At 38.0% G+C, this 288,358-nt stretch overlaps 2 pseudogenes; both read left to right on the top strand.

The window, feature by feature from the left end:
• The first annotated feature begins 102,298 nt into the window (after positions 1–102,298).
• On the top strand, positions 102,299–254,668 carry LOC144369670 (3',5'-cyclic-AMP phosphodiesterase 4D-like; annotated as a pseudogene).
• Positions 254,669–280,160: 25,492 nt separating this feature from the next.
• Positions 280,161–288,358, top strand: part of LOC144369896 (3',5'-cyclic-AMP phosphodiesterase 4D-like) — a 13,998-nt pseudogene continuing 5,800 nt past the window's right edge.

The raw sequence follows: 288,358 nt of genomic DNA, 5'->3' as shown, positions 1-288,358 counted from the left end.
GTGATCATAACAGGTAAACCTGTCATACATAAATTCAGGAACAAACACAACTGAAAGCTGGTAAGCATTCACCTTCTGTCTTGGTAACAAATACCCGAGATAAATCCATTAAAAGGAGGAAAGGTTTATTTTGACTCATGGTTTCAGAAATTTCAGTCTGTGTTTGGCTGGCTGCATTGTCTTTGTACCTGTGGCCATGAGGCAGAGCATCTTGGTGGGGAGAACAGGGTGGTGCAAAGCCACTCATCTGGTGATAGCAAAGAGAGAGACAGAAAGGAGCTGTGGTCCAATACTTCCTTGAAGGCCACACCTCTAAGAAAGGCTACACCCCCAATGAAGGCCACCCCCCTAATGAAGGCCACCCCCCAATGAAGGCCACACCCCTAATGAAGGCCACACCCCGAATGAAGGCCACACCCCCAATGACCTAACTTCCTCCCATTAGGCCCCACCTCTTACAGCTTTCACCTCCTCCCAATACCACCCTGGCTGTGTGGGGACCAACTCTTCAACCCATGGGCCTTTAGAGGACTCTTAATCCAAATCAGAAAACAGAGAAGTGGAGGGTAGACTAATTACAGAACACAGGGAAGTGGAGGGTAGACTAATAACAGAAAGTAGCCTGTAAGCCCACGAGAATATCCACCTTATTGTGAGAATTCTCCCCTCAAATCACTTCAAGTGCCATGCGCCATGGTGCATGCCTGTAATCCCAGCAGCTAAGGAGTTTGAGGCAGGAAGTTCAAAGCCAGCTTCAGCAAAGTCGAGGCACTAAGCAACTCAGTGAGACCTTGTCTCTAAATAAAATCCAAAAAAAAAAAAAAAGGCTGGGGATGTTGCTCAGTGGCTGAATATCCCTTGGTTCAATCCCTAGTACTCCCCCCCAAGCACCTCATGTGTGGCTTACCAAACTTGCAAAGAATAAGTAAGACCCATCTTACATTTTATACATGTTTTCCAGTTAATGGAGAATAAGACATACTGGTATAATCTTAATCCAAACTAGATTACAGTACAAAAACATCAGGCTTGTTTTATTTGTGAACTTTGCTATGATTTAGATGTGAGGTGTCCCCCAAAAACTCATGTGTGAGAAAATGTAAGAGATTTAGAGGTGAAATGATTGGGTTATGACAGCCTGTAGGGTGTGGATGGGCGTGCCCTTTGTATCTATATTTATGAGCTAAACTTAGTCTCTCTCTGCTTCCTACTTCAATATCTTGAGCTGCTTTCCATCACCACACTCTTCAGCCATGATGTTCTTCCTCACCTCGAATCCCAAGGAACAGAGTCAGCTACCTATGGACTGAGACCTATGAAACTGTGAGTCCCCAGATAAACTTTTCCTCCTCTAATTGCTCTTGTCAGATCTGTTTGTCGCAGAAGTGAAAAAGCTGACTGAAACAATCCTACTTAGGAAAATCACCAATAGAATTTTAACTGGCTGATTCTAATTGTATATTAAAGAAATAAAACTTCATAAATAATTAGGGTATTTTCCTAGAATATAAGGATGGCTCAATATCAGAAAATATATTGACACAATTTTCTCCCTTGGTGGACAAAGAGAAGAAACCGTATATTTATTCTCTTAATATATATATGTTAAATATAATATATAAAATATGAATAAATGGGAAGACTTACTGTCTTTTGAAATATCTTACAAAGATTTCCGTTATTTCCAAATAATACATTTAATTTATCACAATCAAAATCCAAATAAAATGTCTTCAATTAGAGTGAACAAACTGACACTCAATTTTCATGCAAAAGAAAGAGCACAAGAGTAGCTACTCTGAAACATTTGGAGAAGACAAGGAACAAAGAGGGAGAGGACATTTTGCAAATAATGAAACACAGTATCCCCCATGTCCGAAGCATTCCAACAAAACCAGGAGAACTGTGCAAACAATGGATGGGGAAATTATACAAAATAAGTAGACAATTCACAGGAAATGAAACACAGGTGGATAATAAACATTCACAGTACCCAGAATCAGGGAATTACAAACTCAAATGAGAATTGACTTGTTGGGCTTTTGGGCAATCAGATTGGGAACGTGAGGAGGAATTGATAAATAAATTGTATTCTATTTCCAAAGGAAAAAGATACACAAATGTACTGAAATCCAAGATTGGTGGCTTAGTGAAGAAGAACAGCTTGTTCCCACTACATCGGTGCATTGGCTCTTGCCAACCCCCAGCCCAGATGCATCCATCGGGCTCTCAACCGGCACCCAGCAGGGCAGAGGGGGAACCAGACACAGTGCCATGTACAATTTGCTCTGGACACTAGTGTGCTATTTAACTCTCATGCCTGAGGATCTCTTAACAGATTTTCAACAGAATTCCCCTAACCAAAATTCTATGCCTTCTGGAAGAATATTCTGTTTTTGTTCCCTTCAGACAGTGGTTCAGTATAGAATATAGATGTTTCTCCCTGAAATGAGAATTTAAATTAGAAGCAACAGCCTTTTCAGGAATGCCAACTTGGGAGAGAGAGAGAGTCTTGTACCTGGCTCCGTGCCCCCACCACCAGGGTCCTTTGAAATGCCAGAGGCAACTGCACTTCCGGTGATCAGCTAGGTCTGTTTGAAAGGGAAACTGGTGTCCAGCCACCTAAGGCTGGAAAAAGCCACCTTAAGCCTTTTGCGGGTCAAGAACCCTGGGATCCCTTGGGGATACACAGTGAAATGGTTGCTAGATGGGGTGTGCCACAGACAGCCACATTTCCTGCAGGGAGAAGCACAAACAGCCCACATCGCAGGGTGGATGGTGGTAGAGTAAGGCCCCATGAGGGTTGTGTCCAGGAAAGTCTGAGACTGCCATGCAAATGTGGAGTGGTGAGGCCCTCCTGATCCCACTCTGCCATGGCCCCTCCTGGGGCTGGGGTTCCAGCAGCCATCATTGCCCTCTGAACTTGGCCTCTCTGTTCCCCTGCTCAGCCCACAAACCCAGCCCACAGGGACTCAGCAACTGCTTCTCAAGATGGACCCAGAACTGCAGCTCCCTCACCCCCTCAGCAAAAGTCACACATTCTTTCCAGCTCAAGTTCCTACCACCAACAACACATTGAGCTTTTCCCATACACACATTGGAAATAGCCAGCCAAGTCACAATAAAAATGGCCTGACTGCTATTTCACCTCTTGCCATGGTCTGAATGCCCCCCGCCCCACACCACCAATTCATGTTGAACAGTGAAGGCCGTGTGCTGGTGGGAAGCATGGAGACTTTAGAAAATGGTAAGTCATAATGGTGAACCCTCAGTGAACATGGGAAAGACCTTTGTCAAACAGGCTTCATAAAGCGTTTGTCTCTTTTTGCCCTTCTGCCTTCTACCTCATGATGTGACAGGGTTCAGGGTGCCATCCTGGAAGCAGAGGAAAGATGTCACTGATTCTTATTCTGCCAGTGCCTTGCTCATGGACTCCCTGGCCTTCAGAACTATGAGAAAACCATTTCTGTGGCTCATAAATAACCTAGTCTCAGATATTTTATTACAGCAGCACAAATGAACTAGTACACTTCACTTTCTTCTCCAGTTTTTTGAGTACAATCCTCAAAAGGTGTAAAACACAGCATGAGAAGCAGGGCACGTGGGAGAAGCTTAGTAGGAACAGGAGACTTTAATTCTCCCTAGTGGCTTTCCTTTTAGCATCTTATCTTCTGCTGGTGAAGAAGGGATTCTGGGTCATAAGCTATACTTTATTCTTCTATGTGCTGCACACTATCTTCCCTGTCTGCTCACTTTCCCCAGAGATCACTGAGGATTCCCAGTGACATAAGAGAGCTGTCCAGAATGGAGTGGGACACACCTTAACTCCCTTCCATTTCTGGTGTGGGGGGTCCAGCTTCAGGGTAAATAAAGCTTGAGGAAGGCACCATTGAACTCATGGCTCCTTGGAGCACCAGTTTCCAGGAATTGAATCTGGAGGGTGTCTAGGAAGGGACTCTGCAGACCTGGTGTCTCAGAGCCTGTCCCGATAAGGCACCACCAATGTGTGTTTTCTGAGCAGCGCAAGAACATGGAGTGAAAAAGTCACAGATGATGTTTGCTTGTCTCTGTCCTCAAGGCTCTGGAGACACTGTTTTGGGCAAGTCTGTACAAAATTGTGCACTAAAGCATCTTATCAAAGGCTCCTTTCAACAAATGCATTTAGATCCTGTGTGGTGATAGGGTGCAGCCACCAGCTTTAGTACATGGGAACATTGCCTGCACTTGACACTTGACATTCATTCTCTCCTGGTACCACTTCAGGGCTTAAGCTCAGGTTAGGTCTCCCTCCTCATCTTCTTCTTTCAAAACCTGGATCTCCCAGGAAGGGAAGTGACCCTTTGGGGTTCTAAAATGAGTGGGGGAGGTGGGTTGCTGCTTCAGGAACCATTCATCCAGTTGGGGTGACCATGTACCTAACCTCCCTAGCACAGCCCTTTGCAGTATGTGTTTTTGAGAAACACCAGCAGGAAAAAATGGAAACACCATAAACAAATGAGTTCTGATTGCAGGACTCTGGGATCCACATTGTTAAGATAAATTGCAACAGGCTGAGGATTTTGCACTTTTTTTTTTGTTTTGTTTAGATCATGCTGAATAGTCTATGGATTTAATATGTATTGAAATAAGTGGGTCATTGTCTGTGGCTTAGAAATAATCGAGCCGATCCAAGACTTAAGTGGCCCAGGGATGTCATTATCACTTGGTCCTCTTCAGCCTTTGGGAAAGTGTGTGTAGCATTGATGTTGTGGGGGCGGGGGAAGCTCCATCAGAGAGACCTACATTCCAATCCTGTATTTATTTGTGTGACCCAGGCAGATTAACACGCTAAGCCCTAATTTCCTCAGTGGTAAACCAGGGAATAATAATAGTCCCTATTGCACAGAGTTCTGAAAATTAGATGGGCTCAGCCCAGAGATTGACAAAAAAGTAAATCTTCAACAACAGCCAGTTCTTATTATTAAGGCTTTTAACCACTGGTGTCTGACTTCCTGGCTGAGTGATTCCCAGCTTTTTGTTTTTCTCTGCAGGGGAGAGATTGGTCTGTGCTTTATTAAGACCTGTTGGCTTTCTCCATGCCCTGTCCTGTTGCCATCCAGAGTAAGAACTCATTCCAGGAGGAGGCAGCTCTGTAACTCAATAGCAGGCAAAAGGAGTCTGGAAGGCTCTGTTGCTCCAGTGGAGTGCTGGCTGGCTGGGTGTTGGAAGCTTCAATCACTTGTTTTGTCTCCCAATAAAGCACACAGTAGTTTTTTTGGGGGGACGGAGGTACCAGGGATTGAACTCAGGGGCACTCGAACATGGAGCCACATCCCCAGTCCTATTCTGTATTTTATTTAGAGACAGGGTCTCACTGAGTTACTTAGTGCCTCACTGTTGCTGAGGCTGGCTTTGAACTCTCGATTCTCCTGCCTCAGCCTCCTTAGCCACTGGGATTGCAGGTGTTGGGACTTGCCCCGGCTCCAAGGACTAACTTCCCCATCCCCTGAGAAGAGCCATCCAGTGGTGAGCCCTGCTGGCTCACATGATCCTTACCCACCAATCAGAAAGCACTCCATGCCAATAGTCAAACGGTTAAACTGTTCAACTGTCATAACCCCTAGCTCTAAAAATATACAGAGCTGTTTCTCAATAAACGGGCATTTTCTCCCACGAGGAGCCTTGTTCATTCTTTCAGCAGACATGCGCCACTGTGCCCTGCAAGCACATTGTACTTTTTTTTTTTTAATCAGGAACCAATAAGGGAGTCTTCTCCCGTGTATGTTCAGTGCATGTTTGAAAAGAAATTGGGTAAGTGAAGGAATGAATAAATGATTTCCTTCTTTGTTGTTCCTTGAGAGGGGGTTAGAGCATGTGCTCAGAGCCACATAAAACTGAACCTACATTCCAGTTCTGCCATGGAACCCATGCCAGTCACATGGCCTATTTGTGTCTTACCGTGTTCATTTATCTACCTATCCTAACACCCATCTCACAAGAATTGGGGGGATTAAACCAGGTGAGCTGGTGCATGCCTGTAGTTCCAGCTACCTGGGAGACTGAGGCAGGAGGCTTGCTTGAGCCCACGTGTTTGAGACCAGCGTGGGCAACATAGGGAGACTGTCTCAAACAAAAGAAAAAAAGGGGTGGTGGTTGATAGAATGGGGACTAAATGGCTTAATGCCAGATCTTTAGCATGGGGCAAAGAAAGGTTCTGAGTTTCTCCAGTGAAGCTGAAGGTTTCTTCAAATTTTCATTCACTTGCTCTGTCTCACAAGAGGCCCCAAATGCACCATGGCAAGACATTTGTGGTAAGTTCATAAAAAGCATCATTATTGACATCATAGTCATCATTAATGCCTTCCCTGGGCTTGTGTCTCTCCACCTGAATTGCCTCTTGGATAGGAAAGGAAGAGCCAATGGTCAGAGCCGACCTCAGACCCATTTTGAGTTTCAAATATTGGTTGCCATCATTACAAATGTGTGTATTGGCTGCATGTCTTTACACAGAATCTTTGTGTACTTAAATTGGTATTTGGGTGTCTGCATGTGTGTTGTGCAGAGCTCTCTACAGCTCTGCTCTGTGTCTGGTGCATTTAGACTTTTTTCTTCATCACCATGTTCCTTACCTTGGAGAACTATTCATGCCTAGTGATGATGGCTTAAATTCTTAGAGATTTTTTTCTCTTTTATGAAGAGAATTACAAGCATTTATTGAAAAATATAAAAGAAGACCTCAATAAGTGAAGAAATATGACAAATGGAGGGACTGACTTTGATTATCATAAAATTACAATTTTTCCCAAATTCAATTATAAATTCTTCATGAAGAACAAAGAGAGGAACTTGAATGACCAGACATTGATACTTCATAGAGCACTATCATAATTAAGATTCCTAAATCATTGGGTAAGTAAAGACTTCTCAAATCTTCATGCTTATGCAACATAGTGCAGGGTGGTTCCATTTTAAGTTTTCTGATGAGTCTTGCAGCTGTTTTCCACAGTGCCTGCCTGTACTGATTTAAGTTCCCACACACAGTGGTTGAGAATACCCTTTTCTCTGCATCTTTGCCAGTCTTGGTTATTTTTTGGTCCATTTGATGGTAGCTCTTCTAACCAGGGTGAGATGAAATCTCATTGTGGTTTTTGATTTGCAGGTCCTTCCCTGATGGATTAGTGAGCTTGGGCATTTCATGAACTTGGCCATTTGCATGTTTCTTTTGAAAGTGGGTTCTTTAGCCCACTTTAGAACTGGATTGTTTGTTGTTTTGTTGTCCAGCTTTTTTACTTCCTTAGTTATTCTCGATATAAACCTTTTTATTCAAATGAAGAGTTTGCAAATCTTTTCTCCCATTCTGAAGGTTTTTCTCTTTATTCTGTTGATTGTTTCCTTTGCTGCACTATATATATAGAATATATCCTATTTGTCTATTTTTGCTCTGGTTGTCTATGACTTTCTGGTCCTAGATGAGAAACCATGCCTATCTCAGGGTTTTGGAAGGTTTTCTCTAGGCTTTCTTATTGTAATTTTTGAGTTTTAGGTTTAACATTTAGGTGTTTGATCTGTTCTAAATTGATTTTTGTGTTCAATGAGAGAAAAGGATTCAGTTTCAATCTTCTCCATATGCATAGCTAACTTTGACACACTTTCTGTAAAGAAAATCATTGTATTTTGATGAGAATTGCATTAAATCTATAGTTTGCTTTGAGTAGTGTGGTCCTTCAAATGATATTGATTCTTATTGTTCATGAATGAGGGGAATATCTCAACACTTTTTGGGGCATCCTCTATAATTTCTTTCATCAGTGTTTTATAATTGTCACAGTAGAGAGCTTTCATTTCCTTGGTTAAATGTTGTTTTTTTCTAAAAATTTTACTTAATCTTGTAGCTATTGTAAATGAGATTGCTTTGTCAATTTCTTTTTTTAGCAAACTTCTTATTGGTGTATAAAAATCCTGCTCTTTTGTCTTTAGATTTCATATCTTGCAACTTTTCTGAATTTTTTAAATAAGTTCTAAGAGCTTTTTGATGAATTCTTTTGATTTTCTTACATATAAAATCATGTCATTTGCAAATATGGATGGTTAAATATCTTCCTTTCCAATTTTGGTGCTCTGTGTTTCTTTCTATGCTGTAATTGTTTTTGCTAAGGCATCTAGTACCATATTAAAGGGTGGTGAAGAGGGACATCCCACCTTGTTCCCAATCTTGGAGAAAGCACTCTCATAGAGAGCCTGTAGTGTTTTGTGATATGCTGTTTCTACACATATTTGTTGAGAGTTTTTATCATAAAGGAATGCTGAATTTTATAAAATGCTTTTTCCGAATCTTTTGAAATGATCAAGTGGATTCGGTCCTTCACTCAACGTGTTGTATGGGGTTTGTTGATCTGTATACATTGAACCATCTTTGCATTCCTGGGATGAATCCCACTTGATCATGGCATGTGATTTTTTGATTGTATGATTGGATTCAATTTGCTAATATTTTACTGAGAACTTTTACATCTGTGTTCAACAGGGATCAGGTCTCTAGTGTCATTTTTTGACATATCTTCTCTGGTTTTGGTGTCAAAGTAATGTGGACCTCATAAAAAGAGTTTGGCAGAATTTCTTCTATTTTGATTTTTTTTCCTTGGGATAGTTTGAAAAGAATTGGAATAACTTCTTAAATGCTCTGTAAAATTCAGCAATGAGGTCATAGATCCTGGATTTTTTTTTCAGATTGGAGATTTTTAATGATTGCATTAATCTCATTACTCGTAATTGGTCTCTAAATTTTCTTCGGATTAAATTTTGGTAGATTATATATGTTCTGGAGTTTATCCATTTCTTCTAGGTTTTCCTTTTTTTGCATATAAGAATTGATGTTAGTTTATTTGATCTTTTGTATCTCTGTAGCATCAGTTGTTTCTTTCTGATTTTATTTATTTGGGTCTTCATTTTTCTTTGTTAGTTTAGCTGTAGACTCATCAATCTTGTTTACCCTTTCAAGAATCTATTACTTTTTTTTCATTGATCTATTTTTATAGAATTTTATTTAGTTTCAATTATATCTATTTCTGTTCTGATCTTTATTATTTCTCCCCTTTGACTAATTTTAGGCATAGTTTGTTCTTGCTTTTCTGTGTACTTGAGGTACATTGTTCACTTGTTTATTTGAGATCTGTTTTTTGACATATGAATCAATTGCTATAAACTGCCTTCTTACTTCTGCTTTTCCTGTAGCTCACAGACTTTATTTTGTGTCAGTTTCATTTTTTTCTAGAAGCCTTTTGATTTCCCCTTTATTTCTTCAACTGTCCATTTGTCATGCAGGATCACATTATGTAGTTTCCATGTGCCATTATACTTCCCATGCTTCTTGTGGCTGCTTTTTAGTTTTATTCAGTTGTGGTCTGAGAAGATACATGGGATGATTTCAAATTTTCTAAATTGAGACTTGTTTGGGCCTAATGCGTGATCTGTCCTGGAGAATGTTGCAAGTGCTGATGAGGAGAATCTGCATACTGTTGCTGCTGCAAGAAAGGTTTTGTAAATGTCCATTAGGTCCATTTGCTCTATAGTGCAGTTCAACATGGATGAGTTTTTATTCATTTTCTGTCTGGATGATTTTTCCAGTGATGGAAGCGGAGTCTTCAAGCCCCCTATTACTATTGTATTAGAGTCAACCTCTCCTTTTAGATCTAATAATATTTGCTTTATATATGTGAGTGGCCCCATGTCAGGTGCATAAATGATTTTATTTGCATTTGTTATATCTTCTTGCTGAATTTATTTTTCTATCAATATATAAGGACCATCTTTATCTTTTACAGGGTTTTTTTTTGGTACTAGGGATGATTGAACCCAGGGGTGCTTAACCACGGAGCCACACCCACAGTCCTTTTTAATATTTTATGTAGAGAGAATCTTGCTAAGTAGCTGAGGCTGGCTTTGAACTTGCTCTCCTCCTGCCTCAGCCTCCCAATCTTTCAGGTTTTGAGTTAAAGTCTGCTTTATCTGATGTTAACATAGTTACTCCTGCTCTCTTTTGGTTTTTATTTAAGTGATATATATATTTTTTAACCCTTCACTTTTAGTTAATGTGGACCTTTACCAGTGAAGGATGATTTTTATAGGAAGTGCATAATTTGAATTTTTTTTTTGGTCCACATAGCCAGGCTGTGTCTTTTGATTGGCACATTTAATCCACTTACATTAAAGGTTATAATTGATAGGTATAAATATCCTCCTGTCCCTTGTTAATTGTGTTCTGCTTGTTTTATATTTTTTTTCCCTTTCCACCTCTCTTACTATTTATTTTTGTGATTTGGTAGTTTTCTGTGGTGCTAAGATTTGTTTCTCTTCCGGTTTTATGCACCAGTTCTTCTGTGAGTTGTGCATGTTCATGTTTTCTTTATGATAGTTCTCATCCCTTCATTTCTAGTGTGGGTCTCCCTTATGTATTTGCTACAGGGATGGTCTGGGGATTAGGAACTCACTCAGGTTCTGTTTTTCTAGGAAAGTTTTATATATGCTTCAGTTTTGAATGATAACTTTGCTGGGTACAATATTCTTGGTTGAGCAGGGCATGATGGCTCATGCCTGTATTCCCAGTGGCTCTGGAGGCTGAGGCAGGAGGATCATGAGTTCAAAGCCAGCCTGAGCCCCTTAGGGAGGCCCTAAAAAACAACAAATTCTTGGTTGGCGATTTTTTTCTCTTTCAGTATTTGGAATATATAATTCCATTCTCTTCCAGTCTATGAGATTTCCGCTAATAAATCTGCTATAAGTTTAATGGGCCTTCTTTTGTAGGTGATTTGGTGTTTTTTTCTCTTGCTATTTTTAGGATGCTGTCTTTGTCTTGTACTTTGACATTTGAAATATACTGTGCCTTGGTTGAATCCAGTTGTTGTTCTTTGAGATTTTTTGTAACTGGATGTTTAGATTTCTTTGAAGATTTGGGCAATTTTTCATCTATTATTTTGTGAGATAAGTTTGCGATGCTTTTTCTCTTTTCTTCACCTTCTGAATTTCTCATAATGGGAATATTTGTTCACTTAATGTTGTCCCATAAATCTTATATATTTTATCCTTTCCAATATTCCCCCTCTTTTTTGCCAGACTGGGTTAATTCAACAGATCTGTCCTAGAATTCAGAAATTCTTTTTTTTAATTTATTTTTTATTAGTTCTAATCAGTTATACATGACTGCAGAAGGCTTTTCAATTCATTGTACACAAATGGAGCACACTATTCATTTCTCTGGTTGTATTTCAACATGTAGAGTTGCACCACATGTGCAGTCATACCTAGGGTAATGATGTTGATCTCATTGCACCATCTTTCCTACCCCCATGTCCCCTCCCTTCCTCTCCCTCCTCCTTGGCCCAAAGTTTCTCCATTCTACATCCCCCCACCCCAATTACGGATCAGCATCCACTTCTCAGAGAGAACATTCAGCCTTTGTTTTTGGGATTGGCTAACTTTACTTAGCATGATATTCTCCAACTCCATCAATTTACTTGCAAAGGCCATAATTTTATTCTCTTTTAATGATGAGAAATATTCCATTGTGTATATATACCACAGTTTCTTTACCCATTCATCTATTGAAGGGCATCTAGGTTGGTTTAAGGGTTTAGCTATTGTGAATTTCGAAACTATAAACATTGATGTGGCTGTGTCCCTGTAGTATGCTGTTTTTAAGTCCTTTGGGTATAGAATGAGGATAGGGATAGCTGGGTCAAATGGTGGTTACATTCCAGGTTTTCTGAGGAATCTCCATAGTGCTTTCCATATTGGCTGCACCAATTTGCAGTCCCATCAGCAATGTATGAGTGTGCCTTTCCCCCCACATCCTCGCCAACACCTATTGTTGTTTATAAGAATTCAGAAATTCTTTCCTTTACTTATTTGAGTCTGTTGTGAAGCTCTGCACTATATTTTTTATTTCATTGATTTAAAGTTTTAGTTCTAAGACTTCTGATTGGCTCATGTTAATCACTTATATCTTTTTGATAAATTTCTCTTTAATATCTTGAATTGTTTTTCTCACTATTTTGAATTATTAATTTGTATTCTGCATCTCACTGAATTTACTTAGGATCATTTTAAATTTTTTTCCAGGTAATTCATAGATTTCTTTCTAATTAAGATCTACTTCTGAGAATTATTGCTCTCCTTTGGAAGTGTCACATTTCTAAGCCTGCACTGGCCCAAGGCTTCTGACAGGGTCAAGGTTTAACTGCCAGCCCCTAAGCCAAGATGGTGTCTAGCCAAGGCTACTTATAACAGATTGATTTCTGGGCTTTGAGGAGGATCTATAGTGAGTACCTTTTTTGGAGGAGAAGAGTCATATTTAGTGCAGCCATTTCTACAAACTGGATTTAAAGATTGTAAGTTCTGTGGAGTTCTGTAGCTAGGACTTCTAGTCCACTGCCATAATCATGTTGACTTTCCTCCCTTCATGTGATGGAGGCTGTGTGTGCTCCCTTGAATTTGACCTGCCTTTGTGAATGACCATCAAACAGGTACAGGGGAATGATGCTGTTGCTCCCAGGGAGATTAATGAAGCTGATATAGCTCCTGGTTCTTGCCTCCTGTCTTATCAACACCTGAGACTTTCTGATGAACATAATGTCTTTGGCTCACAGTTCTGGAGGCTGGAAAGTCCAAGATTAAGGTGCTGCATCGGGTAAGGGCTTCCTTGCCATGGCACCCCATGGCAGAAGGCTAACAGGCAATAGACACCAAGGGAGGGCTGAGCTTGCCCTTTTATAATGGCAATAATCCCAACCAGGAGAGTGGTGTCCTCATGGATTACACACTTTCCAAATGTACCACCTCTTAATAGTGTTAAATTGCTAATTTTGACATGAATTTTGAAGGGAACAAATATTCAACCCCTAGCACCTGGGATGCTTACTCTTAGAATGAGGCCAACAGGTCATGAGTATCCCAGGCCATGTTGGAGGACCATGTGCAGATACTCTAGGCAACAGCCCTCATGGAGGTCCCAGACCATTGATGGCATGAACCATCCATCCATGGACAGAAGAGCGAGGTGGCTTTCTGCATGAGTCTAGCCTCAGCCTCCACATGCCTGCCACTTCATGAAGGCAGCAAGACCTGCCTCACTGAACGCAGTCCGCTCCAGGACCCTATGAAAGAATAATAAAACAATCATTGTCATAAAATAATCAAACAGTATTTTAAACCACCACGTGTTAAGGTGCATTTTTATATATAAACTGAAGTGTTCATGTCCCCTTCCTGTGTATTCTGTCTCCTGCATAGTCAAGCAACCACTCTGGTCTGCAGACTCCCTGGGAAGACCTTAGTCACTGCCTCCACATGGGTACTAGTGCTGTGTATCTGTCCCTCAGATGAGTTAAGGGGCTGGACTTTATGGGTTTCTGGGGTGGGTGGCTCCATGCCAGACACTTGGCACAGCCTTTGAGACCTCAGGACCTATTGGTTGTGTGAATAGTTGAATCGACGTTGGTTAATGTGCGTGCACACTAGTTTGGATTCTGTAATTGGATCTTCCTGATAACCCAATAAGGTAAGCAGGAAAGTGAGAAAACCGAGCCCCAAGTGGGAGAGTTGACTGGCCCAATGTCATGTAGCTGGAGATAACAGAACTGTGCCCAAGGTCCAGCTGGTCACCTCTAAGCCTAGAACACAGGCCTTTGGGGCTAAAAGGGGGGGACCAAGATCTGTGCTGTGTACTTGTCCCTAAGTCCCAGAACCCCTGCGAATGCTAGGTTTTTAAACATTGAACACAAAACAATCTTTCTTACAATGCTTGTAGATTTATGAGGCCCAGGGTCTGATGGCCCATGGATTCTGAGCACTGAGCCTGTTTTCCTCTTTCCTGCATAACTTGAAGGCCATGTTTACATGGCCAGGTTACTGGTTCCACCATCTGTCTACCTCTGTGATGTCATCCTCTCTGCTTCTCCTGATTTCTGGACCCCAGCATTGCTCGCCTTCCCCAGGCTTCACACAACCAATGTGAGGTCAACAGAGAAAACATGCTTACACTCACACACTTTTGTGGACCCAGCCTCTCTTGTTCAGTTTTATCTTGACAAGACACACCTAAATATGCTCAGATCTCTCCCATCCTGACAATTCCTTTCTCTACCCCATGTTCCCTCAAAGCCACTGCCCGTCTCCGTCCTCCAGGATCAAGACAACTTCTTCCAAGAGTCCTCTCCACCTGACTTGCCATCTACATTTCCTGTTGACCCATGTTCTTGATGTGAACTTCTCCAGTCAGACCTCTGGGACCATCAGCCCCCTGTCCAGCTGGCCTTGATGAAGGGCTCCACATGGCTGGCTATTCCTTCCTTCTTGGCTTCCAGAGCGCCATTCCCTGGTCTTTCCCTCCCAATGTCTTCTTCTCCTCAGCCTCTTTCCCCTGTCCTTGTCACAGAGTGCTTTAGGAACCACGTCTTGTTTCATCTTCCCCAGAAGTCAACCCTGTGATAGGATTTGAAAGTAAGTCGTTTATTGGAGAGGCAATCCCAGAGACCCCTTGTGGGCATGGAGGAGGGAAGACCCTGAGGGCTTTTTACTTTACACCAAAGAAGGAATAGGTGTGGTATTTGTCTTCCTGTGTCTGGCTTGTTGCACTTAACTTAAGGACCTCCAGTTCCACCCCTCAGGGCAGAGAGGACGAGGATGGAAAGAAGTTGGATGATGGGCACAAACCAGGACATTAGTTAGGGTTCTCTGTAAGTTTTGGCTCCAGCAATCCTTGATATATTTCAAATTAATAGATGAGCATGAAAGTTCCCAACACAGAAAAGATCAACAATTGACAAAACAGAAGTGCTAAGTATTCTGATTTGATCATTACACACTGTATTGAACTACTAAACTGGACCTCATAAACATGTATAAATACTGTGTCTCCATGTATATTTAAAAATCAACAATGTGGAGAGCGGGTGTGGGAATTGAGATGGGTGAGAGGTGAAGAGTGGAGACCCAGGTCAGACCACGAGGGTCTGGCACCACATCCTCCCATAAGTCTTAAGAATCAAGCATTATCTATTCTCGCGGCAATGATTTCTGAAGAAGGAGTGAGCTAGGGGTATTCATTCACCAAATTCTGCCAGTCCCTGGGGCCAGATCACATCTTTAGACAGAAATGCAGGTGGATATCACTCTGGCTGAAACCCCAAGGGCCAGGGAGATGGGGATTTGTATGATTTTGCACACCCCTGGGGCGACCGCCTATGACATTATCACTGCAAAATAAAATCTAAAGGCAGAGGTGAGGCCAGACATCCATAATCCCAGCTACTCATCAGGCTGAGGCAGGAAGTTTGCTTGAGCCCAGGAGTTTGAGGCCAGTCTGAGAAATATAGTAGGACCCTGGCTTGAAGTAAATACATAAAATCCAAAATAGTAACAGTGGCAACAGCAACAGAGCCAATAATCTGTTTCTAAGCCTGTACAGTCCTGATGCCAACCCCTTGTGTTCGAATTTTGTGGCCTACTCTGGATTTCCTTTGACCCTCAACTGCTCCCAGAGACTTGTTTGATAAATGGACATGTGTGTGTGAGTGTGAGTGTGAGTGTGTGAGTGTGTTTTCTCTGTTGACTTCCCTGGACAACGTCCGCTTTCTTTTTCACCGTATCTCCACAGTCTAGAAACATCCTTGGCGTTGAATAAAATTGTACTGAATGGATACTAAAATGCCAACATCTAGTATGCTTAGCTTAAAAAACAAGCTGTCCACAAACCCAGAAACTTAAGAAAACTAGTTTTGCTTTTGGAGATTTTAGACAGAATATGTGATTATATATATTTTTACATATTATATTTTTTTGTGGGGGGGCTACTGGGGACTGAACTCAGAGGCACTCGACCACTGAGTCCCATCCCCAGCCCTATTTTGTATTTTATTTAGAGCCAGGGTCTCACTGAGTCGCTTAGTGCCTCGCTGTTGCTGAGGCTGGATTTGATCTCGTGATCCCCTGCCTCAGCCTCCTGAACCACTGTGATTACAGGTGTGTGCCACTGTGCACAGCTTGACATATCATTTTGATGTAAAAAAATATACATTGTGTGACTTAGGCCACCACTAACTGGCTTGGCAAATGCCAATTTCTGTAACTCAGGTGACCAGAGTCAGCTCCAGGGCACAGGATAGAGTCAGCAAGCAGCTCAGTGTTCCTGCTCAGGAAGATCTTGTGCTTTCATGCTTTGCTTTAAACATTTTGAAATTTTGTAATAACTTTGAACAAGAGGTCCCATATTGGGGCTGGGGCTATGGCTCAGTGGCGGAGCACTTGTCTACCCCGTGTGAGCACCAGGTTCAATCCTCAGCACCACATAAAGATAAATAAATAAAAATAAAAGTATTGTGGTCCATCTCAACTATATTTTTTAAAAGAGGTCCCATACTTTCACTTTGCACCTGAAAAAAAAATTAGACAGCTGATCCTGCAGGTGACACAGGGTGACATTCCTGAGTGGGGACCCAAACCTGGCATTTAATGTCTTTATGCATCTTTTGTGTAGGCTCAGCCACAGACTCCCTTGAAGTGGTCTGGAATTTTCTAGGAACTCCACATTAAGGCCGCTCACAGCACTAACCCCCACCTGTGACTGCTGAGCTCCAGGGTCTGCTCTCACCTACTCATCACCAGACACACACTCGAACCTTTCTGCTGATTCAGAGGCAGATGGTCTGGATTGGAGCCTGTGGTTAGAGTGTGAGACCGGGAGCCACTCTTGATGCAGTTGCTGTGGGTGTGTGTGGTGAGAGGCAGAGCCGTTCCTGGTTAAGTCAGATGAGCTTCCCCAGGGTGACGTCTGCATTGTGGCTTTAAAACTGTAGGTTTCTCCAGAAGCCCAGGGAGAGCTTGATAAGTGCTATTTCCCAGGTCCAACTCTCAGAAACTCTGAAGTGGGCCTGGGGTGAATCTTAGGAGTCTTTCTTTTAAATGAGTCCCTTAGGTCTCTCCAGGGTCATGCCATGTGGGACCTCCAGTCACAGGTGTTCTCCCTGACATCTATTGTGAGAATTTCAGATATGCAAAAATATTGAAAGAACTGCATAGGCACCACCAATATCCCTACCACCCAGGTTCTGCAACTAACTCTTTGTCATATCTCTTTATCACATGTCAATTCATCCATCTCTGTATCCACTCATCTGCCCATCTGTCTATCCAACCATCCATCTACCCACTTATATATCCATCCATCTACCTGCTCATGCACCCATCTCCTCAACCACTCATCCACTTTCACAACCATCCATCCATTCATCCATCCATCCATCCATCTATCTATCCCTCCATCCATCTTGATGGAGACTTTGAAATGTTCCATCTCTAAACACTTCTTGCTAAATATCTTATTTTCCATGAGCAAGCAAAATGTAGCCAGGGATCAAACATTTGACAAGTCACAAGATGACAGCACCACACTTTCAGGTTAACTCCTTCTGTCTTTAATGTGTTGCCTCCTAGGGGGGCTGTCTTGTTTATCTGCCTCTTTGAACTCTCCCCATCGATTTCTAAAGGCATAGTTCTTTTAATATTCATTCAATGCAAACACCTCCAATTCATCTATGTAAATAATTACAAAAGGCATAAATATTTTAAAAAGCAAAACATATGATTTATGATTTGAATATGGCTTGAGCATCCCCCAAGGTTGGTCCTCAGTGGTGGTGTTGAGGTGGTGGGACCTTGAAGAGGTGGGGCCTATTGGAGGAAGTAGGTCATGGGGGCACTGCCCTTAGAAGAGATTAATACTTGTGTCACAGAATGAGTCAGTTATGGTGACAGTGAGTTGTTATTTAAAAAAGAAAGACTGGCTTCTCCATGGTCTCTGACTTCCTATCCCACCATGTGATCTCTTCTGCATGTGATTCCACTATGTTGTTCTCCACCATGTGGTTCTGTCGCCAGAGGGGCCCTCCCCAGAGTCAGTGCCAAGTTGTCTGAACTTTTGTCCCTGAAAATTGTGAGGTGAATAAACCTCTTTTCTTTTTAGAGTATATTCTGCCTCAGGTATTTTGTTATAACAACAGAAAAAAGCCTAATATGTGTACATATTATAAAAAATAATAATAATCTCATTGCTCTTGAGAATGTCTGCCTCATTCTCTTGTCATGTTCACCCCTGGTTTCCCACGTGGAGCTTTTTTGAGATGTAGACATCCTGCTCTAGTTTGTGCCTGGGGACTGGGGGCCTTGGAAACTGTGGGGACCTTGACTAGCTTTTGAGTGTGGTTTTAAAGCTGTCTCTTTTGCCAAGGTTTGAGCCACCTGCCCAGTCTTTCTGGCTCTCCAAAGCTCTTTTACCTGATAATATTTCACAAATGCAGGCAGAATATAGGTCAGCCGATAACCCGAGGTCAGGTGAAACTCGGCCATCAGAGGCTCAGGGCCCATCCATTTGTACTGGGAAAGCTCTGTGGGAGGGAATGCAGCCTAATGTGATCAAGCTCACAAAGCCCATTAACAGAGAGGTGTGGGCAAGGATGGCCGAAGCGCAGTAGGATGAAGCCTCTCCAGCAAAGAGAAGCAAGGAATTGTAACAACACAAAATAAACAACTAAACACAGAAGGCCTGTTAGCTCTGAATGGACTCCTTCAGACCTTTGGCCCTGCCTGGGATCTGGGTCTATGTGCTCACTCACTGCAGCTGTGAGTTAGGATAGAGCACCAGCTGCTTCTAGTTTCCAGCACCAACACCTTTGACAAACTGGACTCTGATCTGCCTGTGTGTACGCCAGTCCTGAGACTGGCTCTCCACCCTGACAGACCAGGGAAGAAAAACCTAATTTTTGATAAGTAACATTCTCAACAGCAACCATCGAACCCCTCCTTTGTCCATGACAGAAAGTCATGGACACTGACCTACATGTATTCAGGGACATGAGAGGCAGAGTGATTCCACATGGTAAGCACTACATTTCATTTATAAAAATGAAGCACCAAATATTTATAAACCCTAGTGTAGGCTTCCTTTCCTTCCTAGAAAGAGCTTTTTGAAATCACCCTGATCTTTTCTCAATGCCTTGGTGTTGCCTCCCAGAAGAGGGGCCAAGTGAGCTTCAATTCCAGAGGCTCAGGGTGGGCACCACAGAGGTGGTTCCTCTAGATTTCACACATGCATTTAAAAAGAGAGGGGTGAGGTCGCAAAATCAAGAACCCGTGGCCAACATGGGCAACAAAACCTGGTGACAAGCCATGCCCGCAGACCCCAAAATGCACAGGTGGTGACAGATCACCATCAACCACAGAGCTCCTGGCCTTGGCGTCCATGAGGTGAAGAAGGAGAAGATAATAAGGCGGTAGGTAGGGTCCAGTGACCCAGGACAAGAGGCCAAGCGGAGAATAGCAGCCTTGTGCTGAGTGAGCGGGTGGCCCCCTGAGACGACACCAGGTTGTGTATGGGACCCACCACCAGGTCACCCAGGAGAGTGCAGGAGCCTCACCGGAGGTAACACCAAGTGGAAAAACAGTCTCCAGCTGAGACCAGTCCAAGAGACTCTGTGCCCAAGGGACAATGAAGCCAACTTGAAGAGAAAGGGAGGAAGGTAAAATGGAAACAGAATGTCACTGGAGAGGCTTCTCTGGTTGTCAATTAGTCACTGCCAAACTTAGCAGCTTAGACAACAAACATTTATGGTCTCACTGATTCTTTGGCTCAGGAGTTGGAGTGCTCCTAGCTGGGCCTACTGACTCAGGGTCACCCCCGAGGCTACGTAGGTATGACTGAGGGTCAGCTTGCCCTGAGACGGGTCTACTTTGAAGTTCTTCTTGAGCTTCTGGAAGGTCCTCCCTGGCTGTTGCCAAGGGTAATTTTTTTTAATTAAGTAAGCTTCTGTATTATAGTAAGCAAACATTGACCCTTAAGTCAATAATTGGTTTAATTGAAAGAGTTAAAAGATTATCCCCAGGAGACCATTCAGCAAAGCCATTCTTGTTGTAGGAGAAGGAGTGGCACCGAAAAGTGGAATGAATTTGTGGCACATGAGAAGAAACTGTCACTGTCCACAGTCCACTTACCACTGTGAGAAGGCCCAGAGTTTTGCTTGCTTGTTGGTCAACTGTTTGGACTGAGTGTTCAGTGCTGGTCTCTATGGTTCATTATCCAGGATGATGGACAGGAGAGTGGGAGGTTATCTTCACAGAGACTGACTTACCAGTGTGGGCAGTGGAGGTCTATGGAGGCTCTTGGAATAAGAGAGAGTAAGAGAGAGGCCTTAGGAGAGGGATGAGGTGCATCAGCAAGACCTTTGGCACTACATTTATCACAAGGACTGTTGGTAGGTGTGGTAGTCAGCTTTTCATCACTGTGACAGAATACCTGAGATAATCAACTTATAGAAGGAAAGTTTATTTTGGTTCACTGTTTCGGAGGTTTCAGTCCACAGTCATTGGCCCTGTAGCTTTGGGTCTGTGGCAGCACAGAACATCATGGTGGAATCACATGGTGGAAGAGACTGTTCCCCTCATGGTGGCCAGCAAGCAAAAAATGCAAGGGACTAGGATCCCATATTGAGCATCCCCTTTAAGGACACCCCCAGTTACCTAACTTCCTCCCACTAGGCTCCACCTCTTAAAAGTCCCACTACCTGCCAATAGTGCCACAGGTTGGGGATCAAGCTTTCAACACCTGGGCCTTGAGGGGACATTGCAGATTTAAACTATAGCAGTGGGTGTTCTGAAGTGGAACATTCTCTGTCATCCTTAAACCTCGATAAAGACATAAACTGCTTCTGTTTACTTTTAGTAGTTAGATTGGTGTTTCTAACATCACTGATGATACAGAAGAACATTGTGTTTTAATGAGTGCTTAGCTAAAGGGATGGATAATAGATGCCTGAACCTTCTTTTTGTGCAAAATCCTGTGAATTTTTGGACTCTAAGAACACATTTTAATACTAATTAGGTTCTCCTGTGCATAAGAAATGATTCTTGAATATGGAAATCTAAAAGTCCTAACAGTAGGATTGAGTTCGTGGTGGATACGAATCTCCCTTCCCACCTCAGATCTCCTAGGCCCATTCCACATGCCCCATTGTTAATAGTTTTATAGCCATGTCCTGTTTATGATATCTCTGTTAACAATGAACTGCATACATGATGGTTGTCCCATAAGATTATAATGGAGCTGAAATATTTCTATCACCTAGTATTTTTGCTCTTTTCTATGTTTGGATACACAAGTACTCATCATTGTGTTAAACGGCCTATAGTATTCACTGCTGTAACATGCTATGGTTTGCAGCTGGGGAGCCATGGTTTATCATGCAGCCTGGGTGTGTAGTAGGGTACACCATCGAGGTTGGTGTGAGTACACTCTGACTAATCCACCACAAGAAAATTGCTGAATGACACATTCCTAGGACTTTTTAATATGCAGGCCAACAAAGAAGGCACATTGGCAACAGGTCACATAAATGAGAGCATGCTCACAAGCAGATGCTTGTGGCCTTGAGTCCAAATGCTGAATTAGGGTGTTTATAACCTTGACCAAGTACTGAAATAGCTGGCCAGAAGTCTCAGAGAGGGACCCTAACTCTAGCCATCTTGGTTCTGCCCTACAAACACTATGCTGGAATCCCCTGGTCTCATCCAGTGAGGCTGGTGGAAGGTAGATGAGGTATGATTCAGGGATGCCCATGAGGGGGCAGGATAGAAGATGTCCCTTAACCCAGACCCTAGCATCTCCTCCTTCCTCTCATTTACTTGTTGCAAGCTTCTATCTTTTTTTTCCATTCCTTAAATGTGGGTGCTCTCCTAGGCTTCACCCTGGGCTGCTTGTCTTCTCAGATCACAGTGTACCTGGGGCTGTCACTCTGCCCCTGCTTGTGGCTTCAAGGGTCAGCAATCAGCCTGTGGCTTGTGCTTCTGGGTCTTAAGCTCGGACCTTACACCCATCATTTATACACCACCACAGTGGTGCTCAACCCTGACAGTCCCATTTCCCTTGCTGACTTTCCACTTTCAACCCAACAGGTGCCCCCAGAGCTCCAAAGTGGGAGCCAGGAGACCTCTCCCTCTCGTCTCACCTGGTCAGGTCCCGGGTCCTGCCAGCAGTACTTCCAACACCAGTCTGTGCCCTCTCTCTGCCCAGGTAAACTGCTGCCTCCTTGGATGCTGCTCCACCCTCCTGTGTGGTGCCCCTGCATCTAGACTCTCAGCCACTAACCTTCCTGAGACCATTCTAAATTAGAAATGTCTTCATGTCATCATTCCATTTGGAACAGTGTGTGCTTTCTGTTTCTATTCTGATGGAACCCACACAGTCTAAAGCCTATTTTCTACATTTCTGTATTCCAGGCATTTTTGAAATTCTGTGGTTCTGAAAACATGGCTTGCTCCCTCCTGCCTTTGCACTATGTTCTCTCTGCCTGGCACATTCCAGCCTTCTGATCTCTGCCTGCATCGTCTGCTTGGTTCTACTGCCACTCGGACCTCACCTCAGAGACGGGGGTTCCAGGGAGCCTCAGGTATTTTCGGTGCCATGGCCGTCAAGCATCTGCACACACTGCTGGACTGCACCCTTGCCTCCCTGAATGTCCCTGGCATCTGAGAATAAAACCATGTATCTGACGTTCACCACTGAATCTAAGTCCCAGGATCTCCAGATGGTTTACTAGTAGCAATGCCCAGCTGAGACTCCCCAGGACTTGGGAGCTGTGAATGGGAGAGAATGAGTTAGGATGTGGAAAGTTCCCCACCTACCCCTGAAAATCCAACAGCAGTGTCTCTGGTCCCGAATTCCTCATGGTGTGGGGCTGGGGCTGTCAGGAGCTTTCTTGGGCTGAATATTTAAATTCCCCCATCTGAAATTCCTTCCTCCTTTCTCTTTCCCTTCCCTGGCTCCTTTTCTTTCTGGTGACGGGAGAGAGCCCTGAGCTGGTGGCATCAGAAGACACTGTAGGTACATAAGCACATTCCCTGCTGCCTGCTCCTTCACCTTCCAAGCACAAGCCTAGTCTAGTATAACAGAGTGATTCTGAATTTATCTACCTCCTCTGCTTAGTGACCTGAGCTGCTTCACCTGGGCAATTCTCACCTTAATAACTACCCTGGTCAAAGGCATACTCATTCCATTGTTCTGGTTTTTCATTTTTAATTCAGCAGTTAACAAATTACATGATACATTCAACACTTGGCTATAAAATAGGCTTTGTGTTAGTTGATTTTTCTCAACTGGAGACTAATAGGAGTGTTCTGAGTGTGTTTAATGTAACTAAAGCAGAGCCATGGCATTGGGTAGGTTAGGTGTATTGAAGCATTTAATGCTGCATGAAATCCTGCGATGTAGCTCAGTGGGGGTATGTGTCTGTGGACAATTTGAATATCTAAAAGCCTCTGGATGAAGGTGGATGGGAACTGGGGTGCTATTGAAGTTCTTTTTGTGTTCAAGATGCTGGTTGCATGAATATCATCAGTTTGCAAAACTGCATCAAGTTGCTCAGATGTTTGGCTTTCTACATCACATTGCATTTCAATTGCAAAAAGGTTTAAAAAGTAATGTTTGACACTGAAACTCAGTGACCTGGAGAATAAAGAGGGGTGTGTCCTGATCTGTCAGTTGAGGGTGGTAGAATCAGGTAAAACCAACCACAAACAATAAGGAGACCTCCAAAGGAGAACTGAACTCTAAGTAGAGAGAACTCCATTTTCCATGACACAACCATGTTGCCACACCTCCAACTCACAGCTGAAGAAAAGAGCTGTCTAAGGTGGAGGCCACAGTGGGAGGTGGAAGAGACCAGGCAGACCTAAGAGGGTACTGGGGCTCATGTGGCCCTGGGAACATGAAGGATTAAGGAGCCAGGACTGGGTGGAGCCAAGACAGACAGACATCTCTGGAGGAGGCAGGCTGCTCTGTGGTGGGTGGAGAGCTCTGCCACGGCTCCAGAGTAGAGTGAATGCCCCTGGGGCCATCCTGAGGGCTGGTGACCAGGCAGTGTGGTGATTTGCCGAGACAATCCCCAGGGTTGGAAATTTGGCAAAATGTCCATGATCCAGGATTCACATGAACCTGACTCACTGCCCTAGGTTCTTCTTAACAATGTTCCTCAGCCACATCTGGTCTACTGTGGTTGATACTCCACATAAAGACTATCAATAATCAAAAAAGAGCCAACAAAGACCCAGGCAAAAGTAAAATTGAGAATTAATTGATCAACAAGAGACAGGTGAAGAACACGTACACAGAGTCATGCTTGAGATTGAAGAAAATATCAAATGCATGCTTCTCCATGAAAGGCAAAGACAAAGAAAGGAATGGCTCCTGAGGAGCTAGCTCTCCAAGGAAAGGCCTGCAGGCATGATGTGGCTACATGGAGAGCGTCAGCTTGTCAGGATTAGGAGAACAGCAAACAAGGACCCATGGTATGCCCTACCAGAGTCCTGCTGACCAAGCACCTGGAGCTGGACCGGTGCTAACTGAAGAGATGAACTGGGAAATTGAGAGGTGGGTACAGAATTCATGTAAGTGTCCAATGAAGGCTGGATTGTGTGGAAATTCCAAATATAGAGCAGAATGCAACTACTATCACATGACAATTTAGAGATACAGCCATTCCTTAGTATCCATGGAAAGTTGGTTCCTGGATTCCCTTCTCCTGTACCAAGAATCCATGTATTTTCAAAAGTGCATGCTATGCACTTAAAAGATATTTACAAAAGAAGAGCTCAAAAGCTCAAAAATAAAGTAATGACAAGGAAACAGAAATGTTAATTTCCCTGATTTGATCAGTGCACATTATACATGTATGACCAATTATCACACCATACCCCATAAATTTGTACAATTAAAATAATTGAAAACTGGTAAACAATGATGTAGTAATTTCACAAAACATTTGCACATCCTTTTTCACACTTTAGAAAATCTCTAGATTACTTGTGGTGCACAATATAATGTAAGTGCTCTGTAATAGCTGTTATCCCACATTATCTGGGGAATAGTGATAAGAAAAACTCTGCACATGTTCAATATGAATGAAAATTATTTTCCCAAATATTTTCAATCTGAGTTGGTCAAATCCTCAAATGCAGAGCTCATGGATACAGAGGACTGACTGTAATTGCGTAGTTAGCAAGAATTTGGAGATAAAGAGAAAAGAAGAAGAAAAAGGAAGTTGGCATAATTGCTGTTTTCCTAGCCTTCCATGGTGTGAGGAGAATAAAGCAGGTTTTGAAGTTACAATTCAACATTTTCTTGTTAAGTATATTATATGATGTTTTAAAGATAATTGCATCAGATCTGAAAGCTTTGCAATTATGGGGAAGGAAAAACACATATGCCCCATATTGTTGCTCACGTATACACAGGTGCTGAGGGCAGAGTGAATTGTTGACATCTCTTTGTGGGGGAAATGATGTACTACCTTGTGAAATTTTAAATAAATATGCTACTTCTTGGAATGTATCCATATATCTACTTACACAGAACTTGGGCAAAAATGCCCATGACTTGTGGTCACCATAGGAACAGATACAAAGAGGCTCCCCCCAGGGTCATCTTTATGTCCCTGATGGCTTACCATATTATCTGTCTTGTGATTTGCATTTGATAACAAATAATTACAGTGAAATTACTTTTCTTTTACCATTTCAAGCTGTATGACCTTGAAAGACCTTGAGCTTCTCATCTTGGTTATCTAAATAGCAAGTTGAAAATTGTACTATTTCCTATTCAGGACTGCTCCAGTTACAATGAATTGCATAACTAATCACCTAAAGACACAGCAGCATGCAACAACTGTTTATTTATGTTCATGGATTTGTTGAGTTTGGAATTCAGAAGGGACTTCAACTAAAACACACTTGGGAAGGGGCTGGGATCTCCTGTAGCCTCACTCATGCATGTGTCTGGTGATTGGACCTGGCTGGTGGCTGATGGCTCGGTTCTTATACATGCCATCTCTCCCTGTTGGCTAGCTGGGGCTTCCTCAGCATGGCAGCCAAGTTCTGGCTGCAAGTATCCAGGAGAGATGGCAAACCAGGGGAAACTATGACATTTTCCCCAGCTATCTTTGGAAGTTGCATTCTGTTGGTTTAGGTAATTGGTGACAAAGTTCTGCTCAGGCTTAAGGGGAGGCATAGTAGTTTTCCAGGGCTGCTAAGTGGCACATAACAGGTGTCTTAAACAAAAAGAACTAATGTTCTCACAGTTCTGGAGATTAAGCAGTGAACAGGGTTGGTTCTTTCTGAGACCTCTCTTCTTGGTTTGTAGACAACTGTCTTCTCCCTGTCATCCCTCCATGTGTATCTGTGTCCTAATCTCCTCTTCCTATAAGGACACTGGTTATACCAGTTTAAGGTTGCTTAACCTTCATTTAAAGACACGACTTCAAATACAGTCCCATTCTGAGGTCTTCAGGGTTAAAATTTCAATGTATGGATTTGGGGCTTGGAGCACAGTTCAGCTCACAAGAGGACAGAATGTAGACCCCACTTCTTGAGAGAAGGTTAGGATCACACTGTAAGAAACATTTGCAGGTGGTTCAGACCAGTGGTCTAATACAACTTACAGGGTCATCATAATGCAATCTAACCTGGATAAAGGTGAATAATAACATGGCACGCTCTGTCCTAACAGGGCAGTAACTTATTGCAGTCCAGGTCCTGCACGTTCCCGGGCACATGTCATTACCCAGGAGGATCATCTGAGTACTTACCATGTGTAGGATGTATATGGCTGGGATTTTGAGCATGAATAGAAGTGACTTTTTGAATGGACCTTCAAAACAACCTCTGACTCCAATCCAGGTTTTTCTTTCTATTTCTCATGATGGAGGGCACACGTCTAAACCTTTAAAAAGTACCTCTTGCTAATAAAATCTTGGGTGTTGGAGCTTGAGGTGCCTTGTGAGTGCCAGCCTCCTTACTGTCAACCTCCAGCACCTGCACCTCTGGGCTGGGTTCTTTCTGGCCTCCAGTATCTGATTTGCCCAACCATTCAGACTGGAATGTGGAGAGAATGAATGCCCTACCTGCAGACAGTGCCTTCCACCAGCCACCATGGGAATGGCCTATATGTCCCCATGCCCTGCTACCTGCCCTGTTGCTTGCACACTGAAACTCAAGTGTTCCCAAGTGGGGTCCCACTCCGGTTGACCATGAGGGCAACTAGATTTTTTGCTGCCCTTCCTATACCCACCCCACACAGGGCTCCTCGGATAACCTCCCAAATCTGCTACCTGCACTTGGAGGTTATCAGGACTGGTTTCTGGAGGAATCAATCCAGCACAGATGATGGCTGATGATATGTAGAGAAGATAGCAAGACAGCCAAGGGAAGGTCACTGAATCACTCCCAGGTCTGAAATTGTCTTTTGAGTTATCTTTGTCTCATCTGAACATGAGCAAATGCCCAGGCTCCCCAAATCAGCTGGAGCCCCTCAGGAGCTCCCCACTTTGAGCCCTGCAGTGCTGCTGCTCATACTGCATCACAGAGAGCCACAAGGGTGACCAACTAAGTCATCCTCCTGCCTTCTCTTTAATGGGAACCTACAGAATTACACATGTGGATCTGTTCAGAGTATCTGGCCCATACCCTGGCAACAGGGTGCTTGTTGATTACCTTTACCTTCCTGACCAAGCCCAGCATGACTGTTTGCCTAGAATAGGAAGCAAATGGTGTAAAATCTGCATATAGAAAGTCACTCCCACTCCTGTCCTGGTGTCCTGCTGTGGCTGCATCTGGTGATTGGTCAGCTGGTTTTTGTGGATGACACCTGAATTCTGGTGATTCTCAGCCTGCGAATGTCCTTGAGCCCAGAGTGCAAGGGGAGGAATGGGGAAAACTTCCCTGGGGCTCCTCTCTGGCTTTGCTGATAAATTCAGGCTGCTCCTGGGGCCACAGAGAGGGACAATTTAGGGTACCCTTTTCCCTTCCCAAGGCCTTGTGCAAACACTGGCTCTGCATGGAGCCCTGCATGGCCCCCTTCTGGAGAAAGTGGGCAGCCCCACTGGCTGGCCCTGCCTGGCCCTGCCTGGCTCCAGCTGACTCCTGTCCAAGGGGCAGCCTTCTTCTCCCTGACTTCCCCAAGCTCAGACTCAGCTGTTCCCCTGGCTGGTGTCTCCCACCAAGGGCAACTCCTTTCTCCCCACCTAGGGTGTGTTTACCACTGGGCACTTTGTGTTGAACTTGGGTTAGACTTTCCTCCTGACTGGTTTTCAATGTTTCCTCTACTGAATTATCTCCCATGGTGGATTCTCAGTTCTGGACACTGGGAGTTCAGCAATCCATCAGTCTGTGTGGGTGAGCTTGGCTGCCCGAGGGGACTGAGGGGGACACCTGTGGGCCCATGGTAACCCACCCCAGCTCTGTCCAGCAGAACACCCTGATCCTCTTTGGCTTCATGGGCAGCTCCAAGTCTGGACACACAGGTAAAAAGAATTGATGACCACTAGGCACAAAGGTCAAGGGCTCAACCACAACCACCCCGAGTCTAATAAAAACAAGTCTTTAGCTCATGGGGAAATGGTCAACCTAAAGAACCATGGAAGACATGGATCTCAAAAGTGGAATGGTTTTATTTGAGAATGAGCAGATTGCTGTCTGGAACATGTGTGTCGTGATGGGTCCTAAGCATTTTCGGAGAGGCAGAGGAGGAAGGCAAGGGCTTCCAATGGTAAAACAGGGCAGGTTATGTAAGTTGTTTTGAAAAAATTATCCTTGGCAGCGAGGCTCAATAACAAGGGTGGAGTCAGTCCAAAGTTTAACAGGCAGCTGCTGGGTGGCTGTCCTATTGAAGTGCCCTTGGCATAAGGCTGTGGTGGCCTCTGGGGCTGTGGTCTTCAGAGACCACTGGTAACAGGTTTTTTTGCAAGCACGTGTGCAGGAGAGATCGTCCTCCATGGGCTTCCGACTCCATCTTCTTAGGGCTGCTGAGTCTCCATTCTGGTATTGACAAGTGTCACAACAGACCAGGAGAAGGGAGCCATGTCTGACATTGCTGAGGGGTGTGCTTTTCAAATTGCAGGAAAGAGCAAGCAAACGAAAGCCACTTTGGAAGCCGTGTTTGTTCTAAGTTGGTGAAGAATTTGGAAACGTTGAGCCAGGTCAGAATCTGGAGACTGAAGTGCTTCATGGACGGAATGCTTATAAAAGTGATTAAAATAACTTTACAGAATTTGCCTGAGCGGAGGGAGAAAAAGCCTTCGAGAGGCTCTGTAGGTGGGAATTCAGATGCCTTCTCCTGCTCTGTCTGAGAGCTGAACCCGCTCCAAGGAACCCATGAGTCTCCACCACAGTCGGCAGGGGCCAACAGTGATGATTAAACATTTAATCAGACACATGATACTTTGTTGTGTGTTCATTGTGGCTACAGGAAAGGGTGCTGTAACTGATCTTTAAATAGCAAACCCGCGGCTAAATTTAACTTAATTCATCAAAAGCCACTGCTCTGCCATGACCTAATTTTAACTGCTTATTAATTCCCCAGCGCTTGTTGGTTGATGCAACTTTGATCCTCTGATGCTAGATGACTTTTGTGCTGAACATAGCTAGAATTTAATATGAATCATTTGGATGGCTGCCCAGAGGAGAGAGAGAGAGAAAGAGAAAGAGAGAGAGAGAGAGAGAGAGAGAGAGAGAGAGAGAGAGAGAGAGAGAGAGAGAGAGAGAGAGAACATTCAGGCCACCAAGGTAGATGACAATAGACATCCAGGCTTTCCTTCTTCCTGGGAAATCAACTTCATATCACCAGGCATGTATCCCATGCACATTATCCTGGGACTTTTATTTTCCCTCATGAACAATGAGACTCTTCTCACAGCAAACACACAGGGGAGATGATAATACACGGGCACTGCCAAGATGTAATGATAGTGTCAATAATTGCAAGATGTTTTAAATTAGTGTTTTCTAAGCAAATCATTGCCTTCTCAGAGGGCTTTTATTTCCACTTATTGAGCGAGCAGCTGAGATGCTAAGGAGGAGCAGGGAGCATTCTGACGGGCCTCCTCCTTCCACCTAGTTTATTAGGTAATGTCTTCTGCCTCTCCTACTGTCTGGTTTTTCATCTGAATTGCCAGATTTCCTTCATTCTCATCTTCCTGGCTCATCAGAAGGGTCCCTTGTGTCACATGCAGCCCTCTGCCCTGGTTGGCTTCTTTTCTAGCTATAACACAGTCATGTGGCTTTAAGATCTCCATCTTCTGAACTTTGCAGGTAAAGCTACAAGATGGGAAGACTGGCAAGACTCACAGAGGTGCATCAGCCTCCTGGGTGGGCCTCTGGCCACCAGCCTTTCTCCTCCAGGCCTGGAGGATCTCTTTCATTTCTTCAAACTTCTTGAGAGGCATAATTGATGCTGGCTTAAAACCTCCTCCATGCTGGGATTGGGGCTGGGGGTGGTGCTGGGAGGAAACAAAGCTTCATCCTGGCTGGGCCACTAGCTCACAGTTTGATAGGGAAGGAAGCCAATCTCAGGATGCCTGTGGGTATCACTGCCGGCCAGCAAATCTTGCTACAGCCTCCCTTAAGCTTTAATCATCATCTGCATTAATCTGAAGAGCAGAATGATAAGTACCTCACTAGGGAGTGGTGCCTTAATGAATATAAGGTGCCTTAAGATATCCAGAAGAGCCAGGTGTGGTGGCACCTGCCTGTAATCCCAGCAGCTCGGGAGGCTGAGAAGAAGGACTGTGAGTTCAGAGCCAGCCTCAGAAAAAGTGAGGTGCTAAGCAACTCAGTGAGACCCTGTTTCTAAACAAAATAGGGCTGGGGATGTGGCTCAGTGGTTGAGAGCCCAAGTTCAATCCCCGGTACCAAAAGAAAAGAAAGAAAGAAAGAAAGAAAAGAAAAAGATATCCAGAAGAAAGTTTTCTTTAAAAGAAACAGTAAGCTGTTGTAACAAAGTGGCCAGAATCACACTCATTTAACCAACCTCACATGAGGACCGGTCAGACCAGCTTCTAGGTGCTGTGGAAATATCAGAGCTATTCTTTCAGTACAGTCTGGGGACATCAGTGGCTTGATAGGAACAGAACACTTGATTTCCTATGTAAACATTTTAATCCTACTTAAATTACTCTTTCTGTAATTTTCTTGAGCTTCCCATGCTGGGGAAGGCAGTTTGATTTCCAGCAAAGGTTGGTAGGGGAACACGGGTTTGTAGAGGACACACATGGGGTTTGTGGGGATGTGGCCTCAGGGCTGGGTTGTCTTCATGTCGTGAGAGTGAAGACATGTGTCCATGTGCCTGTCCAGAGCCAGCTGCACATATGAGACTCTGTCCTGAGGAAATCACACTGCAGGAGAGCAGGGGAGGGGCAGGAGGGTCACTTTAGATTGGAGAGGAGAATCCTCTGTGTCAATGACTCCATGACCAGCTGGCCATTCTTCTGACTCCTGGGTCATGGTTTAGGCTAAAGCTGCAAAGCCTTCCGCAGACCAAACCGAAATAAGATGGTGCACAGCTTGAGGAACAGGTGATCAACCCCCCCCCCTCCTCTGCATTTATTATGTAATGGTAAAAGCACTGTTTTTTTGTTTTTTGTTTTTTTGTTTGGTCTCATATTAGTTGAGAGTGAGGCTTCCCAGAAATGAGAGGGTTTATTGAGCCACCACAGATGCTTGCCAGAAAAGGAGCAGGTCACTGTGCTGAACCAAGGCCACCCAGAGCACTTTTATCATGGAAATACTGGTGGGGGACATAATGGTTCATGTTAAACCTGCGATGGATGCAAAGTGGCTCTGGACAGGAGCAAAGTCCCGTGTGAAGTCTGGTTCTTCTGGATTGGTTAGGGTTAATGGTCTGGACACTGGTGGCACCTGGTGGCTGGACGGCCACCTGAGACTTTAAGTCAAGGTTGTATCAGCTTAATTGGGCCTGAGTCTCTAACTCATTAATTACCCTTATCTCTTCCCCCTTCCATCCTCTGGCCTTTGTCATTAAATTGAGGACATCTCAGAATCTTTCTTCTGTCATGTTCTAAAACCCATTCTTTCAAATGCCAGGAAATCTTCAAAGTGATGTGTCTTTTTATGTGATAATGACTTGACCAGTGACCAAGGGTCTTTAGGTGGCTTCACAATGGGAGCTGGTCCTAAGAAATTATATCAGTGGCCAATGATATGATTAATCATGCCTGTGTAATGAAATTTCCATACATGCACTCAGGTTTGGGGGGACAATAGCTCTCAAGTGGCACAGGGGCTCTTCCTTTTCTTGTTCCTCGCCTGACGCATCTCCTCACTTGGTGTTCATCAATATGCTTCATGTTCATCAACATCCTTTATAATAAAGTGGTAAATGTAAGGGAGTGTTTCCCTAGTTTCATGAGCTTCTCTAGCAAATTAATTGAACTGAGCAGAGGGCTGTGGGAACCCCGATTTGCAGCATGTGTCACAGGTAGGGATTTGGGACTGATGTCTGAAGTGGAGGGTGGGGGTCTGGGAACTTAGTCCTCAAACCTGCAGCGTCTGATGCTCTGTTCCAGTCGACAGTGTCAGAATTGCATCAGAAGCCCAGATGGTGTCACGGCCAGATAGTGTCCTCTGCACAACTGATTTTATGCTTCATGTGAAAGATCACTCCCACCCCATACACACACACACACACACACACACACACACACACACACACACACATTTGGTTGCGGAAATATTCTGTGTTGACTGCTGGTTGTCAGAGTAGAGAGAATCTGTCCTTTTTTGCGGAGTTGGAGATTTCCTATTGATAGTCTTCAGGGAGAACTTAGATTCGTGTGGGAAGTCCAGGCCACTGGGGTAGGTGATCCTCTCTGAGGTTTCTGCCATGTGGAAGGGCCTGTAGACTGATACTTAGTGGGATACACTGGATTAATCCATCTCCCAAATCATACGGACAGACACCACACCCAACAGTCCTTATATCATGCCTCGGCCAAAGAGAAGTTGAACCACGGAAGTCAAAGTCGGGACCTCTCTATACTCCTAAGTCAGGCTTTCAGTTAACTGACATACTAATTAGGTAGCAGATCCTCCTGTGGGCCCATGGCTGAAGTATGGAGGCCCACTCAGGCCAAATGCAGTTTAACTGAGCACAAGCTCCCTTACCTCATCAATTCACTCAGAAACCACTCCATCCTGTGTTCCTCCACCAGAATCAGAAAGTGACTGGTGGAGGAAAAGCGTGGGGTCCCCCAAGTGCCCTTAGCTAAGTGGTCAGGTGAGTGAGGCTCTTGCTAGTTCCTCTTTCTTCTTCCTTCTCTTTTGTGCAAATACAAAAATGGTCTCCGTGATGACCCCAGTCACATAGTAGTTCCCACTTGGAGGACGTCCACATACCTCCAGCTCTGCACACACTCCTTTCCTGTGCACACACAGGTGTAAAGAAGAATCCACAGTGCATGCTCCTCTTGAGTGCACCAGCAGACCCTGGTGGACACCACCATCCCCTGGACTACAGCAGGCAGAGGCAGGGCAAGCTTATTTATCTCTGTCAAACAATCAAACTAAGCATGCCATGTTTTGAAGTAGTACATGGAACTTCTCAATGGACTTTTGAACATCTGGGCCAGGGTGAGGTTCTGGAAAAGCTTTTACTTCCTGGAGAGGTAAACTTTTCCAAACCAAACCACCTGAGATGCATATTTGTCATGAACTTTGAGAGCTTCGCATGCATGGACAGCAGAGGCGAGAGATGCACCCCAATTCACAACAGGATGTTCACAATCCTGACTCTACTGAAATTCATAACATGGGGATGTTTGTGTATTTATTTTGCAGTGCCAGGGTATGGGGCAGGCCCAAGATGGCTATGGTTAGGCTCCCTCACTGAGATGTCCGGCCAGCTATGGAGTCAAGTCATACACCCCCTGATTCAGCATCTGGACTCAAGTTCGTAAATATCTGCCTGTGATCATGCGCTGATTTATACCACCCCTTGGCATCGGTCCTTCCTTGATTGCCCTGCACCTAAAAAAGGCCTATTAGACTCAGGGGGCTGTTGCCACCTTCAAATAAAGCAGGACCACCACCCCAACTGTTCCTTGTATCTTATTCCAAATGCCCGGTTTCCGAATCTGTTTCCCAGAGTCTGAACCCCTGCAGCACACGGGGATTGAACCCAGGGGTACTCCACCACTGAGCTACATCCCTATCATTTTTTATTTTTTATTTTAAGACAGGGTCTCACCAAGTTTCTGGGGCTGACCTCAGACTTGCGATCCTCCTGGCTGAGCCTTCTGAGTCACTGGAATCACAGGTGTGCACCATTGTGCCTGGCTTAACATCATGATGTGAACCTGTGGCCTGCAGATCTCCCAAGGCCTGGTTAACAACACACACCTTGTGGTCAGCTTCTTGAAGGCCCCACAGGAGCTTCTAAGGGGCTTCAAGGTTCTTGAAGATCATCGATTTGCACAGGCAGAAGAATAAGTGGACACAGACCTCCATAGCGAGCTGACTGCTTTGGGAAGGCTCAGGACATGTTTCATGCCTTATGAACAGCCTGGCTCTGTCTGCCTTCATTCTCCAAGGATTGTGACAATGTGCACAATGTTGTTTTGGCACATACTCCCAAACATTCCCTCCTCTGGGAGAGGATCAATGGTTGGCTGGAAGGTCAGAGAAGGGCACAATGCGATTCACTTATTGTCAGATTTACAGCAAACCCCTCTAGTGGGATGATAATCAGATGAACAGAGTCAGCAGTATCTTCTGGGGGGCGGGGATGTGGTTGTATTCTGGCTAAGCTACAGATGGACCCTCTCTGTTGTTTGTGAACCTCAGAAAACGAACACCAAAACACCACTGTTCACCCCTGGAGCCCAGAGCACGACCTCTCAGGTCTCCTTTTGAAGCACACCCTGTCCTGGGGTGGCCCACCTGTGATCCAACGCGGCGGGGAGTGCTGAGAGAAACCTCTCTCCTCTGCAGAGCCCTGGGGAGAGCCCCTCCTTCTCCCTGGACCCTGGCTTCCCAGAATAACTGTCTTCTGCTACATTTTCCTTCCTCCTGTAATCAGAGCCCTGCAGGAGCCTGATCCAAATTAGAGAGAATGACACTCAATCACACTGATTTATAGGGTGGCATCCGGGGTCTGGGGCTGTGGAGGCTGTGTCTTCAGAAGCCAAAGTACTCTGAGAAAATGTGGAAAGCTGAGGCTTACGAGATTTTCCTACCAAAGGCTAAATTTATCAAATCCCTTCAAATACTGGCACTTTGAAGAGTAGGTAGGTCGCTTCCCTGCAAAGCTGTCCCCAAATGGTACGTTTTATTCCTGTTCATGATAAAGTAGAACACCCAGGGGTCCACTTGGAAGAAGGTGTCCAGAATGGCAGTTATCAAGAATGCAAGTAGCCAATAAATGTGGGGAACTGGGTACACTCTTCCATTTCTGGTGTGACTGCAAATTGGTGCAACCACTCTGGAAAGTTTTGAAAATTCCTCAAAAAACTAAGAATAGAACCACCTTATGACCCAGTGATCTTATTCCTTGGTGAATACCCAAAGGATTTAAAATCAGCATACTACAGGGACACAGCCACATCAATGTTTATAGAAGCATAATTCACAATACATAATGGAATATTACTCAGTCATAAAGATGAATGAAATCATGGCATTTGCTGGTAAATGGATGGAACTGGAGAACACCATGCTAAATGAAATAAGCGAGTTCTAAAAAGTCTAAGGTCAAGTGTTTTCTCTGATATGTGGAAGCTAATTCATAATGGAGGTGGGTAGATTAAAAAAAGAATAGAAGAAAGATTAGTGGAGTAGACAAGGGGAATGAGGGAAGGGTGCAAGATGGGATAAGGAAAGACAGCAGAATGGATCTGACTTGATTCACTGTATGTTCACATATAAATATACCACAGTGAATCTCATCACCTTTGGATACCCACAACACACTGATTTAAGAAATCTATAAATAGTAAAAAGATCAGTAGAGGGGAGGAAATCGGGGAAGGAGGCCGGAGGAAAAGGCAAAGTACTGAGGACTAAATTACAACAAAACCTGTTCCTTGCTTTTATCATGATGTCAAAATAAGTCCTATTGTTATGTATAACTAAAAAGAACCATTTTTTTTAAAAAAAGAATGAAAAACAAAGAAGAAGAAAGTGGCACCTGGTAATGTCCTCCAAGGAGACAGGGGAAGAGGCCGGCCCTAAATTTGGCCCAAGGATTTCATGTGGGCTGAGAGGGGCTGGCAAGGATGCTCCTGCTGTGGGGAATGACTGGCCCTTCTGCCTCCCACAGCAGCACCTCCCTGAACAGCTCCTGGTTGGTCACCCAGCTGGGGCTCCCCACGCCCTCTTCTATAGGCACCTTACTGCTTTGGGTGGGCAAAGCAATTTCAATGGTGCTGGGTAGGTTTTTCACTGAAGGATAAAGGTTGGGGAAGAGAAATGAAGATTTGTGGTATCTCTTCAGGCAAAACAGAAGGGACAGTTTGTGAACTTGGGTAAGAACAAGAGGAGATGAGTTCATATCACAAAAGGATTTTATGAGCCCCAAACACATGGATTCTGAGTTTGAAGACTTTGGCAGAGGAATAAATGAAGCCCAAATCTCTGTCTTGAAAGAGAAATGGAACAAACCTCTCACAAAGCAGAAGGCAGAAAGAGCCAGTGGGAATTATGAACAGGAAGACAAGAGATGCCAGGTTCCAGATGCCACCTCCGAGGATCAGGAGTCTGACATGGAGAGAGAGACCGATGGTCAAGGGGGTCATTGAGGAACCCGTGCAAAAGAGACCTGACCTGACAGTCTCATGGAGTCAAGGCACATCTTTACATGGATTCCAGTGATTTCCCTGGTTAAGTAAATTAAATAAACCTATAAAATTTCAGAAACTTTTTTAAAAAGCAGGTTTATCTACAAGAAAAAAATGGAGAAGATTCACATCAGAATCTTCTTTAATAATGTTGGAAAATAAAAAAAAAACAGTTTCTTTATTTTCCCTTAAAAATAGATTGTTCCCCAAATAAATCATACTAAGAAAAAATGGAACTCAAGGTCCAGTATGAAATGTGATTTTGGACCTGTGTAGCCTCAGAAAGAATAATTATGTCCACTCTCTGAGGATAGTATAAGAAAATGCTTTAATGGAGCTCATGATGGTGAAGAGTTCTGGCCCTACTGGGAGCCATGAACTTGGCCCTGTAGGTGTGATGTCCAAGTTGATCACTGATAACAGACCACAAATGCCCGAGTGTTGGCTAAGGGTTCTTGACACAGAACATTCTGGAAGGGAAAGAATAATGTTTCCTACTATTTAAAATCTTTAAACATCTCAGCAAAACCCAGTAGGGCTCTACTGTTGTGTGTGGTGGTAGGAAGGACAACTAATGATTGGGGGGGTTTCCAGGAACCACAGGCAGAGTGACAAGGCCTCTGTTGACATGGGGGAGGATGGGTGGGTAAATACCTGTGTGGGAGCGTAGAGTTGTTATCAGTCCATGCTGATGTAGAGAAGGAGAGGGTGTGAGAATTGATTTAGGGGTCCACTTGCCTGGGCTAATAGGAGCCCAGGTATTTGGTGAAACATTACTCTGGGTGCCTGTGAGGGTGGTTTTTGAATGACATTTTTGAATAACATTTCAAGGGTACATTGAGAGAAGCCTAGGGCCCTCTCCAAGGTGGTTAGGTCTTGTCCAATCAGTTGCAGGCCAGAATAAAACCAAAGGGTTGACCTCCTCATGAGTGAAAGGAAATTCCTCCTTCCTGGCTGCCTCCAAGTTGGTATGTTGGTGTTTTTCTTTTTCTTTTTTTTTTAAATTTAAACGGAAAGATCAGTTCTTTTATTTGAACTGAAGCGTCAGTTCTTCCCAAAAAAATGAAGGAAAAAAAAAAAGAAAAACACCAGTGTTCCAACTTGAAGGCAGGTCTAGAGCCTTCTGACTGTCGGACTGACCTGCGTCATTGGCTCCTCCAGTTCTCGGCCTTCACAGATGGTCTGGGGTACATGATTGACTATCTGGTCGCCCTCTTGCTGACTCATCCTGCAGATTGTGGGGCTGGCCCACCTACAAATTATGTGAGCTAGTTTTTTTTCAAATAAATCCCTTTCTATAGGACCACATTCCATAGCTTCTGTTTCTCTGGAGAGCCCCGGAAAATTCTGAGTTTAATTATTTGTGAACAGTGATGGTGTGTAATTCCCTAGATAAGATTACTAAAGACATTGCCATCTCCAGCGTGGTCTCTCTCTCTTGGATCCCTGGCTCTTGGCGAGGCCGGCTGCTGTATTGTGGAGACACTCAGGCCACCCTACACAGAGGCCACAGGGCAGGGAGCTGAGGCCTCCTGCCAACAGCCAGGGTCCTCCAGCCAGCTAGAGAATGCTGCCTTGAATACAGATCACATAGTTCCAGTGAGGGCCCCAGATGCCTATGGCCTGGTGAACAACTCTTTCTTTTTCTTTCTCTTAATTTTTTTTACAAGATATATTTTATTTCCCATAAGCTTCACTCATTTCAAGTGCATAATTCTATGATTTCTGGTAAATTTATGGAGTTGTGCAACCATCACTACGATCTAACTTTAGAATGCTTCTATCACTAAAGGAAGCCCTCTACCCATTGTAATAATCACCTCCCCCACAGCCTGACAGCACCAAACAATTGTGACTTTCTGTCTCTAACAGATTGATTTTTCTGGAAATTTTATATGAATGGAAGAATATAGTATTTCTGTGCCTGATAAAGGGGGAAAACACAAAGTTTTTTCTTACTCATATGTATTTCTTGTTACTCAATATATATTTATTATTTTCAATTGCAGTATCACTGGCTGTTAGTTAAAATCCAGCTTACAGCTGTGGGTGGTGGTGAATACCTTAATCCCAGTGGCTCATTAGGCTGAGGCAGGAGGACCGAGAATTCAAAGCCAGCCTCAGCAAAAATGAGGCACTAAGCAACTCGGTGAGACGCTGTCTCTAAATAAAATACAAAAAAGGGCTGGGGATGTGGCTCTGTGGTTGAGTGCCCCTGAGTTCAATCCAGTACCCTGCTCCAAAAAAGAAATCCAGCTATACCTTGACTGAAACCACAGTTGAGACCCTGACTCAAAGCCCCCCAGGTGAGTGGCACCTGCCTACCTCACTCACCTCAGTGTGAGCGGATAAATGTTTGTTGTTGATTTTAGCATCAAGAGAGGACTGACCCATCAGGGCTGGTGAAGAGCACAGGAGACAATTTCCTCTGCTCCGACTCTACCCGTCTTTGGCTGAGCAATCCTGGCCAGTGGGCTGAGCAAGCTTCCTGCGAACATGCTCTACTGGACCAGCAGGATGAAGGGCAGTGTCCATCAGTCGGTGACCTCATCTCCCTGAAAGTTACTGTCAACCACAGATGTGGTCCAGCACAGATTCCCTTGGGCTCATTTGCCAGGAAGGACCAAGGACATGTCTCCTCTTAGGGTTTAGATGTGGAATGTCCCCTCAAAACTCATGTGTTGAAGACATGGTCCCCAATGCGGCAATGTCCAGGGGAAGAGCTTTTGGGAAGTGATTGAATCCTGAGGACTGTCACCTCCTCCGTGGATCAACCCTCTGAAGAACTAATAATTTGAGTGGGCCACTGGGAGCCAGTGGAGACTGCAGGCAGGTGGGGTGTGGCTGTAGGAAGCAGGTCATGGTGGCTGTACTCTTGGGGAATATGTCTTATTCCTGATCTGACCTCTCCCCCCAACCCTGCTCTGCTTCCCAGCTGCCATGAACTGAGGAGCATTCCCCTGCCATGTCCTTCCACCATGATACTTCTGTCTTAGGCCAGCTTACCAAGAACTGAAGCTTCCGAACTCATCAACCAAGATCAATTTTTTCTCCTCTCAGTTGCTTTCCTCAGGTGTTTGTCATAGTGATGAAAACTGACTTACACAGTTTCTTGCAATCTTTCCCCATTTCTCATATGAGTAATACCTATGATTGCAATGAATCCTATATAGTCCCACACTCTGACATTTCTGAAGCTTCCATTGATTTTTTGCCTGTTCCTAAATTTGTCATCTGTTTTTATAAAATATGTAATTCTACTGGGAGTCCAGCTAAGTCCCACAGACCTTGACTTTATATCATTCCTCATCATTTATTGGTGGGGTATTGGACCAAGTATGAGAGCTGCTGGGATCATGTCAGGGGCCTTAGAGATTCCAGAGCCCTTGGGAAACAGACATGTGGGATTCCTAGCACTATTATCCAGTGCTGTCCCCAGATGATCCAGGCTGTGGAGAGGAATGTTCCCTGTCTCTCTGCTGGCTTGTGATTCTCCACATGTGGCTAGTGGCCCACCCAGTGGGGACCAACAGCACTCCTCTTGTGCCCACCCCCAGAACACCTGATTCAGCAGATCTTGGAGGTCACATACAAGTAACACACATCTCAGATGGTTTTTATGCATCCCCTTATGGCTGTAGCATGAGGACATGTGGAACATCTTTGCCCCACTGTGTGTCTTCTTGCCTGCACCCCCAGTCTGGGTGGGACCACAGAGGAATCCCACCACACATTGTGAATTGCTTTGGCATCTCTGACTCTGGCTATAAATAATTCAGTCCCACCAATAAAACTGGAAGCTAATGGAATATACTCCTTCTGCTATACACAGAAACAGAGAGAGGCACCCCAGAGATACACAGTATCACTCAAAGAGGTAACGAGACAGAGCCAAAGTAGCCATGTTGGGGGAGCAGGTTTCCTGAAGCCACTCCTCTCTTGGAAGTGAATGATGTTCTCAGAGGGTTTGAGCCACTGCGATTTCAAACAGGACTGTATGCCACTTCTACAAAGCTAACAAGAGCACTTGAAATTTCCAGGAGACTTCTAGAAGTCTGGTTGATCTTGTTGGTCATGTAACTGTACCAGGAATTTAAATTATTGGTAGAATTCCGTGATATCCTGGTGAGGTGAAATAGATAAGGAACCTACAAAATGATGTGTTTTATAACTGTTGGTTGTGGGGTTTTTTTTGGGGGGAGGGGATACCAGGGAGTGATCCCAAGGGTATTTAGCCACTGAGTCACATCCCCAGCTCCTTTTATATTTTATTTGAGACAGGGTCTCACTAGGCTGCTTATAGCCTCACTAAGTTGCTGAGGCTTGCATCTAATGTATGATCCTCCTGTCTCAGCCTCCTGAGTTCCTGGGATTACATGTGTACACCATGGCTTGGGGCTGTTTTATGATATTTAAAAAAGTGACTGTGAGCAAACCTGGAAACTTTGGCCATTGGTTGCCATAAAATAATAATGCCCTAGGCCCAGAAATCATATCACTGTTTTCCTCATTAAGAGAGAAAACAATAACAGAGAGCCAGCCACCTCCAGGATCTGGATATGCACATGTCTAGCAGTCTACAGTGCTCTGGGAGTGACAGAAGAGGTTTGTCTAAGAAGGTTTGGGGCAAACTGTGCATATTTCAAACTCCAAAGATTCCCCTCAAAGGGTGGAACTTTTTGGAAATAAAAGGGAAGTTAATTCTTTGCCAGGGATCTCCATGCTATTATTAGGTTCAGGAAATGAAGGCCTAGAACCTGCAGATGCAGATGTGGTCTCCACACAGGTTTGTCCTCAGACTTTCATTCCATCTTCCAGGTCAGTTTAGAGGTTTACCTCTGCATGGAAATAGAGTTAGATTCATTCTTTTCCTGGGGAATAGGGCCCACTTCCATCCCATATGCTATGGCTTGAATATGCACCACCCAACCCCACCCTATGCACAAAGCTTAACGCGTTGGAAACTTAACCCCCAATGCAACAGGGTGGGCCGTGGAGCTAACAAGAAGTGAGTGGCCACAGGGCAGAGTGAATGCTGATGCTGATACCATGGGAGTGGGTTTCATAGAAAAGAGTGAGTCCCCCTGTTATGGTTTGGATATGAGGTGTCTCCCTAAAGCTCACACGTGAGACAATGAAAGACGTTTCAGGAGAAATGATTGGGTTGTGAGAGTCTTTACCCAATCAGTTAATTAATCCCTGATGGGATTAACTGGGTGGTGACTAGAGGCAGGTGGGGTGTGGCTGGAGGAAGTGGTTAATTGGGGACATGGCTATGGGGGATATGTTTTGTGTCTGGAGCTGGAATCTGTCTTTGCTTTCTGATCACTAATGTGAACTGCTTTCCTCCACCTCTCTCTCCTGTAATCTCTCACCTCACCTCGAGCCCTGGGGAATGGAGCTGGCCTTCTCTGGACTAGAGCTCTCTGCTGAGCAGGGGCTGATCTTCCTCTCAGAATCTGCCATTCCATATTTTCTGTTGAACACTAGACCCCAGAATCCTCTGTTTGGGGAACAAAAGGTGGGCATGCAGCCATGCCCTTGGGAGAGCCTAGAGAGCTACAGCAGGAGGGAGGGGGTCCTGGAGTTTGGAGGGAAGCCAAGAGCAGGAGCTAACAAGAGATAGGACAGAGGTGGCCTGAGAGTCCTGCAGGATGGGCTCAGAATCCATGAGCCCGAGGAAGGCTGTGCCCTTGGGGTTGATGGCATGCAGGTGGGGAGAGCTGGGTTTCTCTTCCAAAAGTACCTTTTTAAGAGGTGAATCCCATGGCCGTGAAGGCCTGGCAGAGAAGGGGACACCTGTGCTTTCTCCTGAGTGGCCACATATTTTCAAGGTTCCAGAAGTCAAGGTTGAAACCAGATTATGAAAAAATCAGTTCTTGAATGCTGTTAATTTCAGACTCCCTTTTCAAGGCAGGTAAAAAATAACCTCTGCAGAGTGCAGCAGGCTTGGTGTGGGCAGAGGGAACAGCGCAGGGCTGTCACTTCAATCAGGCCACAAGCACTGCAGAGAAAATAAACACTTTAGAAAGCACTTGACTTTTTAAATGCCGAGCTCTAAAATTAGAGATTGAGCATAGTGATCCTTTGCAGGGCAGAGAGAGCTGGGCTGCTATCAGATTATTCCTGCCTAAGAGTGTGGCTCCCCCACCTGACATCATAGCTCCACACTGTTCCCTGGGTGACTGAGAACCACCTAGAGCCTGGGTGGTTGGGAATCATCTATTAACCTGGCTAACGGAGAACCACCTGCACTCAGGTGAGCTGAGAACCACCTGTTACCTGAGTGATCTGAGAACTGCCCTTCACTTGGGGACAGCTCTCTTGCTGGCCATAAAACCTGACGGTGGATGAGGAACCTGTCTCTGAGCACAGAGTGTATATTTCTTTTCACTCCATTGCTTTGATTCAAGGCTATGGTAATACCCTTCCCTTTGTACATTTTAGCTGGGAGCTTATTATCCACATCAAAAAAGAATGGCTTGTCCAGCTGGGTCTCATCCAAACTCCAGCATTTTCTTTTAATGTTCTTCAAAGAATGGGTAGAACGTGCAGCGTTAGGGTCAGTTGGAATGTCCACCATCCCCTGCATCTGCCTGGCCCAAGGGAGGGAATAACGAAGGCCTGCTCTCCTTCTTTTCCTCTTTTCTCTGCCAGAGCTTCTCACCCACTGACCAGACTCATGTGCTTGTGGAGTCTTGTGCAGCCTGAGGGGTCCCAGGGCCTTGGAGAAGAGTTTTCTATGTACAGTAATCATGCCTTTCAGACACAATTTTAGCACATTTTAATAGGAAACTTCTGCCTGAAAGCATGCCAACTGAAAATCAGATTAAGTGGAGAGGATTAAAAATACCCCAGCGACACAGCAGAACTCAGCTGGACTGGTCCTCATGTCTTCAGGGAAAGTCTCCATTGCCGGGGGCTGGGTGGCCCCCCAGTGACCTCACAGCATCTTGGCTGATCCCAGGAGAAGGGATCCAAAAGTCATTTGCCCTCCAACTTGGGTGAGTTGGAGCCACTGGGTTTAGAGTCCTGGGTGCTCAGCCAGGTGTGGTAAGAGGCCTGCATGTGGCTTTTGGTCACTGGGGCTCTGCAGGGAAGAGACAGCTGATCACGTGTTCTATGGGAACTGGGGCAGCTCCTGTCTCCCTCCAAACGTCTTCTCTCCTCCTCTGCCTGCTGGCCTCACTCCTTTCTGATGTTGAAAGTTTGAACTTGAGACGGGGCCCCGTGGAGTTGACCTCAGAACCTGCTTGTGCTTGGGTTTTTTTTTCCCCAACTCTTTGTGCCCCTGTCCACCCAGAGATGGAACCTGTCGTCCCCTGGTTTTCAGAGCTGATGACCCATTTCTGAACTCATGATGGGCCCTGCTGGCTGGTGACTCACTCACCCCCTCAGGAGGCATATCCCCAAGTCACTCTGCCTATTCCCGCCAGCGTTACACGGTGCCCACACAGGAGGTGAAAAATCCAACCTGCCTCTCCTTCCTGAGTCCAGTGTCTCACAGAGCAAGCAGCCAGAAAAAGAAAAAATCCCCTTCTTAGAGAGTGACAAGACCCGTTCCATTCTGTGTTACAGGGACAGCAAGTGAGGCAGGGGCTCTCTTGGCCCACCATGTCCTCTGGAAGGCGTGGGCAAGTCTGACTCAGGTACCAGGTGTCTGCAGCAGGCATCCATATGGAGAGGCAGCTCAGGTGCCTGTGGCTTCAGGTGATCCCGAGGAAGCCAGCTGGGGCAGGTGAAAGGTCCTGGATGTTGGCTGTGACTTTTTAAAATTTATATTTATTTTATTTTTTAGCAAACCATAGGATAGTGCCCCTGCTGGGGTCCCACTTCTCCTCTAGGAAGAGACTGTCACCTACATTCCAGTATGGCCATGAGAGGGGCACGGCAGCCCAGTCAGCAGCATGTCCACTCCCATGTGGGAAGGAGGTCTAACACCATGTTACTGCAGAGCCTGTAGACTAGCCCTCTTTGCAGCCAAGTCTTGACTGAGATTTATAAAGCTAATGCAATACAATTCCTAATGTGAGTTTAGAAAACAAACCTGTTGATAGGTCTGCCAGGCTACCCATTGGTGTTGACTCAGATAAAAAGTGTAACTGATTCTCTAAATCCCTCCAACAGATCTGCCCATTGCTCCACGCTTGTTTAATGTTTGTTCTCAGTGCTATGCCACACCCCCCTCTGGTGACCTGTTTGCTCGGTGGCAAACCTGTGGCTGCCTGGTCAGATGAGGTTTCTAATTCACAAAACACAGGTGGTGGATTCCACTTTCTACAGGTGAGGGCAGGGTCTCTTGGACCTCATGCTTTTCTTCAGTTCCCTCCCACAGAGTCCATCTCTCCACCTCCTCAGATTTTGGTAAAACCTGAACCAAGAGGATGAGGAAGAAGTGAAGGGGTGGCAGCCTGGGACCTAGCCCCTGACCTCCCCCTTCCTTCTCCTGCACAGGTGGTCATGTGAGAAGTATGACCACCTGAGACCACGGTGCTGGGAAGATTGAGTGAGGAGTTTGCAAGGGGCCCTGCCTGTCCACACAGCCTGCTAAAGCCTTGTAGTTCAGAATCCAGCTGTCCAGCTGAGAGGCCCTTTGTTTCCTGATCCACACAACTACCAGCAGTATAAAATGATCATTTGAGGACACTAAGCTTGTTTCTATTGTTTTCATGTTGTTGATGTTGTTATTTTTGGAGGAGGGGTGTGTATTGTGATTTAGCAATAGAAAACCAGAACACAGGATTACTGAAAAATCGAATTATGGTAGATTATAAATTATAGTGAAATTCAAGTTTTGTTGGTTTCTTCTATGTAGCAACTTGATCAGCCATGGAATGCCCAGATAAGTGCTCAAACAACATTCTGAGTGTTTCTGTGAAAATATATGCCAGTGATATTTTATTTGGTAGACTGAGTAAGGCAAGATCACCCTTTACTAATGTGGGTGGGTCTTATCCAATTAGTTAAAGGTCAGACTAGAACAGAAGGCCTGACGCAGGCCCAAGTAAAATAAAAAAATAAATGAAATACTCTTTTTGCCTGATCACTTCTTTATGCTGGGGCTTGGGTGCTTTTACCTGCCTTCAGAGTTGATGGAAAGGTAAGCTCTTTCTGGTTCTCAGTTCTGCCAGACGTCAGGCTACGACTCACACTAGTGGCACCTCTGGGTCCCGCCTGCCAGCTTCTTGGAATGGATTCCCTCTCCGCTCTTAGATCTGCATCTTGCTGGTCCATCTGGCAGATCTTGGGACTCGTGGAGCTCTGGTGGTAAGGCAATGCGATCGAAAGACTAAAGGCAAGTTCCCCAGGGCAGGTCTAAGGGGTTCCCCAGGGATTCTGGGCAGCTAGATTCCTTCACCTGGAAGGGGCAGAGGAGAGAGCTGGTGCAGGGTGAGGGGTTTTCTCAAGACTACCTGAGAGAGTGACTGATGGCGCATTCACCCCACAGATGTCCTGCCTGCCACACAGGGCAAAATGCAGGTTGAAATATCCCTGGAGGACCCTTGTCAACACAAGGACAAGAGCCCATGGAAGGGCCAGCCTCCTCCAGGATATCTGGGAGGCTTTCTGGGAGCCTCCAGTCATGACTTTGACCATGAATTTTCATGGGCTCCATACCCTCCCTGGTCCCAGGCAAACCAGCTGCTGGCTCCAGAGGCTTGGATTTCATTCTTCCATCTGGATGTTGTGGTCTCTCTGCTTTCCCCTGGGCATCCTGGGGGCTTCCTGTGCACAGCCACTAGTCCTGGAGTGCAGAGAATCAGATGTGACTGCAAGCCAGAGCCAGAGGGCTGTGAGCTTTGTGTAGGGAGGACACAGCAGGTGATTGCTGAGTAACCGAGTGAACAACAGAACAACGTAAAGTCTCTGTATCTGTGTGTCACCCCATCCCTGCCCCCCACTTCCAGAATGCCCTGCTCACATCCAGTCCATACATGTCGATCTCAGTGACTCCTGGAATCATCTGTCTCCTGTCCTCAGAAATTGCCCCCTCTTGGGTCTTGTCCTCTGTGGTCTCTTGGCTGTCATGGGCTTTTCTTCCTAATGAGGTTTGCAAAGCAGGCTCCTGAGAAGAGCAGAACTACAATGTAGAAGGAGAGAGTCGCTCCAGGGACCTGGTCTGGCGGGATGGTGGGAGGAGCTGGGTGAAAGTGGGTGGGAAGAAGCTGTTGACTGCTACAGGGGCAGGTCAGCCGAGGGCACTGGGAAGCTTGGTGGAGTGCCTAGGTGGGAAAGTGTGGAAGATTAACATTTCTGAGGTGAAGTCCAGCCAAAGGTCCCCAGTGTGTCAGGGGCAGCAGTAGGAGTCATGGCAGAGATGGACAGATTCAGAGTTAAAAATATAGAAGTGATCTCCTCTCCTGGCTACCCATGAGAATGCAGACAGACCATGTGGTCAAAGTGGAAGAGTTTAACTGGAGCCTCTGCTAGGCCGTGGCCTCTGGGGGTCAGCAAGAAGAGGTGGATGCAGAGGGAGGCAGAACAGTTCTGTGTTTGCTTGTATCCACAGAGAATCATGATGACTCTCTGCTTTGCACATCCCAGGCAGAATCCCTCTTTTGGCCAGCTGTCTACATGGAAGGGGCGCATGAAAGACAATTTTAGCTAACTCATGTTGAATCCAGATAAATTGCATAAAACTAACTTCCACAGTCGGATCTTGGATTTCTTTGTAGCTCTTTAGTATCTCAGCCAGAGTAGGCATGAACTAGATAGCTTTGGGATAATAGAGAGGAAGTAGGCTAAGGTGGCCAATGAGATGCTTTTGCAGGCCATGCTGGACCCACAGGTTGATGGCTGTAGCTGTGAATGTCTCATCTTTTCCAAAGCCAGGGTAAAAAGTCATCAAAAGCTGCTCCATGTTCATTTCTAAGATCCATTTTCCAAGAATGATATAGAAATGGAATCAGAAAGTATGTCATATTTGGGGATTGATTTTTCTCACTTAGAACAATATCCTTGAGATTCCTATGAGTCATTTTATGTTCAGTGGTTCATTTTTCATGAGAGGGCATGCCACAGTTTGCTCTCCCATGCACCCACTGAAGGATATCGGAGCTGTCTCTAGTTTTTGACTATTACAAATAAAGCCTCTGGGAAACCCAGGGGTCAGTGAAGCTGGAGTCTCTCCCCTTCTCCTGGCAGGTGGGGCCTGCATGAGCTGCAGCCTCTGCAGCCAAGGAGTGGTAAGCCATCAGTGGTGGATGTTGTCCTCCAGGGTTGGAGCATCCTGTCCCGTGAATCTAAATAAAGAAATCCAGAGACCAGGCTGAGTGGTGTCAGAATATAAGAATAAGTTTTTATTCAAGTGTGCACAGAAGCAGAACTCCCACAGGATGAAAGGGGAAAGACAGGGGTTGCCCTTAGAGGTGCCAGTCCAGGAGTCTGTATAGCATTTGGGTCAAGGTGATTGGTCCAAACTTAGGCTGATTAAGGCTTGAAAAAAATACCCATGTTATTGGTCCAGAATTATGCTAATTAGGGTTTGTAAAGTACCAACACTATTGGTCAGCCCGAGTCCCACTCAGGTTTGCTTTCCTTCCATTTTCTCCTGCTTCTTAGGAACTAGGAGGGTGAGGTCATGAATTGTTCAGGTGTGGAGGGGTTCCTGGGGTCTGGAGCTGCTGTGCTATGTGGAGCAGGTGTGTGCATAGGCCTGGCCAATGTGTGGAGGGATGATAGGTCCACATGCTTTGGCTCACCTGCCAGGCCCACAAAGGCTTGGTGGGATCTGTGAGACCTGGCCCATGCTGCCACCTGCACCTCAGCCACCCAGGCCCATGCTCCTGGCTCCACAGCTCTGCTCTGCTGCTGCTTCTTGGTAGGGATCAATGCACAGGCTGCATGGATTCAGGGCCAGGGATCCCTGTCACGGGGTTTTGAATGAAAGTGCATGTTTGGTTCTCTAGGATGAACACACAAGAGCACCATTGCTGGATTCAATATGGGAGTCACACATTTAGTCTGATAAGAAAGGGCTCAACCACTGCCCCATTTTATATTCCAAACAATATTTTTGTTTTTTATGAAGTTAACTGGGGGAGGAGAGTTGTATATGTGGTTATAAAAGGGCAGTACCAGACACCCCTGGGGTGATATACCTTAGAATCTTGGCAAGGGTGGATATATGTGCACATGTGAGAAGATTGTGTAGACAATACACACACACACACACACACACACACACACACACACACAGTACACATAAAACCAGGGAAATCTGAGTACAATTCATAGATTATATCAATGCTAGTGTCCACACTGGGAAATAAAATTTGGCCAAGATGCTACCATTTATATTAGGGAGCTTTTTGTTGCTGTAACAAAATACCTGAGAGAAGCAACTTAAATGAGGAAAGTTTATTTTGGCTCACAGTTTCAGAGGTCTCAGTCCACAGTCAGCGGGCTCCACTGTTTCTGGGTCTGAGGTGAGGCAGAAACATCAGGGTGGAAGACAACATGATAGCAGAGCTACTTACCTCACAGTGGCCAGGAAAAAGGAAGAAAGGAAAGAGAGAGAAAAGGAGAAAGGAAGGAAGGAGGGGAGAGGTTGAGACAAGATATTCCCTTCCAGGGTGGGGCTCCAGGGACCCACTTCCTTCAACTAAGCCCCACCTCCTATAGTTTCAGCCACCTCTCAATAAAGCCATCAGATTATTACTGCATCAATGGGTTAATCCACTGGTGGTGTTCGAGCCCTGAGGATCCAGTTACTTCCTAAGAGCCCCACCTCTGAACATCAGTGCACTGAGGACCACACTTTGGGGGACACTCCAGACCTGAGCCATAACCCCACTGGAGGAACTAGGATAAAGTAGCTGCACTTGAATCTGTCATCATCTACCAATTTAAAATAATAATAATAATAGAAATTAAGTAAAGCATGATATTTATTTTTAAAAGCCTATGGAAAACATTATAGACTATTAAGGTTTGGGACAATCTTTTTGCCAATGCTTCCTGCTTTTCTGCTTTGGGGGACCAAGTTATGGAGATTCCCAGATGTCTCCTGAAGGTCACTCTTTTGTCTATGTGACTCCCAGAAGGGGCCTGTTCCATGTAGACCCTTCCTTTACTCCACTCTGGCCCCGGGTTAGGGAACAGAATGGCGGGCTGGGTGGGGTTACACTTCAGACCAGAGGAATAGCCCCGACTGAGAAGGAGAAGCTTGAGGGTGTCAACACTGGAGAGACTAGGCCTGTTCACCTCCCGATTCAGGATTTTAAGATGGAACCCTTGGCTCACCATTGCTTGAAAGCCAAGCATGAAAACAGCACCTGGTAGTAGCCATGAACTCTCTGCGGGCTGATGAGCAGGCTTGTCACTGCCCTGCCTTGGCACAGAAAACTGAGGCCAGATGACAGTGATGTGAGAGAAGAGAAAACAAATGGTCAGCGTCTCACTGAGTTGCTTAGCTTAGTTGCTTTTGCTGAGGCTGGCTTTGAAATTGCAATCATCCTGCTGCAGCCTCCCTAGCCTCTGAGATTACAGGCATGTGCCACCCCATCCAGGAACTTTTAACTGATACATAAAAATTATATATATATATATATAGGGTACCATGTAACATTTTGATTCATTAGACATAGTGGAAGGCTTCTATCAGGTTAGACCCTGTCTCTAAATAAAATACAAAAAATCGTAGGGCTGGGGATGTGGTCAGTGGTCAAGTGCCCCTGAGTTTAATTCCCACTATACCACTCCCTGCAAAAAAAATTGTTAACAAACATGGAGACTGATTGTAATGTTTTACCATTTCTGGTGCTGTCATAAGTTTTTTTTTTTATGGTTGCTCTCTATCAAGTTAAAAGGCCTGATTTCTATTTCCAATTTCCTATGAGCATGTATTATGAATAAATACAGAATCTTCACTGCTCATCTGGTGAATGACATGAATAGATTTTTCAATGGAAGGCCCATCTTCCATTTCCCATATCTATCTGTTCAAACATTTGTCTTTGATTTCTTGTTCACTTTTTATTTATGAGCATAATTTGTTAGGATAGAAATATTTAAAATCCTTTATTCTGGCTTTCTGAAATATACAGTGCATGGTTGTCTTCTATAGCCATCCTACTGTGTGATAGCAGCCCAGAAGTCTTATTCAGATCTAACTATAACTCAGTACCTCTCTCCTTTCCTCTTCCTCTTATTTAAAGAGAATAAGTCTCTTTAAAGTTGAGAAAGGCGGAGAATGTCTGCTATTGCTCTTTTCTCTCAATTTTTTACTTGAGCCACTATCATAAGATAAAAGAAGTAAGAAGTGCAAGAATTTCCAAAGGGGAAGCAAAACTGAAATTATCTGAAAATGATAAGATTGTTTATCTAGAAAATTCAAGGGAATCCACACACAGAGAGTCAGAATCGATGGGCGTTCAGCCACATGGCTGTATACATGCTAAGTACATGGAAACCATTGTCACCCATCGCAACAGGGAGTATAAGATGGAATTTGAGAAATATGTAATTTGTAAGGGTAACAAAAGGATATAGTAACTGTAAATAAATCTGATAACAGATGTCAGAGGTCTTCATGGAGGAAACTTCAAAATGTAATTGGTGCCCATAAAAGGTTTGAATAGATGGGGCCATGGAGGATGTTTATGGAAGAAAAAACTCGACGGCATAAAGTAGTTCATTCTCTCAGATTATTCCAATAATTCATTACAATTTCAAATAGTATCCAGCAATTAATTTGGGGGAATTTAACAAGCTGAATAAGAAAATTTTACAAGGAATAAGAAATGGCAGGATTGATCTAGGTGGGTAGATAAGCTTGCCAAGTATTTTGACTTTTTATAAAGCTATAATAACAAACAGGAATAGAAAACAGAACTTAGACCCAGCCCTGTGCATACGTGGAGAACTGACATATGATAGAGGTGGCCTTACACATCAGTGAGAGCACCAGAAGTTCAGGCAGTTCTGCTGAGGGAAGGGTGGAGACAGATGACATGGAATCTCAGTGCCCCATCCCAGCCAGGCACAACTCCAGGTAGATGAAGATCTAAATGTAAAGAGCAAAACTAAAATAATAAAAATTAAAAATAAATTGTAACCTATGTAGAAGATAGGTGTGATTTTTTTTTTAAATTGGCAAGAATTTCTCAAAACGGTAAAGACTAAAACATAAGGGAAATAAAGACTTGATTCATTTAGTTATATTAAGTTAAAAACAAGCATAAAAGACAATATTAAAAAGTAAAACAGGTAAATCAGAGTCTGGGAGATATTATTTGCAAACACATAACCGACCAAGGATTAGGACCTAGAGCATAGAGAGAATTCCTTCAGCTTTTAAGGAAAGGCGAATAACCTAATAGAATAAGACAAAGAATGAATGGCAATGCATTTCCTACCAGACACATGGTCAGAGACCAGCAAACACGAAAATATGCTCAATGTCACTAGTCATCAGGGAGGTGGACGTGGAAATCACAAGCATACTGGAGCAGAGTCAAAGCTGGCAGTGTTTTGTGTGGGTGGGAGTGTGGGGAGTTGGGAACCCTCTGACCTGGGTGGCAGGGAGTGAATTATGGCAATCTGGCCGTGTGTGTCGGGTTTCAGTCTTGTCTTCCCCAGGACCTGGAAGCCCCGTAAAAGACAGTGCTCTAGAGAAACTGGAAGAAATGTCAAGGGCCCAGCACTGGAGTGTCCCTAGCCAGGCAGGACCTAGTACAGAAACACACGATTTCAGTCTGTGTAGAATGGGTCCTGAAGTCCATATCAGAGGGGCTATTTCCTACTCAGCATAATGAATGGAGTAGAGATGTGGATGATTAATATTGATGTTGAGATTCGATGACCCTCAAAAGGCCTAAAGTGGACTAAAATCGTGTAAAGAAAGATATTCACAGTACGGTAGCATGAATCGGGTGATAAGGCGATACTGTATGTTTTTTTGGATATGTAATGAAATGGAATGGAAATATGAAAATGCATGTGGGATTTATGAACTCCCTCATTGGGATGGTGGTTATTCTTGGGAGTGGAGAGTGGAGTATGATTGAAGAGGAGTACACGGGGGTCTTCAACTCCAATGTAAAACTTTATTTCTGATGTAATAAAAGATCTGCTTGAAGCAAATATAAAATCTTGAGATATTACTAAGTTAGACTATCTGTGAGTTTTGTTATTCTTACCCTTTCCTTTTATTATTAATTATAGGCATGGTGCATTTTTTTTTGTGTGTGTGGGGGGTACCTGGGATGAACTGAGGGTCACTCAACCAATTAGCCACATCCCCAGCCCTATTTTGTGTTTGATTTAGAGACAGGGTCTCACTGAGTTGCTTAGTGCCTCGCCATTGCTGAGGCTGGCCTTGAACTCGCCATCCTCCTGTCTCAGTCTCCCAAGTAGCTGGGATTATAGGCATGTGCCAACACACCCCGTAGTACTAGGTGTGGTGTTTTGTCTTTGGCTATTGTGAAGGAGTTCCTTGTGGATTTTGGATATTAGCCCCTTATCAGATACATGCTTTGTAAATATTCTTCTCCCATATTGCCCCTTCACCCTGTGGATTGTTCCCTTTGCTGTGCCAAGTGTCCCGTAGTAGTCTCTGCTTTAGTCACCTTTTCATCATTTTGACCAAAAGACCCAACAAGAACCATCTTAGAGGAGGACATGCTTATTTAGGGCTCATGATGTCAGAGGTCTTAATATGCATATGGTTGACTCATTTGCTGTGGACATGAGGTGAGGCAGAGCATGATGGTGGGAGAGCATGGTGGAAGAAAGCAGCTCAGGATGTGGCTCTAGGAAACAGAGAAAGAACTCTGCTCACCAGGGATAAAATACATACCCCAAAGGCATGCCCCCAGTGAGTTACTTCCTCTAGTCAACCCTACCTGCCTACAGTCACCAGCCAGTTAATCCATTCAAGTGGATTAATGCACTGCTCAGGTTAAGGCTTTAGAAATCCAATAATGTCACCTCTAACATTCTCGCATTTTCACACACATGAGCTTTTGGGGAACACCTCATGTCTCCCCCATAGTGGTGCTCCTTGTTTATTTTTGTGTGTGTGCATTTCGTATTGTGTCCAAATAATCATTCCAAGATCCATGTCCTCAAGTTTTTTCCTTACATTTTCTTCAAGGATTTTTATAGTTTCAGGTATCATGCTTAAATATGTAATGAATTTTTAGTTGATTTTTATATGATGTAAGATAAAGGTCCAATTTAATTCATTTGCATATATATTAGCATATATATATTCATTTGCATTTATATCCAGTTTTCCCAACACCATTTGTTGAAGGGACTATTCCTTTCTCATTGAGCATTCTTGGTACCCTTACCAAAAATCAATTGATTGTATTTGTGTGAACTTATTTGTGGGTTCCCTATTCTGTTCCACTGCTCTGTATGTCTGTTTTGAATGTGAATATCTTACTATTTTAATACTACAGCTTTGTTATATGTTTTGGCATCAGAAGTATGAGGCTGTGGTTTTGTTCTTTTTCAAGATTGCTTTGGTCTTTCATGGTCTTTGTTTTTCATAGGAATTATTATTTATTTATTAATTTATTATTATTATTATTATTTTACTTTTGTAAAAAAAGTCATTGAGATTTTAATAGAGATGGACTCTATAGATGACTTTGGGGGATATCATGGACATTTTGACAATATTAAATCTTCTTATCCATGAACACAGGATGTCTTTTCATTTATTTGCATCTTCTTTAATTTTTTCCACAGTGTTTTATAGTTTTCAGTGTGCAAGTCTTTCCCTTCCTGATTAAATTTATTCCTGAGTATTTTATTCTTTTTGATGATATTGTAAGTGGGATTTTTTTCAGCCAGTTTCCTTTTTAGATAGTTCATTGTTAGTGCAGAGAAATGCAACTGATTTGTGTATATTGATTTTGTATCCTCCACATTTATGGAATTCATTTATTAGTTCTAACCACTGTGTGTATGTGATTCTGTGTGTGTCGGGGGGTAGCCTTTAAGGTTTTCTACATAAGAGATCATGTCATCTGAAAAAAGAGATAATTTTCTTTCTTTCCCTAATTTGCACTCTACTTACTTTTTTTTTTTTCTTGCCTAATGGCTGTGGCTAGGACTTTAACTACTAGGTTGAAGAGAAGTGGTGAAAATGGGCATCCTCATCTTATTTCTGATCTTAGAGTAAAAGCTTCCAATTTTTCACCCTTGAGTATGATGCTAGTTGTGGGTTTACATGTGTGTCCTTTATTATGTTACGGTGAAGTCCTTCTAGAATTAGTTCGCTGAGAGAATTGATCACAAAGAGTGCTGAACATTTTTAAATAGATTTTGTACATCTGATGAGATGATCATATGGTGTTTATTTGTTCTGTTAGAGTGGTGTATTGCATTTACTGATCTGCCCATGTTGATTCATCATTGAACTCCAGGGATAAATTCTAATTGATCATGAAGAATGATCCTTCTAATGTGATGTTTAATTCAGTTTACTGGATTTATTTTTAAGTTAACATTTAATCAATCAATAAATGGTACATATTTATGTAGGTATATGATATTTTACATAGGTCCAATTGTGTAATGTTCAAAATAAGATGGGATCTGCTAGTATTCTATTATGGATTTATGCATCTACCTCACCAGGGATAAACCTAAAATCACAGTGCTTTTCTTTTCTTGCAGTGTCTTATTCTGACTTAGATGTTGGGGGTAATTCTGGCCTCAAAATGAGTTTGGAAGTATATTTGAATATTTGGGGATGAGTGCTTATTCTTATTTAAATATTGGATAGAATTTACCAATGAAGTCATTTGGGCCAGTTCTGGGCTTTTCTTTTTGAGAGGTTTTTGATTACTGATTTAGTCTCCTTATTTGGTTTCCTTATAGTTCTCTTTCTTAGTTACTCATTCTTGGGGGTGATGTTTCTAGGAATTAATCTATTTATTCTGTTATTCACTTTGTTGACATATTCATAATAATCTCTTAAGATGCTTTTTATTTCTGTGACATCAGTTGTAATGTAGCATTTTTTTTCCTGGCTATATTTATTTGAATTTTCTCTCTTCTTCTTATGATAGCTAAAGGTCTGTTAATTTTGTTTACTTTTTAAATAAACAACTCAGTTTCATTAACTTTTTTCTATCATTTTTTCTATTTTTAGTTTTATTTATTTCTACTTTAATTTTTGTTATGTCCTTCTTTCTGCTTGGTTTGGATTGGCTTAGTTCTTCTTCTTTATCTAGTCCCCTGAGAACTAAAGTTAAGTTGTTGATTTAAGATCTTCCTTCCTCTTTAACTTAGGCATTTATTGCTATGAGCTTCCCTTTTGGAACCATTTTTTGCTACATCCCAGAAGATTTCTTATGCTGTATTTTCATTTTCATTTCTCTTGCAATACTTTCTAATTTTGCCCTTAGATTTTTCCTCTTTGGCCCAATAGTTATTGAAGAATGTGTTGTTTAATTAACATCTACTTGTGAATTTCTTTGTTTTCCTTCTCTACTGGTTTTTGTGTTTCTGTTTATTCTGATCTGAAAAGATATTGGTATAAGTTTTCTTAAATCTTGGGGGGCTGGTTTTGGTCATTTAACACATGATCTGTCTTGGAAAATGTTCTTTTTACACTTAACAAGAATGTGTCATCTGCTGTTGCTGGGTGGAAAGTCCTGAACATGCCTATTTGGTCCATTTGGTGTGTCATATGGTTGAAGTCTGCTGTTTCCTTATTGACTTTCTGCATGGGTATTCTCTCTGTTTTTGAAAGAGGGGTATTGAAGACTCCTACTAATATTGCGTTGCTGCCTGTTTCCTTAGATTGATTAATGTTTGCTTCAAGTATTTAAAGTGCTCTGATGGTGTGTATGTAGGTATGTATTATATTTTCCTGTTGGATTGACCCTTTTATTGTCTAATAATTTTATTTGCCTCTTTGACAGTTTTTGACGTAAAGTCTATCTTGTCTGACATAAGTACAGCCATTCTATTCTCTTTTGGTTTCCTTTGCATGGAATATCTTTTTCCATCCCTTCATTTTCAGTCATTTTCATGTATGGGTCCTCAAGTCTGAAGTTAGTTTCTTTTAGACAGCACATAGTTGGATCTCATGTTTTGTTTTTAATACACTCATCTTTTCTATGTCATTTGACTTGGCAGTTGAATTAATTTTACATAAATTATAGACAAGGATTTATTGCTACCATTTTGTTGTTTTCCATCTCTCCTCTTCCCTTGCTGTCTTTATTTTTGATAATTTTTTTTTATGGTGATGTGTTTGACTCTTTTCTCTTTTGAGTATCTACTATAGGTGACCATGAAGCTCATCTTGTCACTATAGGGGTTTATGTTAAGCTATTCACAACTTAACTTCAACCACATACCAAAAGCAAAGTGTTCTTTTCTACCTTCCAATTATACTATTGTCATTAAAAATCATGTCTTCCATATTGTTTATCCACTAAGTTTGGTAGCTATAGCTAGTCTTACTACTTTTGTCTTTTGATTTTTATACTAGAGTTAAAAGTGATTTACACATCCTCTTACAGTCTTACATAATGCTGAACTTATTATCTACTTACCTTCCCCAGTGACTTTACTCTTTTCTTCTGTTGCTATTTAGCATCCTTTAGTTTCAACCTGAAGAATTCCCTTTAGTATCAGAGCTTCAGCTTAATAGTTCTAATAGATTATTTTGTGGATCACTTAGGGGCTTCTATACACAAGATCATGTAATTTGTATCTTCTTTTCCTTGTATTCTTTGTCTTGCCCAATTATATCAAAAGAACTTCTTTGTGTTTTTAAAAGAAGCATCTTCAAAGGTAGCCTGATGTCTCATTGACTTTGTAGGGAAAGGAGTCTCAGGAACCCTTCAGTCACTGACTCCTTTGTCTGTCAAATATTTACTCAGGGCTCACCTTGGGCTAGATGCTGAAGGTACACCTGGGAGAAAGTCCTGCCTTGGTGGAGTTGACGGTCAGAGGCACAGGCAGTAGAGTATGTCAGTATTTACATAAATAAGATGACCATGGATTTTGATAGGTTTTATGAGGAGATCATCTTGGGGAAAGAGGATTATATCTCTGTAAGTACCATTCAAAGAAATTTGTTCAGTTGACTCCTCTATCTAATCTAAGAACTTCCTTTCTATATCCTCCTACGAGTGTGTGCTCATCTGGCTTTGACCTTAATACTTCCTGGAAGATGTAGCCCACAACTCTGGTGAGAATTCATTCCACTTTCAGTCTACTCTAGTTTGTAGATGGTTCCTTCTTAGCTTTGAACCCCAATACCTGTCCTGATCTTATCCCAATACTGGCATTAGTTCTACTGGGTGAACTTACTTCTGTGCATCATTAAGCACAGCCAGACTCTCTCTAACCAACCAAGTCATTGTCCCATGGTCACGCCAGTGAGAACTTGACTGAAAAACTGTATGAGTGCCCTTGACATTCTGAAGTAGTTGTAATTATTACTGTCCCCAATGTAAAAGTGGTGCCTAGTTTGGATCTAGAATGTCCCGTCATGTTAACAACCTGTTCCCTAGGGTCGTGCCAGTGGGAAGTGATAAAACATTTAAGAGCTGTGGTCTAGTTGGAGGTTTTTAGGTCATTGGGGAAATACCCTCCAGTTGAATTTTGTGCCCCTTCCTCTTTATCTCCATGCTTTCTTAACATAAAAAAGTGAATGATTTTGCTCTGCCACATACTTTGGCTGTGATGGGCCCAAAGCCACAGGTCCAATTGATCATGGACTGGAACCTCCAAAATTGTGAGACAGAATAAATCTTTTCTCTCTATAAGCAAATTATCTCAGGTGTTTTGTTACAGTAATGAACACACATGAGAAATCTGAGGCTTGAAGAGGTTGAATAAATGGCTTACACATGAGTCCAGGAAGGGGTGCCAGGGTAATGACTTAGATGTTCATGAACCTGGAGCCCTGATACCTAGGAAAGAGTAAGAAGCCAAGAGCAGCTACCCGTTACTAACATGAAGCTTAATAACTCAGAAGAAATCTTTGATATTTGCACTTGCATCAGAAACTCCTTTAGATAACCTTTTACCCAGTAAAGACCAGGAGTACGACTGGGGTGACTCACACTTGCCTCTTCTATTGACGTGGGGAAAAAAAGACACACAACAAAATCCAACTTGTGCTGCAAGGCAGACCTCAGGCCCTGAGAGAAATCTGCCATCATCCTCTGCTTTTCTGATGACTCAAGTATAGAAACGCACAAGATTTTGGAATCTGTGGGTTTGATTTGTGACAACTTGCTGATGTTCTTTGGCTACGTGTCTAATCATTCCACACAATTAGACAGTTAGAAGTGACTGATCACGCATGAGCGATTTTTGTGAAGTTTTTAGATAGCCTGAACTAAAATTTAAATATGGCACTGGGCTTAAAAAAAGAAAGAAAGAAAGAAAAGAAGAAGAAAACCTGCAAATCATTTCCTTCCTTTGATGAATTAGATTTGAACTTTAAAATAAAGGAAACCAATTTGGTTTCTTTCTTCTTAAACCTCTCTTATCCGTATGAGATCTTCATGGTGTAGAAAGTGAAAACCCAGTCTGAAGGGGGAGCCCGTGGTATAGTTTGAAGCCAAACTCTGGGCCATGCAGTGTGGGCTTCAAGATCTACCACCCACTTGCTGAGTGACCCTGGGCACTGTGCTGTCAGTTTTCCATTACTGTAAAAAATACCTGAGAAAAGTCAATTTAAAAGGAGAAAGTTCTATTTTGGCTCACCATTTTGGGGGTTTCACCCCATGACAGACAATACTATTGCTTTGAGCCTGTGGCACCACATCGTGGAGGAGGCGTATTATCTCATAACTAAGTGCAAGAGAGGAAGAAGAAGAGACCAGGGTCCCACAGTCCCCTTCAAGGGCAGGACCCGCCACCAAGACCCAAAACCTCCCACTAGGCTCTGCCCCTTAGATGTTCCACCATATCCTAGTAGTGCCATTCTGGGGACCAAGTCTCTAACACATGGGTCTTTGGGGACCCAGACAATAGCAGCCATGTTACTTAACTTGTGTCTCAGGGGTCTCATCTGTCCTAGAAGATAAAAACTCTCTTAGGGTAATTGTAATAAGAAGATGAGAAAAACATGTAAAGTGTTCAGAACAGTTCAAAAATCTAATATCATTATACATATAGCCATTATAATTTCATTCCCAGCCAGAGGACCCTGGTTGATTTAAACTCCAACTTCATTATTGTTCACACTGTGGGTAGGTCAGATATTTAATAATATTCTATAACCTGTGATAATACCTGGATGAGTACTTAATAAGGATGAACCAAAAAGAGTTCCTTGAGAATGGAGACGCTTGGGGGCGATCTGAAACAGCAATATTGGGATTTCTCCAATTTATTTATTTATTTATTTATTTTAAAAATTGAACATCTACTTCTAGAATGTTCTAGACACTGAGCTAAAGTGCTAGAAACTCATTTGCAGGCTCCTCATATTGCATCATCTATTTGTGATTAATTTTATAATGCAAGATCCTGACGGCCAGAAAGCTGGTTCCAAAGGTGCTTGTGAGAAGGAGAATGTGCTTTGGCGTCCATCCAAACCAGAAGCAGAGGTACCCCTTCCTTTTGCCCATCTTTATGTCCCTCCTCTTACCTATGACCTGCCCCTGGCCAACCTCGAGTTGTACCAGGGATGAATGCTGACTCAAGCAGGGACCCTCAGATCCTCTCCACAGGAATTTGCAATAGAAGTAAGAGCAGGGACAGTCAGTTGGTGCTGGTGGGTGTTTGAATGGAGGGACCCCCACAGAGTGTTGGATGGTGAATGGGAGTTTAGGCAAGTTAGGGAGCAGAGAAGCTGTGAGTCAGAAGAGGAAGCTGTTTGCAGAGAAACAAACCCATAGAAAATGTCAGGAGTCCCTCAGGGCTTGGTTGGGACTAGCCCCTGCCTCGCTAGCCCTTGGAAGCCCTTGGAAGCTGAGTCTTTGTAGCAATGGCTCTCTAGAGCCCAGCCACCCAGATGCCATTTCTAAAGCCTAACACTCCCCCCCGGGGATGAGCCTTGTTTTCAAAAAGAAGAAAATACATGCTAATCTTGTCATCTTGATCTTCTATTTGCTCTTCTTTTACTTTTTGAGGGAAACAAAATTTCAGTGTAAAATCTCCACTTAAATTTAACAAAAATCACAAGCAGAAGCTCCTTGCCAATTGGTTGAAAGTGGAAATAAGCAAAATATGTAAATCCCTCCTAATCCGCCTGCCAGTCCTCCTCCACAGAGATGGCGCCATGATAGTCCACAGTGTATATGCCCATTTGGCAGCTGGATCCTGAGGGTCGCAGGTCTGGGCTTATTTTGACTTCTTACCCTGTCCCCAGTTCTCCATGCACTGCCAGCTGGTCAGGCTTGTCCAGGTGTCTGGTCAAGTAGTGTGTGCTGGCCATGGTGCCTGACCATGGCTGTGGTGACAGCCCATGCCCGTTACCAGAGCTGGCTGAGCAGCTGGGCCAAGGATTCCAGATGTTTCCTGGGGTGCCATGAGTGGGGTAGGTTCTCACCACTTCAGCACCCCAACCCCACCAGTACCATCCCTGGCGGGGGGAATGTCTCACCCATGGCTTCAGTTCTGCACATGCAGACTTTCAGATGCAGATTTCTCATGCATTCCCTGGGGGTCTTGCTACAGTGCTGCTTCTGGTCCAGTAGGTCTGGGCTGACCCTGGGACTCTCCACTCAGCTCCCTGGGGAGTGACCCTTGGCCCAGGACACCTCTGGGAGCAGGAGGCCTAGGACTGTCTGAGGCATGGACAATGGTGTGGGCATCTCCTCCTTGATACGGTCTACCTGAGGTGGCATGGGCTCTTGGACAACTATCTTCTCTTTCCAGAAAGGTTGAACCAACTAAAGAGTGTTCTATCACTTATCCAACACTTACAGTAGCTCACTGGCTCAAATAACGCAGAAAGGCATGTGGGAAAATGAGAGAACACGGGATTCCAAGAGAGAAGAGTTCAAATCCTACCTCCTGTTTCTGTGAATGTAGGGATATTGTTGAATTTGAGGGAGGAAGGGAAGGAGGGAGGGGGAAGGAGCAAGAAAGAGAGACAGAGAGACAGGGAGACATGGAAAAAGAGAGACTCAGAGAGAGACAGAGATGAGGGGGGAAGACAGAAAACAGAAACAAACAGATAAAGAAGAGAGAAAGAGGAGAGAAAAGAGATGGGGAGAGACAGAATAGAGACAGAGAGAAAAAGAAAGAAACAGATAGAGAGAGAATAGAAGGGAAAAAAAGGGGAGAGAAAGAGAGAATGTGCAGAACACTAACAAATCTGGGATCCTTTGAAGGGAACTCAGGGGCTCATGGTGTTATTTCAACTTTGATGAGTGACATTTTTCAAAGTAAAAAGTAGACACAGAACAATGTGCCAATAAGCTAGTAGGGACATACATATGAAGATCCAGCTACAGGGGCTGCTGAGGGAGGAGCTGGAGAAGGAGAGACTCTGAGCAGAGGCTGTCTGGGTTCTGGGGTACAGCAGGCTGGAGAGTTGCGTCTTGTGGTCTGCAGGTCACCAGCTTCTTGCATCTTCTGGAAATCTCTGGAAATCACCCCTGCACTTTCCCCCAGGCAGGCATGCGGCTGTGCGATCCCTTTCTCCAGTTCCCCACTCGGAAGGCAGCCTCCAGGAGGGCTATGGGCACTGTGACCACATACCACCCCTTTCTCACTTGGGGCCCCCTTGACAGTCAGGCACACTTGGCTTTCATATATTTTTTTTAATATTTATTTACTTATTTTTTTAGTTATCAGCAGACACAACATCTTCGTTAGTATGTGGTGCTGAGAATCGAACCCGGGCAGCATGCATGCAAGACAAGCGTGCTACTGCTTGAGCCACTTCCCCAACCCTTGCCTTCCAGATTTTAATTCCTCTTTTATTGTTGCCATCATGGTGGGACCCTGGGGGAGAAGGACTTAAAACAGAACATTTTTGCAGAAACATGGAAGAACAGCAGGTCCCAGCCGTCTGCACAGCTCCTGGTCTGAGCCCTCTTCCTTTCACCAGTGTGTCTGTGGCCTGCTGAGGAATCACTGGGCTTTCATCCTGGGGATCCCGCAGCCTGAGCTGCAGCCTCAGGGCTAGTTTGCTCTGCACCTGGACAGGCCTCATTTGTACTCACTGCCAGAGGTTTTGCATTTGAAGGAAGGGGGAAGTGGGAGAGAATCAAAAGAGGGAAGTAGGAGAGAAACCCACTGCAAAGTCCCCCAATGTGATGAGAGGAAGGGACTGTCAACTCCTCCAGTGTCTGTAGCTCAACAGGTGGAGCCCCTTGAATACAGACTGACTCCATGTGCAGTCCCAGGATTTGGGTGAGAGCAAGAAACTATAGGAGCCAGGGGAATGGGGGCCAGAAATCTCAGTCATTGACATCCATAGTGTTTGAATACAATATTATTAAAAAATCAAAATTAACATAAAATAATCCATGATGGTCAATAAAAGCAGAATCAGCAGCAAGGCCATGCCTGGAGCAAAAGGCAAAAAAACAAAATCAGTCAAATATATCCTGTCTGTCCCACAGTCTAATGCAGTTAGGAAAAATATTAGATGAATGCAAACCAGGGGATAAGCTCCAAGATACCTGCCCAATTCTCTTCCAGAGTCAAGGGCATAATGGGCTTTATGATAAATAATGATGAAAATAACATTTATAATGACATGCTATCATAAAAGTTATTTAATACTTAAAGAATTTCTTATTTTTGGAATTTTCCAGAAAACACCTGGTTGACCCCAGGTAACTGACCCCCCAGCCCTGCCAGGGAACTACAGAAAGTGAAACTGTAGCTAAAAAGTGCTGTGTGGGAAATCTCAACCCCATTTTTACAAGCTTTCTGGGAGTCTACAGCTACCTCAAAATTAAAAAAAAAATTGGACCTTGGATCTTGGACCTTGTGGGCAGGAGGCCATGTGGAACAGCCAGGGGATTATGAGCAGATCCTTGGGTCTGAGAAGGTGCCACCGAAGGCAAAGTGTGTGCCTACAGATGGAATAACCAAAATTGATCTCTTAAAAGGCTGATGTTTGATCATGAAGGTAACATGATGTCCAGCACCTCCTTTTCAATGACACACAGGACTGAAGCCTGGCTGAAACTCAGAGCTATGCTTTGTGAGCCTTACACAAGATTGTGTGTCTCCACGTGCAGACTTGCACACATGCACGCATGTACACACACACACACACACACACACATACACACACACCACATGTACGCAATCCATCCCCACATACATACAAATACACACAATCCCACATGCATACACATAATCCCACACACTGACTTAATCACACACACATGCACACACATCGTACCTACTTGTACAAACCCCCACACTATCACACTTACCACACATGCACACATACCACACACATTAGCACACTCATGCATCACACACCTGCACACACAGTCCTTTCTGTGCTTTCACTTGGGCAAGGATCAGAAAACATTTTTGTTACACGATGAAGATACCTATGTCAACCATGGGCAGTTTCCTGTGCATGAAACAGGTTTTGCCTTCTGAAGTGGGGACCCAAGCCGGGTGCTGAAAAATGACTGTCACGGAGTCGCCCTGTTGAGGTCTGGTGTTCTAGAACTGCAGGTGGCCTGAAGTGGGAGATGGATTGCAGCCTCCCACATTTCTAGGCAGTGCCCTCTCTTGGCCAAGTGGACTGTGATGGCTGGCTGGCCTTTCCTGCTGACAGTCCCTGCCCCCTCTCAGAGAGTCCTGGCTGTGAGGCTGGCATGTCTGAGTCACCTCACATCCATGTCACTCTGCTGCCTTTGAACTTTAGCTCATTTATTAGCTGGCCTCCCTTTTTTCTAACTTGTCATTTTGTAAGCAAATCGTCTCTGTTTATTAGTGTTTGGGTCTCAAGGTATTGGCAATCCTGCCTGGGGTATTGTTTCCAGGTAGTTAAAAGGCCCTGGGGAGCCTGCTGCAGAGGGGAATGACAAAAGACAAAGAAGCCCAGAGGGGGCAGGCCCCTCTTTCTTGTTATGTAATGACCCATCCTCCCCTGACATAGAAACCAGACACTTCCTTTGCTGAGAGAGGAAAAATGACAACTTGCATTAAAGTCCACTTAACACCACCTGCCTCTGACTCTGTTCTCTCTTGCAGCTCCAAGCCTGAGCAAGGGCTCTGATGGGTGAGTCTGCAACCCCCGTTCTCTCCTCCTGTCTGGTCAAGTGTGCAGCTGGTTGTGCTGAGGGGTAGTGGCTGTGCAGAGCCAAGCCCCTGTGCAAGCTGCACGCACAGCCTACTGGTCATGTCTGAGTCACACTCTGCATCATGAGCTGGTGCTCTGGACCCATCAAGTAAGGAAGCCCTCATGGGTTCAGCGGGAGCCAGAGCTCTGTGTGCGGTGTTGAATGACTGCCCCCCAGTGTCCTTGAGTGGGAGATGAGTGCAAAGGGTAACAAGGATTCTTAGGCTGCCATTACCCAGAGAAGGGCTCTGCTGGGAGAGGAAACTGGAGAGGAGCCTTGGAGAAGGATATGAGTGAAGTCAAGTCTGAGGACTGGCCCTACGGGAGCAAAATGCCCCATTACCTGATGGGAAGTTCTGCCAGGTGTCAAGTATCTGAGGCTTCCTCCGTGGGAGAAATGCTGTTGCATGTGTAGCATGTGTTGTAGGTCTGGCCTGGGTCCCACTGAGGGGCCCTCTCATATGGTCTGTGCCTCATCGTGGTGGGGGATTCTACCTTGCAGGGAGCTCTCCTTGCAGGGCAAATGGCTACCTTTGCTGGTCCACAGAGCACCTGTGTGTGAATGGTAAAATGGTCCCTTCCCAGAGGACTTTCCCGGGAGAGGATGCAAATTGCTGTGCACACTCACACACACACACACACACACACACACACACACACACACACACACACTGCCCCCAAAGTCCCCTCAGGTCCCCATTGCCTTGTCCATCTTATACTGTACACGTGGACTTGCCTGGGCTTCTCTGCAACATGATGGCCTCAAGGAAATCAGCTAGTACCTGCAGAGCCAGGCAGATGCCACGGGCCCTTGTGACTAGCCTCAGAAGTCCTACCTGAGCCACTAGCCGGGTGCAAGGTAAGGGAGCATAGAGTCCACCTCTTGAATATATTAAGAAATATCAAAGTCACATTGTCATAGAATACGAGGGATAGGAGAGGCCATGGAGCTCCATTGCAAGATTCCATTTGTCATGGTGGGAAATTGCAGGCAGCTCCTACCCAAGAAATGGGTGGGATGGGGAGTCCCCAAGGAATGTGACAAAGTGAGCACAGACCAATCAGTAGACTTCCAGAATTCCTGTCACTGTCCCTGTTGGCTCAGAAGGGCCTCTGTCACCTCTAGGTGCCACGGCACCACCTTTGGTCTTGTTAGCAACCAGCTTGCACATCTTTGGGACCCCACAGGAGCTAATTGTCACTCATTGCTCCAAACACTTAATCCACCCTACTGTGTCACCACTCAATATTTTATTCCACTGAATTTTTAAAACCTTTCTTCCCTCCCTCCATCCTATTGGAGGATTTCCTTAAATGTGTACGAGATCTGTGTTCACAACAGAGCAAACAAATAGCTGAGCTTTTTACAACTGTTCTTAACAAGAAGGAGGTTCTGTGCCACTTGAGGCTATGCTGAGAGAGGGCAGGCTGTTTTTTTTTGCAGGAGTGCACAGGTAGGACCTGAGATGTCCTCCCCCAGTGATGAACATGCATGGCAGTCACTGCCCCGGGCTGAGCTCTGCTGTTCCTATGCAGTGATGGGGAGGGGTGTTCAGGGGCCACAGAAAGGACTGGGCAGGGAGGGGAAGGGTCAGTATCTGTCAGGAAGTGGGGAAGGGGACCTGCGCTTGGTCTAACACTAATCTAGAGCCCTTTTTGGACGTCTTCTACACCCCCAGGTGCATCCCTGGCATTTTGGAACATTTAGCCCACTTTTGTCAGTTTAAGGCTTGTGACGTCATCTACTTTGTGACTTCTTTTCCATTCACTTTATTTTTAGCAGCTTTATTGAGATATAATTGTTACACAATAATGCATATTTTCAAAAGTACGATTTAATAAATTTTGACATAGAGGCACTCCTAAAGCCATCGCCACCATTAAAATTATGAACTTCTAGGTCATACCCAAATTCTCATGCTTCTCTGTATCTCCTGGGCATTGTTGATTTAATTTTTGTTGCTATATATTTATTCACATTTCCTAAAACAAATTAAACCATACAGTGCATACTTTTTTGGTCTAATCATTTTTTTTTCTTTTACTCAATTATTTTTTAAAGATCTTTTTGTTGGGAATGGAAATTAGTACAGTTATTATGGAGAACAGAATGGAAGTTGTAAAAAAAATTCCAAATAGGGACTGGGATTGTGGCTCAGTGGTAGAGCTTTCAACTATTACATGCGAGGCCCTGGGTTCAATCCTCAGCACCACATATAAATAAATAAATAAATAAAATAAAGGTAGTATTGCGTCCAACTACAACTAAAAAATAAATATTTTAAAAAATTCCAAATAGGACTACCATATGATTTAGCAATTCCATTTCTGGATATGTATTCAAAAGAAATGAAATCAGTAGGTCAAAGAGATACGTATGTACATGCCCATGTTTATCACAGCACTATTCATAATGACCAAAGCAGAGAATTGGTCTAAGTGTTCATCATTGAATCAGTGGATAAAGAAAATGTGGTACAGATACACCATGGACTATTATTATTTTTTTCTTGCACCGGGGATTGAACCCAGGGGTGCTTAACCACTAAGCCACATCCAAGGCCCTATTTTTATTTTGTTTGGTTTTGTTTTGAGACAGGGTTCCACCAAGTTGTTTAGAGCCTTGCTAAGTTGCTGAGGCTGGCTTTGAACTTGCAATCTTCCTGCCTCAGCCTCCTGAGCTGATGGTATTACAGCTGTGCACCACCATGTCTAGCTCAAAAATTTGCTTTATATGGCCACATGAATGAAACTGGAGAACATTATGTTAAGTGAAATAAGCTAGGCACAGAAAGACTGCAAACAAAAATCATCTAGAAGAAAGAGAGAATAGAATAGTGGTTACCAGAGGCTGGGGAGGGTGAGGGATGAGAGGTAAGGAGTAATAAGGAGACCTGGTCAACAGGTACAGCAGGTGTAGTGAGCTAAGAAAAATAAGTTCTGGTATTCTATTGTAGCTATTAATAATGTATTATATATTTCAAGATAGCTATAAAACAGGATCTTGAATGTTCCCACCACAAAGAAATAATAAAGGTTCAAAGTGATGAATTTGCTAATTACCCAAGTTTTGATCATTACACTGTATATGTACCTTGAGACATCACAGTGTACCCCCAAACATGTGCAATTATGATGAGTCAATTATAAACAAAAATTTAAAAATCAATTATAATTATAGTCTATAATTCACTCCTTTGATTGTTGTTAACCTTCTATTATATGGATATTTTAGAGCTTGTCCATTTATCTATTGATGGATATCTGGGTTGTTTCCAATTTGGAGCAATAACAAATAGAGCTACTAAGGCCATTTGTGTAAAAGTTTTTATATGAATGTGTGTTTTCATTTGTTTTGAGTGAATTCCCTATTGTGAAATGGCTGGACTCTATGGTTGATGTGTTTGGATAAGATACATGTTTGAATTTTAATAAGCTATCAAAATGCATCCAAAAAGATTGTACCATTGTACATTTCCACAATTGAGGTACAGGAATTTCAGGTGATCCACATCTTTGCCAATACTTGAATGGTCTCCACAGATTTGACATTCCTATGTGTGGGTATCTCATTGTAATTCTAATTTTCATTTATGTAATAACTACTGACTTTGAGATTTCAGATTGCCATCTGTATATTTTCTTTAGTGTAGCATCTGGTTCAGGTCTTTTGTTCATTTGGAAACTGGTTGGTTTGTTTTCTTCATATTAGTGTTTTTGGGAATTCTTAATGTATTGTGGCTACTAGTCTGCTTTATTCCTCAAATTAAAGAGCATTTCACACATGGAAAAAATTATAATTAAGAATATAAAAATCTTGTAAGGTTGTCACCCATATTTAATAATGGTAACCTTACATTTGCTTTGAATTTCATTTTCTTAGCATAAATGTTTTTGTTTTGTTTTGTTTTGTTTTTGTTTGTTTTTTTATTGTTGGTTGTTCAAAACATTACATAGTTCTTGATATATCATATTTCACACTTTGATTCAAGTGGGTTATGAACTCCCATTTTATACAGATTACAGAATCACATCAGTTACACTTCCATTGATATACATATTGCCATACTAGTGTCTGTTGTATTCTGCTGCCTTTCCTATCCTCTACTATCCCTCCTCCCCTCCCCTCCCCTCACATCTTCTCCCTCTACCCCCTCTACTGTAATTCATTTCTCCCCCTTGTATTATTTTTCCCTTTCCACTCACTTCCTCTTGTATGTAATTTTGTATAACCCTGAGGGTCTCCTTCCATTTCCATGCAATTTCCCTTCTCTCTCCCTTTCCCTCTCACCTCTCACCCCTGTTTAATGTTAATCTTCTTCTCATGCGCTTCGTACCTACTCTGTTCTTAGTTACTCTCCTTATATCAAAGAAGACATTTGGCATTTGTTTTTTAGGGATTGGCTAACTTCACTTAGCATAATCTGCTCTAATTCCATCCATTTCCCTCCAAATTCTATGATTTTGTCATTTTTTTAATGCATAGTAATACTCCATTGGGTATAAATGTCACTTTTTTATCCATTTGTCTATTGAAGGGCATCTAGGATGGTTCCACAGTCTTGCTATTGTGAATTGTGCTGCTATGAACATCAATGTAGCAGTGTCCCTGTAGCATGCTCTTTTTAGGTCTTTAGGGAATAGACCGAGAAGGGGAATAGCTGGGTCAAATGGTGGTTTCATTCCCATATTTCCAAGAAATCTCCATACTGCTTTCCAAATTGGCTGCACCAATTTGCAGTCCCACCAACAATGAACAAGTGTACCCTTTTCCCCACACCCTCGCCAGCACTTGTTGTTGTTTGACTTCATAATGGCTGCCAATCTTACTGGAGTGAGATGGTATCTTAGGGTGGTTTTGATTTGCATTTCTCTGACTGCTAGAGATGGTGAGCATTTTTTCATGTACTTGTTGATTGATTGTATATCCTCCTCTGAGAAGTGTCTGTTCAGGTCCTTGGCCCATTTGTTGATTGGGTTATTTGTTATCTTATTGTCTAATTTTTTGAGTTATTTTTATAAGCATAAATGTTATGTATAAAATATAGTTAAAGCCCTTTTCTTATTTCTTTCCTTTCCCAAATTATCTCTTTTTCCTAAAATGTAAATAATAATCTAAGTTTTGTATGTATCCATTTTTTAATACTTTCACTACACACACCTACAAAGTTAATGATGTGTTCATGGCTAACTTTGCCTGTATTTGGAGTTTCTGTTCATGCAATCGTACTTTGTGTATTCTTATGACATGTCTGTAGCTCAAGTTATGTTGTTGAGATTCATGAATGTTGATGCTGTGGATGGTTCATTTTTCACGATGGTCGATTTCCATCGTATTCTGACGCTACAGTTTATTTTTCTGCATATTATTGATGAAAATTTTTGTTATTTTTATACTCAGTGTTGTTTTAAGCAATACTGCTGTGACCATTCCTGTATATAAGGTCCTGGTGCCTGTTTGCATACATTTCCCCAAGAATAGAAAAGATGAGTCATAGGGAGGGCTTACTTCCACTTTACTGGGCATCACCCAGTTTTTTCTTAACTGGCTGAACAATGGTCATTCCCACCCGCAGAAATGAGAATTTCTACTAATCCTCATTCTCTGTGTGCTCCTTGCTACTGTCAGATGGTGTTATTTTTGTCAATCTGGTAGGCAGGAAGTGGCATCTCAACACTCTGCACTGACGACATGTCCAGTTGACTCTCCATTGTTCAATCAAAAAGTCCCTGCGTGGATGAGTTTTTTCTTTCTTCTTTTTGCAAACCTGTTTCAGGGTGTTTTAAAAACTTTTTCTTGTCACATGACATCCTACAGTGTCACTATGATGTTTCTTGTTATGTTGGGGATTTTAAAGAATTTAAACTAAGACTCCGATGAACTTCAGAGGTCTGAACATGGGTGTCTTTCAGCAATTCAGGGAGGTTCTCATTTTCTCAGCAACCATCTGTTCCAACCTTGGCTCTTTCTTAACTCTCTATGGTTTCCTCTTCAAGTTCCATTAAGATGTATATTAGACCTCCCCACACAAACATTCACAACTCTTAACTGTTCATGTGTTGAGATGGATTGTTCTGGATGATTTCTTCAACCCTGAGTTCTGGTTTGCTCTCAAATATCTCTTCAACTGTAATATTTACACCATGGGAGGTTTTAATCTGTCCATGGTGACGTTTACATTTTTATCATTTCTAGAAATACTTGTTTCATTTTTATCATTGTTACATTTTGACTATTTCTAGAAATACTTTTGTATTCTTTTCCAAATCTTTGAAGACATATCCATGGTGTTTTCTTTCCTCATTCTATTTTAGATTTTTCTCCTTAAAAAATTACTTAATAACATGGTTATTTTGGATTCAGTGTCTATTCTTTCAAAAACTATGGGAAATAGCATGGAAAATTCTCAAAAAGTTAAAAATGAAGCTACATATTCCAGCAATTGCGCTTCTAAGTACATACTCAAAGAAAATGAAATCAGCCTGTGGAAGAGAGTCCGCACTCCCATGTTTATGGCCTGGATGAGTTTGGAGGACATTTATGTTAAGGGAAATAAGACAGGCCTAGAAACACAAGGGCCTCATGAGCCCACTTCTATGTGAAATCTGAAAGAGTTGGACTCACTGAGCAGAGAGCAGATTGATGGCTGCCAGGGGTGGAGGATGGGGGCCATCTTGGTGAGAAGAGTCCAAGTTTCCATTAGACAGGAGGAATGAATTCAAGAGATTGTTCTGTGCAACACAAGAATAACAATGAATTGTACACTTAAAAATTGATAATAGATTTTAAGAGTAACTGAAAGCATACATCCATATGAAGGCTTGTACATATCCTGTTCCCAGCAGCTCTATTCATAACAGCCAAAACTGAAAATAAGCTAGATGCCTATCCATGTGTGAGGAGACAGACTGTGGCATACTCGTAAGATGCAATACCATTAAGCAATGGGAAGAAATTAGTATTTCAAGAGAAAGAAGTCAGGCAAATAAAAGATTACACAATGTATGATAATCACACAAAATTCTAGAAAATGAAAACTAATGTATTGTGACAAGAAGTAGTTCGGTGGTTTCATAACAAAATTTCAGCGAGTGGGTGGAGTAGATATGTTCTTTATTTTAACTGTGGCTATGATTTCATGGATGTATACATGTCAAAAGACATAGTATCATGTGTATATATCAAAACATTTAGTACCAAATTGTATGTTAAAACATATGTGCTTAATTGTATGTCAACCATACCTTCTTAAAGCTTTACAAGTACACAGTAAAGCTCAGGAAAGCTTTATAACTTGTTAAAGGCATTTGAAAAGAGGAAAAATTACAGCTAGCACCAATTAGGAACTAACAAGTGCTAATCTTTACAATGTGCCAGCTACTGTTACAGGCAGTTTACATGTCTGTCCTAGTAAGTTCTCACGACTCTATGAGGATTATTATTAGCTTCGTTTTACAAAAGCAGCAGTGGGAAAGGGAAAAATAATCTGCTTAAAGACATACAATTTTGTGACAGTCAGGACTCCAGCCCAGAGCACCTCACTGGGAAGGTTCCACAGTAAGTGCCTACTGTGCTTCACAGGTGGAGAAACGCTACACTGATATGTGCATGTAATTTCTATAAGTGAAAGAAAAGGACTCTTAATTTCATTGTTCCAAATGAGAGTTCCTGTCATCATGAGGCCAGGCACAGAAGTTCTCAGATGAAACACCCATGGGCACACACCAAAACATGCCGCTAGGACTGAACAGCTCATGCCCCTTTTCACATTACAGGCACTACAGAGTTAAAACATCAGTAACCAAATGGATGATGTGGGAAAAGGGAATTCAATTTTATTTTTAAAGAATGAGAGAAATGAACTTCTACACTTACTAATTTTAAGGGAAAGCTAATTTACTGTCTTTCATTAACTTTCCACATTTTTTATTTACTTACTCTGAGACAAGGGTAGTTTTATTTGTTGGTTTGTTTGTTTGGTACTGGGGATTGAACCCAGGGACACTTAATATTCTTGCACCTTTTTATTTTTAATTTCATGACAGGGTCTTGCTAAGTTGCTTAGGGCTTCACTAAGTTGCTGAGACTGGCTTGATACTCAAGATTATCCTGCCTCAGCCTCCTGAGCCACTGGGATTACAAGCATGCACCATGAGGCCCAGCAAGAACAGGCTTTTGACATCTGCGTTCTATAGTGCTTCAAGTGATTCTTGAGACCATCTATTTAGCATGATACATAAACAAACATTACAGACTATTAAAATGCAAATAAAGCTATCTTAATCACAGTTGGCCAAAAGGAAAGTAACATGCACCTCAAAAAATGAATATTCTTCTTTTTAAAAACACAACATGCCAGTTGTTAAAAACAAGAAAAAATTAAAATGAGAATAACAGACACATCAATATGAGATTACAAAAAGCAACTGAATCAAAATAATCAATTATTTTATTATATAATTTGGACATATAAAATAATAAAGCTACTTTTTACAAAAAAAACTGGCAGTTAAATAACTTATTCCTATGATATTAACGCTGCAGTGTATTTTATAGACCCACTCTGAAGTTCACTGCCATCTTCAGGGGAAGAAATACATTCATTCAGTAATACTGAGTTCCTACTAATAGACCACATCCCTTGGTCTCACACACTGGGGAACAAGAGTCAATCCGTGACTCCACAAAGATTGAAAAATTGTATAGTATTACATTTATGATCTATTTTGAGCTGGTGTTTGGACAAGTTTGATGTTTAAATCAAGATTCCTTTTTATTATTCTTCTGCATGTAGCTGCCCAATTTTTCTAATATCATAATTGCTCCCCTGAAGCCCCTCTGTACCTGTCAAATATCAACTGACCACGCTCCTATGGATCTATTTCTAGATTCTGCTGTGGGGCAGAGGGATAGATCAACAGATCTACCCTTTCACTAATAATACATGAGTGAGCAGTGGCCTGACTTCTGGTGCAGTCTTTAAAGTGCCTCATGTATTAGCAGAGACATGGGCACAGCTCTGGTGTGAATGTCCAGGGGTTCGCAAAAAAATGCTGTAGACTTATTTTTGCTGACTCTTCTATTCATCATCTCTCTGGTGCTGTCCGTGCTCTGGGATGCTCTGCTTTGGGGGCCCTCTGGCCAGAACACTGGGACTATATTTACATTACTTCGTCTTGGACTTCCAATGACTATGCCAGTGCCAAAGGTCAAGGGGTGGAAAGAAAACCCACAAAGAAAAAGCAATGGGTACTTGTCTCACCCTCTTGAGATCACAGCTCTTTGGATTAAAGAAGATGATTGCCCTCCCTCGGAATTTTTGGTGTTTTGGTTCCTCACAGCAACTGCTAACCTTCTAAGGAAAGTATTTCCCCATGCATCAAGCCTGAATTAAAGAGAGTTTTCTCTGTCTGTACAAAGTCCATTTCTAAGTTTCAGCATGCCTTTGCACCAGGTCAGTAAATGCTAAATGAATCCCACATTTTTATTTTCAGCCCAGACTGGCATTGGTATAACGGTCTGCTTGACTAATACTACACTTAGTTATTCAATGGTGAGTTTTAATCAAGAACGCATGAAACAATCTTCCAAATCTGACTTTCTGTGTCTTGGTAGAAGGAAACTTCCTTTTCAGTTCCTGCAGTCAGAATCCCTGGAGCCATTCCTGCATCTCTCTTTCGTTTATGCTCCCATCCAATCTGTCAAGACACTCCCTTTACTCCAACTTTGAGGGACACCCAGAGTCCAATGACATCCCTATGTACACAAGAACAAGCCGTTCGCAGCCCACATCACACACAGATTCTAGCAGGAACAGGCATCCTCCTTCTAACCTGCCCTGTTATTGCCCCCTTGTAGCACAGTGATCACAATGAAGCTTTAAAACTTTAAAGAGTATGTTGCACTTCTGTTGACAAATCCATTTGCATCCCCTTCACACTGAGGTTAAAGGGACAGTACTGTAACAAACACCGCTATGATCTCTCCCTCTTCCCCACTGCTTCTTTGACAGCACCAACACTACACTCCTCCTTTGCGTCCCTACCATGGCGGTGGTGATGCAGTGAACACTCACAGCACACTCTCCCACCTAAGCCCTTTGGACTGGGTTTTATTTCTGTAGCAATGCTTTTGCCAAGATCCGTATGATTAATTTGTTGAAGGCATTTATCTTAACTCCAATATTACTTTTTCAGTGAGGCATCCCCTGAACCCTTGTTTTACGGTGTATGCCTCCACCACCATCAGCTGCCCTCCCCTCTCTTGTTCTACAGAACTTTTCACTTCAGCCATAAGACACAACCTGCCATCTGCTGTGCCTACTGTTCCTGTGCTAGCAGGTAGGTGCACAGTGGCAGGATCTTGTTTGTTCACAGCTACCTCTCCAATGTCTACATCACTGCAGGGCTCAACAAATGTTTGCTAAGTGAATAATATGTTTGGAACACACTGTGTGAACAAGGGGAGCAATTGCAGGACTGAGGTCAGAAGGGTGGCCAGAGAACTACCTTGTAGGCTTTGCCAACTGAGACTTACAGATTCTTGTTTCATGATGCCGGACAGAACTCACACTATTTTCTCTAAACTCAAGATACACAGTTTTAAATTGTTTGATTACAGACTTTATTGAATAGGGCAGTTAAGATACTGTATGCATGTTCAAACTCTCCTACTAGGGTTCAGAAAGTCAATTCCAAGGCGCGATGGCTGAGTTCTACATATCTTTCCTCCACAGCAACTAACAAAGTGGAAAGTCAACAATTACTACCCCAAAACCCTCATTAAATATAAGGAGGTGGTCACTGAATTGCAATTTAACATATAAAGAAACGAAGCTTTGCAGTGTGTATGCATATGTTTGAGGTATATTGATCAAAACACCAAAGACTTCAGAAAGGCGAAGGAGTGCTATATTTTAAGGAAGTCACCTCAGGAAGCACTACACAAGGTCCAACAATGCTGTCCATTGTTCATAACACTGGTAAAATGTGTGATGTTCTCAAGCCTCTTAAGAAAATTAGTCTTATTTTTGTTGTTATATTTTTCTTCTTCCTGAAACAGTATGACCTTCTTCATAAGATTTGGCACAGAAAGATCTTTTGCTATTTATGAAAATCAAATTCACCCTCACATGATAAAGATGAGTCATAGCTGAGGATATTCAAAAGATAAGCTCAGATTCTGATGTAAATTCTAAGAGAATTTCAATAAAGGTTATAAACAACCCTTTCCAAAATGACTACTGAGTTCAGGACAACACACACAGGATTTAAATATCCATCATTACTTCATAGACACACCTTAAAATAGAGTTCCTGGAAAAGATGCCAAGAGACTCCTTACTGCTAAACAGCAAACAATGACACACAGTGATGTCCCCAGCCCTTCCCCCTGGGGAGAAAAAAATGAGACAAAACTGGGGGAGGCTCTTTTTTTGATTCCATGAAACCTGAGTGTGCTATACTGTGTGTGTGTGTGTGTGTGTGTGTGTGTGTGTGTGTGTGTGTGCATGTATGTGTAAGGTTTCTAAGAGAATGCTAAAATTATACCCACAGTTATTCACTACCTTAATCAAGTGACCAAAGTTATCATCACCAGAAGTGAGAGAACCTAATATTTAGTGCTATATAATAAAATACCAATACAACATAGAGCATCACCCATTTGGTAGCCTCCAGAAAACATTTTAACTTAAACCTAACTATGGGGAAATACTGAGTGAAATTTAGAATGTGCAAACTTTATGAGATAATCTGCTAAACTTAAAAGAAATTAGAACTCAGGTGGGGGAAATGTGGAGATGGTGGCTAAAGTTTAAAAAGTTCAGTTAGATAGGAGAACAGATCCAAGAGATCTATTGTACTCTGTAGTAAGTACAGTTGAAATAATATATTGCATCCATAAAAATTGCCAAGAGAGATTCTAATTATTTTCATTACATACATGCACACTACAGCATATGGTGTGGCAAAATTAGCATATAGCAGTGTATATTTATATAAATATAGTGTATTGTATACAATTTTTACCTGTCAAAAATTAAGGTGGTAGCAGAGCGGATATCTAGGCAGAAACCCTCAACTCCACAACAGCCCAGAAATAAGCAGTGAAAGAGTAGCTGACCAAAGAGAAGCACAGACCCACAACAGGCATTTTCTGAGGATAAGCCCAAGCAGCCAGCAGAGAACATCAACCCAATCCTCACAAAGAGATTCACAGAGGAGCACCCACAGACACGAGCCAACATACAGTGCACCCAGATATAAGCCCACTGACCTGCAACTTGCACATGCTAGAGAAAGCAGAAGTCCTACACCCCCTGACAAGCCATCCAGCACATCAACCAGAATACAGTTCTCTACCTTAGACCACTATACCCCACACATTCTGAAATGTATGTGGGGGAACACACATTAGCTATGACAGCCCTGGATACCCAAAGTTTTTCTTCAGAAGGGCTTGCAAAACTGTATCCCCTAACAGGGAGTAACCTAGATGTTAAGTTACAGACAATTAGAGACCATCTCCTCCAAGCCAACAGAAAACCAGTAGGTACCTGCACACACCAAAGTCAGGAGGGGGGTTCATCCAACTATATCGGAGGAGGGCTGGTATGATCAAAACCTCCACACTGTGGGAATCTTAGAAGTAAAGCTGTGGAGTGGTGGGAATCTTGCAAAGGTTCCAAATTCTGATAAAATCCAAATGAGGAAGACATGAATAAGTAACTCCCACTTTGGCAGGGAATATTAAAAGCAACTCTAATACCAATTTTGATCTTAGAGATATTACTTTACATATTGAATTCATAGAGTTTCCCTTATTATTCATACTGCTGCCCTTGACCCAAATTGATTGTATTTCTTATCAGGTTTTAAAGCATTTACTGGAATCATTCTTTCTTTTTCTTGCTCAAGTTTATAACTGCTCCTCTTACTCCCTCCATTCCCTCCAGTACTGCCTGCAACTGTCACAATCTCCTCCTATTTTTTTCTCTTTCTTATTGTATTTTTCTATTTTTTCTTTTTTCTTTGCCCACATTTTCTCTTCTTCCTCTTTCAAGCACTACTCCATGTATGTAATAGTAATTTTATTACCTTAATAATGAATTTAATTTAATTACTAATTATGCAATTTGTTGCTTTAATAACTGTTCAACCTATTCAAGAACATTATAACAATTTTAATTGGATTAGAGGAACTATGGTTCAGTGAGTCTTAATTCCCCACCTCTGCCTTAAGGTTTATTGGTATATGGCTTTGCTTGGAAGTGGTTGTAGTTAATAAGGTTTAGTATCTTTTTTCAAAGTGGTGCTGATACTGGGCAAAGAAGATACCTATTGAGTGGGTATATCAATACTTGGATATTCACTCATCTTGGGACACTTAAGAGAAAGAAGCACACTCAATAATTCTGTGCCTATAAGTAGAAGAGATAACCACCCAAGTAGGTGGGGAGACATACAAACAATATGAAAAAACAAGAAAACAAACCACACTAAATAGCCCGTAACACTTCAATCAATGATCTCCTGACACCACAGTGGAGGAAACATTGTATGAAGAATTTAGAAAGTTCATAATTAAAGTGTTCAATGAACTAAAAGATGAAAGAAATGAGCTTAGAGAGAAAATACAGAAAGTGAAAGATCATTTCAATAAAAAGAGACTCTGAAAAAAAAACACAAATCTTAGAAATGAAACACTCAATAAATCAAATTAAAATTCAACTGGAAACATCCCCAACAGATTAGACCACAGAGAAGGCAGACTCTTAGGCCCTGAAAACAAAGTATATAATATTGAAAATAAAACTGACAATAAATAAAAAATGTTTAGAGACCATGTATGGAATATTAAAGAAATCAGGAATAACATTTGGAGGCCAAATCTAAAAATCACTGGTGTAGTAGAAGACACTGAAATGCAAACTAAAGAAATACAAAACTTTTCTGGGGGGTAGGGGGGCATCAGTATCTGGAACTGAACTCAAGGGCACTTGACCACTGAGCCACATCTCCGGCCCAATTTTGGATTTCATTTAGAGACAGGGTCTCACTGAGTTGCTTGGTACCTTACTAAGTTGCTTTGAATCTGTGATCCTCCCACCTTAGCCTCCCCAGCTGCTGGGATTACAGGTATGTGCCAGTGCACCCACCAAGAAATACAAAACTTTTTAATGAAACAATCAGAAGATTTTTCAAGAGACACTAGAACTCCAAACAGGCAAGATAAAAAAGGATCCTCTCCAAAACACGTTATATTTAAAATGCATAATATACTGAACAAAGATAGAATTTTAAAAGCCACATCAGAAAAACAGCAGGTCACATTCAGAAGTCAATTAAGACTCTCCACTGATTTCTCAGCCTCGAATCTAGAAGCCCAGAGGACTTGAAATAATATATAGTCAGCCCTTAAAGATAACAGGTACCAATCAAAACTATTATCCAGCAAAACTATTCTTCAAAATTGAAATTACAATGAAAATGTTTCATGATGATCAGAAAATGAAAGAATTCATAACCACTAAGTCAGTATTATAAAACATACCCAATAAAATTTTTCATGCAGAAGAAAAATAAATATGAGAGCCAGTATATGAAAACATCTCACTAGAATAATAACTAATTACAGAAGAATTAAGTTTAAATTAAGCATTAGAAACAACACAAAATGGCAGGGAACAAAAAAATATCTCTCTATAATAACACTGAATGTAAATGGTCTAAAATATGCAGTCAAAAGACAGACTGACACAAACGATTAAAAAATAAGACTCAAACACACATTTTTTTATAAGAGACTCACATTACAACCAAAGACATTTACAGGATAAAGGTAAAACAAATGATGGGAAAAGATATACTATGCAAACAGAAACCAAAAGCAAGCAGCAGTAACTATTCTAATACCTCACAAAGAGACTTCAAGCCAAAATTAATCAGAATAGACAAGGAAGGTCACATCATACTAGTTTAGGGAATTATCAAACAGGATATAATGACTGCAAATGTGTACACTCATCTATGTATATAGAATAAAACTTTCTCAATATAAAGAATCAAATAGACCCCACTACAAAAACAATGGGTGACTTCAACACACCTATCTCACCAACACAGAAGTCAACCAGACGTAAACTAACTAAAGACTCTACAGAACTAAAAATACTACTAATTAAATGGATCTAACAGACATCTATTGAATATTTCATCCATCAAAAACCAAATTTACTTTCTTTTTTTCTCAGCTGCATGTGAAACCTTCTCTAAAACAGCTCATATTTTAGGACACAAAACAAGATATTTTTTTTAAAAATGGGGGGGGCAGGGAGATAATCTCTGGTATCTTGTAAGATCATAGTGGAATGTATTAGAGCTCAATAACAAGATATAAAGCAGAAACTATTCTAACATGGAGATTAATTAATACACTTTGAGTGACAAATGAGTCATGGAAAGTATCAGGAGAAATAAAATAAATTCTTAGAAACAAATAAAAATAGAGATACAACATAACAAAATCTCTGTGAAAGTATGAAGACATTTCTAAGAGGAAAGTTTATAGCACTGAGTGCCAACATTTAAGAAATCAGAAAGATCCCAAAATGACAATCTAATGTTACCCCTCAAGGCTCTAGAAAAGAAGAAACTAATTTCAAAATCAATAGAATAAAGGAAATAATAAGGTCAGAGCCAAAATTAATGAAATTAAGAGAAAAACATACAAAGGACAAAGGGAACAAGGAGATGGTTCTTTGAAAAGATAACAAGATTGATAAACTAACCACAGACAACACCCAAGTCAACAAAATAAGAAATGAAAAAGAAGACATCAACACACATAATTCTGAAATCCAGAGGATCATTAGAAATCATTTTAAAGATGTATACTCCAATAAACTGGAAAATCTGGAAGATCCTAACCAATGTCTAGATAAACAACTAAAGACCAAGACCCCTGAAGAAAATAGATGCAAAAATCCCTAATTTACATATTAGCAAACCTCACTCAAAAATACATTAGGAAGATAGTAGTACACCATGATCCAATGAGTTTCACTGAGGAATGCAAGTTTGGTTCAACATATCCAAATCAATACATGTAATTCACCATATAAATAGAACTAAGGGCAAGAATCATACAATCATCTCAATAGATGCAGAAAAAAGTCTTTGGCAAAATCCAGCACTTTTTTTGCTAAAAATGCTGGAGAAACTATGAACAAAAGGAACTTACCATAAAATTATAAAGGCTATCTATGACCAATCCAATCCAGAATAATACTGAATGAATAAAAACCAAAAGCATTTCTTCTAAAATCAAGAACAAGGCAAGGATGTCCACTCTCACCACTCCAATTCAATTTAGTTACTTGAAACCCTAACTAGGACAATCAGGCAAAAAGGAAATTAATGGGATTATAAATAGGAAAAGAAGTTAAATTAAATCAACAGCTTTCCTATACTCAAATAATAAGCCAACTGAGACAGAAAGAGAGCCTAATTTTTAAAAGATTAATAATTTAAATAATTTAAAACATTTTGCCACTTTTCCTCCTGGAAAAATATGTTAAGGGTTCTCAGCCTTTCCTTAATTAATGTTTCAGATGTATGTCATATTGTACTACTAAAATTCATACAGAGTCAGAAAAAATATATGTAAATTTTATGAAATTATATCTAAAAAGAGAGACAAAAATCAACATTAAAACTAAAACATTTTACTGAAGATTGTGAAGAACCCTGCCTTACCTGAGATAAGGCTCTGCCTCCCACCTTACAGCATGTCAAAGTAGGCCACATTTCAGTTAATTTAAAGTTATATTCATTTTTTTCATTAGTTGTTCAAAACCTTACAAAGCTCTTCACATATCATATTTCAAACATTAGTTTCAAGTGAGTTATGAACTCCCATTTTTACCCCAAATACAGATTGCAGAATCACTTCGGTTACACATTCACATTTTTACATAATGCCTTACTAGTGACTGTTGTATTCTGCTATCTTTCCTATCCTCTACTATCCCCCTTTACCCCCATCTTCTCTTTCTATCCCATCTATATTAAAAAATTAACTTTATTGGAAAAATTACTGTGATCTCAAATAAAAAATATAATGTATAACTCAACCAAGGCTCAAAATTATATACAAGCTAAATGTGTTTTTACTATTGTTAATTTCACTTTGTATTTTTATTATAACTAAAAAAAATGTGACCACTACACTTAGAGCAACCAAGAGCCCTTTACTGTGACAGAGTCTGATTAAAACAAAAGAGAGAGAAAGAAAAGAGAGAGAGAGAGAGAGAGAGAGAGAGAGAGAGAGAGAGAGAGAGAAGGAAAAAGAGAAAGAAAAGAAAAAGTGAGAGGGAGAATGAGAAACAGGGAAAGTTAGAGAAAAAGGAGAGAGCAAGAGAGGAGGACCTGGCAAAAGAGAGTTTTTATAGCCAAAATCTAATGGGGTCTCTGGGTCTGCAAGCTGCCTTTTTGGCGTAGAGTGATTGGATCATACAGTAGATGCTAAGGTGTCATCTTCTCCTTCAGGCGGATCTTCAGCATTACATAAGTTAATATATAAAATAAGGATATTGTGTTATGTAAAAATTAACTGTAAAAGTTATAAACGTAAAAGTTAAAGCCCAGCATTATTACTTTAAAATGGGTAAAACTAACTTGCTGGATGTTTAAGGCCAAATTTAAATATTAAGGTTAAAATAAAGGGGCCAAAGAAACCAATATTTGGCTCTTGCCCTCTAAGTCAGCCTGAACCCATGACACGGGGAAAACCTTTGCAACTCCGGGCCACATAACCTCCCGATAAGGGAGATTAATGAGGCCCCTGGAAAACAGAAAACCAATGAGTGTCCATGCTGCAAAAAAGGAGGGTCACTGAAAAAGGGAGACATGCCTGATGCTTCCAAGGGAAGCCATATGGTCAGCAAGACCCTGACCCATCCTAAAGCAGATGACATTAACAGAGCTAAAGTGCTGCTCACAAGTTCCCCAAAAAAATGTCCTCTAAGGAAACTCAGCTGACTCTTACCAATAGATAGTAACAAGGTCAGTTTGACCAGCATGGTCTTAAACACCTAGCAAAACAGTTAAAACCAAAGCACAGCCATTCCTGGACATTTAAAAAGAAACAACAGTTATTTTAATGTAACTTAAAATTTACTCTAGTGTTAGCATCCCCCAAAATAAGTAAGACTGGAGACAACAGAAGAGAAATTCTTAGGCAAAAATGCCTGATATCAATAAAAACTGCCAGAAGTTTTTAATCAGTTTAAGGCCTACAGATCTTTCTAACCTCCTACACAGGAAGATATAATCAGTGTTTATTAATATAATTATCTAATCCTAAGTAACAAAGGATCTTTACTGAACACAGAGGTTATGCCAAAAAGGTATTTTTACAAAAATCAGATGACATTAACAATAATTTAACTAAATGTTGTGTCTACATTCCTGAAAATTCTGACGTTAAAGATTTATGTCCCCCCCACCCCCCCAAAAAAAGTGCCTTATTAGGCTTTGTTAGGCCTTGTTATGGGGGACATTTTCTCAGATCTTCTGCCTCCTGGTAAACAATTATTAATTTCTGTCATTTTCAAGATATTCATGGACAGGTTCCAGATGCTACAACTGCTATTTTGTATTACTCTTATTTCAGCACTCATGTCTTTTTGTTTCTCTCATAGAAGTGCCTACCCCAGGTGAATTTACATCCTGTTGCTCCTGAGCCAGATTTTTACCATGGACTTCTTGATCCATTCAGTTTCTAAAATGGGACTCCAAACTGCTTATCCACTGCACATTGTCCCTTTTCAGCTGTAATTAGCAAGAACGGTCATCGCCCTTTTCCCTTACAGCAGTAGGAGGTCCCTAATATTAGAGAAAAAAATTATGGTCAACATAGATGTTTGCCAATATGTCTAGCTCAGGAAGATGTACCTGGGAAACTACTCCCAAGATCACCCTGGGTGATCTTCCATAAGGAGACACTTGCTTCCACAACCCAACTTATAAGTGGGACAACTCCCTGTTAACCAATAATTGTGCTTCCCAAGTCTCACTTTGAACTCCTTGACTAAATCTCCAACCTGTCAATAACTCTGAACGATGTAACCTACTATTTTGATGGAGTAAAGGGAAAAGAACACCTGGACTTATTAAAAGGCCAGTCCCCACTGATTTATCAACATAGACTGGCTGCCCCCATTTTAGTTCCCCTCCTGGCTGGTTTGGGAAGTCCCTCAGCTGTCAAATAGATATAGATCTAGGAAAACTAGAAAGGTCAATCTCCAAACTAGAGGTTTCACTAGACTCTCTGACAGAAATAGTTTTACAGAACAGATAATGTCTAGATGGTCTCTTTCTGAAACAAGGAGGACTTTGTATGGCTTCAGGAGAAACTTGTTTCTCTGCAAACCATTCTGGGATAATAAAGGACAGTTTGGCGCTTGTGAGAAACAGGTTAAAGATAAGAGAGGAAACACTAGAAACTTCAGGCAATTTGTTCTAAAACCTATTTTCATGGTCCCCTTGGTTGACTACCATCATTTCGGCCGTAGTTGAGCCCCTAGTCCTTCTCCTGATTGGTATTACTGTAGGACCCTTCCTCTTAAAAACCCTCCTAAACCATATACACAAGAATATAGGTGAGGTCAGAGTCATGGTCTTACGAGCCCAGTACAGTCCCTTAGACACATAAAGATGGAAAAAAAGAAAAAAAACAACTGAGGCCTAATGATGTGCAAGATTGACATCAAACCTACTAAAACCAGTGGGGAATGTGATAGTAGGAGAAAATGTGACTCCATTTTGTTTTATGACTTCATCCTCTTTAAAACAACCATGCCAAGTAGAAGAGTCATGACTGGAGCAAGATGTTCTTTTCCTTTTGCTATAGAAACCTTTAGATGGCATAGAGAGAGAAGATGGGAGGGGATGGTGCATAGTAGAGGATAGGAAGGGAAGCAGAATACAATAGACACTAGTATGGCAGTGTGTAAAAAAGTGAATGTGGAACCGATGTGAATCTGCAATCTGTATACGGGGTAAAAATGGGAGTTCATAATCTGCTTGAATCAAATGTATGAAATATGATATGTCAAGAGCTTTGTAATGTTTTGCACAACTAATAATAAAAAAGAAAAGAAATCTTTAAGAACACAAAACTATCTAATGGGGCATTATGTCTGTAACTAGGGTAAAGGGCTCTGTTTCTGTAACTGGGGTGACTGGGCTAAATGTGATTGGTTAGGCTTCCCTCTGCTTGACTGTACTGTCCTGCTTCTGTAACCTGGCTTGCTTGCATTGGCTAGACCCCCTGAACATCCCTTTTGCGGTTTTCAGGCTTATTAGGAGTGCCCTTGCAATTGTGCAGGGCTGATCAGGGGAACAGCTTTATGTTCTGGTCAGCCGCCACCAGTGTGCTTCAATAAAGGCTTGATTTGATTATACGTGAGTGATCTAGAAGTCAGTATATGAAACCCTGTGATGAAGCTTTACCTATAACAGTACAATGAATCAAGATGCATTCTACTGTCATATAATACACACACACACACACACACACACACATATAATTAAAATAAATAAATTTTTTAAAAAAGAAAAAGAGAATCAGCTATTTCGGCGGCACAAATTCCATTGAATGATGACTGTAAACTGGCTTTATATACATTGTGGGATATATTGCATACATGTATTGAAATGCTATACTGCGCCTCATAAATAGGTGCAATTAAAATGATGGAAATAATAATAAAATAAATTCAGGGAACTGTTAGAGGCATGTGGAGGGAAGGTCTTTGGTAGACACTCATATCTCACCCAGGAGATATGAGTTTGAGTGACAGACCACGAGAAGTAAAGATAAAGCCCTCGGATATGGCAAATGGAAAAGCTCTCAGGCTCCTGGACAGATTATCTCCTTGTGGTCTGATGGGCCAAGTGCATTAGAGGAATTAGTGGCATATATAGTATTCAGACTCATAATTACGTTGAAGAATATGATGTGGAATCAAGGACCAGATTAAGCACAGACATGATTTGGATTTTTCCCCCTCTTATCAAATTTAAAATTCAGTTTCAAATTTTACAGAGAAAAAATAGTGCAACAATCACATTTTAATATTGTAAAGCATTTTAATGATGTGAAAAAAGCAAAGGTGATACCTACAGTAAATGCTCATTAAACCTTCTATTTGTATTTCCTGAAAAACAGCCATCTGCTCTATAATTCAACTTTTTTTTCATCAGTAATTTGGGATTGAATCAAGAGGCACTCTACTACTGAGCTACATCCCCAGCCCTTTTTAATTTTTATTTTATTTATTTATTTATTTATTTATTTATCTTGAGACAGTGTCTTGCTCAGTTTTCCAGATTGGCCTTTATCTTGCAATCCTCCTGCTCAGCCTCCCAAATAGCTGGTGCAATTGAAATGATAGAAATAATAATAAAATAAATGTGCTACGGAGCCTGGTTCAATCTGAAACTTTAAAGATCTATTTTCAAAATGGTAAAAATTAAATTTTACAGATCAGCAAAATATCTAATCACATTTGTTCATTTTCCACAACCTAAGTTTAAAAAAATGACATCTATAATTTTAAAATTTAGTTTGGTGTATGAAAAAATAGAATTTATTTTATAAAACATTTTCTATAAAGGGGATCACATTTACAATTAAATTATCCACCAATGGGATTTATGATATATAATCAGGTGAGAGGTAGGGGTTCATTTAATTTACATATTTATATTATGGTGATTCAGTGAAAAACTAAATATGTTACAGTCCAGGAATCAAAACAATTACAATTGCTGTTGGAAACACTAAATCTGAGGACTCTGGCATGAATAATATAATAATCCATTGCCTATTAGAGAAATTTTTATTGGGTTGAAAGGCTGTCTCTCACAGATGGCCTTGTTTACACTGAACTTAGAGTTCTGTGTACTATTTTGAACTCCTCATTTTGAAAGCATAAGTCATTTTTTAGAAGGAGTATAGGTGGGACATAAAATGAGAGCCCAGATTATACAGAACAAATTCACAAATGAAGTAAAAATAAAAAATACACACAGTTTAATTTTATAATCTATCCAGAAAATAGCTGAATTGTCACAGAATGGTTGAATGTATCCAAATATTTGAGAGATGTCATTGCATAAAAATGAGAGGAACTTTAATGGCTGAGGAAGTAAAACCTAATTTGATTTCCTCTGAAAACATAGTTAATGTCAAAGCCATGAGGGTCATTGTGGACATTGCTCTCAACTTGAGATGATTAGAGGGCAGATGTTTTTAGAAAACAGCTGTGCATTTATCTTGGCTATGAACTTGGAAACTCAATAGGATTTATGAATAGATTCTGCATAAATGTTGTCATCCCAAGAGGGGAAAAAAAATCCAATGTTAGCTTAAGAGCAAAAGCTCAGTAAAACTGCTGCACTCCTATGTCTTCTCAATGAACGTCATTCCTCTTTCCAGTCTGGCAATGGTGTGTAGTTGATGAACATTTACAGAATGGGTAAATCGCTCTTTTTGTGATGTGATTCATCACCTTCAGGATACATTGAATATTTGTCTTTGATCTCTAAGGTAGCTATAAAATGTTTCTTTTACCAGACATGCACTGAAGCTTAGAAAGAGAGAGCTCAAATTCAATGTCCCTCCATTATTTCAGGAGACCGATAGCCAAGAGAATGCCCCAAGTAACTTGTACCTTTTTCTCTAGAGAGGCTCATTTAGCTATATAAGGACAATTAGTTTATGCATTAAGTCCATAGGCATCTGATTCAACAGCAGTATTCCCAGTAAAAAAACCAAATCAACTCTGCTTTCATTGCAAATGAGTGATGCAACAATAAAGAGTAGTTCTATTCTAGATTTGGGTAAACTATGAAATACTTCTATAATTTTTCTATTGATTTTCACCCAGAAATATGCACATTCAAGATGTAATTTTTTTTTCTTTCTGGAATTGCATTATAAATATGGCAAGCCTATTAAATCAGATACTTCTGAAACCTCTTTGGCTCAAGTGAATCATGAATCCAAATCCTGTGTTGATAATTCTGGTCCTCTTCTAAAATACGGAGACAGATTTATCCATCACTTTCATGTTAGATTGTCATCAAGGGAGAATAAAACTGGACAGGCTTTTGCTCTACAGAACAACCACAACTCTATGTAATGTTTTCAAACTTATATTCTCACCATTCTTATGCAGTTCTTAGATAATGAGAAATGTCTCAATGAAAATAGATATAACCAAGGAAAATAAAGAAAAAAATGAAAAATAATAAATAATAAAATGGTAGACATAAAGAGAGAGTTGGTTTCATTCAGACCAGAGGGTGATTGAATGTGCAATGACTGAAAGTTAAATCTACCTTCAGTGCTGCCAGGTTAATTTGTTTTGGTAGAAGTCATTGAATGTGATTGTGCTAATGTATAAACTTCAAATGACTTAAAAATATATTCATTCTTCATCAAGTAATTTTCTAGTGTGGTGTTTCAGAGAATAAGGCAGGTCCCTTCCTTGGTCTCAGATAGGAACAAAGAATTCTCATGTTTCCACCATTCTTCATACCTCAGCATCTATATCATCTAGCTATCAAGAGAAGGAGCACAGTGACAACCATGTGGGAGGAGTTATGGGCCAATGCCAAAAGTAGCCCGCAGTATTTCTTCTCATATCCAGTCACGTGACCAAATCTAATTGCAAGGACGGCATAGAAACAAAGACTTCCTGTATGCCTGGGAATAAGCAGAGAATGGAATTTGGCAGACAGCATGCAAAATTTGCCACATTCATGGTCCTGATTATTGATGCTTTGCTTTTCCAAGATCATTTTGTCTTGAATAAGAACTGTATACAAAACAATTTCAAGAAAACATGAAAATATTTTTTAACTCTTCAAAATCATTGTTGTAATAGATCACAGAACCTTTTTGGTAGGCCATCTTTCAATGTCTTTATATCTTTACAATATAAGTTTATGTATAATTCACCAAATATAATAAATTACAAGGGAAAGCTAATATCAGTGTTCCCACAAGACAAGGAGGTATAGGCACTCTAGCACGAGCATCTACACCTCCTTTTTTATTCCCTGTAATGTATTTTAAAATGATGGCAGAAGAGAGTGATGGTGACAATTATAGGATAATATTTGTATATTTTTTTACCTTGGTAAAAGTGAAGAAATGGTAATTCAGGACTTACAACTGTCTGGATCCCCTTTCTATTCTCTTCTACCCCCTTTAAAGTGAAAAACCCATGTGTTTGGATCATTGAGGTTGGAAACTGAGTAATATCACTTCTCCAAAATAGATTTAATAGTAGGGCAGCTAGGGAATGGTTTCCTGACCTGTTTGAGGGAGAGTCCAGACCCAGAGAAAAATATGGTGTATAAGTTTTCATATCCATTAGTGGAAAAGAATCAGATTTAGATTTTATTTTTAAAGTCAATTCTTGTAAAACTATTGTAGTTTTTGCCTTCAACTGTCATCTTAGAAGACTTACTTAATCTATGATATTTAGTGATAAGGATTTTCACAAAGGATTTATAACTTAATAATTCATATTTAATTCAACCTTTTAAAAATTAATTTCTTCTAAGTTCAAATACATAGTATCCAGGAATGCAAATGAGAATACAATTGAAGGAGACTAGCAGCTACACATAGGTTTTTTTTTAAAACCTGAAAAGGTAAGAAATTTTTGTATTATTTTTCTCAAAACAGACTCCCAAATCTGTGCACTTTCATGTATCACAAAACGTGGATCCCACCTCTCACTGCATCTCACCTCTGAATGTGGGATGATTGTTGGACAAACAGGAAGATATTTAAAATAATCCCTATTAACATGCCTTCTTAAGATTCCAGACTTCTAAGTGTCTATCCAGACTGATCAAGGTCATTAGTGGTTAGAACTCTTTCTTTAAATAAAAGAGCAATTCCTGACCAAACTGCAAAAAAAAAAAATAATGAGGTTCATTTGAAGTAAAGCCATATATATAACCATGGTAAAAGATAACCATGGGCTATTAGGTGGTGCTGCATCTAAAGATATTTGTGCATTCATAAGACAAATATTTATTTAGCAATTACTACACGAGAGACATTATTATAGGTGCTAGGAAAAACTTAATGAAGAAAGTAGATAAACATTTCTGATGGAGCTTATATTCTAATGGGGAGATTAAGCTAATAAAATAGGTAAATAAGATAAAGTTTATCAATGCCTAATAAACATTGTGGGAAAAAATAAAAAGGAAGGAAGGTTGTATAAGGCTCAGGGACTAGGGATAACAACTGTATATAGGACAGTGTGGGAGTGTCTTACTATGAAGGTGACATTGAGCTGATATTTGGGGAAAAGAATATTCCAGCCAGAGAAAAGTGCAAAGGCCCTGAGAAAGCCCCTTGTACACCTGTTTAAAGACTAGAAAGGGACAGAGTCTGAAGAAGAGTGAGCAAGAGGAAGAGGTACAGGTGCAAGATGAGATCAGAGACAATCTAGGAGTCCACATCAATGAGGGCCTTAATTTCTGAGGACACAGTGTTTACTCTGAATAAAATAGGATGCCATAGGGAGATGGTGAGCAGGGACTTGCAGAGATCTCATTTTCATTTCGCAGGACCACTCTGCAGTATAGTGAATAACTATGGTGGAGGGGACGATGCTGGGAAGGAATTGGAAGCACTCTATTAAAATATTGGTATTCCAATGTGGACTTATTAAAGCAAATTTAGTTGCTTAGGAAGTATAAATAAATACAGAAACATTTTCTGTCCCACTTTGTTAACCATATACCTTTCTTCTTTAAGCTTTAGCTTGATGGAGTAAGTTAGAGGAAAACTGCATTTTGGAAATACAACCCCTTAGAAGTGGCTGGAAAGGAAAAGATTGGTAGTAAGCTGTTGCAAGCAGCACAAGGAAAGTACAATAGATTAGTCCTTGAGGGACTGCATCTGACTCCCAGGGCCAGTCCAGCCTGGAGAGCTGTGCCCTTATGCTGTGACCTCTGTACTCTTAGCTGAGAACAACAAATGATATCAGGATGAAAGAAAAGAAGCCCATGCTTGCTTGTTTCATCCCCTATCACAGTGAATCCTGAATGAAATTATCAGCTAAGTCAAGGCCTATCAATGACAGAGATAGACACTTCCCACTTTTCACTATCAGCACTCCACATGTTCTTGTTGGAAAAAGGAAAAACATATATGTATGTATGCATGTATATATGTATGTATGTATGTATGTATATATATATATATATACATATATATATATATATATGTATATATATATATATATATACACATATGTATGACTTGAATGCTTCATTATTTCTAGATAATTGCTACAAATTTGGAACTCACCTTGTCAATGCAGGTTTTGCTTTTAGAATTTCAATGCCATATGCCCTCATTAGTCTGGGTTAGGTCCATCTGATCTCATTGTTTTTTATAAATAATATTTTTTATTTAAAAAAATAAAATTTGTTCTTTTTAGATGTACATGACAATAAAATGTATTTTGATACATATAATATGGAGTATAACTTGTCCTAATTAGGATCCCATCTTGTGGTTGTACATGGTGTAGAGTTTCACCAGTCGTGTATTCATATAAGAACATAGAAAAATTATGTCCAACTCATTCTATTGTCCTTCCTGTTCACATTTCTTCTCCCTTCCCTTCATTCCCCTTTATCCAATCCAGTGAACTTCTGTTCTTCTCTACTGCCCACCCACCACTGTGTGTTAGCATCCACATAAAAGTGAAAATATTTGGCCTTTGGGTTTTTTGCAATTAGCTTATTTTACTTAGCATAACAGACTCCAGTTCCATACATTTAGTAGAAAATGCCATAATTTCAATCTTCTTTATGGCTATGTAATATTACATTGTGTGTATACACCACATTTTCTTTTTCTATTCATCTGTCGAAAGGCAGGTTGGTTGCTTCCATACCATGGCTACTGTGAATCTAGCAGATGTAAACATTGATGTGGCTGTGTCAGTATAGTATGCTGATTTTAAATCCTTTGGGTATATGCTGAGGAGTGGGATAACCAGGTCAAATGATGGTTCCAATTCAAATTTTTTGAGGATTTTCCCACCTGCTTTATAGACTGGTTGCACCAATTTGCAGTCCTACGAGCAATGTATAAGTGAAACTTTTTTCCCTACATCTCCACAATTTATTGATTTACATCAATAAATAACAACATTTATTGTTACTTGTATTCTTGATAATTGGAGTTCTCATTGGAGTGAGATGGAATCTCCGTGTAGTTTTTTTTTTTTACTGTCCTCATTTTTTTTTAATTTTTTTTAAAATTAGTTACACATGACAGTACAATGATCTTGACAATTCATACATTTGAATCAAATGGGGTATAATTTCTCATTTTTCTGATTGTACAGGTTGCAGAATCACATTGGTTATACAGTCACCTATATACATAAGGCAATAATAATGTCTATTTTATTCTGCTGCCCTTCCTATCTCCCCTTCCCCTCCCCTCTCCTCCCATCACATCTCTCTACCCAATCTAATGTGACACACTTCTTTTTTATTTCTCCTCACAACATCATACATGTTTTCTGTATAATGATGAGGGTCTCCTTCCATCTTCCATGCAAATATCCTTCTCCCTCCTTTTCCCTCCCACCTCTTTTCACTATTTAGTGGTAATCTTCTTCTCATGCTCTTCCTCCCTACCCCATTTTGAGTCCCCTCCCTTATATCAGAGAAGACATTTGGCATTTGTTTTTTAGGGATTGGCTAACTTCATTTAGCATAATCTGCTCTAATGCCATCCATTTCCCTGCAAATGCCAATTTTTTACCCCTCACACATCACATATAGCTCTAATCTCTAGAGTATACAAAGAACTCAAAAAGTTAAACAACAAAAAAATAACAACCCAATCAAAAAATGGGCCAAGAACCTGAACAGACACTTCTCAGAAGAGGACATACAATCAATCAACAAATACACTAAAAAATGCTCACCATCTCTAGCAATCAGAGAAACGCAAATTAAAACTACTCTAAGATACCATCTCACTCCAATAAGAATGACAGCCATTATGAAGTCAAACAACAATAAATGCTGGCAAGGATGCCGGGGGAAAAAGGTACACTCATACATTGCTGGTGAGACTGCAAATTGGTGCAGCCAATTTGGAAAGCAGTATGGAGATTCCTTGGAAAGCTGGGAATGGAACCACCATTTGACCCAGCTATTCCCCTTCTCGGACTATACCCAAAAGACCTAAAAAGAACATACTACAGGGACACAGCCACATAAATGTTTATAGTAGCACAATTCACAATAGCTAGACTATGGAACCAACCTAGATGTCCTTCAATAGATGAATGGATAAAAAATATGTGGCATTTATACACAACTGAATATTTCTCAGTGTAGTTTTAATTTATATTTCTCTAATTGCTAGTGATGTTGAGTATTTTTTCATGTATTTGTTGACTATTCATATTTATTCTTCTGTGAAGTGCCTATTAAGTTTCTTTGCCCATTTATTGACTGGTTATTTGTTTTTTGGAAGTGTTAAGTTTTTGAGTTCTTTGTATATCCTGGAGATTAATGATCTATCTGAGGTGCAAATGGCAAAGCTTTTCTCCCATTCTATAAGGTCTCTCTTTACATTCTTATTGTTCTTTACTGTAAAGAAGCTTTTAGTTTGATACCATCCCATTTATTGATTCTTGATTTTACTTCTTCCACTTTAGGAGTCTTGTTAAGGAAGTTGGTTCCTAAGCCAACAAGATGGAGAGTTAGGCCTACATTTTCTTCTAGTAGGGATAATAGGTGTATGGTCTCTGGCCTAATGCCTAGGTTTTTGATCCACTTTGAGTTGAGTTTTGTGCAGTATGAGAGGGGTTAAGTTTTTATGCTACTACATATGGATTTTCAGTTTTACCTGCACCATTTGTTAATTAGGCTTTCTTTTCTCCAATGTATGTTCATGACAACTTTCTCTAATATGACATAATTATATATATATATATATATATATATATATATATATATATATATTATATATATATATATATATATGTGTGTGTGTGTGTGTGTGTGTGTGTGTGTGTGTGTGTGTTTGTCTCTGTGTCTTCTATTCAGTTGCATTGGTCTCCATGTCTGTTTTTGTGTCAATACCATACTGTAGAATAATTTAAGGTCTGGTATTGTGATGCTTCCTGCTTCACTTTTTCACTAAGGATTTTATTTTGGCAATTCTGGGCCCCTTATTTTTTCAAGTGATTTTATGATTGCATTTCTGTTTCTATGAAGAATGACATTGGAATTTTAATAGGAATTGCATTAAATTTTTATAGTGTTTTTGGTAATATGGCAATTTTGACAAAATTAATTCTGTTTATCCAAGAACATGAAAGATCTCTCCATCTTCTAAGATCTTCAATTTCTTTCTTTAGTGTTCTGTAGTTTTCATTTGAGAAGTCTTTCACTTCTTTTGTTAGTTTGATTCCCAAGGTGTTTTTTCTTTTAATTTTAGGCTATTGTAAATGGGATATTTTTCCTGATTCCTCTTTCAGCTGTGATATCTTTTTTAAAAAAAATTTAAGTTGTTGATGGACCTTGATTTTATTCATTTATTTATATGTGACATTGAGAATCAAACCCAGTGCCAGGCAAATGTTCTACCACTGAGATTATTGTTACTAAGCACAGTATTGCATAACAGATCTCTATACCTTCTTTATCTGCATAACTAGCACTTGATAGGCATTGAGTAGCAATTCCTAGTTTCTACCGCCTTCAGACCCCAGAAACTACCATTCTGCTTTCTACTTCTATAAATCAGTTTAAACATTTCCTATAAGTGGAATCATGCAGTATTTGTCCTTCTGTGACTGACTTATAATATCCTCAAATTTCATCCATCTGGTAGCATGTGAAAGGATCCCCTTCTTATTTAAGGCTAAAGAATATTTATCTTTATGTATATATCACATTTTCTTTTCACATTCATCCATCAATGGGCATTTAGATTTTTTTTCTTATCTTGGTTATTGTAAATAATGCTTCAGTGAACACAGGACTGCAGTTATCTCTCTGACATGTTATCAGCTCTTTTTGATAAATACCCAGAAATTGGGTTAAGAGGTCATATGATTTTCCTATTTTTAAGTTTTTGAGGAATCTCCATACTGTTTTCCATAATAAGTGTATCCTTCTGTAGTTCTACTAATAGTGGACAAGGGTTGTAAATTCTTCACAATATTGCTGATACTTTATTATTTTGAATAATGCCCATCCTAATAAGTGTGAGGCAATATCTCAGACATCATACTCAGGCCATCATTTTCAACTAGAATCTCTTTACTGTCTGTGTTACTTGAGCGGGAATTCACAAGCTAGAGACAAATGTTTATTTATGGAGAGTACCTGAAATTTTTACTTACAAATAAGCATGTATCCTTTTTCTCATAAGTAAGCTCATATTATTTGTGCTAAGTTTTCATTTATAAAATCTTGTGAAAAATGGGGAAAATCTAGTTCCTGCTCTTAAATGTCTGTCCTCCATGCAAATATAAATATTATGCAAACTAACATGCATAGTATCATTTAAATACATAATCTGGCTGAGTAACTAAAGACCATCTCAGGATATACTATTAAAATTTGTGTGAAGTTTTTGAGAAAGATTGTTTTCTGTGACAATCATAGTAAAATGCTATTTTCTACAGTTTTATATCTATATCACAGAAAAGTACATATCAAAAGAGTGAATTTTGAGAAACTATACTTATTTTTACTTCAGAGAAGCCATTTGACCTACAGAGAAATTTTAAATGAGCAAATGTGATTGACATTAATTAGAAATTAATGTCAAAGTCATAACCTTGTGATATTGATAACAATTGGTAAATTATTTACTATTATGCAGAGAAAATACTTTAAAATAGTCATTCATTTTTAGGTATACTTCCATTAAGCTTGGGGACAAAGCTTTTTCCTCCCTGAATGGCAAAGCGCCAACATGGAGTCCATTGTATGGCCAACAGCATGAGTCACCATATTGTATGGCCAACAGCATGGGCTAACATTCACATGGGAGACCTGGTCTAGGAAAATAAACAGCACTTCATTTGTGGTCCCAGGTCCTCCAAGTACATCCTGTATCTGGAGACTGAGGTTTAAAGTGCTGTTTCTGCCCATTATGTTCAGCTACTGCCCCACCCGAGGCTTTGGGACCTCCAAGCCGTCTACATTTCCTACCAGGAAATTATTCTTTCTCCTCAGTGAGGAATATCTAGAGAAAAATCAACAGTCTCCACCCTCTCCCCAGATGTTATCACATTGGAAGTATGGAATAGGGTGGAGACGTCAAAGCAGTTGAAGTTCTATGTGCAATCTAGCTCCAGCATCTGTCACCTCATTGATTGCTGGGGTTGATCCACATAATTTTGACCTCAGTTCCTTTCCTCTCTCACCTCTCCATTTAGATTCCTCCCAAAGCCAAGTGTCTAGGTAACAATAATCGGGTAAGGAAAATGACCTAGACAGGAGATCACTTAGGAAGATAAAGAGTAATAAAACTAAAATAGAGCTGCTAAATATTTGGAATGTGCTGGCTACCAGGCAATGTCGTAAATGCTTTCCAAACATTTTCTCTTCTAACCCATATAATGGCCCCAGAGCTAAGTGTGTAATTATCTTTATCTGAAAAATGGAAGCTTAGAAAGGTATAGTCATTTGCCCAAGAATATGCAGTTAAAAAATAGTAGACCAAGATTTGAAATTTAACTCTGCTTTTCTAACTCTCAAGTGAATGTTTGAATAGGAACATTGTGATATCTCCCCACCTTCTAACAGGGAGCAATAGGATCTATATTGTTAACATACCCTTGTTCTTAACACCAACCAGCAAAAGCAGCTGTCATATGCTACTGGCATTAGTGGAAGCTCCCAGGTTCCCAGCAACATTCAGCCTGGTCTTTCCTGTGGGAATCCTTCATAGATTTTTTTCCTCATAGGAACTTCTGTTGATAGCAGATCCTAGCAACTACTCCACTGGGATTCTCAGTGTATCTCATCCCAGGTTCCAAACTGGCCATCAGTGTTAGTACAAGGTCCTGAAAGCTAGAGTAGATGAGGCGAGTGATTTACACAGGATAGTAACAGGACCCTGACTCTCAGAAAGAGACTAAATTATGGTTAAGAAGAGATGTAAAATGTTTAGACGAGCAATTCAAGGGCTAGCATCAGGCCAAAAAGATGAAAAATGACCCTGAACAGAGAAATTATAACAAGGTCAGTAGACATGAAATATGGGAGCAAAGAAGCTGGCTAGAAAGTACATTGAAACTGTATTAACATCCAGTTAGTCCACTGAAATGGAACAGCAAGAAGAGCTGAGAGGGGTTTTATTGGTCAGTTTTTCTGATTTCTGCTTATTTCTTGTGGGAAGGTGGTTTCATATAAGAAGAATGCAAAGCACCCACAGCCTTCAAGAGCTCCAAGTACAACAGATTTGTCCACATAGGGGACCAATGCAGTTGCATCATTGCCTCTCTAAAACTGCCTCCTGGTAAAAGTCAGCTTTTTTAAGGATCTTCATCACATTGAAGGACGCAAACATGAAGGACAGTAGAGCATCTTACTTAGTTCCATTTGCTAAGACTTTTCAAGGATCCACTGATCCTCAATTCCAGATTAAATCTCAAACTCTGTAAAGGAACCTATCAAATAGGTTATGACAGAGACTGTTTTTGCATACTACTATTGTGTTCAAAATTGGAAGAATTAGAGATGTAGCAAGTCCATGGTGTTGGCTAATGTGGACATCTAGTACCAGAATTAGCCTTGGTATGCATGCCCTTTAAGTTAATCAAAATGTTAAGTTTAAAGAATTAAGACTGGAAGTCCTATCCAGATAAGGAAGCTAGTGTTTTTTAACAGTTAATAGGAGACTATAATAAAGACATAAATACAATGTCCATTTTCCCAGGCCCTGGAATCCTACAGTTGAGTTTAAAACCCATCTAGGAGATTGATGGTCCTGAACACATTACTTAACCTTGAGCCAAGTCTCTAGGCCTCAGATTCTTCATTGACCATACAAAAAATATAGTGCCTGTACTTCAGAGTGTTATATCATAAGGACTCAGTGAGATAATACAGACAAAGCATAGTATTTTGCACATGAAAACTGCTCCAAGTTTTCATTATTATTGTTACTGGGAAATTCATAACTTCTTGATCTATTTGGTAATAGCAACTAGAGTTAGGGCTACCTTACCTCTCATTTACTTCTTGTTTTATTAATTGTTGAGAGCCACAGCCAAAGGGGCTCCAGCAAACTTCCAGCTGCCAGCAAACTTCCAGCTGCCAGCAAACTTCCAGCTGCCGGCTGATGATCCAGCTGCCAGCAAACTTCCAGCTGCCGGCTGATGATTGGCTCACAGCGGCCCCAGCAACATCTAGCTGATTGGCTCCTCTGCGATGATGTTCATTGGGCTGTTTCCCGGCCCTTCAGACTGCCAGCTGATGATTGGCTCACAGCGGCCCCAGCAACATCTAGCTGATTGGCTCCTCCACGGAGCTGCTCATTGGGGGACTTCTTTGGCTCTGCCCACGCAACCCAGCCAATTGGCCTCAAGAGCAGGAGGATTGTGGGAGGTTGAGAGGCTGGTGTGGGGGTGAGAGGCTTGTGGAAGCCGGTGGTGGCAGTTGGTCTCTGAGGGTTTTTTCCCTGAGGAGCTGTTTTGTTTGGCGTTTGTAGTTCTAAAAATAAAGTTAATTTCTTTTGACAAGTGGCTCCGAATTGTGTCAAGCTAGACTGCGGCAATTAATATTACCATGATGTGAACTGTTTATAAAGTTATGTTACAAAAATAAGTAGCTTATTTAAAGGCATCTGTATTTGCGGCATGAAATTAACTCTCAGTTAAATTAGACTCTCTTTCCAAAAGTTAAGCAAATAATAAGTAGTGTAATGCTCAATTAATTGACTATCTACTGAGTGAAAAAGTCCTATCTTTTTTTTTTTAATCCAAAATAACCTCTCCCAAAGCAAGCTTGCTAGTTCTAATATTTGAAAGATTTAACAAAGGAGTGTTTTCTTCTAGGGGAAGCAAGGGATTCCCCCTTTGGTCTATTTATTTATTTTCTATTTTGTGATATTCTACTCTGTTCTTTTATACTCTCCCTTTAGTTGCAAAAATAATAAGGTTTATCTTAACAAATTAAACAATATAAAATTTGTAGCTGAAAAGTAAATAGCCTTCTCCATCTCACTCCTATGAGATATCAGTGTTAGAAGCTAGCATGTGTATTTCTTTATATAAGCTTCTGACACTCCCTAGCCTAACTTTCCATAAACACACCCAGCTGACCCTATTATATTGAACCAAAACATGGCAATTTTTTGTATAGGTCCCCACCATTCTTTAACACCAACCCACAAATGGAGCCAGACATTCTGTTTTCTGTTTTACACACATGCCTCAGCCATCCCTTTTTGGTTTGCTTTAGCTACTTCACTTCGACTGGATATTCTCCACCACCACCCCAATTCTACCTGCTCTTGAAAAATGCACACCCTTTAACTTATCAAACTCCCTTTATGTTAATTGTCTAAATCACACTTTGATTGCCTAATTCATGCCTGGTAGTATTTTATGATTTATATACTATTTAATACAGATGCCATATGTTTGAGGTTTTTTTCTCTAATTGCTTCATGTCTTTTGAGCTCACTGGACTTTATTGTCTAGCTGAGAAGTGTTGTGTTTTGTATATCTGTATTTATTCCATTGTTAGTCTAAGGACATAGGACAAACTGCAAAAGTTGATGCATCTTTTGTAATATAAACGTCCTTACAATAGGGCTGGGGTTGTGGCTCAGTGGTAGAGCACTTGCCTAGCATGTGTGAGGCACTGGGTTCGATTCTCAGCACCACATGTAAATGAATAAAATAAAGGTCTATCAACATCTCAAAAAGTATTTTTAAAAATGTCCTTATACCAATACTAACATTCAATAATGCTTCATACTAGGGATTCTCAGTAATATTCCTTTTTCTTGATTATTTATTTTAATCATAGGATCCTTTAATTAAATGGAAATTTACCATGATAATAACATCAGACTCTGGTCCTACCACTTAAAAAAAATTTATTCTGAGAAAATTTGTGTTATCATAGAGTGTTATCCAAAGCATTCATGGTACTTATGTTACTTTGTCTCAAGATAATAAATTTTTAGTGATTTATTAGAAAAAATCAGTTATGTCTGTTTGAGTTTTAAAAGTAAGAATCTAATAATACCTGTGACCATTTTAGATCATTCTCAATGTTAAGCTAATACTAATATTTCTCAGATAAATATGATTTCTGTAGATGGTGAGATTTTATTTTGGGATGATATTTAATAGGTTGTTTTTTATGAATCTTTTAGTAAGATGAAATTTAGTTTATTTAAGATGGATTTCCTTACTCAAGAAAATCATCTCAATGTCCTGAATCTCCCCCAACGACACCCCTCCAAAAAAACAGAAAGAATATTATCTCCATCTAGTGGACAAATTATTATATTACAACCTACCAAAAAAAAATCTGATGCCCTAGAATATCTCCTATCACAGGCCTTTTTCTGCCCTACTAATAAATATTTTGGTTTTAATTGGTAAGTGGTAATTTTATGGCAAAAATGTTAAATGTTTTAATATGTTTAGCAATATTTTGCCCAAATGTAAGTAGGGTGTCCTTGTAATTCAGTTGCTTAATTGAATTGAAAAAAATATTAAAATTTTAAAAATTACAGAATTTGGGGGCTACTTGGTATTTACTCAATTGAATTAAGAAAAACTTAACCAAAATTATTCTCCTATGTCTCCTATACTTCCATTCATGCAAAATGAAGAGAGTGTGTTTCCTTTTAGATTTTATAGCAGAAGGATCATCTTAATGCTAATGAGAAATCAGCACACACAGCTTTCATTTGAGCGCTCATTCTTAGGTCCTCAGGTTTCAGCATGAACTACCTATGCATCTTTATAGGAGGGAAGTGCACTCTTCTCCTCTCCCTGTTCAAAAATCTTTAACATCTTCCAACTATATATTGCATGCCTTCAAAAGCCCTCTTTATATATGGCTCATTTTTGGAGATATCTCAGATATCCCAGTGAATTAACCTTCCTACCTTTATTTCTGTGTCTCCAAGTGCTCATGGTTGATGTTCACTGACTGCTTATTTAATTACACACATTGGGGAAGAGCTTGCCTGAGATCTCCTAATATGGCTTGAATTCAAGGATTAAAGATCCTGTTCCACTCTGGCTTTCCTCGGGGTTGCCATACCACATATACCAGTGCCTAGCCTATCCAAGTGAATCAGATGTACCTTTTTTGATATCACAGTTACTGACACATAGTTGTGGTGTATGTAATTATACAATGGAGCTGAAGGAATGTCAGGAATGATAGATGATTAAATCTGGTTAGCTCAGTAACTTGAAAATAACTATTTTAGGACCTGGTATCCTTGTCTATAAAATGACTCTGTTCAACTAGATAATAATTCTTATTGTCTGAGGGACCAAATAAATAATCCATTTATAAGGAGACACATTCATAAGAAAATTTTAAGTTGGAAAACATATTTTTGATTGGTTAAGCTACACTGTGAATTTTTTTCCACGTCTTCTACTTGATGGGTTGATTTGGAAGCAGGATTCTTTTATCATAGATTTGCAGGTGATTCATGAAACATATAAGCCCTACTTTATTCTTCAGGTTTGGCTTCCAGTCTTTGGGTCATAACACTATTAATAACTCCAATGAAGAAAACAAAGAACATTTTAAAATTCACTGCTTACTAGTTTGGATAACACTCTTGGGAGAAATGTTGATGATATCTAAACCTAAATGCATGTTTTTATTTATCATATAATAAACTTCACTTATTCATTAACAGTTTTTTAAAATCACACGCCTCCTGGATTATTTCTAACTATCTTATGAACACACAAGAGTTGACTTCATTTTGACACTTCTTGATATTTCACTTAGAAAAGCTCTTTGTGGAAAGTGCATACAGCTTATGAGTTTTATAATTTTAAAAAAATATGTGTATGTATGGTTCTTTTTCCCTCCAACTCTAAAAATCAATATTATTAAACATAGCACCAATCATTCATTCAAACCAATTAGCTGTTGTTTCATTCTTCTGTTTTGTGGTGCTGAGTTTTGAACTTGGGGCCTCATACAAACTAGGCTGAGCTCTACCCCTGAGCTACACTCTCATCCCATTAAAGGGCAATTTTTGAAGTGCTGTTACAGGCCTGGGGCCTGCCATGTGGAGATGGACAGACACTACAGTCCTTTTAATGTTGCTAGAAATAATTCCAGTAAAACACAGAGTAGCCAGCAAAAGTTTACCAAAGAGACTGAGAAGTGAGGACACTGTACAGGAACTCCTGCAGAGAGGATGGTATGGTACTCACAGAGTTGGAGTTTTTAAGGAAATATTGACCATAGGTTTTTGTCTCTGTTTTATGCCCCCTTAATTGGTCATACTACCTTTTGAAAAGTCCCCACTAAGTTTACTTTGAGTGTCTTGCTGCTTTGGCTATCAGGGTGAGTGGAGGTTGTGACATAGTTTCGGTGATAAGAGAGGGGACTGGAGACCTGGTTACAAGAGATAATGATAACATGGTCCAGAAGCTCTTGTTTTTTCTTAAAAGGGTGTCATTTGTTAAGGCTGGGGGAGGTTTTGACATACCAGGTCTCTATGGCCAAGTTCCTATCCTGTCAGAAAATGCTCCCTGGGCTTTTTAGTTACACTTCATTGTCATTTCACCCTACTCACCTCTACCTAACAGTGCCCTGTGAAGCTCTAAGAATATTCTGAGTCTCCATCTTCAGAAAGCTCACTGACTAGGAATGGAGATCAGATGGTGAACATACTCAGTTCATTGCAAATTCTGTCATTACGAATGGAGAAGTGTCTTGAGATCATAGAGAACAGCATCTCATGAATTTCTGAGGTATCAAGCTGAGGTTAAAGTCTGAGTCCTTAAGGATGAACAACCGTTAGGCAGGAAAAATCAGAAGCCAGGCAGGGCTAGCCTGGCCTAGGATGTGCTGCTCCAATGAGTGCAGAATACACTTGAGGCAGAGAGTTGCCAGTTGAGGTTGTGAAGATAAGTAATTGCAACTGAAAGCAGACAGTGAAGACTTGTAGTCTAGTAAAGATGTTTGGGCTTCAACTTAAAGGTAATAGTGAATTATTGAATTATTTAAACAGAAGAAGGGTGTGGTCAGATTTGCATTTTAAGGAGAGTCACTCTTGGTACAGATTGGAAGATGGGTTCAGGACACCAAGAGAAACGCTCTTATAACAATGTAGGTGGGAGTTGAATACTGGATTTAAAATGCCTGTAATAAATCGGGAATGGAAGGATAGGGGATATAATGGAAATTAGTTGCTGGATATGTTTATTGGGTAGAGAAAGAAGCTCGGGTTTGGAGGAGTAATAATAATAGGCATATAACAGGCACTTGTTGAGTTGAACTCAAAGGTTTAGTGAATTTTTATGTATTTGCTGTTTTCAACAAATAATTCTGATTCTGCATTAGAAGAGCTGTTTTTAAATAATTGTTTCTTTTTAGCTGAAATTGAGTTTAGAATGATCAGTCTTTTGTGTCTGATCAGAAGTTAGAAAATCAGAATGTGAAGCCAGTGGGGGTGTGTGGGGGTATGTTTGTGTGTTCGTGCACGTTTCTTATTTATGTTTACTTTTATTTATTTTAATATTATCATTTTTCACAAGCAGGAAGCAACTATAAATTTTCCTATTCTAAATTCCTTAATTGAAGCTAAATGTTTTGGTAAAATATCAACATGTTAGTGTTTACCACAACATAATTCCTTTTCTTTCATTCACAGTTTTGATGTAGACAATGGCACATCTGCGGGACGGAGTCCCTTGGATCCCATGACCAGCCCAGGGTCTGGGCTAATTCTCCAAGCAAATTTTGTCCACAGTCAATGCCGGGAGTCCTTCCAGTATCGATCTGACAGCGATTATGACCTCTCTCCAAAGTCTATGTCCCGGAATTCCTCCATTGCCAGTGATATGTGAGTACAGGAAGGGGCAGAAATGAAGAAATAAACCCAATTTATTTCCACAGTTGATGATGTAATAATACCAAAGCGTTTGTTCAACTGCATCACTCTTCTTTAAAACAGGAAGAATGAGTAAAATCATGCAAACTGAAAATGAATGGTAGATTCAAGTTGAGTACTCTGTCACTCTTGACACATTTATTTTCGCAGAAAAACATTGGGAAAAGTGAGAATTGCATTTTTAATAGACACTTACATTTAAACATCAGCTTTATATTTATGTAGGACCTGTTTTTTTGCTGTCCTGCCACAATGAGTAATTTCTAATATTTTGAAAGACTTTAAAGTCAGAAAATCCCTGTGAATGAATCTCAAGTGATGTATATATAGAGAGGCTAACACTGGTTTGTCAGATCACGTTAGAGATGTTTTGGAGATGTGGCTTAAATTAAGCCAATTTTTAAAGATTAATCACTAGAGGCAAGCCCATAAAACATTAGACAGACTTGAATATCAGTGAAGACATGGCACACAATGGAAAATACTTTAAACTGCACATCTTATATTATTTTCAGCTCATTTTTGTAGCACATTCCATTCTTATTTTTATGTACTATTTATGTGCTATGTATGTTCTGCATTGTCATATTTGGTAACTTTCTCTATGTATACAACTGATCTCCACTTTCCTCTTCTGGATCTAGACAACCGTCCAGGTACACTCACCATCTTCTCAAAACATCATCTCAAAAACTCATAATGGGTTATAATTCATCTTATAGGAATTAGACTCTATGAGGCCCCTAAGGGCCTGTGTTATTCTCGGTATCCTAATAGATCATCCAAGTATTGCAGGTGGTCTAAGTGGAATTCTAGAAATGAAGTTGTGTTCTACTCTTCATTATAACCTCTAGTTATTATTAGGTGTTTACTTTTAGTTATTAGTTTTTAGCATTTGTATTATTATTGTCCACTCTTTATTTCCAAACAACTTTCTTTTCTCATTGGCCCTATCTCTGTGCGATTCTTATCCCACTTTCATAGGTTTGAAATTCAGGATTATTGTCTAATAATTCACCAATAATGAAAACACTTCTTGAGACTTCTGATATATTTAAAGTTCCTATTCTGGAGTGGGGAGTGGAGATCTGGAATTTTAGTTCATTGATATAAAATTTGGAGCATAGCATCCTTGAGGTATTTAGAGATCACTACAAAAGCACAAAAAAGAGAAGGGAGATTTTCTGCCCAAGGGAACAGTGCAGAAAACAACAGACAAGGAACAATATTTGCAAAATATGAGGCATGGAAAATGACTCAATTAAGGAGTGACAGTCTGCTTGGTGTAGGGAGCAAAATGTGGCAAGATAGAAAGATTCAAATGCAGTATATGGGAGCCAAGAGCCATGGAGGTTCTTAGCTCAGGTTTGTCCTGATTATATTCTTGTTTCCATGCATTCCAATCACTCTATTGTGGAATCTTGGCACAGGGAAGTAGACACAGGGAAGTGATTTCTGTCACCATTAACAGAAACAAAGCAGAGTAAATTTGATGAAGACCTAGATCAAGGAAATGCAGTGGAGAAAAGAGATTGGTCCAGATGCAAGAGGGAAAAGGTTTACAGAAGTGTGTGCATGCATGTGTGTTGGGGAGTAGCCACCTGGGGAAGGAGAATCAAAGGGATTGTTAAAGTTTTTACCCTGAATGAGTAAAATGGTGATTTTGATGTGAGGAACAAAGAATAGAGAGTAGACAACATGATGGCAGGTAATAAGTAATAGATTTGGCCTTTATCGGATGAGCATAGGGGAACAAGACAACCATTAGGCCCAAGGACAAAGAGCAGAAATAGTAGTCCACAGGACCAAGAGAACTTAGAAGAACCAGTTACTACCTCTGATTACTAGGTCTTTGGATGACAGTTGAGTGAAGCATTCTTAGTCAGGTAATGGAATTAAAAACCCACTATGTTGAGGAGTGAATTGAAAGTTGAGATCTGAGCAAGTACATGTATCTTTTGAGAAGGTTAATGAGGGAGAGAATAAGATTGCTTGAGGAATAATTAATTTTAAGGGAAACCGTTTCTTGTTTTTTTTTTTTAATTTGGGACACTTGAGATCAATGAAAATAGAGATTAAAATTTAAGGAAAAAGAGGTTAAAAAGTGGAGTTGTCATTGCTGAAAAAATATGATTCTCAGTTCAAGTTAAGAGATTATCTCTGGAAAAGTAATACTGTATTCTTTAAGACGAACAAAAAAAGAATCAAGTGAAAGGGGAAAACATAAATCTAGAGATGAATGAATGTTTAGAGAGTTAATGGCTAATGATCTCTACTTTTGCAATCATAGAAGGTATAACCATTAAAAACCAAAGAAGAGAGGGATAAGGAACACGTAAGAAAATCATCATGAAGATCAAAAAGAATAACAGAATGAAGATGACCAGAGGAACACTGAACATTCCCATAGATCACAATAATGATTTTGAATGGAAACCATCTAATCTAACTTTATCAAAGGCAAGACAATTTTGGAAAAAAAAACCTCACAATGAATTAGTGGACTTTATGTAGTTATGTGTTCTGTTTTTTAAAATTGGAGAAAATTGATCTTTTAATACCAGCTTGTGTAGATAATTCCTTCACACCCTTTACCCAAGTTAATAAGGATTAAGTATATACACACATTTTATAAAAGGACTATAAGATTTCATATTTAAGTAGGACCTTTATTTTCAAAGCCCACTGAAAGGGATGACCTGGTCTTATGCTAGACCAATACAAGAGTTTCTTTATTAGCTTAGCCTCATTGTAGGAGTGACTGGTTTAATCAGGCCATGATGCAATTCCATATTACAGAAAAATAACATCTAGAACGTGCTCAGTTTTCCCATTCCCTTGGTATATTTACATATAAGATTTTCCTTTTACACTCACTGACACACAGAGCACATTCTTTCTACCAAGGAGATGGAGTTTCTGTGGGAAGAAAGAGAAGGAGAATAAATAATTACCAATTCAGTATAAATCTGAATCATCCCAGGCCATCTACACATAAAGGATATGCCTTCTCTTTACTGGACTCTCCTGTAGCTATATGTAAGCTTGTTTCCTTACCTTATCTCATTCGGAATTCTGTGAAGATTGTCAAACAACCATAATTCAACTGTGCTTGATGAGTTTATATTTATTGGCCTAGTTGAGCTTTCTAATGAGAAAATTCCTGAGAAATTTCAGGCACAAACAGTACCAGTAGAAGTTTGTGATTATCTATATGAATGAAATGCTTTAGGAAACTTTTAAATGTTCAGTAATTTGGAATGTAATTGTTTAATTTATTGAAAAAGTGACTAGGAAAATAATCTCTTCCTAGTAGACTGGATTTTGTGACTTTGTCTTCTATAAACCATTCTAGAAAACAGTTGAGGCATGTGGAGATAAAAGGCCAATAATATTAGTAACGATAATCATAACTCACATTGCATGTTCTACCCTTAGCTTTCCCAGATATTTTCATACCAGCTGTTTCATATGAGGTACTCACAGTTCTTTCAATGGGGACATTATTATGCCACTTGCAGGCAAGAGATCCAAAGTCCAGTGATTTTAATCTTGCTTAAGAACACAAATAAATATTATTATCAATTCTAAAAGAATATATTTTGATACTACCATTGGGAATAAAGTGCTGTGAACTACTATAGCAAAACCAAATTAATTAGGCCAAATGAATCACTTAGTGCTGTGAAATTTGGTCAAGCTCAAAGTAGTCAGAGAGGTTATAAGACAAAAATGCAACGCACTCAGCAAACACATGGATCTTAAGGAATCACTTGTTTAAAGTGGAAGAGAAGTTCCTGGGAGCTTCTACTCTCAGACTACCACACAGTTTGTTAAATGCAGATGACACAGTAGCAACTTAATTTTTAATAAAAATAAGGAGAAAATCTTAAGTATTAACCTGAGTAAAAAAATACATAAAAAGCAAATTTGAACTACTCTTAGTAGTTCAAAAAGATTTTATAACAGTAGAAAATAGATTTAAAAAACTTGCCTCAGTGATGTCATGAAGAAACATGATGGAAATTTTAAAGTAAACAGATAATTATGTTTTTTTCTCATAAATTTCTTCAAAATATGTTTAAAAATATCTTTCAAATAACAGTTACCTCTATTGTTACCCATCATCCAATAATATAGTGCTTCTGTATGTGAAAACATGTGAAGATATGATAGATTGTGAGGATTAAAGGATAATTAACAGTGATAAGACAAATAGCATTTAGTCATAAAGCTATTACTTTATTGAATATCAGCTGCTTGTCAAATAAGTAAAAAAAATCAATTCACCTGAATAATTGATCCTTATCCCCCATCAGCTGCTGAATAAACACTAACATACAGAATGCAAAGTTGACCCAGAGAGCCCTTTACTCATGCTTACGTGCTTTACCTACACACAGAATATGGGGTGGAGGTGAATGTGAAAAGGGTGCTAAGAAAGAGATGAGTGGACTTAGTATACCAAAAAATCTGGGCACACTTGGTAGTCTAGTTAACTTGTTCCCATATATCTATAATTCTCTAGACCTCACTGATCAGGCTGCACACTGCCCCATGTGGGCATGCTCTTACCTAATGGGCACTATCCCCTGCCATATCTCAGAATGCCACCCTGTCCTTAGTAGTTAACAAGTGCCCCTCCATCCCGGATTTCAAGTGCAGGTTTTAGGTTCCAGTCCTTCATTCCCACTACCTGGGCTACTGAAAAGAAGGGTGCTGCTAGTCTTGAACTTGCAAAGGCAGAAGGACAGCCTGTTGTCAATTCATATTGACAGTTTACATGACTTTTCCTTGATCCTATTAGGGTATCTCCAAAACTAAAAAATAATAAGACATGGTTAGTCTTCCTAGATGTATGTTAAAAGTTTCTAACAGTCCTAGAAACTTATTATATGAATAAACATTTCAAAAGCAAACCGATTTGCCACTTGAAAGCCATCATCCATTAACTAAATACAAAATGGTATCAGGGGTAAATCATCTTTCCCCAGTTCCTGAGTCTTCCCAACTGAGGTGGGTAGGAATAAAGGGACGAGGGCCAGGGTTCCCTAAATATCTTCTGGGGTAACCAGAGGGAACTCACAGAGGCAAAAGGGATATTTGAAATATTCAAGGGAAACAGAAACATCCGTCAATCCTCAATCACCTGGAAAGCAAATAATGGCAGTTTAGATCATGCCATTTTTTTCTGTTACCTCATATGTTTGCAAAACTGGATTTTCAGTGGTTGCTAGATGAAAAGCAGGTACTGAGCAAAAATTGATGTGGAACCAGATATGAGAAAGGCAGAACCCAATCTCATTTCAAAGTGATAAGATGCATAGTGCTCAATAGGTGCTACATTGTTGAGATAACACCTCATTTAAATGTTTGGTCTGAACTACTTAATAATCCTGACTGTTATTTGTTTGGGCCAATGGAGTGTTATAAAAAATTACTGAGTTGTTAAGGACTAAGAAAGTTGGAGAACCTCTGCATCAGGTTGTTGTTTCATTAGTGCTTGCCTCACTTGCCCAGGCTCTAATTTCTATCCCCAGTAGAGAATCAAACACTCCAGGAGTTCCATGAATAGTAAAATACAATTTAAACATTTTTTTTAAATTTTTGAACTAATAAAATAAAAATACCAGCTAAGCATAGGGACACAGAACTATCAACCCAACTACTTAGGGGGCTGAGGCAGGAGAATCAAAAGTTTGAGGCCAGTGTCAGCAACTTAGCAAGACCCTGTCTGAAAATAAAAAATAAAAAGGATTGGGCATATAGCTCAATGGTAGAGTAGGCTTGAGATCAGTTCTCAGTACCAAAAATATAAAAATTAAAAAAAAAACCTGAATACATATTTTAAATTTTTATTCTTGTGTTTTAAAAACATCACAAAAAGGAGATCTGAATGTTTTGACATTTTGAATGGATGGGCTAAAATTAAAGTGTCGATTTTTTTGACAAAGCATAGATTTGTTGAAGAAGAAAACAGTGGCCCAAAAAGTATTGACAGCACTTTCTTGGGGTCTAGAAATATCTGTGGGGCTTCAGAATAGTCTAAATCCACATGAGCATCCAGAAGGTATCATGGTCAAAACAAAACAGTATTTTAAATCCTGAGTTAAATGTAGTTATACTGCGTATTTCCATGCCTTGAGAGTTCATGATCTACTAAAATGTCAAAAAAAAAAAAAAAAACCACCTGGAAGACCGACTTAGGGTTGCTAAATTTGTACTTTGTCAGACAAAGGATACTAACAAGAAAATTTCCACTGATACACATCATCATTTTTTAAAAGAAAATGCATAATCTCATAATAAAATTATTTTCCTAAGAAGGGTGTTTGGCTTTTTTAACATTTCACTTCATGGCCCATATTTAATCTCACTTTGACAAGAACCAATAAACATTTTGTTAGGTAAGTCCCAGATCTCAGAATGGCATTTGGAAACTACTGATCCCTGCCACTTGCCAATGGCATGACTGTGATGAATTGCCTAAGTTCTCAGAGCCTGGTTCCTTGCCTTGGCATGGGAATATGAGTACCTTGTAATGCAAAATCTTTGAAATTAGATATTGCCCATTGGTGGAGATCCATGCCTGATACATAGTAGGTTCATATCAAACATAATGCTCTCCTCTCTATTTGATTAGACTGTTCCTTTTAATCTGCTAAAATCTAGCACATATTGTCCTTTAAAACAGTTGCATGCACTCCCATAAATCTTCCTCCTAGGAACCCATGCTGGAGAAGAATCAAGAGGGCAGGGACTCTGACATTAGAAACAGGCCTGTAAAATAAGATCAACAGTGAAAGAAGAGCCTGTTTCTAGAACACAAAGTGAGGTGAAAGTCCTTCTCTGTGAACTCAACCTTTTCCACCTTCCTTCTTCCCCTCTGTGGAAATAAGACTCAGCCTAGTACTGAAAACAGCTGATGGTCATTTGTGACATCAGCACTCCTGGAAAATCCCCCTATTACACTGTTTTGTTTGTTTGTTTATATATGGTGCTGAAAATCCAGCCCAGTGCCTTACACAGTTTAGGCAAGTGCTCCACCACTAAGCCACAACCCCAGGGCCTATTGCACTAGTTTTTAATCAAAGAAAATAATTAAATGTACTTAATGAACATGTTTACAAGCATCTGTTAAGCACTTTTTAAATTACTCAAATCAGAAAAAAATTTTGATACATAATTTTAAACATAGATTATCTTTTGTACTGTCACATGACTTAACAAATTGAAAGTCATTTATTGGCCTCATGTATTTTCTAAGTATTTTTTTTTCTTGTAGCACATAAAGAGATTCCATTGCAGATGAGAGAATTTTTTGCTTATGATGCATAATACCTCTAATTTCATTTGCTATATCATCAGTGCATAATATTAACAGGGATGAGCATGAGTGAGTCAAAAATTATGGATCTTTGTTTTAAGAACTTTTTTGATCAATGATCAGTTCTAGGTTTTAATCTGTTGTTGTTGTTTTATTTAGTTTTTAATTGACAAATAATATGTGTCTGTGTAGTGTGTGTGTGTATGTGTGATGTAGAATATAATGTTATAATATTTGTATACATTATGAAATTATTAAATCAAACTCATAATATGTCCATCAATTCACTTATACTTTCTGTGATGAGAACATCTAAAATCTATTCTCAGCAATTTACAAATATGCTTGGCATTATTCTTAATTATAGCCTACCTTATAAGTCTCTTAAATGTATCCCTCCTAACTGTATATCCGTACCCTTCAACCAACATCTCCCAACCTCATTTTTCAGCTTCTGGTAACCAACATTCTACTCTCTCCAAGATTTCTTTTTTTTAATAGATCTACATTCATATGTGCAATAACACCTTATTTGACTTTCTGTTCCTGGCTTATTTAACTAAGCACAATGTACTTTAGGCTCATTTCTGCATCATTGTTTTCAAACTGGCACAATTTCTTTCCTTCTTAAGGGAGAGTGCTATTTAATTGTGTATAGAGACCACATTTTCTTTATCCACTCATCTGTTGGTTGACACTTAGGCTGATTCTGTGTTGGCTATTGTGAATAGTGCTCTAATAAAACAGTAGTCCAGATACTTTTTGACACATTGATTTCATTTTCTTGGCTTATAAACCCAGAAATGGACCATACGATGGTCCTATTTTTAATTTTGGTGAACCTCCATAGTACCTTCCAGAACTGCCGCACGAATTCACATTCCCACCAACTGTGTACAGTGTTTTGTTCACATCTTTGTCAACATTTTTTATCCTTGGCTTTTTTGATTAAAGCTATTTTTTTGGGTGAGACATGATTGCTCATTTTGATTTAAATTTGCATTTCCCTGGTGATTACTTATGTTAAGCACCTTTTCATATATTTATTGGCCATTGGTATGTCTTATTCTAAGAAATGTTTACTCTGTTCTTGTGTTCATTTTTAATGGGTTATTTGCTTTCTTGCTATTAAGTGATTTGTTAATTATTAAAATGTTAATAAGTGTTAAGCAAGTGGTAACAAGATTAGCTGGGCACAGTGGCACATACCTGTAATCCCAGTGGCTTGGGAGGCTGAGGAAGGAGGATCATGAGTTGAAAGCCCTTGTCAGCAACTTAGCAAGGCCCTAAGCAATTTAGCAAGAACTTGCTTCAAAATAAAAAGGGTTGGGGATATGGGGATGTGGTTCAGTGTTTAAGTTCCTTTAGGTTCAATTCCTGGTACCAGAAGGAAAAAAGAAGAAATTTAGAATTCTAAACATCTAAGATTATAGTATTTTCTAAAGTGATTTTAAAAAAAGTATAGTTGTAGATGGACAGAATACTTTTATTTTATTTGTTTATTTTTATGTGATGCTGAGGATTGAACTCAGTGCCTCACACATTCTAGGCAAGCGCCAGCCCCTAAACTGATATTTTTTTTAAGAGAGAGAGAGAGAGAGAGAGAGAGAGAGAGAGAGAGAGAGAGAGAGAATTTTTAATATTTATTTTTTAGTTTTAGGCGGGCACAACCTCTTTGTTTGCATGTGGTGCTGAGGATCCAATGAACCCTGGCCGCAAGCATGCCAGGCAAGCATGCTACCGCTTGAGCCACATCCCCAGCCCCCTAAACTGATATTTTTAATCCAGTAAAATATCAATTAGAATGTAATGTTTACAGGTGTTCTCTGAAGGATTTTCTTATTGATTAGAATAGGCAAAATGATATAGTAAATTCTCTTAAGGCTAGTAAAGATGAAAGTGTTTTTTGTTTTGTTTTGTTTTTAATTTTTTAATTTTTTTTAAAATTAGTTATACATGACAGTAGAATGCATTTGTCCACTTTGATATGATATATATAGATGGGATATAATTTCTCATTTTTCTGAATGTACATGGGTAGAATCACATTAGTCATGTAGTCACATATATGCATAAATTAATAATTTCTGTTTCATTCTACTATCTTTTTTTCCCCATCTCCCCTCCCTTCCCCCCTTTCACTTCCGTCTACTAATCTAAGGTAACTCTATTCTCTAGTGCCCTGCCCCCTTATTGTCAATTAGCATCCACATATTAGAGAATATGTGTTTTGTTTTGGAGGGATTGGCTTATTACGCTTATAGTATTCTACAACTTTATCTATTTACTGGCAAATGCCATAATTTCATTCTTTTTTTAAAGCTGAGTAATATTGCATTGAAAAAAATTATACATATATACAATAATACTTTATTTGACTTTCTGGTCCTGGATATATATATATATATATCCCATTTTCTTTTCCCATTCATCTATTGAAGGACACCTAGTTTGGTTCCATAGTTTAGATATTGTGAATTTAGCTGCTATAAACATTGACATGGCTGCATTACTGTACTATGCTGATTTTAAGTCTTTTGGGTATAAACTGAGGAATGAGATAGCTGGGTCAAATGGTGGTTTCATTCTAAGTTTTTTTGAGGAATCTCTTACTGCTTTCCATAGTGGTTATACCATTTTTTCCTCCCAATGGTACTTTTCCCTGTCATTTGAATAACAGAAAGCAAAGAATTAAAATTTTAAAAAGAATTTTCTTTTAAAAGAAAATTTCCTTAGGATTACATATACACATATATACAAAATATGCATACATAAATTTACTTGTAGACATTTACATTAGAATGTTTTGTTATCTGTACACTATCCTCAGAGGTCTTTGTTACATATGACTAACATGATCTTATCACACCCTGATTATGCACATATGTTATTGAATTGTCAGCCAAAACTTTACACCTGGATGGAAAAAAAATTATTATTTTATTTTAGGGTTGTAGGATATGAAAATCATTAGGTAGACTAAGTTTGTTTTGCTTTATTAGTCATTGATAATATGTTGTTTGATTAGCTTGATTTTGTTGTTTTGACATTATTTTTTGCATTCATGTATAATTCTTCTATTTGTTGTCTTTTTGATATTGTCTCATGATACACAAAAAATATATCAAAGATTAAGCATTGTTTTGGATGATGTTTAGGCATTGATAAATGTGTTCTAGCTGGAGAATTACATAGCACATGACAAAGATTTGGATCCTGGCCCCAAAGTCACATGACACAGATTTGGATCCTGGCCCTATCACTTCATGGACATGTCTTTTTTGTGTCTTTCTTAGGCCTCTGTCTTCTCATCTATGAAAAAAAAAAGAATAGATTATTATTGTAACATGTTTTGCATATAGTAATAACTCAATAGATATTAGCTATCACTGTTGTTTATGATAACTAATTTTTATAATTATTACCACTACTATTTATACTTTCATTGAATGTTTATACTCTGAATTCTTAAAAGCAGTATAGTGAAATTGTTTTAAGAAATAAAAAATAATAAGATATTATAAAGGCTCCTAGTGCTGAAGCCAACAAGAAGAAAGGTGTCCCTGAGTTTCACAATTTGAAATAGATTTATATACATAAAAATCTATTTCAAAGATTTGTTTATATATAAATCTATTTCAAATTATATATATATATATATATATATAATTCCAGGTGCTGGTTTTGGTTAAACTTATTCTTTTATGATGGCAGTGTACTTTTCCAAATTTAATACTATACTTGAATAGTATATGGATCCCAACAAGGCTTCCATAAGAAGGTTTGCTTTTAGATCTCTCTCTCTCTCTCTCTCTCTCTCTCTCTCTCTCTCTCTCTCTCTCTCTCTGAATTGAACCCATTGGTTTAACTTCTGAGCAGATTCCCAGTCCTTTTTATTTCCGAGACAAGGTTTATACTACATTGCTTAGGACCTTTCTAATTTGTTGAGGCTGGCCTCAAACTTGCAGCCCTCCTGCCTCAGCTTCCCAAGTCACTGGAATTACAGGCTGTCACCTCCCACCTGGCTTTTCTCTTTCTCTCTATCTGTTTCAGCTTCTTGTCTGTGTTTCCAACTTCTTGTTATGGAAAGAACAAAAAATAGGGAAAGGATGGCAAAGGCACAAAGAATGGGAGTTTTTAACTCTTGTCATTCCTGTTTTGAAAACAAGAGTCAACAATTGAGCCTCTGCCTCTGGTAGCCCTGACTCAGGACCTAGCAAGGCCTCTCTTTGAGAGCAGAGGTGGGGCAGGTGTAGGCAAGCCTACCCATCACAGCCAGCTCAGTGACTGAACATGTGGCACCTCCTTCCACATGACAACACTCAAGGCCATTGTGACACTGTCTCCACAGTGACCTCCAGTGACTTATCATATCTGTTCTGGAAGTCTCTGCACTTAACCTTCGCTGTGACTATTACCTGGGTCCCAATCTTCTTGGTCTCCACATGTGTGTGTGTGTGTGTGTGTGTGTGTATACATATATATGTATATATATATAATATGTCAAAAAGTAGCTTTCTCCTGAGTACTATCAGCCCCCAATGTCCCAATGTCTTCCCACCTGTGTCCCATGCAGTTCTGAAAAGAAATTTATCTGAAATCTAAAATTAGCTTCCCTTTAAAATAGATCTCAGATGATTTAAGTTTGTTGAAGTTTTTTTTACTTAAAGAAAAGGTGATATTGAATAATTCTCCCTTAAATTTATGACACCAGTAGTTACAATTTCAAGTCTCCAGGCACTACTAACTATGAGTTAAACTTCTTAATTTGTTAGAGTCTCTGTCTTTTCCCATCTCAGAAAACCCCAATTGATTGCATGATATTATACACCCTCCTAACTCTTTTCAGTATTTTAAAAAACTTCCTTGTTGAGAAAGTTGTTCAAGTGCCAATTGCAGAATCACTTTCTTTCAAGGGCTTTTTGTTCATTTTGTTTTGTTTTGTGTCTGGTGGTGCACACTGTAGTCAAAGCTGCTCAGGAGGGTTGCTTGATCCCAGGAGTTTGAGACCAGCCTGGATAACATAGATGTCTCAAAACAAAAAGACAAAACAAACAAACAAAACCATAAACCCACATTTACTTTAAGCCAATCATATGTAACAAAATTAATCTTTTGTTACTCTTAAGTCCCAAATCTCTTTTAATTATATATGCAAAGTTCAGTACACAATTAAAAGATAAATTTCATATTATATTTATTTTCTTCTATCCACAAATAAAAACATATATTACCTACATCATTATATTTGAAAATAGTCTGGAAAAGGTTATTTTCATGTTGAGTTGAAGACAAAGATTTTTGAATTATATATTAGGTATATATCCAAAGACAAATTAAGTCTTATATACTTTTGAGAAGAAATGGATAAAATATCTTTATAGAAGATGTCTGCCACTGAAATGCTGGGAATCTCATTTATTATTACTGAAATGAGACAAACTTGAAATATTCGGCAGAAAAAATTTCTGGGCAATTTTTAAAAATGACATATCTCTACTAAAATTACAACTGTCTTTCTTTATACTTTGACAGGAAAAGAAAGGAAGTTGGATAAATTATGTTAAATATTGTATATTCTAAATATACCTTTTACAAAGTTTCATAATGAAATTGATTGAAAGAAAAAATTAAGTGTTTTAACAAACATGCAATCCTTTAGACTAGTTCAAATCCACTGGGATGCACTTCCAAACTAAAGGACTTATTAACATGGATTAATTTAAGAATGATTATGTGCCTTGATCCATATGACTTAGCTCTTAGAAAATTAACTTTATGGTCAGGAAATTATACAGAATAAAATGAAAGAAAAGATTGTAGCTTGGGACAATATCTGGATTTCATATTATTTTTGTTCTGGGTATCTGAACTGCCTTCAGTATGGCCACGTGTTGAAGCAAATTGAAAGCTCTTCAATTGCCAAATCAAGGAGACACTTCACATGTAATTTTCTCATTGTGTAATATATTTCCTGTCATGGTATCATGCTTTTTATTTTTTATACCTTTATTTATTTATTTTTATGTGGTGTATTTATTTTTATGTGGTGTTGAGGATTGAACTCAAGGCCTCCCATGTGCAAGGCGAGTGTTCTACTGCTGAGCCAAAACCCCAGCCCAGAATCATGCTTTTTAAATAACACTTTTTCTTATAGAAACTACTAAAGTGTCTTGAATGTATGTAAATTTGTTGAAATAGTCTTTGCCTTTTGCTAACAAAGAAAAACTAATACACACTAAATTTATTATTTTGTTCACTACTTATAAAAACAATTGGCTTTGAATGGATATTTTTTTTTGTGTGTGTGTGTGTGTGTGTGTGTGTATTTGTGTATGTCAAATTGTAAAATGCTTAGCTCTGGATCTCATACTCATGCTTTCGGAAAAATTTGGAGCCTCTGCAAGTATTTCTCAGTTGCTCTGTAAGAGTTAGGTTACTATTTCAAAGTGAGTACATAGGCGGAATTGCAACCCTAAATTGTGCCTGTCATCAACCCTCAGAGAGCAAGATCAGAATGATGGACCAATGAAGAAATGCAGTTGTCCAACCCTGGACATCGTTTTGAGTTTTGCCTTGTAGTTTTCACTTTTTTTTCTTTTACTAGATTACTGTACTATTTTCCTTTTTTTTTTTTTTACCTATTGTAGGTCCTTGTTTTTAATCTGTCCTATAGGAGTGAACTAGTGAAATCATAAGGAGCAAGTGTGGCTGAGTATTCTTACCTGTGTGACTTTGGGTTTAGTCTTTTAACCAGGTTGAGCCTCAGTTTTTCTCATCTGTAAGATGAGAATATACCACTTACCAGAATCATTGTGTGATAGTTGGTGACATTGTACATAAAATGTACCTACCATAATAGCATCCCCCTTAGTTTTGTATGTCTCAAATTTTCCTTAAAGTTCTTTTACAAAGCCCATAATGTTGTCACTTTTCCTCTTTCGGTTACCATTGATTTGACTCAGGTCCTCATCTCGTCCACTCTTGACACTGCCTACTCTGCTTTCAGTTTTGCTCCTTCAAAACTCTAAGTCCCTTATAAATCTGTCATAATGGCTTAAAAGTTCTTAACTAAGTATCAGTTTTCTGAGTCTTTTAAATTTCCTAACTGCATAAGAAAGAAAAAGCCATTGGAATATGAATAATATTTACTATTACTAATTATATATAGACTACTAAATTTATCGAATTTTAGGCTAAGCACATTCTGAATACCTGAACATCAGTCACTTAATCCTCAAATAACATTATGTATGGACTATCATCTCCATTTTACAGATGAAGAGACCAAGAGAAAGAGAAGTTTAATAACTTGCATAAGTGTATATACTTAGAACATGGCGGGGTCAGAATTCCCAACTCTCACTCCCACCAGAAAGTAAAATCCCAGGCTTTTCTTACATGTACAAGGGCTTAGTGATCTGCAGCCTGGCTCACCACCTGCCACTCTTCTTGCATTTCCTACCCTGCAATGCATTTTCTAGAATTGCTCAGCTATGCATTGTAGCTCCTCGAATGTGTCATATTCTTCCTCACTCAGATGATTCCTCTGCCTCTTTGGCTTTGTCTCCTCTTGCCAGCTGCCTCTGGGACACTGGCTTTCTTACCGCTTCAGTACACCAGCCTACTTCACTCTGGGCCATTCTTCTAGGACAGAGCCTTTCTGGGTTTGGCTTCAGAAGACCGTTTTGGACTGACATCCTGGAGCTACCATTTATTTGCTTCTAGACCTTCTGATCCCTTTGAACCTCTGTTGCTTCCTCTATAAAATGATGGTAAAACTTGATGTCCAAACTTCATAGCACGTAGGATTTTATGAATAAAAAACAGATGTCCCTTGAAAATGTGATTCTGGAACCAATGGAAAGGAAAATGACACATGCCTCTTTTGAAGTGTTTTTCCGTTTTTTTCTTCTATTTTCCACATTTTGACTTTCAAGAGCTCTGTGTAATTTGATGGTGACCACAGCAATTAGTCTCTTTGCCATTGATGATCCATGGCGAACATTCTCCCCGTGCTCTTTATGCTGTACCACATTTCGTAAGTGTTGTTTTAGGTCACTCTGGTTCTTTTCAGAATGTGCATGAGCAAACAGACAGGACAGTTGCATTATTTTCAGTGAAAGTAATGTTCAGGAAGCTTTCTGTGCAGAATAACTGCTTACACTTGATTCAAGAGTTTTGGCTGTCTAGATCAAGAAATAACCCATGAAGATAGGCACGTGCTGCTGTTGAACTATTTATGCTAGGAAATACCAAGAAAGAATTGCAGGCCCAAGTTTCTCACTTTCTTCTAAGTAGAACATTGCACAACTTTTCTTGACTTTCTCTATCCCTCCAAGTCACGTCATGCTGACACCTTGCTCCTATATCAGAGGCCTGGTGTGGCTGAGGTTGCTATAGCAACAGCACACATGGGGTAACATTCCCCTGTAACTATGGTGGCTGAGACATGAGTCAGTTGAAAAGTTTCATGGGGTTTTATTAGTATATGATGCAGTTCCATGTCATCTATAGTTCCTGGCTTGTCCAACACTTCCAGAGGATGATGCAGAACACGCAACGCTAATCATTTTCAAATACATGGGCCAGGGTCCTCTCACAAAAGCTACTGAGGCTGCTGGTTCCTTCAACAGCTTCCCTGACTAATAATTATACTAAGAGGCAAGAGTAAAACCCAGGCCCCAGCACTGGAACTGTTTCTACCATGGTGTACCCTGTTAGCCCTAAAAGGCAACAGTGACACTGATGGATGACGGAGTCCCTCTTTTCACCTAAGTAGCAGGATAATGGTTCAAAATCCAAGAAGATGCATTTTCAACCCAGTGCCTGAAAGGAACATGTGCTGAAGAATAAGGATGGAATTATTGTAATTCTCTATGGGGATTTATGAAACGTAACATTGGAACTTAACATGGAATATTGATTAAAACTAGTCATAGAGTTGTCGATGACTTCTAACATGGGATTTGGTTTATTTTTCAGACATGGAGATGACTTGATTGTGACTCCTTTTGCTCAGGTAAGCATACCTCGGTGAGCAGGCCGACTTCTCACAGATTTGGAAATTGGTTTGGGAGGATTTGATCTGTTGCTCGATTTAGTTTTAAAGTAAATGAAATTATAAATACAAATAGTGTGTTTCATCCAAGCAATTCATAGGCTATGCTAGAAAATGTGACTTTGGCCCTAGAGATCTGTTTTCTTTAAACTATGGTAGACCCAAAGATTGTCTTTGCTTCAAATAACAAATTACCCTAGAGATAGAGAACATAAATAGGCCCATATTTCTTAACTGATATAGGCATTAGAAGCAGAAGGCTATATTGTGGATTAAATTGCGTTTAATAAAATGAGGTACATGATCATTGCTTGAAATTCAATAATACAGTTCAACCTGATACCTTATTTACTCCTTTATACATGTGTCATTGGCACAAAGATTTAGCCCAGTGATCTGTGTTTGTTTCACAGCATACAAATCATGAAAATACTTTGATCACATGACATAGATGCAAGAAGGTGATGAGATGATTTGAAGTGTACTGTAGTGATTCTCAACCCTAGATGCAAGCTAGACTCACTTAGAGTACTCATCCCGATGCCCAGGCTTGCATGCCTATGGAGTTTAAATAATCTGGAAGTCTAAGAATTTTTATTTTTCAAAGGCCACAGTATTTTTACTGTGTGTAAGAGAAGTTGACAGCCCCTGATGTAGATAACTAGGGACAAATAGGATGAAACTTATTTAAACTGGGTCATGAAGCAGATTTAAAATCAATACTGACTGAAAAAAATGTTTAAATGTTAAAATACAAGCAGTGCTGAGAAGTTATACAAATTATAACTAGAGGTAGGTCAGAAATAGATGTAGCACCTTGAGCAATTCATTTAACTTTTCTGAATGACTTTGAGGAAGGCACTGAACTTTTCCAAGTCTTACTTCCTCCTATGTTAAATTATAATTGCAGGAGTACCCACCTCATAAGATGTTAAAAGATTAAAATAATACTGGTCATGCTAAATATTCACAAGAATTCTAAAAATTTTAATGTTTATTAAATTTTAATTAAAACTGGTTTAATTGTATAGAGATGAAATTGCTCTTTTCTTTCTAAATGTAATCTTAGGTATAATTTTTTAAATGAATAATAATAATGTTAGAACAATATGATTTTGCAGTTTTAATTTTTTTTAAATTTCTAAAATAATTTAGACCACAATTGTAATTAATTTATAAATAAAATGTCTAATGGTGATTTTAAAAATTAATGTAGGTGGGCTGGGGTCATATCTCAGTGGTAGAGCACTTGCCCGGCATATGTGAGGCACTGGGTTAAATTCTAAGCACCACACATAAATAAATACAATAAAGGTCCATTGAAAACTAAAAAATAATAATGCGGGCAATTAAGAACAGATGATGATCATCATCCATTCCATATGCTCAAGTCCTTTTTTTGCAGATCATGAATTCTTTCTAGTGCTTGTATTTCGGTGTCAAAAAATTTACACTGTTACATTTTAATCATATTTGTGAGAGCAAACTTTTAATGAAACAGTTTGTAATTAATTCCTATTGAGAATTTATAATTGTATTACTAAGAACTGAGAGCTAGATGAACAGGCAAAATCAGGTAAAACAATATAAACAAACATCACTAAATTTAGAACCAGTTATCCCATCATGAGTTTACTCAGGTAGCTAGCTAAAACTAAAATCTCTAGATATTATTGTAAGAAAAATAAATCTAAGTATGTTGTAAAAAATGGAAAAAAATCTGTATGTAATATCTTGGCTTCTTATTTCAAGTAATATTTACTAATCTCTAACAGATTAATAAATTTAACTTGGCTCCTGCCTTCAGTTAAATTCTAAAGAAGTCTAGCCTTTTACATGATTAGACATCTATCGTGTACCTATAATCTCCAAAACAACTACTCAAATTTCTCTATATTGGGACGTTTATACATATTTTATATACAAAACATCATTTAGCCATAAATGTTATTTTACAATGATTAATACCCTTGATACTAAAACTTTGAATATAAACTAACTCTTTGTAATATTCAGATATATCTGATGCCTAAAAATAATCTGAAATATACTTAATGAGATTTTACTTGTCATAAACTGAGGGACTCATTCACCTTGCAGAAGGTGGTCGTTGCCCCAGGGGCTTTGAATTCTTTTTAAGTGGCTTCACCACAGTTTTCATAAATGGATTTTTCCTGGAGTATTAAATCTTGGAAGCTGTACTAAAATATAAGTAAGAAAAGGCTTTTTAATACTGAGCAGTTTTAGCACTGATGGGGTATCATTGCAGAAGCAGGTAAGACTAAAAGCCCAGTTAGTGCCTGCCTGGCCTTTTCTTAAGCTATGTTGGGCCCAACTGGCATATATTGTTGACTTAATTGCCATCTCCTCAGAAAAAGAGTGTGTAATACAGGGCAGAGCACTTACCACTTAATGTTAAATATTATAATTCTAAAAATGGAATATATTTACATTGCTTGAAGTTATGCCAACATTATTTGTTCTGCTATACCATGACTGATTTTAGCCAACTTGCTCAGGAAAATGTCTCATCAAGTAGGCCAAAGAATCATACCCTCTTTCTACTATATTTTGAATTCATAATTTCACACTAAATTTTGGTGAAAATTTGCAGGGAGGCCTGAGGTTGTGGCTCCAAGGTAGAGCACTCGCCTAGCATGGGGAGGCACTGGGTTTGATCCTCAGAACCACATAAAGATAAATAAATAAAGGTATTGTGTCCATCTATAACTAAAGACTATTAAAAATAAAATAAAATTTGCAGGGAGAGCCACATTGCTCTCAAAATGTTTCTGCATACAAACTTTAGAAAAATTAATATAAACAAAAGAAAGAAAATTTCACACAATGCACAATCCCCAAACAACTACTGCTCACATTTTCTTTCTTACTTTCTATCCATTTAGGTTTGTTTTTTCTGGGTGTTACGACTTTCCTTATGATCTTAAAAACAGGCCACTATTGTCCAAAATGGTCAAGGACCTTCCTCCAATTCATCTCATCTTCATCTTCTTGAAAACCCATTTCTTTAGGCCTGAGTGCAGCCCCGAAACATGAAAGGATCCTCCCCTATTATTTCTAAATTATGGCCTTTTGGGTTTTGAAAAGAATTAAATACTAAATTACAAGAGAATTTAGGAAGTCACAAAAATATATATCCCATTTTGTTGGATGGAGCTGAACCTAGAACATCTTGGTTAGGCCTAATTTTCAGGAAGGATCTTACAAATCCCTCTATGTTTTATTCTAATGTGAAGAACACTGTTAGAGTAAAGTTTTGGCTAGGGGTCAACCTGAACTGTCTTCTACCTCTGGTGGCTTAGACTTTTCCATATAATTTCAGAATCTCTTTGAGCCCCAGAAAAATTTTCAAATTTAATTTGTTTGTATACTTCAATTTCAAAACTGAAATTCTGTTTTGGTATGAGTATTTCATTTGGCACAGAGACTTGAGTGTTGAGAATGACCCTACTGCCCTTTTCTTCCCACAAGGATAACAACTTGGCCAGAGTTCCTGGAGGCCCAAGAGCACCAAGGAGGCACAACACTGCTGAATACTGGAATCAGCGGTCTCTGGCCCTCTAATTCCACTGTTTGCAATTATGACAACCTTGTAAAACTCTAAGTCTCTTGGAATTCACATCTGAAAGTCTGTAGTATTGAAAGAAGTGGAATCTTTGATGAAGCAAATGACAGGAAACCCCCACCAAAACATTATCCTGACTCCCTGTGGAGTGCCTCACATCAGTCAGTCTAGAGAGACATGCCCAACCCATGAAGACTAGGCAGGAATACCCACATTTTTTGCCTTCTCTAACTAAAATACAGCACCAATAATACTTTTAGGAAACAATATAGTAGTTATTAATACTGTAGAACATTAATAATAGTAGTAGGACATTACCAATATTTTTAAAAATATTTCACCCCTAAGAGATTTTTATGATCTCATCACAGTCCCCAAGTTTGCTGGACCCACCAGGCCCTCTCTGTGAAGCAATGGAAGAAAAGAGTGGTCTCTTTTCAGGTGCTTTTATTCACCCAGCATTTCCTTGGACTTCATTAATATAAATGGTAACTAGCATCTTTCCAGATATCTGAACTCTTACAGTCATTCATAGGAAATTGTCAATAACTTTTTGACATAACCAAAACAATTTCATATGGTTCAACAAAAACATAAGTCGAAAGAGATTTTCTTTTCTATCAAAATAAACTTTTTATCTTGTACATAATTCTAGGTTGACTCCAGCATTTCTTCTGAAGTTAAAACCTGGATCAGGAATACTTTCATTTCACACAGGATACACCCACCCCACAAGAATCTCAGTCTGTGTTTTACTGCCACCTAGTGGCATAAAGTGTACATGAATTGAAAAACAATCCTCAAAACTCTCCTTGAGGCTGTTCATTACTGATTCATGAAGTCCACATTTTTTTTCTGTCAATTTTGGTACTGATCAATAGATGTTTAAGAGCACATAAAGAAGTTTGAGAACTCTATATAAATAACATCCCACCCCACAGGCCAGTGTACGGATCATCTCTGTCCACAATTTTTCTATAGTACCATCAGTATTTCTTTCCTAAGGTGTGTATGTTTCTCATCATACCGGAGGTATTTTTGATCTTGTTCTGTTACATTGTACTTGTAGGAGAAGAAGAGAGAGCAGTGACCTTAATTTTCTGCAACTGAGCCATGTGGAAGAAATCTCAGGGATTTCTTTGGTTAACAACATTAAGAAGGGAAGAAAATTATAGGGGCAATAAAGCTCTGACTACATCTCTTACAAAGCTGAAATAATGGGGAGTGAGAGCAGCCCTGGAAAAAAAGCAAAAAATAACGGAACCTTAACTCAGGGGCTCCAGTAAAACTATTTCCATTTCTTCTCCCCAGCAACAGTTACCTACCTCTTTGTGTTCTGCAAAGACAAACCCAGTGATATTTAGGATAAAGATTCCCCAGGAAGCACCCCTTAAAAGATCTGTCTGAAACTTTTATTTATACTTTGGCTAAGGATAATAATTAACACTTAATCTAAAAATTTATAAAATACTGCTTGTCCTACGAGAGAGAGAGAGAGAGAGAGAGAGAGAGAGAGAGAGAGAGAGAGAGAGAGAAGCCACAATGACTTAAGACTTGCACCACACAGGGAATGATGTATCCTCAGGGCTATTTACTACAGCAGTGTTTGTAAAAGCAAACTGTAAGACACAACCTCAAAGTCAGTCTCAGGGACTGGCAAGTGGATGCCTGAAGGAGGGACAGGGATAGGGGAACTTTTTCTTCCATTTTTATTTTTTGTTTGTTTTGAGATAGTTCATACATATGAAACAATATATCTAGTGATTATATAGAGCATAAATGATCATCATAATAATAATGAACAGTTTAAGAAATAGAAGGATATGAATATTTTAATGCCACTGAAGTATCCCTTTCCATGTTCATCTATCGCATAAATAACAATAATTTTGATTTTGGCTTAATTATTGAGATGAGACTTTTTGCAGGATAATTATGTTTCTACTTAAAGTCTACAGCAAGCAAATGTATGATTTATTCAAAACAAATACATAAAAAACTTAAAATCCAAAAAAATAATCCAGTTTAATATATTTATTATTATAACACAGGAAAATTTCTCTACAGAAAATATTTCTTTTATGAACTAATGTTTCCTTTCATGAATTACTTTCCTCTCAAATGAGCATGGAATATGATTTACCTACAATATTATTTCTATTTACCAGCTGTCAAATGCAGTGAATTTACAACAGCATATTATGATAAAATCATCAGAATTCTAAAATTAAAATTTTTGCCTAGAAAAGGGATCGATTAGCTGGTGCAATAATCTTATTTAAAATGCTTTTCAAATGTGTTCAGTATTCACTTCTTAAAATATAAATCAAATCTGCATGATTTAATGACAGTGGATCATTTATCCAATTTATTTCTGCATCAGTCAAGATTCCATGCCTGTTGAAAGACATCGTAGTCTGATGTCAGCAGTTAGCTATTTGAATATTCTGTCATAGGCAGTGTGACCTTTCAGAGCTGTGGGTTGTTTATGTGTGGTAATGAGCCAGGATTTTCCAGTGACTGAGTTAATCATGATTGGCTCCTTAGGAAGCACCACAGATTCCTTCAGGGGAAATGCTGTAGGTCACTATCCCAATGCACAAACTTTCTTTGACCAACACAAATTAATGTCAAGTTTTTGTTTTTTGAAGTCTGAAATGTTTTAGTCTTGGAAAAAAATATAAACTGACTCTAGATCCATGCCAGATGAAAAAAAAAAAACCTCTGGAGACAATTCTGGAGCCCTTAGAGCAATAGAATTTGGGAGGCCCCTTGTAGTACCACTCCTAAGTCACTAAATAAATTCCCTGTGTGTGTGCCAAATCATTAATCAAGTGAAATGCTACCCCAGATAAACTCACCCACACTGAATGCTTTTTCTTGACACCTAACCTGTCATTTCTTCTAATTCACACTCCAATCCTGTGAGGTAAATATAAGTTACAGTTTGTATTTAAGAAAACTGAGGTAAGGAGAGGCTTACATAACTTGTTCAGGTTCACACATTAATACTGAACAGATTCAGGCAGCCTGGTTTGTTGTGCAATACCCTAGTACTTAGCAAAACACATTTTAGATAAATTTAGCATTCTGGTTCACATCCAGAACACCTATAATTCTACCTAATTGAGGATCCACCCTGAGGAAATGAGCCCATTCTAGGAAAAAGCTAGGGGCAGTAGATTCATGCAACTTTTCTCTCCTAGGCTCACTTCCATTCCTTGGCCACCTTCTAGTCTGATTGGAATTAGGAAAGGGGGCTATCAGAGGTGGTGGCATCGTTTTCCTGCCTTGTCATATGTGTAGATATATTTCATCTAGGTATTCTTCATACGATGCCATTTTATTGAGTATTTTCTCTGTTCCAGGAAGTGTGTGTGTGTGTGTGTGTGTGTGTGTGTGTGTGTGTGATATATATATATATATATATATATATATATATATATATAGAGAGAGAGAGAGAGAGAGAGAGAGAGAGAGAGAGAGCAGTTGCATTTTATGTGAGAAAATACCTTCTTGGGGACTTCTTGTCATTCACAGTCTTAACCAAGGAAAAGACCATCTGTGCACTAGCTGGTACAGACACATGGTAAAGCTGAAAAGCAATCTAAGATTTACTTAGTTTACTGACTGCAAATTATGGAACTCTTGGTGAATTCTTTTTTCTTTCTTTCTTTCTTTTTTTTTCTTTTTAGTTGTAGATGGACACAATGCCTTTATTTAATTTATTTACTTTTATGTAGTGTTGAGGATCGAAACCAGTGCCTCATACATTCTAGGCAAGCACTCTACCACAGAGCCACAACCCCAGCCCTCTTGGTAAATTCTTAAAGAGAGTTTTGGAATAATTTTTATTTTTATTCTTAAAGTAAGCTTCATTAGTATTTTATACTACACTATTTCATATATGCATAAGATGCAACATACATGTTTGCTTGGGATATTGTGTTAGTGACTTGGGAATACAGGAATGCTATGGAGACTGCTGCTGCTATGACCACATTTGTAGATAATGAAAAGGGATTTTTGGAAAATTTTGACAGTGTGATCTCTGTGGATTTCATATGGATGCATACAAGCCTTACTAAGTGCTAGTAGATTCTTTAGTGGTATATGAAATTAAGTTTTAAGCATTATCAGATTTCCTCTTAACAAACCATTCTTAATTGCATTTAAGATGACCTCAGTTAAAGACATCTCAAGAATTTCTTTTTGTTGTAGGTCTTAGCCTGCCTGCGAACTGTATGAAACAATTTTGCTGCATTAACTAATTTGCAAGACCGAGCGCCTAGCAAGTAAGTTATTCTTTATTCCCTCTTTTTTGCTGAGCTTTTAAAGAATGTCATCTCAATTTGAATTGAACTCAAGACAAAATATTAAATTTCTCACTGCCAAGCTATCTAACCATGGACATTAACAAGACATCAGATGATACCCTGCTAATTCATTATAAATACAGTGTAGTGGTGATTCTAACATCAGGAATGAAACAGTATGACAAATCATCATGGTGATTCTGTCAGAAATTACCTGGCATGATTTGTCTTCTAGCCAGTTATTTATACTCAAAGTAACTTTATAGTTTTGGCTTATTTCATAAATTAGCCACAGGCAAATAATCTCATCACACCTTAATGATATCTCAAGGTCATACTGTTAATTCTAAGACAACAATTAACTGGAAAAACACCAGATCTCAACAAAGATCTTTGATTCTCCTGCTGTCATTGACTCTCTGAGCAGCAGCATTCATGAAGCAATTAATAAAATTGAGATTGATGTAATAACAATAGAAGTGTTTGGGAGAGGGAAACTTGAAATGGAAAATGATTTAAAATTGGGGGATTTTGGAACTGGGGCTATAGCTCAGTGACAGAGCACTTGCCTAGCTTGCATGAAGCACTGGGTTTGATCCTCAGCACCACATAAAAATAAAAAAAACAAATAAAATAAAGATGTTCTGTCTATCTACAACTACAATTTTTTTTTAATTGGAGGATCCTGATAAATCTAAAAAATCAAAAATAAGGAAGTAAATTTTGCAAAATTAAATGAGAAACTGATAAACTATTATTCTAATATCTATTATTTTTTAAAGTATTATTTATAATAAAGTTAAGTTAAGATTATCAGCCTGGAAGAATTTTCCAAAACAAAACAAAAAAATCAAATCAATATTAAGAGAACAGTGAGTAGAAACTTATTAGGTATTATGGTATATCTGAGTCTATATTATTTTATACTCGGTAACTACTTCTTAAAGAACATGAGAAAACTGAACTTTTCCACTCCATAATAACATAGTTTACTTCTACAACCCACATTTCCCTGATTAACAAGAAGCTATGGCCATTAGGCAAGTACTTCCTGTGATAGAGAAAGGTTTTCTAAAAAAAAAAAAAAAAATTAGTGGAACTTCCACAACACAAATAATTGACATGGAACCTAGAACCTTGGGCCGATTGTATTTCCCTCAGCTTGAACATTTACCTTCTCTTTCTTCTTTTCCACTTGACTAACTGGTTCATTCTTCTCATCACAGTTTAAATATAATTGCTTTGGGGGCACTGTCCTTCACACTGCCAGATATAGACCCACAGTGACCAGCCCTAGCTGGCTGGCATGTCTTTCCAACTCTGCCTGGTTGCATCCTGTTATTCAAGCACATTTCTCCCTGTGCCCTACTTGCCTGATCACCTGGTTGATCCTCAGCAATGTCAGTTCCCCAAGAGCAGGGGTGTGGCTGGTTCACATTCATATTCCCAGTGCCTATCAGAACACAGAATAATTCCTCTGTTTTAGTCAGATTTTTCATTGCTGTGACCAAAATACCTGACACAAACTATGGAAGAGGGGAAATTTATTTGGGGCTCACTGATGGTCTTAGAGGTCTCAGTCCACAGATGGCTGACCACAGAGCTCTGGGACCAAGATGAGGCAGAACATCATGGTAGAAGGATGTGGAGGAAGAAAGCAGCTCAGAACATGGCCAACAGGAAGCAGAGAGAGCCAAAGAGCTTCATTTACCAGAGATAAAATATAAACCCCAAAGGCACACTCCCAGTGACCAGTCTTCGCTAGCCACATCCTACCTGCCTTCAGTTACCACCCAGTTAATCCATTTCAGTGGTTTAAGTTACTAATTATGTTAAAGCTCTCATTTAACCTCATTTGCATTTTCTCACACATGAACTTTTGGGGGACACTTCATTTCTAAATCTCTGCAAATGCTTGTTGACTGAAAGTGTAAAGTGGTCATTCAGCATTTAAAGCCTGAGGGTGTGCCATGAAGAAATCATTTATCTCCAGTTGTGTTGTCTATACAATATGGTCATAAGTTGTAAAACATCAGGCTGACCTCAATAGCCCTGAGACCTTTGCTATTCAGTAGGTTATGGGTACAAACTTAACCTTCTAAAAATTTTTATCTCTGAAGGAAAAATAAAATTATTGGTTGCCACTAAAACTTGCAGTCTCAAATTTCAGTAAGAAATCGAGGTCTTGTCTCTAAAAGGCAAACAAGAAATTAATGCCCTGTAAATTTCCTTTGGATGTGGTCACCTGAGTGCAAGCATTTAATATAATAGACACTTAATCAAACAGGTGTGAAGGTATCACACTGGCCCTTCTATCTTCAAAGAAATGTCCTCAGGCCTATTCTATACAAGACAGAGGTTCTCAACTGATTTACAGGCACAGAATATATTAAAATGGAAAGGAGGGAGTGAAAAATCATAGGTAACACCTGAACTTACACCTGCTTTGACTAACTATGCAATGCCCATGGAGACATTGAATTACAATATCATCTGGTAGACTCTAAGTGAAAGCCAGTGTATGGTCTCCTTTTTAGTCAATGCAGATTTGTACCTCCTTTATTAATTCAAACCAAGTCAGCTTCCTGGGGTGTCGGAATAGTAGAATTCAATCTCCACACAGCTGGACTCTGTTGTGCTTGGTATTAGCAAAGAGGATGCCACTGGTACATGGCATGATGACTCTGAAAGAATCAGGATTTAATTGCCCTTCACTCCCTGTGCCACTAGAATGTTTCCAAGCTCACTGTTGGAATTTGAAGAAGACCTGTGCTGCCTTTCACAGACTACCTTTTTATTTGCTTTAGGAAAGGAGTCTAGGAAGAACTCATCTAAGAACTTGTTTTTTGTTTTTGTTGTTTTTTTATTATTTGCTTTAGGGTTGGTGTCTAGGAAGAACTCATCCAAGAGCTCTAGTGTCAGCCCACTAATGGTTTCTTGTGATCTTCTTGCTCTTTTGTGCCCTTTAGACTTTTTTTATTCCAAGAATAAATTGTGACTCATTCTTTTTAAAAATAATCTGTCAAGTTACCATGAATCCAGTGATTAATATTTTCTGCTTGTTACTTATCAAGATGTCAAGTTCCCAAGTGTCAGTAGTAAGATTGATAAAATGAGAATTAGTAGCAAGTCAACCATTTGGTTTTCCAAAACTATAGAAAAGATAAATGTTTATTTATATTTTCCCAGACAAAAAGTCAATGTTTTCAAAATTTTCACAGAACAAGAAGTAAAAAACATTCTCAGACATCAATGTTTAAGTCATTTGAATAAACTCTAGTCTATAACTATGTCATCCTGAATATCCCCAAACTCATCTGAATAACAAACTCTCAGCAAGAAGGTAACTACTAGTATAGAAAACAGAGCTATTTCAAAGCAGCAGTTCAAAATATTGACCTTTTTAAATAAAATATTTATCAAGTTCAAATTTACATTTTTAATTTCTTCTCTTTCTCTCACTTCTATATGGTGCTGGGGATCATCCCAGAGCCTTACACATGCTAAGCAATTGTTCTACCACTGAGCTATATCCCAGCCCTGACTTTTATTTTCATAATTTAAAAAAACTAAAATAAATCAGAAGTGAATCATGGTGTATTTTCAATCAAACACAAAAATTCAATCCCAAGCTGACACCAATAAACTTAAGAGCAATGACCCAGAGCCAGACACTGAATAGAACGAGCGAGAAATTACAAAACACCAAAGGGCTTTCTGTAAGCTTCCCCCAGACCTGCTAGGATAGTCGTCATCTTCAGCATTAGAGAATCTGCTGCCAACTGCACATCTGTATGGTTATCCATTTGGCTTCCACAAAAGCATCCCAAGCTAAGACAAAGAGTAGAGTGCAGCCTAGAGTCACATTACCTTGATTCAAATCTCTGCTGGCTTGGAACAGATTTTCAACTTCCCAAAGATTTGTTTTTCTCACTGGTAAAATGAGAACAATGATTCTACCAGCCTTGAGGCTTTTTTTCAGGGTTAAGTGAGATAATTCATTTAAAGTGCTCATTTAGTATAGCGTGTGACAGACACTTAATGCTTATTAAGTAAGTGTAGCCACTAGAAGAAACACACACACACACACACACACACACACACACACACAACACACCCTCAACTATTTTACAGATATCCCTTAATGTGTTTTAAAGTGTTTTTAAAGATGGCAACAAGTTAAAAGCTATCAATTATAAGTAACGATTTTATAAAATTCTATTCCAAAAAACTTTGGACAATCCATAAATGATGTTCTTTTCAACATAATTTATTGAGCACTTATTTAATACCAGATAGATTGATAGCTTTTAACTTGTTGATATATATAATTGATAGCTTTTAACTTGTTGCCATCTTTAAAAACACTTTAAAAATAGGTACATTTAGGGATATCTGTAAAATAGTTGAGGTTGTGTGTATGTGTGTATGTGTGTGCTCACGCTGGGCTTTGAAGGGAATATGAGTTAATCTTTATATATATATATATTTGTTTTTTTTTTATTGGTTGTTCACAACATTACAAAGCTCTTGACATATCATACTTCGAACAATAGTTTCAAGTGAGTTATGAACTCCCATTTTTACCCCAAATACAGATTGCAGAATCACATAGGTTACACATTCACATTTTTACATAATGCCATACTAGTGACTGATGTATTCTGCTACCTTTCCTATCCTCTACTATCCCCCTCCCCCCCATCTTTTCTTTCTATCCCATCTACTGTAATTCATTTCTCTCCTTATTTTTCTTCCAATTCCCCTCACAACCTCTTTTATGTAGTTTTTTATAACAATGAGGGTCTCTTTCCATTTCCATGCAATTCCACTTTTCTCTCTCTTTCCCTCCCATCTCGTGCCTCTGTTTAATGTCAATCTTTTCTTCCTGCTCTTCCTCCCTACTCTATTCTTAGTTGCTCTCATTATATCAAAGAAGACATTTGGTATTTGTTTTTTAGGGATTGGCTAGCTTCACTGAGCATAATCTGCTCTAATGCCATCCATTTCCCTGCAAATTCCATGATTTTGTCATTTTTTAGTGCTGTGTAATACTCCATAGTGTATAAATGCCACATTTTTTTAATCCATTCATCCATTGAAGGGCATCTGGGTTGGTTCCACAGTCTAGCTATTGTGAATTGTGCTGCTATGAACATCGATGTGGCCGTATCCCTGTAGTACGCTCTTTTAAGGTCTTCAGGGAATAGCCCAAGAAGGGCAATAACTGGGTCAAATGGTGGTTCCATTCCTAGCTTTCCCAGGAATCTCCATACTGCTTTCCAAATTGGCCGAACCAATTTGCAGTCCCACCAGCAATGTATTAGAGTACCCTTTTCCCCACATCCTCGCCAGCACTTGTTATTATTATTTGACTTCATAATGGCTGCCAATCTTACTGGAGTGAGATGGTATCTTAGGGTGGTTTTGATTTGCATTTCTCTGACTGCTAGAGATGGTGAGCATTTTTTCATGTATCTGTTGATTGATTGTATGTCCTCCTCTGAGAAGTGTCTGTTCAGGTCCTTGGCCCATTTGTTGATTGGGTTATTTGTTGTCTTATTGTCCAATTTTTTGAGTTCTTTGTAAACTCTGGATATTAAGGCTCTATCTGAAGTGTGGGGGGTAAAAATTTGTTCCCATGATGTAGGCTCCCGATTTACTTCTCTTATTGTTTCTCTTGCTGTGAAAAAACTTTTTAGTTTAAGTAAGTCCCATTTGTTGATTCTTGCTATATTTGTTTTTTTTTTTTGTTTTGTTTTGTTTTGTTTTTAACCTAAGGGTGTTTATAATCATCTGGTGGAACCTGGCAAACATCTGTTAAAAATATAGGAAAGAATACTAGATGGAATCTATTTAAATACCTTAGGTTTACAATAGTTCTAAAATCTCTATAGCATATGTTTATACACCTTGTCAATATACCTCTCTAACACTTGTATCAGAAATGTTTCTCAATGTAAGAAAATAGGAAAAAAATTTAAATACCTTCTCTAAGATACTTTAGAAAGAATCATGCACTTCTGATAATGTATGAACAATCATGAGGCTTTATGTCAAAATCAAAGATTCTTAGCACTGTTTTAAGGAAAACAGTGATAATTTGATTACTTTTCTAAATTCAGAAAGTCTGTGTTAGCTCTGTAAACCCTAGATTAATTGAATATAGTCAATTAATAAGAATTTCCACTTTCATCATGTTCCTGTGACATGAACATCATAATCTTCCCCAATGTCTATCACCGTGAGACTTAACTTTCTTAAAAATTTCATACGTATGATCTGAGATATAGTAAAAGGATCCCCAAGAATTGACTGAAGGAAATCTGCATCTCCTAACTTAAAAAAATCCTTAAAATTAAAATTTCATATCTAAAACGACTCAGCACCTACTCAAATCAACAAGGACCACATACTTACTGCTTTGTATTTTTCTCTCTTTGTCAGAAGAACACCAATGTGCAACCAACCATCCATCAACAAAGCCACCATAACAGGTAAGAGAGATCTTCGGACTTATTCTTTTTGTGTCCAGGAAGAATATATATCTTTCAATACTCAACATCACAGTAATGCTGATTCTATACTCCAATTCTAAAATGTCAAAGAAATAATTTTTTTCTTCTTTATGTTATCCTCACTATCATTGGTCTTACAATTTTTTAATTTAAGCTGTTCCTTGGAAAACCTGTTCTAATGTACCCCATTCTTAACCACTTGACTTTATATTGGAACTCATTTCAGCTTTGCTCTAGGCATTTGTGTTGTGGGAGACAGAGTTACCCTCAGAATATCTGCTATTTTTGTTCCTGGCTTGGTTATCTGCTTCATCTTCATATATGGTAGTCTAATTTAATGAAAGTAAAAGTATAAATAAGAGAAATATGTGTTTTGTGCTGGAAGGAACATATTACTATTCCAGTAGTTCTTATGGGAACTTGGGTTGCTGAGTATAAATACAACTTGTGAGGGGAGAGAACATGTTATTACACAATACAGAAAAGTTCAGTGTGATGAGAAAAGGGTCTGTTATGCCAGATTCATGAGACCCCAGTAGACCTCCAGGAGCCGAATCCGTTGCAATCACACAAGAGTCTTTATTGCAAGCTGGAGCCTGGATTCACAACCGATCCCCATGCAGCGGTCCCAGGGAGTGAGTCCCCGTCCTTTATTCAGTGAGATTTTATAGGTTTTGGGGGGATACTCTATGTGTCACAACATCACACAGCAAATCATTCCATATCTCGGGAAAATCAGACAACAATTCTTAGCATTGATTAGCACATTCACTGGCGGGAGCAAGTTGGGTAAGGGTGACTGGCTAGTACAAGAGGGGCATTCCTTTGAACTGATTGGTTTAAGCCATGAGGGGTGTACGTGCTAAACTACATGGTTTCCCAACATGTTATCAAGCACCATAAACTACTTGGGGGTCATCTGGCAGTCCAAGTATTTTCACTGTCTCATGCTGATTGGAGGTTTCTAGGGGGGTTGCCATGGGTCCTCACCTAGCCCAACTGAGTCAGACCTCTCCTGTTATTTACAAACAACTCAGCAGGGTGGGTATGTGCTTAGGAGTGCTCTGTGGGTTTATCCAAGGACAAGGGTCAGGCCCCCTTCCTTAGGACAGGCCTTGAGGTAGAAACTGTGTTATTTATTTATTTTTAAAAAATGGAGTCACATTTGTTCTCAGGTCCACAAATGTTTGGGAAAGAAAAGTAGAAGAAAGGATGAGGGAAAGAAAAGGCATAAAAATATATTATCCCAATGCCTATTGGTCTGATTTAACCAGGAGACTTGACCTGAACTGAACCAAAAATAGAATGAATGATCTCATTTTGCTGAACCTGAAACCAAATTGAACCTCATTTAATCATTTCTCAAAACCCCAATTGATTCATTGAAATAATTGCCTGGAAAAGAAAACCTATGATTTCTAAAATTATTACCAAAAGAAAATTAACATACTCTCCAAACTAGACCAATACTTCATCTTGACTCAAGTGTCTTCTTAGAACCCCAACCCTTAATAAGAAGCTTCTTATTAAATTTTTAGTGAATACAAATTGCTTTAAATTTAACTTTGTCATGTCCAGTCAAGTGGTTGCCTTTGTAGTCACCACATCAGAGTTGATTCTGAAACAGTAGTTAATGTTATCTTCTTATCTGAAAGTATACCAAATAGCACTTGTATTTCAATGACTATTACATTTTTTGTTTTTTTCCGTGTTTCACTTTACAAATCTTGTTGGTAATGACTTTCCATTGTCATTTCATAGTGTGTATATATATATTCATTTCATAGTATACATATGGTTTACCAATTTTGTTCTTGACATTGACCAAGAGACCAACCGTAAAGAATTTCTAAGTACCAGAATAAGTTATTTTAGGAACAAAAACCACATTGAACCTGGTCTCCAGCCCTATTCCAGGAATTACAGGTACCCCTGTGAACAGGAGCTACCTTCCTCCCACCCACTTTTGCAATAAGCAAGACTGACATTTTGGTTTGAGTACAATGTGTGCTATTTTGGTCTCTTGGCATTTGTTTGTTTGTTTTGTTTTAGTTTGAGGTTGCATATGAACTTGCCTCACAGATGGGGCAGCATCTTCCCAGAAGAACAGCTTTAGGCACTAGTAGAACTCCTTTGTGTCCTGCACAAGATGTTTGGGTGTTCAGTGGACAGAGCAGCTGCAAACCACCTTGGCAGATGACCAGCTGCACTCAGAGACATGATCTTACACATAGGTGAGAAACCCCATAGAAGCTCCCAGAAACTTTTACATAATATTGAATGAAGCCCTGGAGAGGGAAATAAGAGACAATGGAATTGGGAATTTAAGGCTAATGAGGCCTCATTTGTACCCAATAACTCCTGACCTGAGGACTACAGAAACATCCCATGTAGGAAGGAAGAGAAATTATCTGTCATTAACTGCTTGGCAGCTGGACTCCTCACAAAGCCCAACAGGAAATTGCCTGGCTAGTGAACTGAAGTCTTTTTTCTTGTCCAAATATTGCAAACCAAGGTGGGAAGAGGGTCTGGAGTGTGAGGGGATGATGGCAAGAGCAGTGAAAAGTTCCTGTATGTCATCCCATTCTGAAAAATTGAGTCCTTAAAACCTAAACAATAAAGTAATTGTGGTTGAGTCTTTGACACTAGTTAGACTTCAGATAAGAAAAGGTATTACTTATGTGTTTCTTCCCTCCAGGCTTATTTCCTCCTGTTAGAAGCTCACTATATCTCTGTAGTAGTACTGAGGAGATGAGAAAAGTGGATGTTTTGTTGTTGTTGTATTTTTAAGTCAGAAAGGCAACCTATTAGATCAAGGCAGCCATCTTTGAAATTTTGCTGAAAATCTGGAGGAACAGGGTTGTCTAAATTCATTTCCTCACTAGCCCAAAGGGCTATATTGAACAAGCTCAAGGCTCCCCTGCAGGAGTCCTTCATAGATCTACAGAGATGTGATTAAAATTGTGGGCTGCCTGTCCAGAACTCAAATTGTTCTCTATCATGACAGCTGTATGGCCCTGAGCAGGTTGCATACCTTTCTCTGCCTTGGTTTCTCCATCTATAAAATAGTGATCCCACTTTATGCAGTAAGATCACCGTTGGTAGGTGCCGTGAATTAATGTGTTCACTTTTACCTTAGCATGGTGCCCAACAGTGTCAGCACTCAATACATCTTGATAAATTTTGTTTTGTTGTTTTGGTTTCTCTGACCTACTCTGTTCATAAAACTAGGGGTGTCAGTTAAGACTCTATAAAAAGTACCAGAGATTATCCTCATAAATTTATAAATTACATAAATTTATTTCTTATGGTGTTAGAGGCTGAGATCAACTTGTCAATGTGTTTGAGTTCTGGGGAAGGACAGGTTGCAGATCTGTTTTTCTTATTATATCCTCACAGGGTCGAAAGGGGGCAAGCGGGTAGATTCCTTTAAAAGGGTGCTAATTTCACGCTCATGACCTGATTATCTCCCCAAAGCCCTACCTTCAACTATTACCATGTTGGGGATTAGGATGTCAATGTGAATTTGAGGTGCCCATACTCATTCAGCCCATCATGAGGGACAGTGAAAGGAACAGGACAGAAATTAAAAAGAAAAGGGAAGAATGAGAGAAAGACAAGGATGCAGAATCATAAGAGTAATGTGTGTGGATCCCCCAAAATGGCCCACAGGGACACACTTGCTTTGGACCTGTCCAAATGACACCTTCTATTGTCCTAATTTGTGTCCTTTCCCCTCATCACTGTCATAGATGTTAGTGCATTATTTATTGAGATGATAAGATTATTCTTCAGAGTCTAAAAACTTACTTTTGAGAGCCAGTTTTTTGAAGGAAAAAAATAATTCACTATAACTCTTCCATAAACCAATTATTTAACTGTAAAAAATAATTAAGAACTTCTATGTCATATAATATTTCCTGAAAATTAGTCCCATAGAACATATAATACCTTTCTACCCACTTCAAGTTTAATTATTTATTGGTACTGGGGATTGAACCCAGGAGCACTTCACAACTGAATGTCATCCCCAGTCCTTTTTATTTTTATTTTTTAATTTGAGAAAATATCTTGCTAAGTTGCTTAGGGCCCCACTAAATTGCTGAGGTTGGACTCCAACTTGTGATCCATCTGCCTCATCTTTTCAAATCGCTGGAATTTCAGGTGTGTGCCATCATGCCAGGACCAGGTTTTTTTTTTTGTTGTTGTTACTTTGATAAATATTAAACACAGAGAAGTTCTACTTCATACCATTAGAGTTAAAACATGTCAGATACCTGCCAGTTTTTATTTTTACTTATGAGAGGTAATTATATAGATCTAAAGTGACCTAATAATTCTTTAAAATAGGGCTTCTAAAATAGTATTTTTTTAAAAAAAAGATTTACTACTGAAGATCTGTTTTTAAAAAAATTTATTAGTTGTTGATGGATCTTTATTTTATTTGTTATCTATATGCAGTGCTGAGAATTGAACCCAGTGCCTCACACATGCTAGGCAAGCACTCTACCACTGAGCCACAACCCCAGCCCATAAGCTATTTTATTCTTCAGTGTGATATAACAAAAAGCTGATGTGTGGCATTCAGATCCTGATATGAAACCTGTCTCTCTCTTTCACTTTATTTTCCAATTTGAAGAATGGAGTTGTATGTACTTAGTTCTCAGGGTGGTTGCAAGAGTTCAAGGAGATAAGTTTTAGAAAGTTCACCAGGTGGTGGGAAGTATAAGCCTTTCTTTTTACAATCCTGCCCCATGTGTGATACTTTTTGTTCTTTAAGGTAATTCAAAAACAGGAAGAGTGGAAGTAACAGAGGCTAACTAAAGTTCATTGGCTTTTCTGGCATATTCTATTAATGACTTTACTTTTGCACAGTAATGACTGGACCTTTGCAGTAATCCCTCAGTTACTTAGAGAAAGCCTCACCTGCATTGGTCTTCAGCAGGCAGTACTTGCCAGAGATAAAGACTGTTGAAACATGAGAGGGCAGCAGAGAGTCAGAGATGCCCCAGCCACGCCTGTATGGGGATGACACCCTGGTTTTGGAGTAAGGTCTTGTTAAGAGGCGCAGGGTCCGTCCTTTTGATCATTTATTTGGGGTTTTGTTTTGGAGGGTGGAACTGGAAACTGAACCTAGGGGCATTTTAGTACTTTACCACTAAGCTATAGCCCCAGTCCTTTTTAATTAATTAATTTATTTATTTAATACATTTGAGATAGGGTGCAAAATTGCTGAGTCTAGTTTTGAACTTTAGATCTTCCTGCCTCAGCCTTCAGAGTCACTGGAATTACAGACATTAGCCACCATGTCCAGCAGCAAGCATTTCATTTTTAAATAACAGTAAGAAAAGAATTCTACAACTATCTCATAAAACCTTGTCATGTCTTCACAGTATTACTTTCAGTATGTTTCTGAATTTCCATATTTTAATCCTCTTTATTTAATCATCTTTAATTTGGGGATTTTCATGCATGAATGTAACTCAGAGAAAAGCTATTTAAATTTCTTTCTTTGGAAGATGTGAAGACTGAAATCTAGTGAGTCAAAAATCTACTTGGTGGTAGCTCTGAAAATAAATATATGGTTCCATTTCTTCTTCTTACACCCTTATAAAATAAAATAACCCACCAGAATAAGATAGTCTTCAGACTCTTAGAATTTTGTTTTTCAGGAAAGTAAAAGAAATATTTAAAAATATTAATTTCTGAGTAATAGATGTAGCATTCGTTTTTTTGTACATGGACTTGAAAATTAGAAAAAATATTCTCCCAATTTCTCTTGGATATGTGTTTATGGTTATAGTTATTTTAATTATATTCACTGATTATCCTAGAGGCAGAAAAATGGGTAGCCTAAGGCTTTGGACTTAGGACTTTGGAGAAATACAAGTTCTTATACCCAGGCAATACAATTAGTGCAATTGCCTTTCCTCTACTGTAGAGGGCGACACACAATGCCATGAGGAGCATAAAATACCACAAAAGTAGTTTCAGTCAGGAAAAGAATATGCATTTAAGTCTCTGTTTCACTTCATATTTTTTAACCCTGAAAACTCATGGCTCTATTAAAAAACTGAGTTTATTACAAAAGAATTTTGTCAATCTGTAAAGCAGAGTATTAAAAAGAAAACTATCCAAATACTAGTCAGTTAAAACATGAGAAGAAATGTAACTGTGTTTGTTATTGATCTAAAACACAAATAATCTCTAAGATTAAATAAGAGGTGAAAAACATAACACAGACATTCAACAGGAATAGTTATTTTCTTATTATCTGAACTAATCATTTAATACTGAGCTTAAGGAAAAGAAACTAAGTATGTCATGGTGACAGTAATGATGCTAACACTTATTTAGATCTGCCTGTAAGTCTTTGTATCTGTAACAAACACTATATATAACATAATACATCATATACAAAATAAAAATATATATGTGTACCTTTATCTGAGATTATAAATTGGAGCAAAAGCCACATAAAGAAGGAAGATGGGATCTATGTGAGAGAAATGCACAAGTCTTGAGAAAACACTAACCATGTTAAGTCGATATGTAAGGACAGAAGGCCACATAGCGCATCTCCCTTTCAGTCATTCACAGGCACTGGATGCCTCCTGTAGTCCTTTTTTAATTTTTTTTATTCTTTTTAGTTATACTGACAATAGAATGTATTTTAACATATCATGCAAACATGTAGTCTAACTTTCCATTCTTCTATATGATGTGGAGTTATGAATTCTGATCATGTATTCATATAGGAACATAGAAAAGTTATGTCAACTCATTCTACTGTCTTTCCTACTCCCATCCCCATGAACTCCCACTCCCTTCCTGTAGTCCTTTTTATTTCTGCTTTAGTAAGAGCAAAGATTGTGACAATGCTTTAAAAAATGTAAAGAATGAGTGCTCAGTAAGATTTGTTAGGATGACTTGAAAAATGCTGATGATAAATCATGTTTAATAACTTTAATTTTAAAAAATCAAGATTGTAGCTGTGTATGATTATAAATTGACTTCTTTGGAGCCTTACTTGTTTTACTTTCATACTTAATACAACTAATGACTGTCAGGTATTCCAAAATTTTAAAATAAAGTTTACTTTTATAAAAATTCCACATGAAAAAGAGTTTTCTGGAGAAAAAAATGCATAGTTGCTTAAATGCATAGTGTGTGACTATTTATTAGTTAAACCTATTATCTGTTGGATCAGTAAAGGTCTATTTTCTTCCTTACTAATACAACTTATTTTATAACTTGTTTTGCCTTTCTCTGCTTTTATTTTGATAAGTAAAGTTTTCCCTATTAGTATAGAAAAAGACCAGATCTGACAAGTGACTTTTTGACTGGGAATTGATGAAAGTTTTATATGGTGTTAAGAGCAGTGAAAACAATTGATATAGCATAATTATGGGGAAAATAAGTCTACCTCAATTGCTCAAATATCTGGTTTGGATACTTTCTTATAACTTTAGTTGAAATAAATGAATGGTACTAAATGTTTGTTTTGTTATCACAGCAAAAACATTTAGTCCAGCCATTTAACTTGAATTCAGCTTGCCTATGACCACCTGTGTAATTTTGGTTGATTTACTTAAATTCACTAAGTTTTGTTTTTATCACCAGTAAATTCTAAGTCAGTGCTCAACATAATGCTTGGTACCCAGGATATATTAATAAAATATTAGTTATCATTATTAATGTAACTATATTATTAGTGACATTATCCATCTGGTCAAAAGATGTTTGATAAGCACCTTATATAAGTTATGTAACAAATTAGGTGTGTTGGAGTAAAAGTGACTCTGGATTTAAAGAATTCACAATCTAGGGGAGAAGAAATTATAAATACTTAATACTTGCTAATATCATCATTGAAGGTTCTTCAAATAATATGTATTTGAAGGCAAGATGAATGGTTCTACCTAGGAAGAGCTCTCTGCTAAACTTCTAAGAATATGGTATTCTTCGTGTGGTAAGGTGAAGATTACCTCGAAGCAGAACCAATAAGTGTGAGATGTGGAATCATGATCAGCCTATTGGGAACAAAAAAGGACAAATGGAGTTAAAAGTGTATAGAAGCAACTAAAGATAAGCCTCCAAAATTAGATTAAAGCAATCTCATTGGAGTCCTATACCGAGAATAGTGGACTTCCTTTTATGGGCAATGGAAAATCATCTATCAATACTATTTATTTATATATTTATTTGTATGAACCTGGGGTTCAAATCCAAGGCCTTATACAGGTTAGGCAAGCACTTTACTAAGGGAGTATACATCTAGCCCCATCAATCAATTTTAAGCAGGGAAAGAAATAGGCCTTTTAGAGTGACCACATCTGGAAACAGCATAGGCATTGTAATATGGCTCTAACCTGGGGTGGTAGCGTCAGAAGAGAGGTGTGGGTGTAGATTCATAACTCTTTTTTGAGAAACAATTAAAAATATTTAGGAGTTGATTAGATTGGAGAATGAGGAAGAAGTAAATAGTGAGATCATATATACAGATGTCAATCACAGTATCATGAATATATATAAAATATTTAAAACAACCCAAATGTTAAATAATATCAGAATTCTATTTAGGTATTAAAAAATATCATTCCAAAACTGATTTATTTATGAAAAATATTTAATAATATAGAAAAAGGTTTTCATTTTAAGAAATATATTATGGACATTGGATTCAATTTAAGACAGGTTTAGATGTTGATTAGTGATTGGCAAGGGCAGATAATACCCTTTTGCACAGAATCTGGTGAATGATATTTAAGTATTTCTCAGGATTCAGTTATCAACCTCTTATGACCTAAAAGAGGTTCTGCTGAGAAATTGTCTAATCATATTTCAATATTAAGGTGCCAGAATTGAGCATGAACTATATTTCCAAATAATATTTCTTGGATAGAGCAGCACTCTACTGATTATTGAATCTATGGCGGGACCCTTCTGTTATTCTCCAACTGGTCAGAAAAGCTACCATGTTTTCAGAGAATCTAAATGTCACCACCAAAGTCTACTCTGCCCAGTATCCCTTCCTTATTTCCCTGAGTTTTAGAAAGGGCAAAACTTCTCAAACCTGCCCGATCCAAGGAATCCCCAAGGGATATTTAAAAACCAACACAGAAAGACTGGTTCCCAAACATTGCAGAATAGAATTCTTGAGATAAGATTCAGAACCTGTATTATTAACCAGTGATGCCAGGTGGAAAATGGGATGGGCCAAATTTGGGAGAATAAAAGATATTGAGTGCAGCAGGTGAGAATGCTGTCTGTGCACAGTGTTGTCATTGAGTTGCCAGTAATTTGTTGGAAAATTTCTGTCTCTCTGAAAACGGCATATAGTGACACCCACGCCCCCACCTAACAAATGGTGCAGTCTAGGATACATGAGATAATGGGTGACAAGTGCTCCAGCAACTGGTAGAAAGAAATACAAGGTGATCTTATTATCTGGCACCCCAGTCATCACGGTCGTCATCATTAGGGTCATCATCTCTATTATCTCTCAAAATGTATACAAGATTTTAATTAGAGCACTGCTCCACTCCTAGAAGAAAATGGAGCCTCGTGTCCACGTTTGTGAATGGGGGTAGGAGTGATTTAGGGAAATGTTATGTTTGGTAACTGTATTTTTTTTGTCTTTGTAAACACAGTACCAAGTCACCTGAAAAAAAAAAAAAGCAAAAAAGAAAATAAACAACAAAAGCAGAATTCTTCAGTCACTCCCTTTATCCATTAAGTGCTTCCTACCCATGTGAGCCTTGAAACTATTTTAGGCATAGTCAGAAATACAATGACTGTGGTGGGCCAACTGAAAATTCCTTTGGGGCTAATTTCCCAAATTTTACTGTTTAAATGTTACACTGAATTATTTTATCTCTGCAAAGAAATAGAGTTCACTCATGGTATGCTTTCTTTTACTATCTCAAAAATGCTTTTAAAATCAGTTGAATATATTACTAATACTAACAAAAACTAACATTTACTGACATTTGATATGAACTAAACACTGTAGACATGTCATCTTTTTTTTAAAAAAATACAGAAATCAGAAGAGATAGACACTGTTACTATTTCTGCTTTATAAATGAGAAAATAGGTTAGAGAAGTAAAATAACTTGATCAAAGAAATATAGCTAATGAAATACTAAGTGTAGATTAAGCTTAGCTCACAGAATGTTAAGTAATTTCTCCCCCTAAATTTATTGACATAGACACACAAATCTTTGCAACCTGTTATATCTACTGCCCCATAAAAAGTTATTCCCTGGGGATGTTGGATCTTCCCCACCCCCATCCCCACCCCAGCAACCCTGCTTCTTTCCTTTTCCCTTTCTTTATTTTCTTTTTTTGTTTTGAGAGTAGAATAAATCTATGCCATCTATTGCTGAACATATATGGATGGAGGGTAGGACTTAGAGAGGGAAAAGATCTATTGATGCAGAGAATCCCTTTGGGAACCCCTAAGAAATCAGTTCTATTAGTGAAGTGAAGAACTCCAGCCTGGGGCATAGAGTCCTTCAGGCACTCATTAGTCTTTGCTGTTCTTTTCATGTTGTGACCTTAGTGCTCAGGGCCAGAGTATCAACCAGCCAGGGTCCCAGGTCTGTGTGAGAAGTGAGGCAGATGGAGAATTTCAGGACTGGGGAGAAGCCAAGTTTGAGCTTTGCTGCTCACCTAGCTCCAGGACCACTCATTAGTACCAGCCTTTGTTTGCACATGGCTCTGTACAATGGGGATCTCATGTTCTCCTTGTGGGAAGGCATGCTCAGAGTCTTGCCATCCACTGCCTTTTTGGCTACCATTTCCATAGAACTCCCAACTCTCTATTCCTCAAATGCTCTTTCTACAGATATTTCTGATGTCTAAGTATCCAGTACTTTTTAGTATGCCACCTTCTCTTTTATGATTCTTACTGCAGTACTGTTGGCCTTGTGGAAGTATTTCTAACATGCCTGGCAAAACAGATGAGGGGTATGGCAGTGGTTTTCTGAACATATTTTGGATGTTTGCATATTACACACTAAATTTTGTCCACATGGAAATCTCCATTTCTATGTGTCCTCCTGGGTTTGCTCTTTTATTCATTCACCCCTCATGGATGAAGGATTGTACTTGGGGTAAGAAGACCCAATCAGGTATAAAACACTTCTGAGCATTAGAAAGTACCATTACCCTTGAGATTTCTGAAACTTAAAGTGGTAAAATGTGCTCAAATGAATGACAAAGAGCTTTAACTAAAGAATAGGGAGTTCATAAGTGAATTATTACATGAATAAAGTAAGGAGGGGAGGAAAAAAGAGAGGGAGGACAAATTGAGACAGGGTGAATTCTCTTTTTCTAGAGATACAAGAAGGTACCCACAATGTTATTTAGCTTAGAGAGAAGAAGGGACCTGGGGAACCACTACAAGGTCTTAGGAGAACTTTAGCAGCATTAGAAGGAAAAGCAAGAACAGTAAAAGAAGAAATGTTTCCCAAATAGTCAAGGAGGAAAAAAAGACTGGTCATGGAACTTAGACTTCAGACCTGAGGAACAGGTAAGGTCTATAAGGTACCTCTGATGTCACTGACCATGCTTTGACTGTGCTAGGCTTGGTTTCCTTCCTTCCTTTCTTCATTCTATTTTGAAAAAAAATTCCAAGTCTTGATAGTTATGGTATGTTTGTTCCTTCTATCGGTCAAAACCTAAGCAGAAGAGGAGGAGTAGGTATCAGAATTCTGAAAATCTGAACAGACATTGTTTCCTGGCTGACTGTCACTCACCCACTTTGTGTGTAACCTTGGACAAGTTACTCGCACATCTTGAATCTTTTTTGTTGAAGTGGAGTGAATAATATTTTACTAATTTTAAGGGATTACATCAGCTAATTCATGTTGACAAATTTAGCAAGGTCTGATAAATGGTAGATGTTAGGGCTTACCAAAAGGTATGTGGGAAATCATCATAAACTATCAGTAGGATTATGTTACTTAGTTATTGTTGATCCTCAAAGTAGTCATCTTTGGAAACTATCCACTTTGTTTGAGTATTGCTGCCATTGCTGAACACATTTGGGAATTGCTTTAGTGACATTTTACAAGCTCTCCAAGAAAAAGAAAAATATATCTGGTTTACTTATAAACTTTACTTTTGCAGGCAGACATTGTGATTCAGTGGAAGAGTGCTTGCCTCACTTGTGTGTTCAATTCTAAGCAATGCATATAAATAAATGAATAAAATAAAGTCCATAAACAACTATTTTTTTTAAATTTTACTTTTATCTAGAAATAGTATTTCCAATATGATTATTATCCCTGTTCACCAGACATATCACCAACCTAACCTAGATGAGGCTAAGTCTAGAATTGAAGCCACTCCCACTGGGTAAGAAAAGTTTGAAGTGTTGAAAGTAGAACTTGGACTCTGAAGATAATTCCAAGATAGAAAGTCCTAAATACTTTAGTCATGGAAACATATGGAAAAAGCATATCCATAAGTTGTCCCAAGGGTCACTTTGATGGCTTTGTCTGTATTCTGATCAGTGTGATCATCTCTGGGAGATCTCTTTCCACCAGGTGCCATTTAGTGGAACCCCTTCACAGTGGTGGATGGATTTAAAGGAGAAGGCCATGGTGACTGAGGTCACTGGCTTAGTAGGGCCTAAGAGTCCTCAAGGTTTCCAGATAGAGGACAACAGTGGAAATTTACCTGGCATCTTGTTATGCCATTATTTCTCAGTGAATCTATTGAATTATTTTTGGACCAAGGCTTTAGCATTTTATTCTTTGAGGAATCTATACAATTATCCTGTGGGCTGGCTTATAACCTCCCTTTAGAGAATTGTGTATCAACAATGAGCCCTTGGTTGTAAGACAAGAAGCAGCTCTACTAACTTACACACACACACAAAAAAAAAATTAGTAAAAAAATACCTTAGAAGAATTCCTTATTTCCTGGAATTTGTGGGGAACTGAAGGATAAAATTTGAAGGAATTGATATATTTTGACAGTGCTAAAAAGCCAAAAATCATGGGGGAAAATCCTGTGGCAAATGCAATATAGTGAGGTCCCTGCAACTGTTCTTAGATTCTCTGTTGTTCTTTAATAATGAAATTGCAAAGAAGGGATCAAATTGGTCTAGTTTGGTCTTGATCCTTGGCTAAAAGATTAACAGGGCATCTGGCTTCACTTCTACCATACTATAGAATAATGTGGTAATAAGAGCCTGAGTTTTGGGGTCAGATTTGTGGATTCATATTCTAGTTCTGCTGCTTATAGATATTTCTTCTCAACAATTCATTTGACCTTCTGGAGCCTCAAGGTCCTCAGTTTTTAAGTGGACATAACAATAATTATTGATGTAGAGATAACATTTATGAAAGATGAAGCAAGAAGCATGACACATAGTAAGCACTTGGTCATTGTTAGCTCTGCAGTTGTTAAGATTATCCAATGAAGACATTAAGTAACTTCCTAAAGGAAATTATGATACTCTTAGGGGAAAGATATGCTGATTTTCCAAAAAAATGAATATTAATAATAGTGAGATAAGAGGCTTGGCTTGAATGCACTATTTATTTTGGTTATTTATTTCTCAGTAAACTTTTCTTTATTATACTCAATTTCTTAGGGATATGGAATGTCACCTATTTATTAATGTATCCCTGGGAGCCCAGTACAAAAGTTATTTGACTAACTTTTTTCAAAAATTTATTGATGTCTTCTTTATGCTTTAGTTCTCTACAGGGGACCATGATCTGTGACTTCTGGCTTACTCTCAAGTGTAGGAACCAAAATACTCAATTTCTTAGGGATATGGAATGTCACCTATTTATTAATGTATCCCTGGGAGCCCAGTACAAAAGTTATTTGACTAACTTTTTTCAAAAATTTATTGATGTCTTCTTTATGCTTTAGTTCTCTACAGGGGACCATGATCTGTGACTTCTGGCTTACTCTCAAGTGTAGGAACCAAAACAAGTAATAATTTGCATTCTTATTATCTTTGCTTAATAGTAATCTAGATGGACTATCATTGATTGAGTCACTCATTAATTGGTTTTACTTTTAGGGATACAGAATAATTTGGAATTAGAGTATTTTCAGTCCTCTCAATTTTCTGAGAATAATGTGTGAGTGGACTCTAGTATAAGTTGGATTTCTAAATTCCATTGAAGGTCCATTATATGAACTTTTAGACACAAATATGCACACACTGGCATTTATTAAAAGTACCTTAGCACCAGTTCCACCTCCATCTCAGCAAGGAGAATTATCAGAGAGAGAATTTGAGGTCACCTCGAAAACGCATCTTATTCTGTGGGAGGAGATGGAATTAAATCCTCCAAGTTCAATGGAAGCTCACTGTAGAATACTGCACAACTTACTCACTTGTAAAGTTAGTGTCATTGTGATCAGGAGAGCCCAAAACCAGGTACTGAAGAGCTAGGCTGAGTGTCACACATCCTGGCAGAATCGGTCAGGTAGAACTTCATGGATCCCACAGCTGATTCCTGTAGAGCCACTCTGGTGCAGGTCTGCTGGATGCTTCTTCCCAACCAACATACTCACCACCCCACATTCTGTCCAAACCTTGGAAGCTGCTGAGCCTGTAGCAGGTACTGGCCTAAGTCCATTATTTCAGCCCCTATTCCAGTTCAGATATCATATACCCTAAGCCTAGCAATTTGCCTCACCAGGAACCAACCATGCCTTCCTTAGCACATCTTCAACAGTGTCAGAGCTGTTCCCTGTCCTGGTTAAATATGGCCTCTCCACCAACCTCATTACACCATATCACCCAACACAAAGAAGACATTATTCATGCAAAACTGAAAGTATGGCCATCTTTGGGATTCATTTTTTTAAAGTATATGTCTTTTCCCAGGAAAGAAGGTAGACATTGTAATAGGATAGGTTTTGGCTTCATTAAATCAATACAGAGAATCCTAGCTGTGCCATTATTAGCCATTTGACACTGGGGAAATTTTCTCTGAGCCTTTATTTCTTACCTACATACTGAAGATAATAGCAGACCTATCTTGGAAAGCTGTGTAAGGATTAAATGAGAAAAATAAGCAACAAGCCTAGCATCTGGCACATGGTAGGAATTAAAAAAAAACAATTCTTGAATAAATGTATTCTTGAATACACTATGACATTTCCTCTAGTGAATTTTAGAGGGAAATGGATTACCTTTAGAACGAGAAGCTCAACATAAGTAACAATGGTGTAAACAACTTCATTTCTCTCAAAGTCATTTTACTTTATTAACTTGTTCCTTACTCTCTGTGTTCATAAGAAACTATCTATGTGTGCACAGAATGTCTGCCTGTTTCTGTGGCCAGTTCTTTCCTACATGTTTAAATTCCTAATTGTGCACACAATCTTAGTCATTATATTTTCATGTGCAAGCAATTAAGACTCATTTAACAGCCCTCCCTCTGGAAGGTTTTGTTCTCCACCTGCCACAAATCAGATTCCTTAGGAACATGTTTGATTTTGAAACAATGTGAAAGTATTGTTTATTTTGTTTGAGTTTCATTTATGTACCATTTTTTAAAATGATGTAAATGGATAGCCACAGAAAGCTCCACAGCTGGTCAAAACAAGACATCAAAGAAACCATGGAAATGAAGCAAGATTTTTTCAAAAAGCTAATATACTAGGACAAAGAAAAAAAACATAGTCTTATAAACACTCCTCACACATTTTGCCCATAACTATTTACTTTACAACAGATTTTAAATAAGAGGAAACAGGAATGTATCCCATTTCCTACTTTGAATCTTGGTTATCTTGAGCTCCCAGCAATTATTCATAAAGAGAAAGAGTCAAAGAAGCCAAAAGTAGGAAAACATAAAGTGATTAAATTAGTAATTTTCCCCAATAAATATAGTACAAAGCTAGAGGTTTGAACTCTCATAACCTCAGAAGAATTCAACATTTTTGTATGATGTATTGTTCATTTAAAAGTCAATTAGATGAGAGTTCTTTGTGAACAGGTAAAGTCCAATGAACTTTATAATACAACGTAGAGCCAATGCTTCCTCAGACTAAGGAGGGAGAAGTATTACCAGGTGAAGGACACAAATAAGTATGTAGGAACTGGTAACTCTGAAACTCAGCAAAAATTTAAAAAGATGAGAATTAGTTTTTCTTGGAGGTTTTTAAAATTAAATATCATGAGTTGGTGATAGGGTCCACACAAATCATGGATTTTTTGTCTGCTTACATTTCTCATTGTTTAGGCACTTGGAAAAAAAAAACCTCACCAACCCAGTTAATGCAGAAAATCTTCACTAATGTATCAATTGGATATTTTGTCCACCAGCTTCCTAAGGCTTTAATAAGCTGCAAAGTTTTGATATCATTGGATGAAAGGTTCTGTTAAAGTTCAAAGTATTGTTGTTATTTTGGGCAGTCACACCTGCATGTTTAAAATGCCTTTGTACAAAATATAGCCCAATCTGCTTTCAAGTCAGACCTTCAAAGAAAGGTAGACATGTGACACATCCCCTTAGGTGGTACCCTAAAAGAAAAAGGAAAATGAAGAAAGCCACCCCCACCCACCATCTCTGTTTGTGTGTAAGCATCAGTTGGCACCTGAGGAAAGCACATGTCTGCTGGAGAGCCAAAGCCCACACAGAAGGTCTTCTGGAAGATTGTGCGTTAAGGGCTCCAAAGTAGTTGTTAAGTCAATGGGAGGGAAATAGAAATGAAGGGAACTGTACTTTTCACTAACAGTGAATATTTTATTAAAAAGCAACTACTTTTTTAGGAGCAGCTAAGCTCAGAATCACAGACCCAGGATGTCTGCTATTAAAGGAGTTAGTTCTATGCTAGGGTATAATTAAAGGTCAAATGAATGGTGCGCTAAGCACTTAGGGTAGTGATTCAGAAACTTGTCTGTTCATTAAATCACCTGGGGACTTTTAAAAATTCCAGACAGTGAAAGGAAAAAAAATATTAGAGGGTCAGAGACCAGTAAGGATAATAGCAATGTCTAAGCATGGTGTAATAGAGGTGCTACACTAGCAAAACATCTAAATAGTAGGGATACAAGAAAGAGATGGCTTCAAAAGATAAAAGAACAAATGTGTAGGCTTTACTAACTGTTGTCTGACTTTGCTGAATGGATGTAAAGTGCTTCTGACAATATATGATACCTTATAATAGTGTGTGTGTGTGTGTGTGTGTGTGTGTGTGTGTGTGTGTGTGTGTAAATGGATAAATAGATTTCAATGTCAAATTTTAAACTAGTTTTTCTGAGTACCTAGATTACCTACATTTCTCTTAGGAAAACTTTCTCATATATTGAATATTCTGGAAAACTAAGACTTATTATCATTTTAACCATTTGGGAAGAAAATGTTTGAAAGGCTCATTATTAACCTCCTGAAAGAGCACATCAAGTGTAATAAAAATCATTTTTGGTGGCTCTGGTCATCATTATGAACATCTGCTTCTCTACTTTTCTGTCATTTACAGATGTGCTTAGGAACTAATAATGATCTATGAAGGATCTTTTTGTCCCAATAGTAAACAGCATCAGGCTTGGCTCTTCTGGATTCTCTCCACCTACTTACTGGTTTTCAGTAGTAGAACACTTGCCTATGATGGGCAAGGCCCTAGGTTTTATCTCCATCACTGTAGAACTTTAAAAAAAAGAGAAAAATTTTGTAAGTTTCCTAAATCTTGTCCTACTTTAAATTCTCATCTGACCCTCCCATATTGTCTTGTTCTCTTTTGTCTGACCATAATACAATGCCACATATTGGGTAATTTATAAAGAACAGAAAGTTATTTTCCCAAAATTCTGAAGGCTGGGAAGTCCAAAATCAAGGCACATGATCTTGATTACATGAGGGCTTCTTTCTACATTCTCACATAGCAGCAAGGAGAAGGGAGAGAGAAAAACTCCCTCTGTAAGCTTTGTGAGAGGTGCCTCATTCCATTCCCAAGGACACTATGGCTTAGACACCTTTTAAAGCCCACCTCTTACTAGCATCATCTTGGTAAGGCATGAATTTGGTGGGAACATTTAATCAATATTGTCCAGAGGTCACTTGGCCCAGCCTTATTGTTGTCTTTTCTGACTTAATGCTGTTTTCTTCTTAGACAACTATATTTCCAAACCATTGCTGTGAGCATCAAATGAAAGTTAATAATTCAAAATAAAAGCAGAATTTGCAGTCAATCCATCTCTGAAATAGAGCCATAGGATCCTGAAAGCACATAGTGAATACATTTTAAATGCACTTGCTTGGCTCTTCTGAATTCTCTTCATCTTCTTACTGGTTTTCAGAAGTATAAATCCTTGGATAATTAAATCTCTAGATAAGCTGATTGTACACTTTTAGAGCTAATAAAATTAATATTGATTTGTCATCAACCAATCCATAAAAACATCTTTAGTCTTGTGTTCCAGGTGCCAGGAAAATAAAAATAAATAAGTTGTAGGCCCACCCCCAAGAACTTGATATAATTGTACATATGAAAAGGAAATAAAATATATTAGTTAGTCCCAGACTGGGCCAAGAGAAGAAATGTCGTTAGAATTCTGAGATGGAGATCAAACTTGTATAATAAGCAATGCAAGTCCCAGAAAACCTGGTATTTCTGAAGGGCCTTAAGCACTCTTCAGACCCCTGGCCAGACTGTAATGGAGCCCTGATGGTTGGAGACTCAGCTGCAGATCTCTTTAGTGGCTTCTTGTATTCTAGCAAACTGGTTCTTTCCAGCCATGATCATTTACTATTACAAAAGTGAGGCAATCACTTGTGATTGTTAACATTTTTTTTTCATTTTGCATCTACCACCAGGTTTCTGGAAGTCATAGCAAGAGTAATGACCTCAGGTTTTAGAGACCAGAGCTATAATCCCAATTCTGCCACTGTCACCTTCTGTAACTTCTGGTCAGTAATTTAACTTGATTATTCATCTGTAAAAAGGGGATGTTAGATTAAATGAGGATCTAACTAGCTATCTCATAATATTTCCTTATTTTTAAATGCATGCTTCTAATTAATTGCCTTTGTTTATATTCCCTTAAGAAGTGAATGAAAGATATGCCAAGTCAATGAATTCCACCTTTCCCAGTATGGATCTTCAGGGGGTATCCTTGACACCATTTGTTATTTTGAGTTTGTTCAACAAAGAGTTAAAAGGAAATTCGCACTCCCCTGGCTAGTCATCCTCTCCAGTTGGCAGAAGTCTTCATGTGGACTTGATGGTTGCCCAGAGCAACAAAATATTAGGGATAGAAACACATTCAAGGACTCAACTTCGCAAGTAACTCAGAGCTGGGAGACCTTTTCCAGCTCAACTGGAGCCCATACTTAGCTGGAGTGAGTATTTGTTGATGCCTGTTTGCACTTCTCCTTTCACTTGGAGCTCTCTATTATTTTCCTTGCTAAGATACAGAAGCCAATCTCAAAACCTACAGAGAAGGGTTAAATAATTAGAAAGCAGTCTTCTTCCTCTAGCGTGTCTCTAAGATGGAAGATCATTAGGCCAGTAACTATAAACAAAATAAGAGAGCTGTGGACTTTCAAGAACACATACCAAGAACATAATGAAAACTTGATAAAAATTCAACACAAGAGCTACTATTCAAAGTCAATTATCTCTTTTGAGTTAGGAGAACCAAGTAGAGGAGCAACTCACAAGAAAAATCAATACTCCTTTCCTTCTTGCTGTTGGTGCCAGACATCTCTAACTATGATTAGAATTAAAATGTGGATTTTTTTTTAAAAAAAGTTTTCCTCTTGCTAAACTTCTTAAATCCTGAGATCTTCCCCTCTCTCTTCCATCAGCCTGGCTCCATGATCCCAATTACTACTGCTTGTTAAGGGAGTTATTAGCATCCCAGAGTCCAGTCTTCTGCTTCTATTCATGTTGCCTGGAGCAAGAATTGGAGGAAGAAGTATTAGCCAAGTCTTGTTTCTTTAAATCCTCTCTCTTTAGCTGTTTAACTAGATTTCCATCTTAATTATGTGTTTGGTGGTGTTTTTATACCCAGTACACATTCTTTTCACTTGCCCACGAACAGTGTTGTTGTGATAGCAATAACAATTATATAATACTACTACTACAACTAAAAATATATATTTTTTAAAAATCAGTTGTATAGCTTAAATATACACAAGAAAAATACTTTTTAAAAATTTTAATTTTTTAAAAAATATGCTTTAATCAGGGCAGAATTTTAATTCCCTTTCTTATAAAAGAAACTCAGAATCAGCAATCCAGGGCTGGTATGGCTGTTCTAAGACCACCAGGGACCTAAGCTTCTTCCAGATAACTCTTCACCATCTCTAGATAATGGGTTCTTTTCATGTGGACAAAAATGGCTGCAAGAGTCATAGCCTTCACATCTAGGTTGCCAGGAGCAAGGCAGAGGAAGAGAGAAAGAGCACACCCCTCCTTCTGGAATAGTTTCCCAAAATCCCACATAAACCTCCTTATACCTCATTGACTGCCCTAAGTGAGCCAGAAGAAAGTGGGAAATGGAGGCATTTTTTTGAAGGCAATGCCCTAGTATGGGGATCTCTATTTCTTTGAGCAAACAAGCCATTTCCTAATCTACTTTTCTTGCCTGCCCTGTCTGTCTCTGATTCCTTGCCAAGCTGTTCTTATTATTCATCTCAGAAACTCTACTCTCTTTTAGTTCTGCACTCTGCCTTCTCCACTTACTCATCTAAACTCCTGGGGAGGGGGGTGGGAATCTTTCACCATCTCAAGCTGGAATTCCAAGAAGACCCTCGGTGGTGCACGTGACCCTTTGTCCTCACTCTGCCCCTCTCAAGTCCCCTTGGTGCTTATTCCAAACCTCCTCCCTCCACCCTCCTTTCCAACTGAGTAGCTTCTCAACACATGACTTTACTTGTTGCTCTGTGAAGAAAGTCAGCATCAAGGCATGGACTTCCCTGGTCCCTGTGTCCTCTTACTGACATCCATTGCCTCCCTTCCCCTCTGTCTAGTGCCTTCTCGTGGCTGCTCTAAGCTAACTCCCCGTCTGTGCCCTTTATTTTCTTCCTTCCAGGTCCTCCAGGTCCTGGATGCTTCCCCCACACCCACACAACACATCTGCAATCTCCTTTCACTCTGGCTTCTTCCTCTCTCTTTCAGTCTAAAAAATAATGCAGGACAGCCAAGTCCAGGTGCAAGCTCTTTACTGATCCTGGTGCCGGTTCTTTGTCCCACCCTTCTCAGCCCACCTCACTCCTTAGCCCACTGTGGTAGGACTTTCTCATACACACCAGCACCTCAGCTGTTTGGGGCACAGTCACCGGGAGCTCCTGTGTGGCACACACTCCTCGTCAGAAGCCTCCCTCCTAAACTCTATCCTCAGTAAATTTTATTCAACAAAGTTTTGTTGGTACTTGTTCTGTCCCAGGAGATTCCAGACACTTACTGCTCTAAATACTCCTCACTATCCTTCACAGCCTGTCTTTTTCTCCCTTTCCCTCCTTAAACATGAGTATTCTAGAAGGTTATTTTGGATTCAACACTTTTCTCACTCTAGATGCTTGGATGTCCTTCAATAGTTGCATTCCCCAGTATTTCACAGACAATTCCTAAAACTCCATCTCTAGTTGGACTTCTTCCCTGATTTTCAGATTCACTCATGCAAAAAGACCAATGCTCCTGGATAGCCTGCAATTCTGATATGTCCAAAACTAGACTCAAATGCTCTGTGGTAAATCTGTTTTTCCTACCTCGGTTACTTATACCTCACCCTGAAACTTGAAAATCATGCACCTCTCCATTGAATCCATCTTTCAAAATTTTTGTTTTCAAAATATTTCTGAAATTTCTACTCTTCCTACCAGCACTTCCCTAGTTCAAGTGCTCACCACTTCACCTGAATTGCAGGAGTGTTGCCCGAAATAGTGTTTTGAAATTGTCAGTTTTATTTAGCATTTTATTTTTTTTAAATGATATGGAATTGAATAAAAAATAATAAAAGTATAAAACCATACCTATAATATCAAGGATCAGTATTGTTTTATAAAATTATTGATACACAAATGTGCATGCACACATTTTTGCCATGAACAGTGTATTTCTTACTATAAATGAAAAAAAAATTGAGAACCTCATTCATTGAATGGCCTGTATCCACCTTACTTCTTAGCTCTGAACAGGTAACTCTCCAGCTTAAAACCTTCTGTACCTCCCTGTAGCACAAAACAGAATCCAGACTCCTTGGAATGGAGCCAAAGGCTCCACCCAGTTATAAATCTCCTTTCCAGTTGCCTCATGGCTCTGTCAGTAGCAACCTTCTTCCATCCCATGCAGCATGATTCACAGTTGTCTTCCTTGGCTTGTTCTCTCCCCATCTAGAACTCACTTTCTCTCATGATCCTCTGGTTTACTTAATCCAATTTTTTGTGTGACAGGATACCTAAAATCTAAGCTGTGCCCAGTTTCCCAGTCTGGGACAGGGTGCCACCACAGCCCTCCAAACATATCTCTAGCATACACCAGTAAAATTATTCTAAACATTGTGATCTATGCCTCTCTATTCTCAAGAAGTCTGCCCCATAATATGTCAGTTCTTTTGTTGTCTTCGGGGTGCTAGGGCATGGTTCTGGGACACCATCATGCTTGATTTACAGGTGTTCAATAGACTCACAGCAGGAGTGATCAGCTGAGTTCTTTGCAATTATTTGGACTCTTTGAAATGATTAATTAAGCAGCATATAAGAGCAAAAGGTAGAACCATTAACTTGATATAGAAGTTAGGATGGAATTCTGGATGCTGTGGCACATGCCTGTGATTTCAGCAGCTGGTTAAGGCTGAGGCACGAGAATCAGGAATTCAAAGCTAGCCTCAACAACTTACAAGGCCTTAAACAATTAAGCAAGTCTCTGTCCCTAAATAAAATACAAAAAGGGCTGGGGATGTGGCTCAGTGGTTAAGCACCCCCTGGGTTCAGTTGCAGGTATCAAAAAAAAAGTAAATATGGAAAACTTTTTCTCCTACATGAGAAAAAGAATTGGTATGAAAATGTGTTTCTTACGCCCTTTGACAGGAGGGAATAACTTGAAAGAATTGAAGAAAAGAATGACAAATGGTCTTCTCCATACTGTCAGTTCTTAGAATTAGAATGAGGAAATATGAGAACCAATGCCATTACTATATGTGTATCACTGTCCACTATTTGAAATAAGTTGCATGGTCCAGCAAAGGGGAATGATTTTGCAAAAAAAAAAAATCCTTCTGGTGTGTTCTAAGAGGCATTTAGGAGTAGGCTGAGAGTGGCGGGTAAAGGTGGGCCTTCACCCAACTCCTTCTGGCCAGCCAGTGAGAACACTGTTTACTCAGCTTTGTGGAAAGCCAGACTGTGATCTGATGAAGGTGCAGCTCCTGGCCAGGTGCACTGAGTACTGCTGTGATGAGTGTCAGGAGAAGTTGTTTTGGTCCCTTCCAGTTTTTCCTTCTGACTTGGGTTGTGGTTTTGTTCTTTCCCCACCCACCACCCAATGTAAGAATAGACCCCAGAGAGCTTTTCACACCTCAGCTGCCCTCCCTTCATGTTTCTTCTTTCTTTGCTGGGGGAGGGGCAGAAAAACCCCTGGGTCTATCCTTCTACTTTATGTAGAAATTGGGATGGAATACTGGGCGCTGTGCATGCTCAGATGGGCTGTTTCATGGTCTTGGACTGAGAGCAGCCTCAGCACTCCACACTGGCCCCTGGACTATGCAACTAATGAGAGAAGCAAAACAACTGCGAGTAAAAGGAAGTGGTTTGTGTTGTGGAGAGAAACTTGGAAAGAAGCACCACCAAGAACACTAAGGGCTCTGTTTTCCCCAGTGCCTACAGCTGGGTTAACACATTTAAAAATAACCAGTCAATTTCGTTAATTCCATCAAACAGCTAGTCAATACACTGAAGGGGAAGGGAAAGTAAACAAATGGTTTTGGGGGTGACTGGTTTAGCTTCAAGGAGCCTTGATCTCAATCACTTCTAGGGAATAATTTCAACTCTTAAGGAAATGTGAACATTTATCTTGCAAACTGTCTCAGGCAAATTTAATAAGAAGAGACCTTTTCAATGTGTTCATATTCAACACATATTTATCTTCCCCACATGTCATTCAAACATACTACAGGAGGCAGAGATCTGGATTGTAATGGGAAATAAAGGTTAAAATTAGCAGGTTGTGTCTTTCTTTTGCACCCTTCCATAGTCTGAGAAGCTCTCCTTCCTAATTCCCTTATTTTGTTCTTGGCTTTGCCCTTCCCTTCCCTCTCTTAACCTTAGTAACAACAACTCTAACCATTGCCAAGTCTGTATATATGGACTGCTCCCTTTCTCTGGAAACATTTCCTCTGCCTGCTAGGATTTGGCCCACATGATCACATTTAATTCTCATAGCTACCTTCTAAGGGGTAGATAAGGTATTTCCCAATTTATAGAAGAAACAGGCTCACAAGTGAAGGAAATTTCCAACGGTAATTACTCTGGAAAGAACCAAGATGCAAAATCTTGATGGTTATATTTCAGAATCCATGCCCTAAAAACAATATGTGACAGTCTCCCTCAAGGGACATTCTTTCCCCTCTCCCTCATATCCTATGCATCTTGTTTTTCTGTCCTTTTCTCTCATTCCTTCTCTTATTTTCTAAAACTCCCATTCCTTGTCTAAATCCCTTTATCCTCTTTATCCTATTTTTCCCAGCTTCCTAATCGCATAGCAATAATTTGGACCTCAAATGTCCCCATGATCTGGAATGAAGGTTGATACCCAGAGTGGCATTATTGGGAGATGGTGGAAATGTTAAGAGGTGTATTCTACTGCTAGGTCTTTAGGAAATTGGGGGCATCCCCTCAAAGGTGATCGGATAGTGTGGCCCCAGTGTCTTCCTCTTACTTTATTTTTCTTTGTGTTTTTGCTCTGCCATGAACTTCCACTATAATGTGTTGCCTCGCCTTAAGCCCCAATGTCAGGGCTGACTGATCATAAAATGTAACCTCCAAAACTGTGAGCCACAATAAACCTTTTCTCTTTATAAGTTGATTATCTTGGGGTTTTTTTATAATGACAGAAAACTGCCTATAATACCCACATGGTCTCCCTTCATGATGCCTCCTCATTCCTTACCATAGCATTTCTCAAGGGCAAATTCTGTCTCCTCTGTTATTCTTCATCTATGCTTCTCAAAGTCTCTCTCCAGAAGTTGAAAGTGGTGTCAAGCTTTAATCACAAGAAAGGGTGAGGATAAATGAGGAGAGCCTGTGTCAGTCTGCTTCCATATACAGTATTGTTAGTGACCATAAAGAGCAATTTCATTCCTGCCAGATAGCTCAGAAATCAAGTTATTGTTTCACATCAGATGGTCTCTAGTGACTAGAAATAGTCATTACCAGGAAACAAGTTCTAGGCAACAGATAGAAGCCAAATGTAGAACTGTGAGATCTGAGCCGAGTACTGTTCTTATGTATAATTCTCTTGAAGCAACTGTTGAGGGGCACCCAGTAGTACTTGAACAACATTGTATTTTACTAGAGTGATCATGTTTTGAATTGGCCAGAAGGGTTTCATTTCCTTGAACCTGAAGCTATTTGGGGACATTTCCTGAAAACAGCCTGAGAGTTCCAGGAAATGATTCCAGATTCTTAAGCTACTGGCAAGAGTCAGCATCTTATCTTAACATAGTAAGTGACAGAGGGCCCTCTTCAGCATACAGTAGCATCTTTTGGATCAGAAATAATTACATTCAAATAAATGTCATTCTTACATGGATTCAGGTTGGCTAAAGTGTAAATTTGTAATTTTGAAGTGTCACCACAGTCCTAGATACCTGAGACTTTGTCTTTTGCTTATAGGAAATACAGTGACTTCCTTGGGACTCTGCCCTGTTTGTATATATGGACTGCTCCCTTTCTCTGGAAACATTTTCTCAACTCTTTGTAGTATCAACTTTATCATTTTCCCTATATGTAGATGGTTTTTCATAGCTTATCTAGCTCCAGTTTTACTTCAGGCCATTTGTAGATGATGGTGATGATGATGCTGATAATGATGATGATGATGATGATGATGATGATGATGATGATGATGATTTTGTAGTTTTCTCCTGACATCAATTACCTTGGTTATAGTTTTCCCTTTACAATCACAACTTGAACCTACAAATTCACAAATACAATTAAACAACTTTCCGTTGTGGTTATTTTTTACCAATTGTTGGCTATTTGTGAATCCACAAATTTCCTGTCTTTGTATTATATATCTAGATCCATTCCACTTGACATTTGGACAACATTCTTTTAAAAAAGTAATTGATTGAGAGTCCTTTATATGTCAGGCACCAAGAACAGCTCTTGGGGTCAGTGATGACTATAAAAAAGTATTATCCCTGGTCTTTGTCCCTACAATTTAGGGACAAGAGAGTGGAGATATTTATGAATCAAATAGTAATAGTACTGAATGTAAAATTACAAAATGAAGCATATTATAGGAAGCAAAAATTCTATGACAGTGGAAGACAAGAAGTCCAGTTTACCCATGATCCAAGACTCTCATGGAAAAAAAAATACTTATATGTAGTAGAATGGATCTTCTGAGAATATTCCAGAGGCATGTTGGACCATCTAGGAGAAAAAGTTAAGTTGTTTCTAAAGGCCATTTATTCCATTAATGTGTTTAGTTTCTGATACTCCTACTGTAGAGCTTGGAAGATAAGCACTGGCTTCTCTTCTTCCTGTTCTCCCACCCAGAGGAGGATCCTTCTTCTCCATTACCACCACTGCTTCCAAGGCCACCACCACCACAAGTGTAATCTCATGCCCCAGATCTATGGCTCTGAATTAGAAGAACCTCTCCTATGGCAGAATTCTAAATAAGGATTAAACCATCAAGTCTGCTAGATTTCCAAAACATTCATTCAAACTTGAAATGCCTGAAGCCTCTTATGAAGCCACAACTCTGCTTATTTCTGCACTTGCATTTGTAAACCTCTGGAGTCAATATTTGAGCCAGAAGACTTCCAACTAATTGCTTAAATGGCATAATAAAGATATCTAGATTTTAAAAAATCTATGTTAATGAGTCTGTTGTTCCTTTGTGAAGGCCAGTATTGGGTGAGAGGGACTCTTCTTGCACAATTTTGCCAACTATTCTGGGTACAGTCCCAAATCTATTGACAAGAATTCCAAGTCAGAGTGAGAAAGACAGACTTAACTCTCATTTTTTAACTAACTTGCACAACCACAGAAAACCAGGCCTAGGAATCAATAAGCAAATCTTAAGGACTATTTTCCAGACTCTCAAATTCTCCTAGATTGCCATCCCAGTATCAGCCAAACTCCTTACAACCTCTGTTTGTCCCTAGGCATTTACTTGTGCCTGGAATTCCTACTCCAAGGTTCCCTTGTGGTATTTTTAATAGTGTTGTTTGATGCTGCAGCCAACTTCTCTGTGGTTTGAGTTAAATAGGATACAGTGATGTGGTGTGCTGTAAGAGCTCTTGGAGGAATGTTAGGACAAATTAAATTCCAAAGAAGATAGCACCTGAAAGAACCTGGTCCTCCAGTGAAAGGTCTTAACATTATGGACAAGAAGGCCTGGAGACTCCCACAGACCACTACAAAACTAAGAAGAAACGTCTTTCTCTTATTCAGACTGAGTTTGGAATTGGTTTTCCACTCAAATTCAGAGTGGTCACTTTGATTTACTGGTCTTTGCCCACCTACTTCTTCCCATTTGCGCCTAGTTAAGCCTGAGTATGTGTGTTAGTTTGAGAGAAAATGGTACTAAAATTGGGGAGGGGATAATTAATACTTTAAAGCACCAGCTTCTCTGAACCAATGATTGCCAAGTTTTGCAATTACTACCACTACTACCAAACAGGTCTGGCATCTCCTGTTCATGTCCTGACACCCAGGCCCAAGCTCAGCACACATACCACTGGTCACCTTTTCCTTTGATCAGTAGTGACCTATCTTTGACATATGTGGATCACATGTAGTTTTAAAGTAATGGAAAGATTGTTTTCCCAATATTTAATGTAAAACTGATTCTTAAAAATGTGCATTGTGTGTATGTATCTGTACAAACATATAAACAAATTATATATATAATATATATACATACATATAAACAAATTATATATATATCATATATTATATAACATATATGTAGTGTATATATTTGTAGAACATGAAGTTTAAAGTCACTGTCACCAAAATACCAACAAAGTAAAAGTCAGCATTTAGGGAAACACATATTATTTTATAGTTGAAGATGGGTTACCTCCTCTAGTGATATGGTGAAATCACCAAGTAAAGAGACTTTCCTCTACTGAGAAAAACAGGACATAATTTAGATAAAATGATATGAGTAGCCCTAGGTTTGGAAGACTTTTGAAAATCCCCTCAAACCAAAAAATCACGCATTGGTGGCCTGTTAGTCACCTTTTTCTTCACTATAATTAAAGGCTTGACAAGAACAATGTAGAGAAGGAAAAGTTTATTTGGCGTTCACAGTTTCAGAGGTTTCAGTCCATAAATGGTCAACTCCATTGCTCTGGGCCCCAGGTGAGGCAGAACATTAAGGTGGAAGGGTATGGAGGAGGAAAGCAGCTCAGGACATGGTAATCAGGAAGGAGAGAGAGAGAGAGAGAGAGAGAGAGAGAGAGAGAGAGAGAGAGAGAGAGAGAGAGAGAGAGCGCTCTAATTACCAGGGACAAAATATATACCCCAAAGACATGCCCTCCTTGCCTACCACCTTCAGCCATACCCTCCCTGCCTACAGTTACCAACCAGTCAAGTGGATTAAGGTATTGATTAAGTCAGGACTCTCACAACCCAATCATTTCACCTCTAAACTTCTTTGCATTGTGTCACACTTGAGCTTTTGGGAGACACCTCACATCTAAACCATACCATGGCCTAATACTGTTGAGGGAGATAATCATACTTGGTTCTCTTACCTGAAAAATTATGGAGACTAGGGGACTAGAAGGTCAAGAAAAACATACTCAAATAATAGAATTTTATGTGAAAATAAAACTAATCCAATATATTTCACTGTACTTCATTGGAAAGAACATAAGAACCAAGTATAAGAAACATGGTTACTTAACTTAGAGCTTTTTTTCCTACTTTATAATACTAAATACAGATAGTAGTGACAGAAACAGGACCATAAGAAACTCTAAATACCATTTATTCAAAAAGTGATGAAGAGTAGAGAGTTAAATTGTCAAAACTTCATCATCAGGTTGTCACACTCAAGGTGAGCTTGTCAGGCACTCACCCTGGATTCCAAGTCTGCCAAGTCAGTCATACCCATGTCCAGCTCAAGGAACAACGTAGGTTGCTCTGAAAAACAATGGCTTTATCAATTGATAAACTCCTGAATCTATCTTAGGAATAACTTGAGAGTTTTGACAGTGCTTGAATTATTAAAAGAGCCTCCTCCAATTCAACTAAAAACTTTTGTAAGTATTTCTTTTTACTTTTCAAATATACTTTTTGACCACTATCCTCAACTGCAGCAAATAGAATTCACGATGTTTCGTTGTTGTTGTTGTATTGTAAAGAATATATATAACTGAAGCTACAAAGATCCTCGGTTTTAAAATTTGCATGGAAACTGTCATATGCTCTTAGCTGTTGGAGTTATATGGGCGAGAGACAGGGGAAGTGTAATTCTAACTGGAATACACTCTTTTCAGCATTGCTGTTTATTTTATTAAGGTAAATTTTTAAAGCAGCAGGCAATTGTTTTCTGTAGTTTTTCTGTAGCTAATCTTGTCCTATTATACTATGAATCTGAATCCTATCCTATTCTTGAATCTTAAAAAGAAGAAATTCCAAATCCAATTTAGAAATAAAATTACCAAAAACCATTCAACTGTTTGCCCTGCACTGCATTATTTGATTTGGAAGAAAGTTCAGTCAGACCACTTCCATTTCTTGAGGAAATAGCTAATTCATTTACTGACTAAAGAAATGGCTGTCTTTGGTGGCTTTGAAAGTGTTACCTTTCATCCATTTTCTGTAGTAACTACCATTCATATCTAGAACATTTTTTACAATTTAAAATATTTTTCATAGATAATATATTCTTATTATTCAAAATATTTTTAAACCTGTTTGTCTTAACTGTGAGTAAATATATTTATGTTAATTAGAAAAACTACATAATTTTCCAGACTTGGGGTCACTCAAATGAAACATACAGTTTTTATTAGAGCTTTATAATATTCAATATATTTAACATGTTAGATATACTGAATATAATAGTAATAGTAACATAGAAATATATTTAATAGAGTAGTAACAGTAATATAGTAACATATTTAATATATTAAATATATTTTATGGCTATCAAGCACTCTTTTCAGGAATACCCTTTATTAGGCATATGGAATAGTAACTTTCTACTTTAGCTCAATAGATTTCTTATGTCTCTAGAAAAGACTTGTACATTCATTGCAGGTGTATATATTCCCACTTAAAATTCATTCATTTGATTTCTTAAAAAATGATAGAGGGCTGAGGTTGTGGCTCAGGGGCAGAGTGCTTGCCTAGCACATGTGAAGCACTGGGTTCAATCCTCAGCACCACATAACAAATAAAATAAAGACATTCTGTCTATCTACAATCACAAAAAAAAACTTTAAAAAATGATAGGGAAGATAGATGTACATTTTAAATAATTCTAGCTGATAAATTAATTTGTGAGATGATTTTCACATGATATCTATACATCAGAGGTAAAAATTTCTTGCCCACTTCTCTGTTAACACAGTTCCAAAAAAGCATTGAGGATGAGAAGCATGAATGGCTAGAAAGGACACAAGCTCTGTAGCTCCCAGACCTGGGCTTAATTCCACTCCCCCACTTACTAAATGAGACATGCAGGGAAATCCTGGCTCTCCAGGAGCCTCACTTCCATTATTACCACAGAACATGTGATAATACTGGGGGTGACTAAAAAGATGAAGTTGAATGTTAAGAAGAGTGCCTGGCACACAGAAAGCATTTGACAAATACACCTTTGCATCTGAAAATGCTATTGGCTAAATCCATCCTTTACTTTCTTTAACAATAACAACAACAAAAGAATTAATTTTCTGTATTTTCAAACTTATCTTTAATGGATAAGTACTCTGCAATAAAAACAACACTTTGATTCACATTTTTTTAAAGGCAAGGGTATCTATAAAGTAACCCTAATCTAAGATATCCTCTAGATAAGAGTTTTTAAGTTGTTGAGGGAAGGAGGGTCTCTCAAAGGGAATTCCAAAGACCTGTGTTAAACATATAAACCATTTAAGTCATAATCCAGGGTAGTCCATTTAACCAGCCTGATGTGTCTTGATGTAATTGGTCCGTGACTTTTTAAGCAATTTTCGTGAAATCTGCATTTTTCTTATCCATGTACTCGATTTCAATTTGCAACAAGATAGACTTTGATGTTGAGAGCCACAGCCAAAGGGGCACCAGCAAACTTCCAGCTGCCAGCAAACTTCCAGCTGACAGCTGATGATTGGCTCACATCGGCCCCAGCAAACTTCTAGCTGTCAACTGATTGGCTCCTCTGCAGTGATGCTCATTGGGCTGTTTCCCCTCCCTTTCAGACCATGCAGCTGCTCATTGGGAGACTTTCTTTTGCTCTGCCCATGTGACCCAGCCAATCAGCCTCAAGAGCAGGAGAAGTGGGGGAGGTTGAGAGGCTTGTGGGAAGCCATTGGTGGCAGTTGGGCTCTGAAGGTTTTTCCTGAGGAGCTGTGTGGTTTGGTGTGTGTGTTCTAAAAGTAAAGTTCATTTCTTTTGACTAGTGGCTCCTGAATTGTGCCCAGCCAGACTGCAGCATTTGGTGGCCGGTACGAGGAAGGAACCCTCAATCCTGGCGTTATCAGCACCATGCTCTTTATAAAGTTTGAATCCAAACTTTATAAAACTCCATGGCACTTGGATGTAACCTCTGTACACTGTCAGTTCTCATCCATTCTTGCTTAAAATATTCAAAGCCCTATTATATGCAGCCAGTTAACTGTGAAGCTTATTTTAATAGCTGAAATATGAAGATTAATATTCAAAACATCACTTATCTTTTGTCCTGTTGAATAATTTGGTGATTTAGAATTGGTTGATTTTTTTTCCTTCTGGAGAACACATACACCCCTTGTTTACTGTCTCATTTTATTTTCTTTGAACATACCATTTATGGCCTTCTTGTTCTTTGGCGAAAATTCTTGTTCTTGAGTATGAAATGATCCATTATGAGGGGTGGAAAGGATCTCACTGACCATCAAAGCAGAGACCCCTTTTACAGAAAAAGAAAGTGAAACTGGAGCTAGTCTCAATAGTCAGAGAGGTCAGGGATGGTCAGTGGCCAGAACTCACATCTCCTGACTCACAGCACACTTGGTTTTCTATATAACTGGCTGCTTTAGGACAAAAAAAGAGAATTCTCTCTCTCTCTCTCTCTCTCTCTCTCTCTCTCTCTCTCTCTCTCTCTCTCTCTCAACAGAAAATTAGACCAATAAATTCATGGGAGATGTTTTTCTTTTATAAGCCATAAAGTAATTCCTGGGGACATTTCCATTATTTGGACCTATGATTTTTAGAGCATGTGGCTAGCATCTGAAATTGGATTAAAGTGAAAACGTGGTCATGGAAGAGTTGCAGTACCTCTGCCTTCTTCTGCTTTGACAACCAGCTTTAGAGGTAGAGTTGTACATCCTGACAAGAAGTGAACCTACTCCAAACCTTGGAATTACTAGCTTTCCACTCTATCACAACTTTCCCAAGTTCAAAGTCCACTAATTCATGATTAATCCCAAGATTTAGGTCTAGAATCAAGTCAGTTAGGGCATCAGGTATTTTTATAAAATGTGATTTGAGTAAGATAATTACAAACAACACTAGCAGCACATGAATTAAATTCTTGTTTGAATACTCCTCTGCTTAATTAGGTAGGATATCGGAATGTCCTTTGCTTTATCAGTTTGTAATTATATGAGCAGTATGAGATATAAATTATATTTTGCATCAATGTATTAGTTACCATATTCATTGAGCACTTGCCATGTTCCAGGCATAGTCTAAGCTTTTTACCTGCATATTATCACTTAATCTTCATAATTATGCTTAGAGACAGGGATAACCTCATTTTGATGGGAGGATGAAAGTTTTGCCTCATTAACTGCTCAAGGACATGCATGGTGAGTGGTACAAGTGGGGTCCAGCCTGGGTCAGGCCCACCGGATAACCTCTTAATTCCTATGCCAAATCCATTTCTCTGTTCCTGCCATACCTCTGCTAGATCCTTTCATTGATTTATTGATGTTGACATTTCATTCCAGTTTAATTCAAAATAGAACTTGCCCTATAAAAGCCAGGCAAATCGACTGAAGTTTATATTTAAGTAAAGATTTAAAGATACTGAAGCATTTGAGTATTTATGAAAGAAAGGGAAGGAAGGAGGAAGGGAAGGAAACAAAAGGAAAGGAGAAAGAAAGAGAAAAAGGAAAATAACTTAGTGCCTCTATAGAACCTCTTTTAATGAGAGTCTTTCATGAATAGGTATTTTGGAATAGATTTTCCTTTATATTCCTACCTAATCCCCAAATAATCCATTACTTACAGATTGTGTGTACCTTTGTGAGTATGTATGTGGTATTGGGCACTGAAGTCAGGGGTCTCTATCAATGGGCTACATCCTCAGCCTTTTTAAATATTTCTTTTGAGCCAGGGTCTCACTACGTTACCTAGGTTGGCCTTGAACTTTAAACCTGCCTCTACTTTCCAAGTCACTAGGATTACAGGTGTGCATCACCACACCTGCCAGATCATTCTTTGTGATCTGATCAAATAATTATGAACCCTTGTTTAGTGGGGAAATTTTTTCTACTGGTTTTCCCAAGAAATGGCTTGCAGGATAGAATCTGAGAAGCTTCTGGTGGAGAAACTAACTTTCTATGCAAGATCTTTTTGTTGCAATGATTATAACCAAGAGATTTTTGGTCTTTGTAAGTGATAAAACATAACGTGTAAAGATATCATTGACTAGTATGGCAGTATGTATAAACGTGGCTGTATAACCAATGTAATTCTGCAATTTGTACACGTGGAAAAATAAGAATTCATACTCCAGTTGAATCAAATGTATGATATATAATATGTGAAAATAAAGATATCATTGAATTGAAAATGTAAAATTATGAAAGTATGAATAGGAAATATTTTTCTCAGATCTCACCCAGTTTGACAACTACTACTTTTGTGTGTGTGATTCCAGGTTCAGATAAAATTTAGCAAGAATTCTAGTCATTTAATCAGTAATTGTCTGAATTCAGGTGGTTTTGTTGTTGTTGTTTTTCAGGACAAAACTGGGTAAAGAACTTCGATTTTGAAGATTACAGTTTGAAGCTTTCTTTGATATGAGAATATTTCGCAGTATCTGTGACTGTTGCAAATCTGTGACCTAATTAGCAATTAGTATCAAAAGAGGAGGGAATGGGAATGGGGGAAATAGGAAACTGGTTTTGTAGCCTCCTGGCAGGTGGGAAAGCATGAGATAAAAAGAGTACACAGAGGAGAGAAGGCAATCTTGAAAATTTCTCAGAGCATAAGTGGAATGCTAGGATGGCCCTATTTTTCTTTCTTAGATATCAGGGCCTCCATTGGCTGGTAATGTCTCTATTTTTATTTTTTTTAACCTCTTTATCTTTCCCTGCAGTCACTATCAACCTAATACTCATTCACTTATTTACCTGAACTTAAAGGTAGGTGCAGAAACACAGGGAACAAGTGGGAATTCTGTGTCCTTTATTTGGAAATAGGTGGGTCCGGAAAAAGTCAGGGCTGGCCTTAAGAGATATAGGCTAAGTACATCAACTACATGCATCAGTGGAAGACAGCATGGGGATAATTCAAAATGCAGAAGGGAGCCCTGGAGATAAAAGAATTTATGGGCCTTAAATTTAAAATCATTTAAGTGCCTGCCAGAAGACATTTAGTTCGATGCTGAGGGAAAAGACTGAGATGGGTGGGACATGCTTCTAGTCTTCTGGAGCATGTAGACTGTCCACCAGTGACCAGGAGAGTTCTCTTCCACATGCCCAAATACTGTCCATCAGCATGATCTACTGTGTCATCATTTAAACCTTTCAAGTAGCAGAAAAGGTCTTTCTTTAAATAAATGTTATTCAGAGAGAAGTGCAGAATGTAACTCCCCATAACATAGCAGACAAGGAGAGGAGGCATGGTCTGGAGCCCCCATCATGTTGCCTACATCCGCTGTCCACGATAGGGCTCTCAGGAACTTCCTTAGAACATCCAAAGCACCAAGGAACAAGGTCCTGCAACTGTCTATAGTGCTGACTTTGCTATTTACAGACTATGTGACAGTGGAAAAAATTATTTCACCTCTTTGGGCTTCATCCATGAAACACAGGTGTGGCCTAAACTACAGTTTAAGATAATTCTAGTTTTGAACATCCTGAAAATTGCTAACAAAACTTATTTTTACAAAGATATTGATTTTTTTAAAAAGGAACTGAAAGATTTAGACTGTGATATAAAAAATTACTCCCTGGAATATTTTTTTTATTTTATACATGCAAAGAAATTAATGTCTAATTGAGAATCTTTGGTTAAAAAAACTCATAGGAAATATATTTTGTTAGGATTTTTTTTTTAAATCACTAAACACGTTGCCTTTTAGTCAGCCAGTTTTTTTCTTTTTGTGTATGGTCCTAAAACCTCTGTAACTTTCCTCTTGCCATGCAAGTAAAATACACATTTTTAGCTTTTAGCTCTTTCTTTGGCCACTACTAATAAATGCAGGATTCTTCCTGATTTTACAAGTGGACTAGGTCACACATATAATTTTAACTTTCAGTGGAACACTCTGCAGAATCAAGAGAGACCTTGACAGCCTTCAAAGAATGACTGCATCCCTAACTGGCACAGTGGCACATGTAATCCCAGCTGCTGTGGAAGCTGAGGCAGGAGGATTGCAAGTTTGAGGCCAGTCTCAGCAATTTACTGAACCCCTAAGAAACTTAGTGAGACTCTCTCTCAAAAATGGAAAAAATAAAATAAAAATGGAATGTATATCAATGGTGAAGTGCTCCTGGGTTCAATCCCCAGTATCAAAAGAATGACGGCATCCTTGACCCTAAGATGACAAGGGACAGTGGGTTATCTTTTCAAGACAATGTCACATCAAGAAACATTACTTTCTATCCATTTTATGTACTCATGTCTTTATGCTAAATGTTTACTTTATCTTATAATACAAATGCTTGTATCTACTAGAATACAGATATTTTACTGCTATTCTGAAAAAGATCAAGCAGCAAAATTTTCTGAAACATTTTCCCCTAATTTTCTTAAAAATAGTCCTAAGTCTTTTTGTTTTTACTCAAACTTATAATAAAGTAGTTCTTAGTTTAAGAACTTTTATTCTCTGATTCTTCTTTTACCACTTTCATTTGTGCAAAATTTAATGTGTACATAAGGGTTTACATTTTCAACCCACAAAGGCATAATAATTACCATTAAATTTGCAAGATATACATTAACTCTTTCATCCCTGTGTGTCTATTTCACAGCACCCCACCCTCAATTCCTAACTTTGTTAATTAGACCCAATTTGCAGGATATGATTTGACTGAAATTTATAGACACATTGAGACATACACCTCAAGAGAGTGCTTAGCCCAGTCAACTTCTCAAGCTTTTAAAGCAAGACGATCAGTGGACAGAAGTGCAGCCCTCTGCAGTAATCACACACATGCAAGTTACAACTGCTTCATGGCTCCCAGCAACTCTAGATGTTGCCCTTAAGAATGGCTGTCTTCTCACCAGCCTGGCTGTACACATGGGGCTGCACCTGCATGAATTTTTGGTCAATGTTTCTTAGTTTTAGAAATGTAATATTTGTTTATCCCAATTCCAGTCCCCCTTCTCTACCCTGTTTAGGGTGGATCAGTTTCTAGGATTCGTCATCTTGGTTTTGTAACTTACATTTCAAACTTTTGGGTGTCTCAGTAGATACTGAATTTTTTTTGAAGAAAAATGTCCTCTTACAGTCCTCTTAGAGAAAACCCCCAGTTCCTCCTCCTGCACATGATTGCCTAAGGAGTTTTTTTTTTCTAAAATGCAGTTCTGATCATATCTTTCCCACTGATATCCATCAGAGAGTCTGCAATGTCTTCAGAGTAAAGCTTCAACTTCTTTACCCTTCATCTAGAAAAGTGTCCTGTGGTAAAGTAACCCGGGCCTTTGGTATTAGATATACCTGGCCTTAAATAGTGGCTAGCCCCAGTGTGACCTTGTTCATCTTCAGTTTCCTCATTTTCATGATGGAGGGACCCACATTGTCAGAATGTTATTGGGGGTCACTGTATGAGATGTTAGCTATAAAAGAACTGGCACAAAATAAATGCTCAATAAGGCCAAGCACTTTTATTCTCACATTTTCCCCTTCATGTGGTCCCACCTGACCGGGGTGTCCCTCCTCTCTCATGCATGCCCTCTTTCCAGTCTGCAGTTTACAATATCCTGGCCAAGTCCAACTCACCCACACCTCTATAAGTATCATTCTAATATTGTTGTGCCACCTTGAAATTCTTTTCCACCTTTTACAGAAACTGTAAGTACCTACTCCCCCTTGAGATAGCAAGTTTTTTATTCCTCCAGAGTTTAATATTTCCTCCTCTGTACTTCCATGATCTTTCACAGACCCTTTTCATTTTACAGTGTCATTATATTAGTTGATTTTATTTGTCTCCTCAACTCTCAAGAGGACTCTTGTCATATTCATCTTTGAAGCCCTGGAACCTCACTTTTTCCCCAGAAAATGTTGGTTAAATGATCAAAGGAATGAGCCAGAGAAAGACAAATATGGTTTTTAGAAACCAGTGTAGCTGCTGATATATTGCTGCTTGGGGCAGCAATATCACCCACACCCCCTAAATGGGCATAAATGTTAGAGGTAAGAGACTAAATAACTGGTAAACAATAAGAGGCTTGATTTCTATAAGAAAGTCTTAGAAAATGTGATCAGGTTGAAATGTGTTCAGCTTTCTTTCAGTAAACGGTTACTGTAGCATAGATGTGGCTTGAATACCAACACAATGAGGAACAGGCTCAACAGCTAAGCTAATGCTCTTCTTGAGACTGAAATATTATGTATTTTCAGGGACAAAGGTGAAATAATGTGACTCCAGTGTTTGGCTTCCATCTTCCATGCACACTATAAACAATGACATTTCTTGGGACGTTTCTTTTAACCTCATTATAGATAAATGTACAGAACACAGCACACACCTGCAAGTGGCAATAATTTAATTCTTCTGCCATTCGTCAGCTATTCCCACCAGAGCATATTGTAGGTCATATGTAAAGTGTCAGACAGAGCATTGATTTATATCTTCTTATCCACTTGATTTATTTTGCTGTGAAAGTACCCTCTTAAAGTACCCCCTTTTAAAATTTAACTAATTTATAGATAACATTTCAATTAAAAAATATATTAAAGATGGTGGAATGTGATGGTCATCATTACCCTAAGTACATGTATGAAGACATGAAGGATGTGACTCTACTTTGGGTATATGTGTAATATGAATTGTAATGCATTCTGTTGGCATATATCAAATTAAAGTTTTAAAAAATGAATGAAAAAATATTTTTTAGTTGTAGATAGACACAATACCTTTATTTTTATTTATTTATTTTTATGTGGTGCTGAGAATCAAACCTAGTACCTCACACATGCTAGGCAAGCACTGTACCGCTGAGCCACAACCCAACCCCCAACCCCATTTTAATTTTTCTAAGGAACATTTCTTTATCTCTCCCCATCCATAAACATGAATTTTTTGCCTCAAAAACTGTTTTTGATTTATTATTCCTAACTCCACAAATGACTTTCTCTCCTCATATTCAAATTGCCTCTCAGTTTTTTCTCAATAGTTTCTTTTTTCCTGTAAAACTATACCCAAGCTCAAGAAAATGACCAGTATTAGAAATCCTAATCATCAGGCTGTATGGCAGAGGTACTGGGAAGCTGGGGCATGGGCAGGAACATAAGCACCTGCTTTCTTCCATGATACAGTCATTGCATAAGCCTTGGCAGAAACCTCAGGCAGACAGGGTCACCTGCTGATCCCTGGGACTGAGGGATTTCTTGTACTATGGGGCATTTACTGCTGAAACTGAGTAAGTCATGAGCAAGTTGTGGCACACCAATCTCACTACCTTCTCCTTATTACTCTTCTAAGATCCTCAATCCTTTGAGAGAATGTACTGATCCTCGCTTCTTCCTGATTCTAGCTGTATCCAAATATTCAAAGATATGGAGCAGCACATCTCTCAGAGAGAGGGCTACTTAAAATAAATGTTATTAGATGAAAGTGGAGGGAAGCAAGCAATTAGGGTTGGCACAGGTGATATCCAACCCTAATTGCATGGTCATGGCTGTGTAGAGTGAGGTGTTCATAGTTTCTTGCATATTCTGTGAGAGAGTACTGCAAATACTAATCTGCACCAAGCTTTTATTTAAGTTTAATAAAGTATCTTAGGGTTCTTTTTATGACCTTCTGTGTAGATGATGATCTACCATATTCCTATTATCTGATGTGTGTTGTGTGCAATAATGTATTTAACTCTGTTGGTAGTCTCATGGATCTTTTCTGACATTTTACCACTACCAGTAACATTGTAAGTATCCCTGTACCTGAACATCTTTGTGTTTTTTGTGAGTGTATTCATTGAATGAATTATTAGCTATGAAACTGAATTTAAGACTTTCATTGCCAAACTGTCTCCTAAAAAACACTACATCCATTCCAAGTTCATCAGTAGCATAAGAAATTCTAGAATATGGACTGGGGATGCAACTCAATGGTAGAGTACTTGTATAATATGTGTGAGGCCTTAGGTTCCATTCCAAGCACTAAAAAACAAAACAAAACAAAGCAAAACAAAAAACCCCAAATCTTGTATTCCTAGACAAACATTCGCAAATGATATATTTTGCCAATCTAATCTTAAACAAAGTTGATCACTTTTTCATCTGTTTGGTGGCTACTTTCAACACCTCCCCACATACCCCCAGTGAGAAGCTTATTAAATTAGTTATCTTTTGAGGCTTCAACATTGTATTAATATGTTAATGTTCTGGGTATATTAAGAAAATGAATGCCCCTTTTTGGTAAGTTTTATTTTGTTCTAATTTAACTTTTATTTAATGTAGTGCTTTTATTTAAACAATATTTTTGCAATGAAATTGATGTTGTTCAGGTGGTATCTTGACACCCCTTGGTATCTTTTATCTTGTATCACTAAGTAGATTCTCAATAAATATTTTTTGAATTAACAGACAATGAATGCATAAATACGTGAATGATATAATTTACTTATTTTTATTCCTCCTCATATTATAATGGGGATTTGGAAAATGAATGCCAAAATGTATATTTTAACAAAATTTTATGGCAAGTTATCTTAGGGTAGGAATTTTGCAGTTTGGCAATATGGTATCTCTCTCACATAGCATAGTACTGGCATATAGGAGATATATGTGGAGAATAATGAGATAAATAATAAATTATTTGAAGTTTATCCTTCTGGCCAATGGCAGACTTTTCTAGAAGTGGTAACCTACAAATGAGCCTAGACAAGAAAGAGCTGTTTTTTTTAGGCCCAGAATTTCAACTCAGTATCACTGAAGCCTCCTACTTATTTCTTTGTTTCCAAGTAAATTAAACAGGAGTGCTAAAAAGAAGAGAAGAATGATTATGACCATTAATCTAGAACCAGGAACCATGTTTAATTGAATTTATAATGTTTATAATATTGTTGTGTTTGAAATGTTAAGAATTTCCTAGAGAAAACAACTATTATTACTGCTTGCCAAAGTGCTCATAAAATGGCCTGATTGCTAAGAACAGAAAACAAACCAAATCAAAATAAAATCAACCAAATAGCAACAGAAATAAATGTGCTTAGTATAGTTGAATGATTACCAGATCAGCTCTCCACAGACCACCATCCTTCATGGTAAGGATGCACTTTTCAGGACAAGCACATCATTTTTAAGGGACATTCAGGAAAGAGAAGCCCCTTCAGAATGTCAGTTTCTTGGGTCACTTGGGGTCTTAGGAAAATCCTCTTGTTGGTGCACTGGGTCACACATGCATTATGTAACTCCTTGCAACCTAATATCTGAGCCCATGGTTTCATAACTATTAAAATATGCCACAAACTAAACCACCTGTGAGGCGCCAACTCAGCAAATGTGCCTATGCAAAAAGCAGTCATAAAAATACAGAAAATGAGGATGAAAGGAGCCCGAATTGCAATCTAGAGGTCATGCATTTGATGCCATGAGGCACAAGAAGAAAAGTATAACATGTAAGTTGGAGGACGATGGTAGCAAGGGGTCTTGGCATTAAAGCCCACCACTGTGTGAGAGGGCCATAGAATGTGGAATGAGTCAGAACAACTACTGTGGGTCCCCTTTTGAAAAAACTGTAGTTATGAATAATTATATACAAGCACAAAAAGAAATGCCAGACAGGAGAATCTATGCTTAATGTGAAAACTGTGTTTTCTTTTTCAGAACCTCAATATACAGTCTTTTTTATAAAATGTGAAAATGTTTCTGGAGGAAAGATTATCAGAGTTGCATTTTAACATCTTGTTACCTTTTTGTTAAATTTAAAGGAACATAACTTTTCAAAGAGAAATACTACCCTTTTTACCTTTCCTCTCTCTCTCTCTTCTCCCTCTCCCCCCTTCTCCTCCTCTTTATATGACAGCATTGAGTAGCTCTAAACGTGTTATCTTGGGTTATAATTGAAATTAGACCCTGTGGAATGAAATGAATGGTAGTTTTTTCCTCAAAGGCCCCTTGTTCTAACAGATTTTATCTGGTATTCTTTGTCAATAAGGTGGTAATGTGACTATAAGAGCTTCCACTACTGGAGGAATCCAAGGAATTATAGATCAGTATCATTGATGTTAAGTATTATGGATCTCTCTCTCTCTCTCTCTCTCTCTCTCTCTCTCTCTCTCTCTCTCTCTCTCTCTTTCATATTTTTTTCTGTACTTTACACTCTTAGCTTGAATTCCCTAGACATACCTTTTATGCTAACACTTTATGGGGGAGGTGGAGTGATACAATCCCAAGAAAGCAAAAGTGGATTGAAGGTGAGAGGACTAGCCATGGGGAAGATGAGAGAGTAAGTAAAGACAGTGTACTATACGCTTGTCACATGTTCACAGAAAACACCACTCACTATTTGCTAAGTTACAAGAGGCATACCCTGTGAAACTACATAAAACCACTGTGTCTTAGAACATGTCGTATGGGGGAGAGACAGGGAGCACATTTTCTGCCCATGTGTTTTATGTCTCTCATTGGTCAAAGTTTGCTCCACGGGCTCTCATACTCCCAGAGCCACCCACAAGTGCCTAGAGAACCAGAGCCTGCATGTATCCTACTTGTTTCTGGATGGTTCCTGTTGAGTCAGAGATGGTTGCCCAGACCAGGCCCTTCACCTCCAGGATGCACAGGCAAAGAGGACAAGAATAATGCAGGGATGACTAAGGCTTTATTAAGGCTCCCTGACCAGGAAACTGGGGAAAGTAGATTATGCCCAAGGGATGGGTTGGGCAGAGCTGATCTGGGAAGGACATACACAGGGACTGTGTACTCACATCTGGTTCACTGACAGAATCAGAATGGATCAGACCAGAGAATTGTTAAATTACACTTTTCTATTATCTCTAATGTAGTGCTGTACACTAATGCAGGGTCTTCTGTTGCTTGAGAACCTTATTTGTAGTGGGTGTTGGATATCATCTTTTTGAATGTTCACAACTTGTTGGTCTCCATTGTGGTACAGATGAGAAAACTGAGACTCAAATAGGATGATGCACTTGCATGTGTTTGCAAAGCTAGAATTTGAAACTAGGTCTTTTTATTTCCAAAGTCATTTGTCTCCTCACTGGAAAATCAGCATCCTTTTTACTATTCCTGCTAGAAAGCATGAATCCTTGCCAGAGATAATATTGATAAGGGGAGTTCTCTTTTACTGTGTCACACTTACAGCAAAATCTCAACTTTTTATTTTTGTGTTTCATGTACATGACAAAAGTTTCAGACTTTTTAAAAATTTATGTGAATAGTTGTATGTGTGTGTGTGTACAGGCAGACAGACAAAAATTTTTGAGGTGAATTTTTCAATTCTCCAAGTAATGACAGAATTGAATGACAGAGTTGGATGAGCAGAATGTTTGATGCCAACATATGTTTTGACATACACTGTTTATAATATTAGTTTCAGCAAAATAAAAAAAAATATATTTGTGCTATGGAAGAGCTCCTTTGAGCAGACCAGTCTCGACTTGCTACCATTGTTGAAGCAGGCTGAACATGTTCAACAAGATGATTGTGTCTACTTCTTATGGGTTTTGTTTCTAGTATATCATTTTGACCTCAGGTAATAATTCTCTGCAGCCAAGCTGGAATTAAATCCCATTGCTCACAATCAGGTGGATGGATATTTTTATTACCAATATGCCATCAATGCCATGGAGTTCATATGTGTACATGCAACAGGAATAGCAAAGGAAGGATGAAGCAGGTGTTATTTTTGTGTGTTCATTAATTGCATGTTTCTGTTATATTAACTATTTTTTAAACTGCACCTGAAAATGTGTTGTAATGGAATATGAAATTTTAAAAGTTATTGTACCATTGAATAAGGTTCTATGAATGGTTTTGAGATGTCATATTCTGAATTTCAACTTATAGATGTGTTGAATCATTGCAAAGGTTATTTAGGCCAGTACTTTCCAAAATGGCACACATTGATAATTACATTTCTAATGAAAAGGATAATAAATAAAGGATGTGGCTTGTGTTAAGTCTTCCCTTGTATTGGTCAGTTTATCATTAATCTAATGCTGAGATAGTTAACTCAAAAAAAAGTTTATTTAGCTTATGGTTTTGGAGGTTCCAATCCAGGACCAAGTTGTCCGAATCAGGCCTTTGGTAGGAATGCTAGGCAGCAATGGTGAGGAGCACATTTTTTGGAGTAAAACTGTTTACACCATAAGTCAGCAAACAAAAAAGAAAGATAGAAGGACCAGGGACCCACAATCTGTCTTAAGGGCTAAGGACCTCCCACTAGATCTTACATCCTAAAGGTTCCACCAGCTCCCAAAGCACCCCCTGGGAACCAAGCCACAGTGACACAGAAAACACTAAACAACTAACCTAGCATCCCACTACTTGAAGCAAAGACTGAGGAAAGTTGGTATTTTGGTTCACTAATGATTCCCATGCCTTGGAACACTATTGGGAAGTCTAATGTATGCTAATAAACTTAGTTACTTTCATCTTTAAAGGTTTTATCTTCAATACTGGAGTGAGTTCTAAGTGTGTCAGGCCCCTTATTACAATTGTATGATTTTGTTTTTGCTTGTTCATTTATTTTTTTTGTACCAGGGATTAAGCCCAGGGGCACTCAACCACTGAGCCACATCCCCAGTCCTTTTTTTTTTTTTTAAATTTTGACACAGGGTCTCACTAGATTACTTACAATCTTGCTGGCTCAGCCTCCTGAGCCACTGAGGTTACAGGCATGCACCACCGTGCCAAGCTACAAATAACAATTTTAAGACTTAATTATTAATATTTTCTCTTAAAGTAAAATAAGTTATGTATTACTGGGGAAGGTAGTAAACTGGACCTATAGTGAAAACAAGCACTATAAGAATTGCACACTGAAAATAATAAAGTTTTTTTTTTAACTGTGGAAAGTAAGAAAATAGGCAAAATGAAGGATAGGGAAGTAGAAGAAAGAAGGACTGTAAATTGGAGCCTCTAAGACACATCACCCAAAAGCCCTCAAGTCTGATTTCTGATGGGAAATTCTACTGAGTCTAATCTTCCCAGACTTTGGAATTTCAAAATAAAAAATTATAGAGCCCAAAATGAAATTACCACCTCTTGATTTTTTACCAAATAAAGCTATTTTCAACAGATCAACTACCACATTCTAAAGCCATGCTTACATGTAGTAGATTTAATATAACAAATACATTTAATATAATAAAATAGTAAGAACCCAAAGAGCCATCATCCTCCACAGGGATGTGCAGAAATCTTTGATGCAGGCAAATGTGTTGCCTTGGCCTTATTATTGTTACTTTAAATTTCACTAAGAGCCAGTAAAACTTTGTTTTAGAATACCACATGCCCATTTTGTTTGGAAATAACCATGGCAGTGTCTTCCATAAGGACATGGGGTTATTTCATATCCTCTCAAAAATTACTTCTGTGCAAAACAGCAGCTATTAAACATGATATAACACAGCTTTGGGTGACAATTTTTTATTGACCAACTATTTGTGTACTGGGCACTTTGACAGGAATACAGAGGTGAATAACATGGTCACAATTCTTACTTGACACTCTAGTAAGGAAAGAAACATTAAACAAAATGTTTGACTGAAATGCCTTAAGCACCATGAAGGCAAAATACAAGGCTCTGTAAGAGAATCCTTTCTGTTGTTTCTTTCTTTTGTTTTCCTTTTTCCCCCCTTTGGACCTATTAAAACCCATCCTCTTTTACCTTTTTTGTTTATCTTTAAGAGGCACCATCTCTGGGCAGATAGAAGCTGAAGGGCTGATCACTGGGCTGGATGAACTAGAAAGTGGTACCTCTTCTCACATTGAAACATCCTTGCCCACTGGAGCGCTGGTTAGGTGCATGGAGCATGACTACAGGAGGATTTTGAGGAAGGAAACAACAGGATTGAATCTGCATTGTAACCTTACTTAATAGTTCAGAGGTGTTAGATAGGACTAAACTCTTTTCATCCATTTGCTTGAAAGAAGCAGAAGATATATCAAACATTTAAAACTTATTAATATATTGACTGGGTGAAAATCTTTATTAGGTAGATAAGACCTAAAGACTGTTATAAATAGGAGCTTTTATTCCTTCAACACCTCAGGCAAAACTGATTGGTTCAAGACTAAATTATAAAGATGAATATTCCTTTCTGTGATTCATTTTCTCTTCTTTCAACATTTGAGTTCCCCTGTTTTATATTCAATCTAGAACTTGCTCAGTCCTCTCTGGTTTTCCTTATGAAATTTGGGTGAACCTAATTAAATAGACGTGACAGTCATTTGTTTCTGCATTTAAACAATATTGTTATTTTATATTAAGTTATTGACCTGTGAAGAGAAAAGCATTTTTATATTAATAAATGTTGCTATTAATGAAATGAGCTCAATCCTGCCATAATATGGTAAACAGCAAAAATATGCTTTATGGGATGCTGTGATGTCTCACAAATGGACAGCTAGGCTTTCCAAAACACTTGTGTCTTTAATGTGGGTTTGCTTTTAAGTTCAAGCAATTGAATTGGCTTCCTATCTTGTTATATACAAAGCTACTTGTCACCTAGATGAACATTGGCAGTTTGTCTCAGGGAAAAGAGAGCAACTGGCTCAGCCCTTAATAATTTACCTTTAAAGTAGCTATCACAGACCAGTTTCAAAATAATCCTTAATAAACATTTGAGAATATAATTAGGACCATTAAATTAGACAAAGGGTAATGAAGGGAGCCGGGAAATAGGAAAGGCAGTAGAATTAATCAGGCATAATTTTCCTATTCTTGCATATGAATACACAACCAGGGTAAGGCCACATCATGTACAACCACAAGAATGGGATCCTAATTAGAATAAGTTATACTCCAGGTTTGTACAATATGTCAAAATACACTCTGCTGTTATGTATATCTAAAAATAACAAATAATAATAATAATGAACAAAATTGGGTTTTGTAGCTACTTGACATCTAACTGTAATCAGATACTCAGCGTAAAATGAATTCTACCCTATTTTGTGGAAATTCATAGTGCAAATTCATGCTCATATATTCATTTTAGATAATTAACTTCTAACTAGAAAAATTCTTAAAGAAATATTGCCCTTTTCATTTCAATGGCACTGAGCATCTAACTGTAGTTACAAGGGGGAAAAAAAACCAAACTCCATCTGTTCTTTCTATTTTACTTTATCAGGCCTTAACAATTTTATGATTTTCATTTTTTTTATCTCTTCATTGCCATTACCCCCTCGCCAGAAAAGAGGACACGACACAGGATTCTTCTTTCAACAGTTTATTCAGGCCTTTAATTATGTGTCTCTGGAAGCTTCTCTTACTACTACTACTACTCCTACTACTCCTACTACTACTACTCCTACTTCTACCTCTACTACTACTTCTACTTCTACTTCTACTTCTTCACCCGAGCGCCCCAGCCTTGATAAAGCACATCAAGCCCCAATACACAACTGCCACGTGGACCTTTCTCATAGGGTGTTTTACAGCTATGTTCCAACTCTCCCAAAATAAGGAGTTGTTTATCACAGGCCACGGCACTTATCAGCGCCATCTTGTAATGGCGACCACAGTTCACAGAAACAGCTCACCACACTTCATCAGTATTATTATCCTTTATGGGGGTTTCTCCTGTGTGCCAGGTATTGTGATATAACTTAGTAAACAACATCTTTAATTCTTTCAATAACCAGCAGAGTTATTATTCATATTTAACACCTATAGAAAATAAGGCTCAAAGAAGTTAAGGAATATCCTTGAATTTTCACCCACATCCACTTTAATCAAGAAATTTATAACTATTGTTTTTGTTTAAATAAATATGGAAATTTCTTAGGCAAGTACATTTAGGTCTGTCCATGGGTTTTAAATGATCCTGAGCAATGTGACAGTGGAAAGAGCATTCCAGTTAGAATGAGAAAGCTTAAGTTTGGCACTCCTGCCACTTAAGAGCTGTGTAACTTTGGATACTTCACAAAAACATCCTCTGGGCCTCAGTCTCCCACAGGAAGGTTAAGGGTTGAACAAGATGCACGCCGGTATCCCTTCAATGTTTGATTCCAAAATTTTTAAAAGGAATTGATGACAGTCCTTTTTGTATACTGTTAAATCACCTTTCTCTGGAACAGTTTCTCCTAATTAGCTGACCACAGGAGATTTAATAATCTTAGAGGGATGATCATAATATGGTTAGTAGATTCCAGGATAATTTTGTGTGGAAGACCAGGCAAATGAAATCTACCTACATATGTACCATTCTGTCATCATGCCAAATGACCTTGACTCCTTAAACATCTCAATTTGAGTTGTAGACATCTCTGAAATGTTTCAGGTAGATCTGGACCATGTTAATCTCCACTGCAAGCAGAGAAAGTTTCATCATCACCCTAATAGCTGTGTCCAAACCACTGGGTAGGAAGTGAATAATGGATTTAGTATCTTGTGATTCTCTTGTAAATTCAGCCTTGGAGATCAGGCCTCTTAAAGTCATGGATGTTTAGAGTAAAATGTTTACTTCTCAGTGATACTGTTTTCATATTTGGCTGTTAGCATTATTATTCAGCTATAATGATTTTCTTTGCATTGCCAACTATTTTTTTTCTTTATTAAAAGGGGGAGGATGTACTTGCTGAAGTCCAAAGTAAATGTGGGATTGATTTCTGGACCTAGGTTCTGGTTCTGACCCAGGAAATAAGTTAGGAGCACTTCAAGGACTGAGTCTTGGCCACCATAAGGGAAAATCACCTTGTACCAAAGGCTTTGGCTAAATTCAGAAAATGATTGAAAGTGGGGTCCACAAGTGTCTATCCTTGGTGTAGGGACACACACATCTTTGAAGGTCAGACAAAAAGGAAGCACCTTGCTCCACTTAGCAGTCCCTTCTCCTTCAGAGATTCCCTGCAGCAGAGGACACTAAGGAACCAAGTCTTAACCTGCAAGCCGCCCAGGAAGCTGGCTCTCTTGCTGAATTCAGCACTTGCTAGGAGAGAGCAGTCCTTTGAGTTTTCTAAATCCGGTCCACATTTTGCTGAGAGCTCAGGCACTGTGAACAAGAGGAGCCTCTGAGGGCTGGTTTTTGATGTCGCACTAGGCACGATAAGAATGCCATTGATGTCAGCAGAGTCATCATCAGGGAGAATGGCACCCCAGCTATCAAAACCACACCAAGCAATTGCAGTGCTTTTGAAAATTAAAAGCCAGTGCTAGCAAGTGGGGGGGCGAAGAGGGAAAGAAGCAAAGGGGAAGCAATGGTTCCAATGGAACTCTTCTTTCTTTTGTGTATTTTCTGAACTTAAAACACACACACACACACACACACACACACACACACACAAACAAAACATGCACTCACAATTTGCTGCAGTGGCTCTTTTGCCTAAATCGCGGGTGGTGGGTGTAAGAGGGGAGGGGAGGGAGAAAAATAATATTTAATTTTGCTAACCTTTTTGAATTCAGATAAAATAAACTGTGCCACCCAGGTGCTGGACAGAGGCCCTAAGCCACAGGAGAAAATATAAGCCACTGAGGATGAAATTGCTGAACTAAAACTGATAGGCTTTAAATGTGTGTTGATGAATAGAGTACCAGAGGAAAATTAAACACTTCAAAGGAGCTGCTACAAAGCAACACAGCCCCAAATGCACAGTACTGAGGAGTCTTGAAAGAGAGAGAGAGAGAGAGAGAGAGAGAGAGAGAGAGAGAGAGAGAGAGAGAGAGAGAGAGAGAGAGAGAATATGAATGTGTGTGTGTATGTGTGTGTCTGAGAAAATGACAAAGTTGTGGGTTTGGGAAGGGACACTGCTCCTGTGTTATGATTTCAGCTTTGAGAGGCAGCTCCAAGAACATCATCTCCAGCTGTAATTCAAAAAGGTTACCTAGACTGGAAAATGTCTTGGAGGTTAAGAAGTCTGAAAACGATTCTTTAGTGTAAATTGCCCTGGCTTTCAAATTCCATAATTAATCTAATGTTTTCATTCTCTTTCCTTCTCCCAATTGTTCTGGCGGCTCTGCCTTCACTCCCTGCCACCTCCCCCCCCAGCAATATTAAAACCACACAGAATAGACTTGATGATATCAGCTGTGCTTCATACTTTATTTTACAGCATCGATTGGCAGCTTCCCAACCCCATAAAATCTTTTGCTGATGTGATTTTCATATCCTTATCCTTCAGTTATACCAGAAAGAATTATTTCTGAGTTGTGGAAATGTTAGCAGGAATACAAAAGAACATATGCATATAAAGCAAAGTCTGGCAGGAAATGTGGATTTAATAAATTGCATTATGTAAAACTCTTATTTCAAATGGACTGGTATGAGAAGCAGCCACGTGAGAAAGACATGTAGTCATTGAGTCTCTTTTTCAAGACCTGTTTCTGAAAAGGAAAAAATGTTAAACAACTTCTCCTTCAAAAACATAAATCACAATTAAGGTAGAACCCACTCCTTCATCCCATTTGATCTTGAAAAATAGCAAAGGTTACATTAAATGGACTTCTTGTGATGCAGTAAATAAAAGGGGAAGGAGTTTTGCAAGGTACATTTACTATGTTCATGTAACCTGTCCTGGTTAGTGTGATGGTGAAAGACGAGTTATTATCCATGTAGGAATTTTGGTTGTGTTTGCTTAAAGGATACAGGTAAATCTCTAACTTGGCTCACATTAGCTAATTTTTGTTTTCCTTTGTTGTTCATTTTATTTTGTCTTTGCTTTTTTTTTTTTGAAATTTTGCTTTGTCCATTTCATAAATGGAATCTTTAACTTCTTCGTTACTTCTTTCTTCCCTTCCTCCTTGTTCCCTCTTCTTCTCCCCCCACCTTCTTATATAGTCATAAAAGGAAAAGATTCTGAATGTGAGTCCTGGGATCTGATAGGGTCCTGAATGGTGCATCACAGGCTCAGAGCCCCTGGCTCTCAATATATGAATATTTGGGTTGCTCTATTATGCTGATGAGGTCAGGACAATTAAGCAGGGACAGAGCCTCCTGCAAGACTCCTTGGCCCACCAAAGATTAAAAAGAACAAAACAAAACAAAACAAAATAAAAAAACCCCGCCCTGACTTAAATTTAATGCTGTCACCACAATAAGGACCAACTGTTTTCTTTCCCTTCACCATTTTGTCCTGTGCCTTGATGCCAGTGTTCTGAACCATCTCCCTGAGTTCCTGTCAATGTCTGCCATCTCCAATACCATCCTACCTGTGATTTTCAATATTTTCCATCCAGATGGAAAATACAAAATACAAAAATACAAATGCCTTCCCTCCTTCCTCCTCCCTGGCATTCTTTTTGTCTCCCAATTTCCCTCTCTCATTCCTGGAACACTCCCAGGCTATAGTTGGTGGAGATGCCCTGGTGATATTGAGGTGCCCTTTGCTCCAGGCACCCCAAAAGGAAGCCCAGAAGTCCCCAGAGTCTGGATATGTCTGTAATCAGGCTTAGGTCCACTGAACACTAATTTGTATCAGGAAACTACTGAGATTGATGAAGGATGGGAATTATCAAATGGGGCTGGCAGTTGGCTGACAGAGGAAGTTTTAGGAAGAGGATCATTGAGAAAAGGAAGAAAAGAATGTAATCCTTTTCAGGTGTTTTAATTTCCTTTATGGACAGAATTACCACAGACATAGGGGTTGCAAGAGACGTTTTTTTCAAGTCTGTCTTTGCCTGAGGGTCTGGCCTTACTTTATAGGAGGAGGCAAGGATAAGTGCATTGAATTTGATTATGGACACTGTCTAACCCTGGCTTAATGAGCCATGGAAACAAAACAGCTCAACCTCCTATAACTGTTGTAACCCAACACTAGAAGCATTGAGAGCACTGTGGCTTTGGTTACACATGTTTGTACTATAGGCTCTGCCTCAGCATTTGAACTTAGTTCTTGTAGCAGGCAAACATCTCTTAGAATTAAGTGGAAAGGAAAAATAGCGAAGTTTGATTCATCAATCAACCACGATTAATATATAAATAAGGAAGCAGAGACCTAGAAAGAAATGTTTAGTTAAAGATAGACCCTTTTCAGAGCAAAATCAGAGCCTGGGTTCTGGAAAAGTTGTTCCTTCTTGACTATATTTTCCAAAAGTTATAAAGGTTATGCATTAATGAATTGACTGTTTTAGAAATACCAGAGTACATTCAAGACAAGACCATGTCCATTAAACAGTGCTGCCTTTTTCCATTGTACAGATGAGAAAGCTTAGAGAATTTAAGTAACTTATCTAAGATCTTGTAGCTTATGAGCAGTAATGCCAAATTTAGACTCAAGGCCTTCTGACATTTAAGCAACCTCGGGGCTTTGCCATACTGCTTCGCTACAGGCTTTTTCCAAAATGAGTCACTTCGAATCTATCTGACACATGAGCCTGCATATCCAGTAGTTTCCAGATTTGCAATGGCATGCATATTTCCTATCTGTAAATATTAGATGACATAATGTCTGGAATGCACTAGAGCTTTAGAAATGAAGGCAAAACGTTTGGTTTGATGCTAATGTTAAGAACTCCCATATTAAAATCTTAGGAAACTTAGCAACTGATGTTTCAAATGAATTAGAAAGGTCATACATTTTGGAATCAATAGTTTGATGGCAAAACAATAGTATAAGAATAAAGAATTTGTGGGTTTTAACAAAATAAAGTATTAAGAGTATGTATAAACAGCAGATTGCAGAAGGAAATTAAAGATAACCTGAAAAGAGTTTTAGATTTTAACCACTGCAGCAGTAATTCTTTAATTCTCAAATAAATCATGTAGGTATTACAAAATCAAATAGGACCAATAAATCATGTAGGTACTACAAAGAGGAAGAGCTGGGATGAAGTTCGGTGGTAAAGCAGTTGATTATTTTTAATCGATGAATCACCTGAATTGACAGAGAAAATAAATATCACAAGATGATTTGCTGACAGAATGTTAAACTCAAAGAAAGCATTAGAGATGATTTTAGAATCTAAAGAATTTTATAATTATTTTAGAATGCTAAAGACAGAGGGAAGACTATGTGCAATTTAGAGATAAACCCTGAGACATAGGCGAAAACCTAAACACATAAATCAAATAATTCCTTTTGTTGATTATTCTTTAGAAACTAAGTATAATACTATCAGTATGATCATGCCTTTGCCATAGGACCTAAGGCAACATCTATTGGTTTTGGGGAAATGAATATCTGGAAAATTGGCAAAAAGATTGAACGTGAAATAGAAGCGCCTTAATTCTATTTCACTGCTGTATAGTGCAGAGGTAGATAAATCAACACACAATCCAAATGCAATGCATATTAGGGGAGGCTTGCTAAAGCCACAAAGGCTAAATAGTGAATGGAGGGCTTCAATCAGCATGGGCCAGCCAAGGCAGAGAAGTAGTCTCAGAAAAGTTGCAAAGGTAAAAAATATGTGAGATGATTGAGGAATAGCCATTAAGTTGAAGAAGGCTGAAAATTAAAGGATGACACAAAACCCTGGAATCTAAAGCAGTAAAGGTAACTGGATGCTTTTCGTTGTACTCTATGCTGGATACCATGAAGGACGCAAAGATCAAGACATACAGCTAGCTGCTACGGGGCCTCTAATTTGCTTTGTGTATGTGGACACATGTTCTTGTTAGAATTTAATATCTTGAGAGGCCATGGATTATTTAGTTCTGGTAATATTTAAACTTCTACTGTAGGGATAAAGGGAAGTAAAGGGCCAATTTGGCCAATATCATTTATACTCCTAAATGATATTGGCCAAATTACATTGTTATCTTATGTACATGTATGAATATGTAACAACAAATCACACCATTATGTACAATTATAAAGCACCAAAAATGTGGGAAAATAAAAAAGTAAAAGTATACAGTAGAGTTTGGTAAGGAGTTGAAAGTGTATTTTAAGGGTAGGAAGTGTAATTGGATTAGGAATTTTATTTTGTTGCATATTAGCCCACCAATTCTCCTCCTTGCTCCCTTCCACAAACCTACCCCCAAAATAAACCCAAAAAGCCCTGATCTGTAATGTTTGCCCATTCCCATTCCTCTGGTGTAAATATTGCCACCATGGCCGATTATAAGGTACTACTGATTTAAGAATTCTCCTGTAAAAATCTTTAACATTTACCAGTTGACAAGATACAGATCTGGCTGGCATAACCACTACAGCAACAATTCTGTAATTCTCAAATAAATAATAGGACCAATAAATCATGTAGGTACTGCAAGGAGGAAGATAAGAGCTGGGATGTAGTTCAGTGGTAAAGCAGTTGCCTAGAATGTATGAGGCCCTGTATTCAATCCCCAGCACCACCACTAAAAAGAAAAAGAAAAAAAAAGAGGAAGAAGAAAAAAAGATCTTGAGAATTAGCCTAGACAGGAAATGCTTCATTGAAAAAGTAAGGTTTAAATTAGGACATAGAGATAGAAAATGTAAATAGATAAATAGGAGCAGACACCCCAAATGTGATGCACAGATGTTGAATCATGTGTAAGTGGGTCAGTTCTGTAGCAAAGGGTCCATCTGAATGAGACCTTAGGAGGAATTTAGACCTCAAAGCCTTGGCCTAACTGAGATATTTGGGACATTAATTTTAAGTCAATAGGCAGTGTTTGAACAGAGATGGGCATAGGATATTTTGGCAAATGCAGTTTTCCTAGGAAGATTAATCTACTAATAAATTGAATAATGAGTAGCACTGAGACTCCAAAGTAGACTAATTTGCAAATAAGACCTGGCATGTATAAGTGAGAGTATTTCAACTCGGGACCAGTTTTGGAATTTTATAGCTCCTGTGTTGAGAAATGGAATCCCAGAATGTTGGGTACAGGTACCAGGAAACCAAAGAAATAATAGGGACTAAATGTAGGGAAATTAAGTTCAGATGAAGGATTTGGCACATAGAGCCACTGTGTACTGTAAAGTATTTTTTTTTTTTTTGGTATTTAATCTTACCATTATTGTTGCTAATGATTATATTGAATAATTACCAACAGCTGTTAATTATTTAGAACTAGGTACCGTAAGCAACCTTTCATCTTGCAAAGTGCTGTTTTCTTTGAACTAAAAACAAAACAAACAAACAAAAAAAAAACGTGTTTGAAACATAGAAACTTGGAATAGGTCTATCTCAGCAGCATGTGTGAAACCCTTCTTGTTCCTGTTGTCTTTCCTGCCTTTACACTTTGTCACTCCCCACCCCCAGCCCTGCCAGCTGTTGTGCCTGTCAGACCAGCTCTCTCTTTCTCCCACCTCTGCCTGGCTGCAGAGTCATCATCTGAGCAGCTGTGTGTTGGTATCTCCTTTCGACAGAATTCCTGTGCCCGTGTGGTACGTGCAGAGCATCTTCCTTTTGACCCTCTTAAAACTTACTCGGAGGGGTGTTTCCAGCACACATTGCTTTATAATTCAATAATTGGGCAGTTGTGGGTTCCTTTTATTGCCATGATGCTGATTCTTAAAAGCACTCAAGAGTGAAAAAGAAAGGAAAGGTAGTAAAATGCATGTACCTAGATGTTCATGGAGCACGTTTGCACATGTTCCTGGTGGATGTTATTTTAAAAATCTGTCTGTGCAAGTCTGAGCTGGCACAAGTTCGATAAATCAGGGTTAGAAGGCAAAAACATGTTCATCACCTTCATCATTCAATGTAAATTGCATGCAGCATATGCATTGTACAAATCTGAAGGATGAGCTTTCGGAACATCATTACTTTTTGTTTTCTCTGACTGTACAATGAGAGATTGTACATAGTTTTAGCCACTTCAATATCTTGAACATTCTTCCTCGAAACACTATATTGTAGTATTACTTATGTAATCATAGATTGTGGCTTTATACAATGCTATGATAAAAATGTTCAGCAAAATGTGTGGGTTTCCTGAGGAGTAAACCATGACAAGTAAGGTCAGGGAGTTCCACCAGACTTATATATGGTAGTAACAGTTAATGTAGTAGTCTAATTACCAGACTTTCCTTAGTATATATGTTACATTTGGAAAACATAACATGCACATAGCTTAATTGTAAACAACAATATACATGCTGTCAGGAACTCAGACCTCAACCCCCCAGTGACCCTTTCATTTGGAACATAGATTGACATAAAGAAGGAATCAAATGAGGTCTTTGTATGCCCCAAATGTTCACAATGGTCACCCACTAAAGATAATATACCACATTAATCTGAGAAAGGAATTTCCATATTTTAGTAATGATTCATACCAGCTTGATATTGTGCTGCCAAGACTTCAAAATGTTTGCATACATTTATATTTTGCTTAACAAAATGTCATGAATCTTTTTCTGCCTCAACATATACTTCTTTGAAAATTTATTTTGTAGTCCTTTATGGTCTAATATTCATTTAACCAATAGACTTGAATCTTTATATCATCTTTGAAACTTTCTTTCCTTCCACACTTTTTCCTTAAAACATGAATATTGAAAGTGGGGGTGGGAAGGATATATCAAATATAAAAGATGAAATGTAAAATCAAATATAAAAGTAATTTCCTGGGAAAGGAGGAGAGAATTCCCTCATATATGGTAGTAACAGTTAACAGTAGCCTAATTACGCTCAATATCTTGATAAGTAATGCCATTTACTGAGTGATGACCATGTGCCACATTATCTTAAGGACTTTCGTGATCTCACCATAAATCTGTGAGATTGGATACACCATTGTTCTTATTTTATAGTCATGGAAACTGAGGCACAGAGAGGTTGAACACTAAACCAGGGTCACACAAATAATAAAAATCAGGAGTCAAACAGGGGCATCTGTTTTAGGGATTAATCTTCTACGTTAACAGTGTTAATCTGCTTTTGTTGTATCCTGGGGCATCCTTTCTAACAGAATGTACCTCTTAGCTTTGTAGTTCTTAGAACTAAACAAATAAATAATACAGGTAAAATAGCTGAGTTGTTGGGAGCTTCAATGGCTAATGGATGGGGGGGGGGAGGACACCATCTCCATGAGATAATAATGAGGGTTTTATTTTTATAAGTGATTTTTTTGGTTGATTGGTTTTATTCTGATAATATAGCATACCTCCAGTTGAATAAAGGAACCTTAATTTTAACAAATTTGTGAAGTAGAATTAATGTAGAAGTCTACTGATATATTTTCAACCCCTGTAGCCCCAGCTACTCCAGAGTCAGGCAGGAGAATTCCAAGTTTGAGGCCAAACTGGGTGACTTAGTGAGACCCTGTCTCAAAATAAAAGAGCTGGGAATGTAGCTCACTTAACACATGCCCAACATGTGCAAATCCCTGGGTTTATCCCTAGTACTTTAAAACAACAATGAAAAGGTGATTTAATCAAATCAGCTAATATCAGAATCTAAATTTATAAAAGAGAAGTGATATAGTGTATGAAGTTTCCTACAATCAGTTCCACACCACTGCCCCATTTTTCCATTTATATTTTGTTTGCTGGTGAGGATGACTCTTGTCTGCTGTATCCATAGGTGTGATGTGGGGCATTCATAGGTGTGCATGGAAGGAAGGAAAGGAGGAAATGAGGGAAGGTGGAAGGAAGAGAGGGAGGGAAGGTGGAAGGAAGGGAGGAAGGGAAGCCTTGTTCCAGCCCGTACATCTGGCCATGTGATTGGACAGTGGTCATTCAGCCCAGTTAATGCTGCCTGGCTCCTGCATCCTCTGGTGCTCAGCATGAGTAGGTCACAGTGCTCTTACTGCTGCCTGACTGCTCTTACATGGGGCTTTCCCTGTCTTAGCATCCAGGAGCAGGGCCATTTAATGCTTCCGATCCAGTGAGGTCTCCTTCCCAGAGCTTCTCAGGGTGCAACACATTTTATTGTTGCTGCTGTTTAATGACTGTTTCACCCATGAGAGGAGGAACTTTGTTTACTTTCTTCACTGCTGTACCCAAAGGACTAGCATAACCCATGGCACATACAAGGTTTAGTAAAGATTTTTTTTGAATGATTAATGTTTCTTAGGACAGTGCCTTTCAACTGAGGGTCACAGCCTATTCATGCATATGGCATCAACTTCATGGGTCACAACCAGCTGTTAGAAAAGAATAAATGGGATAGAGTAGAAAAATAAAAGTGTTATCATACACAGGAAATTATATTATGGAAATTTGTTTTAGTATAGGTATGCTTACATAACACACACACACACACACACACACACACAGTAATCTCCCTTTAGCCATGGAATATATGTTCCAAGACCCCCAGTGGGACCCTAAAACTACAGATAGTACCAAGACCTATATATCCAATGCTCTTTTACTATAAATACATTCCTAGGATAAAGTTTAGTTTATAAATTAGATGTAGTAAGAGACTAAGAACAATAAGTAATAATAAATTAGAAACAACTAAAAGAATATGCCATAATAAAGGTTACTTAAAACATGAATTATTTCTACAATTTTTCATTTAATGTTTCCAGACTACAGTTGACTATGGGTAACTGAAACTACATAAGTCAAAATCTTGGATAAGGGGGAACTACTTTACTGAATCCCTAATTTGTTAACTTTTTTTAAGGTTGAATTTTGGGAAGCACTATGCAAGGTTCTCTTCAAACCAGGAGATAAAGTCCAGATACTGACCTATTCTTTTTGCCCTAAGTCCTGTTTCTAATCTTCCCATGCCCAATTTTCACCCCTGCCACACACACAAACACATAATACATGTGTGTGTAAACATACACACATGCTATAATTCATCTTAAGTACTATGGCCAAGGAAGGGTGATGTTGTAAATGTTTGTTGAAAAAACCCATTTATTCCCTTTGACAATAACTTGTATTTGTCAAAAGAAAATAAGAATACCAAAATAAAATATCTTTACTAAGATTTGCTGATGCAATGATTACACTGAATTACCTTGGAAGAATTCCGTTTACACCCTGAAAAAAAGCTCAGGCAGAATTTTGCTGTCGCAGTTTTTCATAATAGATCCAGCAGCCCCAAGTTAAGCATGCATCTTTTCTACTACATGTTGTGCAGAGTGAACTATCTTTTTCCCTAGTTTTGGACTTTCATTTCAGAGTTTAAGAAATTTATGACTTGGTGCGTTTGATGTGGCACAGTTCCACATGTGAGGGATGGTGATTTGGATAGCATGACAGAAGTATGTGCCAAGAATAATTGGCTTCTGTATTGTGGAACAGCTCAAATACAGTGTGTATCACAGTATGTAATTTGGTGTACAAGATGTCTGTAGTTCAAAGTGCTTTACTCCTATGCAGTGTCAAGCTAGGCTTCCTGTTGGTTGGCTTGGTAGGTTTGCAGTAAACAGGCTGGTTGCAGTTAGAAAAAGTGTCCATCTAACTAAGTGCGTTTTCCTGGTCCTGCAGATGCTCTAGACTTTAATCCCAGGGTCTTTTTCTCTCTTTTTTCTTACTTTCCTCCCCACTTTCTTTCTTCTTCTTCCCTCCCTCCCTCATTCCCTTCCTTCTTTCCATTCTTCCTCCTCCTTCCTCTCTTCTTGCATCCTCCCTTCCTTCATACATTTCTTCTTTCTTCCACTGAGTATAATACAAATCAGTTCTTTTGTTTACTTCCACTATGTCTTAGCTTTCTCAATCATGCTATTATTAAGAATTTTCTGGGCTCTGATAAAACATGTAGATTCCAAGGTAACTCCCCATAGATTCCTCCAAGTGAGTAAAGTTGGGAAGGAGTCAGAGCGTTTGTGTTTTTAACCAGTTGACAGTAATTCTTATAATCAGGCCCTTGAAAAGCATTAAAGTAACTACATGTGAAGTAAAAGCTTTGGAGTAAGATGGACCCTGGTTACCAAGACTTGCTGTGTTGTCTTTGGGTAAGATACCTGGACGTTTTTGAGCCCTGGGATTTTAATGTGTATAAGAGGGTCAGCACTAATTCTTGGTATTGCTGTGAGGTTTCCATAAGACAATGTATGTAAAGCATGATACCTCAGTTATAGTTGATAGTCAATCAATGTCAATTCCTTTATCTCGTCACAATGTAAGGCTATCAAAAGTTCCATTTTTTTCCCAAGTGTATCTTAAGAATAATTCCTAAAGTAAAATGTAGTCAATAAAACTATCAAAATTCAGTTCAACTAATATTTGTGAGGTTCTGTGGGGTCAGGAACTTGAGTATATATTATCTGATTCAATTTTTGCATCATAATAAGTCCTGTGTGTGTTAGATATTATTATTCCCATAAAACACTGAGGCTCAAGAATAATTTTACATTAGTAGGTGGCAGATTAGGGACCAATTATGTTAGTCTTTCTACTCTAACTGGCAAGTTTTATCCCAAACCTGTGTCTATTTTGAAAGATAATTTGCCTCTATATCCCTGTTCACATGTACACACAAATAGCTAGAAACATATGAAGTAAATAGTTAATTTTCTTAGTAATTTGTTTGATTCAAATTAGCATAATCATCTTTTTCATGAAAAATAGATTTATAGGACAGTGGTCCTCAAACTCAAATGTTCCAGCACTAGGCAGGCATGACAAAGGAAACACTGGCCAATTATGACAGTAAGGACCTTAGGACCCTGGTCTTCAGGGCTAGGTGCAGGCTAGCCCTGAAGCATCTTCTTGTGGGCTCCCTACTGTCAAACCTTTAGCTTTCTTATGAGAGGAAGAAATCCAAAATTGTATGTGAAATTTCCCAAGTTTCAAACAATGTGTGTGGGCCAAACAAACCACATTTGTGGGGCAGATCTGGTCTGAGGAATGCCAGTTTGCAATCTTGACCTAATTGCCCTTAACTCTCCACTTCTCTTCACAGGGTAAATTGTCCATTTAAATGCCTTGGGTATGTAGTGGGCCCTTTTGAGCTGTGTCTTCATAATATTCCCAAATTGCAGAGACAAACTTTTAGTTTTCCAGGTCCTGCAATTGGATTTGCTTAGAACCCAGTTGGATTCAGTGCTGTTACTAACACTCAGAAGTCACATAATACGAGAGCAAGAACATATATACTCTTAGAGTGAGAACTGTATTGACAGGTAGGCAGCATGCCATATTGGTCTGATGGGTTCATGCTTCCCTTGTATTCCAGCCACTTGGAAAACAAACTTTTGAGTTAGAGACTGTGTTGACATATATGAAGTCAGAAACTAGGAACTGAGTGAATTTAAAATGCTTGCCTGCACTGATTATGGATTATCTTCCTCCTTTTAGTTTTTTTCCCCCTCTGGTACTAGGGGATTGAACCCAGGGATACTCTACCACTGAGCCATATCCCCACCCCTTTTTGATTTTTTTCATTTTGAGGCATGGTATTGCTAAATTGCTGAGGGCCTCACTAAGTTGCTGAGGCTACTTTTGAACATGTGATACTTCTGCCTCAGCCTCCCAAGCTGCTGTGATTACAAGAGGGGCCACCATGCCTAGCTTTTATGACCATCTTAACTCTGGGCTGAAATGTCAGTATGTTACTAGTTTCCTCCATATTCAGATATGCTGAATAAATGCTGATTAAATGTCTCATTAAGCTAGCTATACTATGAGTTGATTTTCCAACTCATGCACAGAGGTGAGACCTGAGAATTTTGCATTATGACTTGAGAATTACAAGTGCCGTTGTTGCTAGTGCTGGGCTCTGGGGAAGAACCCACATTTGAGAACTATAGCACTGCATTATTCACCTTCAGCAAACTGCTTTTCCCCCTTTGAAGAATATCACTGCTCTCTGGGTCTCTGCTTTACTCTGCCTACACAGTAATAGGATCAAATCCTGATCCTGGAGCTGGAACCTGGGTGCTTGGACAATTTCTAGATTATCTATTTACATTTTAAAATATTTGATTTAATTATTTCCATTGGATTCAATTATGACATTGAATTACTTTATTGCATTAAATTCAAGATGCCATTGATTGCAAGGCACACTTGTAAATCACACTTGGGTTTCAGAGGTAGTAAAAAGTGGAGAGGAGGGGCTGGGGTTGTGGCTCAGTGATAGAGCACTCACCCAGCACATATGAGGCACTAGGTTCAATCCTTAGCACCACATAACAATAAATAAATAAAATAAAGGTATTGTGTCCAACTACAACTAAAACTATACATTTTTTAAAAAGTGGGAAGGAGGCTAGGAGTGTAACTGAATGGTGGAGTACTTACCCAGTATACAGGAGGTCCTGGATTCAATCCTCAGCACCAGGAAAAAAAAACATGGGGCAGATCTTCATTTTCAGAGTCACTGCAGTTCAATAAATTAAGCCTCAATTTGGGGGTGGTTTGCCCTGGATTATATAAACTCAATTGGATGGATACATTTGAAGCAAGGATTCCAGAGAGCTGTTTTAAACAAACAGAAGGTGAATTTTAAGTCTGCCTTTACCAATTCTTAGTGAGAAAGACACTGTTGGTATTGTGACCTATGGCTAACTTTGTCATCTAATTGAAATTTATTGTTTTCATAGTCATGCTCTCCAACTCAAATGTGACTATGCAATGCCTAATCCTTACCTCAGAATGAATCTCTTTTTGTCTCATTGGATTGGTAGGCCATGTGCTTTTTAAAAAATGGTAAATTATTAGATTCATGATGTCCTTGGCCGATCAGGAAAGGACCTTTAGGACAAAAGGTGCTCAATTGCCCTAATTCTGCCTGCCTTTATGGTATAAGTTATTGTTCCTAAAATAAAAGTATTTGGAGAAATCATTATTAATTTTAAAGAGTAATTTCATGAACAGTTGAGAGAGTTACTGGAGATGCAGAAATTCTAAATCTGTATGCCCTATTTTTTTTTTCCCATCTGGTATTGGGGATTGAACCCAGGAACAGTCTGCCACAGAGGTACATCCCGAGCTCTTTTCATTTTTTATTTTGAGATAGGGTCTTGCTAAATTACTTAGGCTGGCCTTGAATTTGTGATCCTCCTGCCTCAGCCTCCCAAATGGCCCCAGATTACAAGCCTGTGTCACTATGCCCCACCTATTGTCCCCTTTTCTATTATCAGAAAACCTGCTGACAGTTCATATATTTATCCATTTCTAGAAAAGCAAGGGCTGGAGATACAGCTTGGTGGTAGAGTACTTGGCTAGCATGCATAAGGCCCTGGGAAAAAAGAAGGAAGTACAGGAGTGAGGGAGGGAGGGAAGGAGAGGAAGGAGAGGAAGGAGAGGAAGGAGAGGAAAGAAGGAAGGAAGGAAGGAAGGAAGGAAGGAAGGAAGGAAGGAAGGAAGGGAGGGAGGGAGGGAGGGAGGGAGGAAGGAAGGAAGGAAGGAAGGGCGGGCCAGTCAAGTGCTGTGGCACAGGCCTGTAATCTCAGTGACTCAGGAGACGGAGGTAAAAAGTTTATGAGTTCAAAGCCAGCCTCAGCAACAGCTAGACACTAAGCAACTCAGTAAGACCCTGTCTCTAAAAAGGGCTGGGGATGTAGCTCAGTGGTTGAGTGCCCCAGAGTTCAATCCCTGATGCCGATAAAAAAGGAGAAAGACAGTCAGACCTACAAGTAACTCCAATAGTTCCATAGTTATATAAATGTTACACCTATAGTCATCTCTTTACCTGGATAGAGGAGTGTGACAAGAAGTTGCCCCAATCATTTGTATAATTTAAGTTGAAAGTGGACAGAATTACCCAAGAAATTCAGGTGTCTACAGACAGCAGAGGCTAAAACCCTCCACCAACCTTCTCTCTGCAATTAGAGGTAAGGGAAACAATTAGAATGGATCCCAGCAGTTTATCTGTTCTATTCTTAGGAGGAATATCATTGCAAAAGTCCCTGGAGAGATTAAAGGGTTGGGGGAGAAACTGGGCTGATTTTCACTGAACAAGTGAAACCAAAGAACTACAGTTTTCCAGTCCAGGACAGGGCCACCCTTGGAAGCTTGGGATACCTGGCTTCACAGATACAGGATTGAGCAGGACCATTGTTCAACTCAGATACCACGTGACAAGCTTAGAACCTTCATGATAATTGACCAGCTTCCCACCAAAAGTTTAGAATAAGAGTCTGCTTTAGACTGACTAACCCCTGAGGTTCTTGGAAAATTTGAAGACTGGGGAGTTTTTAAGGAGAGAGAGACTGAATTTCCTACTGACAGGGTAGCTCTGGGCTCCAGAAAGACAACTGAAAAAACAAAGGTCATGTGACAATATTTATATCTAAGTCTTATGCCTACCTCTGTGAAGACAGAATCAACTGAGACCAGATCTATTAAGACAAGTTGTAAGCATTTCAAGAAAATTATCCAAGTCTAGTTATGAAAATTGACATTCACTTATTTTTCACCCTGTTGAGTACTTCCTGTGCATCAGAACCTGGGATTCAAAGTGAACTAAGGAAAAAGACTAGGTCTGAGTGCAGATGAAGGCACCTTCTAAGAAAGTTAATGTCTATAGTCAGAGGGGCACCTGCGAAGAAGTATAAATGGGGCTTGCTGTGTTGTGTCACTTTGAGAAATCACTCAGATGACCTCAGTTGTGAATATGGGTCAGATAAGATGATCCTGGACCCAGTGGAGGCAGGCAGACTGGTTGAGAGGGTGCTGGGATGTTGTAAAGGACAACCAGAACGCCATCACTGCATGCTGAGTGTTATGAAAAATAAAGCAGGAGTGAGACCCCACCTTCCAGAAGCTCAAGGCAGAATACAACTAACATAGGAGGTCAGGAGCCTAATGATGAGGCTCCAAGGGCTGAAGAAAGCATGCAGTATGAGTCATGATCACAGACTGGAGTTGGTTGTGAATGCAGTTGGGAAGAAAGTCTGGGGAAGTGTTGGCCAGAGTCAAAGAAGAGATAAGAGGTATGCCTTAAAAGGTAACACTAGGCCCCCACCAAACATTCACATGTCCTTTATGTAATGGTGGTTGCTATTTTGAGAATGTCAATTTCACGAGACACCACAGTAATGTGTTTCTGTGTGTTTTAAAAGCCATCACTATAAAAGCCCTAGAGTGACTCATGAAATTCAAGTACCAGTTTTTGCCCATGAGCATGGAACATTCTGTTCTACTAACAGTAACTCGTCCTATTACATTGGACAGTTCATCTCTCATTCTGCTGTTTTGTTAGTAATTTGGGTCCACATAAACAGGTACAGGACCTGTGATGAATATGGTGATTCTCACTTTATAACCAAAGAGGGTGGTTGTCGTAGCTTGTGAACCATTGTGACCGTAAAGCCTGAAGTGAGTCATGGGGTCTCACCCAGGTACACAGATGTGTTATTATTCATCTTAATTAGTTGAATTTCCTGGGCTAAACTTATTGGAGTTTGTTTTCTTGGTTTAGGTCTGGATTTTAATGTTATATCAAAAGTCTAAATGCTGTACTTAGATCTTTGACTAAACAATTTTGTAGTTTGGGAAACACTTCATCTTAGAGCTCTCAGTTTCTTCATCTGAGAAACTGTAAGTAACACATTGGATCAAATTTCATCTAATATTGAGAAATTAATGATTTTGTGCTGTGCCAAGGACTGCTGGTGCTGACTGAATATCCTTAACAGATTTTTTAATTTAGTAATTAAAAAATAATTAAGATTATGAAGTGGCATAATTAATTACATTGGGTGGCATCTGCCTAACCAAAAGACTACATTTGTCAGAATCCCTTAGAGATGGGTATAGACAGTGAAATGTAAGCAGAAGGAGCTCCTACCTCAGAACCCTAACTTTTACCTTTGCTCCTCTTCCTGTAATACTGACTTGGGAATGTTTATATGATGGCTGGAGCATCAGAGACCATCTTGTAATCTGAATGGCCTTCTAAGGCTTATGTTAAGATGGTGAGGCAGGAATATGATGGAGTGTAGGTCCCTGGTGAACAAGGTGTCATCATTTCAGCTTTGACCTATTTCTAGATTTTCTCTCTTATTTTCTGAGAATGTTAATACACCAGGTTTTTTTTTCTTTTTTTTTGCAATACTGAGATTAAAGCCTGGATGTTCTACTACTGAGCTATTTCTGGAATATTACTGTTTCAAAATTGTCCTTTTCGAAAAATTACTACTTTAAAAAAATTTTTGAGACAGTTTCTCACTAAGTTACCGAGGCTACCCTTGAACTTGTGATCCTCTTGCCTCAGCCTCCTGAATTTCGGGAATTAAAGGCATGACCCACTGCATCCAGCAGCAATATCCCTCTTATGGAAGGCCCTACTAACTGTCTAATTTGCTTTCTAATAAATATATTTACATCAGTTTGTCTGTCTGTTTGTTTATTTATTTATTTATTTATTTATTTATTTATTTATTTATTTATTTATTTATTTATTTATTGGTACCAGGGATTGAACCCAGAGGTGCTTAACCACTAAGCCACATCCCCAGCCCTTTTAAAAACTTCTTATCTTGAGACAGGGTCTTGCTAAGTTGCTAAGGCTAAATTGAACCTGCAATCCTCCTACCTCAGCCTCCTGAGCCACTGTGATTACAGGCATGCGCCAACAAGCCTGTCAGATTCTCTTTATATCTAATTTTCCATCCCTAAATTTTTCTCCATTCAGTATTGAAGACAATAGCTTATTAACTAGCTTGGGAACTTCTTAGTGCTATTTCAACATAATTCATCAAATTTCTAAAATTAATGACTTATTGGATATGTAGAAACATAGGCACAAAATGTGAAGAACTAGTGATGTTTAGAAGCAATTGTAAGGGGTAAAATTGAGGGAAGTTTGTTCATAAGGAAACCATAATTTTTTTTAAATATAGGATTCAGAAATTTGGAAGCTAAAAGAACCTTAGATCCGCTAGTGGTGAGTTCCCATTGTTGTAGGATGGAAACCCCCATTTCTCAGTGCACTTGCACTTTGATCTTTTTATCTGTCATTGCAGCGTGATTATGAGGATTACTAGGTCATTCTCAGCCTAAGTTATTGTGGCTTAATTTTCTGGGAAAGGAAGAGGATCATTAAAGGATATAATTAAAGGAGAGACACGAGGCTTGTAATTGACTTTCCTTGAAAGTAGATCCACCTGGAAGATTTATCAGTAAACATTTATCATTGTATTTGGCTTTTAAGCAGATTCTCTTAAACACATTCTTAAAAAACAAATAAGCAAAAGCTAAAAGAGAGCCACTTTAGTGTTACTAGGTTGCTTCTGTGATCACTCTATGGTAGGAAAATTAATGTTTAAGAAAATAACCCTCTTCTAATACAATCAGGCTTCTTTTCTCCATTTGGCTTCTTGCTCAGAAGTTACATTGTTCCTCAGGGATTGTGCATTGTTGTGATTTGCTTGTGTTTTCAGAATGTGGAGGGGGTAGGAGGGATGGGTCTTCATGAAATCTATGAACGGGGGGTTTAGAAACCTTGCATCTCTGCAGGTGTGATTAAACCTGCACTGGTCCAAAATTACATATTGTTCTTTTTTAGAGGGCATACTTATTTTCAGGAAGACACTGGTCACTGTGGTTTAAATAAAAGTACTCGCATGACATATCAGCACTTAAAATACCCAGCAGTCTTATGAAGTTGTATGTTTCCACCATCAGATGTGCCTTCTTTTTCACCCGTTTTCCTGTTTGGTTGGTTTTGCTTCTTGAGTTGTATGAGTAAAAAATCACAATCCTTGTCATTTGCCAGTTTGACTTTCTATTTCCCCAAGGATATTCCTTCATTGATAGCCAACTCTGAAAATAGTCCTGAGTGAATTTAAAGGGCACAATTTGACATCGTGGATGATAAAAGTAAAGAATAGTATACACCCACAAACAACCATTACACACTTTTGTCACACTTGATAAAATCTTTTCCTGTACGGACTTCTTCTTCATAAGTATATTGAAGATTTTACTGCCCCATTCCCTATTAATGTGTTTATGTGGGTGAGGAACATCGTTCCAATTAGAACACTATGAGTAGTTGGGTTGTCCATAGATTCTTTATCTGAACTCCCCACTGTAGGCTTCATTCTCAGCTTCCACCCATGTTGGGACAAGACCAGTATCAGAATTCTAGTGTCACCAATTTCTGGGTTATATACCCAATATGAAAAGAGAACATCTCTCTCTCTAGCAGCTCACACATGATTAATGGTATATTTTACTCTGAATCAATCAATCATAGTGGTTTTATCTGACTGTAAAGAGGTTCCACAAAAGAAATTAAGATTTTTTTTTCAAAAGGAAGGCAGAATAAATGGTCGGCATCCAGAAAAACTAGTTGCTCACTGGAAGAACCTGATACTTCTTGATGAGCTAGCACTTTCCCATTGTTTACCCCTCAATGGCAGACTCAACTAATCATAGTCAGCTGGTAGATTCTTATTGCCCACTTGAACTTTGTCTATAACATCTATTTTTATCACAAAGGTACTGTCAGGGAAGAGGGGATCAGGATTGAAAATCCCATTCCACTCATTACCCAATGAAGTGTGGCTCTGGCCATCTATTCACAACTTAATTGCTCCTTCTTAGTTTCCCTAGTCCCTCCTGCTCTGCAATTCCTCATAGGTATCCCTACTATTAAATGCCATAGATTTCCCCATCTGCCTTGAAGAAAAGCACCAGCTGTCCCCACCCCCTTTATTTCTTCCAGGGTACCTGGCACAATGCTATGTACATGGTAAACAATGAAGAACATTTGTGAAATAAAGAAAGATCGCTTAAGGGAAATGAAAGGCTACCTGTCATCATCAGGAATGAGTTGAGAACTCCTGAAATAGCCCATTCAGTAACTCAGCCTTAATTCTGCTTTTAGTTTCTTTCTGGAAACTCTTCTCATTTTCAGTAGGAAAATTTATGATACTTATTTCACACTTGTTACTCTGTTATTAATAGTCTTCCCCAATTATCAAAATAGTCTGAAGATTTAGCAGGAAAAAAAAAACTAATGCTATCACCCATTCAACATATCTTGTCAATAAAGTGAAGAGAATTTTTTCTTCATTTTTCCCCCTGGTCGTTGGGGTAATATTAGGGACACTCAGTGCAGATTTGAAGTGATTCCAGAAGGAAGCAGTGAGCACTGTCAATTAGGTAGCCAGAAATAATGAGAGGGTACAAAGAAATGCTCCAAGTGAGTATTCTTGGCACTCAGAGCTATTTACCTTTCTTCTGAAAGAACTATAGCTCCACTGTTACCTAAGTTTATCCTTTAGTCATTTAATAAGTATAATATTCCCAGTGTAAAAGAGGGAATCAATTACTGTGATAAAGAGTATCCTTTGTAAAATAATGCTAGAATACCAAGAAAAGCTTTTATTCTTATTTTTGTTTTGTTTTGTTTGTTTTTAGTTTGTTGTTGTTGTTGTTACTATTCCTTTTAGTAAGAATTAGCATCTAAAATCACATCCTCTCATGAAATTGTTAGCTAATGTTTTCCAACATAACTTAAGAGGCAAGAGAATGTTTTCTATTTTGTCATACAAGATAGTTGAATGCTGCATCATTAGTTCATAGAAAAAAAAAGTCATTTGTTATTAGTTATTTTTAGGACCTGCAAAGTTTGCTATCAATGTACAAAGTATAAACAAATCTGACTTCAGAAGGGGTATTTGGCTGTAATTTATCATAGCCTATCACCTGTTGATCCATATTTTATATGTCTCATCTATGTAAAAAAAAATAGTACACTATCTTTTCAGGAATGCAAAGTCAGACTTTATAACTGTGGTCAGCTTCTTGATTCCAACTCAATGGTATTAGCAAAAAAGAAAGCTTGTTCTCAGGAGCTCCAGTGTTTCAGAGTAATGCTGGAGTTCTCCTAATTCCTGCCTATGTCTCTGTATTTAGGACCAAAGTTGGGAATAAAAACTAGTTTTTTCATATTTCCTCTTCTGGCACCTTTCCTATATTCTATTCAGTGACCACCACTCCCTCCCATCCCAGGTCCTCATTCACTGCAACTGAATTCTAAGTTACAACGGTATTTTCTCAACATTTTGCAGGCATTGTGCCACTGTTTTCTTCTAACCTTGGTGACTTCCTGTTGTCTGTTCATGACCTACTTTTTTTGTAGATGTTTTTAGGAGCTTCCATTCTGATGATCCCGTATTTCATGCCCAGTCGCCTTGGTTCCGGTCTTCTTCCAGCATACTCTAGGCCTTTGACTGCAGACACATGTGTCCTTCCAGTCTGGAAAACCTTCTCTTGTTAATCATTAGTAATTTTATGCCATATATTTTTTCTTCCTGAACTCCTATTAGCTGAATGTTGGACTTTTAAAACCCAAATCCTTAATGGTTGTCTTCCTATTTTCCAGTTTAAAAAAATAAATCTGTTATACCTTCTAGAAATTTTGTTCAAGTTTACCTTTCAGTATTCATTTTGACCATGATATATAAAAACTTTTTGTTTTTTTTTCCTTTTAAATAGCATCTGTTTTTATGTTTTCCTCGGTCTCTCTGTTTCCTTTGGATTTCTTCCTTTGGTTGATGCTGCTGATTATTCTAGTCTCTCTTCCTCTTCTTTATTCTGGAGAGTTTCTTCAAAAGGCTATTCATTCTTTAAAAGTGAGACATCCTCAACAAGACAATAACAATGATGATAATTCATCATCAAAATTCTGCAAACATATGTAGGGCTTATTAACTACAGGGTTTCACTGTTGCATGATTGGTTGTTCAGCCAGAAAATCCTTGGGAAAGTTTTCCAGTGCCATTTTCAGAGGATTCCCTGCTTATTGCCTGGGAGACTTCTGCCTGGGGCATATCTATGATTGCTACTCTTCCTAGAGCATGACATGTAACATTGAATATCTCACAAGAACTCTACAGACTTTCTATTAGGCTCTGAGGCCTCAATTTGTTTGCCACAGTGCCTAATGTTCTTGCTTGGAAATATTTCTAGTTGATTTTCTGCAGAAAAGAAAGATTCAGCTTCCAGCAGAGGAGGGAAATTGGTGGGATTCAAATGCTCTATATAATATTCATGGACTTTCAGCCCTCACTTTCTCTGGGTTTGGAGAAACACATATTGGAATTTATTCTCCATCTGTACTATGACAGTTTCTATTCCCTTTTATCCATTTTCTGACTTTGTTGATCTGGGTAGGGTGATAGATGCCTGTAATTCTGTGTTTTTCAGGAGGCTGAAGCAGGCAGATCCCAAACTCAAAGTCATCCTGAGCAACTTAGTGATATCCTGACTCAGAACAAAAAAATAAATAAATAAATAAAAATAAAAATGACTGAGAATGTAGTTCAGTGGTAGAGTACCCCTATGTTCAATCCCAGAATGAAGGGAAAAAATCATTGAAGTCTCTCCTTGCTGATCTCTCCTCCCTTATGGTCTCTACCTTTATGCTTTATTTTAATTTTGCTTTGGTGAAGTACTGGAAAAAGATACAAGATAACAAGCATGTATGATTTCATTCTGTTTGACTGGAAATCCAGGGGAGCCACAGCTGAGGAAGAAGGTGGCTAGCAAGAGCACCTATAGTAGAAAAAAGTTGGGTGGGACAGCTTTGTGAATGATCTGCAAGATAATGATGCAAAATATGTGTGCACAATGTGCTGGATGCTTTGCTGCATTGTTTATTCCTGATCTTATAAGAAGACCAGGATACACATACTGAGACATAAAATGACAACTCTTATTTAATTCCAGTCCCAACTCTAGAAACCATTCTCTCAACTATCATACTCTCTTGCCTCCTATGAAGCACATACATTGTACAGAATCACTTTTCATGTTCATGATGTAGGAGACTTTCTATTCTTTTTCTATTTAATAATTTCTTAATCTAAAATGCTTTCAGGTTTGCAAAACGGTAAAAGAACCTTCTTTAGATGAATAAATGCTGTATCTGTAGGACTTTCATTATACTTAAGCACTCATTATTATACAAACTCATGGACAATCGATTTGAGTTCTGTCCTATTACTTCTCTGCAAAACAAATACACTCTTTATATCTATATTTAAATCATATGCAGAGAGGTGGAAGTTATGTATATATGACACAAACATGTGGAAGGAAAGAATAACCAGCCAAAATTTGATGAAAGGGGATTCTTAAGTGAAGTACACTTGGAATTATGAAAACAGATCATGCCAGTTTCTTTAAGAACCTGCACAGATTTGTTTCAGACATGGCTCAGAGATCATTGAGGTAAAAATCTAATTAAGTATGCAATATTTTCTTTGCTATCAATTTTGGTTAAACCAGACTTTCTTGATACTTCGGGGGACAAAAGAATTCATTTCTTTGTTAACATTTTAGCATTTGACATTCCATTTTTTCCCTGAGTTTTTATAGATTGTTTCTTATATTTTCTGTAAATGGGCTCACTTGTGTATACTTTTGTGTCTTTCTTCTTTTACACAGCATTCTACTCATAAGATTCATCAATACTGTATATGCCTGAGAATAGTACATCATAATCCTCATGTCTAAATACACAGAATGATTTCTTTCTCCAATATTTTCCTGTGACACAGCTGGGAAGTTTTCAGTTTGGGATATTATGAGTAAGGTATTTCAAATACTCATGTGCACATATCTTGAGGCATATATGAACACACTTCTTCAGGGTAATATATTTAGGAGTGGTATCTTAAATCAAGTGTACGCTTAATTTCACTAGATGAGGAGAAAGAGGCTAAGAAAGTACTTGCGAAGTGCAGGAGAGTTCCTGATGCTCCATATCCTAATCCAAACACTTGGGTTGTTAGAATTTCCTTTGTGTTTGTCTGTTTATTTGTTTTTCAAATGTGGGAATCAACAATGAGATCTTTCTATTTCAGTGGTTACCAATTACTTTCATATATTTAGTAGACATCGAATGTTCATTTTTAGTTGCTTTTGCTATACTTCAAGAAAAGCACTTTCTAGAAGCCATTTTTGAGCACCTTTTAGGGAACAAAAGACTACATAAGTTAGAGTACCTGCCACAACATGGTGGTGAGCAAGACAACTTTATCCATCAATTGCTTGCCATATATATCTAATGGAATAGAGCATCTCCTGCCTTAGCACCATTTATCACTTTAACCTCTACTCCCATCTCTCAAGAAGAATTGCTCTGATAATTCTCCAGAACACTCAGTGAAGGCATCTGTGAAATCAAAGCTTAGTTTGGATTCAATGTTGTCATTATTTTTGTTTCTTCTCTTCTGAACTTTGGCATTCCTACTTAATACGGTTTTTTAAAAATATTTTTTAAAGAGAGAGAGAGAGAGAGAGAGAGAGAGAGAGAGAGAGAGAGAGAGAGAGAGAAGAGAGAAAGAATTTTTAAATATTTATTTATTTATTTTTTAGTTTTCAGTGGACACAACATCTTTGTTTGTATGTGGTGCTGAGGATCGAACCCAGGCCACACGCATGCCAGGCAAGCGCTACCGCTTGAGCCACATCCCCAGCCCCATACTTAATATGTTTATAATATAGAACTGCTCTAAACACTTGCTTTCCTCAAGGCTCCTGTGCTTAAGAGAGGATGATAATGCTTCTCGTATCAGGATGTCTGTGTGTGACTCCTATTGCCTCACTGATTTTCAAAGCATCCTTTGGGGATGGATAAGGAGGCAAGTGCATTAACCTCCTTTTTATCACAGAGGAAGAGATCCAGTTCTGCATTGACAAGGCACAAAGCTTGGAACAGAACTCAGGTTCTGTTCTAACTTAGGTGTTAATGCCAAATGCCTTGGACAGGGTATTGACTTTAATACACATGAAACATGAGCACTGTTCACCAGCGGAGTGCTAATAGCAATTGACAAGAACATGAAGTCTTTTTTAAAGAAAAGATATATGATGAGACTGCATATGCTTTGCAGACAGATTTGACAATTTTTAAACCTTAAGTATATTTTTGTAGTTTTACTCCTTTCCCCACCCCTTTCACTTTGTTAAATCCCCCAATTAATTGTGAGTACTCTTATATCAATCATAAAAATAATTTATATGAGTCCCTAAAGACCCAGACTTCATATTTCTTACTTCTCACTCTCCTCCTTTATAATCTCTCCATGAGGTTTAGCAATAAAACGTGAAGCTTAACTGGGTTAGGAGGTGTCTGAACATTAAGTGCTGCTGTCTCACCTCCTCTCTGACTTCATGTGGTCTTTCTGGAAGACTTCTCAGACTATTCAAAGTAATTTTAATGTAGTATAAGAAATCCTTGAATTCATAACACTGTATATTTTATAGAAGACAACAAAGGTTCTTCCTCACCAGATATAAAGACAATGAAACTCAGAAGATAAACAGGCATCCTTAAATTCACTCCACTACCACTTGGTAAATTTAAGACTAAAAACCTGGTTTTATAACAATGAGTGCAGTGTTTCTTTTATGAGCAGCAAATTACAAGTATAAGGAGTATGGACTGCCTGTGCTTGAATCCCAGCTCTCTTAGAACCAGCTGAATGACCTGGGGTAACCTACTGACGTGATCATGCCCCACCCTGACACTAAAATTGATATGAAAGAGTTGTGAGGATTCAATAAGTTAATACATACAAATATGTTTAAAAATGGACTGTTCTTACATAAAGGCTTAATGGATGGTAGCTCTGATATTATCTTTCCTTAGTATTAGTGAACAATAATATTTGTAAACATAAAAATCAATAAGTCATCCCTTGTATTCCTGATCATTACAAAACTAATGTTATGTTGAGTAGCAATCAATATAAATTTATCTTTTAATCTTTTCTTTAAATATTTTCTCTGCCTTTTTTTAGTAGATGGACACAATACCTTTATTTTATTTATTTATTTTTTGTGGTGCTAAGGATTAAACTCAGTCCCTCACATGTGCCAGTCAAGTGCTGTAGCACTGAGCTACAGCCTCAGCCCTCATCTTTCAATCTTAATGAAATCAGGATCACAGTGGAGCTGAACTAGGTGACATAGAATCATGCACAGCACTTGTTTTCTTTCCTAAACTCACAGTTCCACCCTCTCTCCCAATATGCCACAAAGTCTATCAACTGCCACTGTTACCTGAAGTGTCACACTCAGGTTTTCCTGCAGCATGAATTTATGATGGAAGTATCCCCAAAAGGCAACAGAAGACTATTCCACAAACGCACACTGAACTTCTACTTTGGTTTTAGAATTGTGAGGCATAGAGAAGATGATAAAGAGGGAAGAGTTACAAAACTAAATTATTAGAGTGAGGAAAGAAAGGATGATACAATAACAGAGTGTTTTCTGGGGGCAAGGACGATATCTTATTTATTTTTGTGTTCCCAGAAACTATCAAAGAAATAATTATTAGACCATTATATGCAAAGCATGTACATAAGATATACACCAGAAATTTCCACCTGGACGTTAAAGAACACCTCAAACCCTATTTCCAACACTGATGTGTATCCAATCTGCAATTTTTCTATTTTATTGAGAGGAGATACCACCGTTATTCACGTGGTCACTAAAGCCAGAATTCAAGTATGATCCATGTGTCCTTCCTCTCTCAAGCTCAGTGTCCTGGAAGTTATCAACTTCTGTCTCTCCTCTACAAATAACTACTGAATTCTTATCTTGCCTATTACTTCTTAGACCTCCAATAACCTTAGATGTTTGTTAGGAGATTATTTTCTAATAGTTTCATTGGATCTTGCCTCGTGAAGAAAGATTGTATGCTTTATAATGTCAAGATGTATCCTTAGGGTATCTGTATATTTTGTGTCTGTGACTGTGTATGCTGGTCATCCAGATGTGCTTGCTCTATGTGAATTTGTCATTTACAGTGCCTCCACTAATTTTCTCAAAAGGGTGGTGGTTTAGATGATGAATTATATGAACAACCCAAATATAATGCATAGTTTTAAAAATTAGCAGCAAATATTTATTTAGGGACTACTGACTATACATTATACTTACTTTATTTGCTTGATTGATCAAGTGCCATCTTGTTTAAATATGAATTAATTCATCTTCACCTATTCTTATTATTTGATGATTCACCATGGATTTATTTGTCTTATTGATTTTAGAGTGGTCTTTAGAGATTAAGGACATTAAGCCCTTATTTTATATATATATATATATATATATATATATATATATATATATATATATATATATATATTACTTTTTAAAATTATTTTTTAGTTGTCAATGGACCTTTATTTTCTATTTATTTATAAGTGATGCTGAGGATTGAACCCAGTGCCTCATGTGTGCTGGGCAAGTACTCTACCACTGAGCTACAATCCCAGCCCTGTTTTTTACTTTTATAAACATATGTTCATTTCTAGTTTTACTCTTTTGGGTACTTCATTTTGAAAAACATAAGTTTAAATTGTTTATACTGTCTACATATAAATATATTTTAAGACTTTTGCTATCCCAACATATATTTCTATATCTTTTTTATTTTTATGTTTTATGTTATATATTTAAGTCTTTAGTAATTACAGAATTCATTTTAATTTAAATCAGAATTCTGATATTCTTTCCTAGATTTCCTAAATTATCTAAATACTATTGCATATTCATCATTTCCTTATTGACTTGAAATGACACTGCTACAGTTTTATAAATTCAAGGGTGATTGGTTCTGTTTTTAATCTTCATAGCCTGCCCTGATTCATAAAGCCCCATATTATAAATTATTATAAATTTTAGGATGGCCTTAGGCCTGAGCCTGAGCAACCCCACTTTATTTCTTTATTATTATTATTTTTTAATACTTATTTTTTAGTTTTCGGCAGACACAACATCTTTGTATGTGGTGCTGAGGATCGATCCCGGGCCGTGCGCATGCCAGGCGAGCATGCCACCGCTTGAGCCACATCCCCAGCCCTCAATTTTCTTTCTTAGGATTTCCCCAGTTTTTCTGATATAGGTTTGGTAAATTCTAAAAATTAATTTTTAAATTATGAGAATTTTATAATCTATTTGTCATGTTCTTCTTTAAAAACTCATTAATTTTCTATCAAAATTACATTAAGTTGCTAATAAACAGCTTCTAAGTACTACACAGTTCTTATGAAACCCCTGCCAGCTATGATCCTTGAGTCCTTCCTCTCTGTTAGGTGTTGGAGCACACCTGTAATCCCAGGACTCCAGAGGCTGAGGCAGGAGTATTAAAACTTCGAGGACAGCCTCAGCAACTTAGAAAGGCTCTAAGTAACTAAGCTATGCCCTGTCTCAAGAAACCAATAAAAAGATTTAGGAATGCAACTTGGTGTTTGAGCATACAGGTTCAATCTCAAGTATCAGGTTAAAAAAAATAGGATAAAAGAGAAAATTCTATTTGTTTGAATATAAATATTACTAGGCAACAAAGGATCACCAAACATTTGAAGAAAACTATAGCTGAATGAAAAGAATCTAATAATGAAACAGGACAACTCTATTATTTTGAAGAAAAATTGCCTTCAGTTTTCCAGGGGACACAATGAAAAGTATGGTTAATTTTTTAAAAAATATTAAATTTTCAGAGATATAGAGTATATCTATGAAGTATGATCAGATTTCCAGGAGATAGGTGCAGGATTTTGAAAAATAATTTAAAAGATAGGTGAAAGACTTAAAAATGCTTGAATATTGAATTAGTCCAGCACATCTCTTAGAATATAGAACAAAAAGTTCAGGTATAAAGTATGATCAAAAATTAAAGTGAGATAAAGATTATGGTGGAAATAGAATGGCAACAGGCAGGATAAAAAATAGAAAAAAAATTCCTTGATCTGAAGGGTAATTGGAGTCTTCAGGTTGAGATGTCCAACAGGGGAAAATATATAAACTATACTAAGCATGAGAAAATGTTGGAACTCTAGGAGATTCTAAATTTATTTGAAAACCTCCTCAAAACCAAAAAAGAATCTATCAAAGCTATCAGAGTTCTTATTAGCAAAGCTAAAAGCTGTAACAGACTAGGAAATGTTTCAAAGTTCTGAGAAGATTTATTGGAACCAAATGTTGATAGCTGAACTATCAAGTGTTAGGACAAACTAAGGATGTATTGAAACATGTAAGGGCTCAAGATTACAAGTTTACCTCATACACACCCTTCCTAATTAAAAGAAGAAGAAGAAGAAGAAGAAGAAGAAGAAGAAGAAGAAGAAGAAGAAGAAGAAGAAGAAGAAGAAGAAGAAAAGTATAACTTGAAGATGTCCTCAAGCAAAAACAAAAGAGTGCCACAATAATCCAACTTAGAAATTAACCTAGGTAGCTGGGCTCAATGGTGCATGCCTGTAATTCCAGCAACTTTAGAGGCTGAAGCAGGAGGATCACAATTTGGAGGCCAGTGTCAGCAACTTAGCCAGGTCCTAAAGAACTTAGTGTGAGAGAGAGATCTTGTCACAAAATAAATAAAAAAGGAGTTGGGATGCATCTCAGTAGTAAAGGCACCCCTGGGTTAAATACCCAGTACTAAATAAACAAGAAAAGAAGAAAAAGAGAAATTAACCTAGGTACAGAGAACCCCAAAGGGACCAACATAGGTGCTCTGTGAAAACAAACCGCAGTATTAACAACAGTATGGTAAGCCGAGAAAACAGGCACTCTGAATTTGAGTCATTAGAGGGTTTTAAGAAAAGTGACTTCAAGAAAAAAATAGACATCAAAATTCAACTTTCATTATTATAAAAACTTTATAATATTTTAGAGCAAAGTTAATTGCAGAAAACTTACACATTAATCTAGGAATAAGTCTTGATAACTTTATTGACTCTCCCAATGCTGGAAAATAGATTTTTTTCAAAAATATAACAATGTTTCTCAATGATATTTTGTAATGTTATTTATATAAAAACTTTATATGTTTTATTAATTAATTATACATATTTTCTATGAATATGAGAATCATAAATGAGCTCATGTTTTCATTTTCTAGTTGATATATAGAAAACCTACCGTGCATATTATTTTGCAATATTTTGCTTTTCTTATAAATCATAGTTTTGTGCTTTCCTTCTACATTTTGGTTGATTCTCCTGAATTTTGAGTTAATGAATTGTCATCTGAAAATGTAAAAATTTTGCTCCCTCTTTTCAAACTTGTGTACTGTGTATTTGGTTTTTGTGTTTGATTGCTTAAGTTAGAATTTTCTGAGCAGCATTAAATAATAGTGAGATAGTAGACAATCTTCTTGTTTCTAATTTGTTTTGTTTTAAATTATGGATATAGATATTGGATGAAAGTTATTCATTAGCAGGTTAAGGAACTATTTCTATTCTCATTGTACTAGGAGTACTGTTTCACTAACAGTTCTTTAATGAGTGTAATAGGCCACATACTGAGCATTGTTGGATAGTAGGATAAAAATTGTGGGCTCAATTATGTGCTTAGAGGGACTGTCATAGCAATGTGCTGAAAACAATACTTTGAGAGAATAAACCACTAATAGAGCAAATGTGATTTTGAAGATAAGGTAAAAAATGTTCAGTAATTTACCATGATTTTAAATGTCTAATCATATAGAAAAAGTAGGAGAAATGCCTATAGAAAGACTGAACTTAAGAGATACATAAGATAATAAATCCACTTTTCTTTCCTGAGTACTTCTTACCCATAAAACTCAGAATATTTGAAAGCAAAATAATTTAAAAAACAAATTAATATTGAATAGAATTTTTATATAATTGCTAAAAAAGATCTTTCTTTTTAAATATTATTTATTTATTGTTGATTTTTTTTTAAAAATAAATCACAGTGGAATGCATTACAATTCTTATTACACATATACAGCACAATTTTTCATCTCCCTATTTGTATATAAAGTATGTTGACACCAATTTGTATCTTCAAACATGTACTTTGGATAATGATGTCCATCACATTCCACCATCCTTGCTAGTTCCCTGTCCTCTCCCTTTCCCTCCCACCCCTCTGCCCTATCTAGAATTCTTTTTTCTTATGTTACTTATTATATATGCTTATAAAAAACAAAACTGTACAACAAAATACTATGCCTTAAAAATTAGTCTTTTGACTTTCTCTTCTGAAATAAGGAATAGCAGAAATGGAACTCTAGTCACTTCTCTCCATAATTAAGTAGTTTCTGTAAAATATAGCTTGAATAATATTTGGCTCTCTGCCTTTCATTCTGGTGGTTTTCAAATAAAAAGTAAATGAGTTTTCATACTATGGAGAACATTTCATTAGTGTGACAAATACCTGAGACTTATAAAGAGAAAAGATTGGTTTTGGTGGACACTTATGGAGGTTTCAGTCTATGATTGGTTGGTCCCATGGCTTTTAGGCCCATGGTGACATGGTACCTCATGGCAGGTAGTGCATGTCCAAGCAAAGGTGTTCACTCATGGCAGAAAAGCAAAGAGAGTAAGGGACTGGGGTTCTGACTGTCCCCTTCAAGAGAAAAATCCCAGCCACCAGATGACCTCCCACCAAGGCCCACCTCTACTAAATAAGCTTTTTTAACACCTGGGCCTTTGCAGACACTATTGCACTTGGCCTCATTTAGAAATGTAAATTCTACTTGAAGGCAGTAGACTTTATGCCCTTTCTTTATTATTCTATAGACAATAAATTCCCAATCATGATAATCCAAAATTTGAGTATTAATTGTTACTTGAACTTAATGTATCCCTATTCAATTACAAGTGTTTAACAAACTTCTTGTGATTGATGAAGCCCATTGTCACTAATCTCCTTCCCAGTGCCTGATAGAGAGCCATGCTTTCGTTTTTAAAGATTTCTACCTAGTTAGATATATTTGCAATAAGATTATATGTTAATGTGCAATCTTCTTCATGTTAATGGTTCAAATGTTGCATTATAATATGATTCATCATATATAGTGTAAGATTAAAAGGCATCTTAGGAAATCTTGCCATTTCTCATTTGTGAATATGCCATCTGTTCCTGTCAGGATTGGTGCAGATTCAAGTTTGTTTTTAATAAACTTCAAAGAAGATCAAAACCAGGGCTCATCTGTATTGTCACTCTCAGGTGGTAGCTTTGTGGCCTCTCTTTTTGCACTGCAGCCTTCTCCTAAGAAGAAAGCCACATTTTTCATTTGAGTACTTACTGCTACAGGTTTTATATATTTTTTTTTCAACTTTGAGTAGTGAACAGTAAGAAACAATGTGAGATTGTCGGTAGAGAGATGCCCCTTCTCCATCCAGAGAACCTTCTGGAGAACTGAAAAAAAGTACCACACATAAAGGAGTACAGTGGGTTTACAGAAAGGTTTGAGGATCCTAAGAGCTCAGAGAGTGGACCACGCAATGGTGGTCCATTTGTTGTGACTGTTGTGCTTTATAGTGCATCACACTTTCAGAGGTCTGTAGAGATACATTTAGAGATGAGGAAACCGAGGCCCACAGAACTCACACATGGAATCCATACTCCAAAAGGAGGAGCTCCTGTCTTACTATGGAATTTACAATGACACATTCTGAGGTCACACAAAAAATGAACCAGAGTAAAGTGTTAGAATTAGGTCAGCAACTGGAGACAGTGCTGTTCTCAATCTTTAGCTTCCCTGACCACAGATGTGACTGGGAATATGGAAAAGATGCATGTGTAGGGCTGCAGTGTCCCTGTCCCATGCATCCTGTCTTCAGCTGAGCTTTAAGCTCAGCTTACTTTGGCCCATAGATTCTAGTGTTGTTTCTTTGAAGGAATTTAAATAATTTTTTTTCATGTATTTTAAACCTTTTAGGGTAAGAGGTCAATAAGAGACCCAGTCATGTTTTGAAAATTGAGTCAGTTCATATGTATGTAAAAATATATTGGAAAAATGACTACCACAAGAATTTCTTTAGAAGCATGAGTTTTAAAACTAACAAATAAATGTATCCATGACATAAAATACTTCAATAATTAAGAATATAGGAAAGTACTTCATGCTACATCAGTCTTTCTTTCTTTCTTTCTTTCTTTCTTTCTTTCTTTCTTTCTCCTTTCCTTTGCTTCTTTCTTTCAATTGACATATAAAAATCATACAGATTTATGGAACACTGGGTAATGTTTTGATACATGTACACACTGTGTAATGTTTAAGTCAGGACAAGTGTGCCCATCTCCTCAAATATTTATCATTTCTTTATGATGAAAACATTCAAAGTCTTTTCTTCTTTTTTGAAGTATACCATATATTATCATTATCTTAGTCACCATACAGTACCATTCAACATCAAAACTTATTTCTCTAGTCTAACTGTAACATTACTCAATGATCAACCTTCCCCCATTGTTCTCCACCCAACTCAACCCAGTCTCTATTCTACTTTCAACTTCTTTAGATCAACTTCATTAGATTTCACATGTGAGATCACGAAGTATTTGACTTTCTGTGCCTAGCTTATTGCACTTGGCATAGTAGCTTCCATGTCTATCCATGTGAAAAATTATACAACTTCTTTTTTTCTTATGGCTGTATTATATTCCATTATGTACTAGAGGTACCACATTTTATTTATCTGGTAATCAACTGATAGACACTGAGGTTGTTTCCATTTCTTGACTATTGTGAGTAGTGCTACAAGGACCATGGAGTACTGATGTCTCTTTGATATACTGAGTTCATTTCCTTTGGATATATACTCAGGAGTGGTATAGCTGGATCACTTAATAGTTCTATTTTTAATATTTTGAGGAACCTCCATAGTGTTTTCCATAATAGTTGTACTAGTTTACATTCCCACCAACAATGTGTAAGAGTTCCCTTTTCTCCACATCCTTGCTATCACTTACCTTTTGTCTTTTCAGTAATAGCTATTCTAACTAAAGTGAGGTAATAACTCACTGTGATTCTGAATTGTATTTTTTCTGGTGATTAGTGATGTGGAGCCTTTTTTCATATGCCTATTGAGTAATAACTCACTGTGATTCTGAATTGTATTTTTTCTGGTGATTAGTGATGTGGAGCCTTTTTTCATATGCCTATTGACCATTTGTATTTCTTATTTTGAGAAATGTCTGTTTTGGTCTATGCCCATTTCTTTTTTTCAGTGTATGGTTTTAATTAAAATTGTTAATTTCTCCTGAAAATCCTGTACCGAGTCATTAAAAATGAAAGACAAAAAACTTTTGAGTAGGAAGGCTGTAAAAGTCATTACCATTAATGATTTTGAATTTTATATTAAACAAATTTGCCTTTTTTTCGAAATTTTAGCTATCTACACAAAAAATTGAGTCATGGCCATAGCTTTGAAATGCTAAGAATAGTTTGCCTAGGAATATACACTCTTCCACAGTTTTAAGCTTTTTGGGCTATAATTGATATATAAAATGCATATATTTAATCCATACATTTGATGAGTTTGGATTTATGCATATACACATGATATTACCACCACAAACAAAGTGTAAAACATATCCATCACATCCAAATATTCTTTTTTTTTTCATTTTTTGTTGGTTCATATTAGTTATACATAACATTAGGATTCTTTCTGACATAATTATAAAAGCATTGAATATAATTTGCTCTAATCCAGTCTCTAGTACTTCCCCTTGACCTCCCAGGAATATATAAGATACAAACACTATACTACTCTTTTTTTTAAATCAAGTTGGTTTTGATTCTTTTTGGGTGGGGAGGGGTTATGAACTCTTTGAGTTTTTATATAGTCTGTATATCACTCCCTTGTCAGAATAGAGTTTGCAAATATTTTCTCCAGTTCTTTAACTCATATTTTTGTTGATTTACTTCCTTTGCTGTAAAGATGCTTTTTAGTTTTATATAATCCTGTTTGTCAGTTTTTGCTTTTGTTGCCTTCACTTTGAGTTTTTGAAAAAAAAAAAAAAACTCATCACCTTCTGACTTCCTGAAGCAGCTTACCTGTGTGTTCTAGTAGTTTCAGGTTTTCCACTTAAGTCTTTAATCTTTTTTTTTGTAGCTAGTGAGAAACAGGATTAGTTTCATTCTTCTGTATATAGATGTTCAGTCTTCCCAGCACCATTTATTGAAGATACTGCCTTCTTCCCATGTAAAAGATCATTTGGCTGGGGTTACAGGCATGCATCTCTGCACCCAGCCCTTTGTAGCATATTTTGAAGTGGGGCAGTGCAATGCCTGCTTTCTTTTTTTACTTAAGATTGCTTTGGCATGTGTGTGTGTGTGTGTGTGTGTGTGTGTGTGTGTGTGTGTGTGTTATGTTTCCATAAAAATTTCTGGATTGTTTTCTTTGTATTGTGAAGAATACCATTGACATTTGTAGGGATTACATTGAATCTGTAGATTGTTTTTTTTTTTTTTTTTTTTTTTGTATTATGGACTTTTTAACAATATTGGTTCCTCCAAACAATGAATGTGAAATATCTTTTTCCATTTATTTTATCATTGTTTTATAGTTTTTGTATATAGATCTTTTACATCTTTGGCTAAATTTATTCTTATGGTTTTAAAAAATATTTTTAGTTGCAGATGGAAACAAACACCTTTATTTTATTTTCTTATATGTGATGCTGAGGATCAAACTCAGTGCCTCACAAGTGCTGGGCAAGTGCTATTCTTATGTGTTTTTGATGTCTATTATAATTGGGATTTCTTTCTTGATTTCTTTTTTTCAGATTTAGATTTAGTTGTTGGCAGATAACAACATTAGAGATTTTTAAACGTTGCTTTCATATCCTACAAACTTGTTGAATTTATTTATTAGTTCTAGTAGATTTTGACAGATATATATATATATATATATATATATATATATATATATATATATATATATATATATATGATAGTCCTATGTTCCATGCTCCTTTGGTATTGCTATCTTTCTTGAAATATCCACTTAGCAATATATACTACCTTTGGTATGTACTAGTCCATTTTGTTCTGGTATAACAGGACAGAGGTAGAGCATCCTAAAGTCTGAGATTGAAATGTTCTGAATTCTGAAATTGCAAAATATTTGGGGATGTTAGAGCATTTTGTATTTCAAGATTTGGATTAAAAATGTCAAGTGGTAAAGTCTATGCAAATATTTAAAAACCTGAGAAACTGAAATCAGAAACACTTCTGGCATTAAGTGTCTCAGAGAAGGGATGTTCAACCTGTACCTGAGACTGGGTAATATACAGTAAATAGAAATTTATTGGCTTATAGTTCTGGAGACTAGAAAGTTCGATGGAAAGGTACTGGCATCAAGTTAGGGGACCTTCTTGCTTTGTTAGCACATGGCAAAAGTCAAGGAAGGAGGAAGGAAGGGAGGTAGAGAGAGGGAGCCAGACATACAGACAGACAGACCAAACTCAGTCCTTTAAAATCCACTCTAGCAATAATGCAGAATTCTCATGGCCTAATGCCCTTTTGGGAGTCCCACTTCCTAATATTGTAAGACTGTTAAAATGGCAATTAGATCTTAACACTAGTTTTTGAGGAGACACACATTCAAACTATAGAAATATTTTTTTCTGGAATTTGAAACTGAATATACTTATATATGAACATTTATAATCATGGGTTATTTTTAATCAAAAGTGATATTCTACAGATGTTATTCTGCAACTGAATTTTGTATTTAATATGCTTTGGTGATTATTTTGCTTCATTACTATACATCTTATGCAGTCTTCTTAAAATGCAGGACAATATTTATATTCAGTTTCTGATTTAACTGCTTTCCTAGTGATGAACTTTTTTAATATTGAAACAATATTTTACTGAACATTGTAATATATGCTTGCTTTTATATTGCATTTTTAAGTCAGTTAATTAGTTGTAAAGATGGGGGAAAGCAGTAACAGAGAGATGAACATAAGGTAAGACAACATTGAAGGGACTAGAATCAATTGTTTCTGAAGTACAAAACATTCATTAACTTTCCCAAAGTTTTCTGATGCTCACTTAGAGACAGTGTTTTAAGAATCCAGGGGTTCTCAGAAGAAGTTTTAGTAAAAGTTCACAGTACACACTACCAAGATGTTTTTTTGGTCTTTGTTGCCCTTGTGCAGAAAAGAACAACTCCTTTGATCTGCAGCTGGAAGACTGTTGTCCTGGGGTGGCGAAGGGAGGAGGCGGGTGATGATGGTGAATAGAAAAGGTACATGACCAGTTTTATTCTGAATCACCTGTCCTATCCCTGCAGCAGTTTCCCAAAGTAGCTAACTGAACTAATGTTCATGGTGATGTCATCTCATATATGGGAGAAGGAAATATTGGGAATTCTTTCCAAATCCTGGAAATCCACTGTCAGTCCTGTGGATGTACACTATAACTATGTCAGCTGCCTGCAAACAAATAAGTGAAAAATGAGAGAAAAATTTTTCCTAGAAAATTTAGGAGCTTCTTAATTTATTTAGAACTCCAGTTGTCCAGTAACTGAGAAAACATTAGCTATAATTTTGATAAAGATTTAATCTATGCAGACATGATCCAAAGAGTTTAATATGTAAGATGACTTTTTATTCTTCAAAAGAGGTTTATAAAAGCTATCACAGCATTATAGATAAGAAACATGAGATCAGAGAGTTTAAAGAATTTGACCAATATCATATAGCTCATAGTGTCAGAGCCAGGATTTGAACACAGGTTTTTATGTATTTGAAATTCTAGCTCCTAACACCATATTGTAAGCCAATTTATTTATATGCTGGTAATCAAATGTTTTCATATGGGTGGCAATTAGTTTGGGACATATTACTGCTTTCAATTATGGTATCTTTTGTAAGATGCTTGAATGATGAATTATAAATTAGACCATTTAACTAAGAAGAAATAATTTCACTTTTATTTGTGTCACTTATACCATTTTGCTTGAACTTTCATAATTGGAAGTGATAGGGTTGAGATAAGGAGAACAGATTAGTTGGTATGTATTATCCTGAAATCTAGATTATTTGACATTTTTAAGGCAAGGCATTGATTGAATTTTATGAACATAAATCAGCAAAAAAGTAATACCATATGCTCAATAACAATTCTTTGCTCTTGGCTAGGAACAGTTGTTTCAACTTGAGAGTAACAATGATATTTACCAAACTTACTAAACTTACTGTATATAAATAGGCTCACAAAGATGTATCACTCTGGCCACGGGGGCTCTTTAGATTCCATACTTTCATTGTTGATGGAGTTAGCTCATTATTTTCTTTTTCTTGTTGTCATTGAAAACTGCAAATAGTCCAGCTCGTATTTTCTGTGATTACACTGCAATATTCCCAAACCTAGTTGCTTATCCATGATGTACATCCAGACTTTCTTTATTAGATTTCTTGGGTACTTGTTCTCTAGGTTTAAGTGTAGTATTCCACTAATGGAAATAAGTTTTTCTTTTATTTGCCAAGAGACTCCCCTTATAGCTAAAAAATTGTGTTGTTTTTCTTTTTAAATATCAATATAAAGTATATATTGTATAAAATGTGTATAACTGATGTGATATGGCCACTATTGTTTACACTGATTGCCAAAGTGAGCCAGAGGATTCTGTTAGATTAAGGAAACTATAGTATTCTTTTGTTTCATTGGCCTCTTTTCTGGTTTATTCCAAGAATTCTTAATGCTCCAAAGTAAGGCACAATTCTTAAGAAATGCTGTCTAGAAGGATCTGCAATGACATTGAGGACTTCAAGAAATAGAAAAATGGAAAAGTAAATGGCCTCATTGAAATAATTCTATATATAGACAGTCTTTTCCTTTTATGTGGCTTATTCAAAATAAGTGCATGTTTGAAGAAAAATCTATGATTTATTTTATTTAAAGGAAATTCAGTATATTAATGAATGTCTATTTGCTTGAGTAAGAAAATGAGCAAAATTTCACAAGTTGAGTCTTCTTTGCAATAAATGTTCATACCAATTATTTGAAAGAATTTAAATAATGAATTTCATGCTTAAACATAGTTAAACAGTTTTGCATAGCCTGAATACTGAATAGGAAGCATATCTGTCATCCAAAAGTGCTCATTTAAACAAAAAAAAATCGGAGTTGAGAAAGGAGAGAGGTTTCAGCTATACCAGTACAAAATTGAATGACTTTTTAAAGAATAATTCTCATAATATAAACTAAGCAAAAAATAAGGCCATTCATAATTTACATATGGTATATTATTTTCATTTCATTTTATACTTCTCATTCCCCATTAGTTGGTTCCCACTCATGAAAAACAATTATATGGATTATCTTCCATCATGTCCCTGGTAGATGTAATTAAGAAATTGTGCTTCTTACTGTAACCCTCAGACTTCTTCTCCACAAAGAACTTTGAAGAGTTGTTAGCATCAGGTTAGAACTGAAGTCTGTGTCTTCCAAGTTTTCTGATCATTTATTATTATACTCCCTCTTAGGGAAATAATTGGCATTTTTAGTAAGAAATAAAAAAACTGCATGATGTAATAAAAATGCTCTGAAGGAATTCAGAACATTGTGTGCAAGTCCTTGTTCCATCACTAACAGAGAAACCTTGCACAACTTGTAACTTCTCTAGGACTGACTTCCAAAATGTAAAATTAAGGTTAGAATACACTCTCTTTCTAAAATCCTTTCCTATTTAATCTTCTATGACTTTGGATTTCTTTTTACATTTTATATTCTCTCCTTCCCATATTTCATAACTCACTTTAGTCTCCATTTCATAACTACTAATATTTTCTCTTCTAGAGTTCTACACAAGTTACTGCTCTTTATTACCACTTCAAGGTAGTTCATGTTACAGGTAGATGTAGTAACATGCATAAAAATACATAGTGTGTTATCATCTTTCCAGAATTTTTGAAAAGATGAAGTTTCCTTGAAAAAATAATCATCTATGAAGTTGCTAACAAGTGTTCTTTGAATTATTTGTTAAAGAATATGCCAGGATGTTGAATCAGGACATATGATTAGGCTGCAAAAGACTAAAGATTCCATTGAAAATATCTTAAATAAGACATTTACTGCATCGCATAACAAGAAGCTTAGTGATGGAATGAGTCCAGAGGTGCGAACATGCTTCAAGAGTCCAGGTTCTTTACTTCTTTGAACTCATTCAGCCTAAGCACTTCAGTTCTCAATCTTGTTTTTTTTTTTACCTTATTGTTGCAACAGCTCAAAGCACTATATATTCACACTACTTCTTTTTTCTCCTTTTGTAAGAAATACAAAACCTTTCCCAGAAGCTCTCTAACAGATTTCCTTCTCAGATCTTTACTTGGAAGAAATTCATCATATGCTTAAACCATCCTCTGGCAGGAGAAATGCCATACAATTGGTGGTAGCAGTAATCATGGTTCATCCTGGCACCAGGATGGGCCAGGTTTTCCTTGAAGCACTGACATCTCACACCTGAACAACTCCCAGGTTGACAATAACAGCATCTTTACAACTTGCAACGCTTAGATACATTTCCACAATTTGAATTGCACTTACCTCTGCTCCCCATTTTCAGCGATTTCCCTGTTTATGTTCTATACCTTCAGCAACCCCCAGAGACTTCTCACCATTCCCTAAAGACACATTTATAATGTCTGCAGCATTAGCACATTGTCTTTTATACAGGATGGAATATTTTTGTCACCTTTCCATGCTGACAAAACTGCCATTCCTATTTCAAGACTCACTTTTCACTGTGAAGCAGGTCTAGCAATGTCCTCAGCTTGGTGCTTCTGATCTGAATTCAGCAGGTCTAGCAATGTCCTCAGCTTGGTGCTTCTGATCTGAATCAGTTCTTATTGTTTTATAACTAGTTGTTGATATTTTTACTCCTAAAACTCCAGTAGGAAAGAGACTCAGTTTTCTCATATTTGCATTCTCAAGGATAGGGTTCTTTACACCTGTCAACTCTTCAACAACTGTGTATATAATGCATATAGTTAAAGGTCAATATTTTCTGCTACAAGTTCAAAGCCTCATGGTTGAAGACTGTTTTTATATGTTTTAAAATATATTTTGTTGAAATAATCAGAATTACTTTATATCTGTTCCATCTGAGTAGTTCATAACCTGCATATATGATAAGAATCACAGAAAACTTAGCACTGGTTGAAATAAGTCATCCTGAAAGATGTTGCAGTCGACAGTTAGTACCCTGAACAAAATAAAAAGACCTCATGCAAATAAGAAAAAAACACACTAAGTCTTCAATAATATATCAGTAGAGACACATTCAGGCAATTCACAAAAGAAGATGCATGTAACAAGTTAGAATGTTAAAAAATTTGAGATCCTGATTAAAGCTAGAGCAATTAGCATATTATTTTAACTCCTCTACCTTCTAAAATTCATAAAATTTATATTTTTGAGCATAAGTGGCAATAAAAAATAAGGCCATAGAGAAAGGATCAAAAATCAAAAGGGCACAAGTCCTCGCAAGACTCTTACTAAAACCTAGGAGCAAATGGAACAGTGCCTTTTGAATTTTGAAGGAATATGATTCTCAACCAACAATTCTATACTCAACTAAACCACTGATCAGAAGTGAGCATGGAACAGTGCCTTGCCTCTGGTGCATACTTACCCAGGAAGCTGCTAGAAAACATGCTCATCCAAACAAGAGAGTGAAGACATCTTCCGTATAATGATGAAGGAATATCCCAAAGTGACCCCTTACGACACTAGAGATTACAGATTATAGAGGTTTCTAGAGAGAGTACTTCAAGAAGATGAAGTTGATAAAATTCTTAAGGTTTTTGAACCATACTTAGATTTTTGCAGCAGGGATTGTTTGGAATCCAATTTCTGATAAATGTATAAACACATAAAGAAAAAAAGAGGCAAGAACTTTCAATAAGAAAAGCAAAAACTTGTGCAGAAAGAAAGCAATCAAAGTATGGTATATAAACTGCTTATAGGTTTCCCTTTGTTCTACTAAAGTGTAAACAATAACTACCTGTTGGGGTTTGAGTGTGCAGAGTTTAGCTCCCTCAGGCCTGACATTTTGCAAGAGCTGTGGCTGTGATTTAGCTCAGCTTAGGCAAATCTCAGTTAGGAGGAGGAAAAGTTCTCTTCCCCTTATCGCAAGTCACAAGTTCTGCATGGTTTGGCCAAGAGGAAGAAGCTTCCTGCATACTTGTCCTGGGAACCATACATTCTAAAGAAACAAATGCATCCTCAGGTGATTAGATAATGTCTACAAAGAACTTTGGGGGGGTGCTTATCAAATGATCAGGAATGATCTGAGTTTAGCTCTGTGTACCCCCTGAGGCGTGGTGTTTGGGCAGTGCAGGTAAAGTGTTAATGAAGAATTGCTTGCTTTGTTAGAAGAAGAATATAAAAGGAACTTGCAAATAAACCTCAGCATGCGGCATGCGGTTGCAACTGCTGCCTTTGCTCTGCATCCCCTGTGTCCTGGTTATTTCGTGACCCTTACCCAGGGACCCAACGCTCTAGACGTTCACAACTACCCGTTAAACTAAAATCACAATATATGTTGGAAAGGTGAGGGATGAAAAGTATGAATGGATAAGGAGGTAATCCTCATCTTCTACCATGAAATATCAAAAATCAATGCCTAAAACTGACATATTAAGACAGCAATGAAGGTGTGTCATTTAAAAATATAGTGGAATATAGCAAAGAATCTATAATAAAAACAGCTGAAAGTTGGAAGGTAGTTACCTTTGGGGAGCAGAAGACGTGTTCATACATTGGGATAGGAGTGACAGTTTAAAAGATTTCTTATTTTCTTAATCTTTACAATACTGAATTGAGTAATTCTTTAAACTTCGTTTAAATTTTGTTAAAAATAAAATTTTAACTTAAAAATTGATCACTCTTATTTATAATAAGGAGCTCTAATTAAACAAGAATTATTGCAGGAACAATTTCTTACATATAGCATTGTCCAATAAGCATCAGTGAGAATATCATATAGCATCACTCTCAAACACTGCTTCTAAAAGTGGAAATTGGTATAACATTTCTCCAATAATTCGATAGTTTTACACGAAGAGACTTAAAAACGTTTATTCCCTTTCACCTACTGCTTCCTCTTTGGCAAATCTCTCTTAGGGATCTACTTAAGACAAAAAGACAAGAGGCTGGAATTGTGGCTCAGTGGAGCACATGTGAGGAACTGGGTTTAATCCTCAGCACCACATTAAAAACATAAATAAGGGGCTGCGGTTGTAGTTCAGTGGTAGAGCACTTGTCTAGCATGTGCAAGGCACTGGGTTTGATCCTCAGCACCCCATAAAAATAAATAAATAAAATAAAGGTATTGTCCATCTACAACTTTAAAAAAAAAAAAGTAAAGACTGTAAATTTTCAGTATTTACCTCTGAATGGTAAAAATATGGATAACAAAATGATGGATTCTTTCTATTTTTTATCTTCATTGTTCAAAGAATCTATAATAAAAACAGACTTTCCAGGCAAGGTGGTGCAGGTCTGTCATCCCAGAAACTCGGGAGGCTGAAGTAGGAGGATCTTGAATTCAAACCAGCCTCAACAAAAGTGAATCACTAAGCAATTCAGTGAGACCCTGTCTCTAAATAAAAATACAAAATAGGGGTGGGAATGAGGCTCAGTGGTCAAGTGCCCCTGAGTTCAATCCCCAGTACCAAAAAAAACCCTCATTTTATGCTGGGGGCCATTACCAAGTAGGAATGACGCATCGAAATTTTCTTGCCAAGCGTACCCCATGCTGCTTAGAGGACATTCGATGGGACATTGCATGCATGCTTTAATAAGGTGACCTTGCTCAAGGACCAAGGCAGATCCGGGTTTAGAGCTGATCAGGTTTGAGGAAGTAACCGGCTTCTTGAGTTTAAGGCGTTGCCAGTTTAAGATAATGGGTTTTAGGGAAGTTGGAGGTTATAGATTATTGCTGGGATTAGGGTGTTCCTGCTGCTTGTTCACGTTGAGTTCTCGTGAGATTAAAATGGGATTTGGAGATAGCCTCTTGGAGTAGGTGAATTGTGGGGGCAGACAGCAGAACGAGATTGCCCCTGGACCTGTGTGGAGGCGGTGTGAGAGCGGGAATAAAGAATTGCTGTTTGAACCTACAAAGGTGTGTGGTGGCTCGTGATTCTGGTGCCAAGCTGAGACCTTGGCAATTTTATATTCATAAATTAGAACAATAAAATTTTTAATTTTTAGAAACTCCCACCCTCATAATGGAGAAAGTTATTTATCGCAAGCACACCAGATCAGGTTAATAGCACAAAGCATGGAGAAAAGCTAAGAAGGCCATCTGGAAGTGTGAGTCAGCCCTAGTGCCATGAAAGAGAGGTTCTGTGCAAGTACAAGCTGTGTGGCATATGACTGCTCTTTTCATGATTGCCTGGGGAATCACCCAGGGAAGAAGGCAAAGGCTTCCTGTGGGATAAAATGAGCTGTCTGTCTGTCTCAGAGCAGAGTCCATAAGTACAACAAGTAAATAAGGGATAGGCTGTATTCAGATAGAAAATAATGCTTAGGATGCTATTAGGAGGACCACTGAAATGCCCCTACACCAATGTTTAGTTCTTTAGTTGCATCTTTTGAATCTACTAGAGCATCCAAGCTCTCAGGTAGAACTTGATTGCTATGAACATTTTGTTCTGTTTTGGTTCAATGCTGTAGAATCTGCTGATCCTAATGAACCAGGTTTCTTAACACTGAGTTGTTATAAGAGGTAGAGATTTATTTCCATGGTATGGGGAATACAGATGCATAAGGAAGCAAAATGATTTGAATAGATTTTTTAATGTTTCCTGCATTTATTAGTTGAGAGATAGATTGAAACATTACTTAGATGATATTATGGTCTGGCTTCACAAATCTATTTGTCATTGCTATGAAAGCATTCTCATTCTGGCTACTAAAATTTGCATATTTTGTCCCTTCTCTCTGTGCTATCCTAACACATGAACTCCTTCTTAATCTTCCAAAGTTGAAATTGTTCTGATTAGTATGAAGTTTCCTTTACTTTAAAAAATTAAATTAAAATTAGAGCAACTGTAATGAGCTGCCTGGCCTTAACCACATTCTTGCTCCATCAGATAACCCAGGAGAAAACCCAGTCTTAGATGAATTGAGTAACTGACTCAAGAGCACACAGCTAGATTGGAAATCCAAATCCAGGATTCACTCCTTCAAATGCCTTTTATTTTATTTTATTTTTTAAGAACCACATCAGCTGTTGATAATTCTGCTTTTTATTTGCTTACATGTTTAGCTTCCTTATGGGGTTGTCTTCATTTCTTAATAGGAGATCGATTGTCTTCTTTGGAGGGGTTGTGTTTTTATACATAACAGTAATCAGATATAAATTTTTATTTACTGTTGATCTTCTTTGCCTGATGTTTCACAGGGCAGAATTCTTGAGCAGACAGAGGGTAATGCTTTGCTCATCATTGAATTCACCAGCTGTCACAGTGTTGGCCATACAGAAATTACTGAATTTATGTTTGAGTGAATAAATGAAGTAACAAATGACTGAGCCAATGAATGAAGCAGAATTCCTAGCAAAGATCTAGCTCCTCAACAAAATGATAATTTTTTTAACTTTGATCATCTCTATTATATGGGTTAAAAAAACGTCTTATGTTAAATATACTGCCAATATCAACAATCATGTAAAATCAGATGAAATCTGCACCACATGGGAATCTCACCATGCTAGCAGTATAAGTTAGAGGGAACTTTTACTTTCTTACAGTTCCTACAACTATATAATTCTCAGCTGTACAGGTATTCAGGCAGTTTTTGAACCAGATCTTAAATGCCACTTTTAAGCTCTGAACCTTAAGACAAATGTGGTTTATGTTTTGTCATGCTAGGTTCTATGATTTAACTTCATTTTGAGGAACTTGTGAGGTTTTCATAGATTTTTAGTTATTAAAAATTGAGCACATAAGAGCCACCAAACACCATGTAATAATGTAATCTTTTATTGAGTAAGTTAACAAATATTTCTGTTATCCAATTTTTTATTACTATAACAAAAATCTGGGACAATCAACTCATAAGGAAAAAAAAAGTTTGATTTTGGCTCACAGTTTTTAGAGGTTCCAGTCTATGGTTGGTTGGCCCCATTGCTTTTGGGCCTCTGGTGAGACAACACAGCACAGTGAGGAGCCTATGAGGAAGTAAAAGCCATTCACTTTATGACAAGGAAGAGAGAGAGAGAGAGAGAGAGAGAGAGAGAGAGAGAGAGAGAGAGAGAGAGAGAGAGAGAGAGAGAGAGAGAAAGAAATAGATTGAGGTCTCACAGTCTTTCTTGGGGTGTTGTGGTTCTGATGTGAGGTGTTCCCCAAAGCTCCTATTAATGTGACAATGTGTGAAATGATTAGCTTATGAGAGCTTTAACCTAACTAGTCCCTAAAATTTGAATGGACTGACTGGATAGTAACTATAGGTAGGTGGGGCATGACTGAAGGAGGTAGGTCAATGTGCCCTGGAAAGATGCATTTTCCTGTTAGATCTTCCCTCCCTTCTCTATTTCCTGAATGCCAAGAGGGCACCGTTCCCCCATAGTATGCTGTCTCATCTTGGGCCCAAAGCAATGAATTTGGCCATTTATACACTGAAACCTCTGAAACCATGAGCCTCAAATAAACTTTCCCTCTTCTAAGTTGTTTTTGTCGGGTATTTTGGTGAAAGCATTGCAAAAGCTGACTAAAACAGAGGGCACGTCCCAGTGACCTAAAACTTCCCACCAAGCCCCACATCTTAAGAGTTTCCACCACAAAACAATGGTGCTGCTCTAGGGAAGAAGCCTTTAACACAGGATCCTCTGGATGCTACTTAAAATCAAACTACAGCAACATGTGTATTTCATGATTGAAAGTTCTTAAAGTTGAAATAATGTGGTTTTGCTAAGGAAAAGTCCACGTCCTGTTTCCCCTACCCGCTTTTACATGAAAATGCATGAGCAATAAGAGGTAGCAGAAGGCATTACATTTTTTTTATCCATAGCTGCACAATTCCACATCAGATTTTAAATACAAAGAATAGGAAAAAGGATAATGGCACCAACTTTACTTCTAACCCAAATAAGGTAGGAAATTGAGTGCAGTCAATTTTTCCTCTAATCTTATGTGGGAAAAAAAGTGTGTCTCATGGCAAACCCACATGAATCCAATCTGTTTGAATTATTCATCTTTGCAGTGACATTCAGACTCCAGAAAATGTATCATAAACCTAGGCAGTATTTTACTGTCATCACATAAACTAGAAATGTGTAGGGTATGTGATTACATAAAAATTAATAGATCCTGATTGAAATAGGGTGTTGATCATACATCTTTTCCTCTCTTCAGAAACACTTAACTATTTTCTACCATTCAATTTCTGTCCATAAATGCATGTTTTCTTGTTTTTCTTACTTGGTTTAGGCTGTTACAACAATATACCATAAAGTAAGTGATTTATGCACAATGGAAAGTTATGTCTCATGGTCTGGAGCCTGGGTTGTTCAAGATCAAAGCATCACTATCTGGCATGGTCCTATTTCCTGGGTCATAGATGTGTCCTCACATGATGGAAAGGACAAAACAACTCTCTCCAGTCTATTTTATAAGGGCATATTAATCCCATCTATAAGGATTCTGGTCTTATGACCTAAGCACCTTCCAAAGACCCCACCTCCTAACACCATCACCTTGGTGATGAAGTTTCAACAAATGAATTTGAGAACACAAACATTTAGATCTAGTATCTTCTATTCTCCATGCAATGAGAAAGAAGAAGAAAACGTATCTTAAAAATCTTTTCCTACTCGCCCACTACATGAGAACTTAACCAACTCCCTTTACTAGTCACTATAATCTCTCAGGATCATCTTCTGATCAACTTTCTGGCTTTATCTCCTTCCACACATGCACTCTCTGCTGTAAGATGATAGGCAGGTTCCCAAATGTACTGTGCTCCCATGACTTTGCAGTTGCCTATGTTTTTCTCTGTCTAGATCCATCCTCTAGGATCCACTCCTGTCCTCACTCCATTTTTGTTGTCTGCCTCATGAGACTTCCTTCTTTGTAGCCTATCAAGAATTGCCTCCTTGAGAAAACCCCTCCAAGACCAAGCTAGGTGTTCCTGCATGTGCTGTTGGAGCCCTTATTACAGTGGTACTGAGACTGGATTGTTTATTATGTTTATTAGCCTGTCTCTCTTCTGGATTATACTAAGCTGGATCATACTATGACTTTCTCTTCTTTCTCACCCACCACCCCTCTATTTGGAGAGTACTAGGGATTGAACTCAAGAGTGCTCTACCACTGAGCTATGTCTTCAGCCATACACACAAACACAAACACACACACACATATACACACACATTTTATATATACATATATGTGTGTGTATATATATTTATATATTTTTTTTAAAAAAATTTTGAAACAGGGACTTAAAGGTTTCTGAGGTTGGCCTTGAACTTGTGATCTTCCCACCTCAGCCTCCCAAGTTACTGGAATCACAGGCTTACACAACCACACTCACCAGGTTAATAAGATTTCTAAGGGTAGGGATTTATCTTATTCCTCTTTGCATTTCTAGAATCTTATTCAGGGTTTAGTAGAAAGAACATGATTTAATGAATTAGTGGGTTTTCCACTAGTAGTTTGAATAAGATACATTTTAAAACAGAATCTGAAAAGTAAATAGGAAAAATTGGGACATCTTTATTTAATCTAACCACCATTGAAACTCTATGTACTTATTATTTTATAGAATGAACTTTCTTATAATAGACCTGAATCATAGATTCTAAGGGCAATATCATGTTGAAATGTCTCAATACCTTCCAAATACCGTATGCCGGATATCATGTGATTGAAACAGTAGGAGTCAAAAAGAAGAAGAGGACTTCTAGGTTTCAGTGTACTTGGTGCTCCTTGAAAAATATTTTGTGTATCTTTTGACAATTATTTCTGATCTTTCCAAAGGAAACCATAGATTTAAAATGTTTATTATGCAAAGAAAAGTTTATGATATTTCATTTTTAATACAAATATAACAAGTTTAGATCTTATTTATCATTTGTGGCCAAGAAAAAAAGGCAGTTCTATGTATAGAAGGCAGAAAATCTCCTCAAATCCAACAATTAGACATTGGTAGACACGAAGCCACTGAGTAAGGCAAGAGTAGAACCTTCTTTTTTCTTCTTTAATAAATTTGTTTTCTGATTTTAAAATTAAGGTACTTTGTTGAGGTATAAAATGCTTTAGATATTTATTGCATACAACTTTATAAGTTTAGAGATAAGTACATACTCATGCAGCCAAGATCACAATGTCATAGATTCATCATTTCTTCCAAAAGTTTCATCTTGTTCTCTTGGTCTGTTTTGGTTTTCTTGAGTTTTCCTTTTGTTGGAAAAGTAGTTAACATAATGTCTACCTTCTTAGACAGTTTGTTAAGGATTCAAATCAGTGTTTTTAACCACATGCTATATGTTATACAGTAGCTCTCGAGAGCTTATCTAGCAAGAGTAAAATTTTCTCTCCTTTGAACAATACCTCCCTATTGCCCCTTTTTCCTAGACCTGGCATCCACCATTCTACTTTCTGCTTCTATGATATTGACTATTTTAGATTATACATTGAAGCAAGAACATGTACTGTTTGTCTTTCTGTATCTGGCTTACTTCACTTAGCATAATGTCCTACAAAATGTCTGTCCATATTAATGCAAGTGATAGGATTTTCCTTTCTTTTAAGCTAAATAATATGCCATTGTGTATACTGTATTTTCCTTGTCGATTCATCTGTGGATGAACATTTAGAATGTCTCCATATCTTGGCTACTGTGAATATGCTTCAGTGAATATAAGAGTACAGATGTCTCATCAAGATCCAGATTTTAGTTTCTTTGGATATATACCAAGAAGTGAGATTGCTAGATTGATGTATTTCTTGTTTTGAAAGTAGGGTACCTTCTGAACATTTCTACAACTGAAGTACTTCTTATTCTTGGAAGTCAGACTATTTGACTTTCAAATAGGAAGGACAGAAAAAAACAAACAAACAAACAAAAAAAAACTAGTGCCTAAAAAGAAAAATAAGGTTAGAGGGCTCAATGGTAGAGTGCTTACCTAGCATCAAGAGACCCTAAGTTCAGTCAATCCACAGCACAGGGGAGAAAAAAGTTTAAAAGGGGGATGATAACTAATGGCTACATTAATTCAAGTGTTACTGACATTCTCAATGCATTCTGAAAAAATTATTTGATTAACCACTCAAAGCAGAGAGTTTATTGACATGTCAGAGACTAACAAATTTAGTTAAAAAGAATCCCAATCTGAATTTTAAAATCACCATTGTGTACAGAATACAGTAAATTCACTGCTGATAGATTTATAACTGGTAGCTAGATATTTCCTTCCCATTTGGTTTATTGTTATTTTTTATGGGGACAAGAGAAACCTATAGGACCTGAGAGCAAAGTGCCCTTTAGCTACGACAGTTAGAGGGCTGTCTTTTATTTGGGAGACCTAGTACAAAGTGGGTCAGTGAGGGCTTGGTTAGGACTTTGCAGTGGGATGGCAATCCACACTGCTCTGAGAGAGTAGCAAGGATGAAAATGTCGTCTTCACTAATTGACCTACCAAATCATTAAAAAATAAAATATAATTAAAAATAGTTCCAATGTGTTATAATAACAAAATCTGATATTTTGAAGGGATCAGAAATATAACATTCTCTGGGATCTTAAATCTGGATCTTATCTTTTTCTAGACTTAGTCCCCCACCCCCATCTCTCCCTCTTTTTTTCCTATTGAGTAAAAGAAAAAAATATTTATTTTTTGATCATGTTTCTTTATTTAATGACAGCAGCAAAAATGGCAACAAAAACAATCAAACTTGGATTCTGGCCAAAATCCAGGTCAGAAAAGCAGCCTTTTCCTTACAGTTACCTTAGAATTAAGTTCCTGTATTCTCTCTGCTCTTTTTATATTTCTGCATCATATTCACCAATTTAAAAATAAATATTTCAGTTTCATACTAAAGAACCACTACTGTCATAGTCTCATTCTTTTAAACTTCTTTTTCAGTCCCCACATCATTATTATTGACATTAACTTGATTATCTCAGTTTTTATTTCACGATTTAAAAAAAAATGAGTAACTGAAATTGGCTTGCGCAGAAGGCTGATACTCTGTCAGAATAACTGGAAGCATAGAATGGTGTGAGTCCATTTGTGGGTGTTTTGATCACATGTATGTTTTATAACCTGCCATTCATAATAGATCACTTCCTAACCTGACTCTGGCCCTGGCCCTGACTGGTCTCAAAAAGTTACTAGCATAATTACCGGTTGACACATAGACTCATACCTTGAAATTTAGTAGCCTGAAGGAAAATTTCCAAAGGCATTATAATAAAGAAATTCAATTAAGAGCTTATGTTGACTCAGGAATCTTATGCACAGCATTGATCCAGTGTAGCTAATGAATTCATTATGCTGCAAATGTAAGTGATTTCTGAGTACATTGGCCAATAAGAGTGAAACCTGTCTCAACAGGAATGTTGAAAGAGGCAAGACAGTGAAACCTTCCTCTCCACTGGGAATGAACTAACTTGCCAAATCCAGACCATCAATCATAGTAAATGTGTTCAAAACAAATCATACATCCTCCACAGTTCATTGTATTCATCAGCACTTTGGAGGTCAACCGTCCAGAATAGTCACTTTTGGCCAAGTTTTCAATAGCCTGTGGTTTGGGCAATGTGCCTGGCTGTCTTTCTCAAGGATGTGTTCTCAGGTAGTTGTACTCTGTGGGCCGGTTTCAACCAAATCTGAAAGGAAAAAAGGTCAGTCTTGTTTATAAAGGATGACATTATATGAACTCTTCAAAATTGTTGTCTTAAAAGTCAAATCATTGCCTAAAAAGTCTTTTGGAATTACTTCAGGCTTGATTGCATGATTAGAAGACTTGATTGCTTGATTTGAAGACTAAATTTCCTACTCAGGCACTGTGCATCATATAGGCAAAAAGTACAGTGTCACTCATGTGATCCTATGTGTGCAAGTAGCATGTGTCCATGGGGGCAGGGGGCGGGGGGCGGGGGGAAGGTGGAAAAGAATTCCCCAATAGGAAATAATTGAATCAGATATTGTCATGTTCTTTATTATGCCTTTTTATTAAAAAACATTTCACTGGAAATACTTTAATATATACTAGAAAACTGCATGAATAGTGTGAAGAACACATACACATTCCTCACCCAACATTTTGCCTCTTTCTCTTTTGGCACCCACATACACACTCACACACTCACATGTATACATGCACATAGATATATACATACATTATTTTTTCTCTGATGTACCTGAGTGAAAACTGTGCATATCATGGCCTTTTATCCCCAAACTCTTTAGTGTATACCTCCCAAGAAGGAGGATACTTTCCTATGTAACTCTAGCATAGTCTCAAACATTTGATTGTCTTTGAATTTTATAGCATCAATTATTTATAACATTTTACCTCAAGCTTTAACACAGACATTGAATCATAGAAGGAACAGGTCAACTATTAGTTGAGGAACAGCTCAAATGTCTAGGGGGACAAAGTCATATTACTAGTATTTTAAATTTGGCAAAGGTACATGGTATACCAATATATGGGAAATGACTAAATGCTGGTTTTAGGAATCTATGTCATGCCTGAAAGGTTTACCAAGTGACATTTCATAGCCATATTTAGACTTTTAGATTCCCCTTAATAAATTTCTCTTTAATTATACACTTATCTCTGGCATTATAGTTAGCTAGCATTTATTAGGATGCCACATTTATTTGTCTCTTTGTGTTTTGTAACTTGTTTTTCTTCTTGTGATAATATAATTCCAGTTTTAAAGACTGCAATAGTTTCTGCTTAGACAATGCCATCAACAGTAAGCAGGAGAGAAGTAGAGGGGACACTGGTGATGCTGAATTGGGTCTTAGAGAATGCAGCAGTCCAGTGGGTAATGATTCTGACATGAGACAACAGCCATCCCCTTCCTGGAGCAGATGGTGGAGCCCCTCTCCCCAGTACTTAAAACTTTGTTATATAGATTTGTTATATCTTAGATAACAAATATACAGATTTTCACTGTTATGAGCAAATAGAATTGAAATTTATGTTTCATAATCTATGTAACTAAATTTGACAGCTTGCATTTATGACAGTTGCCATTTTTTTTCCCGCATAAGGGAGCTTGAGCATGACATTCTTCTCCACCCAAGTATATGTAACCATCTTTCTGTGCAGTGGGGAATCCAAATGAGACAGCCAGTGCTTCAGGAATTCATAATGGGCAGAAAGATTCTTTGTAGGAGGAAGGTATAATGTTGGAAGAATTTGTAAAAGTTGAGTGTGTCCCTGATAACTGCAGTGGACAACATAGAGACAGAGTCCTATAAAGTCACCTCCCTGGCTGACTCATTGACATTGTCCACACAGAGAGCGTGTCAAGTATATACAAATAACAAGTTTACTACTCTAGGTAAACTCTTCATTTATCCAGTGGACAGATTTATATGGAGAATCATTCTTTGAGGAGCTAGAGATTTGGCAATAAATAAGATAGTCATGTTCTATAACCTCAGAGAGCTTACACATAAATAGCTTTGCTTTAAAATATTGTGCCTTGAGAAATATTTCTGCTCTGGTAATATGACCACAATATGTCATTCAATAAACCTTTCAGGCATAACTTGAATCCATCAGATTTTAGCCTGAAAGTTGTCACATTTGTAGGGGGAGAGAACAGTGGCTTTAGATGGCAAAGCATGGAAAGTGATAAGTTCGAAAAGCTCCTCTGAGAGCTGGGGATGTGACTCAGTGGTACAGCACTTGCTTGCTGTGCCCAATGCCCTGGGTTCAATCCCCAGCACTGACAAGATCACAAAACAAACAACAGAAAGGAAAAAAAAAACACCAAACCCTCCAGCTCTTCAGTTTTTTAAAAGACTTAACAAGAACAGTATAACTCAAAAGATTGAGTATCTAAGTAAAAAGAAAATTTTAAACTTCCATATGTTCAAATGTATAAATGAGTGAGAAAGGGGGTTTTGGAGAAGGAGAACTACCTAGCAATGAAGACAATGTTTTTCTTCTTTAAGACAAGGAGAATTTGGTTCATCAAAATGGCTTCCAGGTTGGAATAAGTTCCAAGTAAGGCCAGAAAGACAAATCTCTGAAGCCTACAGGAAATCCCAAGGTGGTTCTTGTAGGATTTTGTTTGGCAGATTTTTCTAAAAATGATTTTTTAATCATTCCGGAGCAAGAAGTTAACTAGAAATGTATCACTACACAATATTTTTTATTCCTGTAAGCTAAAAATCCAGTCATCCAATATCCAAATCTCAGCCTGGCCTATGTGAACACATTTATTGTTAAAACTAAGCTATGGCCCAAAACCATGAGGGAATTGGAGTTTTATAATTCGTAATTGTATTACTGGAATTGCATTTAGTTGTGAATACAAATATTTAAGAAGAAATGGCTTTAATAATATTTCTCTTTCATGTTAAATTGAAAAGTAGGCAGTCCAGAGCTAGTGTGGACACGTTATTCCATAAAGTCTTCAAGAACACACACTCTTTCCATTTTGTTGATTTCTTAGATGTGAACTCTGTACCTAAATTATAATCACAATCTAATGTGGCTACTCTAGCTCCAGTCATCAAATTCATATTCAAACCAGTTGGAAAGAGAAAGGAATAAAGGTATATGATAAGTATCTTTTTTAAAAAAAGTTCCTGGAATCCCCACATAATGGTTCTACTATCAACCCATTCACTAGAACTTAGTTATATGGCAATACTTGGCCATAAAGGTGTCTGAATGTTTGCTCTATCTGGGACATTCATGCTTAGGAGAAAATTGAGATTCCAATACAACTAATGAAGAAAGCACCAGTATAAAGGACAGCTAACAGTTTTTGTCATACTATAGTTATTAATAATGCTGCATGTATTTTAAATATTTCATATCCATCTTTAGCACTCTGTTTGCACATAATTTATAGGATGATCTTTTACCACATGAGATTAGCAGCTGCAGTGTTCAAGAAGTGTGTTCATTTCTGTTAGACTCTTTTTTTTACTACCCTGGGTAAAGGTTTAAAGATGAAATGTGTGAGGCTGATTAATTTTAATGGCACATGACAACCTCAAAGCTTGCATGTCCACCTGGAATTAGGAAAGGAGAAACCAGTAGCACAAAATAATAGTAGCTTGAGTTCTTGAAACTGATTCTCTTTATGTTCTTATTAGCTCATACCCTCATCTAAATTTGAATCACAGGTACATTTTGACCTTACTGAAGAGAAAGTCCTAACATCTCACATGAGAATTATGGTGCTTATTCTGATAAGATGGTGCTGCTGCAAGCATGCCAAAATTTAATAGCTACAAATAGGGAGATCTGAAAGGAGAGAGGCAGGGTGGTAATTTCTTTTGCCTCTACTGCAGTGTCTTAGATTAAGACGTAGTTAGCTTTTTGCTGACATGAGGCAGGCGTGCTCCTTACTAGGGAGGGTGAGCAATCACAGAGCTGACTTAATTTCCAACAGTGTTTATAGGAGCACCCAAACATGATGTAGCAAAATGTTCCTAAAAGTCTGAAGTCATTTCATTTTTTCCGTCATTATGAGAAATTAAAGCCCAGCACAATTACATCCAGTAGTAAAAAGAACCCATTAAATGGCCATTGTTATTGAGTGAATGAAGTGAGCTTTTGGATTACTTTGACCAGCCATGTTTTAATTTTTGTCTGTCCATTTATTCAAAGCACATTAGAGGGCTTTAACTGATTTTTACAAAATAAGCCATGCTGTTAAGGTACAGTTTAACCTGAGACACATAAGTTTAATTTCGGGAGTTTCCAAAAGGGTATATCTTCTAGATTTCACTAAATTTAGGAATGTAATTATTAGGAATTCTTTGTTTCTTGTGTGCATTGGAGACCCAAGATTAAAGGGAAGATTTAAATTTAGAGATCTGACTTATTTCCTACCAAGAGTGTCTCTATAGACAGGCATCTCTGTTTTTTTTTTTTTTTCAGAAGGGGACTTAACTTCCTGATTCAGGGACTAGGAGAGCTGCCCTCATGGAGGAAAGCCCTGGCAAGGTGTAGTAGTAGACTTCCAAGCAGGGTAGCCTTGGGAAGATAAATGATAGACAATGAATTCTCCCATAAATAGGGCATCTGTAAGATTTAGCATCCAAACCAGGACACTTTAGAGTGAAATGCAATGGTATTGCTAACTATGCTACAATAACAGATTTAACCTGGTAAGCTCCAGGCCAACTGGGAGGTGTGCACCCCCTACCCATAAAGTACAGAGGCAGTAGATATTAAAACAAGTAAATGTTCCTGGAGAATCAAAGCATTAGTGGATCATCAGGAGAGAACAATAGGTGATAAGAGTTATCCTACCAGTGATTCTTCTCCCCTGGCATGAAAGTTATTCTGGTCATATGAAATCCCTGAGTATGAAATTTAAAAGTACCTTGGTCATATTCATATCCATTGAAAAGTCCAGTTATTGATGCTCAGATGCAGGAGAAGATACAGAAACATTATAGAAAGGTAGTCTTCATAAGGGAAATGCTGCATATGTTTTCTATTCAGTTCAATTCAACAAACATTTATAGAATACCTAGTGTATGACAATAAGGATTTAGCACCAGAATTTGATATGGTCCCAACCCTGGAGAAATTCACTCTAGTCTTAAACAAATCATTGCAACAGATTTTTTACAGATTTAGTAACTTAAAGAATTAACTTCTGCTTTAACTATCAATGCATTGAACATATTTGCCAGTCTCTATAGAGAACTCCTTCTAGGGAGATATCCTGGATTTTCCACAGTCACCTATGAGTGCAAAGTATAACATATTTTGCAAATTCTGATCACTAGTTTCTAAGTGGGGAGGAACATGGACACCCTTCCCATGAAGTCTGAATTTACTGACCTGGTCACATGTCTGGGAAGCATGCAGAAATTTATTTAGAAATCATGGTGATTATTAATTTGCTATCAGGACCTCTGGTCTATAGACACCTTTAAGTCAAATGTCTTTTGAACTAAGCTTCTTATTATGAGTTTCTTATAGAATACCAGTTTTGCTGTCTTTAAAAGGGTTCAACAAGTATTTATTGAGAAGTAATGAGTCAAACCAACATTTAAGCAGACAGGGATGAATCATTTAACAACCTCTAGTTTTCAACTTTGTCAGTGGTAAGGACTCATCCCAGTTAAAACCAAAACCAATACAGTATGGTATTAATGGCTTCCAAACCTGGGAGCCATTGCCCTGAACCTCCTCCTGTTTCCCTTCCCCACTGATGTCAGGACTGACTCCCTCCTGCTCCTACTAGGTGTAGCTTGTCATCTGGGTCGTCTGAGTCTATGCAGAGATTTGAAGGAAATTTCACATAAAGGAAGCAGACTAGGAAAGCCAGGAGCTGATTTTTCAGACTGAATGATGATCAAGTGACAAAAAATAAATTGAATCTTAAAAAGTAACTCAGCATGATCAAATATGCAGAGTTGAGACTCTGAGAAAATTTACTGACAAAGTGCAGAGGTGGAGGTGGGATCAGGCACAGGGGACAAAGCTGGAAGTGAGGTGGCTTTTAGAGTGGCTCAAAACATTAACTGAAGTTTGATGAAAACTTTAGGCATTAAAAACCTATAATATGGTCTTCAATGAGAAGAAATATTACTATTACAATTATTATTATTATTGAGAGATATTATTACTGTTAAAATATTAATAATTTAATAATATTATTATTATTGTGCTTTGGGAATATAAGATCATGTAGGAGGTTTTAAAAGAGGAGAACACCAGAAATGTAGAGAATGTGTAGTTTTGCCAAAAATATAAGACTTGAAGGGCTAGAAAGGAAAATGAGGGTCAAATGGAAAGATGTGTCTTTCCTACTCATTCATCAATGAAAGGGTGAGAATGTATGGTAGTCTTTGAGAAATAGTGATCCTGGTTCTGCTGGGTCATAGGTCATTGTTAGGTCAACAGGTTCAAGTATTTTTGGTCAGAGTGCATTCCTCAGATTGCATCTCTTCGGGGTCCAGTTGGTCCAGGGACAGCTGAGATCATTTTGTCAAGATCATTCCTGGGTCACTATTGGAGTCAGGAAAGGAATTTCTGTGTTTTGATTCCAAACCAAATAGTCGTTCAAATGACTACAGATTCCAGGAAAAAAAAAATTTTTTTGAGTTGTGGTCTCAGCGTCTTGCTGTGCAGCTCAGGCTGCTGTGGAATTCCTGGGCTCAGGTGATCCTCCCACCACAGTCTCCTAAGGGCTGAGTCTCCGCATCACCACTCTGCCCAGTAAAAGTACTTCAATTTCTCTACTTTGAAATTATCTTGTCCATATGAGCTCTTTGTAAAATACTCTCAGGAAGGTTTCCGTCACTAGTACTAAGCACTATTGCTGTCAGAGATGCAAACTGGTCACTAAGACCCATACAAATACACAATATTAAAGTAAACGGTACATAGCAAGGGTAAATACTACTTCATGTTATGTTCCGAGTTTCTACATACAGTACCAAATATATACGTGTGTATGTGTGTGTGTGTGTGTGTGTGTTGCATATACTGCTTCAGTTGTATTTAGATTTCCTTTACATTGTATAGATGGAGTTTCTTCTGTTAGTTTCACTTGAACTGAAAAGTGCAGTATGTTAAACAAGGACTCTAAACAAAATTTGCCACGAGCATTACAACACACAAATATTGTTTATGGTAGGAGTGTGCCACCATCCCTTTTTAAACAAATACAGGTAATAAAACCTTCTCCATTCCTATACACATTTTTTATACTACTAGGAATCAATGCCCACATATCTTCAAGAATGGGCACAATCAACAACAATATTCATGGCACTTCCCACTTGAAACAAGTCTACTGTGTCATAGTACAAAACAGAGTTTTTACTGTGGTTCACTGACAAAATGTAAGTTATTGAATGTCATTTAAATCCTCACCTCCAAAAACATGTATGAGTAGCCTGGGACCTCACAAGACAAGGAGGGCTTCAGAGGAGCTGAAGTTCCTGTCATGGTCATCGTTGGAAGATCTTTCAAAATACCAAAAAGCAATGGTTGGGCGTTGAAGGAGATGAAGACAAGACACTTTCAAGATGAACAAGTATAATTATTGAGGCAGCAAAGACAAATCTGAAAATTAATTAGATGTACAGGTTTAAATTACAAGGTAGAATTAAATGTTCAGAATATTCTTCATGGGTTAGGTTTATAACAAAAATTTATATAAATGAAGTAAATAATTTTAAGTAAAATAGTAGATGCATTGAATATAGTAGTGTTAGAAAATTGAAGAATTCATAAAAATTCAACAATTTCAAAGTTTACTTCAAGAATTAAGATATAAAAGGCTATTGAAGAAGAATATGAAGTCAAAAGAAGGTCATACATAATAATTAAGTTTAATAAACCCTATACTTGTTTTAAATTGAAAACCTTTTACTCATACTAATGTCTCAATTATCACAATGCAAAATGTGCATACATTACATAAAATTACTTAAGCTAGCAAATATTCTCTGAAGATATATATATATATATATATATATATATATATGTACACACATATGTTATATATGCTATATGTATGAATGCTATACATGCATCATATACAACATGTACATTGTATATTTACATCCATATTCTTTCAGACAGTGGGAAGAAAAAATGCTATACAATTGTTTTTCTCTTACCACAGAGCTCTCATTTAAGCATAGAAATGGAGCAGTATTTAAACTTTAAGTTTACAAGATCAAATCATATCAAAAATTATCAAAAATAAATGATCAATGGTAGAGCATTCGCCTAGCAGGCCAAGACCCTTAATTTACTCCCTAGCATTGAATAATAAAAATTGTGGAATAGTATGATTTTTAAAAACTAATCTTAAAGTTGAATAAAATATAAATGACATGTTTCATGCATTTTGCTTAATTAAGAAAACTTCAATTTTGATTTTTCAAAGAAGCAAATGAAATTAATACTGTTAATTGTGTTAATTTTCAGAGAGGTATAGGAATTGAGTCCCAGTAGTACCAAAAATATGTGCAGGACTGTTCTGATGGTATTGTGTTTTAGGAATAGATGGGGAGAAAATGGATTGCTATTTTAAAAAGCATCCCATGTGTTACAGGCAATAGGTTTGCCAGGTACAGTGGCACATGCCTGTAACCCCAGTGGCTCAGGAGGCTGAGGCAGGAGGATTGCAAATTCAAGACTAGCCTCAGCAACAGGATGATGCTAAACAACTCAGTGAGACCCTGTCACTATATAAAATACAAAATAGGGCTGGGGATGTGGCTCAGTGGTCAAGTGCCCCTGAATTCAAACCCTGGTAGCCCTCCCCAAATAAAAAACAGGTAATAGGCTCATAAATACAGTTTTTTAAAAAAGATAAATCATGTTTGCAAATTGAAACCAACAAAAAAGAAATTGGGAACGGATACATGATTTTTAGATTAAAGTTAGTCTTAATATTCAAATGATATGTGAAAAATGACATGGGCAACCTTCTAGAGGATGAATGTTTAATCTTATTTTGCAAATGAAAAAGCTGAGGTGTAAAGTAGCTAAATTGCCCATGTTCTCCACATCCCTGTTGAGTTGCAGAGTCAGCATGTGAACCTGAGTTCTATCCATTGCTCTATCACTATCACTGTAGCCTCTAAAACGGACACCTCCAAACCTCAGCCTTCCACTCTGCCTCTACACTGCTATAGGAAACGTGTTGGCCGCGCACCTGGCCACGGCTGATTCATTCGCTTCAAGTGCCGAGCATAAGGCTTGGCAGGCGGGGCGGGCGCGGGGCGGGGACCGAGAAGACCCAGCAGTGGACCCGACGTCGTTCTGTGGGACGGCTGCTAGTCGTCATCCTCCAGAACTAGGACGAATTCCCGCCGCGCTGTCCAAAAGTTGCATCGTGGTTATTCCACCTCCGTTCCTGTAATAAAAGTTGGCTTGTCGCACTTCGCACGCCCTCCCTGAGGGCCTACCCGCGACGTCAAGCTGGAGAAACTAAGCCTTCCAGTCGCGAACGGCCCCGCGGGTGGAGACTCAGCCCCCATCGAGCTGCCGGGTTTGGCAATATGAAGGAGCAGCCCTCATGTGCAGGCACTGGGCATCCAAGCATGGCGGGGTATGGCAGGATGTCCCCCTTTGAACTCGCTGGCGGCCCAGTGAAGCGCTTGAGAACTGAGTCCCCCTATCCCTATCTCTTCGCAGAGGAGGCCTACCAGAAACTGGCCAGCGAGACCCTGGAGGAACTGGATTGGTGTCTGGACCAACTAGAGACCCTGCAGACCAGGCACTCTGTCAGCGAGATGGCCTCCAACAAGGTAAGTCCCTGTTTTACTATCATTGATGCCCCTAGACTGCTGATTCCCACGCTGGTGAAGCACCAGTCCCTGTGGCCCCGGGAAATACAGGGAGATATTTGTCATGCTCATTGCATGTTAACTATTATGCTCCCTTTAGAAGGGATGTTCTTGTTTCCATTCCTTCCTTCTCTCTTTCACTCACTATAGATAAATTAAACATTTTGCAAAATCAACTTTGACATAATTTGATCAAATATCCAGGACACAAGGTTCCTAAGTGACATTTTGCCCTTGCAAGGAGAAACCCAGTAGGGTCTGTTGGCCTTGCATATTTAAAGGTATTCTTGGGATTCCTGGTTGGAAATAAGAGTTGGTGGATGTCAATGAAATCACTTGGATCTCACCACCTACTGCACTCAAACTCAGAACTTAGAACCTTAACCCTCATTTATCTAGTTATCAGGATACCCTGTTAGACCTTTGCCTTTATATATTCTGTTGGCCATACACAGTTAGAAGCTTCATTATGATCATTGCCTTTTCTTTTGATCTTGAAGAAGACCAGATTTCTGAGGTCATTTAGTTTCAAGGAGGTTTCAGCTGGACATTTGTGCCATATGTACAAAAGTGCTAGTCTTGGCAGTTAATGGAATTTGGGGGTCTGATAAGTAATCTTCAGTATGAAACAGCCATAAAATAGCCTGGAAGTTAAGGTAGAGTATTTTCAGTTTTGCTGCATTTAAAAAAATAAGCCCTGTTCTTTTTGTCTATAGTTATGCAAGGAAATAAATTGGATTATGTGTGTTTTAATGATTGACTGACTGAAGGGGCAGGAAAGGAGGCATGTGCATGTTGGATGCAGATATCTGAGGGATGCAGCTAGTAAGGACTGATAATATTGTGTTCAATTAATAATACTTGTTTCTTAAAGATACTTATGTGTTTTAGCCACCCATTTATTTGCAAGATCAGGAAGGTGATGGCCATTTTACTCTTCATGTGTACATGTATTTCAATGAGTGATGCTTTTTTTTTTTAGCTTACTATAGTTTTTATCCCACCTGTTTTTTCCTCATGCAGTTTTTACAAAAACTGTAGCATCACAGACACTTGTCTTATCTGTTAACATTTCTTATATAGATAGCATTGCTGTTTAAGTAAAAAGTCGGCTTCAAGCAAATAAAAGGGGTCCCCAGCTACTGCTTGAATTTAGTAACCTACCCTTATGCATAGTGACCTACCCATGTATACACTGATGATCAAATCAGGTTTTTATTATTTAAATTTGGGTCTCATTTCTAAATTTGGCATGGCTTCTCTTAGAATTGCTTTCTTATTGGGACTCTTAATTCCTGTAGTAGCATTAGATGCCATTGTTCTCATTTGGCTAAAAAAAAATCTTATCTTTATAAACTAGAAATAGAGATTGTTTTTCTTTTTCATAATTTGATTCATAATAACAGGAGATGTATGCCAAGTATCTCCAGTGTCCTAAATGCTGAGTGAGAGCATTCTTCACTGGATCTGATCTTAATTCTTTATCTGTTAGATTGATTCTATGTAGTAAAAGGCAGAACAAAATTTGGATATCTAGCGAGATACATGCATTTATTTATGTTTTTTAGATGATTTGACAGTACTTTTTAAGCAAAATGTACCTGAAAAGCTAGTTCACTTTCCTTAAAACTCATATTCTTAATGGTGAAACTTAGGTTTAAGTTTAAAAATTGATGTGAAATCTAACAATATATTGTGATTTCAACTGTGAAATAATTTATCTATACTTTAAGGTAAAAACATTTGGGGTCACAGCAATTGCTCAAAATGACAGCTTTCTTTTACAAGCACCAAATAAGAGGTATTTTTTTCTGCTTTTAAATCTTCTCTGTGATGGCTCTCAACCTTGAGTTAATTTACATGATTAGTGTGGAAGATAGGTTTATTTGGTTGAAATAATCAAATAAATAAGAAAATACTTTTTCAAAGTGGAGCCGTTTAGCTCTGCTTATATCCTGTGGTTGAAAGATTATTGACATGACACTTGGGTCAACCAAAGCTCTTGCTTCAACTTTTAATTTCTAGGCTGTTCATTTCTTTTTCAACTTATTCATTTTTAAATTTGTGTTATGCTCACATAATTTTTTATAAATGAAAAAAAATTAAAACTAAAGCTCTTGGTAAAGTTTGTAAAGTTACCAAAGCCACAAGAGCTATAAACTGAGCTGGAGCAGCTGATCTGAAAGTCCCTGTGAGTGATGCCCTACCTTCAGTCTGGACTGGAAATGCAGACAATTTGTTTCACACCATCTCTCTTGAGTATGAATGAATAAATCTTCAACATTGCTTTTTGGTTATTAGTCTTATTGCTATCCATTCTGTCAGGGTTTATCTTTTGCCATGGAAAAGTTTTCCCCTTTCTTGAGATATTTAAAATTATACTCTAATAGATTAAAAAGCACAATAAAAACACTAGTAAGAAACCAGGATTTTAAAGTGATAATAGTAAATACTAATTATGAGATGGATTTGGGTACTGGGAAGAAGGAAACTGATTGCTCAAATCCATTTAACAAGTTGGGTTAACAATTTATATATTTAAAAATTTTAATAAAAGAAACCTGATAGTAATTTTAAAATATTGCTTTAGAAGTAACTAGCTATATTTTCTGTATTGGTTTTATACTGTGCATACTGCTTATTGATGCTATTGAGGTAGGAACATTATTGAATTCTTGGCCAAGTCCAGTTGGCTTGTAGGATGCTTGTACCAATTTGGTAAGAGATTCCAGATGGCATTTAATTTGAGTGATTAAATCTATAGCATTTACCTTCATAAGCACATTAATCTGCCTGAGAGTTGTACAGATTTCCTTTGGAACCTCATTGTTACAATTGAGGGAAATTTTAGTGAGTTATCAGAGCTTTTGGAGGTAAATGGACCCGGAAGTTCATGGTTTTGTTCCTTGCTAGATGAGTTACATTAGCAACTTAAACATTTTAGCTTCAGTTTCCTTGGCATAATATAGGCATAATAACAGATACTTTTAAAGGTCAATGTAAGAGTTTAAAGGAAAATATATATATTTTAACAGCAAGCTAATTGAGTGTCTGTCAAGAGTAGCACTATATCTGTTGTTACTGATATTATTTAGGGATCAGATCAAACTTTACTTATTACCTATTTAACCATACTGATTTAACCATACGGATTGCCTATTTTAACCATAAGTTATGCTAGACACTTTGTTTCATAGATATTTTTATAATTCTTAGGTAACTGTCTGTAAAATTCTATTAGAAGATTTGAAGTCCTTATTAGAAGTTTAGTCTTTTAAAAATAATTCAGCTATGAAATTCCAGACAGAAAAACGAATTATTTTATCTGTTTTACTGTAAAACTGAAAACAAAAGCCATATAAATCTTTAGAACATGTAAATGTCATGTAGGTTGGTGGGCACTTTTCCATCCTTTTATTGATTTTGCAAAGTAAAGTGCCTTTCTGGTAAAAAATATCCTTTAATGTGGAATAGTTTCATGGTATTTTGAGTTGTCTCTCATGGAAAGTGTATTGAGGGTAGAAGGAGTGGCAAGGAGGGCAGGAATATGGCCCTCAGGACTTTCAAAGACTGCAGTGGAACCTGGTAACTTAATTCTCTTGTGACCTAATAGTGTGCATTTCACCAGGCCTTCAGTGTAAGTGCAGTGATGTTTAAAAGAGAAAATGAAATAATTATGGATTCTTTCCACCACATCCCCAGATAAAAAATGCATTTTGTTTCTCCTCTCTAATTTTAGGGGCAGTTCCGAGGCTTGGCATTGCTGGAAACTAATGGTCTTCAAGTTGAAAGTCTGTCTTGATACTAGGATTCAAGTGTCCTTCTAAGGAACTTCAGGTTGTCCTATAATTCATTCCAGAGGTGCTTAGGCCAGTTTGCAAATGTGGATATGACTTCTTTATAGAATTTATTTGTCTCTTTGGTTTTTAGTAATTATCCCTAGTATGTTTCTGTTGCCTATAAATTAAATTGCTTTTCTGGGGTGCTTTTTCTTAGAGCTTTCCTTGGTTGCTCCCCCTGCTGCTTTTTGATTGTCAATACATAGCATGGACTAGCACTTTCTGGGACTGCTGATATATTTGATGGGCAGGAGGTCTGCTGGAAGGAATATATGTTCATAGAAGTGGCTCATCTTAAGGTATTTCTGCACTGCACAAGTAAAATAACTCAGAATAGAAATCAGTGTTGAATTTTTGCTAAGAAGGAACTCAAGTTAATTGAAAAAGACATTTTTAATTTATGAAACATTATAGCAACACTTGTTTTCTACATTAAAATATTAAATTTTGAAAAAAGAATTGCTGAGAGTTAATTGAGGTACCTAAAGAAAAACTATAGATTAAAAAAAAAAAGTAATGTTTAACTATAGAACCTCAACTTTTTGTTGTTTTCTTGAACTTGATATATGATCCTTCATCCATTTAATAAAGGTAGATTTTAGGAAAGACTTTTGTAACTTACATATAGTTTCTTAAAGTTAATACAAAAAAAGATTGAGAAATCCTTGTCTTTATAAAAAATGTTCTTTTTATAAAGTAATAATAGAAAGAAGGAAGCACTTTTAATGGGTATTTTTGTTTTATCGAATATTTAGTTAGTTGACTTTAATTCACCAAGACACTAAGGTTAAAAGGGAAAAAAAAAGTTGTCTCTATTGCCATCCACTCAGTTCTAGTGTCAGTAAGCTTAAATATCCCTAACACTCAAATTATCAAAAATTCTTCATTTTTATGAATCAAGAAATTAATCATTGCTAGAAAAATTGCTTTAATTTATTACATGTTGATTTTATTCATGGGAAATGGTAGCTCCAACTGAGAACTTTATGAACTCTTCACTTTTAAATATATATATATATATATATATATATATATATATATATATATATATATATATATTTAAAACATAAGGTTTAACTAAGATAAAATAGTACTGTTACTAGTATTATGGATAGATTAAATAAACTTTTCTCTGAATAGCAAGGATGATAATGCTTTTGTTCAATTTAAGATTTTTGCAGTGTCACATGGATTGTCACTGTTTTAAAAGATATATATATATATATATATATATATATATATATATATATATATAGTAGATGTGAAATGTGTTTAGTGTCATGATTTTTAGTTGCTCCATAAAATTGGTAGAGCTTGATTTTCTCTTGTTTAGTAAGGGAGATCAGCTTTTTTAAAGCTGCTCATTGCTGGGGTTTATTGTGGCTCTAGTAGGGCAATAGTTCTACCCTAGTTACTTGTCATCATAGCTTAATTGGCATAGTTTGAAATCTTTCTAGAAAATGGACAGACAGTCTTTCATTTTAATAGTCACACGAGTTGAGTTTATTATTATTTGCCCCAGGGATAGAACCTAGGGGTGCCTAACCACTGACCCACATCCCCAGCCCTTTCTTTTTATTTTTTTATGTTGAGTCAGGGTCTTGCTAAGTTGCTTAGAACCTCACTAAATTGCTGAGGCTGAACTTAGAGCCTCACTAAATTGCTGAACTTGTGATACTCCTGCATCAGCCTTCTCAGCCACTGGGATTACAGGCCTGTGAGCAACACCATGCTGTGCTAGTCACATGATTTTTGAAAGAAGACATTTAATTTTATTCACTCTAACAGGAATAGGGGATGAATCTTGATATTTGCTTAAACCACAAATGGTTCTGTGTTCATTAGAAAATTAGTTAAATTACATTAATAGATAAAATAATGATAGGTTTATATTCTTTTAAAGAATACTTTATTTTTAAAAGAATATTTATATTTATTATTGTTTTTATATTCTGAGGTTTTTTTATTGTTTTGCTTACTTTGTATGTGATAAAGGCAAGTGATATTTACCTCCTGACCTGGAGTATGCACCAATGATACTTAGGGCAACTTTGCAGAATGGAAAGAACTCAGATGTTTTTTGTCAGGTGAATTTGGTCTCAAATTTCAGCTTTGCTGTTTCCTACTTAATAGTTTGGGCAAATGCCTCACCTCTCTGAAGTTCTATTTTCTTCATTTAAAAGTAGTGATAATAGAAGGGGAAATAAGTTGAAATGTTGTAAGAATAATAGCTATAAGTGTGCAAAGTTCATTCTGGTGGATAACACACACTGGATATTCCATAAATTATATGTGCTCACTTGTCTGGAATATACACAAAAAAACAAGATCAATAAAACCTTGTGTTTTATACTCCTTGCAGTGTAAGAATGTAATATTTCTTGTTTCTATTCTGTAAGGAATTATAGTCTAAATTATAATCTTAATTAGTGTTTCTCAAACCATCATTTCTGTATACACCATCATTTCAGTATACATTCATATCTGCAATTGTATGTTAAAGGTTTAATTTAAAGTAATTTATTGAAAAAACATAAATACTAAACTGAACACCTTATTTTTTCTAATATATATTAAAATTAATATATAACAAGAAAGCATTTATTTGAAGGCCACCTTATGACATTTAGCTTACTACTTATGGACTGTGGCCATATTTTTGGACATAGTCATCTGAATTTGTAACAAAAACATTATTTAAAGTCATTTTTAGTTAGAATGATTTGTTTGGTTTAAACAACCTACCATGTTCTTTCTCTGCCTTCAATGGAATTTCCCTTCTAGAAGAAATGGAAAATTTCTTCATTAGAAATTTCTCATTCATTAGATACTCATTCCTCAAGTAGAACGGTCTGTGGATCTTGACCACCCTTCTATAGCCAGGCTGCCTGGGTTGGACTCATTCTCTGCCTTATATTCAGAGTACATGGGCCCACTTTCCCATCTTCTTCATCTGTTAAATAGTGGCTGTGATGATTTGATGAATTGAAAGATGAGAATTATTGAGACAGAAACATGGTAAATACTGAGTATGTTAAGCCATTTATTTCCAGCTATAAAGGAATATTATTAGTTCTTCTTAAAGTCCTACATAAAGCAGTGGAGGGTTTTCTTTTTCATAAAAGAATATATCTCTGTAGTTCCTCTGAATGAAACTGGAAATAACAGAGGCTCACAATCTCTTATTAATATTTAATGTTAATAAAAGTATATTGAGAACCTAGCCCGTGTTTCCACCTCTCAACATCTGAACCATCTTGTACACCACAAATATTTTCTCATTCTGTCAGGTGAGAGGACCTAGAATAGTATGAGTGCACCCAGCACCCCCATTTTAATTTCTAACACTACTGTCCTATAAAAGACAGCAGGATTCCTTAGAGAAATGTTGGATTCTAGGGACTGAGGCAGGACATATACAATATGAGCCTGGAGCATCTTGTACTGCCAGAAAGTAAGGATGAGATCAAACAAACAAAATCATATACTAATGTAGGGTCCTATAAGTGGGATACAAGAGCAAACTGAAAGAGCTCTAATTGTCAAAGCTGGAACAATACATGCAAAAAAATGTAGTACTATATTATGACTCAAAATATAACATAAAAACCCCTGAGTGCATGTTGATAGAAATAGTTGATTGAATAAATAATTAAATGGGAGAAATGGGCAAATCTCCTGTGCAGGAGAATTCCAAATAACATATAGATAAATTCTGCACCCACAAAGAGGAAGAACATAGCTCCCCTCTCCTGAAGTATGGGCTGTGCATATTGACTTCCTTCCAAAAGATACTCTTTGAAAAGGGGAAAAAAGTAACTCCACAATGAGAAACTCAACAGATACTACCTCACCCATGTTGTCAGGATCAACACTGACGATGATACAGTCATGTTAAGAATCTGTATCCTTGATATGATCTGATGAAAAAGGTATTTTGCATCTATTATTTTCCTTGGCATCTGCAATTAACCCCAGTCTAATCGTGAGAAAAATATCAGGCAAATTCCACTCAAGGGATATTCCTCAAAATACCTGACCAGAACTCCTAAAAACTGTGAGAATTATTAAAAATGAGAAAATTTTAAGAAGAAACTCAAAGCCAAGAGGAGCCTAGGGAAACATGCTAAGTAAATATAACAAGGTATCCTAGGTGAGATCCTGGAACAGAGAAAGAACACTAAATGAAAGCTAAGGAAGTCAGAAAAAAAGTGTGCAATGAAGGCATCAATATGAGCTCAGTAATTGTGACCTATGTGCCATACTAATGTAAAAAACCTGACTGTAGAGTATAGGGGACTTTCTGTACTTCCTTCACAAGTTTCCTGTAAATCGAAAAATTTGAAAACAAAAAAGGTGATGTAAAAACTCGGCAGCATCCTCTAGGCCTGTCTGGAATGCTGACCTCCTTCTGAAGCCTGATTTGTCCTGTCTCCTCCTGAGTCTTTCTCCACAGCCCCCTCCCCCATTGGATATTCCATCTATCCTCTTTTACTTTCCACATGATTTTATCTGGGATTCTCTTCACTGTTAGTACAATATGTTGCCTCTGTTTTATTTTTCTGATGAGGCTGTCTACACTACTTTTAGTCTAAACCCAGGGAGTGTCAATATCATCCTTTGTTAGGTAGTCAGGTAAGTCAGTACAGGGCTCATGATAGTAGTTAATGTAAATACCATTTCTAGCTGGGATTGGTAGACTAAGAGTCAAAGCATTATCATTCCTGCCTCTTAAGAAAATGTTTTTCGTTCATTGACAAGAGTTCCTAGTATTTCTCCCTTAAGAATCTGAGTTTTGCTTCTAGAGAACTCATCTCTCAGAAATGTTATTGCAGGATATACTAGATTAGCCTTATCTCATTTGAATTTAAAGTTAATAGTGTTTAGGCAAAAGCCAGATGGACCATATTCATAGCTGCAAACTGTTTTCTGTCATATCTATTTTAGCAATAACCTCTTTTTTATTAGATCCTTTTCAGTTGGAACTATCTGAATGCTCTTTCAGTTTTGATGAAAAGGGGTGTGTGTGTGTGTGTTTGTGTGTGTGTGTGTGGAGAGAGAGAGAGAGAGAGAGAGAGAGAGAGAGAGAGAGAGAGAGAGAGAGAGAATCTTTTTCTCCTTTTAGGGTCTAATCTGTCAGGTTTTACCTAGCATGTGCTTGAGTTCCCGTCTGCATCTAGGGGCTGCTGCACTGTAATCCCTACTTTCACAGCCTCTGGTTCTTATTCCTGGCAAGCAGTTAGCTGTGCAGACATAGGCACCATAGTAGGAAACACCTCTGCCTGTCATAAACAGGTCTGGAAAGTAGAAAGCACAGGCATGATAGGGATGTAACCATAGCAACAAGGCAAAGATGCGGCTGCCATATTGGAGTAAGTTCAGACCCATGGGTGCCTTCTTCACTTCAGAAAATAACTGCTTGATTTTAATGTGTGTTCTCTGTAAATAGCAGTGTTCTGGCTGCTTTGTTTTTGTTTTAGACAAATATGAATGAGCATTATTCATATTAATTATTCATAATTGTCTTACAGAAATACTCTTCAAAATATTTTGAGGAAATGTGTCAGTGTTTCCTTTTGTTATTCTGTTTTAAAATATTACCTGATCCTTCTGATTCAAACTCAATGAAGAAGGAAGAACAGTGAGAAGTTAGAGAAAAAAATATAAAAATGATCATGTACCTTTTAAAAGAATTATAAAATATACTGAATTACACAGAATTACAAAGAAAATATTTTTTCTTAGTAAGGTGATATTGTATTTTTTATGCCTATAAATCAACTCTACATTTTAGAAAAGGAGTACTTGAGCAAGATAGGTTGTATTTGATGTTTGCTAGTTTCATTTTTCTATATTCAGGAAAAAATAAACTGCCTTTACAATTGATGGGCTTTGAAGCAATAATTTAGGAAGAGAATGAATTTCAATTTGGGGAGGGATTTCACAGTTTAAGAGAATTCTTTCGTCGTGGGTGCTTTAATTATGTATATGTGATTTAAATGTCATTATTTTCAGGGAAGTCCTGTTTCACAAAAAGAGGCTAAAAGTTGCATAGAGTGAACAAAACTATGCTTTTCTCCCTGCCTTTCATAGAAGTGGTATTTAGTGAATATTCATTGACTAGTCCCTTCCCTTTTTTAAACTAAGCACCTATCCTCTTCCATCTTTTTGAATATTTCAAGTCATTTTCAGCAGGCTGTGATAAAGATGAAACATTAATATTCTCTTTAGCCTATGTTTTTATTTTCTTTCTTTGATTTCTTAATGTTATATTCTCAGCACGATCTCTTAGATCTTCATAAGAGTAGTGATAATTGGGTTTCAGTAACTCATGAGGAATCTTTTACTAGAAATAGGCCTATTTCTTTTATATATATCAGGAGAAGATTAGTTTAGTTTTTCCTGAAAGATATTTGGGCCTAAATCTTAATTTTGCTTTAGTGCTAATGAGAAGTGAAATGATTAAAGGGAACAGAGTTGTGTTATGACACAGTTAATTCCTATATGAAAGGAATTTATTATCTGAAAAGTCATATTCAGTGGAAGAATCAATTACTCATTGTATCAGTGTTTCCTTTTGTTATTCTGTTTTAAAATGTTACCTGATCCTTCTAATTCAAACTCACTGAAGAAGGAAGAACAGTGAGGAGTTAGAGAAAAAAAACATAAAAATGATTGTGTACCTTTTAAAAGAATTATAAAATATACTGAATTACACAGAATTACAAAGAAAAGACTCAATGCCAAACATTATAGTGTTATCCATTTGGTCCATAAACAATCTTTGACTACCACTGGTCGGGAAACTCTCATATGTGCCTTACCTTTTAATGTAAGGCATGATTTTGTTTATTTTCTCATACCTCAAACCTTAAGTTTCTAATTTAGTCATAGAAATAGTATACTACATATGAAAACAATTTCTCCCATTTCTAAAGATGAAAACCTGAGGCTCATTTAAATTTACCTGAGATCCACGTGGAGGGAGCACATGTTTTGCAATACTGGGGGAGCCCAGGGCCTTGTGCAGGCAGGCTGGCAAGTGCTCTGCAGGGATTTTAGTAGGTGTAAAGGTAATTATTTTTTAGATAAAGTGTTGGGTGAAATAGAGACATAAGTGTTTGTTCTCAGACTACATGTTCAAAATATTCAAAACATTTTAAAATATGTATTTAATGAGTACTGGATTCCAAAATAGCAAGAGCAATTTCAGCAAAAGCTAATTACTCAAGGGGAATCCTATAGTACATCTTGTTCTGCCTTCCTTCTCTCAGTTATGTCAAATGGGCACAAACCTGACCTGGCCCCTTCCTCCTAAGAAAAACATGATGTTGAGACAGTGTGTCTGGTCAGGAGCCACCCTGGCAGGCAGGTAGTTAACTGGTCACAGATATAAATGAAAGGATAATGAGGTTGGTGAGATGAGAAAACCAAATGATGAAAGCAGATCTATTATGCCAAGCTGGCAGAGAATCTAAGGATATTGGTGGTGAGTAAGGCAACAACAGAGAAGGTGTAAGAAAGTTTAGGGTTTTAAAAACAGCCTGTTACTATGAGGGTCTTTGAAATTCTGTTTTCCTCTAGGGACAAAATGGGAAAGGGAATGTGGACCAATGGATGGTAGGAAGGAAGAAAAATGAGGGAAAGAAAGGTTTCAAGAAATACAGAGAAGCTATTAGCGTGCAATGAGGGCAGGAGGAGTGGTAGAAGGCAGAACATCTGATCCCGCTGGCCTGGGGTCAGGGCTCTCCTTGGCTGAAGGCAAAGGAACCGGTTTCTGTTCCTGACCTCCTTCTGCCTCAGGGTTTGTATGGTAAAATCTGGTTGTAATGAGCCTTGGGGACAGCTTTGAAGAAAAAAAAATCGGACAGGTCAACAAGAGGGTGCAAATGTTCTAAGGAGGATGATCAGCAGCAGCTTTGGGGGAGGAGGGGAGGACCGACTTGCTTGGGAAGATTAACAGACAGTGTATTTCATGAGGCTCAGGTCTCTGTTAGCACTAAGACCTAGTGTCATCTCCTTCACCTGTTGCCTCCTTGAGTAGTAGCCCAGTAGCAGCATGGATGGGTTGCTAAATCCAATGGCTGGTCTATCCCCTAAGGATCCTGGTGCCCAGGAGTGAGAAAAGGGAATAGTTGAAGGGTACGTGACAGCAAGGTGCAAGCTGCAATAGGGTGAAAAGAGACCATGTCCATATAAATATCAGCTGATTCACTGTAATAGACTTGTTATTAACTTACATGCTAGGAGAGTAAAACGGAACAGAAGAGCAAATTCTCAATTCTCCTTTAAATCACCTCCTAAATTCTGATGAACTTAGCAACTTTTTTTCTGGGTATGAATCTGCTCCACACTAGAGTTAAGACCTTGGACCATTAATTTACTCTAACCCCTCTGAGCCTCTGTTTTCTCTATAATCAAGACAACATAAGCTACCTCACTGGACTGTTGTGAAAATTAAATAAAAACTTATGTAAATTTTTTAAACATGGCAGGCACTATGGCCTATCTTTAGTAGGGATGATGACTGTGACTATTTTTAAATTTAAAAGGTCAATTTTATATACTGCCATATAGGTAACCAAATGCAATTGGGGCTTGAATCAACAGACTGGGAGAGGGCTTACAGAGTGTGCCTTTTAAATCCTGATACCCAGTCATGGTGATTTATGGGACCTTACCAGCTTGCATATGTGATGCCCACAGATTTGTTTACTTTAGTGTTATCTTGGTTACCTAGCACCCAATGATAGCATATTTTTATTTACACTCTTGCTGACTTCTTAAATAGGTTGGCTGTAAAAGGATACTATGAAGGTGGCCACAAAAAAAGACTTACTAATGTTATAAAAGCTGTACGTAGATCTTCATTTATCTGTCTAAAAATTGGTCCTTTGCTTGTGCTTTGTTTTTCTCTTCCCTGGATGACCTCCAAAGCCCCTTCAAATGATTTTTCTGATTCTGTGAAAAGCGAAGTCATGATTTAAAAATGTGTCCAATATCAGACAAAGTGAAGATAACAAGTGCTTTTTCCTGGTGAAAGTAGAAACGAACTAGAAGTAGACCCTTTAATCCTTGCAGATTAAAAATGACAATCCAGCTGAGAAACACAAGTGTGGATGAGATGACCTTGAATCCAGTGCCAGCCCCATGATGAGGTCTTAGTCATGAGTCTGACACTAGATATAGCCATCAAGAGAAAACTTCCCTAGTGGTGCAGTTGTTATAAGGGTTGACCATGAGTCACTGCATAGGCAATTGGTTCCTTTCCATTTTCCACTTAATGTCAGCCACGTTGCGGAGAAATCAAACTTCAGTTTGCTTAATAATCTCTTTTTTCCCTCTTCAGTTCCATAATTCCTTAGGGATTTATAAGGTCTACCTGTTATACAGATATAGCAAAATAACAAGGAATAGCCAAGTGAAAGTAACCAAGGACAACACAGTTCTGTGTTTCAGGGCTTTGATCTTATGGAGAATACAGACTTGGTCTTGTTGGTCATATAGCCCTGATCTGGGGTTATATGGGCACCATCACTTTCAAATGACATTTTTAATTTGGTATGTCTCTGTTACTTTGTTTGATCCTTGACCATTCTCTAGATGAGATACCACTTTCATGTGGGAAATAAACAATTAGGAGGGTTTGGTTTTGTTTTGCACCTTTTGACTGAAGTCAACCACAGTTCAGGTTTCAGGCTTTCACTGAGTTGTTGTTTTATCCTTTTGTTTTAGATGGCAGGATATCTATCTGCTCAAGGTTCTTAGAGGAGAAATGAGATCTTCACATAGGTGTATTTTATGCAAACAGGCAGGTACACAAGTACCAAAACATACAGACATACCACTGAAAATATAGCTAGTCTTCTAAGTCAGCCTGTTGCATTTTAATGAGTCATGGAATGCTTTAGGGTGTCCAGTCCTGTAGAGAAGTTCCCCACACAGGACTAGAATGAGAAGGATTCCAGGGAACATGCTACTTGAACATCTGGATCATGAACATTGAGGATTCCTATTAGTTGCTAATGAGGAAGGAGGTATATGATAGGGGCTAGAAGAAATTTGGGTAGAATAGAATACCCTGTAGGTTTAGTGTTATTGTATATTAGTGGGGTGGAGGATGAGTGGGTATCATGGAAGCGTGAGCCTGGCTGAACAATCTGGTTTTAAGGCCAGAACAGGGGTGAGAAATGCAGATTGGGCCACATGGCAGATTGTGTTAAATGCCCAGCTAAAACATGAGCAGCTCTCCTACAAATCCTGCAGAGCCTTGCATTTGATTATAAAGATAATATTAGAAAGAAAATAGAACAACCAAGTGATTTGGGGAGGGTAAATCTGGTAAAAGTGTACAGGATGGATCCTATTGAGGGGACATACTAAAAACAGGAAGAGTCTGTTAGAGAATTAGCTACTGGAGTGACAAGGGCCTGAAGTAGGATGGGAATGAAAAGAAAAGATGGGCAGGACAAAGATTGCATGAGGAAGGGTGATGGGTCCTACAGGACTGCAGGACTGCAGCCAGAGGACAGTATGAAACTCTAAACTCAAATAATGGGAAAGATAATAGTCAGTAGATCAGGAAGAGAAGCCAGATTGAGATGGGGGCTGTTGGACAATATCTTAGTTAAACTTTTAGTCATGAGATAGAGGTGAGACTCCATGTCTAAGTTGCAATGCACTCTGGGCCTTCAATTGTCAGGCCTGGTTTTCCAGGAAAAAGGCAAGATTCTACTAGAGTTTTGCCTCCACAGAGTTGATAGCTGGAAGCCTTCAGACTCATCTGTAAGACAGGGATAATGCTAGCGCTCATTCATAAAATTTTTATTAGAAATAAATGAGATAACGCCAGTAGTATAGCCAGCACCATCCTCAGCACATAGTAAACACTCAATAAATTTGAGCTTTTATTATTCTTTTATTGTTTTATGAAAAGACAGTTTTGTGTATTGTTAGGTCTGGTATTCTGGAGGCTTTTGAAGCCCGCAACTTGGAGTCTTTTCTTACTACCCCAGATGGGAGAGTGTGTGTTCTGATCCACATACTTACCTCCCTATCTGTGGGGGGAAGTGACTGCCCAGGCTGTAAATGATCATGTCCAGCTGTTGATCACCGTTAGTCAGGTCTGTAGTGCTTTTACATGAACAGTTATGGATCTTGGCTACTCTTCTCTTCATTGACACTCCCATAATGCAATCCCTGAACTGGATTTTATTTTCATTTGCTGGGTCCATTGTGAAATCAGTCTTAAGGGGTCTATAAAGAGCTTCTTTTGAAGAATGGTATGAACCCAGTGTATTATTCTGCATTTACCCAGAGTAAAATATCCTTCTTTATATTTGTCAGAAAAAATATCTTGGTGTGTTTGAGATCTCCAGGAGCAGTCTTGTCTGGCTTGGGTGATTTTGATAACTTCTAGACAAACCACTGGTACATAAACCTTTGGGTAGGTATAATGGTAGCCATCTTAAAACAACCTTTGTATCTATATATCTATATCTTCATTTTGTTTATTTATTTTTATGTGGTGCTGAGGATTGAACCCAGTGCCTCACATCTACAAAGCAATCTCTCTGTCACTGAGCTACAACCACAGCTCACAACCTTTTTTTTTAAATATTTTTTTAGTTGTCAATGGACTTTCATTATTTATTTATTTGTGGTGCTGAGAATCGAACTCAGTGCCTCACACATGCTGGGAAAGCACTCTACCACTGAGCCACAACCCCAGCCCATAAAGCAGCCTTTTTAATCAGAATGTTTTCTTTGTGACAAGTTTCAGAATTTCTGGCAATAATATAACTCACTGAGCTCCTGGCACATGCTTTATAGATTATCCTAGATCACATTAACTCCAATTCCTCCACACAGCACAGAGCCCTTAGATAACATGCTGCCTGTTTCAGGGCTCACAGGAGGTGGGACTTTAAGTCAGCCAGAGTAACCTGTATTCTATACCATGGTGCATCTCATAAATGTCAGTCCCTGCAACTTAGTCACTGTGGCAAATCAGACAAAATCTACATGATATTCCATTACTTGGTGCTAGAACCTTCCAGGGGTATCTTTCCACCCCTTTGAAGTCTTCCAGGGTCCCATATCATCTTGCTTTCACTTGCCTCTGATATCATTCTCCCCTGTCTCCTGGTTCCTTCAGCCTTACTGTGAGTGGTCTGTTCTGAGTCATCTTTATTTTTAAATTCAATTGTAGTTTTAAAACATTAAAACTGTACATATAAATAGGATACCTTGTGATATTTTAGTACCAGTATATGTAGATAGATAGATAGATTGACTGATCGATTGATTAGGACAATCTATATAACATTTAAATCAGATTATGCATAATCTATCTTTAATCATCTATCATTCATGGTGAAAACATTCAGAATCCTTTCTGCTAGCTTTTTGAAATGTAGCATTATCTATGTACCCTACTGTGCAATAGCACATCCTAATTTCTGACTCCTGTCTGACTCTAATTTAGTGCCCATTGATCAGCTCCCCCCATTCTTTCTACTCTCCAGCCTCTTGTAACCACCATTTCACTCTAAACTTCCTCACATATGAGTGAGATCATATATGTGTTACTTATCTTTTGTACCTGGCTTACTTCACTTAATTCTCCCCAGTTCCTTCCATGTCGTTGTGAAAATATTTTATTCTTTTTCTGCTGAATTATATTCCACGATGGATGTGTACCGCATTTTCTTTACTCTGTCATCACTTAATGGACACTTAGATCGTGTTTCCATATCTTAGTAATTGTGAGTACTGCTGCAATAATTGACTTCCTAGTTATTTGAGTCTCTTCTCAGATACCATCTTCTTGGTACAGTTTTTCCTCACTACTTAATCTTACAGTCCCCATCACAGTATCATATTGCCTCTATTTTTTCATTAATTTTTTTTCTCCTTCTTTGTCTTTCTGCTCCAGGAGTCCGAAGTTTACATGGTCAAAGAGAATCTTTCTTGTTCATTACTGTGTCCCCAAGGCTGGTACACAGTAGCTGTGCAATAAATATCAGTGAGTGAATAGGTGAATAAAACCATCCTAAAAATCTTAAGTGTCTGATTTTTAAAGCCCATTGCTTTCATAAGAACTTTTAATGAAACCTAAGTACTATGGTTTTATTTCCTTGTTAAGAATATCAACAGTTCGATAGAAGAGTAAATATGGGAAATGCCATGTCAAACCAACAAGGCAAGGTTGTGTGTCAAGTCCTTGGCAGAGCCTTGACTATGCTAATGTACAGATTCCATAGAAGTTACTGCCACGTTGAAGCTTTGTTTGACAGTGGAAGTCGTCTTTACAAAATGCTGCTTTGGATTGCTGTCCTTCATTACACATTCTGGGACATGCTGCCTTAGACAAAAGCTCATCCTAAAAGGGGAAAAAGCATCATATACTGACTATAAGGAAGCAAATTTATACTGACTGTAAAGAGTCCAGGCTGGAAAAAATAGAAAACTATGAAAAAAATAAAATAAAAGCAAAAGGATTCAGAAGGAATAATCCTATTGAGGCTCTTCAGTTTTGTGCAAAAAGTTGTGCCCATTTTAATGGATTTTTCTATCCCTCATAGTTGGCATAGTATTTGTCCTAGACTGAGTACACAATAATTATTTGTTGCCTTTTCAATGATGAACAAATAATAGTGGCCCAGGGTTACCATTTGTGTGTTGATTTTGTTCTGCAATTTCACCAAATTCATTTTTTAGTTCTAACAGATTTTTTTTCCTGTATGTGGTCTTTTAAGGCTTTTCTGTATTTAAGATCATGTCTGCAAGGAAGGACAGTTTGACCTCCTCCATTCAAAATTGGATGCCCTCTCTTTCGTTCTCTTGCCTAATTGCCTCTGGCTAGGACTTCCAGTACTATGTTGAATAAAAGAGGTGAAAGTGGGCATCCTTGTGCTGTGCCAGATCTTAGAGAAAAAGTTTTCAACTTTCCCCATTTTGTATGAGGTTGTCACATATGGTCTTGAGTTTGTCACATATGGTCTTTATTGTGGTAGGTTCAAGCTTTTGTTGGAAGTTTTTTTTTTGTTGTTGTTGTTGTTTTTTGTGTGTGTGTGTGATGTTGAATTTTCTGAGATGATCTTCTGTCTCTATTGAGGTGAATCCTACATGATTTGGGTCCTTCATTCTGTTTGGGGTATATTTCTCAGGAGAGTTTATTGATTTGTGTATGTTGAGCCACTTTGCTTCCCTGTGATAAATTCTACTTGATTATGATGAATAATCATTTTTACCATGCAGTTGGATTTGGTTTGCTCATTTTTTATGAGAATTTTTGCATCTGAGTACATCAAGAACATCAACGTGTAGATTTCTTTTTTGTTGTTGTATCGTTGTCTGGTTTTGATATTGAGGTTTTGCTGGCCTTACAGAATGAATTAGGAAAAATCTCCCCCTCTTCAAATTTTTGAAATAGTTTGGGAAGTATTAAGTAGAAAATGTTAAGCGCCAGGTGAATGTTGGGTTGCATTGTTTTGTGGCTGGTGTCTGATTTTTTGTTCAGGCATCTTTTGTTGAAAGGAGTATCCTTTCATTTTTTAAAATTATAGCTCAAATTTTGTGAGTTAAAATTACTTTAAGATCCACATAGCAGAGGGGTGCATGTGAAAATTATGCCTTTCTAGAAGTAAACCTGTTTACATTTGTCCTTATTGCTTCAGAAGACAGGCCTTCTCTACTTAAATCATTTCACAAAGCATACCCTATAGTGAAGAAGGAGCATTTTTTCTTTAAATTGGAATTTCTTTTCTAATGAATGTTGTAAGTGTTTCCTGTTTTTAAATAAAGCCCTTTGGGTGAAAGATTTCAGACCGGATTAATTAGATAATGAACCTTCCTTTGTTTTCTAGATTATTATTCAATTTTTAAGATCCAACTTGCTGTTCCTCTTAATCTCAGTCATCCTTAGAACTTATGAGGGAGCTTTCATTTTTTGAAATATAACTCAGGAACAGAGCTGCTTTATAAGTCAAATGTGGGTCCTTTGTCCCTAGAGGGCAGTAAACACAAACAGATGTAGTGCATTTATTTGAGGTTTCTTCATGTTTTAGCAATAATCAAAGTTATATACCATTTTTCTAATGTGTAAATATATTGAAAATCCCGTGATTTAAAATATTGGTGTTAGCTGGATGTGGTGTCACACACTAGCAACTCAAAAGGCTGAGAGCAGAGAGTCCAAAGTTCAAGGCCAGCCTCAGCAATGTAGGTGAGACCCTCAACAACTTAGACTGTCTCAAAATTAATTCTTTAAAAAGGACTAGGGATACAGCACCGTGGTAAAGCATGTATGTATGCATTTATGTATGTATGTGTATATATGTCTATATTGTGTGTTTGTCGACCTCTAAAAATAGTTCTAAGAGACACTGACTGCTAAAGCTATTGTGTTTAATATCTCAAGTTAAACTTTGCCTCAGAATTTTTCCAGGGGCATTTAAGTAATTGTATTTGCATTTGTGAAACTGAACAGTACCAGATATATGAGACCCTACTTTATATGAATTTGGTTCTTGGTTAATAATAATTACCAGAACTTGATTCTAAATTGAAAGCTGTAAAATAAAAGTAGGTAAATTATAGAAGTAGATAGAATAAAATATTTTCCAATAGTGTAAGTTCTACAAAAAAATGCTATTACCAGGACAATCCCTTTGGTTGGAGAAATCTAAGAGAATATATGTTCATCTTAATATTTCTTAAATATTTCAAGTACAATAATATAATATTTAGCTTAGAATTGATTATATTAGTAGACCTTTAGTGTAGACTCTGGAATAAACATTTTAAAAAGTCCGAAATGCTATTTTTTATTAACATATATTAATTGTACATGTCAATGGAGTTTGGTATGATATTTCCATACATACATACATATATCCTGCACTGACCAAATCATCCATTTCTCACCACCCCCCATCCTCCCCTCACTAGTCCCTGGTGATCACTATTCTACTTTCAGGTCTTTTTTAAGTTTCCACACAGAAGGGAGAACATACAGTACTTGACTTTCTGTGTTTGTCTTGTGAAATACTGTTTTGGGCAGAAGCCAGACAGCCTGATTTTAAACTTTGGCATTACTACTTTCTGGCTTTGTAACCTTGAGCAAGACACTTGACTTCTCTGAACCCCAATTACCTCATGTTTTGGTTTTTCTTTTTCCCTATTAAAAACTGTGGCTTTTCTGTCTCGACCAGTGTTCTAAAGTCAATGATGCCAGCCATATGTTAATGTGTCAAGGATTCAACTTCATCCATAGAATTTTAAGTATCCTGAAATACTCCAGAGAGCTTGCTGATTGCTCGGAGTATCTATTAAGGACTGAGAAAATGAAGAAGAAGAGTGGGATGTAGTGATTCTCAAGAGAATTATTAGGAACAGGGAACTGAATGCTAATGGAAAGTTTTTTTTCTGTTTCAACATCTATGTTTATAAGCCATTTGCATGTTCAAGAGTGGCAGATTACAACTAGGAATCTGAATTCTAGCTGTGGTGCTGCCCCTCATACTGCATAGTCAGGACTTTCTGGACCTCGGTTCCTTTTCTGAATGTGTTGCCCCCACTCTGCATGATAGCACATCCTTGTCTGGTTCATAGTACATTCCCAAACACAGGCATGTCTCACTCGGGTGGGGCTGCGTATCTGGGCACCGCTTCGTAACTAAATTAGCTGATAGGATCCACCCTGTCTGGAGATGGGACCACAGAGATAGTAACTATGGTTCTTTCATTCAAGATGCTGTAGATTCAGCAGAAGAATTGAGGGTAAAAGAATTTGCTCCTGGATTCCTATAAATGATCATAGAGCTTGCATCAGCCTTTTAGATGATGAACCATCACAGACCATGGTGAGCAAAGGCAGAAAGAGGACTGGGTTTGCCTTAGCTGTCATCCATGGGACAAGTTATCAAGTGTTTAAGAACGTCCATCTTTTGACTTTAAAATGGGCAGAGTATCTATCTTACTGAGATGTTGCAAAGATAAGAAACAAGGTATATAAAACTCTCATTGCATAATAGATGCCTAATAACTTGAGACAGTTTAAAATCCACAGAAGTCAAGTCTGACAGTAAGAGTTGCACCATTCTGGATCCATCTGAATTTCTCTTCTGTATTGTCTAGAATCCTCCCCAAGTTCTTCCTACCATGGCAGTAGGAACAAGCTTCTAGTCTGTTTTGTGTAATGGGAAAAAAATAAAATGAGTTTTAATTTAGCTTGGAGCTTAAAAAAGACTTCTTATTCCCTTGAAATATGGAAATCTTCCTTGGTACTTTATACTTAACACTTGCAGTAATCTTCTGGCAGCATATTAGGGATTTACAGTTGAATCAATTCAAATTCGACACCTCTATGAGCATTAGTGCACGTTGTTGCTGATGGAAATTTGTGGAATGGAGACACCATTGTGTTCAGCAAGAGAATGGGCAGTGGACAGTCAGAAGCAGGGGAAACCATATGTGGTTTTGGGTCATTTTTAAGACAGGTTCTGTGGTTTTGCCATATATAATTTGTTTTATATGTTTTTGGTGACATTGCTGAGGGTAACACCTCTGATCCTTTCCTATCTCCTATAGGTGGTTAAAAATGTTGCTAATTTTTTGCTTTTGCATCAGTGAACAACCTTTTCGTGATTGTGATCATTAACTACCTCAAGAAATATAGAAAAAGAGTAAGATATATATTTTCTCTCAATGATTCTACCTTCTGATTGTAGAGGCTAAACTCATGGCAATAGAAACAACTAGAACAGAGATTCTTAACACTGGAATATTCAGAAAATTGGGGGAACACAGTGTGGGGTGCTTCTCTGGTGAGCCAGAGGCTAAGGAGACTGGACACCCTGAACTCCATAGGAAAATCCTTTGCTATGAAGAATTGCTCTGTCCCACCCACAGGACTTCCAGCTGTTCATGTAGATGAAAGTCCCAGCAGCTGTTCATGTAGATAAAAAATGCCCTTATAATAATCTGAGCCTAGAACCCAGCTCCTTTTTACATGCACACACGAAATATTTTTACATGGTTTAATCCACACTAGCTTTTCAGTAATGCAGCAACAGCATCATGTTACGTGAAGTTTGTACTTGGTTATATTTGAAGGCTTCCGAGAGTAATCCTAACCATTTCAGGAGAAAAACACAGTCTTTCTAATATAATTTCTGTGTGTTCATTTTTATGCTGCTGTAACTTTCATGGCCATCTTCCATATCGGAGAAATCACAGTGAACACTTACATAGCTTTTACTGTTCCAAGTGCTTCGATTATATGCACTGATTTAATTCCTACAGCAACTCTATGAGGTGGACACTATTCTCATTTCCAAGATGACTAAATTGAAGCATGAAACATTTAAATAAGTCTCTCAAGATCATAGCTAGACAGGAATAGTAAGATCTAACCTTCTAATGATTTTTTAATATGGTTGTATACAATATTTATGTTTTGTATTATTCAATATAAATTTTTTTACTTCTCCTTATGTTACTGATATAAACCATTCTACTTATTTTTGAAAAATTATCTATGTAGAGAGTATTTAGTCTGTGTGCCTATATTTAGCAAAGTATATTTACAGGAATTGTCATTAAGAATTTCAATTCAGGATACAAGAAATATTTGTTGTAAAAAGAAAATGTTAACTTACCAAAGAATAAAATTGACTGGTGGATAGATAACAAGGAGTCAGGACAGTGAGCCTGAGCTTGCTGAGAACCACTTTGAAGTATGACTTGGATTTAAATGATAGGGGGTGACACGCATTGGGAGCTCACCACTGGGTGTGTTGCTGCCTGGCGGCCTTTGCTCTGGGTGTGCCCGTAGCCTGGATCCCCCTCCCAGGGCTCTGGGTGATTGCCTCACTCCAGATCTCTGGATGACCATCATCTCAGAGAGGCTTCCCAGATCCTCTGTGTCCTAACACTTCATTGCCCTCCTCTCCTTTGTCTTCCTCCATCGCCCTTATCATCCTGTGGTGTGTTTTGTCTTGCTAACTAAGTTGTTGTATGTAAGCTCCAGGTAGGAAAATGTGTTTTGTTTATACTGTGTCCCCCAGCATGTGGGACAGTGGTTGGCATATAGTAGGAGCTTAGTAGAAAATATTTTTTGTATGAAGGGGCGAATAAAGGATAATTAAAATTTGGAGAAGGACAGGAATATTTATGTTTGAGACATACTTTAATAACTTAAATCTGACTTTGAAGGGCTGGTTTGAGGCAGGCAGAGTGGAAGGAGGAGGGAGCTGGTAAAGATAGGGAAATGGGGGCTGCTGGTCCAAGAGACAGTTGGAATTCTAGCCTTCCAGGGACAGAATGGAGATGTCAAAGAGCAGCTGAAAACAGTTTTGCATTTAGGGATTAGGAGCAGCAATCTGGATCCCACAGAGGAATGTAGATGCTTTGAAGTTACAGGCTGAGGCTGGATTTGAGGAAATGAGGTCTGGCAATGGAAATCAGTATTGCCCTGGAGGGGGAAAGGTCAGAAGTGAGAAAATAGTGGAGATTCAATGACAGAATTTCAGATCTGAGACACAGAGTGACATGATGCAGATGAAAGGAAACAAGGTGTATTAAGAAAAGAAGTAGTAATCCGAGAGTTAAAAAATGATGGTATGGGGTTAGGGTGGTAGCTCAGTTGGTAGAGCATTTGCCTTACATGTGTGAGGCACTGGGTTCAAATAAAAACAGATAATATAAAGATACTGTGTCTGTGTTCAACTAAGACAATATTTAAAAAATGTTGATATGATAATGGAATTATTGTTATTAATATCATCTGATATCTATTTGTTTTATTATATATCATTATTTCAAGTGCTTTGCATATATTACTTTATTATTTTATTCTAATTAGTTATGTGTGAGGGTAGAATGCATTTTGATGCATCATACATAAATGGAGTATAACTTCTCATTTGTCTAGTTGTACATGATGTAGAGTTACACATTTCATTTACTCCTCCTAACTGTTCTGGCTATTGATTACTGTATAATAAATTACTTCAAACTTGAAATACAATTTATTTTTACTAGTTTCCATGATTTTGTGGGCATGGCTACACATTCTTATTTGGGGTCCCTTGTGGTTGCAGTCAGATAGTGTATGGGGCTGGAGTCATCTGAAAGCTAAACTGAGCTGCATGACCAGTATGGCTTCTTCATCTTGGTCTGGTTGGTGACTGGGCAGATGTGTGTGCTTGTTTTTAGGCAGGCACAATCTCTCCATATCTCCCACTCCATACTTTCCTACATATCAGCACAGGGATTCCAATAGCAAATTCAAAGAAAGCAAGGTGAAAGCTCAAGGCCTCTGTGACTTAGCCTCAGCAGTCATGCATAATCATGTGGGTACACAAGCCAGCTCAGATTCAGCATAGTGGAGTGATGTGACTCATTAGGAGTCTTTTGCAGATTAGCTGCTGCACTAACCAATTTAGAAGTTAAGATTAGAGTCCAGGTGCTGGGTGAATTGGGGAAATTCATATTTTCTCTCAAAGTGTTTTGTTTATGTGGAAATGAGAGATTGGTGGGAATGAAATTGAAGGTACTTTCTATTTTACTCTTTTAAGTATTTGGATTGATATGATGGAAGTGGGAATAGAAAGGAACAAAAGGAAAGTAATGGCATTTTATGAAAGACAGGATTTGGTCAGGATGATGGGTGAAGGAGAGAAGGTAATGTGGTAGAGGGGAACATGTCAGGGTTACTCGAGGATTCAGTTAGATGATTTATATTAAACACCTGACAATGTGTGACTCACATGAGACACCTATTGGATGATAGGAGTGACGGATTTCATCTGAGACACTGGAAACAACCTGGGCCCCCTGACTGCAATGATAAGAACTACTTTAAATATAGAAAAATGTTTCATAGTTTTGAAAAAGTTTGACGTGACTGGCAGGACATTTGAAAGGGAAGAGTATTATATTTTTGGAAATACAGTACTAATGTTCAACTTAGAAGTAGTCATTGAAGAGTGTAGGCCTGGGTGAGAGGCTGTGGAGATCCTGAGTTAGGGGATTAATAGAAGAAAGCAAAGAAGGGATGGTCAGAGCAGTGGAAAGAAAAGAAGTTCAGGGCGCTGGGAGTTCAGGGAAAGTGTTAAGAGTGATCAAACAAGGCTGAACACTTCAAAGAAGGTAAGGAGGATGAAAGACCATATTTTTTTAAAAAAAGTTTTGCCTTTTTTCTTATCTTTTGTAAAGGATTAAGAGAAATTTAGGGAATAAAACACAAGGGTGTAAATAGCAACTAAGAACTTCAGCATCAGGGAATCAACAGAATTTCAAAGATGAAGAAAATGCAGTGGTCTCCCTCTTACCTACAGAGGATATGTTCTAGGACCCCCACTGGCTGCCTAAAGCAGTGAAGAATACCAAAACCTACATATACTGTATTTTTTCTTGTATAAACATAATGATGAAATTTATAAATCAGGCCTAATAAGAGATCAACAAGATAAAATAGAATAATTTTAACAATATGCCAAAATTAAAGTTATTAAAACTTCTGTTTATTTCTAGAATTTTCCACTTAATGTTTTTTGATTAACAAACTGTAGAAAGTGAAACTGCAGACAAGGAAGAACTGCTGTATTTATGATGAGGGCATACTATCTAAGACAAACCTGAACAACAGAAGTACTTCAATGACAGGAAGAATATGCAGTAATCATATTATTAAGTCACAAAAGAGTTGAGAATAAAATTTTGAGATGGAGATGAGGGAGAATGGGCAGGATTTTATGTTAAAATAGGGCAAAAGCAAGATTTCCCCCTTTTCTCATACAAAAGACCTCTTTAATATAAAAAATTACAGAGTAATACTACTCTAAACCATACATAAAAATGTTTTTTTCCTGAAAGAATCACATTCTATATAGTAGTGATTACTCTTCAACTTAGTTCTGTATTCCTAAAAGCCACTTTAAGTTTACAGCCATAAAAATGTTCCCTTCTGATCGAAATATAGATCCTGAAATCTATATACAAAACATTGCATTCTTTATCCATACACAGCTTGTTAGCTTTTGGATTCATTTTCTCCCAAGTCAGATTTATAATAAATCATCTCTACATTAAGATTTTGGAAATTAAAGAGCTCAGGCATACATAGCCCCACCAAAAAAAAAGGGACCTAAGACCAGCCATACCATACAGGTCAGAGGCTGCATCATTGAATTTGTGAATTCTGAGCATAGGTCACATTTTCTAATCCCTTGGCTTTTATTATGAACAGGGGAAGAACCATGGTTATATCTAGGTCACCAAGGAAGCCACTTGTTTTGGATTTGAGAAATCCAAGAGAAAGGAAAGTAATTAAAATGCATGCTTATCGTTTTCAGAGCAGCATTTATGTGGATGTAAGTAAAGTCCAAGAATATTAAAGTTCATAGAAATGGTTCCAGAAGGGCTGTCAGTCTTTGTCTAAGAATGAGCTGCGGATTTTGAATAGTGTCATGGTTGTTATGCATCTCTGTAAGAGGAAAGCCCCATTCATCTTTCTCACGGCAGCCTCCAAGCTGTAGGGAGACCGTTATTAAATGGCGTTCACCGGGTCAGGTGGAAAACCTCTTCCCCAGAGGCTCCCCCTCGCCAACCAATCACAAAGCAGCCTGCGCCAGGTCCACACCCCCTGCCCTCACACTCTGGAGAATGGAGTATGATTGGTGCATAGTTGGGGTTCTGTGGGAGGGGTTTCTTGTCACTCTTCCCAGCTTCCCTGCAGTTCCTTATTTGGTACCTTTTGACAGAACTAGTCTTTCTTGCAGCTAAACATCTGGATATACATTATTCATTAAGCCCTGGAGCTGGGAGATAGAAAGATGCAAACTCTTAGATCTTTACCTATTCTTTTATCACATGGATTTTCTTTATTCAGAATAATTGTTGAATTTTGTTCCATTTTGGAGTTTTACAAATGGCATGTATTTAATGGGAAGATGACTGGATGGAACCTAATACGAGGCATTCTTTTGTATACTTAATTACCAAAATCTTTAAAATCCCACACTGGCTTACGGGGATTATGAAAGTATAAAGGATTTGAAGATACACATATTTTTGAACATATTTATCATATATATAAACATTTTTGATAAGCAATCAAAAATGCCTGAAGCAAACTATTTGCTATCAGTGTCGTGTAGCTACATAAAGGTAAGATTGATTTTTCCTTTGAAAACTCCTGGTTACTCCGATTACATAATTGATAGTGTTAACAAATTATGATGGTATTTAAGCCTTCTAAGCAATTCTATATTTTTCCCTTTTACACAAACTATGAAACAAATATGTGTTTTCGGTGTTCAAGATAAGATTGGATAACTTTTTATCATGTGTAGTTTGTTAAAATAGCTTTTTGATGTGAAGTGATTCTTCTGTTTGTCATATGGTGTAAGTTTGTGTTGTGCTTTAAAATATCAAGGTAATTAAATAAATTCATTTGCAAATAATTTTTAGTCAACTTTCCTATTCTGATTTATGGATTCCAATTTACATGTAACACTTTAAAGGTTATAAAGTTAATTTATGGCTCTTGCTAAATGCCTGTACTACTTTAATATGACAAAGATATTTTTTCCATTTTTGGATATACAACTCTAGATTACATTAAAAATTGACATTGAATATTTAACTGATATTTGCCTCAAAATGAAAATTGATTATCTTAGTGTAAAATTATAAAAAAAAGTTTGTATGATGATGATGCTTTTGTTAATCTCAAGAAGTGAATTAATACACTGAATTTAATAAGAATGTGTTCATATTTAGCAAGCTTTTTGCCTGTTCTGTGGTAATGATAGCATGGTGTTCTACCTCCATGATGGTAATGAAAGGTAGAAAAACTTAGTTCAGTTCTGGGTGAAGTATCACTTCAGAAAGTGAGGCTCATCCTTGATTATTGAGGCAATTGCACAAATTTTTAAAGATTCATTTTTCCATTACTTTAAGGACTTGAAGTTTGAAATATTTTATCTGTTTCTTTGCTTATTTTAAAGGACATTTCCCCCTTTACTTTTGAGATTTTCTTGAATTTTTAGAAAACATTTCAATGTTTAAATTTATGGATGATCCAGATTTTTAAAATGTTTTTAAATATATAGATTTTCATTATGTGAATTCTGCCAAGCATTTCTTTTCATTCCACTTTTTTAAATACAGAAAAGTATAGAGAGTAACCCAAAAAAACCATAATCCCTCTGACTCCTCAATTTATCTCTTAGCTTTTAGCCAGTTCATATTTGATACATTTTTTAAAGGCTTTATGTTTATATTTTGGGTATGAACAATACCTCCAAGAATCTAAATATACAGATGTGGTCTTATGCATTTTGAAGATTTTATTTTTATGCAGCCAATTTAAATTTAAGTAGCTTTTAATACTGATATATTCCAAACTTGTCACAGAACAGCAAATTAAATGATTTTTTAGTGGAAAATCATAGCTAAATATAAGTGTTTTCTTTCTGTTTGAGCTGTACCACCTTCTTGAATGTATACTAGGAGGATATGTTTTATATATATATATATATATATATATATATATATATATATATATATATATATATATATATATCCAGTAGCACAGTGGCATGATTCAGGATTTCAGAAAACTATATTTTAAAATATTTTAATTATATTTTTGTTTCTTTAATTTATTTATTTATTCTAATTTTTATACATGGCAGCACAATGAATTTCAATTCATAGCACACATATAGAGTACAATTTTTCATTTCTCTGGTTGTACACAAAGTGGAGTCACACCATTCATATCTTCATACATGTACTTAGGGTAAGGATGGTGGAATGAGATGGACATAATTTGTTTTATTTTGTTTTCTTAATCTTTTTTTAAAGTTTTTTTGTAGTTGTGTATGGACATATTGCATTTATTTGTTTATTTTTATTTGGTGCTGAGGATTGAACCCAGTGCCTCACACATGCTAGGCAAGCGCTCTGCCACTAGTCTACAACCCCAGCCCTAACAATCTTAAATATAGAACTTATATACAATCTTGAATGTAAACCAGAGAACTGTAGTTCTGAAATGTAAAGCACACCATTCAGATATGCATTTTCACTTTCCTTTAAGCCTTTTAAATGCTACTCACAGATATTCTGATGCTTAATGAAAACAAAGGATTTAGAAATCTTCCTCATGTTTTTATTCATTGCAACCATGATTCTGTTTTATTTTCTAATTACTTAAACCAAAACTAACAAGAAATTCCCAAGCAGAAAATATTTAGAGGCTACTTTAAAAATAACTAAATGCTCAATTAAATCACAACCAATTTTTAATTGAAAATCAATTCAGAGTTTTGTGTCTTTTAAATCTATTATTCAAGAAATATAATGATATTTCAAGAAGAATATATTTTATTAACTTTTAAAATCATCATTTTCCCCAGTCATGGTAATTTTTATGTAATTATTTTAGTAAATGTTACAGAGTTATCTCAAAATAAGAAAAATTCTACTTAGATTTTAAAATTTTTGTTGAATACTTTATTATATGGTTCTTTAGTACATCAGGCTATACACTCCAAAACCAATCTGTAAGATCAGCTAATAGTTGAGAAAGCAATTGTGGTGATTTTTGTGGTTATTAGTTTAGTTTCCCTGGATTTAAAGTTTTGTGTAATAGCCAAATAGTAAAATGATTTTTATTCCTTTTAGAAAATATCCTTATGTTTTAACCTAATGGATGCTTTGACAGTACTCCATAGGAAATCCCTCATAATTCTTTCCTTTGGGAAGAGAGAGGTTGCTTCAAATACTGTCAGTTCTAATTATGATAAAATTAAATATTGACTTTATTGGAGCACCTTGCAAACCTTGGTAGAGAGATAGATGTGTGATAATGGATTTCTCCAACCCAAGATTTTTCTGTTTTGAACAAAAACAAAAGAATAGTCTGGGCATAATGTGTATGATATGAAATATTCAATGGAATATGCAGTCTTGTTTATTCAGCCTACACAATAGATTCTCTGGCATTTTTTGCTTTAGTTATCTGTACTAACTGGCTATTTTGATGAATTATATATTTTAATCACCAGAAAAATTATGCATCAGTAATTTGTGTCCCAGATTTGCAGGTAACAAATATTTTTCTATTTGTACATATGACAATATATTCCTTCTAAGTTAGAGCTTGTGCACAAGTTAGAAGATGGGTCTGTGAATACCTGGATCCTCATCTAATTTTTCCACTTGCCCCAGAAGATTTAGTGTTTAGTTACATTGACAGGGTGCAGGTGGACACCTTCCCTATACTGACTGCTGAGGGGCTGGCAGAGGCTGAAAGGACTGCCTATTTCACACCTTTTACATAAAATGACTTTGTGATTATAGCAACTTACATCTTATGACAGGGACAATGTCTAGTCAAAGAGATACTTACTTGAATACATGCTTCAAATGTTAATAGCAGACTGTCAGACTGTCTTTTTAAGTGTGTGTGTGTTTGTGTGTGTGTGTATTTCTATTTAATGGATGTTTTCAAAGGTGTATTTCATCTGTAAAGCAAGATGTGTTGTCCACTCTTCAACCTGTGTGAGATTATATATGATATAGTATGTTTTTGAACATAGTTTCCTCTATGTCTTAAATTCTTTTATGGGATTAGATGAAGAGGGGGCTAGTCATAACTATAATCAAGTCCTTCAAGTGCATGTTCTTCAATCATAAAAATTATAATCAAGTCCTTCAAGTGCATGTTCTTCAATCATAAAAATTAATATCATTTTTTTTTAAAAACACACAAAAATAGGAACTGAGTATCAAAAAGAGGGCTAGGAAAAAGAACTCAAATAAGTTAAGCAACTATTATGTGCCAGACTAAATAAAAGACACTTTCCATTAGATTAATTAATCAGTAACCCATAATTTACTCAAGGATACATAATTTAATAAGATGGAGAGAAAAAAATTTGAACAGCATTGCAAACATCTTACGAATATTCTTAGAAGGCCTTTCTAGTAGATGATACTATAAAATGCTAAGTGAAAACAAGAAGCAACTATGTTTTATATGTTATATGATGCCAATTTTTAATTGAAAAATCTCACAGAGGTTAAAAAAAGGGCATAGAAGAAAATATAACTGATTGTGATTATTTCTAAGTAATGGGTTTACATGGTTTCTTGCTTTCTTCTGTATAGCATTCTGGGTTTTCTATCACATGTGCATTTTATAATTAACAAGAGGTTACAAAAAGAAAGTAGAGTAAGAAGGTAACCATTATGTTCCTGGGTTTGAGAATAAGGTTCCTAGACCTGTGAATTGACAACTATAACTTGTATTTATCTTGACCAGTTCGTTTTTGACAGCCATGGAGTGCTAGTATGCATTACTGTGTCCAGCAGTTTATTGATTTGTTGTTGTGATGACCTTCTGCAGTGCTTAGTAGGGAGAGTTCAATCCTTATGCCTAATTTAGATGATCAATAAGATTGACTTTTGGAGAGATTTAACTACATTGAGTTAGATCATATTTGTAACAATTATATAGAGAAGCAGTACTTTTTGAACATTCTAAATAAGCTAATTTAACACTGAGAAATAATTGCATTTCAAACATTTCTAAAAGATAAATTCACTGCTCTTCTCCAGACTTAAATGAGAATTTCTAGTGAAGCTCAACCACTTAAAGGCTGCTAAAGATAAGGAATGATGTATCTGGCTTTGGTCAAGTATCTTATATATTAAGATACTCTATATATTAATATTCTCTATATTAAGAGAAATATTAAAAGCATATTTAAAAGCCTATTTGGGCTGTTTTCAAAGTCAAAGGAAGATATATTTAGAAGCAACTACTATGTACTGTCAATTCTTTAATAAGAGATGACCTAAGGGGAATGAAAATGCCAAGAGTAGTGTCTAAATATGCTTAAGGGTGTATTACTCCAACAGTTGAGTTGCTGTATGTATGGGTATTAAGATTAAATGAGTTTGTGTTCATATTAGAAATGACACAGTATTGTATACAGGAAACTAAGTAAGTAGAATATATTCACACAGAATGAAAGAAATATAAAATAATAGCAACAAGGAAAAATAATATAGAATGTGTCTATAATAAAACTTGAGGCACAGATTGGAGGGAAGAAGAAAGGAGAAAATATATTAGAAGAAATATCTGACGTGTTAACTGCTAGCTGAATATCTTCACTGTTGACACAAGACATTAAGGCAAAGATACACAAAATATCCTAAAACTCCAGAGAGGATGTATTCAAGGAAGAATAAATACATCTGCGATCCTAATAGAATACCTTTTTATATATGGTGGCAAAAGAAAATCTTAACATTCAGATACAGGTGAGATTGGACATGTTCAAGGTTGTATGGCCATAGACTGAATGTCCAGATTCAACAGCAAGCAATACCCTTAAAGGAAAAGCAATCAAAATAGTTACAGTGGAAGTTAAAGGCAGAATAACAACTCAAAAAGGCTGAAGTTAAATAGATGTCAACTTAGAATTTTTTAACTAGCAATATTAGCCTTCAAAATTTCTAATATGAATAAAGATACTTTCAAGGAAGAGGAGAAAACATAAGAGAATTCGCCATCAATTCACCTGCTTTAAAGAAATATAAAAATAGTTCTTTAAGCACCAAATATTTGACAGAAGAAAAAAAAACTGAGGCAGGAAGAAATGATGAGCTAAAATTAAATGGCAAATATGTGGCCAAATATAATTGAAAAACAGTGGGCATAATAGTTATGGTATTTATAAATTGCAATAAAAACATAAAAAACAGGAAGGGTATAAATTTTTAAGGTTCTATCATTTTTTTGGAAATAGTAAATGCATTATATATATTAGATTGTGATAAACCAAGGATGCATTTTGAAATCTCTAAGTTGTACATTAGCCACTAGCCACGTATGACTGTTGAGCATACATGATTAGACAAAATTTAAATGTGTTTAAGTGTAAAAGAATAAAATCATTTTATTGAAGATTTTTTTGTAAAGCAGCAGATGTGCAGGGAAGTATCAAATCTTTGAAAATGTTGGCAATGCCGCGTGGTATCTTTGGATAAAACAAGCACTGTAGCTTTAGTAAAATAAGTTGCAAAGTAATAAAATACAATAATGAAAGTTGATGGGGTTTTTGTTTGTTTGTTTGTTTCATGACTTGGAAATTGGGTTGGCAAATTCTGTGAATGTTGAGAACCAATAAGCCTTCTACATTTTACTTGAAAAAAAATTTTATAGAATATATTATGTAGTGTTTATTTAAGTTTTATTTTTCCACAGTTGCCCAAAAGTACTCAAATCTATTAAAGTTTACTTTGGGGTAAAATAATACCAATATTATTTATATATTCATTTCTGGTAATGATAAACCAAATGATAAAAATATACCATGCTTAGTCACGTGAAAACACTTTTGTGTGCTTATAAATTATATTTTTATCTAAATACCAATAATACATTTAAAGTGTATAATTGTTTTTACTATTAATTGTCATTTATTGTCAAAATCTGTGCTATTTAATGTCATAGCCACCAGCCACACACTATTTAAATTGAGAATAATTATACGAAATTCAAAATTCTGTGTCTTGTTCACATTGACCACATTTCAACTGTGTGGCAGTCACCTGTGCCTGGCAGCCACTGTCACAAGTGACACAGCTTATGGTTCTTTCCTATGATTGCAGAAGGTTGTGTTGAAGAGTTCTCCTCTAAATTGTCAAGGCAATTTAAAATTTTGGGGATGTATCTTTCTGTGTCCCAGGATACACTTAAGTTATTTCACTTAAAATTTCCTCTTCTGTTATTTCATTTTACCTTTTGGTTTTTCAGTTTAAAAGGTTGCTTAATCAGGAGCTCACCCATCTCTCTGAAATGAGCCGGTCTGGAAACCAAGTGTCGGAGTACATATCAGACACATTCTTAGGTGAGAATAACTCCATGCAGCTTAAAATTTTTCTTTTGAATTGTTTGTTTGCTGGTTTTTGGAGAGGGATTGAAGCACCAACTCATTTTGGAAATCAAATAAGTGTCAAAAATTCCATTTGTATTTATTATCTTAATAATTTGATACTGTAAACTTCTAAGCCTTAGAATATAAGGTAACAAAGTAATTTTTTTTTATTTACTCAGTGGTGCCAGGGATTAAATTCAGGTCTTCACACATACAAACATTTTACCACTGAGCTACATCCCTAGACAGTTTTTTTTCATAATACAGAACAGTACAATGTATTTTATAAGATATTTATGCATGCATTTGACAAATTTTTCTTAAATGCTTCCCTGGCTGGGCACTAGGTACTTAATGATAAATTAGAAATAGTCCTGCCCTTGATGATTTGATTGTCTAATGCGTACCATGCCTGGCAATCTGGTGAGCAAGTACAGTGCAACTGCTAAAGAACAGTGTGCTAATAATAGCTGAAAATATGATGTTCTGGGGCAGCCCCTCTACCTCATCAGGAGAAAGAAGTGCAATAAGTGAAAATCAGTAATTTGAACAAATCCTTGATTTAAAATTACTTTCAAAACAAAACTGTTTTGATGGCTGATTGGCACATTACTGAACAGACATGAATGGGTAGGTTTACTGACTGCTTGAAATAGTGGAAGAATGAATGTACCAAGATATCTTGATTTTACTGTAGAAAAAGATAAAGAGCATTGGTGTAAAATCACTTAATAACTTATAATTGGAATTCTCTGTGGTTTCTATAAAACTTGGTTACATCATAACTTATCTAATGTGGTATAGAAAAAGAAAGGACCTGAGTTATTCAAGTCATTGAATATGCGTGTTTCCATGTTCAATTTTTTTTTTAATTTACCTCATCAAATGTCAAAAGGGACTACTTCCCTTTGTATTTTTTTCCTTAGAAAGCTTATTTCTATAATAACAGGAAATAAAAGGGAAAACTATATTTTCTTTCAAAAAATGCTGCTTCAATTCCCATAGTCTGATCGGTTTTAATTAGCTGTTAGATTTGTACACTGCTATTTTTATTATATTTGTGTTTGAAGTTTTTATTATTTTAAAGTATGTGTTGAAAATTGAAATCCTTAGTTGGCAAGAGCAGTTTCAAGCCTCTAGGTTATTGTCATACAGTAATGGAGTTGGTGAACAGAGCAAATAATCAAGAATTGTACTTTCTGTGAGTCTGCTGTCATGATTAAGTCTTGCATGATTTTTTACATTGGGTGATCTATCAGGAAGTAACCACTGGACATTTGATATTAATTAGTTTATTATGGAATTTATTTGCTTAATTTTGTATGTGAGGATATCAAGTTTTCATCAAATTATGAATATTCAACTCTATTAGAAAAGTATAACTTGTAAATATTTCCCAGTGATTAATTATATCCTGCCTAATTATGCATGTTGTGTTTTTTAAAGTAGAATTCATAATAATTGTAGAACAATTTCTAAATTTCTTAAGATAAGCAACATGAAGTGGAAATTTCTTCTCCAACTCAGAAGGAAAAAGAGAAAAAGAAAAGGCCAATGTCTCAGATCAGTAGAGTCAAGAAATTGATGTATAGTTCTAGTCTGACTAATTCAAGTATCCCAAGGTTTGGAGTTAAAACAGAACAAGAAGATGTTCTGGCCAAGGTAAGATAATTTCAGAGAGCGTAATCATAAGTATGTAGTAATGTTTTGCATGAATTTTGATTTCTTCTCTTTTAAATAGATGGAAAAGTTCATTAATTTATAAGTTTGTTTTGAAAATGGAAAAGCACTTTATAAAGCTCTTTCAGTTATTTGAGTTTATTAATATGTGGATTTAGACAGGTGGTTTAGTACACATTTCTTACTTTTTTGTATCTTCATTTGATTTTTGGTCTGAAGAAGTTAGAAGTCTGTCATCTCTTCTGGGTTGTACAAGAATAGTTAAGTTTCTGTGAGTAAATATTATCCATTGAAGAAATGCTTTGGGATTGATATTCAAATATTCAAAATCTGTGAACGTGATGTGTTGTCAGAATTACAATCTAAGCAATGCTTCACCATTTTCAGTACATTTAAGTAAATTTTTCTAAAGTTTGCTTTTATTTTTATGGTATATTGCTTATATTTAAAATGAGTCATTGTTTAAATATATCTAACAATTTTTTAGATTTTTAAATATTTGCGTTTCATTGCCTCATGTTCTTCCACTTTCTAATTATTTGGTGTAATTTTTCAATGCCAGGAACTAGAAGATGTGAACAAATGGGGTCTTCATGTTTTCAGAATAGCTGAGTTGTCTGGAACGGCCTCTTACTGTTATCATGCACACCATATTTCAGGTATAGCAGTTCTATCACATCTCTTTTGTGCAGGGACTGACTGTTGAGTCTATGAAAAGTGTATGCATTTTGTCTTTCTTATCACTCACCCTTTTTGTTAAAAGTATTTATATTTTAGTTGTAGTTGGACACAATACCTTTATTTTGTTTATTCATTTTTAGGTGGTCCTGAGGATCAACCCAGGGACTGAATCTCACATGCTAGGCAAATGCTGTGACGCTGAGCCACAACCCCAGTATCACCCACCCTTTTTTGTTGTTGTTCATTTTGATAGTATCTTTTCCCTTATCTGTTCCTTTTCCAAGGGACAAATAAAGGTAGAGAAATGTGGAGTGTGGATAAAACAAAAATAAATTTTATTTTTTTTCCATATAAGAAAAAGATGTGATATGGGAGAATGAAGCAATTCATTAAAACAACAGTTTAAGATTCATCTTCATGACCCTGACTTGCATAGGGAATGGAATGCTAACTTTAAAAAATTAGTAACTTCCCTGCAGACTAACCTCAGAACATAATTTCTTTAATCTGCTACTACCTTTTCCATGTCCACTATATTTTCTTTTGGAGCCCTTGCCTCAGCTCAGAGTGAAATTTAAATGAGAATTTGAGTCTGTTATTGATACACTGGGACTAGAATGGGAAACTCCAGTTCTAGAACGAGGTTGGAGCTGGTGGGGCTGAGGCAATGGTGCTCCAGCGCTGGTGCCTCCATGGTCATGGTATACTGAAGCTTTTATAGTAGGTAGTACATTTCTGAGACCTTAGGTTTGGATAAAGCAGTATTGTCCTCCAGAAGGACAACTCAACTCTGATATTGTCCCATAAGTTCCTAGATCTTCCCAAATATTTCCATGTCTCTCACTGCACATGGGAAAGTGCTATTTCTGTTTCTGAGTCATCTGTAGGAAGCCCTGGTGGTTTTGTGTGTGTGTGTGTGTGTGTCTGTGTGTGTGTCTGTGTGTGTGTGTGTGTGTGTGTGTGTGTGTGTGTGCAAGGGGGGTTGTTTGTTTGTTCTAACATTCTGTGTGAAACATTTTTTAAAAAAATATAAAGACAAAAATGTTACAAGGATATCTTCTCATACAGGAACGGGATTTGTTAAAAACATTTAAAATTCCAGTAGACACTCTAATTACATACCTTATGACCCTTGAAGACCATTACCATGCTGATGTGGCCTATCATAACAACATCCATGCTGCAGATGTTGTCCAGTCCACTCATGTGCTACTGTCTACTCCTGCTTTGGAGGTAAATCTGTTTTTAAAAATGTTAAGAACACTAACTTGCCATTCATGAGTGTCTTAAACTTTCAAACTGAGGAATTTGTGATGCATATAGTAATTGGCTTTATTGGAAATATGTTGACTTATAGGGGATAAATGTTGTGGTTAATAAAGCAGTTGCAGCTTTGATGAATTTGTCTGTAAAAGTGGATCAGAGATTTAGGGATTCATCTGCTTATATTTCTTCTTTTGAAATGATCCAGTGGATATGTCATAATGCACATCTGGACTTTTGTTTGTTTTCTGGAAATTCATTTTGATGACTTTTTAAGTTAGAGTTCAAAGAATTATTAATTTATAAAATGTAAACAGTGAATGCATTGATATTTTCCATAGAATTTATTAAGAAAAAATACTTTAATTTTTTTTTAAATTCTAAGATGTTATTCTGCTAAGTGTTTACTAAAGCAATTTGATTTCCTTAATCATTTTTGGGAAAGATTCTCTTTTTGGATATAGTTTGCATTGTTCTCAGTATGAAATTATGTTAATACCTCATCATTCAGATGAGTGGTTTTCAACTGTAGATGATTTCTTGCCCCTTTCCCCCCTCCCCTCAGCTTCTAGTGACACTTGGAATGCCTGGAGAAATTTTTGGTTGTATCACATTTTTGTTTATATATGTTACTGGCATGTCATGGTCAAGCCAAGAATTCTTCTAAGTATCTATAATGTACCAGTACAGGACATCATCACACATAGTGTGACCTGACACAAAATGTGAACAGTGCTGAGGTCGAGAAATCCTGATTTGGATCCAAGAAAATAATTTCCCATGTCTTATTAAGACACTCTTTTTTTCTATTTTTTAAAAAGGTATGATGATCCGCAGATATAATGAAGTTGAAATATTTTCTTCCAGAATTATGCTTAAAAAGTTTATAGGTACCTCATTAGCTAAAAGTCTATTCAAAATACATGGTGATTTGAAGGTTTGTTTTCCATCTAAATTCTAGGAAGTCATTTGTCATTTTATTAACACTTTTTATTCATATCCTTATAGAATAGTAATATTGATATTATCTGATTTTCCAGGCTGTGTTTACAGATTTGGAGATTATTGCAGCAATTTTTGCTAGTGCAATACAGGATGTAGATCATCCTGGTGTGTCAAATCAATTTCTGATCAATACAAGTAAGTAAAGTTCAGTGATTTTTTTCAGAGCAAATTTTTCTGAGGATCTGTGTAAATTTTTTTTCAGGTCTATAAAGTTCTTTGGAGATGTGTAAATATGTGTTTTAATGATAGTGTATGTTAATATAATTTATCTCTGAAAATTATCATTACATCCCAAGAGGCATTATGATGTTTGAAAATATGTGTTTAGGACTTCTCTGAAAATAATATGTTGCTATTTCACTAAATAGGGATAATAAGGAGAATCAAAAGTAAAAATGGGAAGAGACATTTAGGTAGCTATGCTGCCTTTAAAGGTTAAAAAAAAAGCAAAGGTAGGTGAAAGTGAGTGCTAGTAGACCTTTACTTTATGTAGATCATCATTTCATCCCTTCAAAAGCTGTACCTCACCTTTCCCCACCCTCAGCAGGCCCAACCCTCTTCTTTTCTTTTTAAATCTTGTAATGAGGGTGACAGGAACTTCTCTCTTAATTTGATATTTTAATCATTAAGTCTTTTTCTCCTCAGTGGTAACCTCTCAAATCTGTATAACAAGTCATTGCTGAATTTGGAAATATAAGGATGGTAGGACTGTTCAATGTGGACATCTCTGAGAGCTACACAGCAAACCTCTGTAGGAAATGTTGAGGTGATGTTCCACCTCTTTCTTTGGAAAGAGCTTAGGTTTACAGAAGTTATTTGGTCATTGAAGTCAGTAGGTAAATTACTTAAACATTTACTGCGATTTAATTCCTTGCCACTAAAATATATTAATATTATAAATTTAATTTTATATATGAAAAAAATGCAAAGTTGTTGAAAATGTTTTTTTCATGTTAATAATCTGCCTTCTTAAAAGGGAAATCAAGATTTTTATTTTAAGATAAGAGAAATATGGATATAGGACTATCTAGGATCAATGGCTATCCCTAGTAAGAAAACACACTAAGAAGATTTAAGTTGTGAGGTAAAGATAACCAAGAGAGATATCTGCCCAAGCCATAGTTAATTGGCCAGTTGAATATGGATACCCCCTTGTTTCTTTTCCAATCTTAGAATTAAAAAAAAAATAGACAAAAAAAATTTTTTTTGGAAAAAAAACTGCCTTTTTTTCCCTTCTGCTTGAATTTGTAGATAATAGTCTTCCTATATGTGATAACCATCTAGCCATGTACAATTCTCAATGCTTACTGTTTATTTCTTATACTTGGCTGTACTCCGATCTAAAGAGAAAAATTAAATGCAATCTTGCTTTGAGACACTTAACTCAAACTTTAGGATTATTTAAATCTATTTATCTTTCTTTTAACAACCTCTGTCCTACCTTACAGTAAAGTACACTTTAGTGATCCATATATTTAAAGGATTATAACAAGTGTCCAGAGATGTGTGGTTAGAAGCTTGGTTTAGGAACTTATTTATACAGGTTAGGTCATTTAAGCTAGCATAGCCCATCTACAGATAAATTTAATACCCATTGAAGTTTAAGAGGCACTGAAACAGATAATTTAGAGATTTGGAGGATGATTATAAATACTGAGAGAGTAGCCAGAGATGTGCACTTAAGCTCATTTTTCTGGTCACCTACTTGGGGTGAAAAGATGACAATACTGAACCTGAAAGTTCCTTGCTACCAGTGATGCTGTGATGATCTTCTTTCTATCGAACCACAGGAACACAGGAAAGCTCACAATCCACAGAGCAGCTTAGGTTGGATTGCTAATATTTTTGATGTTAGAGTGTAATGGGACTGTGTTATTCCTGAGCAAATGAATCAGCATTGTCATTTGGTGTATGAAAGTATCCCATGGTTTATGATAGTAACAGGGCATGATCAGAATTACTGCCCTAGTAAGCTTTTCACAAGGGATCATGTGAGGTAGGTTCTTTTATTTTCCTTTGAAGAACACAGAAAGGGCTTAGTAGCTGGTAAAATAAAAAGTTTTATCTTCATAACATACAATAAAGAAATCTCTCATAATTAGTAATAAATAGCGTTGTGAAATTAACAGTATTATACATTTATTTACTTTTAGTACCAGTGATTAAAATTAGGATTGCTTAACCCCTGAGCCACATACATATCCAGTCTCTTTTTTATTTATTTATTTTTTTATTTTGAGATAGGGTCTTGCTAAGTTGTGGAGGCTGGCCTCAAATTTGCAGTCTTCCAGGCATGTGCCACTTCTCCTGACAATTTGTTTTTGATCTGCTATAAATGTCTTTTTTTTTCCTTAACAGACTTAAGTTGGTATTTTCTCCTACATTTATGGATGAGTTGAGCATCAGTGAGTCAGACTAGCACTAGCTCTGCTCTTGGCTCAGAGCTGAAACTCCAGTCTTCCCAAAACCAAAGATTGAATCCATTCTTTATAATAAGGAACTTTAAAAAGTCCTGATTATAAGATGTATAAACCCAGAGTTGGAAAGTTATCTGCTATACTATAAAGGAGACTGTTGAGTGCAGCAAGGTAAAGGGATACCTTGGGTTATGTGACTAATCTCAGAGGAGCACTAGGGCTCACTGGGCTGGTTCACAGTGCAGTTATGGTCCTGCTTTTCAGTTGTGATCCTGGTTCTCATGAATCATTTGATGTGTGTTACTTTGGGGTGCCAAATGATTTGACACTAATTGTGCTTGTACTCACTCTAAGCAGCTTGGGGGTTCTAAAAGCAGAGAGATCTTTCCTGCCTGGCGGAATTGGTTGAGCTTTAATGAAAACTTGGTGATATAAAGGAAAGTGACATAGAGAAATTGAAGTTCCACATGGGAAGCTCCTTAAGTCTTTTATTTTTAAGGATAATATAGGTAATTAAACCTGAAAAATGTGTACTACATCATCAAGTCTTGAATAGAACATTCTAGAATGTCATTAAAAATCTATTTAACTTCACAGCTTTATTTTCTGGAAAAAAATAAAGCACTATCAAAAGTACAAAATATACATAGCATTGCATTTTCTTTGGAAAAGTATCCTTTTTTGTTTCTATCAAAGATGGCCAAGTTGTGGGGAGAAAGACTTATTTACATTAGGTACATAATCAAAGCATATATATTTTGGCTTCTAAGAGCAGAGAAGCATCATATCATATTAAGGTGAAGTTATGTCTAAGAACCAGTGCATATACTTTTTAATTTCTCTGATGTAATTTAAAAATACAGTTCCCATAGTCATATTAGTGAATTATATAGAGAGTTTTGTTTTTCTACATAAACCTAACTAACATTTAAAAGAAGGTAAATTCATTTTTAACAAATGTGGTATAGTTGTAACTATTGAGATTATTTTATTCAATAACAATATATTTAAATTTGGTTCTGGGCACTATGAATTCAGGGTGGCCAAAATTGAGCGTTGGCTATTAGGAACCTGCATTCTGCAGGAAAAGACAGCTTATGTGAACATGTGGCATGTGATGGTGTTCAGGGCAGTGGAAACAGTGCAGGCTTGTGGCACAGAAAGAAAGAGGAGTTGAGGGAGTGAGCAAGCAGCTTTAACCCTTGGACTTCAGCACCAATATTAAGTTAAAACCACCACTTCCTCTCCCCATTTCAAGGACAAATATTATGTTCAGAAGTCCTTTTGAAGACTTTTGCTCTTGTCTTTCGTAACTTAGAGTCACAGTGTAGCCTGCTGTCATTTTCAAGCTCTGGGTTCAACATAGTGAAACGGTAGTAACAGTGAGAGGTAGTTCTTACTCGTGGTATCCATACCCAGTCTTCACCCCAGTCCTAAGCGTGCCAGCCCAATCTCCTGTTGTAGGCTTGGATCCACCACACGGATGTTCTTACCTTCACATTAAGGCCCAATCTTCTCTTGCTCCTGTGCCTTTTAAACAGGCTCTTACTGTTGAAAAAATTGTTTCCAGTTTCCCTTCTTAGACTGAACTGATGAAATGAGGTTTCCGCAGTTTGCGGAGGAAACTCCTGGGGGATTACTAGAAGCCCCCACATTTCTGTTAGTTACTGGCATATAATCCTCCCAGGAATTTGGTAGGGGTTGTTCTTACTTTACAAATGAGAACAAAGGAAGAGAGTTGGGGTGCTGATTTCACAGCCAGGTCTGTTGGATTTCTAAGCTCAGGATCATTTAACCTCAAACCCTGATACAATGAATATGCACTTAGTTTACTCTTAAAAGTGTTTTTCATCAAGAAGATATAAGCAGAGGTATATATGGAATGGATCTGCAGTTGTACTAAAGCACAAGAATGCCCTTCAGGGGCCTATGGTCTGAGGATGGGAGAGTAAATTTTATTTACAACTTAACCAGGCTTAGGCATGCCCAGGAGCTGGCCAAAAATGATTTGGGGTGAATCTGTGAGAATGTTTTCAGAAGACATAAGCATTTGAATCAGCAAATTAAGTAAAGGTTATGGTCATCATTGTGAGTGGACATCATCCAAGCCACTGGGGACTGAACAGAGTAGAAGATATGGAAAAAGGCAAATTCCTGTTTTCAGTTTGAGCTGGGATATCATTCTCTCCTGCTCTCAGATATCCATGCCACTGCTTTTGGGGCATTCAAACGTGAGCTGGGACTTCCATCAATTACTTTCTCCACTCCTTCCATTCCCTCCCCATTCATTCCCTAACTCAGATCTTCAGACTGAATCGCAACCCTAGCTAGCTCTCTTGCTTCTCCAGATCCTGGGACTTATTGGCATCCATAATCACCTGAGCCAGTTCCTAATAAGCACATTGAAATATCTATATCTCTTTATCCGACTGGTTCTTTTTCTCTGGATAACCCATAATAGATATTTTTTAATTAAGAATGTAGAGGAAGAAAGTTTCAAGGATGACTTTTCTGAATTAATTATGGGGTTTCTGGAATTGGCTTTTTAATCTGATTAAGTTTGAAGACAGCAGTGCTGTTTCCAGTAAGAGAAAAAGCACTGATAGTCTGTGGGGAGAACTGTTCATACATAAAATATCTGCCTTGGGTACT

Source organism: Ictidomys tridecemlineatus, chromosome 13, assembly GCF_052094955.1.
Source record: "Ictidomys tridecemlineatus isolate mIctTri1 chromosome 13, mIctTri1.hap1, whole genome shotgun sequence".
Lineage (NCBI taxonomy): Eukaryota > Metazoa > Chordata > Mammalia > Rodentia > Sciuridae > Ictidomys > Ictidomys tridecemlineatus.
This window is presented reverse-complemented; position numbering and strand designations above follow the sequence as displayed.